This window comes from Ictidomys tridecemlineatus, chromosome 15, assembly GCF_052094955.1.
Source record: "Ictidomys tridecemlineatus isolate mIctTri1 chromosome 15, mIctTri1.hap1, whole genome shotgun sequence".
In the NCBI taxonomy this organism is placed as follows: Eukaryota; Metazoa; Chordata; class Mammalia; order Rodentia; family Sciuridae; genus Ictidomys; species Ictidomys tridecemlineatus.
Window position 1 is genome coordinate 47,845,303 of NC_135491.1, and position 274,360 is coordinate 48,119,662.

The window sequence follows — 274,360 nt, forward strand, 5'->3', positions numbered from 1 at the left end:
ACAACCAGCATCAAGCTGTTTCATACTTGGGTAGGGAGGAGGAGCATAGAAGGAATAGATGAATTCTAGATAGGGCAAAGGCGTGGGAGGGGAAAGGAGCATGGGATTAGAAATGATGGTGGAATGTGATGGACATCATTATCCAAAATACATGTATGAAGACATGTATGGTGTGAATATACTTTGTATACAACCAGATATGAAAAATTGTGCTCTATATGTGTAGTATGAATTGTAATACATTCCATTATTGTATATAACAAATCAGAATAAAATAAATAAATAAAAAGGGATGTAGTTCAGTGGTTAAGGGTCCCGGGATCACCCCCCAGTACCCCCCACACACACACACACACGCACACAAAGAATGTCAGCCACCAAAAATCACTTTAACTTCTAGAGACAGAGAACTCAGAATTTTATGGAGTATCCAATTCTATCTTTCAGCATTTCTCATTCCTAGAAATTTATTTCCTCCATTAGACACTACAGACTATCTTCTTTAACCTCCATGCACAGAGCCTAATTATATGCTGATGATCCTCAGCATGAATCTTATTCCTCTTTTAGATGACAGCTCTTCAGACATTTGACTATGACTTTCATATCAGCCCTCAAGTAATTTTTCTAAAGATCAAATGTCCTTCATTTCTTAAACAAAATTTTATTTTGCATAGCTCATATTCCTCCAGAATTTTAGTATTCTTTGACTTTTTGTTTGTTTATGGATGCCCGGCACTGAGCCCTATATTCTAGTAGAATATGATTAGAACACAGGAGAACAGGACTATCCCCATCCTTCAACCCCATTTACATTATAGCTTGACAGCATGTTGTCAGTGTGACACACCAGTGTGATACACCAAGTACATTTCCTGTGGTTTACAAAGAAAGTATAAGCCCAGGGTAGGGGAATGATGCTATAGAAGACCAGGCTAGACAACTAATGATACACCTGTGGTTTTTAACCCTGGCTGTACACCAGAACTACTATAGAGCTTTTGAAAGCCCAGAAGCCTGTACACCATACCTGATCTCCTGAATGTGTCGGTCTGGGTGTGGGATCTTTGAAACAGGTGTTTTAAGCAATATAAAGAAGTAGTTAATAAGAGTACATGCTCTGGGACCAGACTGTCTGGATTCAAATTGAGAGTCAGGTAATTTTGCAAATTGCTTAAACCCTCTAGATGAGAATCTCTAGAAAAGTATAATGACCTTGAAGAGCTGTTGTGAAGATTTAATGAGAGTTTCTATCAGGTAAGAACCGTTTAGTATATGCTAAGTGAATATTATCTATTATTATTCTCTGTATGTATTCAAATCTCTGCTGCTTATGTTCATGCACAGTCTGAGAAAGCACTGATGTAGGACTTGGTGTGACAGTATAGTCCCTTCTGTCAAAAGGGACAAAAAGCCAAGGATCCCCTTGCCTTTCTCAAGTAAGAATCTCCAGTTCCTAATTCCCTTCTTCCCCATTTGCTTATCACCACAGTGAACCCACACAGGCTTGGATTCTCAAGTGGCCATCTTGACTACTGCTAAGACAGCACCTTTCCTTCCCTTCACTCTTACCAGCACATGAGCAGGGGTCCCCAGGGGTCCCAGGTCCAGGTGCTTGATGTCCTGCACAAAGAACTGAGATGCAAGAGGTTGGCAAGCAAAACAAAGATTTATCAAAAGCAGAAAGTTCATTCTAAGTGAGGAGAGAAGGCCGAGCTGGGAAGTAGCTGAAGGCCCTCACTTAAATAAAACTCTCTTTTATTAAATAAATAAATATTATTAAATATTATTATATTATAATATAGTATATTATTATTAAATATTATTAAGTAAATAAAATTATTAAATAAAGCTCTCTTTTATTGGGCTGTACTAATTCTCCCCCTTCTTTCCTAGATGGGTCTGGGTTTGGTTGGCACCTTGATTGACAGCTGAATTTGACACAATTTCTTCTCTACTGCCCATCCATAAGTTTCTTTTCCCCCTGGAAAATGCATAGAGGGGTAGCAAACCCCAATGCTTATGATATGTTAACTAGCACTAAGTTAACTTTAGGTCAGTCCCTAGGCTGTTGTGGCTCAAGATCTGGTACTGTCCCTTTAGAGGCTTGAATTTGCCTCCTAGTCTTCTAGTTTCCTCCCTTTAACTGCAGTGTGACACAGTTTCCCCTCATAGGAAGATGTTAAGTGGAGCTGAGGGGCACCATCCTTTCCCCTTAGTCTTGTCTCCAACCTAACATCTCTACACTCACTGAACACTCTGGATCAGTACTTCTCACACCTTTGGGTACATCAACATAGATTTTCCAACCTTTTATATCACCAAGCAAGAGCATTTAAAAATTATAATTGTCTATTATAATTGAAAAAGACATGGTAATATTAAAGAAGTACGGAAACTATAATCTCAGGATAAATAATAAGCCTAATAGTAATCACCTTAATCCTATCAACTCTTCATCTTGTCACTGTTATTTGTTTAATTGTATGTTTGTTAATTATGGATAGGGAAAATTTATCACTGTAAACATCACCACTTTCTTACCTGAACCCTTACTTGCAATCACAATTATGTATATTGGCAGAGAGCTTCTACATTTGGTAAATGCTTCATGAATGGGGGGGGGGTGGGACATGCCACTCTTAATTTACAACTGTTTTGGCTCATTTGTGTTTTTATTACTTTGCTTTTATTTACTAAATTGGGTTTGCTTTGTTAGTCTATTTTAGTAGAAAATTCATAGAATAAAATAGTTATAATTTAGAATAAAAATATACTATGAATTCCATGTACAAGTATTTCTTGTTTTAGCTGATGAAAATCCTGCAGATTAGACATGGGAGAAATATCTGCCGGTAGTTAATGCTAATAGAGACACCAGAGCATTCTCTCCACTATTAATCTATGGATAATGGAAGCCCCATTTCTTAAGTACACACAGAAGAAAGAATAGAAAAAATACTGGCTATGACACCAAATGGATTGCCTTCCTCCCACACTACCATGCCCTTGTAACCTAGGGCATGTAGAGCAGGCTGGCAGCCATCGCATTACAGATTTAAAAGTGCTGGAATCTCTTGGTCCTGTAGCAGGTTGCCTGATAGATTGGTGAGTAATGTACTTGAAGAGTGCATTACTGAGCTCTAGACTAATGGCCACCTCTTGCCCATGGCCTTTATGGTAGATCATTCATTGTGCTGCCTCATCAGCTTCCTGCCAGTCTGTATCTGGCATGAGCACTGCCTGTTCCAAAGCTGATTAATACCCTGGGAAAGAGTCCCACATGTCTCAGTGTGGATTACACAAAAGTGGGAATGTTCTGGTGCTATGGGAACAACACAAATTTGATAAATGAAACAGAAAAAAATCCTTAATTTATGTATTGTCAAAATAGAGGACTGCACAAAAAATAGATGTGCTACATTGATATTAATTATAATTAGCATTTTAAAAGAATAATAGCACACTTAACTCTCTTGTGTCTCATTGGTGCTTTAAGCAGCACAAAAGACCATATTTCTTCAAATCCAATTTCCTGAAATTGTGTAAAATAAGACACAAGAAACAAAAGCAAATTATAGAAGACCATATATAACTCAGGACTAAGTGCAGACTATAATTCTGGAGAATTTAGGGGAGAGATGAGTCAGTGATAACAGGAGGAATAAGAAAGAAAAGGAGGAAATGCAAGTTAAGTTGACTTACAGGTAGAACTAGGTAGGTGATTGGGAAGGGGAGGATGCCAAGTTAGAAAATAACAAGAGCAAAAGCATAGAAGTGCTAACAAGTATGACTAGAACAAAGGATGTGGTTTTAGGGATGTGGTATTGCAGAAAACAAGTACAGGCTGAGTGTCTAATTCAGGCAGTGTGATGGACTAGATCATCTTGGAGAAGTAATTGGGTTTAGATGAGGTCATGAAGGCAGAGAGACTAGAGCTGACTCTGTGCCATGTGAGGATATAAGAAACAACTACTTGCAAAGCAAGAAGAGACTCACCAGATCTGAAACTGCAGGTACCCCGATCTTGGACTTCCCAGACTCCAGAACCCTGAGAAACAAATTTCTGCTATTTAAGTCACCAATCTGTGATATTTTATTACAGTAGCCTGAGCTAAGACAATAATGTTTGTGATTATTTTATCTTCTTAGTTATTTGACACTTTATTACTATAAATTGACTTTTTAAAATCCTTGATAATATTTTTTACTCTGAAACGTACTTTGCCTAAGTAGATAGATATTTATTACATATATATTCCACATATAGTTCATATATATATATATATTCTATACATATTTATTCCATATATATTGCATATATCTGTTCAATATATATATTCATATATATTCCAACTTTCTTTTGATTAGTATTAGCATGACATATCTTTCTAATATTTTTAACTGATTTATGCCTTCATATTTAAAGTAGTTGGATCTTATTTCTTTGTGCAATATAATATCTGCCATTTAATTAGGATGTTTTAAGTATGTACTTTTAATATAATCATTAATGATCAAATTAATCATTTAATCAATTTAGTTGATGATTAAATCATTTTTTAAAAAAATATTTTTTAGTTGTAGTTGGACATAATACTTTTATTTTATTTATTTATTTTTACGTGGTGCTAAGGATCAAACCCAGGGCGTGACGTGCTAGGCAAGCACTCTACCACTGAGCTACAACCCCAGCCCTAATCATTTAATTTAATAGTTGTCTATTATTTTTCTACTTGTTTTCTCTTTGTTTAAACTTTTCTATGTTCTCCTTTTTATTTTTCTAATTTATTTTGGATTGAGTACCTTTTGTTATTCTATTTATCCCTTTCCCTAGATAACTAGTTGCTTCTCTTTGTTTTGTTGTATTAGTGGCATTTTTCAGAGGTTAAATCATACATCTTTAATTTATCATGGCTACCTTCAAGTGATATTGTACTGTCTCACATATAGTATAAGATTCTTAGAATAATATACTTCCATTTCTCCCCTTCCAGCTTTTGTGGTATTGATTGCTATTTCCACATTTTCCTTTTGTGTGTGTGGGGCGGGGGCAGTGCTGGGGATGCAATTCTAGGCCAGCTTCTACCACTGAACTATGTCCCCAGCCCTATTTCCCTTGTGTTTTAAACTCCATACCACATTGTGATTATTTTCATTCAAACTGTTCACCACAGTTGATCATCTGGGAAGGAAATTTGAAGAGGTTGATAATGACACAGCTCTCATTGTCTTCAGCTACCTATGTGTTTACTATAATGTTTTAACAAGATACAGAGTGGAGTCTTTTTCTGAAAATCCAAATTCTCTGTTTGCCACAGACGAAAATTACCTGCCAAGCATGGTGGCTCATGCCTGTAATCCCAGCAGTTTGGGAGGCTGGAGCAGGAGAATCATGAGTTCAAGGCCAGCCTCAGCAACTTAGGCCCTCAGCAACTTAGCAAGACTCTATCTCAAAAAAAGTGGGAGAGGGATGTGACTCAATGGTGAAGCACCCCTGGGTTCAATCCCTGGTACTCCCTCCCCCCCAAAAAAGAAATTACTTAAAAGTTACGGAGTTCAAGATGATTTGTGAGTTTTCTTTTCCTTTTACAATGAGACAGGTGAACCAGATTTGTTGACCATTCTGAAATAAAAGGTGACTATCAATAGGATGTGAAGCCATCAAGAAGATAATTTGGAAAATTGAAATACTTAATCTGTTTCTCTAAGGAAGTTTTTACATATGTGAGAAAGTAACTGTTCTTTGAAGGATACTCATGTTGTGTAGAGAAAGGATTTAGAAAATAAATGTTTTAAAATATTTCTTTCATGACATGATTTTGTACCTAAACAACCAATAAATAGGGAATAATGGAAGTATAGCAGATTATGTTAGTTGATAAGTGATTGTCATAGGTTAAATATTTTGTACAACCAAGTTAAGAGTAACTAAATGCAAATACAGTTGAAAACAGTACACTCTAGAAGAATGTAGTATTGAATATGATATCCACTCACCCCATTTTTTTCTTCTTAGTTTAGTTAAAACATCAGCCTTTGTAAACATAACTCATGACCTGAATTGTGGATAAAAACTAGAAAAACATGTATTATGAGACATATGTATACAATCACTTGCAGTTCAATGTGCTAAGTCCCCTAATGAAAATAAAGTTTCAAGGGATCATAAATAGAAGAACAGCTGTCTGAAGAATCCAGGAAAAGTTCATACCTGAGGCATTGGTCTTTAATGCTGAAAAGGAGCATTAGAAAGAAGTATAGAAATGCATAGGAACCATGTAAGGCTCAGGGAATAGCAAAAAGTTTGGGAAAGAATAGATCAGGCAGGAACTGGAAAGAGTTGATGTGAATAGTGTGTATTGTGACTTTGGATAGTGGCCATAAAAAAAAGGTCAAATATATGCACTAAATTAAAAGTGAAAAGAAATTTTATCCATGCAAATAAATTTTGATTTAATTTTTAGGCTAGGTATTCTTTTTTCCCCTTTTAAAATTATTATTATTATTATTTGTTCTTTTTAGATATACATGACAGTAGAGTTATTTTTGGTATATTGTACATACATGAAGTATAATTTATTCTAATTCGAATCCTATTCTTATGATTGTACATGATATGGACTTACCCTGGTCACATACGCCACTACCTGAATCAAGGATTTTGTAGATGGGCTTCATGAAAGTCAATAAATGCAGATGTTGCAAGAAAAAAAAAAGTCTGTTTATTTTTTCCAAAGTATTTATAGTTTTTGAATTTATTGGTATAAAGTTGTTGTTCATAATTTCCCCTTATCTCTTTTTTTCTTAGAATCTGCAGTAATGTTCCTTCTTTCATTACTGATATTTTTGTTTTCTCTATTTTTCTTCGTTATTCTTATTAGGATTTATCAGTTTTATTAATTTTTTCAAATAAATGGTTTGGCTTTGTTAATTTTCTCAACCATTTGTCTATTTTCTATTTCATTAATTTCTCCTCTTCATTATACTTACTTTGCTCTTCTTCTTATGATTAAAATTTAGATTATTTATTTCTTTTCTAAAATAAGCATTAAATCTATGACCTTTCCTTCTGAGTATTGCTGTAGCTGCCTCACTTTCCTTAATATGTTATATTTTTATTTTCATTCACTTCAAAAATCTCTCCTAACTTCCTTTGCGATTTCTTTCTTGGTCTATTTGTCAATTAGAAGTCAGTTGTTTGGCTTGTAAATGTTAGGGAGAATTTTCTTTTTTGTTATTGTAATTTTAATTCTATTGTGATCATATAGAATATTTCATATAATTTTTATCTTTTTATTTTTATTAAGACTTATTTTAAGGCCCAGTATATGATATATCTAGACAAATGTTCCATATGCACTTGAAAAGTATGTGTATATTTAAAATATCTGTTATTCTTATCAATTGCAGCTTCATGTGCTTTTATGCTACATCATCAAGTATGCACAAATTTAACATTATTATGTCTTTTTCATCATTTTAAAATTCCTTTCTCTATGGCCATGCTACTTGTTTCAAAGGCAACTTTGACTGAAAATAATAGCCACACTAGCTTTTTTACAATTTGTTTTTCCAGGCATGTAATTTTCCATCTTTTTATTTTCAAAATATCAGTATCCTTACATTTATGTACATCTCTCATAAATAATATATGGTTAGGTTCTTATTTAAAAATCAATTTTTTTCTCTGCTTTCTAATGATAATGTTTGTCCAATTTATATTTAATGTGAATATTGATATGGTTGAGTTTATATCTACTGTGTTGCTATTTGCTTTCTATTTGTTCTATCTGTTCTTGTTCCTTTAATCTTCCAAGAATGTTTCGTTAGTCTTTATTCTTCATTGTGACCAAAACAAAACCTGACAAGAACAATTAGAAGAGGACAAGTTTATCTGGCTCACAATTTCAGAGGTCTCAATTCACAGGCAGCCAATTCCATAGCTCTGGGCCCAACATAAGGCAGAACATCATGGTGGAGGGGTGTGACAAAGGAAAGTACTCAGGATGGCAACAAGGATGGAGAGAGAGAGAGAATGAGAGAGAGAGCGCGAGCGAGCTGTGTTTGCCAGGGACAAAATGTATAATCTAAATGCACATTCCTAGTGACCTGCCTTCTCTAGCCACATCCTACCTCCCTAGGGTTACCTCCTAGTCAATCCTTATCAATGGATTAATCCTCTGATTCAGTTATACCTATCATAATCTAATCATTTCACTTCTGAAAATTCTTGCATTGTCTCACACATGAGCTTGGGGACACCTTTTGCCCATACCATAACAGAAAGCTTAGGTATTTTATTTTTATGTTTTCTACTTGCTTTATAACTCTATCACCTCTTTCCCCCAGAGAGGTTGCTCTATAGACTACATTCTTATAGTCTATACTAATTCACATATAAACTATGAAACTTCAATGTTATAATGTCATTTATTCCCTTCCATAGTTTATTCTATTTTCTCCCTGTATTTTACAACTTCATACTTTTAAGCTATACATGAAGTATTGTTATTTTGCTTTAAGCAATCAACTGTCTATTAAAGAAATTAGAAAAAAATTGCTTTATATTTACCCACCTTTTCTTTCCTTTTTCCAATTCCAGCGCTGCTCTTTTCTTTCTACAGTCTCTATTCTGTATAATTTTCTTTCAACCTCAATAATTTCCTTTAGCATTTGTTATATTGTGGATTTGTTGTTAACAGATTATCTCATCTATTGCTAACTGAAAATAGCTTTATTTTGCCTACATTTTTAAGGATCTTATCACTGACTGTAGGATTCTATATTAATGACTTTCTTTTTTTAGCACTTGAACATATAATCCCATTTTCTCTTCCATTCTTTCTTATGAGAATTCAGCTTTAGTTCTTATTGTTGACTCCTTCCTGGAACTTCAATTACATTTGTGTTAGACTCTTGTTATTGCATGAATCACTGGTGTTCTGTTCCATTTAGGGTTTTTTGTTTTGTTTTGTTTGGGGTTTCGGACTCTATTTGAAAATTACTTTTGACTTAACTTCAAATTCCCTTATCCTTTCTTCTGTGGTGTCCAGTTTGCTGTTAAACCCATCTGATGTGTTTTTCATATCAGATACTTTGAGTTTTTGAATTTTCACTTAGTCCTTTTCAAAGTTTCAGTTTCTCTGTTGAAATTACCTTTTTGTTCACCAATTCTGCCCATCTTGTTCTCTAAATATTTATATTAGTTTTAAAGTTTTATCCTGCTAATTTTACTGAGTTATGTGTTAATCTGTTGGTTAATGTTTTGTCTCTTAATTGTGCATCAGATTTTCTTTCTTAAATCTTTGCATGTTTTATTATATCTTTATATGCCAGATATAGTGTATACAAGAAAAAAACACTTTGTGTGTTTTATTTTTTTTGTTTGTTTGTTTGTTCCCAAGGAGATGCATGCTTTCTTTTATCTAGTATCTATAGTAAAGAAGTGGTAGTTAGTTCAACCTTCATGAAGGGGTGACTGATATGCCTCTTTAGCAAAATCAATCTCACTTCTGATAGCCTAATCTTTAATCTTCCAAACTGCCTCCATTGAGAAACAAATTCCTTTTTTTAAAGCAGTAGTTGAGCTTGGAAGGGATTAGTCTATAATTTTTAGTAATTTTTCCATTCCTTATATTTAGCTGCAGTAGGGTCTTACATTCCAGGTATCATAAAAATATGTAAAAATATAAAAGATTGTTCAAATTCTACATTTTTCTAAGCTTGGCTCCTCTACTGTTTTCTTTCAGTAAAATTTGGGTTAGAACAAGAATTATTATGCCAAGTGAATTATTGATATGTTGAAGCTCTTCCAGATTCCAGTGTGCCCCATCAGTTCTCACTGTTGTTAGTAGACTGATTGCTTCGCCTTTAACCAAAATAAAATAAAGGCATTATTCTGGAAATGAGTTCATCAACTTTGCTTCTACTGCTCTTAAGTAGTCCCCTCCATTAGTATGCTTTTTATTTTGTCTCTCTTTTTCACTTGTTATGGGGCAAAGGACACCCATGATCTTTCACATCATAGCTAAAACATTTTTTTAAAAAAAGGAAAGATTAAGAAACAAAATTATAGGTCCATGAATTACTATTAAAGAACTTCAGGTAGAGGAATTACATAACTATAGGTAGCAATGATATAACTGGTAATTTATGAAAATCTTCTAGTAGATGTATGATTCCTGAATCAAAGTGGTGAGGAGGCAGAGAAAGTGAAATGTTTTGTAAGATGATTGTTATATTCTGGACTAAAGACAACCTGAACAGAATCTACTGTGGATGGATATAGAAGAAAGAACCAACTTGAAAAATTGAGATCTATACTGGATGATTGATAGGAAATAAGATTACAGGATTGTCCAGTGTACGATTATGAACTTGTCAGGACTTTTTAATTCAATAGGTTTTGAGGATTTTTAAGCAGAGAAGTTCAGAGATTAGTGTTTCAAAAGTTAGTTTAGAAATGGCATGGAGAATCAATTAGAAAAGAAAATAAATTCAAGGAGGGCAAAGCCAGCTGGGAAGGATCTTCATGTAATACAAAAGAGATGGAAGAATAATAATTATTAAAATAATAATCTTAATAAGTTTATTCCTTTCCTTATTATGAAGGAGCACATTATTCCCAGCCAAAAGTTTAATTTGAATCTGCATCAAGTTTCTTCGTTGGAAGTTGCTATGTACTTCTAACATTTGGTACTGTGTTGCTAAGTGTACTCAATGCACAATAGCAGAATAAAAGGAAAATAAACCAATTTAAATGATTAAAAGCTTGATAGCATCTGGCTATAATTAGAATCTAACCTAATAAATGAAACTTCAGAAAGTCTAAAAAGAATCCCCCGTTAAAATACTTTTTAAAAGAACAGAATGCTGGTTCCAGTAATGCAAAACAATAGTGCAATTAAGTATACAATTATGAAAGGTAAAGAATTGTACTACAATCAGTTGAAAGAATTTCCAACTACTACCATGAGACTATTTCTAGATATATTCAAACTTTTCTGCAGACAAAAGCTTTGAGCAGGCTGAATAGGGACCTAGAGCCATCCTAAATTAGAAAGAGTACAGCCTCTCCATCTTTCCTCTATAGCCGGGTTCTGTAAACTTTTTCTGTAAGGATCCAGATAATAACATTAGGCTTTGTGGCCCACACAGTCACAGTCAAAACTACTCGGTTATGTCACTGGAGTATGAAAGTAATCACACACAATGTGAAAGAATGAACATGGCTGCATTGCAATAAAATCATATTTGTAGAAACAGGTGGCGAGCCAGATTAGGCTTGTGGCTGGTAGTTTACCAATCCTGCCCAACATAGTCTGTCTGTATGGCAGAGTCCTAGAGACTTAACTCTTCCAGGGTGATCTAGAGTAGTGCTCTCCAATAAAACTGTAATGTGAGCCACATGGAAATTTTAAATTTTCTAGTAGGTGCATTTTTAAAAAGGTAAAATTAATTTAAACAATAAATTTTATTCAACTCAATATGCCCATAATACTGTCATCCTGAAGTGTCATCAACATGTAATAAAATACCTAATAGATTTCTAACTTACTAATGAGATATTTTATATATTTTTTTCTAAATCTTCAGAACCTGATGTGTATCTTATACAGTACATCTCGATTTGGACCAGCCACATTTCAAGTGTTAAATAACCACTTATGACAGATGGCTACCATATTAAAAGGTGCAGGTTTATATACTTAAGTTACCACAGATCTAAACACTGTCCTCCAGACTGGAAGTTACTCACTGGTAAGACCCTTTCTTACACAGAAAGGTGCTCCTTATACTTGCTTCCTACTCAACTTCAACTTTATCAGCATCACCACTGGAAACAACAAGCCCAAGCAATGTTTCTCTAATTTAATATACATGACTCATCTGGGAATCTTGTTAAAAATGCAGATTTTGATTCAGTGGTTATTGGAAAGAACCTGAGATTTCGTATATCCAGCAAGCACCTAGTTAATGCCAAGGCTACTGGTCCAAGGACTCTAAGAACTAAGGGTTGAAAAGAACACTCCAGCGAATATGGCCATCACTAGAACTGATGGCCCATCTTCCCATAAAAATATCAGGTCTAATTCCAGCATCCCTGTTCAGATCACCACCAGAAATGGAAGCTCTTAAGGCAGCAAGCACTGTCTGATAGAATAAAATGTGAGCTACACAAGTAATTTAAAATTTTCTAATTGCCACATTTAAAATAAGTAAAGTAGCCACATTTTAAAAGTAAAGTCAGGTCTGAGAATGTAGCTCAGTGGTGGAGCATGGCTTAACCTATGCAAGGCCCTGGGTTTGATACCCAGAACAGAAAAAGAAAAAAAAAGATGAAGTCAATTTTAATAACAATTTCCTTAACCCCGTATATCAAAAATACTATTCCAACATAAAAATTATTGAGATATTTTAGTGTCTTAAAAATCCATTGTATTTTTACTTATATCATATCTTAATTTGGACCAGCCACATTTCTAAGTGCTCAGTAGGCACATATGCTTAATGGCTACCATATTGGACAGTGCATCTTTAAGGTCATCATTATTATAACCTATGTGTTTATCCATGTGTGGCTTTGTTATCCTTGAATCTGACCCAGTTTCTCATCCCTTTTTGTTCTTATCAAATCCTTTCACTATCTACTCTGGAACTTACAGTCTTTCATCAGAAAACAAATAAACAAATAACTCCCCTCTATAATTAACTCATCTCAAAAATGTTCCTTTCGATTTATTACTCTAACAAAAACCTGGCTCCATCTTAGGACCCTGCTTTTCCTCCTGCCTTGTCAAGTATGGGCTGCTGTTTCTCATATACCCTTGCGGATTTGAGGTGGGAAAGATGTCCTTCTTTGTCCTCATCACTCTGTTTAAGCTCTTTCTTTTCATTCTACTCTCAAAAACCGATTCCTTTGGTCAGATTAAGTTACTTGCTAGCTCTCCTTTATGTGGTCATTTTTGGTCTTCTGGGTGAACAGGTGGTGTAGTCAGCTGTCACCAGCTGGCCGGGCTGGCGAGATGAGCCGAGTTCAACAGAACTGCCGCAGCAATAAACTGAGGGAAACGGTGAAGAAACCACACAAAACACAAACATGAATTTAGAGGGTGGGACTGCTCAGTGACCCCAAAGGTCAGCTCCACACTGGGCAGCCCTTGAAGGAGCAAGAGAGAGAAAACACCTGGAAACCCTCCTATATATTGGAGAAAAGACATTCAATAGAATATTCCATCCAAATAAAGCAAGGGGTTGGGTTTTGAAGGGTGGAGTCTTACTTGCTGATGTCTTGTGGTCAGCAGATTGATTGACATCTTGGGAAATCACACCCATCTCAGGTGCTATGTGGGATCACAGGTAGAGAGGATAGGCACACAGCCCAATCAGAGCCTAACACCAGACCAGCCCCTCATATTGCTCAAATGCGCATAGCTCACACACACAGCCCACAGATGGCTCAAGACAGCACGTGGCTCTCTACTATCTTACCGCAGCATCTGCATGATGCTTTGACCTCCCTCCCACTCATTCATCTTTTCCTCTCCCTTGTCAGGTATCTCCACAAACCACTTCAAAATTCAAAATTCTCACTTTAAAAAATGTTTCCAGCTCAGTTAAACTTCTATATTCATAGGCCAACAGTTCTTCCACCTTTTGTGCCCAACCCATCAACTAATTCACCCTCCTGTTCTTCTTCCTCATATCATCATTTCTTATGCCATCAATATTAAATTCCATGGCTTATCAGTATAATTAATCTGGTGATTCCCTTGTCTCTCTTTCCCTTATCATACTTGATGGTAACCCCAGTGTTGGTAATTCCTACTCATTGCCAACACTCATCCTTACTTGAACAGATAAATGTGGTTAAAAGAAAACATACAATCATGCTTTCTGGTCTCATGTAAAACTTTTTACTACAAACTCTAATCAAATCTTAAATCATCCTCCACATTGTATACTCTTAGTTGATAACTTTGTGTCTGATTTCATTGAAAAATCAGAAGAGAAGCGGAACCTCAAACAAACAAATGTGTCACCTGTAACTACCTTCTATCTTATTACAATGAATAGCACGTCCCTGCTCCTGTCTAAGGCCAAGGTTGTGACTAGGGAATTGGATCCCATCTTGCCTTTACTCAAAGCCTGACCCCTGCAACTACACGCTTTCTCTTATACATCATTCTTTTTCCTTTACAATAGAGTCATTCTTAATAGTACATAACCATTGCTGTGGTTGCTCCCAACTTAAACAAAAACCTTCCTTTATTCCAGTAATCCTCCAACTAACACCTATTTCTCTGCTCTCCTTTCTGAGAAAATTCATTAATAGAGTAGCTGTACTTGCTGACTCTTTTTTTCCACCATTATCCCTCACTTTATCTGTAACTTGCTCCAATCAAATTTTTGTCCTTATTTCTCCACTGGAACTGTCTTATTAAGGAAGCCAATGACTCTCATCTTGCCGAAATAACCAATTCTTAGTTCTCATTTTACTCTTGGTGGTATTTTATACAGTTGATTACCCCTTTCTTTTTTAAATGTCTTTGTTGGCGGTGATAGGAATACTTCCTGGTTATGCTACTGTAGTTCTAGTCACCTCCTTTTCAGTGTCCTTTGATTCTTTCTTTTCCCTGCCCTGACCTGTACTTTTTGGAGTGCTTTAAAACCAACCTTGGCCCTTTCTCCATCAAAACTCACTCTTACCACAATCTCATCTAATTACATGGTTTTAAAAGGTTATTTCATACTTCTACTATGAGCCTCTTTTCAACTTGGATTTCTAATGATCATCTCAAATTTAACCTAGCTAAAAATGGAGCATTTCCTTTTCTCTTCAATCTGCTCCCCCTTCAGTCTTCTGCCGCTCAGTTAAAGACATCCACAATTACTCCTTCATCCAATTCCTAAACAAGTTTCATAGCTTTATCTTCAAAATGTCCTGAATCCCTCCACCTCTCACCACCTCCACTGCTGCCACTGATCTCCCAGACACCACAACAATGTCTAGCCTGGTGTTCTGTGATAACCTCCTATAACCTGCTATCTGGTTTCCTTGCTTTCATTCTGCTCCCCTGGCCCCCACCCTTGAGTTTCTTCTTTAAAAGCATCAGGAGAGATCTTAAAACACCCTTTGTTTTCTTCTTGACTGGGATAAAATTTCAACACCTTATCCCAGGCTTTACATTTCTTCCCCAATACTGCCTATTTTTTCTATTCCTCCCTCTCCTCTCACTACACTCCAGCCACATTGACTCTGTCTAAATGTTTTAAAAAATATCAATCTTGTTCTGCTTTCAGGGGCTTTACCTCTTGTCTGGAACACTCATCCCTGAGATCTTCACAGATCTGACTCTTTTATATCATTAACATCTCAGTTTGAATGTCAACTTCTAGGTAAACAGTTCGCCCTATTTCAAATAATTCCTCTTATCAATCTCTATTATTTGACATGGCTCTATTTTCCTCCATCACACTTAGAGCTACCTGAATTTATATTCTTAATTATTAGCTTACATATGTGTGTGTGTTTGTGTTAAACTCTTTACTACAAACTCTAATCAAATCTTAAATGCACATATATACACACTTGTGTATTTTTTTTCTAACTCCTTTTCTAGAAATTAAGTTCCATGACTAAAGGGACATTATGTTGTCCTACACACTGCTGTGTCTCCTACATCTAAAACATCTCCTGCATCTAAGACCCGCACACAGTGAGTACCAAGTAAATGAGTCTAAAAGATCTCAGGAGATAGATCAGGTAGCTGACAAAAATCAGCATTAGTGACTTGAGTTTTCTCCTAGTGCTGACCTGGACCGTATTGAACCAGAGCTTTCTGAGAACGAAGGCTCTAGTACAAAGTAATTCCTGAGGTCTCGTCCATAACAGGTTCTTAGAGGTTGGATGCAGAAATTCTCAACAATCCCTGCTAATCAGCTAATTTGCCCATAGCCATCAATAGTCGCTGGTTATTAGTTTCTGCTGTCCAGTCTCCATCTAACTTGGATTACAAAAGCTTGCTTTTAAACAGAATTTTCTTTGCTTGCTTTGCCATCTCCTTGCTTGGCTTTTCTTTCTTTAACAAGCACAACAGCATGCTGCTGCATCTTCAAAGAGTAAATTAATTCCGTCCGCAAAAGGGTCAAGTGCTAGAAAGTGCATAGCCATGCAGTTTGCATGGCAGGATATAGAAGATATGATGCTAATAAGATTCTAAGATGAGAACAGCAGACTGTCTCTCGGGATTCAGATGAAGGGGTCTGTAAATTTTAAAAGAAATGGTCTCCGAAAACTAATGATGTCTGCTTTCCAATTCATTAATAATGTGGAGTGGGGAGATGGGAGTGAGATCCAGGCCATGCTTTGAAATATCAAAATGTAACGAGGAAGAAAACAGTAAGAGCGATCTCAATGGGGTCATAAAGCTGGGAGAAGGAGGCAAACCGTAAGAAGATGTGGTGGTGCTATATGGAGGGGAGGGAATCAATCCACCCCATGTGTGTATATTTATGTGCATATAGTACCTTTATCTATACATGAGTAGAAAAAAATACTGCAACATTGATAAGGCTTTTGCAATTTTCATATTTAAGGTGACTCAGAGAGAATATTTCAAGTATTGTAAAAACACGTCTAAGCCATCTGCTTTTCCATATTTACAAACCCTGCCCTTCACCTCTTTGCATTGCATACAAGGAACTGAGTAACAAGAACCTCAACCTTGTTTGTAGTTAATAGTGGAAGAAAAAAACCCTCAGGCAAAGCCTAATGAACCAAGAGCAATTCTGAGCTCTCCTCTGTAATATCTGCAGAGGCAGTGTCTTTCCGAGGGCTGCCTGGATGTATCGTGTGACCTTGCTGCTTTACATCATTAAAATTTCCCATTACTGGAATGGTGTTTGCATGGAGGGGCCGTTGTGCAGATATTATGGCTGGGTTTCTCCCTGCTGCATTCAGAGTTTGCACTAATAGAAAATGCCTCTCTGCTTGAACAGTTCCCTCGAGCTAGGAGGTGTGCAGCAGCAGGAGAGTTTAGCTTTGGCTTTTATTTTGACAAAGCTATTACATTTTGCAGATTGAGGTTATGGTCTTTTCTCCTATCTCTGTATTTTATCTGCATGATATTTTCTGATCTCCTTTTTAAACCCCCATTAGTTACGATTGAGGCTCTGGGGTGGCAGTCTGCCTTGGAGCCTTGATATCGTCAGCTTTTCTTACGAACCACTAAACAGACTCACTGATTCAGTGGGGTTCAGTCATGTGGAACCCTTCTAAGGGGCCCAGCCTCAGGAAGGAGACCCTTATGTGCCAGACAGGGACCTCATGGCGGGGCTGGGGGTGGGGATGTCGGTACTGCAACCCCCAAGGGATGTACAATCTTAAAAGCAAAAGCACAGTCTCATTCTCCACATCCTCCTTCTGAGCTTCCTTTTTCCCCAGTTGGCCTACTGGACCTCAGATCTGGGGAGGTTGACAGAATTGGTGGTGTTTCCAAACCCCAGGCCCACCCTCTGCCTATTCTATTACCCCTCCTAGGAGGCTGCTGTCCCAGCCATTCTGCTCCAAACTTGGTTTCACCCACAAGTCACATCGGTACACTTTCATGCAACTCTGATCTTTTGATTTTAGCAGAACGTTTCACAATAATGAATGCTTCTGCCTAGAGGTGGCGGAAATATTTCAAAGAACTGGTTATTCAACTGTAAACTGTTCAGAACCAATCTAACTGAAAGGGAGAGTTTCCTTGGCCAGCTCTCACAAGTCTCTCAGCAAACCATAGTTCATTGAGAGGGTTTGAACCCAAAGCTAATGCTCTAATTTCTAAAAAGCAGGATCACGTGATGGTTTCTTTCTCTATGGCTTTTCCTAGTTTAAGAACCACAGTGAATTCTTCCCAATAAGCACTTCTGAAGCTGGATCGGGGTAGGGGTGGGGGGTAGCACAGCCACGTGCCTCAAACACTTCACTTTGCTCACCATCTCTTGAATGTGTGGGACATGGCAGTCTAGAGGGGGCTGTCACAGAGAGGGGGTTGTAGAGGTGAGGAATTTATTTCCCCAGGAAATCTCATTAGTGATTCAGTGCCTGTTTTTCATTGAGGTTTCTGCTCCTTGGCTTTGTTTTCGGCTGAGTAACCGAGCCTGAAAGCCGTCTGGTGACTCACAAAAGGTCACGCTGAGAGTCGGGGGCACAGACCAGAGCACGCTGCCTACCTGTGATTGATGTGTATTAAAGCTGTCTTGAGCCACTCATAAACACAGCAAGAATCCTGTTCTCTTTTCATCAGTGCTCTTGACCAAGACTTGATTTACTGTTTTGAAATCAGCTGCTCCTCCAGTCCTCTACAATAGCTTCTTTAATAGCTTGTCATAACAGTTGATGACAATTTGGAAAAGCTCACATATTCAATATATTTTTTAAATTGACTTTGCACTATTCCAGGTACCAAGGCTTTATAAACAGTCTAATTGTTCCCTGAGTGTTTGCTGACCTAAAGGAAAGTGTTGATGAATCAGACTCTTCTTTTCTGTCTATGAGGGTATTGAGATGTGTATTCAATATTGTAGCAAATCACTGCTGAAAATTGGTTCCGTGTCCCTGAGGCTACTTACCTCCAAAGGTGAAATGGCAGAAGTACCTGCTAGAGAAGACCGACCAGCTCTGCTTGATGAGATTGCTTTAAAGTTTGTATTGAGAAAGGATTGAAATTGGATCTGAGAGTTAGAAGTGACAGTACAGTTCTCATTCTGGTAAACAATCATTATCGTCATCTATGCCCATTGAGTGGGTTTTATCAGTTTGACTCATATGCCTATATGACAATGAAGTTTAAGACTAATGTCCAACTGAGGGGCATAGCTCAGTGGTAGAGCCCTTGCCTGACATGTGTGAAGCTGCGTTTAATACCCAGCATGGATGGATATATATATCAACATGACTGAGACAGTTTCTGCATGATAATAGAAGATGTATTTGCACAGATATGTAAAACTCACTTGAGACATAGCAACAATTAAAAATACATCTAGGGCTGGAGCTGGGACTCAAAGGTAGCACACTTGCCTGGCATATGTGAGGCACTGGGTTCGATTCTCAGCACTACATATAAATAAATAAAATAAAGGTCTGTCGACAACTAAAATATATATATATTAAAATATATAATAAATCTATTTCCTGTCAATTTGTTTGTTACTTTTTGATGGTCAGGGGCAAGTCAAACTGCTCCCTGACCTCCAACAGTCACTTCTACATCTGTGTTGAAGAATGCCCCCAGGGGTAATTTTCAGAATACCTAACAACCCATTTGACAGGTCCAGCAACCATTCAGAATGGCTTCACTAGTTCACAGAATGGATGCCAGCCATAGCAGCCAGTGCTGTTGTACCAAAATATCCAACTAAACATTAGCCCTGCTCCTTATTCCTCTCCACATGTACAGATCTTGCCAATCCTCTAGGATTTGGCTGAAGTTTTGCTTCTTTATGAAGACTTTCTTGTTCTAGTCTATTTCATTTTGTTTTGTTATTGTTTTTGATGCCAGAGATTGGTCCCAGGGGTGCTAACTACTGAGCCACATCTCTAGCCCTTTTTTAGGTTTTGAGATAGGGTCTCACTAAGTTGCTTAGGGTCTTGCTAAATTGCTGAGTCTGGCCTCAAACTTGCGATCCTCCCACCTGTATGAAAATATTTTTGAAATGTTTACATATGACAACATTGTACTGTGGGCAGAATGACAATAGCAATTGCTGGGATTATAGGCATGTGCCATGGGCACCCAGGTCTATAACCTATTTCTTGATTGTGAGTTCCACAGTGCTTATAGCTGTGTTCTCCACTTGTCCCTATGTTGGATGCTATTGTTATGCTACTCACAGTACAATGTTGTCATATGTAGACATTTCAAAAATATTTTCAAACATGGAATATTTTGGTAAAATTACCCCCAAGATGATGTTCTAAGATGCTACATTGGGGGTAATGCTGATTTGAATTCCCTTTATGGGCTTGAGCTCAAGGTTGGAATGCAGGGCCTTATGCATGCAAGGTAAGCACTCTACCAATTGAGCTACTTTCCAGCTCACCATTTTCTTTTGAGAGTCATCTGAAGGAAAAAAAAAATGCATTTCAGAAAATAACTATAGTACCAGATTCTGTCACCGACTTCTTCCACTTTTCTTTCTATATCCATTCTACACATTTATCAGATGATGAGAAACTGCTCTGTTCTCTTTAATTTGGGGTGGAATTTTGAGTGAGATCTGCAATAGTAAAGGACAATTTCAGTTTTTACCAGAATCTATGGAGATTTGTTTATGTTATATTTGATTCTGAATACATTAGGTCATAGTTTCAGATTTAAGCAGCATATATAATTTCTCTTGAGAACAGAAAAAAAGGCACTGAGAAATTTTATAGGGATTTCTCCAGTGTTTGGCTTTTTATTAAAAGGTAAGTGTGATTATTTAAAATTGGGAATATGGAGGCTTTTCCTCTATAGAGATGATATCAAGAGACTTAGTGTTTCAGGCCAGCTCTACGGTGAATTAATAATCAAAGCCTCCAGCAAAGAAGGAAGCCTAGACTTTGCCAAGGGATTTTAGAGAAGAAAGGTGGAGATGGATTCTCTGAGGAAGATTGTGAGGGCAGAACATCCAAAGCATTGGGTATTGTCCCCAGGTGATGGCTAATGCATTTTTTTAAACAAAGCTAGAGTTGGGTTCCAGGAGTCTTATAAAGCAAATGTGAATAAGTGGGGAATTTCCTTTGCTTCCTGGAAGCATTTAGGATAAGCCAGGTAGACAATAAAATGTCAGAACAGAGTTAGGAGAGCTAGTTCTAGACCTGGCTCTGCCACAAACTCTCTGGTGGACACTGAGCATGTCATTGCAGCTCCCTGGACTTAATCTAAAAAAAAAAAAATGACAATTTCACCATGTAAGGATGCTTTCAGAAAAAAACATACTATGATACTATGATAATACCTTTCTCATAAGGCCACTCTACTCTTGCTGCCTGTCCCCTTCATGCTGCTTTGTTTCATTCTTCTGAATCCAGCCATTTCTTCCCGCAGCCTACTCACAGCTAACAGTAGTTAAACAAAGACTGGACAAATACCTAAGCACCTACTAGATATTGTAGTCCATATTTTATTTGCTGTAAATATATCCATGCTTGTTCTTTCTTAACCTGTTAAGTCCCAAGTTCCCAATTCTGTAAGTATTTAAATATAATTGCCACAGATGCATTGAAATATGTTGGGGAAATTATAATCTAGATCTTATTGTATAATTTATTCTCATTAATGATATTATTTACATCATTAATAAGATTAATGAATATTATTACTAATCACTCACCAATTACTTTTCTCAAAATAATAGAACTCTTAAAATATATTTATTTTGAAGTTAACATAAATGGTATATTTGTTGCTCAGTTTAAGTTTTTTAGGCATTCCATAAATGGGACAATTTAGGACATAATAAGAATCTGAAAGCTGCATGAGACCAAAGACAATACCTTCTGTTTATTCCTATAATACATCTTATAGCACCTGATAGATAAAAAATGGTTTAATGAAGACAATGGTGTTGACATCTTGAATTAAAGAGTGATATTCTTTTCATTTTAATATTTCTGAATATATAGCAGAATATTGCCACTTATATACACACTTGTCATTAACTCTGCTAATTTGAGTAGCTAGAGTTGGTACAAATCAATGCTAATTGTTTTTATGACACTACCAACTAATGCCACCTGTGAGTATATTAACTTGGTCTGCATTCCATATGATTTTATAGTGAATTGAGAAGCCTCTCCATTACATACCAGTGTGTGTCTAGGTAGCATCCCTTATAGAAAGAAATATAGATAGCATTATTGCTTTAGGTTGTTGGCTCAGGCTTTCTGTTACTGCTTACCTAAATTGATTTTGTTAGCTCAAATTTTGGTATTTTTTTCAGAGAGGAGTGCTAGTGGTATCACCTGATTTAGATGAATATTTTCAAAAATCACTTTTTTTCCTATTATAGAGCTCCAAGGATGATAGAACAACTTCCAATCTTGTGCTTCCATAAGTAACTTGGTTCCTTAATAGTTTTGTTATTGTTATTGAATGTGGGAAGAGATACAAATAATGTGCTTTTAAAAAAAAAAACTGTCGTAAAGATCTGTTCTTTCTTTCCACATTAATAGAGTTACAGCATTGACATGACTAGTCCCCGTTCCCAGATTCACTTCCAGTAAGTTATGACCAAATGAGTAAGTTCTCCACGGTGGTATGTGGGCACGATGTAAACCACTTCTAGGCTGTCTTTTCATAAAGTAACAGAAGGCCTGAGCCAACAACCTAGAGCAATAATGCTATCTGTATTTCTTTCTATAAGGGACGCTACATAGACACAAGGGCCTTCTCCTTACACTTGTTTCTTCTACTGGTTGGAAAGAAACAGTGTTCTTTGTATTTCTCTGCTTTAGTGAGCAGCAAAAATATCTTTCCTGGTATGTCCTAGCTGCAAGAATATCTAGCAAATTTATTACTTAGCTATTTTAGCCACTATAGTTACAAGTAGGCAAAGAAAAAGCAAGTTAGGAATAAATAGCTGATGAACAGTGCCTGCAACAATGACCTAACCACAGGATACAAGAAGTTAGAAGAGAATTAGTAAAATAAGCCCAATTTGGAGGAGATAATTAAGACTTTAAAAGCAGGAAACAATGAAGTAAGCAAAAGGCTTCAAAGGGCTACTCAGTAGCCATTAACTAATTATTTAAAAATTCAACACAATTTTCAGAGCTCTGACAATTATGATAAAAAATATAAAAGAGACATAAGTAAACAATATAAAGCAGGAGACAAAAATACCAACACAAAGATTTTCTTCAAGTGTGAAAGAAAGCTCAGTACAAATTACTGCCAAAAGTTTGGAAATCTAAACTAAAAGGTTGATTTTTCTGTGTGTGTGTGTGTGTGTGTGTGTGTGTGTACATATTTTTTTTTTTTTTGCAAAAAAGCAACTCAAGAAAAGAATAGTCAGTAGTCAAAGCTTTATCCCTTAAAAAGACCCCAACCCAGATGGTATCACAGATGAATTATATTAAAACTTAGAGATAATTTCTAGGTGACATAAATTTTCCATAATACAAAAAGAATAGGAAACTTCCTCATTAACTTTTAATAGCTAGATAATAAATAGATAACAAATTGCTTATAAAGCCATACAAATAATAATAAATAAGAATAGAACAAGTCAATTTAATTTATGAACATGTTTTAAGTCTAAAATAAAATATTAGCAAATAAAAATCTGCACTGGGGTAAAAGAAAAGGGTATGTTTATAATTAATATAAGACTCAAATTATTGCTTGATTAAAATTTATTTCTGGAATGCAAGGATAGTTTAACATTAGAAAATCTATTTAATCTATTATGTTACTGGATTAAAATAGAAACCCATATAGTCATCTTAAAAGATGCCAAAAATCAGTTCAATAGCCTTTATTTCTAGTTAAATCCAATTTTTAAAATTCTTTAGTAAACTGGGAAAAGGAAAAAAACAAACTCCTTAATCCAATAAAGGTATATGTTAGAAATCTACAATAAACATTGTATTTCAAGGTTTTTGGCAGAGATGGCTAGCTGTAACTCTAGTACTTGTTTCTTTGTTTCTTTCTTCTTTCTTAGAAAGATAAACCTTGTTTTTTGAGCCTGGCTTATGTCTGCCGACATGGAATAAAAACTACATTTCTTAGTTTTTTCTGGCCACCAGATGTAACCATGTAAATAATCTGACCAAAGGGATGTAAAACAAAGATATCAAGAGCAACTTCAAGGAACTGACCTCATCAGCAAGGACAAATTTCAGAAGTCCACAATTTCAAGTTACATTTTGATGCCAGCTGTGTAAATGTTAAAAGCATATAAGTCAATAAATATTTTAGAGGTACACATAAAAATCATCAAGATAGGAAAACAGGCATGGGAATGAAACACACCAATTTCAGCAGGAATGAGAAGAGAAGGGATGGTGCTTTTGCTATATTTAGAACATTTTGTTTCCTTAAAACTAACTGAAACAATACAGAAAGAGTTCTGAATCAAATATGGCAAACAATCAACAGCTGTTAAACTTGAGTCACAATAACTGACCCATCTATTAAAGGAGGTCAAGTTATTTTTGTGTGCTTTTTCTATGTGTATAAGATTTTGCATAATTTAAAAATCTTCTGTTACATAAAATAAGAGCTTGAAACAAAAGGAAGTCAAAATAAAGCATCAGAGATGATTGTACTAAGAGCAAAGAGGCCTCCCAGTTGCTTTGTTCTCAGAATTCCAGGATGGCTGAACATATATGAGCCTCAGGGCTTGGCCTAATTGCCTCCTTCCCAAGTAAATAAATGTCCTAAAGCAAAGGCTAAAGGTAGTCACTTTGATTTGTCATATCACAGAGAGTGTTCTGATAAAGGAACCAATTCAGATGCTCTATTACTAGTAATAGATTATTAAGCAACTATCATCAGAGTAAAACTACCCTTATACCTTTATTTACTGGAAGAATTTTTGCTGACTTTGTCTAATAGAGGTGAATTAAGATAGGAGAAAATATAATATAATAGCACATTCATAAATAGCAACAAAAAGCATACAATGCCTAAGAACAAACCTAACAAGAGATGCAAGAAAGTGACTTGCATGGAACAAAACTGTAAAATTTTACTGAAAATCATAAAAGGAAACCTAAATAAATGGAAAGATATTCTCTCTACTCCCTAGATAGGAACACTTAATATTAATTCTCCCACCTTAGCTTATACATTTTAATGAAATGCCAATAAAATAAAACCTGAGAAGCTCATTCTTGATTCATCTGAAATAGAATCTCCAGTAATATTTTTTAAAAAGAAAATTTAATTTAGAGGGCATCCATATCAGACATCTAAATATATGTTGAAGCCTTAATAACTGAAACAGTGTGGTATTGAGAAGAAAATATAAAAAATAGATCAATAAGAAAAGAGGGTCCAGAAGCAGATTAATACTTATGAAACTTAATAAAATAAGCATTACATTTCAAATCAGTAAATAGAGAAAATACATTTACACATTATACATATTGCTATTCTCTATTTAACATTTACAAAAGTAAATCCCAAATTAATTAAAAATCTAAACATAATTAACAATAAAATTATAATACTATCAGAAAAAAACATAGAAAGATATCTCCCTGTTTATGGTGAGGAGGGCTGTCTCAAGCTGAAAACAGTATTCAAAATTCATTAATGAAGAGACGGGGTTGAATATCATAAATGCTGGGAGAAAATATTTGCAACCTGTGTAATTAAGAAAAGACTAACAAGGGCTGGGATTGTAGCTCAGTGGCAGAGTACTTGCCTAGCATGTGTGAGGCACGGTTCAACTGTCAGCATTGCATATAAACAAATAAAAAGTCCATCAACAACTAATAATATATATATATATATATAAAGAAAACACTAACAATCAGAATTTATAGACAGACCCTAAAAACCAATAAGAAAAACTCCAGTCAAAAATTTAATATATAAAGACAAATACAGAAGAATAATAGAATATGAACCTAAAATGATCAATACATGTATAAAAAGATCCTCCATCTCATTAGTAATCAGGCAGAATACAAGTTGAAAAAAAGGGATGAGATAGCCAGTAAACAGGACAATACTTTAAAGATTAATAATACTTGGTATTAGCAAGAGCCCACAGAAACAGATACTTTCATACACCCACTAACTGACTCTGTTCGCTTCAGTCCTGCCACACTGGGACATCCCTGACGACCCGGGGTATTTTGCTGTTCCCTTTCCCTCTGCCTTGGACCCTCTCCCCTCAGATAGCTGGATGGCTTGTTCCAATACTCCTTTCAAGCTTTTCTCAGAGATTGATGCAACCCACCTGTTACTCCTGATACTCCTTAACATGCTTTACTTTTCCTCCACCACATTGCATAGATAGGTATGTAGGTAAGGAGCCACTGAATTAACCATTTTTTTTTTGAATGAATGAAAAAAAATATGCCACTGATAAGAATGTAAATTGGTATAAATTTCAGGACATTTTGCTTGTAGTTAAATACTAAAATAGATAAAATGTGGGTACTCTTTGACCCAGCCATTCCACTTCTGGGTATCTGTTCTTAATAAAGATATTGATCCATAAGGAAATAAATACCAAGATAACCAAATATGTTCTTTGCAACATTGAGTTTTAAAAATAAATGTAACAATAACATAAATAGCTACCAAATGAGAGGTTAAACAAAATATGGTATATTTTTGAAACATAAGAATATGCTAATGTTATAAAAAATATTGGTTCTATGTCCTCATGAAAAAATATTCTGGTGTTATAATCTTGAATGCAAAAAAGCAAGTCACCAAAAATATCTAAAATATAATCTTATTTATAGAAAAACAATACATGTCTATATACATACACACACACATACACACACACACACATATATATATATACACAAATATAAGCAAATGAGAACATAAGATATTGAAGACATATACCAGATTGTTAATATTTTAACTTTGTTCTTTGGAAAGCAGGAGTTTGAGCAAGGAAGAGCTGATATAGGAGCATATTCAATGTATTTCCATTTTGTCTGTTACAATAAGAATATATTCATGCATTACATTTTTAATTAAAAAAATAAAATGTCTCCAAGGTTATCCTATGCAATGTCAGCCTCACTCATTTGTATCCTGAAATGCTCTCTTGGGTGGCAGTGAATGAGACGAAGTAATGGCCAGTGAGCTGGGAATGGCGTTTAGAAGAGCATTGTGCTAGGGAACATTAGTCAAACCACGTGTGCCCTGCAGGAAAAAAAAAGGTTGAGAGCCATGTTCATGCCCCATTGTTTCATTTCCTCCTGCAGCATCTAAAAACAAAAGAAGCCTGGTGTTGCCTCTTGTGTGGTCACAATATGTCAAAAGTGCAGGAGGGGGATTTTTTGCAGTGTAGACACAATTCCTACCTATAGAATAGCTCTTTGTGCTACATTCTGAGCAATTTTAAATAAATAAATGCTTCCCTGCTAACATCAAATACAGTGAAATAAATTGCAGGATTCAGGGTGCATAAATGAGTATGCTGGCAGTCCCTTCTTTTAGCTTTATGTGTGGATCAGGAAATAAAAGATAATATGTGGTATACTGACCTCACCTTTCCAGGCATTTATAAACCTTTCCTAGGTGCATTTATTCTTAGTTATTGTACTGTTGTTTTTTTTTCCAATTTATACACAAGCATGTTTATGCTAACAGTTGGGAAAATACACACACACACACACACACACACACACACACACACACACTGAGCCAGAACTGCCTGTCTCAATCCCAGATTTTTTCTGGATAAGCATTGTTTGACCTTGCATCTATTTGCCATCGACATCCTTTTAATGACTACCCAGGGTTACAACTCACTGACCCATGGGCTAGCAACAACCTTTTGGGGCAGCTCTGTTTAAATCAGATTCCCTTCTCTTCCTTCTTTCTTCTTGATGTGACAGGACAGAATCGAGTTGATAGGGTATGAGAATGAGGAGAGTGATTTCCATCTAGACTTGTTAACAATAACAGCAATACCAAAATAACGATAATGATGACTAATGTTATTGAGTACTTGCTATTTGCTGAGCACTATTCTAGGCATTTCATGGGTCTCATTTAATCTTCACAACAACTCTACAAGCCAGGTATTATCATTATCATTCCTATGTCCATTTTACAAATGAGGAAAATGAGATGTAGAGAGATTAAATAACTTGCTCAAATGCCACACAGCTAGTAAATGCTAGAAATGGGATGTAAGCACAGAAACAAGCTTGATAATGACCCAAATCAGGAAGAATTGAAGATCTGTGTGAATTTATTTTGGTTTTTACTGTTTCTAATTCATTCAATATTTTGAAATTACTATAATAATATCTGTTTGTGATAAGGGAAAATAATAAGATAAAACATTGTATCCAGGTAAGACTAATCATCCATCTTCCCTTTCATAACCCTGTTCACATCTCTTAACATGCCTTTCTCTGTATTTATTCTATCATAAAGGTATACATACCCTTAGAAGTCTTGTTTATTTGTATGCATATGTATATGGGGGTAACATTCTCCAGAATTTCCTTTCTTCTGTGGTTATGGACTAGGATTGGCCATGGGAAAAAATTTACCTGGGATTTGAAGGGAAAAATAAAAATAGTTTGATTGGAAAGTCAGTGTAGGATCAGGTGTTATCACAGCTTATACACATTTTTTTTTTGTAGACTTACTAGCTTACCCTGTTGGTATCAGATAATATCTATGCCCAAAGTTTCTCCAGCTCCTACAAGATTTCCTCCTTCAGCTTCTTCTGCTTTTACATATGTTCTGCTTTATGACCAAGACTTCTCCTGCAGGTCACCCACATCACAAAAGTGGGAGACTTGGAGGAAGTAAAAGAACCATTTGTGTTCCAGTTTGTCCTACTAGGTTCCATTTTGTTTGTTTTGGGTTTTTGGTTTTGTTTTGTTTTTGTTTTTGTTTTTGTTTTGGTAGAGACAGGGTCTCACTGTGCTGCTTAGCAGCCTTGCTTTACTGTGGCTGGCTTTGAACTCTCCATCCTCCTGCCTCAGCTTCCTGAGCCACTGGGATTACAGGCAAACGCCACCATGCCTGGCCCATTTTGTTTTTGAGGCATGGCATTTTATCACTATCTTTCCTTCCCAACTGCCTTCCCTGAAGATTTTAGGCCCTACATTGGATACAGAAGCCTTAGCCATGCACAAACTGTTTTACCAGCTCCCACAACTGCACAAGGTCAAACTGTTATAATATATTCCTATTCTATATGGCTCCTAGAAGTTCTGCTTCAGAACTTTAAACCCTGACTGATACAGTGCATTGGGTTCTTTGAATCTAGATAGAATCATATTATGCCACTTTCTTTCTTCACTGATAGGTCACGGAGATCCTTACGAGTCACTAGATCTCACCCCTCCCCCATCCATTTCTTTGTGTATGTTTATACACAATCACACTAAAATGTAAATTTCTATAAGTGGTATATATCATGCATTCTAAGTTCACATAATGATTTATCTTTTTTCTTATTCTTCCTTTTTTCTCCTAACTCCTACCTTATGTCCTACATCTACCCTCTAGACAATTAACATTAACCGATTTATGTATGCTTCTGAATTTCTCTTCATGCTCATATATAAACTAAAAGCTTTATTGTTTAATAAACTCTAATCTCCCTACCAAGGTATACTATCAATTTTTTTCACATGTTAAACTCTCATATAATCTATTTCTGAATTTCCTATCTTATCAATTGATATATCTGTTCTTATGGTGATGCATAGTGATTTGATTACAAAAACCATATTAGGTTCTTATATATTAAGGACCCCCACACATATACACTGTTCTTTTTTATATATGTCTAGATTATTATAAGACACTTATTCATATATGTAAATTTGAAGACAACCTATTTTTAAAAATTCTGTTAAGATACTAGTTGTAAATGTATTTTCTTTTATATTGGTGTGGAAGGACTACCATTCTATCTTTCATCTCCATGTTCAAGAACATGAAATGACTTTTCAATTGCTTACATCTTGTTTTAAGTGCTTCAGTTGTATTTTTTTTCATATAATCCTATGCCTTTTTTTGTACTGCTTAGCAGCCTTGCTTTTATTCCTAATTTTTTATAGTTTTTTTCACTATCATGAACAAAATATTACTATTTTTCCATTTTTATTTCTAGGTTCATATTGCTAAAATACAGGAAAACTTTATTTTTAACATTTATCTCATATCCAGCCCCTTAATAGATTATTTTTCTAATTCTGGTCCTCAGAGTTTATTCAGAGAAACAGAGCAACTAGTATCATGAAATAGGTTTAATTATAGGAAAAGACCTTACACAAGTGTTTGGAAATGTTTGGAAGAAAGTCTCCAAATGGGAATTAGAAGCTGAGAAAAAAGTCACTAATGAGACCTCTGAAACGTATGTGCATGGAAGTCTGGAAAGCTGGATACATCTAGAAGCCAGAGAGAAGACACAAAGAACTGGCTGAAAAGTTTATGAATAGCTGGTCTTTCTGCATAGCTCCCACTTATGGAGTTGCTGGAGGACCTGAGCTACTTTTGGTTAGGTCTAGAGGGAAGTAGAGTTAGAAAAGGAGTAGGAAAAGAATGGTGATGAACTCGAATTCACTGGCACTTCTACAATTATCCATCAATTATCCCTGCTCCAGAGGATCTTCAGAGATAGTGACTTCCTCTGCCTCCCAAGTCTCATGTGACTTCTGATTTTGGCCAACTCTTGCACAAAATCACAAATGTGAGGAATTCTAAGAAATACATTTCCCTTTATAACCTCCTTAACCATATAACAATCCAGCACAACTCTCTTAGTGGTTTCTTTTCTGATGCCTATGCATCTTAATTAATTTTCTTGCCTCCCTATAGTTACTAGAATCTCCAAGGCAATATTAAAATAATAATTACTATCAATGACCCTCCCTAAATAGTTCCTGATTTGAATTAAAATGGTTTGAGAGTTTTCTTATTTAGAATGACATTTTCTGTTGGTTTCTGGAAAATAGCCTTCATTGTAGCTAAGTAGTTTCCTTCTACTTATTATTTATTGAGAATGACTTCTGAATTATGCTAAATGCTTTTTCAGCATCTACTGATATAATCATTTTGTTTTTCCTTTTGGATTTCATGATGTAATGAATTATGTTGATAGATTTCCAGACATTAAATACTCTCTTTGTCTTGGAATAAACCCTTCTTAGTCATATTATATTAATATTGTGATATGTTACTGAATTCCATTTGTTATTACATTATAACTTTTGCTTATATATTCATAAATGAGATTACCATTTTAACATTAAATCTATGTGAATTGTGGAGTATTTTTATTTTCCTGGGACACTTTATGCTGAAGACCCAATAATTTAAATGTATCATTTATGGCATTAATAGGTGACCAGCAGAATGGGAAAAGGAGAGGGGATTCAGTGCTCACTCTCACAGCAGCTTTCCTATTGGTTGACCTCTGGGTCCTGAGATAAATGACTCACTGCACATCTGATCTGCAATCTCTCATGTCTTTCTCTTCAGCATGTTTATTATTTCATTACGTACTCATTAATGGGAAGGACCATCTGCTATGATGTTTTTATATAACAGATTTAATTAGTCATTCATTTGATGCTCAGAAGATAGAGGAAGGTATTTATATAAAATATTATTAAAAATATTTTTTTCTGAATTCAGTAGAAATAAACACTATTGTTGGCTATCCTCTTCACAAAATTAATATTTACACAATGTTAAAAGCATAACTTCCAATTCCATAAAATTGGATGCTCTAGGAATCCAAGTGTTTTTCATATACATCAACCACAATGGTTTTGAGATTTCACTAAGTTCATATTAAGTTCATTCCCTGAGCCTGATATTGTCATCCAAAAAAAAAATTTTCCACTTCCTCTGTTTTCTAAATATGCAGATTTCCTATTTGAATTACTAAAAGCAAGCAGAGACTTGTGTACAAATGTAATTTATATAGTCTGTTCTCTATGAGGAAGAAGTAAAGATTGATTTAATTCTTTCACTTGCCTTTGTAGGGAACATGTAGATACAAGCTAGTGGTACTAACATCGGGCTCCTGTCGGAAGGGCTCAGAAACAGAGCAAGGATTCTTAGGGGTCAAAGAATCCATAAAGGCAAATTGGTCTGCGCCTGCCTCAAGCTGTGGTGTTAATATTGGTAGAGAAGATGCTGTAGAAATGGGGGGAGGGCTATAAAAGTGATATTTAAATTGCTATGAAGCTTGAATTGAGCTCTTTTCCATTATTCTAGAATCATTACTAATATAAGGGAAGGATAGAGAAACCCAAACCCAATGAAAAGCCATAGGAAGCTAGAGAACACATGAAAATCTCAGCTGGTGAATAAAATCTATCACATTGGCAAAACAGTGTGAGTGAAAATCTTTTAAACATTTATCAACCGCAGGGGCTGAATGTTGAGAAGTACAAGATTAAGATGATGCTGGGGAGAAGGGGGGGCATTCATGCTCACCCCTCTAAGCCCGTGCTCCACTGAGTCACACACCATCCTGGTGATAAGGCAAGCTCGGCTGCTAAACACATGTCTTGCTTATGATGTATATATCACAAAGCATGACAGAGATGTTGTGGCTCAGCTCCCTGAATCAAGTAACCTCTAAAGTGAAGATTCGATATTAAATAGTTTTCTTGCTCTATTATCAGAGTTACAACAAATCTAAGTGCTAAATTCCTTTGAATATATTGTCCTTCACACCAAACTGGCAATACCTTAAAGATAATAACTGAAATAGAATATTTAACAAATATTTATCGATCACCTACTATGTGCAAAACTACAAAGATAAATCAGATATGGTCTCAGAGTTCCAGGAGTAAAAGTTCATGTTCTGGGAGGGAAACAGACACAGGTAAATAACACCAAGCCGAGTGTAACAAGAATAATAATAGAGGAGCAGAATTCTGTCAGAGTGTGGGGGAAGGAGGAGGAAGGATGAATAAAGATGACAGCCGGGAAAAGGTGGTTCATACAACATTCTGGCGTGGTCTCGGAGTTCTCATCCTGACTGGATTACTAACGAGCTGCGTGACCTTCAGCCGGTCTCTGGGCTTTCGTTTTCTCTTCTGTAAAATGAAAGAGTTTTTCTATAATGATCTCTCAAGATCTGCCTTCAGAACAGAGTCTCTCTAATTGTGTTATCCTATTCACACAGAAAAATGGCAAGAGTAAAACGGTTCTCAGAAATCAACTTTAAAAATTTTACCATAAAATAGTTTAAGTAGCAGAGCATCTTATATACACTTTTCACCATGTATTTCATATTTCTGTACAGGTCTACATCAACACGTTGGGAAGTCAGAAGGGAACATCTCAAAAGTTTTGCAGGAAAAAAATATTAAAATACGAAAAAATTACAAAGAATAATACAAAGAACAATATAATTACAAGGAATACTATTATAGTATGTTTAATATAATTCATACTATTACAAAGAATAATATGATTGTTATAATATATTTACTATAATTAATATAATATATTACAAAGAATATTATAATGATAATTTATAGTCTACATTTAAAAAACAAAATATTGCAGATAAAGCTAAAATCCCCATAACCACATCCCTCTTGTATAGTTCTCTTCTTCTTACTCTCCAGAAGCAATTACTAAAATTTGTTTTAAACAAGTGCTTCAAATTCATTTTTTATCTCAACATATATCATCCACAGACTGTCTGGTATACTTTTCACTAATACATGTATCTTCTATTTTTTTTTTTTTTGCTTTTATTGCTCAGTATCAGGTTTTTTGAATCTACCTATCTGACAAGCTTGTTCTTTTTCATTGCTGTGTAAAATTCCATTATATGATTCTTTTTCCCATATGGATTATTAGAGGGTCAAAGATCGTTAGGGTTCAAAGAATTAATCCATAAAGGCAAATTGGCCCAAAGGATTTTTGGATTATTTTCAAATGTCTAATGTTATAGTCGATGCTGCAATGAACACACATTTATACATCTCTTTCTGAACACATATGAGAGTTCAGAGTAGGACATATATACTGAAATGGAACGGCCTGTTATAGGGACAAGTGTTTACAAACCTTATTAGGTATTGCCACATGCATTCTAAAGTTGTACCAATTTGTACTACCATCAGAGGTGCATGAAGTTCCCACTTTCTTACCAACATTTGATATTGTCTGACATTTAAACTACTTCTGATGGTCTTGATGAAAAAAAATGGTATCTCATTATTGTTTTCCCCAGTAAAACATTTTTTTTGACTGTGCCTTTTAGCTAAGTAGATTTTTTTTTGAGTTGTTGCTCCTTTCTCTTTGCCAACATTCATGTTTTGTGTAGGAGTTTTGATTTTCAGATTTTAGCATTTAATCCTATTTAAGAAAGACTTCTTAATCTTGAAGCAACTCTAATAGTTCAAGTTTGTTTTTCCCTTTAGGATTTTAATCCAACTGGAAAATATTCTTGTGGACATTGAGGTAAGGAATATATATTTTTTTCACATGTGAAGGGAGTTGTCCAAAACCATTTGTTGAATAATTTGTTCTTTCACTCAAAGATTTGTGAAGTAACTTAATTACCAACTTGTCATAAATACTCATGTCTGTCTCTGGATGCTTTACACTGATCCATTGATCTATTTTATTCCAGTCTATTTTTTTTCCTAGTCATTGGCTATTTTAATAAAACAAACTCATTCAATGAGTTTAACCATTTCTATTATTTTAGCCCAAGGATTTTTCTCCACTGCCCTTACAGATATCCAAAGTCAGCTAGTAGCTACTGTGGGGAGAGGCCTGCATGGAGTAAGCATCTTGTGTCCTTGGAATGAAACCATTGGATCATGGTGTACAATCTTTTTCATGTGTTTTTGAAAGCAGATTGCTAATATTTTGTTAAGAATTAAAAATTTTATTAATAGTTTTTTATTAAGATCCATATGGATATTGGTCTGTAGTTTTCTTGATGTGTCTTTGTCTGGTTTGGTATTAGGGTGATACTGACTTCATAAAATGAATTTAGGAGTGCTCCCCCTACCTTTCTTTCTCAGAATAATTTGAGGAGGATTGGCACTAGTTCTTCTTTAAAAGTCTTGTAGAATTCAGATGAGACTCCATCTGGTCCCAGGTTTTCTTTGTTGAGAAGTTCTTTATTGCTGCTTCAATCTTGTTGCTTGATATTTGTCTGCTTAGATTTTCTATATCCTCTTGGTTCAATTTGGGTTAAGTCATATGTGTCTAAAAATTTTTTAATATCTTCCATATATTTTATTAGAATATTAGTTTTCAAAATGTTTCCTAATGATCCTTTGGATTTCAGCAATGTCTGTGGAGGTGTTTCCTTTTTCATCTCTAATTTTGTTGATTTTGGTCTTCTGTCTCTTTCTTTTGGTTAGTTTGGCTAAGGGAATGAGGAATGGATCAGAAAAGAAATGGGGAGAAGTGGAAAAATTTTTGGAAACAAATAAGAACAGGGATACAACATATCAAAATCAAAATCTCTGGGACACAATAAAGGCAGTTCTAAGAGAAAAGTTTATAGTATTAAGTGTCTACATTTTTTTTAAAAGTCCCAAATAAATAATCTAATGTTACATCTCAAGGCCCTACAAAAGCAAGAACAAACTAATTCCAGAACCAGTAGAAAACAGAAAATAATTAAGATTAGAGCCAAAATTAATGAAATCAAGAATTAAAAAATACAAAAGATCAATAGAACAGAGTTGATTTTCTGGAATATAAACATGATTGCTAAACCCTTAACCAAACCAAAAGAGAGAATAGACCATTTTTTAACCTACTCTATCTTCTATCTTGTTTTTCTCCTTATTATCTTAATGTGCTCATAAACAGTCATTTCAAAGGATTCACAAGGCATTTTGAGACCTCTAGATAGCCTTTCCAAATCTACTTTTTGTTTTGTTTTGTCCCAAAATCATGTCCGATTTCTAGCCCAAACCCAGATTTCTTCATTAATTCAGTACATATTTATTGAATTCTTGTTCAAAACACTTTACTAAGCACTTTAAGAGATATTAATTTACCACTCTAGAATCCCTACCTATGTAAAACCTACCAGTCACTGGGGAAGTAAAACATTAAATTCTGACTATTTGTGTATTAGTGACCTCTCAGGTGCACAAACTAAGGAAGTTCCCAGAAAAGTAATACAAAATTTCTACCTGGGAAAACAGGGAAAGCAAAATTCAAATCAGGCATTGGGGGACTTCTAAAAGCAGAAATAATGGAAGAAGAATAAAATTATTGCAGAAGACAAATGGAAATATTTAGGAAACAGGAAATATGACCATTTGGAGAAGGGGTGCTAAATAGTAATAAGGGTTTAGGCATTGGGTGAAGGACATTAATCCTTAAATTTAATTTGGAGCCATATGTGTATCCACAGAAGACTTAGGTAGAAATAACAGATTAGAACTGTATTATGGAAGATTGTCACTTGTACATGAAGTGGTATGGAAGTGATTTAGAACTTGCAGAAGTTATGAGACTTCTTAGGAAGCTTTACAATATTGCATTTGAAGTAATAAGGGTTGGATAAGAGCTCACTTAAGAAAAAGGAAGAAAGAGGAGGCAAGGCTAGAGATTAATGAATGCCAAAGAAGCAGAAGAATCAAGGATCATCTAGTTGGCTGGTAGTCAAAAGTCCTGGCTCTTAGTCCTAATTTATTTATAATCTTTGGGTTACAAATTTTGGTGGGCACAGCTACTTTGAACAGAGTGTAGTAGAACCAAGTGGGGCCATGCAATGGCCATCCTATTTTTTGATCAAAATTTTCTTCATGGTAAGAGTCAAGGACATGATAGTGTCTTCAGGAAACTGAAGCATCTTAGGCTATCTGATTCAAAGAGAGACTTGGAGTAAGAACTGTTTCACATGTAACACAGGGCAAAAGTATAACTTCTTGACTCTGTTTCCTTGTCAATAAAATAGGGACAACAATACCTACTTCAAAGTATGCCCCCCACAAGGATTTAAGACCTAATGACTTCATATATATAAAATATCAACACAATGTGAAGAACATAGCAATACTTAATAAGTAGTAACCCATGTTTTCTTCCCTAATTGTGATTTCCAAACCTTGCCAAGATTGGTTTTGTATGAGAATAACTTAAAGACTCATACATATGTACTATGAAGTTATTATTGATTGATCTCTTCAACTTTCCTTATTTTCACTTCGTATTTCAGCAATTGTTTTTATAAAGCACTGCTTGGATAAATCAGAAAAGGTAGTTTAATTGAAAAATTGAATAACTTAAAGACTCATACATATGTACTATGAAGTTATTATTGATTGATCTCTTCAACTTTCCTTATTTTCACTTCGTATTTCAGCAATTGTTTTTATAAAGCACTGCTTGGATAAATCAGAAAAGGTAGTTTAATTGAAAAATTTTCAATCCATATAAAAATCTTAAAGCTGATGTGGGCAAAATAACAGTAAGAATGGCCAAATTTTGAACAGAAAGTGTATACCTCACTACACAATGAATTTGATTCTTAAAATTCTCAGTTAACTCGAATTTTATAAATTTAATTCTCAGAATTTCATTGTCAAATCTGGATTATAAGTTCACCATATTTATTCAATAAATCTTCTATTGACAACAGCCCATAACATGTTAGTTTCAGTTTAATAGTCCTATTTGCATAATTTTAATCTATATAAACAAATAAAAATGCATTGGCCATTTAAAAAAAGTCTGCTGAGCTTTTAAAAAATATAATACATATTATTCCTTTGTAATTTTTATGATACAATTTGTATTTCTTATTGTTTGCTCATAAGTTTTTTGAACACTTTGATTTATTCCTTTATTTATTTTTAAATAAGATCTATGAAGGTGAAGAACACATTTGCTTGGTTCTCTACTGTTTTATCAGCATTTAGCAGAGGACCTGGAACAAAGCAAGTATCCAACGAATATTTTGTTCAAGGAATGAATAAGTACCACAGGTAAATCATTCTCCTACACACAGACTTTATCTCTGATTTCAGTATATAATGTGTTCAAAAATAGCATATACTTGCCCTCATTAAGCTTGTAACTGAGTAAAAGTGAAGAGAGACAAGTAATGAGGCAATTCTATCATTGTTTAATAAGTTCTATTATGAGTACTGGACACCATGTACTGTGGGGCTTTTTAACAATGTAGAAAAAGAGCATTAACTAGAAATAAACATACTGTTCAGAAAGATAAGTGTCACATGTTTTCTCTCATGTGAAATCTGCAAAGAGAAAAGATGACATGAATGTAGAAGAGAGACATAGTGAAAAGGAAGGGGATTGGGGGAGGCGGGAGGGGAGGGGATGGGTGGTTAATGGTGGGATGGAAATGATCAAAATGTTGTACACATGTACAAATATGATACAATGGCATCCGTTATTCTGTAAAATTAATATGTGTTAATTACAAGGTCTTTAAAAAAGAAAAAGATAAATATACTATTTGTTGCTCTTGCATCTGAAAATCAATTTGTAATCCACTATTTATAAGCCACAAAGCACTGATTTTAAAATACTACAAATAAGGGGCTGGGATTATGGCTCAGAGGTAGAGTGCTCGCCTAGCATGGGTGAGGCACTGGGTTCGATCCTCAGCACCACATAAATATAAAATAAAGACATTGTGTCCCCTATAACTAAAAAATAAATATTAAAAAAATATAAATAAATTGCAGAAACATCAGTAGAGTAGGTAAAGGGGAATGGAGTGGGGGAGGAGGGAGGACAAGGAAAGTGCTGGGGACTAATTTAGTGCAAATTATATTCCATGCTTTTGTGATTATGTCAAAATGTATTCTGCTGTTATATATAACTAATAAGAATCAATAAAAAATAATAAAGTGGAGACCTGCTTCATTTATTTACTTACTTATTTTTCTGGTAATTATAACCCACTTTCATTAATTCATTTTCTCTCTCTTGGTCTCCCTAGTGATTACCCAAGACCATTACATTTATTCTACTTCATGACTATAGGTTGCAGCTCTCACTTCCAATAATTTCCTCACAAACTCATGTTGGTTCTTCATCACAATGAGAAGCTCAACAGGAGGATCAAGATGCAACAGCCCAAATCTATCACCTACTTAGAAGTTCTTTCTAAGTTCATAGTCAGTAACTAGTTCAGATAAAATATATGATGCTATATTTTACAGATATCCTTTTACTGCTATTTATTTTAGATTTCTTTGAAAACACAAGTCAGATGTAAACTCATGCTTAAGGAGAGACTGGTTAAGCAAACAATCATTCCTGGTCAGATGCTTTCATTTGTAAAGTTTGAATATTCTGATAAAAAAATGCCATTCAACTCAAACTAAGGAAATCAGGGAGTATTTGGTGCACGCAACAGTTCTTTCTGCTTCCAAGTTACAAGGAAGTAGCTAAGTCACTGCTTCAATCGATTATTAGTGTAAATGGAGATTGTGACCATAAAGATCCCTGCAGAGTCAGATGAATAAAGGAATTGGTCATTTGGGATATGGTGACAAAGAGTAAATCAAGGAAAAGTTTGTTTTTTCCTTTTGTTTTGCCAAATGCTTCATGAAATTTGAATAAGATAACAGAAAAGTTTGTCACTTTAACTCTTGATATTAGTATATAACATAAAATTGCCTTCATTATATTAATCTAGTCTAAAAGTGTCTCCTCTTTAAATTGGATATCAAAGTTGTCATAATGGAATTACATTTCAAAATGTGGTTTCATCTCAGTCAATAAGCATACATAAAAATATTCAGGAACCTCACAGGCTTCAGTTTTGATTGCTGTATGGTAGCCTAAAATTCTACCATCACAGGTTTGTTGAGAAGGTAATTTAGTGGAAGATTCTAATGCAGTGGCTGGCATTTCCTTAGAATATAAATGTTCACTTTATTTCTCTTCTGCTTGGCAAGGAGGAAGCCTTATGTATTATCTAATTCAAACTCCCACTTAGCTGGAAGTATCTTGCTTCTGCTCCAATAAAGATATTCATTGCCTGAGAAACCAGTGCCTTTGGGCTCTCGTCCCTCAAGAAGAAGACCAGGAGATCTTCTCTGCCAATTGGGATTCCCCTTTACAGTTACTTGCTGCACTTTCACTTCCTCTAACCTGAGATTATCCTTCTGGTCAGATGATGGAAATGCCAAGGAGATTCTCTTTAAATGTCAGTTTTCTAATTTGTTAAAGAATCATCCATTCTTTTGTTGTACTTTCTTTCCATTGGCTCATTCATCAAAAATATATTATGTACCCAGCACTGTTCTAGGGGGAAAGAAGACAGAAGAGCCAAAAAGGCTGATGTTTCCAAATATCTTTCAGACCATGGTCAGCCAACTGCATTGCTCTGGGCCCACGGTGAGGAAGAACATCATAGCAAAAGGGGGTGGTAGAGGAAAGCTGCTCAACTCATGGCTGTCAGGAAGCAAAAAGAGCCCTGTCACTTATAAAAAAAAAATGAAATGCACAAAATAACGTGAAAGAAAATAATTTTGAGTCAAGAGTCATGATCAAGAAAATAAAAATTAACATAAGTGATCAAAATAAGGTCAGACATTGAGAGATACAGAAATTTTATTACCCAAGACCTCTCTGTGAAATATTATTTAAGGATATACAGTAGCCAAACCAAAATGAATATAAGAATAAGGAAGATATGGAATACCAGATACTTGGGAGTAAACAATTATTCAGATTCAACCAAAAGTGTCATTTGTTTTTTGGCTGGTAAGATATTCTATGAGTGAAAGATTTTTATTCCTTCTATCAGAAATCGACAGATATCATAGATAAAGATAAATAAACATACAGAAGTTTGAAGAAGATTGGCGCGATCGAAGTTTGAAGATGAGAACTTTGGGAAAACTAGTCCAGATAGGAGCAAAATGCCAGAGGGCTCCAGAACAGATAATTCCTGCAAAAAGGAACAGGTTGGTTAATTGACGTTGGCCCCACTCTGTCAGTTTGAGAGAATAAGTTATTGAAAATTATGCAGATGAAAAAAATCATGTAAGCACTGACTCCATGGAAAACAAAAAGTTGTAGAACAAGAAAATACAACCGTAGTACACTCTATGACTCGGTTGTCAATAGTATCCCTGTGATGATAATACTGTAAGCACTGAATAATGTCTTAATAAGAAATTGTTCTAGGACCATATTGAGAAGACGGCTGAGGGGCTGTATAAGTGTGTAAGGGCATGCAAAGATGTGGGGCAGCATCAGAGTTAAAGCCTCATCTTGCACTCTCTGAAAATCAGGACAGCATGCCTGAAGTAGAAGAAAAAAATCAAGACATTGCAATACCAGCATGTTCTTTGGAAGTATTTAGACCAAATACAGAAGAAATGTCTAAAATATGTTATATCATTGACTCTAGAGAGTGGAAGTTAGAGGTAAAAAATACCTGGAGCAGGGGGTTGCTTTTTCCATTGTAATTTATATGATATTTTGACTTTCCAAATGCATCTATTTAAAAATCCAAAGAACAAAAATTAAATAAATAGGTCATCAAAATCACATTGAATCTGAAAAAGCAATTGACTATTGATACCTAATCATCATAGGAAATGATGTGCAATCAAGTTAACTGAAGATCAAGTACAAAGGACTCAGCACACCAATCAGTAATGTGGAGATACATGAAGCAGCAGGCTCTGACCAACTTGACATGCCCAGAATATTTTTCCGTTATGACAAATAATTTTTGAACATCTCTTGTTATGAATTTAAAATCATGTAATTTGTTAGTGAAATACTATTAGTATGCTTTATGGTTGTTTTAAAGTCATGGTTTATCATAAAATGGGAATAATGATTTTTATCCTTCACATGAGATTATTGTAAAGATTAAATAAAATGATACAGGTGTTATCTGTTAATCTTACTAATGTTCAGAAGGGGCTTGATGATTATTAGGCATTATTATTGCTTAATAATAATATAACATTAACATTGGTCTGTTTTTCAATATAAAATATAGTTTAATATTTTCAACAAGCAAAAATATTTTTGAATTTATATCCAGTTGCATTGGACAATGTCTGTAATTGTTATTTGAGTTCATTTGCAGTTATTAAAATTGATTACTAGAATTCAATCATTATGAACGATGTTGACACCAAAGTAGTAATTCCATGTTTTGAGTTTTAGGTATTGATCTAAGCATGTGATCGACACTGATAATAACCTATCATTATGAGTAGTGAATGGATGATTTTAACCTGTACTTAATTATGGACAAATCATTCGTTTCCCTTTTGTTTGTAAGTGCCTCTTCTCTGTGCTTTCTAAGTTCTATGGAGAAGACTAAAATTTTTGAAGTCAAAGACTATCATGTACGTTAACAATGGCATCTCCCTAAAGAATGACATCAGCCAAAGGAAAAGCACGTGTGAGAGTCAGGATGCAATTCCAGATGGTGCCACTCCTTCAAAATGTGTCAAAGCAATTCGTGTCTGATGTATTTGGATCATGCCAGCAGCCATAAAGATAGAGACTGGAAGGAAAAAACACAACAGTATAGTAAGTTCTAAATGTTATCATTTAGATCACAACAATTAATCCTTATAATAACTGTGAGGAAGATTGTTTGGCCCAATAAGCTGCAGAAATGAGTCAAATCTAGGTTCAAAGTGAACAGATATTCTTTCTACCATACATACTGCCCCTTTGGGCAGGTACCCCAGTAAGTGCCTTCTTGGAGAATATCATTGTTATAGTTCACATCGAAAGAATTGAGCCTAGGCAACATGTATTTAAAAGAAAAAAAAAGAGCCTAGGTGATTTTGCTCTGTTATATCAGGACTTGGCAAACTTTTTTGAAAAGGAATAGTTGACAAGTCTCTGTTGGCATCCGCTCACCTCTGATAGATACAGACAATATGTAAATGCATAGATGAGCATGGTTATCGTGTACTAAAACTTTATTGACAAATATAGACAAGTAGCCACACTTAATATGATCCATAGGCTCTAGTTTGGCCAATCCTCGCACCATACCAAAGATAGTAATTTTGGACATATTTTAATCTATTTGGTTTCAGAGCTTTCTCTCTCAGTAATTCTTAAAATTTTCCTAGTTCTACATCCAATAGTGGTTTCCCAGTGTCCCTTACCATGGAAGCACCCACATTTTATTAAAATACAGACTTAAGAGAGAGTGGGAGGCAAGGACACAAGCCTGGGCCCATGATGGTAAAATTTGTGTCATTAGAAGAATATTTATAAAGGGCCTTGTAAAAGTTAGAGTTGGTGCCCCACTGTGTGTATCAGAGATGACCCTGTGACAAGAGATCTCATACAGAGGTAGGCTCTAATTGCACAGGAGAAGAATCTGGCCTCCTGTGAAGGTCTCAGTTGGAAATATTGATTACATGGTAGAACAAGATGAGATTGACAGCACTTGAGCCGCTAGTATCTAAATTCTGTGCAGAGAATTTGGTGCCAGTCAACTTGCTGATAGACCCTGCCATGCTAGCCTGTGTCTTGGTTTTAAAACCCCTACAATGCTACCAAATTATTCATGTTGGCCTTGTTTTCCTACTCTTTCTTCTTCTCTGGCATTTTGTGTTTTATATGTATGTGTGGGTGCTTTAGAGACATTCTACCACCCTTCTGACTTGTCTGGATCAGGGGGAATAGGAGGGTCATGAGTGCAATCTTAATAACCTGTCAAACAGAGCATTTAAATCCTGTTCATGTTATTTTCTTTCCTTACCATTAAACACAGATAGCCAGGAAGACAAATAGGGGAGGCCTCTTGGTATTTTTTTTCCTTGTTTGTGTAATCCTGAGGGTTTTGATGAACTGGCCTTTGCAAGTTACATTGAGATTGTTCAAGCCAGCTTCAGCTGGGTCTGACTTGTTTAATGATTTGGCAAGGATCCAAGGCATCGGAAATCAAAACAAAAACAAAAAAAAAAAAAAGAAAAAAGTACTCAGATCAGATCAGCATACATCATAACAATATAATCATTCAGCATCTTATCTGGTTACTTATTATAGGTTGTGCAGTGATTGAAATGGAAATAATTTACTCTGGCTACTCTGTGTTACTGTTAAATCATTTATGTGCTGTGAAAGGAATTGCAAACTGTTGAGACTCAAATATCCCCTAACTGCATTCTCCCAAGGAATTCTCCACCACCCTCCCTGGTTCTATTTTATATTTTAAACATTTTCTTAGAACCTGAGCTTTATTATCCACGTTCAAATTCAGCAAGCCTTACTTGTCTAACTAGATCACCATCAAGAAATATAGTAATATGAAATAAAGCTACTTCTGACATTTTTATAGTGTGTGATATATGATATAACATGATGTATTAAGCTCTTTGTAATAATTTTTATTTTTGAAATAGCTGATTCTTTGGGGACCATTTAATACATGATTCTATAGATTTTAGTGATATCAGGTATCTTTCAAGTATCATTTTAATTGAGCTCTGGAGCTTTTAGTCCCCATCAACTGTGAATCAAACAGGAGTCTGTCAAATCCTATTGAGTAGTAAATCATAAGCCAAGGAAAAATTGGCTCCTAAGTCATGCCTGAAGACAAATAAGATCTAATCCCTGCCTTCAAGGAGCATGTGGTTTAATAAGAAGAGGGAAAAGTGCATAGTAAGCTATAAAATAAAAATGTTATAAACTTAGTAAGAGGCAATAATTCATCATGGGAGTTAGAATAGGTGATAATAACTGTTATTTATAGTAGCTACATTTAGTGAGCTGCATTTACTTATTATGTGCTAAGCAGTATTTTTATACTTACATATATCTTTAAAACATAACTTTGAGATACAATACATTGTTCAGTTGAAGAAAGAAGGCCCAGAGAACTTAAATTGCTTGGGTAAAGTTGAGAGTTATTAGTGGTAGACCTGGGATTGATAAACCAATGGATTGAAGAAAGTGCATCACAATACTGGAAAGACTGGATCAGAGATTCAAACAGGGAGTCCAGTAAACAGAATCGTGAAACAATCCATAGATTATTTTGAGAGATTGGACTAGAACCATGGCCATGGAGATAGCAAGGAGTGCAGGAGAGCAGAAGGCAAGATTTCCACAAGAGTTTTGGAAGAAGGAGTCAAAAATGGTACCTGGTAATGAATTTGATAGTATGGGGTATAGAGAGAGTGCGTCAGAGATGTCTGGAGTGTTGTAGGTTCAAGTGAATAAGTAGAATGATGACATAGGGAGGGGCAGCCTTAGCAGATTAGGCATGGGCTGAGCACTTGGAGTACACTGTGCACTTTCTCTGTTCTCAGCTCTCATCACACTATGTCTGTAACTAACTGTTTACAAATCTCTCTCCCCAATTAATTCTAAGCTCCTGTGCCTCATGGTTTAGATATGCCCAGCAGCCAGAAAAGGGTTTGAGACATAGTTACATCTTCCATAAATATTCCTTTGGAATAAACTTTAAACATATTAATACAGAAGTGTATTCCTAAGTGATGCTTAGGAAGTTGACACTATGCAACAGATGTTTTAGAATGCCATCAGGTTGGGAAAGTAGATTTTTTAATGCTTTTGTTTGTTTGTTTGTTTTTAGTTGTAGATGGACACAATACCTTTAGTTTATTTATTTATTTTTATGTGGTGCTGAAGATTGAACCCAGTGCCTCACACGTGCGAGGCAAGCGCTCCACCACTGAGCTACAACCCCAGCCCATGGAGAAGTAAATTTCTATTATCAGAAAGAAATGATATTTGAAATCCTGAGAAATATTAACCTGATAATATTTTGAATGAGAATATGTGAGAGATGGAAAAGTGAGTAGATCTGAGGGTTAAAGAAAACAATAAGGGAAAAGAGGAAGGAAGATTTAGAAACAGAATTGAAAGAGATCTTTATGAAAAGGAATGGCTGACCAGTCATGTCAAATGCTGAATGCTGAGGGAGTTTCTGACTCTCTGCAAGAATCCAGAAGAAATTTGGGGGATTTATTACTTATTTTATAACTATATGTTATATTTGAAGAGGTACAGATGCTATATACATTAGAATGCTTATTAGGCATTAGCCTTGTGTTTCTTTTAACAAATGTGTGTATCCTCCTCAAGGGAAAAGGAAATATTTCTTTAACTAATCAGTTTAGATGAAAAAATTAATACATTAAAATGAGCTAATTACATACTATTCCCTTTAAGCCACCCTCATATAATCACCCAATGTGGAATAAAAAGTAACTTAAACTTACTTGAAATTTACCATTTTAAAAACTTTCATGCTACCTACTGCATATTACAATGTCAGATTTTTTTCACTAAAGGTTTCTGTTTCTAATCTTTCAGCATTTCCTGTTCACCTTCCCCTTAGACAAAAGCATTACATACTTTGGATAGGTCCTGCGGACATTTGGGAGAAATTTGGGAGAGTGCCTAGTTAGCTCTCTTCTATTCATATTTGAAATATTTAAAATGTACTCATTATCCAGTCATCTTTAATGTATTGACTTATGAAAACTGACTCCAAACATCCTTGCATATATTATTTTAAAAATACAATTGCTTTGTTGCATTCTTTTTAAACAATCACAAAAGACCTCATCTCCTTAGAGAGCTATGAACTCAGACCATTAAAGAAAAAGAATCACCAAAGTTATTAGCATGGTAAATATATTATTCTTATAATGTATCATAATAATAAACAATTAAGGACTTTATTAGGTAAGATATGCCATTTCCCTCCAGTTGTCCCATATCATAATTAATACATTATGAGGAAGAGTCCCTTTTCATGCATAATGGAGTGCACATTTCTTAAATTCAGAATAGTAACCCTAGAATGATGTTTTAAAAATCTATTCTGTATTGGAGTGAGAATGCCATCTTAATATCTATAGGTAGAAAACTTAAAAAATAGATGGAATAAAATCTAGGTTACACACAGGCAAAGAAATAATTAATGACATGAAGGGCAATAGTGAGAAATTCACAGAAAAACAAAGAAATAACACAAAAGTAAAAGCATTTAGGATAGATTGTGAGGCTCCAAGCCACATATAAAAGTAAATCCACAGGAAGTAAATAGAGGGAATGGAGGGGAAAGCTACATTTTAAAAGGTAGTTAGCTGGGCTGGGGTTGTGGCTCAGTGGTAGAGCACTTGTCTAGCATGTGCAAGACCCTGGGTTCGATCCTCAGCACCACATAAAAATAAATAAATAAAATAAAGGTATTGTGTCCAACTATAACTAAAAAATAAAATTTTTTTTAAAAAGGTAATTAGATGAAATTTTTCAGAATTCAAAAGCCAGAAAGTTTCTCTCTTAAATTTCACTTTGAATAGTGAGCAAGACAAATAAATGTACAGTCATATCAAGTCACATTATGATAAATCTTCAGAACATAAAGGATAGAGAAGAATCTTACAAGCTATCATGGAGAAAAATACAGATGACCTAGAAAGGGAAGACTATACTTCCATCAATCTTCTCAACAAAAATAGTAAATATCAGGGCCTGGGGCTGGGGCTCAGTGGGAGCACACTTGCCTGGCATGTGTAAGGAACTTTATTTATATGCTGATGTCTCAGCATCGCATATGAATAAATAAAATAAAGGTCTATCAACAACTAGAAAAAAATTTTTTTAAAAAAATAGTAAATATCAGAATATGATGGGTTTTTGGAGAAGTAGTTGGCAATTTCAAATTTTATACTCAGCTGTACTGTCATTTAAGAAGGAGAGCAAAACTATACAACCAGAAAAATATTAAAGAAAATGAGAAACGAAGTTAACCCAGAGGGAGACATGGGTTATTAAAAAGAATCACAAGCTTAAAAGCTGATGAGTACATTGTTAGTTGCCAACTGCAAAGAAGTTTGGGGACTTTTTCGTTGCAAGAAAAGATTAATCCAGGGGTTCGGGCTGTGGGTCAGCGGTAGAGCACTCACCTCACACGTGGGAGACCCTGGGCTGGAGCTCAGCACCACATAAAAATAAATAAGTGAAATAAAAGTAATGTGTCCAACTACAACTAAAAAACAAATATTAAAAAAAGATTAATCCAGAAATAAGAAAAAAAAAAAAAAAGACAGTAGATGGTGTTATTTCATGGGCAATAAAAGTACACAAATATCCATGTCATATGTAAAAGGAAATATATGTAAAATATGTCACATGTAAAAGAAATATATCTGATAAAATATTTAAAAGTTAACAAGTAATTTATGGTTTTCCATCCTGAAATGTAAAGCAGGAATATCAAATATTTATTCAGTACAGTATGCAGATAAAAGGAGTAAAAAATAAAGTAGGCCTGGGGCTGTGGCTCAGTGGTAGAACACTTGACTTGTGTGTGCTAGGCCCTGGGTTCAATCCCAGTTGCACAAGAAGAAAGTAAATAGAAAATACAAAATTATTGTTTATAATGATTCCAGATATATTAGTAATCATAATAGATATATAATGGATTCATTGAATATTGGGTTCAGTGGAGAAATAATCAAGAAATAGCCCAGTTTTCCTCCCACTAATCCTCTTCACACTCCTGTCTGACATACTTTCTCCCAGATAGACTCCATTGCTTTTTGTCACTTTCAGGAATTAATAAGCAAGATCTTTCCAGGCAGTAAAAAGTCTAATCCATTCTAACTCCAAGTTTCAATCTCTCATCCACTTGAAGGCTTCTACCCTTCACTATTCCAACCAAGACACAGGAACTTGCAATAGAGAAAGAGCCTCATAGTTTGTGATTATGTGGCTCCTCCCTGTCTTTCCTGTTTTCTGCATTGCCTTAACTCCTCCAGGGTTGTGTGGAGAAGGTAAGAGGGAATTCTGTCATTGCTGTCATATGCCTGTTGTCATGGGAGAGATGAACATAGGCTGGCTCCTTATCATGGAATACTTTGGCAGGTTCCTTTGACCATGACCCTATCATCATCCTGCTGACCCTGGGCCCTGAACAAATTTGTGGTAGGATTTTCTGTACCATACAAGCCTCTGAAGCAGAAGATGTACTCTCAGGGGACTTCTGATGGCCACTCTTCCCAACAGTTACTGCTCTGGGTAGATAGTTATTTTTCTCTGAGGTCACCTGTCTCAGCCAGGAAGGCAATTCTCTTAGGAACCATCCTTCATGGATTTAACCTGATTAACCTCCAGCATCCACTTGGCTTCTGCAAAATTCCCTTGCTCCTCCTCAGTGGAAGGGACCATGGCCTGAAACACTTTTTCTCATATTGCCATCAGGGTGAACACTAGCTGGACAACTTTCAGGCATGTGCTGTCCAGCCCTAGCAATTGCAGGACTTTAGGTCAGGTTTTCTAAATACTTCCTCTCCTCTTTTGGCTCTATCCCAAGGCAGCATCAAGTCTGTGGTATCTTCATTCAGCCTTAGCAAAAAAAAAAAAAAAAAAAAGTGAGATTTCCATCTCCCCTCTGGCAAGCACTCCACCCCTATTTTCACTTGGCTTGCAGGAATGGGTTAGGGAGGTTATAGCACTCCTGCCAGACTAATTACTCTTTTAATGCATTCTATTCTCTTCTCTTCTCTTCTCTTCTCTCTCTCTCCCCCTCCCTCCCCTCCCCCTCTTTTCATCCCTCCCTCTACCCACTGCCCTCCCCTGTCGTCCCATCATCCACCCCTCCCTCACATTTTCTTCTTTACTTTTCTTCTCTCAAGCTTTTTTGGTAATCTGGATATAAATAATGGGGTAAAGGTTGCAGGACCAGTTTTTCTGGGAGGCCGTATGTACATGTGCATGAGCAGAACCCGTGTTGTCCTCTCTAAGCAAGGCACAGAAAGTCTAGATCCTTCCTTTGTCATATGATGTTCTTCACCTACTGCCTCTGGCTGTGACTGAGACCAAAAGTCTTTCAGTTAATATCTTACTACGATGTAATTAATTCATTCATATTTCAAAGAAGAAAGAAAATAACGAAGTTCTGCCATTTTCAGATCACAAAATACGTATCTAAAGCAAAAATGCAAGAAATGTTGAAAATAAAATGTTTGAGGGATAAAGAAAGATTTACCAGACAAATACTAAAAGATGTTTTTGTAGTATTTAAGCTTTGTTAAAGGCCTTAAGAAGGACAAAGCACAGGTCTCAGTGGTAGAGCTCTTGCCTAGCATATGTGAGGCACTGGGTTCAATTCTCAGCACCACATATAAATAAATGAATAAAATAAAGGTCCATACATCTAAAAATATTAAAAGAAAATAAGGACCAAGCACAATAATACAAAATACCATTCTCAGAAATAATAACAATCATGAACTTGAAATAGAGAAAAATTATAGGTAATCAGGAGGATTTGAAGCAAAACTGTAGTTGTAGTGGGAGATTTTAATACATCTCTGTCACAAATGAGTACTACACAGAAAAAAATATGTATCTCCACACAGAGATGGGGTCCACATAGAAAAACTATAAAATATGAGCTTGTACTAAATGACAAAGTAAACCTCAAGAAAGTCCATGCAAATTTTTCTTAGTCTACACTGAAATTAAATTAGAACTCAACCATTACAAAAAATAAAAGGCAGTATGTTTGGAAACCTAAAAGTTTATTCCTTAATAATTTTATGGTTAAAATCAAAACCACCAAGAAAATTTTTAAATATTTAAATATGAAAGAAAATCAAAGCACTATTAAAATTCATGAACTGTAACTACATGCTACTCAAACATAAAATGTATATTTTTAAATATATTTGTAATGTCAACTGAGCATAAAAATTAATCTCATCACAAAGAAAATTACACTTATTTGGGACTAATTAGGATTTCAAGTTTGGGTAAACACTGATTCAAGCAGTCTTCAAAATGTATACAGAGGCTTTATAAAACAGCAGCTATATTTATTCTTGAAACCACCAAGGTGTTAGAAATTACATCACTTTTTAGTCTGAAATTATAATTGGTCTTTAAAAAGTTAAAGTGTTTTGTAAGAAAAGAATTGGATGTTGTCTCAATCTTGGTAATTTGGTGGAAGGGTCCAGTTGTACAGGTCAGCAGATGGTAACTATGTTTCAGGGCTAACAATGGGGAGTGAGTGAACTTGTCTTCCAGCCAAGTTCAAGGGTTTTGTGACTGAGTAACAACAGCTTCCAGACACCATTTTAAGTACCCAACCAATTCTTCTCCATTTTGATTCCTTTTTTCCTCTTGACAAGAAAGATTGAAAATAATATGTATTCAATTTAAGAATCTAGAAAAGACTAAAAAATGTAGGACAGAAACTAACATAAAGTAGAAGGGAAGAAGTCATGCCTGGTACAGGAGGTACTGGCCAACACAATAAGGCAAGAATGAGAAATACCAGGAATAGTGTGGAAAGAATGAACTAAAAATTCATCTTTACCCACAAATTGCTAATAATCTTTATTGGAAATTCCAAAGAACCTATTTTTTAAGCTCTCAGAGCTTCTTCCCCGAGTTTAGCAAAGTCCCATGATACAAAATCAATAATATAAAAATCAATTGCATTCCCATAAAATAGCTATAAAAAATTGGAAAATGTCCTCATTCAGAGATGGAGAAAGTTTATCCGATTGAATGTTTTGGAGAGGAATTGAGCATTCCCATCTTAGCCCCACCATTCTCCTTTCTGTGATCTTGTAATTTGTAGACATCTTGTTACTTCTCACCCAAAAGCTGAAATGTCAGAAACCTTGGGAAAACCTGATTCAGGTGGCTTTCTTTGCTTATCTCTGGGGTAAAGTATTAGGAAACTCATTGTTGCTGCACACCCAAGCCATGTTTTTCTAGCTTAGAGGAAGAAGCTAATGTGGTCTTGAAAAGAGAAGGTATATTGTATGCTGCTGCACACACTTAAGCCATGTTGTCCACTATAGACCTCCCTGGTTACACAGCAGATTTTATTCCCATCTTCCTAACTTCTCTCTCTCTCCATTGAGACAGAATTTGGTTAGAGAAAAGGATATAATCCAGCTTCCAAACTTCAACTGTAAGTATAAAGATGTTGGTTATATTCTTTTTATATATAAATATTTTTTAATATTCATTCCTTAGTTGTAGTTAGATACAATACCTTTTATTTGTTTGTATGTGGTGCTGAGGATAGAACCCAGGGCTCCGCATCCGCTAGGCGAGCACGCCGCCACTGAGCCACAACACTAGCCCTTTTTTATGTTTTTAATCAAGAAAAATACTTTAAAGAGACACATATAAGTATGTGTATGTAGGGAAGCTCCCACTTTCCCTCAATTCAGTAATAAAATCTGCTAAAACAAACTGACAACAAATTAACAGTAGAAAGGCATACAAGTTTGTCAATGTGCATGTGTGTGCATGTGTCATATAAAACATGAAATTCAGAGAAGGGCAAGGTGGTTGAGGCTTAAATACTGTCTTCTTAGGAGAGAGGGAGGTAGAGGACTAAAAGCAGTGTTAGAGGAATTGGACATGATTTTTAGGGAGAATAAGTCTGGAGAACAGCCTGGGACAAAGTTCCTCTGGACTCTAGGTGTGGTGTTTGATTTTTAGATTCTTCCTCTGTGGTATGAGTTTAATCTTCCTTTATTAATGAAATTTTAGTAATAAGATTGGAAGGCCACCGAGTTCCTCTTTGATGGATCCAGCCTTTAGGTGGATAAGGGAACTTCAGAGAATGAACATGCTGCGCCCCAGGTACTGCGATTTTCAAGTCCAAGGCAGCATGTTTGGGGAATCATGTGTTCACAGATATGTATGTATTACATGCACATACATAATATGTATGGACTATGTGTACATATTGTGTACACATAATTGTGTGTATATGTGTGTGCTCATATACATACATCTTTATGTAGTTGACTTTTTGTGAGAATTGTTGATTTCCCACAATGATTGAAGAATAGTTATTGAAGTAGGAGGATCTGGCTAAACAAGAACTATATTTAAAGTCAAAAATTGCAAACCAGGGAAATAAGTTGACTTTGTTTTTCTCCCACATCAATAAAATAAAAATACTCTGGAAGCAAAAATATCCACATTTTGAACAAACTCAGAATGTCTTTGTATCAACTCTATTAAAAACATACATGAAATGGAAAATGGATTTTATAGGAAAAGATTTGGGGTTTTCTTTCATATCAGAATCATCCAGTATAAGAAATTAGTAAAACAAGTATCAAAAGGGATAACTGGTTCATCAAATTTATAATTCCTTCAGGTTTGACTCCTCCCCACCCCCTTCACTTCCACTTGGCTGTTTTCCTTTGGACCACGTTTCTATGCTTCCAGGACTAGAGCTTGCCCAAAAGAAGAGAAAAAGCTGAGGTAAAATTAGAAGGTTTCATCAAAGCTTTTCTAGAAAGCACGAGCAATCAGCACTGAACTGGACAAAATGAAATGCCATTCACATAGAAAGAGTCAGAGCTTGCAGTTTTCCCCAACCAAGAACGTGATTCCAAAGCCTACTCCCCCTCATCACTTCACATGCTTGTCCCAACACTGGATGTGAATGAAATGTGGGTTGTTGGCAGAAGGGGGTTTGGGGAAGGGGGCTGAACAGGGAAGTCACAGGACATTGTTTCCTGTTTGCTGCACAGAGCACAAGTCATTATTTTTCAGTGATGGTATCCAGAGACTATTTGAATTTGCTCTGAATTTTTTGTTTTGTTTTGTTTTTTTGCATTGGTTTTCATTTCTTAGAAATTGGCTCATACTTCAGCCTGTAGATACATCTGAATGTGCCATTTTTAACCACTATGGGAGAAACAAAATGTGCTTTTGACTTTGGAAAGGAGGTCAGAGAAGAAAGAGCATGTGTCAGAAGGACTCCACACCTAGATAAAAAGTAAGCACAAGCTGGTTTTTTCCAGCAGGCCGTCATGCTGTGTCATAGTCTCAGCACTGTGAGCTTTAATTATGACTCATGGGTCAGCATTTTGTCAATTAAAAATACCCAAATGTGATCAATTAAGCTAGACCAATTATATTGTTTCTAGAATTGACTGTTTTCAAATAGCTCCCCAAATTTTGCAGAAATACAATGAGAATGTAAGAGAGATGTCAGAGGATTTCAGTAATAAAACCACTAGTTCTTTTTTTCAGAACTGATTTTAAAGGAATAAATCTGTATCTGTTCTCTTAGACTGTAAGACCCAATGTTCATTAAAATAGAAAATAATTTTACTCTTAAAGAGGTAGGATATTATGTTTTTGAGGGTTTTTTAAAGAATTTTGCCTGAGTGAAATAAAATTCACATTTGCTAATTTAAATATATTTCATTCTATCTTTATCAGAGGAGAGACTCAGCCGTGGGCCACCTGGCTCCTGCCACAGTAGCAGAAAAGTATAAAGGGGGAGGAATAAACACCCAAACTTCCTCCTGCCCTTCCATCTCCTACTGATGTAATTAGTGCATAAAGAATCCACACAATGGAACAACAGAGATCAGCCCCTGGACACAGAGGTAAAGTAGAACAAAGAATGGATCTGGGGCTCAGTAGAATAGCCAGTACGCTGTGCTCTGCCAGTGATGGCCATCCATCCATATAGTTCATATTAGAGATCATTGCTAATAGTACATAAGAAGATAATAAACATACATTTCATTTGTCATTCACTGCAAACACCACCCTCAGCCACACACTACATCCTAACATCATATATTATGACCTCAACCTACCTTTTTACCTTCATCCCTACTAACAATTTTGAATTTTATTCTCTAGGTAATAGACAGTTGAAGTCTTTAAAAGAGATTTAAAGTTGTAAAAAGAGAGAGAGATTTTTTTTTTTTAGTCATACATGAGAGAGAGAGAGATTTAAGATTGTATTGTGTTGTTTGTTTAGGAAAGTAAATCTGGAAACAGTGAAAGACAAGTCAAGTGGGAAGACACTGGTGGCTGGATGAGTGTCCTTGACACAGTGCTTACACTATAGTGGGGTTGGAGAGACAGAGCACCACAGCCAGGTTCAGGAGTTGCTGCTGGAATATATTCTACAGAATTTGCTGATAGATTTAGAATGATGAGTGACGGGAAGGGAAGAACTGGGATTGGAGTTGACACTTCTAATATTGGAGACCAGCTCAACTGTTATACTATTCATGGAGGTAAAGAAGCTATAGAGGAGCAGGTTGTAGTGAAGAAAGATAATGAACCTAGTTACATGCAGGTTCGACTTGAGACGTCTTAAGGAAATCACTGAAATTCAAAGAAGGGGATCTGGTCAAAATGGTTCTGCAGGTTCATATTCTGGGCACTCTAACCCTGCCTACCGAACACATACACAAACAACTCATTTTTTTTAATAAGAACTGTGTTTGCACTCATAAACAAGATAGATCTCTCTGAGGACAAAAACTGAAACAAAACTGAAGGTAGTATGTGTGAGAAGAGCTGAGTCTGCAGATCTGGAGGCCCTTGGGCATGGAATGACAAGGCCTGGGAAGCTAACCCCGAAGGATGAAAGGGACTAAAAGCACCCTTTTTGTGAGGATGGAGATGCGAATGGGAGCCAGACTCTGTTTCCCACTAAAGGGGGACTGCCTCCAGCCCTGAGGGTGGCTGAAGGAAGAGCCTTCCCTCCTGGGGCTTCAGGAGGGAGTGACAATCTCAGTTTCAGAAAACAAACTCATCTTCCTACTGGTTCAGTGACTGACGTGGTGGGGTCCCCAGTATCACTTGGTGGAGGGATCCTCAACCCAAATTTAAGTCTTGGTTTTGAACTTGGAGCTCTGAGTGATGATTACTTAAAGTCAACTACAAGAGAGAAGAGAAGGTGGGGTAAGAAAGAAGAAAGGAAGAAGTTTTTAAAAACCTTCCCCCTTAAAAGAGTCTCCAACCAAAAATTCAAAAGAAATCTGTGCTAAAACAAATCAAAACTTAATCAAAACATTAATTAATTCTAAATGATATGAATTTTAAAACCTACTTGGACAAAAACTTTAAAATATCACTATATAACCACTAAAATAGAAAACAACCCCCCCACCACACACACACACAAAGTATAGGCAAAGGTCAGTAACTGCTAACAGGAAGGTAAACTCATTCAACCCCTTTGAAAAAACCATTTGGCAGTACTTACAAAAGCTGAACATATGCATACCCATTATTAACCATGAAAAAAATAACGTTCTACATATTCCAAAAGTCTATTCCATAGATAGTTTGAGGAAGTGTCAGTCTATATCTCTCTTCTACAGCTTATTTCAGGTTTTACTTTTCTAAAACACACAAAAGTTTTAAATGGCCAATGGCTAATTCTGTTTACATTTTGTCCACTTCTGTGTTCACCATTTTTCTTGTGTTCCATGCTGTCCTGGGTCACCATTGTCACAAACCATTGCTTAGAACTTCCCTTGAAGCAGAGTGCAGACTTACACCAGCCTGAGTTGCGATCTCCTCCACTCATGGCCTGTGTGACTTTGGACGGTTAATACTTAAGTAATTTCTCTCAAGAGCCTGTTTCCTTAACTCCAAATGGGAATAGTACTGCTTACTATGGCTACTTCCCACCAGAACATAGTAGGTGTTTTATTAGAGCCTGCATCATATTTTAAAATCTCACAATGGTAATTTTATTTTTATTTTTTTGAGGGAAGATTTGATTTTTTTTAAATTGATAAAATCCATTCATAGACAAGTCTTGTAACTTGGTACGTGATTAAACTGAGCAACACTGTCTAGGATTTTTTAAAATGAGGTGTTAGAAGGCTTGTTTTCTCTCATGTCTTGTGTTCAGATACTGAGAGCAATTCTGAAAGAGAAATAGCAAGAATGCCTTAGTGGCGATTAGTGCTGTTGGAGTTAGCATATAATCTCCTGAGGTAGCAGCTTCACCTTACAGTGTGTAAATTCCAATTTCTTATCCTACATTGTATATTCCCCAGAATTTGCATAGACCTAATAAGCATATGCATACCCACTTCTCTATTCCTCTTTCCAAATATTTTTCCTAATGGATTTTTGTTGGAAGCTGTACTTTCTTTTTCCTAGTCCTGAAAAGCCACTATGTCACTAAACCCAAGAGACAAGAGAGAGAGAGAGAGAGAGAGAGAGAGCAGCTTTGTGCTCCTAGACTCAGATTGGAAAAGAGTGGGTGGAGGAAAGGGAGGTCAGAAAATAGGTTGTTATTTCCATTGCTGGCAATTTAGATTCAGAGGCATTTCATCTGCAGTTCCCTCAAGTGTTGAATTGAATAAAAGTAGTTGCAGAAGCAGTGGGAAGGGTGGCTGGGGGAGGGGCTGTGAACACTTCCAGCTAAACGCAGAGACAGGCAGCTTGTAAACGTGCATCCTCAGCTTGGAATAAAAAGCACAAGAAGCCTTAGAGCCAGCATTTATTGAAACAAGACACAGCCATAGTGAAACAAAACAAACCGAAATCCATCTGCACTCGCAGGGTGGTGAGATTTACCGTGGGCTCCTCTGAGCGGGGTGGGCTGTGAGTGACAGGAAGAACGCCCAAGCGGCGCTGCGTGCATCCTGCCTATCAGGTGGATGATTTAGGAAGAGACATATTTCACAGGCACCTTTGCTAAGAAATATGTCCATAAAGATTTCCTCCTTATTTTACATGCGATTCAACCTGCATTCACATTTGCAATGAGCCAGGCGCTATGAAATTACGTTTTTACAGGAAGCTTATTGTTTACAAAGACGTGCTATCCCCAATTCCCTTTTTAAGACATGTTAAGTCGGTTTGCCTTTGAAATATTGTCACGCATGGTGGTAAACATCATAAGCTAGCCCTCGAAGTTCTTTTTAACACATAATATGCCTAAAGGGTAATACAAATATAGAGAAAATGAATTGAAAATAATGCTGAGGGATATATTCCATTCATGTACGAATATGTCAAAATGAACTGCACTACTATAGATAGCAGTAATGCACTAGTAAAAACATTTTTTTTAAAAAAAGAAAATAATGCTGAAGGAAGATTAAGACATTTAAACAGGAAAAAATAATTAGGTAACAAATTTATTTATCTTTTTTTGCTTGTAATCCTGAGAAAATGACCTGATTGGGAAAATGATGGAAAAGACAAAGATATAAATTTCTGAAGCACATTTTTGACGTGCTTTGAGGATGTAGAGATTCATAATACTGATTCTTTTTTAAATTTTTTTAGTTGTAAATGGATCGTCTATTATTTATTTATTTATAGGTGGTGCTGAGGATCGAACCCAGGGTCTCACACTTGCCAGAAGTGCTTTACCACTGAGCCACAACTGCAGCCCTTTACACTAATTCCTTATTATAACTAACTTACCTAAAAAATATAACTTTCCTTTTCATTGATGTCATTCCAGAATTGTATTAAGCTCATTCTATACAAAATGTAGTACATTATGAGCTGTAAGAGACAGAAATACTATTAAAAACAGAGAGCCCCTCATCAAAGTGCTGATGATTTAGTTCAGATAAAACATACATGGTACAAAAATATATGTAATCAACACCATGAACATAAATACAGAGGTGTAACATGGAGAAGTGGGAGAAGGATGGACTGCAATGTCAGTTTTTAATAGCCTTGGTTTTTAATAGACCAGAATGTCTATCAGCTAAATAACTATGAGCAAATTTCTTAATCCCTTGGAGCTTTAGTTTCCTTCCATATAAAATGGGAATACCAATATCTGTCTTGTGAAGTGATTATGAAAATTAAATGAAATAATGCAAATAATATGCCTAGTAAAGGCATAAAGTAGGTGCTTAATTGGGGGAGTTCCCATGTCTTCCTAGAACTGAAAAAATCCACCATATCTGGCAAGTTAGTGAGGAGTAGATATTTGAACAGGGCCTTGAATGCATGATTTAGAATAGTGTTGGCTGGAATTGGTGGCGCATGCCTGTAATCCCAGCCACTCAGGAGGCTGAGGCAGGAGGATTTCCAGTTCAAAGCCAGCTTCAGCAAAACAGAGGCACAAAGCAACTCAGTGAGACACTATATCTAAATAAAAATACAAAATAGGGCTGGGGATGTGGCTCAGTGGTCGAGTGCCCCTGAGTTTAATCTCTGATACAAATAAAAAAAGAGTAGTCTTAATTTCATTTTACATTTATTTTAGGTTTTAACCATCTAAATTCCCTTCTGGTAACTGAGGCATTTCTTTCTTGTGTCTTAATGGAAACCCCAGACACTAATTCTCCAAGTCTATTCCAGGTAGATTTGACCAATTAGGCATTGTCATGATTAGCAATATTCTTACATTTCTATCTTGATGCTTCAGTCTTAGGTGGTACCTAATAGAATCCAGGTTGCTAAAAGCTGTGGTTCTTAGTATAATTACATTACTTCCCATCCTCTTTGCCCTTTTCCTTTCTTACCCATAATTTCCATCAGTTATGAAATTTTTAAAGTCTTCTAGTGGTTGTCTTCATGATTTGAAATATTCTTAAAAGCCTATTTCTTGAATGATTATCATTAGAAAGTATAAAAAAAAGATGGTGAAAATAGTGTATCTTTCCCTCCTTCCATTACATCTTTCCATTTGCCACCAAATTTTTGGTAGTTGCATGTTTTTATTCTATTACAATTGTAAACATTTGTAATATTTCTATAACTATTATTGTCTTATACACATTGTCCGTGCTATGATTCTAAGGATTCAAGATATGCAGTGTTTACATTATGACAGTCCTGTCGCAATAGAACTCTATAGAATGATAGAGAAGGAGGTGTAATGCTAGACCATTGGAAGGTTGCTCTTTGAAGAAGACTGCCTCAGACACTCAGGTCTCTCCAATTCTCTTTAAATATCTTTCTTTCTTTATATCTTTCTTTCCTTGGCCACCTGTTTGTTTGGTTTTGTTTTTTTATTTTATGTAATTCTCTTCTTTGGGACCCTTTGTCATTTATTCAAAACAATCTACCTAAGTAATTTTTTAATATAGGATCTCTGGGTGATAAACATGTTTTTTATACAAGTAGTGAGTACTTATTACATTCCAAAAAAAATGTTACATCTGCACTTATATTTAATTAGTAGTTAGGCTAAATGCAGATTTTTTTCTTCTTAAGGTCTTTGAGGGCATTGCTTTAGGGTCTGCTAATACCCAATATTGCTAACAAGAAATGTGATATTAGTCTGCTTTCTACTTTGTTGTGGATAACCCCACACACACACCAGTGCTTCGCTAAAAGTGAATTTTCTCTTAACTCTTAAAGTTCTGAATTTTCACAAGGGTTTAGGTGTAAGCCCTGATACACTGGCTCTCTTTGGTATTCAGTAGTCCCTTTCAATACAAAAGTATATGCATTTTTCAATCACTCAGGGAAATTGTATATTATAGTCTATTACTTTTATGATTGTTTGCTTCTATTTTATTTTCTTCTTCTAAAACTTATGTCAAATATTTCTGTGCCCCATCCCTTATTTTTTAACAGTTGTACTATATTTATATTTTTAGATCATATAGCTACTATATACCATGATCTCTTTTTAATCTCTACTTAGTTCTTCAAGTCATTTTATTCATCTAAACTTTTCTCTTTAGTAGATTCTTTAGGTATAATTTGTGGAAACAATTTCTCTGAGATCTTACACGTTGACAACTATTTGCCCCTTTATACTTGAAGGTCAGTTTTGCTGGATATAAAATCCCTGGTTCACACATTCTTTTCTTGACTATCTTTTTTCCTCTGGTGTAGAAGACAGCTGTTGAAAGTCTGATGATTGATTCCGTATACTTGAATCCATTTCTTTTTTATTTTTAAAAAATGTTCTCCTTTGATGCTTCTTTTTCTAAGGCCTTACTTATTGTGTCTATTTGTGTGAATACCATCATAGCAAATATTTTATTGAATTCCCCCATATGTCAGGCACTTGGAGTATATGCTAGGCACTGCCATGCTTTCCAGGATCCTTACGATAATAGAACCCATTTAACATTGAATATCAGAGCAGATTTCTCAATACTGGTCCTATTAGCATTTGGGGCTGGATAACTCTTTACTGTAGTGGGCTACCTTGTTCACTGAGGAATATTTTGCTGCATCCCTGACCTCCATCTACTAGATGTCAGTAAAGTACTCCCCCATCCCCATTGTGACAACCAGAAATGTCTCAGACATTGCCAGATGTTCCCCAGGAGTCAAAATCAGCCCCAGTTGAGAACCACTGAACCAGAGAATCATACCGACTATTGTCACAAGTATAATAAGAACTCTCTGTTTTAGCAAATGGCATTCATCAATTCTTGGGTCAAAAATCTTAAGAGTCATTTTTGGCAACTCTTTCTTTCATCTCCACACCTGTCCTAACAGTAGGTTCTGATTCACCAACAAAATTCACCAGAAACTATATCCTGATTCTGATTTTCCCTACCACCTTCATTGCTGCCACCCTAGTTTAAGCCAGTGTCATTTCTCACCTGATGTACCCTGGTAGCTGGCATCTCCGTTCCCACTTTTGCCTCCCTGTACTCTTTTCCCCATACAGTAGCCAGAATTCATCTTTTATCACGTAGATCAGATAATGTCATTCTCTGCTCAAAATCCTCCAATGATTCCTCATCACTCTTAGAATAAAAAAAATCAGGCCTTACCTGGCCTGCCTGGCCCGACATGATATAGCTCCCGGCAACCTCTCTGAACTCTCCTTCTGCTGCCTCCCCCCTTGCTCACTGCACTCCAGCCACACCACCTCCTCGCTGTTCCTTAAATATGCCAGGCATGCTCCATCTTTGAGCTTTGTATTTGCTTTCATTTTAGCAGAGAATGTTCCTCCCCCAGACATTCCCTCTGCTCAACTCAACTTCAAACAGGTCTCGGCTCTAATGCCCCTTCCTCAGAGAAGCTTTCCCTGCCTTCCCTGCTTTAAATGACTCCGTCACTCTCCCCTCTGACCCGGATTTATTTCCCTTTCTTCCGAGCCCTTATCGTGACCTGACATGACAGCATCTGTTTGCTTGTTTATTTGCTTGTTTATCCTTCTCCTCTGCTGGAATGTAAACTCTCTGAAGGCCAGGACTGTGTCATTGTGAATACCACTGAAAGAACAAGGCCTGGGGCACGCTAGGTCCTCAAATCTTTCTGAATGAATAAATGAATGAATGAATGAGAAGAAGGAGGAGGAAGAGGAGAAGAAAGGGAAGATGCCACTGAAATGGTGCTTTGAAGAACTGACCTGATCAGAAGCATCAGGGAAAGCCATTTTGAGGAAGAGGGGAAGTTAACCAGGTGGAGGGATGGTGTGGGGAGATATTGTGAAATTGAGAAGGGGAGGAAGAGAGATGTGGGCAATGCTTCCAAACAGAGGGTCCTATAGGACCCCTAATAGTTGTGAAATAAAGAGAATTAAAGAAAGCAAAGTCTTAAGGGCGCTGAAGAAAAGTCACTGTTTTAAGAAGAAAGTGGCATGCTAAGGTTTGAATGTGAAAAAAAAAATACCATTCTGGCTCAAGAATGGAGAACAAATAAGAGTCAAAGTTTGAGAGCTGTTTCAGGAGGATGGTACTTAGGACTAGGATGGTAACAGTGGAAGAGAGAAGTAGAAAACTTCTAGATCTGTTTGTTTAGGAAGTAAAATAATCGTGGCTTGTGATACATTGGACAGTTGGGGAGATGGAAAGTGAGGGAGGGAGAAGCTGAGTGCCTCGGAGTTCTGCCTTAACTGAGGCAAGGAATGTGTGGGGAGGATCAGGTGGCAGGGACAGGGGGTGGTGAAGGCTGTGAGTTCTGTTTTATAGCTGGTGAGCTCAAGGTACCTTTGTGGCATCTCAGTAGAGCTGCCCATTGAAAGGAAAGCGAGGAACCGGGAGATGGATCAGCAAAAAAATGAAAGACAGAGACCAGCAGAAATACACAGGAGAGTTTAATTGTCAGAGCTGACAAATAAAGGCACATCTCTCCATAGACAGACAGAGGCAAAACAGGCTTGGGGTTCAGGACTTTTATGGGCAGGCTCAGGGATTAGAGCTGGGCAGGTCCTAATGAGGGCAGGGAAGGGTTGGGTTGGTATGAGGGAGTGGTGAGCCTTTCTCAGAAACACCCTTGGTGGGAAAGCGAAATTTTTCTTAAAAATGGCAGCTGTCACTCAAGATGGCCATTCAGATGCTAAGCAAGGACCTGACGCCCATTAGTTACCTGAATGCACACAAGGGAGCTGGGAGGAGAGGTTTGGGAGAGAGAAAAGAGCTTGAAATTGATAAAGGTGGCCACTGAAGCCACGAACATGGAGGAGCATGTTAGAGAAAGCCTGGCCTGAGAAGACAAGACCAGCGGCTGACCCTTGGAGGGTGTTTAATGACCATATGGGAAGAGGAGGTAGCAAGGAACCTGAAAGTGTCAGAAGAAGTAAAACTAAAACTGAGAAATAGAGTGTTGGTTTATCTAAAAACAGGGAGGTACGGCTGGTCATATAGATACTGACCTGTTTGCAGTCGTGAAGGCCAGAATGGAACACTCTGGTCAGTCTCTGAGATGAAGATAGGGAAGAAAACTGAGAGAGGGAATGTCATTGCCTCGGTCGGCTGTGTCTGTCCTGTCGAACCAAACACTGCACACCTGCTTCTCACTGGGGCATTGGCTTCTTTTCCTGGGCCACCCTTGCTTCTAGTCTGCTAGTAACAATGGTGCCCCACCAGGATACCAGAGTGGAGAGGCTTCCTCGGGGACGTCAAGTGGCAGTTCTTCATCTTGCGCCAGTTGAGATCTCATGCTTCGAGCTTCAGGTTGTATATTTGTTTTTAATGAGTGGTTTTTAAATACATTAACTAATCTGAATTTTAATTATTAAGAGGGAGTCAGTACATGTACAAGGCACAAAAAAATAAAATAATTAAAAGACATATGTTGCTGTACTGGGGATGTAGCTCAGCAGTGGAGCATTTGCCTAGCATGAGAAAGGTCCTGGGTTTGATTTCTAACACTGAAAAGAAAAAGGCATAATATTGAGACATCTCATTTCTATCCTGGGGAAAATGGACCTGTCATTTAATAGATATTTTCAAATTCCTCACCATGAGAGTTATACCATTTTTGCATTTCTACCAAACATCTAGGAGAATGCCTATGTTAAATATTAGTTATGGTTCTCCAGAAAAACAGAAGCAATAGGTTATGTGTGTGTGTGTGTGTGTGTGTGTGTTTAAGTACACACACACACACACACACACACACACACACACACACAGTAGAAGAGAGGGATTTATTTTAAGGAATTGGCTCACATGATTGTGAGAGCTGACAAGTCCAAAAATCCACAGGGCAGGCTGGGAACTTCAGCAACAGTGACACTGCACTCTTGAGTGTGGAGGCAGAATTCCTTCTTTGAAGGACCTCAGTCTTTCTCTTTAGGTTTTCCCTGATTAGGTGAGGCCCACCCACATCATGGAAGGAAATCACAGTAACCTAAGTCTGATTAAATTTTAGTCACAACCAAAAAAAAATACCTTTACAGCAACATCTAGACTCATGATTTATCAAATGACCAGACACCACAGCCTCTTTGGTTGGCAGATAAAATTAACCGTCACAGTGCTTATTTCCCCCCACAACCTTGCTAACAGTATTCATTGTCAAATTTTTTGACTTTTTGCCAATCTGGTAGGCATAAAGGTGGTCCCAACATAGCTTTAATCAGCACTCCTTTTATTGTTAGTGAGGCCGAGCATCTTTTCAAATATTTAAGAAAACACATATTTCTTTTTCTTTGTACTTTATTATTTTATACTGTACTTTATTATTTTATTCAGCTTTTGTTATTTTAAGTATTCTATTTTGATTGAAACCTGTTGTTTTTTTTTAATATGAAGTGTCTCCTCGTTATCCATACTCTGCTGTGCTTCCTCTCCTCACCCTGGTAGAAAAAGGAGACGGAGGGAGAGGCACTCAAAGTAGATGAGGCTTTAAAGGAGCACGAGGGGAGATCTCTGTCCTGATGCTTCTTTGCAGTATCTTCTGGGATGTTTTTAAAATATCACCTTGGATTTTTTTTAAATCCTGGTTGTTCTTTCAAACTGTTTTCCCTCCTGATTCTACAATATTTAGAATTTTTGATGCCCAGTAAGTTCATCGTCGACTCTCTGTATGGATTTCCCCTTCCAGTCCTTCGACCTCCGGTTTGTAGAACAGAACCTTCCCCTTGCCTGGGACGCTCCTCCCCTGACTGTCTACGCAGCTGCCTCCTATTTCATCATTTTCTCAATGACATCTCCCCTGGCCATCCTAACTAAAATAAGGAGCTGTGTCCATCCCAAGACGACCGTCTCACAATCAGAAAAATACCTTGAGTCCAAATAGTAAATTAGATTAAAAACCTATTAAGCAGACCTAGTTATTGGGCAAGAAAATATAACAGCGTTGTTCCTGTGTATTCACCCATAAAGTGAAAATAATCTTATTTACCTCATTGACTTTTTGTAAGGATTAAAGGACAGAATAAATAGAAAGCTCTTTGCAAAGGTCACAAAAAAAAAAGAGAGAACAATAAATGTTACCTTTGAAAATACCCCCAGCGAAGTCCCAGCGGCAGGCCTGGGCCGGGGCGATGGGAACAGCACAAGCTGGAGATGAGGGTTGGTGACATAGTGTGAGGAGAGAGAAGGCCGTAGGAACAGTGGAGGCAGAGTGCTCACTCAGCAAGCATCGACTGAACGCCTTGCACTTGGTAGAAAAGAAAAGAAAAAACAGGGAATAAAGGGCATTAGGAACTAAAACTGAACCTGTGGTAACACGAGCTCTGTTTCATGCCTTGTCCCCAGTGCCCATAAAACAGAGCCACAGGGCTGGGGATGCAGCCCAGTGGCTGAGTACTTGCCTAGCATGCACAAGGCCCTGGGTTCAACTCCTAGCACTATAAAAATGTAATTAAAAGGACTGGGGATGCAGCTCGGTGGTAAAGCACACTTGGGTTCAATCCCCAGTACCGCCCCCAAAAAAATTTTTTAAAACCCGTACATTTGGTGCTTAATATAATAACTCTTGGGCTGGAGTTGTGGCTCAGCAGTAGAGCACTCGCCTAGCAAGTGCGAAACCCTGGGTTCGATCCTCAGCACCACATAAAAATAAATAAACAAAATAAAGGTGTTGTGTACAACTAAAAAATAAATATTTTAAAAAATATATAATAACTCTTTGTATAAAGGAACTACCTTGTTGGGGAGATGAGGAGGAGGGATTCCATAACTCATTCACTACAGAGATAAGTAGAAAATACAAAATCCACCGGGCGTGGTGGTGCACACCTATAATCCCAGCAGCTTAGGAGGCTGAGGCATGAGGATCTTGAGTTCAAAGCCAGCCTCAGCAAAAGCAAGGTGCTAAGCAACTCAGTGAGACCCTGTCTCTAAATAAAATACCAAATAGGGCTGGGGATGTGGCTCAATGGTGGAGTGCCTCTGAGTTCAATCCTCAGTATCAAAAAAAAAGAAAATACAAAGACCAAGGCCTCCACAGTGTGTAAGCACTCATGCACAGAAGTGTCTCTCAAAGACAGCAGGCAGTGTGGCCAGGGGTCAGCAGTAGAGGAGGCAGGAACTCCAGTGGCCCCATGCTCAGCACAGCCGAGTGGCTAGGGGGAGGACCTGAGGGGAGTGGTTATAGAAAAGAGAGGGAGAGAGAGAGCAAAAGAGGGAGAAGAACATAGTATGGTCAAGTCCCTGTGCCCCCAACATTTAGGGTGTTCACACAAGTACCCTGTGTGACTGGTTCCCTCCAGCACCTTTTGTAGTACTGAGGACCTCCCGTGGATTGGTACAGACCAGGGGAAGGGTTAAATCCAGAGGCATAAAATGCGCAGTAAGAGCAGGATATCCAGCCACTTCCACCCAGGAATTTGCAAAAATCTGAGGAAGAGGTTGAACTTCCCTTTGAATGAGGGTCAAAGAGAACAAATCACTTGAAAAAGAAATCTCAAAGGCAAAGTAACTTTCACTTTGCAGGGGTTGTACCTGATACCCTGCTGGCTACTTCTGACCCAGAAACCACCTCCTTCAGAGTGATCCCAGGTTACACCTGTACCCTGTATTGTAATTATCTGTTTATTTTTCTGCCTCTCCCATTCGATTGAAGGCTCAGAGCTGGGCAGAGTCACAGTGCACTGGTACCATCACAGGGAGAGGCTGCAGCTGGCGTTAGACATCCTGTAAAGTGGCACTGAAGGCTTTAGAGGAAGGGTCGGAAGTAACAGAGCACAAGGGGCTGCAGCTGTAGCTCAGTGGTAGAGCTTGCACATGCGAGGTACTGGGTTCGATCCTCAGCACCACATAAAAGTAAATAAATAAAGATACTATACCAACTGCTACTAAAAATATGTTTTTTAAAAAAAAGGAAGAAATAACAGAACTCAAGCAGAGTTGGTCAAGAACCAGAACAAGGGGCTGGGGTTGTAGCTCAGTGGTGGAGCACTTGCCTAGCTCTTGTGAGGCACTGGGTTCAATTCCCAGCACCACATAAAACTAAATCAACAAAATGAGGGTATTATGTCTGTCTTCAACTAAAAATATTTATAGAAAAATAAAGAAAGCAAGCAAAGCAAACATCACACACATGATCTGGGGTTCAGGAGAAACACTGGCACATTTGGGGGGCCCTTCTACCTTGATAGCCACATGCATCTCTAAACCTCTAAAATAAGGTGCTTTGGAATCTTTTCTGGTTGGCTTTACCTCCACCATTTTCTGAGATATTGAGAGACAATTTTTTCAAAATTCTAAAAATCACAACAGTGGAAAAATCTCTCTAAATTCCTTTTTTTTTTCTGAAATGTTGTACTCACTCTTCAGTGTCCTAGGAAAGAAGGACATGTGCTTCACTCCCATAGCCCTCCCTCCATGATCCACAGAAGGAAGAGAAAAACCTAGAGCTGTCCTCGCACAAAGCCAAGTGTCTGCAGAGCATCTTCATATTGATGTTGGGGTTCCTGAGAGGTTTCCCCCATCTTGACTCTCCTGCCATCAAAGGAGGACCGAATTAAGCCAAATAATAATGTTTCAAATCTGACCATCCTCAACAGGCTGAAATGAAAATGTAAGTCTGCCACGTGGGTGCTCTGGGCACCACCAAGGTCTCATCTCACCCTCAGCCAGGTGCAGTGCCGGTGCTTGGACACAGCAGGACTAATTATGGAGAGAGCTGAAATTTTCTGCATCTTCTTGTCACTCCTTATATTTGTTGATGCAAGTTAGAATCCGTCTTTTGTGGCCCATGTCACATGAGACCAGAAACATAATAGCCTGGACCACACTGAGGAGCAGGGACTATTCCACTTGTTGTTGTAACCTCCTACACAAAGCAAAAAGAGCCTGAGAGAGCTTCTAACAAGTGAAGTGTTCGTGCAGAGACCTAGGACTTCTGGGACTGTGTGTACAGAAGAATTAAACAAACAACAAATGCAATTTAAGGAATTTATATATTTTGTGGCTGTGACTTCTCCCTGTTATCCTATTTCTGGTTTTTGGTTTTTCAAAAGCAATTACTTCCCTGTCATTTCTAGACATTCAGGCGGAAGAGTCTGTGTTGATTAGAGTCTTTCCTTTCCTTTTTTCCCCTAACTTCAGCTATCTCTCTTAATACGAGAATAAATTTTTTAAATTCTTTTATAAAGGAAGACAAAAGATGGTTTTTAATATGTGGGTCAGAGGGGCTGGGGTTGTAGCTCAGGGGTTGAGCGTTTGCCTGGCATGCGCGAGGCACTGGGTTCAATCTTCAGCATCATATAAAAAAATAAAATAAAGATATTGTGTTCATCAACAAATAAAAAAAAATATTTAAAAAAATATGTGGGTCAGATACTGTGCACTGCTTTTACTAAATTAACCAGAGAATGCAGCTTTTTTCCTTGTGTCGCCGACAGCTCCATATACGTGCATAAGGACTAGGGGACACGTGAGTATTTTTCTACGTGGTGGCCATCATGTGTGCTTGTGCCCTAGCACCGCCATTTGTGAAAGTTCATGTGTGCCTTGTGCAAAGGAAAGAGACTCCTGCTCCATTATTCCAAGCAATTAAATTCCAACAGCACAAGGATGAGGAAGCAGCCCTGGTTTTCTTTCCTTTTGCAGTAATTGCCTCAGCAATCATCTTTGATCAGGGAAAAGCAGAGGAGGAGAGTCCTGCAAGTTGACATCCCCGGTATAAATATATACATTTACATACACGGGGCAGCCGCAGCTCTGCAGCTTTTTACTGACGTCTCTGACCTGAAACCATTGTAGCTCCATTGACACCTCATTTAATTGAATCCTTCCCCAGCAGTGCAGAAGCTGGAGGACTTGAAAGGAGGAGGGAAGTGGAAGGATGGGTAATCAAGGCAGACTCTTCTGCCTGAATGTCTAGAAATGACAGGGAAGTAATTGCTTTTGAAAAGCAAAAAAACAGAAATAGGACAATTTGTTCTATTTAGCAAGATGCTAAAGGGGGATAAAGATATGGGGATTTTCCCCAAAACATACCCAAATCCCTATCCCAAGAATAAAACCAATTTGGATTTCTGAGCAAATAAGAATGAAATAGATTCTATTAAAGAGGAAGAAAGAAAAAAATACAATCCTAAGAAAGAAAAATCCAGAGGCTCTCCTGTTCAAAATGGCCAGAGACAATAGTAAGATATTCTGAGCCCAGAGCCACAGCACAGCCCCTTTTGTCAGCTTCAAATCAGCGAGCCAGAGGGTCGAGTCAGTTTAACCTGCCTCGGTGACACATCACCCACCCGCCTGACCCTGGAGCAGCCTCATTTTTATGGATGCAGAGGCTCACGGTGTAATTCATTCCCCGGCACACCCCGCTCGTTCAGCTGCCTGCCTCTGCCACAAAGGTGCACTGCAGATTCTCTGCTGGCTGAACCGATGAGATCTCCCTGTTTAATGCAGGAATCGCCCTGCCTTGCAGTTGAAGACTAATGTGCCCTACACAGCATCAATGTGGGGGCCTAGATCATTCATACCGATTAGCATATGTCCACAGACTCAGAGTCTTGAAGGAAGCAGCCTGGACCTGAAGGAATCATCAGGTTTAAGAATAAAATCTGAAAGGTGTGCAATAACTTGCTCCTTTTCTCATCAACTTTCTATCTTTGCTTTTTTGATTATATGTTATTGAGAACATAAGAGGGTGTGTGCAGCAGGAAGCTGCTTTGCCCTTCGATTTAGTACATGGAGAAATGGAAAACAAAACAAAAATATGGCTTAATAATAATACATGACTAGTATAAAGCACCTGTACAGAACCCTTTATGTTCATTATTAAATTTTTTAGACTTTTCCACAACTAGATATATTAGCAGTAGAAGCAGATTTATTATCCTGATATATATATATGATACATATAAATATATATAAGACATATGTATAAATATATATAAGATATACATAAGACATATATACACACATATGTATGTATGTATGTATGTATGTGTGTGTGTGTGTGTGTGTGTGTGTGTATATGGAACTTGCCTCTGATAAGCAGCAGAGCAGGGAGTCCTGAAGTACAGCAACAGGGGCCCCAGTTCTGGGCCCCATATTAGAGAATTCTGCTCTAACCTCACTTTGGCTACATCCCATCCTTTCCCATTTCATGAGGAGTCCGTGCAATCAAAGGACAGAATACCCACTAACCACTTACCAGTGTTCCCCATCTCTAGACCACATTCCACTCTCCAGGATTCCAGAGTTTCAAGCAGGCTTCCAAGGCCTGTACAGGCTTCTTCTTGCGTCCATTCTTTTGGTCTGCCACTAGGCCTAAATGGTAGCCAACGGATGACTATTTATAAAGGGGGAGAATAAGGTTTGGATATGCACATGGTATTCCCCACATGTACATGAAATCATCCATAGCATGAGACAAAGCCAGGGGTGGAAAAGGAAGAGGAATGGACTGGGGTCTGGGACCTGTGAACAAATTCCCCACACAGGCTGGGTCTAAAGTCCAAAGGTTGCTAACTGGAATGTGGCCTCCCAGGGATATATGTTATGAAGGTATGTATTTTTCACAGTAGGAAGCTAGAACATGTTTTATGCTACAATTTAATTTTTTAAAATTTTAAATATTTAGACAGAATGTATATAGATCTCCATTTGAGTTCTTACTCCATGTTCTGCAAATGATAAGGGCAAGCCAGTTGAAGGGGTATTGGTGTATACAGTAGAAATGAATTGAAATTTGGAAGAGATTATACAAACCAGGCTGACATAAATTTCTTTTACTTCTCTTTAAAGAATCCAAGAATATGTTGGCCTTCATAATCACAGCATTTCCTCCAGTAATCTGTTGAAGGCTAAGAACCAATATCCCTGATATTTAAGTGTACTAATGATGAATCCTTTATGTTTTATACGTGCATTAATACAAGCTTCTCATTAATTTTCTTGCCAAAGTTCCTAAATAATATTACATTGGCCCAAAAAAGTTAGCACCCTGGATAAAAGTGAAACATTTCTCCCAAGCAATGTTGAATTCCTCTTCATCCGCAAGATCAGACATAAAACTTTACCCCAGATTCATGACTAACTGCATCAGCTATCCACTTCAGCAGGAGAATCAGTTCTGAAAGCAGGAAGCCCAAAACACATGAAATAATGTATGAATATGGCTCCCTTCAACAGTCCGTGTCTGGTTTCTTACAGAGATCAGCCTGCGGACAGAAGGGACATGCCAAATCTCATCTCTTTCATGAAGTTCTCGCTCCTAAGGCTGAACTTCCTTAGCACTATCTCCATAAGGTCAATGTTAAGTTCTTTATTCATCTGCCCTTTTCCTAATAGATTGCAGAGGTCTAAAAGCCTGCATCTTTCACTTTGGGATCCCCAGAATGTGCAGAGTACACAGTAGATCTTCATGGAGAATTAGTGAATGAATAGACAGATAATGCCTACTGTTGTCATTATTATTATAATTGGCTTTTAGGGGAATTTTTGCCAATTTTTGTGTGTTCTAAAGTCTCAGTGGTATTTCTGTGATTTTCACTAACCCTTGAAGAATACAATTAAAAACAAACAAAGTATCTCTTCTACTTTGGAGATACTCAGAGTATATTCCTGTCTGTAAGTAGAACAATTTTGTATCAGATGGCATGTTGGGCTGAATATTTGTGTCCTTCCAAAACTCTTATATGGAAGTGATAACCTTCAGTGTGATGGCACTTAGCAAGTGAGAAGGGCTAGATGAGGTCATGGTCTTCATGATGGGATTAGCACCCTTGTAAGAAGAGCCGCCAAAGAGCTTGCTTTCTCCTGCTGCAGATGCACACACTGAGGAAATCCCGTGTGAGGACACAGTGGAAAAGGCAATTGCCACAAGGTGAGAAAATGAATCACTATTGCTTAAGCCACTCAGTCTATGCCTGTTGTTATGGCAATGTGGGCTAAGACTGTTGGGAATGCTTTCGGTGAAAGTAACAGGAAATTGAACCTCTGTTTATTGAGTATGTAATTAAAGACATTTAGTCTCACATAGTAAAAAGATGTTGGAAGGTTGATAGTTCCAGGGAGTCAACAATATTATTGCAAACTCAAAACCTTTCATCCTTCCGTGTTCCATCTTCTGTATGTTGGAAGATGGTCCTAGTGCTTTTTATTTCTGGTAATGGCTGACAAAGTATCTACTCAAGAAGGGAAGTCAGATAAACACAAGCCAACACTCCTTTTAGAAAGCATTCTTTCCCAGTAGTCCTTTCCTTAAACATCATTGGCAGGGACTCTGTCACATGACCACCTTCACTTTAAGTTGAGTATCAAATAAAAGGAAACGGGATTGCCAAATAGGCTTATGCCAATTATGATCCATCCCTGGAGGCTGGGAACATTGCCATTTGGGCAGCATTGGGGCTTTTTAGCAAGGTGAAAGAGCTATAATGGCTGCTGGGTGGCCAATGGATAGTGTCTGCCACCATTCCTCTCTAGTTTCAATATTATCAACAGATATTATTCTGTATCTTAGTCAATCTTGGCTGTCATAACAGAGTATCATATACTGGGTAGCTTATAAGCAACAGAAATTATTATATTATAGTTATTTATTATATAGTTCCAGATGCTAGTTCCAAGACCAAGGCACCTGCGGATTCAGTGTCTGGTGAGGGCTTGTTTCCTGATCCATCGATCAAACATTCTCAGTGTGTTCTCCCATGATGGAAGGGGCAGGGCAGCAATTTGGGACTTGTTTTATTAGGTCACTAATCCCAATGAACTCATGACCTAATTCCTTCCCAAAGGCACCATCACATTGGTGATTAAGTTCAACAAATGAATTTTAGAATGATACAAATATTCAGACCCCAAATATTCTGTTTTGAGATTATTCTAAACTGAAATTTTCCATTTTAGGGGATCCCTGCCAGACTGTGACAGCCACTGAGTGACTGATTTGTCATATATAACACCCACGAACTCAAGAGAAAAATAAAAATGTCCATGGAAACACATAATTGGAAATTTACAAACCATGATAGATTCTGAAAGTCTTGCCCAGTGGTTCTATATATCAGAATAACATAGGGGAGTTTTCAAAAGCACTGGTATTCCAAACTACACCTGCTAAAATCAGAATTTCTAGAACAAGGGCTCCAGCACTGGTAGTCTTCCATACAATTCTCAGGAGTAAGAACTACTGCAAGAAAGATTTATAGGAAGCAGAGGTGCAAGTCATCTCAACTTTTACCCTCACTGGAAATATTTTAATGACCCATGAGAAATTTTCTCTTTGCTTCTCAACATCCGTATTTATTCATTAAGATATTTCTTATGTGTAGGCTATGCACATGTTGCTCTGTGTGCGAGGCGTTGGATGTTGTCAAAGAGAATTTAAACAGCAAGTACCTGAAGAATTTTCTATTTTTTTTTTTTTTGGAGTAAATCAGTGAAATATTTTTATTTAAACAAGATAATATTTATTAAATATCAAATGAGAGGCCCAGATATTATGGTCTTTAGAAGATCCGAGGAGGGCCAGATAAATACAGATTTGAATGGACAGTAAAGATTTCATATGGGTGTCAGAAAAAATTGGGTAATAGTGTTGATGGAAAGACCATAGTTGTTGGTAATCACAACATGCTAACAATTCTGGCATGTTTGGGATGTGACTAAATCAACAAGTTCTCTTGGGAAATAGAAGATAAGAAGGAAGAAGCTCAGTTGGGGTTGGGAAATATAAGTTGGAAATGTCTACTAAGTAGCCAGATATCCAGGAGTATGCATGAGACAGAAGTCTGTCTGAGGCACAAAGTTGATTGTAGAAGCTGTGAACATGGGCACAGAGGTAGAAAACTGGAAGCCAGACCCTCAAATATGTCCTTAGTATTATTAGATCATTCCCTTCTTGGAGCCAATACTCAGCCTTGTATAAACTATAATTTAAGCATCTGACACAACTGAAGTCCAATTACTTATGGGTGAACAAATGTCTATCAGTCACCTAGTGTGTACCAAATACAGGATATAGCAACCGCATGATGGAAGTAGGAGCTAAATATGTAAACAAGACCATTTCAGAAATGGGTAAAGTCAATCAAGAAAATAAGGTGGGAGAAGGTGAAAATGTGTGGAGTTGAGTGGGTCTCTCTGTAAGCAAGTGTAGTCAGGTGATTAGAAGGAACCATGTGAAGATCCAAGTAGAAGGACCACCAAGGGCAAAGTCCCTGAGAAGGGAATGAGTTGGCACATTCAGTGCACAAAGGCTGGAGCACAGAGGCTAAGACAAGAAGGAGAACAGCGGAACACTCACACAAGTCTTTATTCTTCTATCTCCCCACTCTTTGTTAAGAGCTTGCTCTTTAGGTGCTGGGGGAAGTGAAGAAGCAGGGTTCATCCCACATGAGAATTCTGGGAGGTCCCATGTCTAGGCAGAGTCTTCAGGACTCCAGTAAGGAATCTGAGTTTTCTTTTCATTTCAGTGGTGAGCTTCCAGAGGGTATTTTTTTATTGGAAAGATGTGATCCAGTTTGTTCTGCTTATTTCCCCATCTACCTCTTTTTGTCAGACTGAGAGGACCTTCACAGGAGAGACGGTTTCACTCACCTTTGGATCCCCCATGTCTGAGCAGAGGGCCTGTCCCTTCATAAGCATTCAATAAATGTTGGTTGAAAGAATGAGGCTGTCATGAATATCTGCACCTTAGCTTAAGCAAACTGCTTCAAAAAGAAACACAGAAAGTAAAACACACAAGTAACAACCCAGCAGTTCCACCCCTGGGTACCTACTGAAAACAGGTGTTCAAAACAAATATGTGTACATGAATGTTTATAACAGCACTATTCACAGTGGCCAAAAGGTGGAGAGAGTCTAAATGTCCACTAAGTCATGAATGAACAGAATGTGGTTCAGCCCCACAATTCAGCTATGAAAAATAATGAAGTTCTGATACATACTCCAACAGGGATGGACCTTTAATGGTTAAAGGATCCAGACACTGGAGGTCACGTGTATGATTCCATTTATATGAAATATACATAAAGGGCGAATCTATAGAAATGGAAAGCAGATTAGTAGTTACCAGGGACCAAGGGGAGGAGGGAATGAGGAGTGATTCCTTTCTGGTTAAAATGTCTCCTTTAGGAACTGATGGAAATGTTTTGAAACTAGACAGAGGTGATGGTTGAACAACATTGGTGGCACTGAATACCACTAAATTGTCTGCTTTAAAAATGGTTGATTTTATGAAATTTATGTCACTTCACTAAGAGAGGGAGAGACAGAGGTGTCAGTTATTTCAAATCATGAAAGAAGCAGGTATAAATTGTATTTTTGAGAAATTTGGCAGAGAAAGGGAAGAGACGTATAGAAGGATAGCTACCTGGACACTTGAGAAAAGTTTTTTTTAAAAAAAAATAATATAAGACATGTATGTATTTAAAGGAAAAGAGAAGAAGGGTCAGGGAGATATGCCAGGGAACGCTCTGGGTCCCAGACCTGAGAAGCTGGAAACCTAGACATAACCCTATAGTAGGGAAGAGAATAGTCATTCATTCTGGCAAAGAATGTTGTAATTTGAAAATTTCCAAGGATAAATATAACTGGAAAGAGCCTACATTTCTAGCCTACCTTTCTCTTTGTTAATGAAATAGTAGTTCACATCCTGGTAGTGGAAGTCAATTATTGGGTATAAAAGCTATAATAATTTGTACTTTATTAATAGTTTAGGATTCTCTACAAAGGCCCTTTGCTGTTGATCCTGGATCGTACCCTTCATTTTTAATTTTTGCATTCAACAAGTGTACCTGGTACATGCCAGGAATTCAGAAGACAAGTATGTTTGGTGAGTTTCTGTTCCCTAATTATAGCATGTGTGTCATTAACTGCTGGAGCCCAGTAGCCTGATAATGTTGCCAAGATTCCTGCATGCCAGAGATTTATTTATATTTCCACATCTGATATCTGATAGCAAAAGTCTATGTGTTTGTGGTTATGGGTGTGTCTATGTGTGAGAGCTATTTTTTTAATTAATTAATTTGAGACTATATTCTTTGAATTCAAAAAGCAAAATACAAAGAATCATGGTGAAAATCTTCTCTGTGTTTCCTACCTACCTGGCTGTCTTTCCAAAGGCAATCCCCATTATCAGTTTTCATGTATCCTTTTAGAGATATTTTATGCATTTAAATACATACATAGGTATACACTCCCTTCCCCATTCTTTATACAAATAGCATACCATACATGTGAGCCTTTTTGTTATTTTTTTCATTGTATAATATATCATATTCTCAGATATGATGTTTTTCTGGAGCTTTCCTGTTATCTATTCCATTTTCCTGCAAAAAGAAAAAGATTTTCCATGTAATAGAGTCCTCAGTATTTCTACAGCTTTATAGTCTCCTGTTGTGTAGGCAAACCATTGTTTATTTAACCAGTCTCCTACTGGTGGACATTTAGATAGATTAAAAGCTGCAATGCAAACATTTGCATGTGCCTTTTCACATGTGTGCAAGTGTATATCTGTATGATAAGTTCAGACTGGACTTGTTAAGCCAAAGGGCATCTGCCTGCAATTTTATTGGGTCTTGAAAAATTGCATTCATAGAGTGTGGGCCAGTTTTTTTTTTTTTTACTTCCACCAGCAATGTATGAAAGAATACATTTTTCCACAACTTCATAAGTACATTGTTTTATCAATAATTTGTGAGTTGTATCCATATTTTAAATATAAAATGTTATCTCAGTGTGGATTTAATCTGCATTTCTCTTACTATGATATTTTTAATATGTTTAAAAGTCATTTTATTTCTTTTCCTATGAACTGTTTACTTGTTTTCTATTAAGTTAGTAAACCTTTACACATTGATTTATAGGAGCTTCTTATATACTATACAACTTAGCCCTTTGTCTGTTAAATGAATTATAAATTTTCCCAATTTGTCATCTCATTTTACTTTGCTTATAATGATTTTTGCCATATAGAAATTGGTTTTATTTTTATTGTAATGAATTTACGAGTCCTTATGTTATGACTTCCAGGTTTTGTGTCATATTTGGGAAAGACATCTCTCACTTAAATATTATTCTTAAAAATTCTTTCATTATTTCTTCTAATAATTTTATGACTTCATTGGTACATTTTTTAATTCACCCAATTTATTTTAGTGCATGTGGTGCATTGTTGGGTGTTGTCCTAATACTACCTTCCTTTCCCTGAATAAATAACTATTTCTGTTTATTCCTCTAGTACAACTTGAATCAAAATACTGCTTTGAATTTCCAAAAGAAATCAATATTGATTGAATTCCTACTATGTACCAGCTTATCGTAATGGAATCTTTATAATTTTCTCCTGGAGAAGAAATCGAGACAGGATATTGAGTCCTGAGATGAAGAAATTTCCTCTAGTAGATTAAAATTTTTTTTCAGCAATAGAGACTCTTCATAATAGTAGGAACCGTTTATAACTATAGTCAGGGAGACAGAGAGCAAATTAAAATTACAAACAAAGAAAACACAAATGATTCTTCATCCATGTGAGTTCTCCTCTCTTCTATAACCTAATCATAAAAATTAAATAAATGACAGAAAAGATCTTCAAAGACCACGGCATCTATGAACATGAGATGCTGTTATATAAAGACCATGGCTGTGGATACTTCAGGAATATGCATATGAAATGGAACCTTTGGAATGGAGCTCAAAATGGATTCGTACCAAGACATTCTAAGGCATAGTCTTTTGAGTATACTTTCCTTTGGTATAGGAAAGAACATCATGAAAATTGTAAACCTCAAGTCCTACACTGAAACAATCCTACTTATGTAACTATTAATAGGAACCCTGTGATTTGTTACAGGTACTGATGAATGTCCCTGCAGTCTACCTCTACCACAGCCTGGAATCACTGGCTATTTATTCCATGGCCTCATTGCCTTTATACTTCCAGTCAGAATCTAATTCTCCAAATTTGGTACTTCCTCAGCTCCATATCCTAGAAAACTTTCTAATGAAAACCCATTACATTGCATCTACATTGCAGATGGGTAATATGTGTGGGTGTGTGTGATTCCTCCAAACAGACAGTTAACAGAAGTATTCCTATTGGAGGGAAGGACAGGCATAACAACCAGTGGACATGAGTCACAGACAGGGAAGAGAACAAAATGTGAGGAGAAAATAAATAGGATGCTGCTCTCTCAAAGAGCATAAGGAAACTTAGAAAGAACAGGAAGGAGAGGCATTTGCAGTTGATACTGCCCATGTGTAGTGGGTTGAATAGTGTTCCAAAAAAGTTCATACCCACCCAGAATCTCAGAATGTGGCCTTATTTGGTGTCTGCAGATATAATTAGTTAAGAGTTGGTTGTTGGATTTGGTTGGGTCTCAAGCCTCAAAAACTGGCATCCTAATAGGAAAGAAGAGGGTACACTGACTAGGAGGGAGGTCCTGTGACACAGAGGCAGAAATCATAATGCTGCCACTACAAGCCAAGGATTGCCAGGGGTTGCCAGGAGCCACCTTATGTGTTTATCTTAAGAAAACAGACTTAAAGACTTCCTTTCTAGGACTTACTTATTAAAAATAAGTTTCCCTAATCGTTAGGCATCTCATTTTTCCTCTGTCTTGGAAGATAACAGGTATCAAAGATGTTATGAACCCCATGTATTCATTTTGTAAATACTGTTGAGTGTCCACATGCCAGGCACCATGATTGGTGATGGAGATGTGGTGTTTAAAAGCAAGATAACAAAGGGGTAGAAGATAGAGATTGGCCTGAGGCAGGAGGCTCTAAAAAGGTGATGTTTGAGCCAATGCCTAAAGGACAACAGGAGCAGTCAAGTGAAGACTTGGGGACAGAGCACTCCAGGCAAGAGAGAGCTGTGAGCACCTAACACACCTGGGCCCTGGAGTGTTTCCAGATCAGAAAGGTGGCCCAGAGACTCCAGTCAAGGGGTACTGGCCAGAACCTGTAGGGCCAGGCAGACCTTGACCAAGAAGTGGAATTTTAGTCAAAGTGTAATGGGAAACCCTTGGAGAGTTTTAAGCAAGGAAGTGACATTGTCTGGTTTCATTTGTAAAAGATCACCTGGCTACTGTGAGAAGGATTGATGTTGAGGTGCCAGAGTAGAGGAAGGAAGGGCCCATTAGGAAGTTTCTGGGGCATGATATGATGGACCAGGATGAATTTGGGGTAGTGGTGGGAACAGACTTAATACATCAGAAAGGATCAACAGCTGTTCTTGTGGATGGATGGGATGTCAGTGTTAAGTGAGAAAAAAACTGACGTCACAAACAGCTCTCCATGGTACAGTAGACTCTATACACCATTGCTATTTAAAATCTCTCTCCCACTTGGATAGATCTGCGTTCTCCATCGGGAGAGAAATGAATATAGTTGAGCTCAGTTGTGTCTTGTTGGCTGCTCAGAACTCAGCTTGCTTTGAAGCTACACACTTAAGTTCTCTGTCAGCTCCTCTTCTGCTTAGGGCTCTGAATACTTTGCCTCTGTTTAAAATCTGCTAAAGAAAGCTGGGGTGTTTATCCTACCCCTGGCTCTTTTATAAATTGGGAACATTGGAGTCATTTTTCATCCAATAAATTAGGATATCAATGCCCATTCTGTAGAAGTTTTCTGTTAATGAAATAGCTAGCACACAATCTGGCAGAGAGTTGAACTTCAGTAAAAGATAGTGACGATGGCAATGATAATCAATGTCTCACAAGGCAGATGTGAGTGAAGTCACCTTGATTTCTTCTAACCTTGGAATCCTGTAGTTTCATCTAAGACTCTCCAATATTTAAAAAAAAAAAAAAACTCACTTCAACCTGAACCAGGGCTGGGATTTGGTTCATCCGGAACACCAGCTCAGGCTGATCAGGTAACCTCTTGATGTCAGTACCTCACTTCTTCCTACTTCTTTTATGAAGCATAGGAATAATGTTTTAAACAGTAGAAAGGGAAAAAAAGTTTCTGATAAAATAATGAGCCTTCCTTATTTTGAGCTTTCCTTTGATGTTTGCCACCTCGCTCCCATTATGTCTCTTTGTCCACCATTGAAAAGGCCAGTGTCCTCAATTTGTGCCCAGCTGGAAAGAGAACATGGAGCTGAAGAGTGCAAAGAAGCAAAGAAATCACACTGAGATGATATTTTCCTTTATGAGACATTTCAACAATCATAACAGAGAGAATGTCTTATGAGCTGACCATCAGTTTTAAATATGGAAAATGTTTCCTGTCTCTAGAGCAGTCATTATGTCCTTATATATTTGATGTCACTAACAGAGCAGCTGAGAAGTTTGTCCTATAAAAAATCACATATTTAACATAAGGAATGAAAAGGGGAAAAGAATATGATTGCTTCCTAAATCTTGATATATACCAAGAGTCCTGTATGTTTGGTAAGATACATTCTTGATTTGGCTGCATTATTCGCATCCATTTCAGTTTATTATCTTTTTTCATAATCCATTATTATTTTTGCATGGTTTTGGTACCTTCTTTTATGTCTTTAATAGTGTTAGACATACTTTTGGCAGTTTCTATCAGACTATTCTATCACCTGAAATTCTCAGAAGCCTCATTCTGCTGTTTGCTTTGCGTAGCACTCACTGGTTTTGATTTTGGAGCACGTGGGTCTAGCCTCAGCCATCCTTTGTCATCAAGAATCATAGGTGACCCACATAAAGGTGTGGCTCTCCAGAGTATTTTGAGGTTTTCTCCTGCCAAATGCCATAGTGATATTACTGGACTGAGACTAAGTTTGATTTTAATATTTCAGCTTAGAGGTTTCTGAACTTGGTGGATTATAAATATAAATCCCCAAACTCTATAAGTCTTAGTCACAAATTCTCGGGGGGAGACTTATGGGCCAAGAAAAGACAAACCCTGTTGTGACCACAGATGGGTTATTTTTCCCTAGGCCAAGAGTCCCAGTGTTGTGTGGAGATCTCAGTTCCAACTTATTAACTCCCACGGGCCCCTGTCCCCAGATGGGTGCTAAAAGCCAATTCCTGCAGTCACTGAGATTGGGCCAAGCTCCTCAAGGCAGATAAGTTCCCAGGGCTTCCTGCCCTCATTTCAGTTCTCTCTTTGGATCTGGTGCTCGGGGAGTGCCCTACTTGCAAATTTAGCCCTTTATTTAAAAGAATGCGTGTTCTATTTTATTCAGAATATCTTAACATTTGGGGTATAAAGGTTTTGAGGTTATCTGGTCTACCATATGGGTGGAAATGAAACTGTCAACTCATTCTTCATGCTACAGCCAGCGAGACCTTTTCAAAATACAAGTGTGATTTGTTTATTAACCTCGCATAAAATCTTGAATAGCTGCCCAATGGTCTTAAGACAGATTCTGAAATCTATAACCTCTAAGGCCCGGGATGGACTTGGCCTTGCTTCTTTCTCCACTCTTATGTTGCAGTTATATCCCTTCACGTTCTCTGTAGTCTACTCTCTGTAGTCTAGGGTTCTTTTAGATTCTAGATTGTACCTAACTCTTCCTTATCATAGCAACCTGCCACACTCTGCCCTCTCTTCCTGGAACACCCCCAGTTTACTCACCATTCCAGATCTCAGTATAAGTACACAATGGCAGTCATCTAGGCCTGTTTCCTCTGACATGTGTGTATATTGCCCCAGACACCTCTCCTTTATTGTGCTTATCACAACCGTGACTTATATTTATTTTTGTAATTATTTTTTTTTAGCATGTCTCTCACCCAGTAGATTGTAAACTCTACGTGAAAGCAAGGGTCATGTATGTTTTTGTGCACTGTTTTTATTAGTCAGTAAAATTAACACTAGCTGCTAAGCTCACATTGACATCAACAATCCTAAAATCACCATCATTCAACACTCTGCAAATTAATTACTCTTGCCATATTCTAAAGTGAGTCATGCCACTTTTCTCCAATTGGATTCCCAGAAACCCAGGTTGCGATGCATCCCTGTCACCAATATGTTACCAACAAGGTCACATTGGAAGGGAAAGAAATGAAGGATTATGCGGGAAGTTTTTAATCACCCAGGCCAGGCACACTACTCTTTCACCCACATTCTATTGGTCAGATCGAATCAGATCTAATTGCCCCCATGCAAAACAGCTGGGAAATGAAGATTACTCTGTGTACCTGGGAAGAAAAGGAGAAAAATGATTATTAGGCAAGCACTCATGTCTCTGCCTTACCTTTTTACCTAAGGGTAATTCCTGACAATAGACAAGTTCTTGATAAACATCAATTGAACAAATCAACAAATAGATGAGTGGATGGGCATATGGATGGAGGGATGATCATAATGAGGGGCTTATTCATTCCACTATTCTATAAGCTCTTTGTGTGAACAAGCCACATCTGTATGGTTCATCATTATGTCCCTATTGTAAGGGGAGATTTGGGCTCAAGTAGAAGCTCACAGAGCACACGGTTACCACTACTTGGGAGATTTTGTGGAAATGGAATGCTATTAGGTCTTTTTAAAAAGGTGTGGAAAGACCTTGGAAAAACAATTTAAGAATTGGTGAAGGCATGGGAGAGATGGGGTGGGGAGTAGCAGAAATGATGAAGAAAAGTTTGGCATGCATGTGGTGGAGGGGGCCAAAGAAAGGAATCGGTGGTGAGAATGAAGAACATTACAGGGGCAACATCACCTGGCTAGTGTCCATCTAAACACCATATCTGCCGAGCTGCAAACTCCATCATTGTCTCTTTTGTTGTCTTGTAGACTTACACCTAGGAATAAGGGTGTCTCTTCAGTGAAACAGCATATTCCCTCCTCCCATCTTGGCCCACAAGTTTAAAATGAGTAAAATATGCCCATGAAGGATGTGTTTGGATTGAGCAGGAGTTTGGTTCTGTAGAAGGCACTTTGCTTCTGGCCGTGCAAAATGGAAAGCCACACAAGTTCCAGCCCCAGCTGTCAGGCCGGGATTTCGCCCTAGCCTCTCTCCAATCAATACATAGAAATGCCTGGTGCCATCAGGAGGGAGCTGCATTTTTAAAAAAATGAATGAAACAGGACAGCCAAAATCTTTACCTTCTTTATTTTCTTCTTGGCAGCTTCGTACCAGGGATGGAGATGATCCTGACGGGCAGCATGAGGGTGCTACCTTCCCCATCCCCAAGAAGGGAATCAGGGCTACAAAAAAAAGTAGCCCTATAGCACAGGCTTCCGAAATGCACTGTTAGTGACAGGGGAGCCGCTCTAGCTCTGGGGCTACAGCAGAGCCGTGAGCTTTAGTGGATCAATACTTTAGTCTTGTCATGCTAATTGCTCATTGGTTGACATTCATGATCCTTCCTTGCTCCCTCCCTATGTAAACTCTTTACAGCTGGAACGGCGGGATGCAAAAATCCCACGCCTTCAAAGCCAGCTCCTGCAGAAGACAGAGGGCCTGGCAGCTGAGGTATGGTGCTCCCCCATTTCCTTGTCCCCCCCCCTTAAAAATGCTTCGTGTGTGTGCATGTGGTGGTGTGATCGGGAGACGCACGAAGAAATACCTGGGCTCACTCTCCTGTAACACGTAAAACAGTATTACCTTTTCAGAACAAAACAGTATCGCCTTCCCTTCCACTCCCTCCAAAAAGAGGAAGAGAGAAAAAAATCAAAACTGAAAAACATCCATTTGCTCTATGAGTTGGATCACAGCCCTTCTGTTTTGGTGATTGTGTCACTCTCCACCAGTTCACAATGAATATGTACCTGCAACTGTCCTCTCTGCTCCCAGACTAAAGCTGCTGTGAAAGAGAGAGAGAGAGAGAGAGAGAGAGAGAGAGAGAATGCGTGTGTGTTCACGCCTACCATATTGGCTTCCTGTCCCTGGAACATCAGCTTTTCTAGCTGGCTGAGCCTGTCCCCATAACCACTGTTGCCACTGAGACCACCCCAACTCCTACCCTGTAAGCTTCAGGCCTATGCTATGCAGGGTTTTGTTAAGCTGTTTAGTATTAATTGATTTTTTTCCCATTTTTTTCTTTCTTTCCCTGGGCGGGTCAATAGCTGGATGCTTCAGGAGCAGAGGATCTATCAACTGCAGACCAAGCATAGGGAGCTGCAGACAAACCTGGAACAGTAATCCAGCCAGCTCCAGTCGCTCCCAGTCGGCAGCAGGAAGCAAGCCCTGGCCATGAGGCAAGAAATCGACTCTGACCCAATCCTTGAGGTCTGGTAAGTTTCTTCACTTTTGGAAAGTGAGGCAAATAATAACCAAGTCTTTTTTTTTTTTTCTTACGCAAAAAGAGTCGGCAGCATTTTGGCTGATTTCAGTTAATGAACTAAAGATCAAAATCGGGAAACCCACAGTTCTGGGAGGATGCGTTGGGGAGGGTGGGTTGCCGGATCGACAAGGGCTAACCAAACTGCGATCCTAAGGTGAGCCACTGCAGCCAAGCAGATGTCCTGGACATCGATCCTTGCATCCTGATATTGATTTCCTCTTGGGGCCAAGAATGGGGTGGACCTATGGAGGACAAGAGGGGAACTGACACCCTCCCGGAGGGCCAAGCAGCCCTAATCGGTGATAACAGTGTTAAGTGGTCAGCCTAGAGATGAGGTTTGCTCAGATCTATTGATCTGCACTCCCCTGGGATATAAATCCTTCTGAATTTGCTTCCGTGGATATAAATATTTATAATTAAAATAGCTGAGAAGCTTCTTATAGGCACAGGGAGAATGGCCCATCCCAGGATTAGGCTTGGTATCAATCACTACTGTCTCTCTACTTTGTGTACTCTTCTCATTCTCTTACATCTTTTATTATACATCTCCGTTCTCTGTTCTGCACCCTATTTTGCTCACCCTGAGTGACAGGCACAATGTCTCAGACTATCAGAAGCTGGAAAAAAATCTATTCTTTCTGAATGCTGCCTCCAGCTGAGGAGGGGGTGCTCCTCTGGTCAAGGCTACACAGTTTCTTATGCATTCAGGAGCCTGGACTTAGAAAGGGATGGGCTATTTGGGGGGATCGGGGGAAGACATTTTTAGTTATTGCTTTGTTTTTGCTTTTATTTGGGCATCTGTTTGGATCCTGTAACAAAAAGGCTTCCCAGAGCAAATGTGTTAACCAATGCCGGGACCCTGCTTTGGCTTGCTTTGCTGTGTTAAATCTAGGAGAACAACTTGAAGGGCCTCACACTCCTATTTCTCAGCACCTCATAAATTTGGGCTCCCATGAAGTAAACAAAACCTTTCTCACCCAAGAGAATGGAAAAAGAAAGGATGATATTGGGGAACTACTGAGGGGCAGAGTCCCTGAAGCCACCTGGCAAGACTGAGACTGTTGATCAAAGCTTTGTCCACCGAAAGGACAACCTTAGAAAAGATTGAAACCATTCAGCTTTAATTTTTAGGACTTTAGGATGAAATTTAGGTGGTAGGGCTTGAAACTCATTCACTTAGCTCCTTAAACCCGTCATTTATGCATCTGTGTTCTCTGTTCTGAACCCTATTTTGCTCACCTGCATCAGTCATAAGACATAAATCTGTTCACTCCTAAATCCATCATACACTTTGGTGTTCAGGATGCAATTTTTTCAGTTTGGGAACTTCTGAGTATTTTTATCAGGTGTCTGTCTTGCTTTGTTGCTTGTATCTTGAGTGGTGTGTCTTTGTGGGTCTATTTGAAGCAGGTTCCATTAATTTATAATTTATACTACAAAAATTTTAAGTACTTTTAATCTTATGTTGGTCATCATGGGTGTGCATACACTGCATAGGAGGTAAAGAGAGTTCTTTGGATTTTGTGTCTCCCAATTTTGTTTGTTTGCTGGTGATCCTGAAGGTAAAATCTATGGCTTCAACCATGCCAGGCACTAAGCACTCACTATACCACACAGCCACGCTTCTCTGATTTTAAAATGTTCGGTCATTTCAGTCCACGTGGGTCAGCCCATAAATGTCTGTGTATCTTCCTGCAGGTGTTCATTGGGAAGAAATGAACATAAGCAAGTTAGAATAGTGTTCTACATTTCTCTCTCATTCATATTAACTGTGTCTTTCCCAGATGCAAATTAAGCTTTGCTTCCCCACCCTTTTTATCCAGAGGTATTAGTTTCAGAACTCAAATATAGCTCATTTGTCTCTTTTAGCACATGATTGAGGGTTAGGGACTATTTGAATTGGCAGTTAAGGGTTAGTATTTTGGACCATTTGGCTTATATAATTTATATAAAATAAAAGTCTCACAGGTAGAATTTCAATAGCCTTGGCTTAAGAATGTTTCTCAGCATGCATGAGAATGAAAAAGACTTCAAACAAAAAATGGAAGAATGTTCTGGTTAGTAACTTGTATGCTTTTGTGGTAATGGAGAGGATTGGAATGCAGTTCTCTTTGTTTGGTTTACATGATAACACCCAGAATGTAAAAGGTGTATTTTACCATAGAAATAAACTTTAATATTGACCTAGAGAATGGAAGGCCCAGGCTGGTACTTAAATCCTCCTCTGCTAGATTATAATGAAAAACATAATAAGAATAGGGTTTTTTTAAGGGGGGAAAAACAAGATCTGCATTTTCGCCTATTGTTTATAATATTTGTCAATATTTGCTTGCATGATTCCTCTGAAGAAGAAGCTTATTTGGAGAAACTTATCTAAATTTTAATATTGAATATGCTTCATTAATGAAATGTGTATGTATTTGTGATCTTAGTGCCACTAAATATAAATAACAGATAAGTTCATTGCTATCTTGTGCTACAGGTCATATTTGAAAGCTTGGATGCCAGATATAGGGAATTGATTGTATTATGGAATCATCTAGTCACTTATGTTTTATTGTCTACAGTCTTATAGGAATTTAGCTCCTGTGTTATAGATAGATTTGCCTGATACATTTGCATCTTGTATTTTACACATACAGATCTATTTTTCAATTCTATTTCTCTATAAAGTTATACCTTCAATATATTTTATAATGCAAGGATATAATAAAATTTCACTGTTGTTTCTATATGACATAAAATGTAATTATGGTGGTATTTCACTATTTTCATAATAATAATATACATATTATGTTTCAAACCTTTCTAATCATCTCAACATACTCATTTGATCCTCAGAGCAAACTTATAAGTTAAAACAAGAGTCATTATCTCCAACAATGAAACATGCACAAGGTGCCACAAATATTAATGTCAGACTTGAGGCTGTGACCTGAAGCTATGCACCCCTGGTCAAGTGTTCTTTCCACAACTACCAGCTGCCTCCGTTAATGTTTGATAGCAGCTTAGCATATTCTATATTTCCAGCGTCTGTTACAACCATTGAAATGCTTGTAAGGCAAATGTTGGTTGATTTTAATTGTCTGTAGCATCCTACCAATGCAAATAAAAGTAGCAAATAAGTATTTCAGGCATCTTTCCTTGGCCTTTATCCTACCACAATCTGCTGCAGAAGCTGATATCAGGAGGGACCATTTTTGTTAGTCTCAGAAATTCTGTATGCACTGTTAATATGCTTAATAGGTTTGTTTCCTAGGAACATGTCCTTATGAAAATATGGTGAGCACATATTGCCCACTATATTTTGCAAAATTGTTACCTACATGTTTTTTCTTGATACATATCAACATTTGTTTTAAAGAAACATTGTGTGATTTGAAGCATCAAAATGAAATGCTTAAAGTCATAGAGAAGTGTTTCCTTTTCCTGCTTTTCCCCAAACTCCTCCCCATTCAGGGTTCTTAAACTTTGCTGTGTCTTGTATCCCATTGCCAGTTTGCCATAGAGATAAATCTTACGGATGCTTCTGAAATAATGCACTTAAGTGTGCATAAAATAAAACATGTCAAATGACAAAGGAAACCAATTTATATGGAAATTAAATTACCAAGATATTAAAATCAATTAAATATTAAAAAGTTTCTGGTATGATAATGTGTGCTTCTTATTAATTCATTGATAAAGTGCAATAGTGAAGCTACTCCTATGGCAATGTTGAGCCTAAAGGATATTTTGAAAAACCTACAACAATGTCTTATATGGATATGATATGATGGCTGTGATTTCTATTGGTGATACAGTCACGGGTACTGTGAATGTTGCTGTGATTTATAATCTATGTTTATAATTGAAGGGAGTGATAAATAATGGTTCAAAGTTAGAGAAAAGAAAAGGTTTTGTTCTCTACCCATGTCATAGGCCTGCTGAATTCTATCCATCTACTCCTTAGAAATCAGTGGGTGCAGGTTAAAAACACCTCTTCTACGTCATTTCTACTCATTTTTCAAAACCCAACTAAAGCACCATTTCTTCTATAAAACTTTACCAATGTTCCCCCAAGGGGACTCAGCTGCCACTCTTCTGTGCCCCAAGAGCACTCTACAGCCTCTCCAACCTAGCACTTGGCGCTCCACGAGGTCTGTATTAACTTACTTACCTGTCATTCCTACAGGAGCACACATTCTTGAGGGCATGGGTCATGCTTTATAGACTTTTTACCACCACTTGGCACAATATCTGGCATGTAGCCGGGGCTCACTAGACACTGAAAAGGAAGAGAGAGGAAAACTCAAAGACAAGGGAACCATACATCATAGACTATGATCTTAAAATAGAAAATTAAAAGTCAGTAGCTTGAATGTTTGCTTAAGTCAAATTTTCTATCAGTGATCCCTTTGGATCCCAGAGTGTCAGATGACCACATGGACTCATTCTGTTCCCCTTTCAGTGCGACTCTCAAGTTACAACCTCTTAGAAACCATGAGCACGTGTTAATGACCTGATAATAACAATATCCCAGGTTCAGACTTGTTTCTTTTCTTGTAGGTTCTCATTTGTACAGGCAAGAGAAAGGGGCAGGAAGGGCATGGAGATAAAAGGATTTCTTCCTCTTTCAAGGGCTTTATCAGTCAAATTTCAAAAGACAGGGAAGATGACTTTAATGTTAGGGCACATGTATAATGAGTGAGTCCTCCCTAAGACTATGTACTTGAATCATCGTTAATATGTCCTCGAAAAATAGAACACTAATAATAAGCTTCCTAAGTCCTCAGCACAAATACTTTATGTAGGATAAAGACAGAGGAAGGTATGCTATCAGATGTGTACTCAGCTTCTCAATATTAATGTCATATAAAAATCAGGACTTATTCATGCATATTGACTTAATTTTGTATGCACGTCTCCCTTGCCTGTAATAAATACTTGCCATTCCTATCCAAATGAATGGGTGTTCACATATCAATGTGAAGCTATATATTTCCTGGGTACAAGTTGATTTTGATCTGCATTGTGTTTGTTTATTACAGGAAGAAGACAGATATCAGAATAGAGATAAAATTGGGGGGAAAATTATAGCCATTTTTATTGTCTAGTAGCTGTCTTCCATTCAGTTTTCCAATGCACAGCATATGAGGAACCTGAGTCTTTGATTAACAGTTCAGTGACATTCAGTACGCCTTATGGAATATCTGAAATATGCTAGTCAGCCTCACTACGTTACTAAATTGAATCTGATTTATATAAACTTCTAACATCTTAACTTAGATAAAGTTAATTTCACCTCATCATTTAATAAGGCACTGACCCACATCCCCTGCATGTTTCCTACAAGTGGTGTCTTCTCAGGGTCCTTTGGTAAAGATCTAGGGAGCAGATGCTAAACAGCCTCCAGGGCCTTGCCCTTGTTTCAGCACTCACCACCCACTGTGGGGAAAAAAAGTTGAAAAGCAGGATTCTCAGCCCTTCTTTCCACTAGCATTCCTAAACGGTGTGTGGGTAAGAAATAGAGGAAAAACCAGACAGTGACTATGACAGTAAGTAAGAAGTAGCTTGTGGGAAGGATGAGAGCCAAGGGATTGATCTCCAAGGATCAGCTCCATTTAAGCCTCGTCACCTTTGGAAAGAAAGCTGCCCATGGGCTTAACTGATGGGACTGTGTTTCTAGTTCTAAAGTTTCGCTTATGTATGGTCTTTCGCCTGTCTCTCTGACTTCATCATTCTTTTCTTTGGTTGTCATGCCTCTCATTCCTGCTCTCCCACTCTTTTGGAAACATCTTCCATTTTCTGTTAACTACTACTCTCCATTTACCGATTTGCTGTATAACCTTTGAGCTCTTCAGGGGGAAAACTCTACCTAAACCTAAAAGGTGAGAAATATTTTGAGAGAGGAGGCAAGTTGATCTAAATACACACAGAGAAACATTGCTAAGTTTGTTTGTTTGTGGGTTTTTTTTTTTTGCAAATAAATATAGACATTCTTAGTGAAGATGATCATTTTAGCATTCCAGTAAGAATTTGATATTTATGATCAGATCACCCTTAACTTTACACAAGGCTGTGCACATATTTCCTGGGTACAAGGGAAAATGACTCTGGGAACACAATCCCAACAAGCAGAATAGGAAAAATAGCTTAAATACTATCCTGAACTTTACAACAGACACTTATCTTAAAGGAAACCAAGAAAGATTATTAAAGCAATTTTCTTATGATTATTTTCTTGGATTATTAAAGCAATTTTCTTATGATTATTTTCTTATGTATTAAGGCAATTTTCTTATGAATTTAACAATGGAAATTATTTTTGACAATGAACATTTTAAAAATTCTTGAAAATTTTTAAATACTTTCTGCACAGAAAAAGGTGTCCTCAGTAATTATCATCTGGAGAAATGTAAACCCTGTGCCTAACGATATAACGAATCAGATGTTAAGAGAGAAAAACTGAAAGGCTGTAGAGGATAATGGAGCCCAAGCGCACGAGACAGCTTTGGGAATGGATAAAGGACAAATCATTCCAGACAAATGTGATCACTCTTTTAAATCGCATTACAAGATTAATGGGTGAAGGGAATGCACTAGAGGTAATATATATGGATTTTACTAAAGCATTTGATACACTGCTCCATGAATTTTCACTTGCAAAATTAATTCAAATTGGGTTGAATATGTGCATGGTCACATAGATCGAAAATTGGCTGAAGGACCGTAAACAAAAAGCAGTGACAAATGTCAGTCCCTCACATTTAGGTGGGAGATAGTGTCCACCTCATCTATGAGGACCCATGTCCACATGGGTCCATGTCATATAACCTCCTCTCTAATTACCTGGGGAAGGAGAAAGGGAAGGAGATGACAGAATTCACAGATTTTGACATAGGAGGTGTCACGAAACCAAGGCACGGTTAGAGCAGGGAAAGCGCTAGAGATAAAAGTAGACAATGGAGTTTTGTTCAGTCCTAAAGAAGAATGAAATCGTGTTTTTTGCAGGAAAATGAGTGGAACTTGAGGCCATGATTTTAAGCAAAATAGGCCAAATTCAGAAGGTCCATGGTCATATGTTTTCCCTCATGTGGGAGCTGGAGAGGAAAAAGGAAAAGAAAGGTGGGCCAGGGATCTCTTGAAAATCAAAGGAGACCAGTAGAGGAGAGGAAAGGAACCAGAGGAGGGAGGAGAGAAGGGAAAGAGGAAATACTGGGGAACCAAATGGACTAAATGATATTGTTATGTTGTGTGCGTGAACAAATATGTAATAGTGAAACCCACTATTAGTACACCTGTAATGCCCCAATAAAAACATGGGCGAAAAGCAGAGAGTAAAATTTCATAGAGGTGATGCTTTGCTTTTGTAAAGATGACAGGAACAGAAGATCACTAGGAAATAAATACACATAATTTTTTCATTTTAATTTGCTTAAGGCAATGGATACTGGAATATCAGTCATTTCTCCAAATATGTAATGAAGACAAGGCAAATAATCATCTTGAGAGAACTTTGGCTTATAGGACTCCTGACAAAAAAAAGTCCCCAAACACCATTTTGAAAACATTATTTGGTTGTTCAAATTTTCAAAATCATAAAATTTCATTGTTTAAAAACATAATGAACTCTTAACGAGTAGTCTGTATAAAATTTGATTTTTCTTTTACTGAGAAAGAGCAGAATCCTACTTACTATCAAAGCCCTTTCATATTCTCCATTCTATCCAATCCTCTTGACCATACTGTAAGGGAAGTATTCCCACCCTTGACTCAGAGATGTGGAAACAGAGGCTCAGAGGAGACAAAAGACTTACACTATACCATTGATAAATGTCAGGCTTGTTACTTATGCCCAAGTTTTATGGACATCTACTCTTGGGGTCTTTCTCCTAAGCATCGAGGCTTCTCGTGTGCATTCCATTTAAGAGACTTTTTTGGAAGCCTTATACCAGGGTCTGACATTGACTTTAAGTTTATCCTCTGCTGAATTATATAACATAATGGAAGGACGTCCGGTGGAATCTGGGACATAGAAGGCACCTAATGGTGTTTAGCTCATTCTCTTGCTTTTACCCTATTTACAATTTCATCATTCAGCAGTTCCCAAGCACCAAATGAGTACTGGGCACTCTCCAGCTGTGCACATCAGTCATCTTAGCTCTTTTTAAATTTTAGGTCTCCAAAATTGGACCAGAAGCTCCTTGAGAGAAGACCATTGTGTCTGTCTGGTCACTGTAGTGTCCCCAACACCTCACATACAATCAAATAATGACTTCCTGCCCTCTCATCCCTCCCAAGTTCCCATGAGCTTTGAACAGACTAAAGCCTCGTGTGCCCACCTCATTCCTACATGCAACCTAGAAGAGTAGAAGTCCTAGACAGGGACTGGATAAGGAAGCTGGATTGTGACTGCTTTTGACAAGTTGTTTGTTGTTGCTTTATTATTGTTTTCTTTTTTGTCTTCTACCAACTCCACCCTGTGGCTTGTTTCACCATGACTGATAACAAGTTAACCAGGATGGGAAATCCCTTGGCTGCTGGGAGGACCTACTGCCTAAGGATGGGTACTGACCTTCTTCCATGCCTACCCGCAGCCTTTCTGCAGGAAGCTATAGGCAAACAGCAAGAGCCCATGACTTTGCAGTTTTCCTATAATATGCTATCCTGCAAATTTGAAATCAGGGTAGAATAGGGGAAACGCAGATTATAGAAAAGCTTGGAGACCCTTTAGTGAATAGACCAGTCCAAGGACAGGATAGCTCCGGTTATCATTCATAGTTCAGAGGCCCCCATGCATATGGCCACAGCTGGGCAAAGACCTGATCACTGCCACCTCTCCTGCTGTGGCCTCTCCTTAACTGTGTCCCTGGCTAGTTCATATTCCCACAGAACAAAGGCATATCCTGCCTGGGATTGTTTATCTCACAGATATTTCTTCCCACAATCAAACTAGTTGTATTATTTCCAAAAAGAATACTTGGGTAGTTTTCAACCCTCCTCTGCATTAGGCTTATTGCAGTTGGGCGAGTGCACATGAAGCTTTCAGTGAAGTGTCAGGTGTAATTTAGCACTGGGAGATGAATTATGGGATTGCCCTTTAGGAAAAGGCTGGGAGCTCAGCCCTGCCTGTCAAATAGGTCCCTGCCTTATAGTGAACTCTGCAGGTGAATGAATCAGTATTTGGCATATCAGCATTTCATAGCGCCTCCATGCTAATGTCTTTTTGAAATGAAACCGAGAAAGCTGTTAACCTCAGTTAGCCGGGTGTCCCCTCTGTGACCAGGATAAATCATCAGTGTAGAGGCTGAGAACTCTGTTCTTACTGCTTTGGGGAATGAGAGCTGGAGATGTAGGAAAGAGGATGGGAAAAGTCTCCAAATCTCAGAAACCTAAATAAGGGGTTTTATTTCCCTTAAAAGGAGAAAAAATAATATTTCTCCTTGCCCTAAAAGGATTTTGAATAATTTCCTTCAAGTAGATATCAAAACCTTACTTTTTTCCCCAAGCCTTTGTGTGTGTGTGTGTGTGTGTGTGTGTGTGTGTGTGTGTGTGTGTGTGTGTAAGCTCCCAGAGTATCTCACAATTGAAAATCTGGTCTTAACAACCAGAGCAGCTATGGTCAGCCAATTGGGAATTCTCTTCCATTTCCTGAACATTTTTCCCAAGATTCACGTTCAAATAACCTCCATATGAAATCCTCACGTGAACTTTATAAAGCAGGAGTCATTACTTCTCAGTTTATGCTTGAACACACTCAAGTAGGGAGAAGTTTAAGGAAGAGGCAAAGCCTAGGTCAAACCCAGAACTTCTTCAGTACCTGGTTCCCTAGTCAGCAGCTGCCTTGCAGCCCATGGCAACCAGGTGTGAGGCCAGGCACTGGAGTCTTCTAACAAATCACTGCAAAGAGGTTTGTAACCTAAGCACACAGGCTTGTGTGCCTGCATGTGTGTGTGTGTGTGTGTGTGTGTGTGTGTGTGTGTGTGTGTGTGTTGAACTTAGGGCCTCACAGCATGACACGGGCTCCTTTTTGCTCTAAAGGCTCTTGACTGCTTCCTCCTCCAGCTGTCCCCAAGGGAAGGCTGGTTATTACTACTTACATCCCCAGCCCTTGGTATTTACAATCAGCTGTGCAACTGCTTCTATTAGCTCCAAGGTGCATGTTATTCCCTTTTCCATTTTGCTTCTTGAGCTTTCTGAACTGAGAAAGGAGTAGATGACTCAAGGTAAAACCCACAACTCTGAGTATTCAAGACAGGCATGGAGGGAGATGCTGGAAGAATTCTCAACCAGCAGGGAAACAAACGAGGGTAAGTGGGCCGCAAGGTTTTTAGAACAATTATGGATTCATAAGATTCTTCAAATATTCTTACATCCTAGAAAAAAAAATTAAAAATATAAAAAGCATAAATTATAAAAAAGGGCAGTAGGAGGCAGGCACCTGTGGAAGTGCGGCTGTGCTTTAAAAGGAGCTTTCTTGCTTGCTTGCTCCTCTCCTTCTGGGTTTTGTGGGAGGAGGATCAGAACAGCAAGGAAACCAGCTTGCAGCTTGCAGTGACAGCACTTAATTGTGGATAGGATATAAGGTACAAAGGTCGGAGAACCACCAGTAGAATCCACCTGCATCATTTTACAAAAGTAAAAACCAAAGCTCTGAAGTGTTAAGCAATTTTCCCAAGGTCACAAAAGTTGTTAAATTGAAAAATTGTAACTTAAATGCAAATATTCTGATGGGAAGCCAGTGTAATTTTGTTTGTTTCTGCAGTGCCTGGGCTCAACCCCAGGGCCTTCCACATGCTAGACAAGTGCTCCATCACTGAGCTACCTACCAGCCCAGGAAGTCAGTGTTCTTTGTGACATCTGAGGTGGTCTAGAGGAGTTCCCTTCCTTTCTCAAAAGTCCCAAGTGACAATCTAAAGAAAGGAAGAAAATAACCACCCAGTGTTACTCAGCTGAGAAAGAAAGCCTGTATTTCAGGCCTTTATTTCACTCTTTTTTGCCTAGGTTCCACTCACCTGCTGCCATGAAATCACTTCTTCCACTCGCTTCCCCTGACCTTCGCAGACAAATGAAACCAGATAATTTTGTCGTGGTTAAATGTAGTATGTATTTTACCTTTGAATGCGCCTCTGTACTTGCACTTATCTCTCATGTGGTAATTTATTTGCTCACTGGTCTCTTGTTCTTACAGGCTGTGAATCCGTGAGAACTCATTAACCTCAGTGTTCTCCTGCACCTAGTACCCTATTGGAGCCAGGAAATAGCACGATACCCCATAGAAGTTAATTGAACTGAGTGTCATTTTCTCTCCAGCAAAGCAAAGTAGCCAGGCAACTCTGAATTTCCCATTACTCAGCAATTATAAAGATCTATGCTCTTGGGCCTCACGTGGAGTTTGAATGTTAGTAACAGCTTCTTCCATTCAATTGGCCTCTTTTGGGGGGGGTGGAGGGTATTGGGGATTGAACTCAGGGGTAATCAACCACTGAGCCATATCCTCAGCCCTATTTTGTATTTTTTTTTCTGATACAAAATAAATTTTTTGGGCTGGGGTTGTGGCTCAGTGGTAGAGGACTCGCCTCACATGTGCGGGGCCCTGGGTTTGATCCTCTGCACCACATAAAAATAGATAAATGAAATGGAGTGTCATGTCCAACTACAACTAAAAAATAAATATTAAAAAAAGAGAAATATTTCTTATATTAATTAATTAATTAATTAATTTCCGTTCCATTACAAAAGACCTAATTTTCTTAGAGCAGTTTTAGGACCAGACAAAATCGAATGTAGGACACAGAAATCGCCCATATATCCACTGCCCCCATACCTGCATAGCCTTCCTCATCATCAACATGTGAGGTGCTTTTTCTTATTCCTATTTTATATTTTATTTAAAGACAAGATCTCACTGAGTTGCTAAATGCCTCACCATTGCTGAGGCTGGGTTTGAACTCACAATCCTCCTGTCTCAGCCTCCTGAGCTGCTGGGATTACAGGCATGTGCCATCACACCCAGCCCAGTTGGCCTCTCTTTAAAGATTGAGAAAAACAGAAAATAATTTTCAAGCTTTTCTGGTACTTGTAATTAAATAGTATTTGCAGTGATTTGCAGATACCCAAAGTGTGTCTTCTCTCTGTGAATCCACTGGAATTGGGATAACATTAGTTTTATTTCTTATTCTATAATGACAGTCAATCAAGCTTCATGGAAAATTCACACTTTTTTAAGAGAGAGAGAGAGAGAGAGAGAGAGAGAGAGAGAGGAGAGAGAATTTTTAAAATATTTTTTAGTTTTCGGCGGACACAACATCTTTCTTTATATGCGGTGCTGAGGATCGAACCCAGGCCACACGCATGCCAGGCGAGCGTGCTACCTCTTGAACCACATCCCCAGCCCACACTTTTTTAAATATATATATTTCCAGAAGTAGAAACATACACAGAAATCAGTTTCCAAATGGCAAAAATAAAGGTGTAAGGAAGCAAAGAGACTTGACTTCACCCTTAAAGGAGTAACATTGATGGTGGGAGACGGTTCAAATGGACACAAAGGAAAATTCTAATTTTTCCAACTTGAACATCAAAACTAAATTCAGGAAAATGTAATGTTTTGCATTCCCAAGTGTTCATTTGACCCTCAGCATGTTAGTGGGAGGGAGACTCCCAGATCATAAGTGTCTCTCAATTAACATGTAAAAATACATTCACAGATTTTTGAAACTGGCTTTGTCTTCCTTTGTTCCGTGTGGAAAAACCAACTTGGACCACAGCTGAGTCACATTTTCATCCCAATGGGGAATTTATAGAGCTTTCCATGGAAAGAGAAGACAGGGAGAGCATGATAAACCCACAAACACTCCTCAAATCCAGCTCCAGCAAGGAATTCGGCCCCCACTCACCCTTCCCCTTATAAAAGCCACCTTAACAAACAGCAGGGTTGACAAATTGAACTGCATCTCCTAGGATTCGCTTAGCATCCCTTGAACATGAACGTGCCAGAGGAAAGCAAGGAAAATAAGAGAAAACCCATAGTTGTCATGGAACCCAGATAGCTGAAATTTCATTATATTTACCAAATATTACTAACTATGATAGGTCCCTCACCATCACCCATAAAAGAGTAGAAGGTCTCCCACCCTGCATCCTTTATCCTACAAGAAAAAAAGAATCTAAGTTGAAACAGAAGTCTCGCATCATTCTCTCCACCTCCCTGCACTGTGTGCGGGGGAACTATTTCTCCCAATGGAACTCTAAATTCCTTCTGCTCTGGTTTAAGCAGAGGGACTGCAATCAGTCTTTCCTAATCATCCCTCAGGTGAAAGGGCCAGGAAGAAGGAAAAGAAGATTGACCGACACTGGTCCATCTTAGACAAAGGAATTTGGGACTGTTTTCACTTTCTCATTTGGGGTTTACCAAGATCAGAGGTTGGCATACTCCAGCACATGGGCCAACTGCCTTTTTTTGTAGACCAATTTTATTGAAACCCAATCATACCCATTCATTTACATATTGCCTCCAGCTACATATTGTAGTGTTTCACACTACAATAGCAGAGCTGAGTAGTTGTGACAGAAACCATCTGGCTCTTAAAGTCTAAAATATTTACTATTTGACCCTTTACAGAAAAGAAATGAGAAATCTAAATGAAAGCACATATCTCAATAAAGGTCTATTACAAATTGTATTTAGATCCTGCAATTATAATAGAATGTGACACATTTCTAATAAATAGCAAATGTCTTTCAACCAGTTGGGACCCCATCCAGCTGCAAGTAATAGCAACAGTAGTGGACTAATGAAATACTTTATTTTCCTCATGTAAGGAGTCTAGATGGCACTGATTCAGCAATCGAAAGTGTTATCAAAGAACCAGTCTTTCCTACCTCTGACACCAGAGCCAAAAGATGGTAAGATTCTTGTTTTTTTTTTGTTGTTGTTGTTGTTGTTTTTCCTTTGTGTTGGTTACAAGATGTTTGCAATGGCATCAACTCTCACGTCCTAGTCAAGGAAGGAAGAAGAGGGAATAAGAGAGAAGTATGATGCCCTCTGTGTCCAATCCTTTCTACCTAGAAATGAGCAGTTTTCCCAGAAGCCCCCTCCAACCCTTCTGCAGACATTGGCTTACATCTTACAGCCATCCCTTACTTCCCGTAACTCTGGGAAAGCAAGTATTTACCACTCTCTGCTCATCATGAGAAGCTGCGAAAGACAAGGGGTTTGCAGTGGCTTTGGGTAGCCAATCAACAGTGTCTTCCACGGACTCTTTTTCTCACTTCAGTGTGTAGGCACAGAGGGAGAGATCAATATTTATTAGGTGGATCAATATTTATTCGTTGACTTAGTTGATTATTTTTTTTTCTTTCATATCAAAAAGTAAAGTCCAGATAGGAACCACAAAGCTTTATATATAAAATTTAAAAAAAAAACAAAACTCCCAAAGATCTTTTGAGGATGTAGTTGGGAAGAACAGGGGCAGGACAGGTAGATGCTCTGGGTGAATGGGCGGGCTAGGATACCCGCAAACACAGAGCACACTGTCTTTTTTTTGTGGCCCAGATAGTTCTAACTGGATTGGTACAGGGTGGATTTAGGACCCATTTTAGGAGAAGGCTTTACCTTGGAATTTGTGTTGAAGCTAAAAGCAGCTGAACCCCCCACCACTTGATGATAAACATTGAACTAGTCCCCTTAAACATATCAATAATATAATTAATTGGGTCAAAACCTATGGGTTGAGTTAGTCTCATCTACATATGAAATTATAAAAGAATCTCTTATTTTTTTTAAACTTACACTACTTACAAGACTGTTATGTTTGTGATGCATATTCAAATTTTACTTACAATAGAGAACCTCAAGAGTTGAAGATTCGTAAGTTTGGAACATGTTTCATTAGCACTGTCTTAGAGGCCTAATGCCATTGCTACCGTCATGTCACCTTTATTATCCTCTATCTGTAAACTTGCTGCATGTGGCCAGATCTCACCTCCTAGTCAAAGAACGGGAAAGGACAGAAAGTAAACATAGCATGACAGGAATTTAGTTTTAATAGAAGAGTTTTCCCATAATTCTATTGGAATAATAATAAAGACCAAAACGGATTGCTTGTTTTTCAGAGTCTAGCCATTTACCATAGAGAGAACTTAGCACAGAGAAGTCAGTGGGCGTGATGAGGAAACTATGGCCCTTGCTAGGCTGCTGAGACAATGGAAGGAGGAGGGGCTAACAGCCCAGAGGCCAAGGTCATCTCATGGAAACCGGATTCCTAGAAGAAATGTGTGTCAGATCTGGAGCTCCTGAAGATGCACAGCTGGGACAGGAGTCCCATCAGAAAATAGAGTGAAAGGCAGAGATGTGCCCAGATTCTCCCTCCCAATTCCTTGCTTCCTTCAGCTCCTCCCCTTACCTAGCTGGAAGCCAGGTGAATTGTCAGCCTAGAAATGCAGCCTTCAGGGAATCCTCTCCAGCATTACAGAGCAGAGCAGGGCAGAGGAAGGAATGGATTGGAGAGCAAGCATCTGGAAACAGCACAGGAACTCCAGCTTCCCCTCCACAGAGGAGGACCTGGACTTTGGTCCCTAGCAATTATTATGTTGTGCCTCTCAGCTGACCAGCTTGAGTTCTTTGTGGCATGGAGTAGGATACATATGTCAGTACCTTAGTAATCTTTATTGCACATCCAATAGGTGGTGAACATTACTAGATTTTATAGGAAGTACAAAAAAAAATAGAAGACAGCATCCCCTGACTGTAATATGTAATTTACTTTTACATTTAGACAGAGAACACTTGCTAAAAAGGTGAATCCTAAAAGAAAAGACAATAGATTTCCCATAGAAGAGGTTAGGAGAGTATTTCCCATGGAGGGATTACCCTAAAGAACTGGGGAAAACATTTTACATGGTACATAGATATGCCTAGCTGAAAGAGTTTGGATGGGTTTGACGACAGAGAAGTCAGCAGGAAACTGAAAGTCCAACAAAGGACTCTAAATTTGATCAATAGAAAATACAGTAAATGGGGCTGGGGATGTGGCTCAAGCGGTAGCTCGCTTGCCTGGCATGCGTGCAGCCCGGGTTCGATCCTCAGCACCACATACCAACAAAGATGTTGTGTCTGCCGAGAACTGAAAAATAAATATTAAAAAAAAATTCTCTCTCTCTCTCTCTAAAAAAAAAAAAGAAAAGAAAATACAGTAAATGCCATGCTCAATGGCACATGCCTGTTATCTCAGAGGCTTCGGAGGCTGAGGCAAGAGCATCACAAGTTCAAAGCCAGCCTTGGCAACTTAGCAAGGCCCTAAGAAACTCAGGGAGATTCTGTCTCTAAATAAAATATAAAAAGGGCTGGAGATGTAGCACAGTAGGTAAGTGCCCCTGGGTTTAATTACCAGTATCCAAATAAAAGGAAGGAAGGAAGGAAGGAAGGAAGGAAGGAAGGAAGGAAGGAAGGAAGGAAGGAAGGGAGGGAGGGAGGGAGGGAGGGAGGGAGGGAGGGAGGGAACAACACAAATTTTCCATGTACAAGGTGGTGTGGTATTGAGATCAGCTGGTTCTAAAGAATACCAGGGAGCTGTGGGTATCTAGTCAGGAGATAGAGTCAATTGATTGAGTGTGAGGAGACACCACAGTGTGGTGGTTGGAAACATAGGCTCTGAAGTAAAACTGCCCGAGTTCAAATCTTACTTCTACCGCCTATCGGATCCTTCTCTGAAGGACAAAGATGATAATAATATCCGCCTGCCCCCCTTGCCGAGGTCCAAGCATCAATTCTGTGCCTGACACATGATAAATGTTAGCTATTATTGAAATCATATTAGAGGATGAGCTTACCAAGGAAGGAAAGAGAAAGAGTAAAATGCCCTTCAGGCAGCTCAAATGTGTATCTGGAACCCCTGGTAATCGAAATTGTAGTTGAAATCACTACGAACGCATGAACTGAACGCAAGGTTAAGTTCAGAGGAAAGAAAAACAGAGGACCTGGGATAGATGGAGGAAACCATAGAAAGATCAGCTAGGAACTAATAAGAGAATTCTACGGACCAGCATATTAAAACCTCAGAGAATAATGAAGCCTTACAGAACAGTGGTCACTTAGCAGGGTGTCGAAGACCTTGGATGGATGGCATCTGTTCTGTTTTCCAAGTGGGCCCTCTGCTTGCCTGGTCCTAGCTGTTGCCCTCCTTTTTGCTCATTGCAGCATTTTAAATAGCATTGCCAGCGTGAGAGCCAGAGTGCAATGTTGTCTAAGTGCCTGGCATCCGTGAGCATTAGAAAACTGGCTGATACATTTGAAATCACCCTTCGGGAGTTGAGTATACACCTCTAAACCCTCCATAGGAATGCATTTGGCAATGACACGGGCACAGCATTTTCTCACAGGGTATCAGATCCATGTCACTGGTACCAATTTCCTTGCTAAAGGCTGAAAGACAGAAAGAAGACGAAATAGCCACATAACAGCCAAAATTGCTACCAGAAGTCTGGTGTCAGCCTGATACCAACTCTGGCTGAGGTGGTACACCTGGGTGCTGTGTGGTTATTATGCCTGAGGTTTAGAGTGAACTGTGGAGTGTGGACCTGGAAGAAGAGATCAGAAAGGAGGAAGGGAAATGGGCAGACAGATGTGTTGTAGAGGTCTGTGGTTCATTTTCCATTGTTGTTTAAGGAACAGGTATCCGGAACTCCATTTGGTAGCAACAGGCCTCTCTGCGTTCCTCCTTTAATGGAAACCAGTAGGATTAAGGTGCTTAGGAGGCTACTAGGGGTGGGGAAGGCGCTGGGATCTTATGACAGGAATCAAAGGAGCAGGACCAGGTGGGTGTTGAGGCTTATCCTAGTAAGGAAAACCATTTCCTTTGCTTTCCTTAAATGCCCTGGAGTTCTTAGTCTCTAGTCACCACATGGGACAACAATGAACGGCTTGGAGAGCAGCCCAGCCATTGTTTGGTTTTTCTCATAATTAGGGTGACCCTATAATTTATCCTCTGAACCTTTTATTGGAAGGAGGTACAGTGAATACTTTCTCTAGGAGTAAAGGCATACTCTGGGATGTTGCGAGAAGGATTAGAATACGTACTCATCCTACTGATAAGCCATTTCCAAACCTTTTTAGTTCACACAGGGTTAAAAACATAGACTCTGGGCTATGTGACCTTAACTTCACATCTCTGAAGTTTAGCACCCTCGCTGGTGAACTAGGGCTTAACCATGGCTCCTACCTTTCAGGGTTAAGGAGCTGAGTTACTCTGTGGACAGAGCAGCACCTGGTGCTCAGTACAAGCTGAGTACATGCTGTTCTCGTCGTGTCAGGCTCTCCCGGGTAGAGACTCAGCACCTATGGACTTGACACTCAGCCTTCTTGCCCCGTGCCTTGGCATGGAGGGGGATTCAGCAAGTGTGTGTTGAATGAATAAATTAGAACATAGAAGGAATGAATCGAGGAGGAAAGGAGTACAATTCTTACTTGATATTTCTTCATTTTTTGGATTCTTTATCATTTAACCATTTTGAGGATATATTCACATGTGAGGATGCTGATGCCGACTCAGAAAATCTTCCAAATGCGTGTTCTAACCTATCTTTGCTATACCTCGGGACCCCTTGGTTTGGGGGCTTCCCCTGTATAATTGGCCTATAACCAACACTGGCCTGTCCTCACCATCTGCTCTTCCACGGCCTGCCACTCGCGGCTGGTAGACTTACCTGGAGAAGTTATCTCTTGTCAATTAAAATTAATTCTGTCAATTAGCTCTGTTGGTACCACCTCATTACTATTAGTGATAGTAATTTCATTGGCTCCCTATTGTGTTCCCCCAAAGATCTCAACTTTCCCATCCCTCAGGGTCACAACCTCTCACCCACACACCTCTCCTAGGAAATGACCTGCTTTCTGCTTTACTGAGATAAGACTAACTTGAACTTCAACTTCCTCCTTCCACATCCAAAGTGATCTGTAAGCCTTCCTATTATTTCTTGGCCCGCCTCACAGGGAGGAAAGTGCCCCATCTCCTTTCCAAAGCTGATTCTTCTGTCTTGATCCAAATCCATTCTTCTTCCCTCCATAGCTCTGTTCCACCAGTTATCCCACTCTGTTTGCTTTTGACAGGTCTCCCAAATCTCTGTCCTTTTCATTTACATATTAATATGCTCTTGTATTTTTCCATCTTAAAACAGCAAGAACAACAATCTTCTCGTCTTTCTCTTTCTATTTATTACTGAACCTGTTGAAAGAATAATCTATACGTATTAGCCTCTTTTGCCCTTAATCATTCCTAAACCCCTTTAAAGTAACTGCTCATGCCACTAATTTGAAATTGTCTTCTCATAAATTACTATTGACATTCTAATCCCTATATCCAATGACTTCTTCTGAGTCATTCTCCTCAATCTCTCTGTAGCATTTTATGTCATTGATCACTCTCTCCTTCATAAAAAGCATTCCTTGGCTTTCTTGGCTTGGGTTGATCTTGGTTACTCTCTTGCCTCTCTAATTTGCCTATGCCTCTTCTGTCTCCCACCCCCAAATAGAGGTGCTCCCCCCAATATTTGATGCTTCCCCTGTTAATCACTCAGATCCCTTGGTGATCTCAATTATAACCAGGCCCTTGACTGTCCTCATTGAAGGTGGGCTCCCAGGTCTATATTTCCAACCCAACATTGCAGGGCCTCATTTCTAGCATTCTGCTGGACATCAGTGTTTACTAAAAGCTAGTCTCTTCTCCTGAACAAATTTTCCCCAGCCAACTCTAACTCCTAGGTTTCTAATAACAGCACCTCTCTCCTCTTACCTCATTCCCCTGGGTCAAAAATGCAAATTACTAACTCATAATAAGGGGTGATGGGAAGGGAAGAACAGAAGTACTTTGGATTAGATAAAGGAGAATGAAGGGAAGGGTGGGGGATGGGGATGAATGAATCAGTGAATCAGACATTACTTTCCTATGTTCGTATAAGAATGCATCACCAATGTATTTCCACATCACGAACAACCAGAAGAATGGGAAGTTGTACTCCACGTATGTACAATGCGTCAAAATACATTCCACTGTCATGTATAACTAAAAAGAACAAATTTTTAAAAAGAAGAAAATGCAAATTATTTGGGGACCGCCTTCGACTTCTTAGTCTACAAGTCCCACCTCTCTCAAACCCATCTCTTTCTTTCCACGACACCTGCGACTGTCCGAGATGCTGCCTCTTGTCTTAACACAATGGCCTGCTAACTGCTTTTTGTTCTTCCAATTTACTTTTCCTCGGTTCTCTCTTGATTTTCCGTCACTCTGTCTCCTAATAATACTTCATATACTAGAGATAGAGTCCCCAAATTCCACTAGTAGGCCCTCTTATTTGCCACAAGTAATTCCTACTATTGGCCTTCATACGCTCTACTCTCCAGCCAATCCCAAATTCACCTTTTCAAGAAAAGTCCTACACTTCTACCTCTGAGCCACTTCTTTCCTTCCATATATTGATTTCCTGGGGCTGCCATAACAAAGCACCACAAACTGAGTGGTTTAAAGCATCAGAAATCTATTTTTACTTAGTTCTGGAGGCTCAAAGTCCAAATGCAAGGTGTCAGCAGGGCCGTGTTCTCTCAGAAGTTCTAGAGAAAGAATCCTTCTTTGCTTCTTCTAACGTCAGGTGGTTGCTGACAACCATTTGTGTTCCTTGGTTGGTTTGTGCATACACCAAACTCTGCCTCCATCTTCACATGGTCTGGGTTCTGTGTTCGAATTTCTGTTCTTGAAAGGACACCTGCCCACCCTAATCCATTATGATTATATCTTAACTTGTCCTGTAAAACCTATTTCCAAATGAAGTCACATTGTGTGTAAACTGAATGTTTATGTCACCCTATGTGTCGAAACCCTTCCCCACAGTATGGATGGTATCAGGAAGTAGGGCCTCTGGGAGGTAATTAGGTCATGATGGGATCAGTGTCCTTATAGAAGAGACCCCAAAGAGCTCTCTCACTCTCTATCCAATAGTCTGTAACTCAGAAGAGGAAACTCACTAGAACCCAACCATGCCGATGCCCGGCTCTTGGACTTTCAGCCTCCGGAGCTGTAAGAAGTAAATTTCCATTGTTTGTAAACCACACACTCTATGATATTCTGTTATAGCAAACTAAACTGTACTGAGACATATTCACAGATTCCAGTGGTTAGAACCTTAGATCTTTTGGAGGGACACCATTCAACCTATAGCATTTCTCTGCAGAGATGGACTTCTCACTCCCTCCAACTCAGTCAATCAAAATCCTTCTACTGCTTCAAAATCCAGTCGATTCTCACCTCTGCTAGGAAGTTGCTCATAATTCCCAGACAAACCCCTCTGAGGTAATGTATTTTGCCCCTTTTATAACATAGCTATATCCACCCATCTTCTTTCTACTGCTAATTTCTAAACTCCTCAAGACATAAGACATATATATCCTTTATCTTTGTATCCCCCTCAATGTCTAGCAAAGTGCCTTTAACTCATGAACTCACCTGGTTCAATCAAATTAAAATAAATTTCCTTATAGATATGAAATTTTGACCATGACTATATTTTTTGTCACCTAAAGTAATTTTTCACTTTTACCATTAAATCCAAAAGTTGGCCAGGCCCAAAGAATTTCAATCTATTCTTACTTTTCATTGAAATGTTTCAACATTAAAAACATATCTCTCTTTCTCTCTCTTTTTTTTAACTCTATAAATTGGTTGCTATAGGTCATTTTTCTATGCATCGATTTCTTCCTTGGATTATTTTGAAGTTAATATTGCAGGTGCCCTGAATTCTGTTGGAATCTAATCATCTGGCATTCAGAAGATACATCAGGGGATGGTCCAGGAAGCCTGGCTTGAACCTGCAATTTCCTCTTTCCAGGCAGTTATGAGGAGAATCTAATCAGCATAGTCAAACACAGCTTCCTTTTGGGCCTAATTTTTGTGTTTTAAATATGTAAATAATTCTGTATCGTAGGGTTGTTATAACTGATATGGTATTCCCAATCCCATATTAATTTATTTTTGATTCCTAAAGGTTTTACTTGGAAAACAGGTGGAATAACTTATGAATGCCCTTATATCTTAATTAGAGGAGGTGGCAATCCTAGTCTTTCATCTCGATTTGCTGCTGCTGCTGTGTATGTGTGTGTGTGTGTGTGTTGTGTGTGTACACACGCACACATACACCTGCACACTCTCACCGACAGGCTAGAATCTGATTAATCTCTTAAATAGACTAAACACACACACAGCAAGAGCATTCAGACTATAGGCTTTAGTCAAGGACATGGTTCTCTTTTTCATGCATATTTGGGACTGACAGACAGAATTACTAAGGATCAGTAGTCATGGGGAGAAAAGGAAAAACAAGTGAAACGGTAGATTGCCATGGGTTTAAGGGCCAGTTTCTCTGCATGTGCTCGCTCCACGGAAGGGGTCCTAGGGGCTGTGGGGAAATAAGGTGGCCTCCAGGCTGTGAGCTAATGCGGCACTGCTGCTGTTTGCATAGCTGCACAGCCCTAGGAGAGACCCGGGAAAGCTAGCTTGAATTCCAATGAATATTTACAATTACACTGCTCCGGAGCAGAATGCAATCACAGCGCTCCAGTCTACAGGTTTTATGCATCAAAAGAAAATGAGAGGAGAGCAGCAAAAATGGAGTTGCCTTCGGAGAGACTTATAAACACAGATCTCACCGCTTGTGGCAGAACTAAAATGCTTTATTTCTGATAGGAGCAATTTATTCTTCGGGCACCTTCCTTGATAGTAGAAAGCACCCGACTGGGTTTTGAAGTGAAAAAGAAAGTCTTCAGTCGATGGTTTTTAATTCTGAGCAAGAGAAAGGCATGGGCAGAATTGGATTGTGTAATTTTGATTTTGTTTTTTAACAGCAGGCCCTAGAGGAGGGTGGGAAAATCCCTGAGCCAGTGCACAAATTCCCTCTTCTTTTGGTTTGTGTTTTTATCCTGTTCTTACAGATTGTCCTTTCTTCATAGGGTAGCCCAGGGAACAGTTGCCACCATTTTGTGGCCCCATTTAAAGCCTTTGGGTAACTGATGGCCAGGAACATGTGCACTCCCCTTGCTCATTTTTCCTCGTGAGCTGTTGATCCACAGCAAAGATCTGGTGAGAACTACATGGGAAACATTAGTCAGAGCCACTTGGACCCAGTGAGGCAATTTTTAACTTTCAGAGGTGCCAGGGTAGATGAAATTGAAAGTTTTAAAAGGACTCCATCAGAACCTGGTTTTGTGGCTTGGCTGACTAATCTCTTGCACTATTAAGATTTATATTAGATTACTATTTACTAGCAGCCTGGGCTGCTGCACTGAGCAGAGGCCCTCTCAGCTACCTATCTATACTTTCACCCTCTTATTAGTCCATTTTCTCCTATCAGGGTGCAAGTACCTCCCACCCACATACCTGCTTGCTTACCCACTGACTCGCCGTCTTCTCATATTTCTCTACTTCAACTTGTTTGTATATATATCCAGGCTTGGAGCAAAGGAAGGTAGGAGCCATGTTCCTGTATTTGTGTGATTGGTCAATGGCAGATCTGAAAATAAATGTTTCCTTCTCTTATTATATCTTCTCAGATTCTCAGTTGGTCATAGATACCATAAAAGTGTCAAACCAGGGGCTGGGAAAAGGGGCAGCTTTGGGTTTCCAAGACCTCCATTAGCTCTCCTGTTCTTTGCTGTAGATGTACTTTCTCAAACTTATGTAAGTATTATGCAAACACAGCTTCACAGCATTCCTCCTTCCAATCGTACCACTGCCTCTGAGCCCCTCCTCTGAGGAAGTTCGGTAGCCGCTATGGTTTTTTTAGTAAGTGCCTACTCTGTACAAAGCTACATATGACCTATGAATGTGCAGCACGTGCATACATATTTGTTGTGAAACCCCAGAGAAGTAGTTTTGCTAAATATAGGACAAGCAATCACCTTAATTAATATGAGTGCTTAATTGATTCTTTATTCATATGGTCAAAGAAGTTTTAATATGAGTGCTTAATTGATTCTTTATTCATATGGTCAAAGAAGTTTTACATTTCGGCCTTGTGATTCTAGGAGGCCCTATGCATTTGTTGCAATTGTGTTGCTCAAAACATTTGAGTCTCCTTTTCTAGAAGTGCCCATTAAACATTTAAAAGTAGGAAAAGGACTTAACTAGGCTTTTTTTTTCCAAAGAAGATATACAAATGGTCTAGAAGCACATGAAAACAAGGTCAACATCATTTGTCATTAAGGAAATGCAAATCAAAACTGTGAAGTACCCCCTAGAATGACCATAATTTTTTAAAGGAAAATAAGCATTAGCAAAGATTTGGGGAAATTGGAACCTTCATTATATTGCTGACATAAAATGATGTAGGTGCTGTGGAAAATGGTTTGGTAGTTCTTCTAAAGGTTACATAGAATTACCATAGGCCCCAGCAATTTCATTCTTAGGTATATGCACAAAAGGAACCAGGTGTTCAAACAAAACCTTCTCATGAATATTTATAGCAACACTATTCACAAAAGCTGACTGATGGAAACAACCCAATATCCTTCAACAGATGAATAAACAAAATGTGGTATATCCATACAACAGAATATCAATAAAAAGGAATCATACATGCTACAAAATTAATGCATCTTGAAAACATGATACTAAGAAGTCAGTCACGAAAGACCATATGTTATATGATTCTATTTATATGAAATATCTAACAGACAAATCTATAGAGACAGAAAGTAGATTAATGGCTGCTTAGGGCTTGGGGTGGGGAGGGAGGATAATGAAAAGCAGAGAGATAATAGTTAAAGGGTACAGGGTTTCTCTTTGTGGTGAGAAAAATATTTTTTAAATTGCCCATGATGATGACTTCACTGCAAATCATTGCATTATATATATTAAATGGGTGAATTATATGATATGCTAATTATTTCTCAATGAAGTTCTTTTGTAAAGCAATTTATAAGCCATACTAAAAAATACTAACACATTGCTTTAAGAACCTCCATAATATTTTTAGGTAAAGAATAGCATTATCCAGTTTATTGACCTGTTTATTTCAGTTCGTCCCAAATGATTTTTAGCTACTTTTAGACAAAGTAGTAAAGATTTACCACCAATGATACTATCTAAAATAAAGGTCAAAGGAGATGGAAAACTTCCCAGAGAAGAGATTCCCAAGGTTTTCACTTGCATCTGTGAAATAGATGGACTGTGACTTCATATGATATCAGAAAGGTCAACTTTCATTTGGAGCTATAAATTTGGGTATATATGTTTTTAAAAAATAGTCATACTTCATGTATTTATGTAAGTCTTGGTATTTAAATATATACATATACACTGTTATATACATATGCATATAATTTGATATGTACATATATTAGATAAATAAACAATATGTGTATATATGTTCAATCTTTGATTTGTAATAGGATAAATAGAAGAAAATGGGAGTGAGAATTTTTTCCTACTCATTCATTCAACATTTATTGGGCATGTAACATAGGGCACAAAAAAAATCATAAGAAAACTCCTTATCAGATTAAATAGATAATAGCACAGATTTTTTGATAAACTCTAGAATCCAGACCAGAGGGTAGAGGCCAAATAATACATTAGTGCTTAAAAGCAGCGAAAACTTTGTAGGATAGTCAACAGAGATAAGTGTTTCCCTGGAGAAATTCATTGGCAAATATGTTTAAAAGCTTCTAAAAGAGTCTTTAGCCAGCAGAATATCATACCCAGAGGGGGTATAACTAATTGTCTTGGCAAGAATTTCTATGCAGTTGCTATTTACCTACAGAAAGGAATGCATCTTTAATTCTTCCCATAGATTCAGGCCCTGCGATGCTATGTACTCTATAATTTTTATTTAAATGGTTCCTGTTAGACCTTTCAACACGGCAACTGTGTAATCATGTAACAGGACAGGTGTCATAAGTATTGGTGGCTTCTCTGAAATTCTGTCCACTGTGCTAATGATCTATGAGGAAAAGGAGCCACTTGTATATATCTATAGAATTATTTTAAGTTTTTGTCATTTTTTTTCCTTTTGTTAAAAAAATGTACTAAGTCAAGTCATAATAACTAGCTAACTAATTGCATCCCCCACTGATATTGAACTTCTATAGCAACTGAGTTCAAGTGGAAACTTGGAAAATGATTTTTGTGAACTCCAGTGAAACTCTAATGATAGCATCACATAAGAGAGAAACTGCTACCATCATATTAAAAAAGTTAACGCAGATCAGATTGGTATCTAACAGAGGCCCTTTCAACTCTGCAGGTAGTGGTGTTTTCAAAAGTTTGCAAGCTGATCATTTTATCTGGTATTGTTTGAATGTTCAGATGTCCCCCAGAAGGATAGAAAGCATTTTTATTCTAACCTTGAAATAGACACTCAATGGAAATAGGAAATAATGAGATTTGCCTGTATATTTCTCCTAATATGTCAGTCCTCACTAATGGGTAACATATCCAAGATTTAATTCCTTGGCCAGCTTGAATCCTCAGTTCACCTCCCAAAGCAATGAGTTTGTTCTGGTGAGGGTCCAGGTTTTATGGTTTGGGGGAAAATTATTATTGTGTTTTTTTTTAAATTAAGATCTTCCTGGATTTTGGATTCCTACTTCTGGGTAACTATTGGTCAGTCCCCTCATCCTTCTTTGTTTATGTAGACATTTGTAAAATAGACATATAAAATGCAAGAAACCATACCCAGTGGAATATAGGAACCAATATTGCAAACGTATCACCTGCCAGAGCTTGTGTTTTGTATTTTGTAGATCTCATTTTAGTCCTCAAAATAATAATTTAAAATGAGATCCCCCATTTTACAGGCAAGGAAATGAGAGTTCAGAGAGATGTTCAACCTTTGTGACCTTTGGCAAGTGGTAGTATAAGAGTTTGGCCCCAAGTGGAAAGCCAAAGTCCTAATATTTAGGGTCCTCCATACGTACCTCCTCTTACTCCCTTACATCTCAGATCTTATCCCTGCTCCCACCTCAGAGCCTTTGTACTGGCTTTGCCTTCCACCTGAAACCCTCTTTACTCCCTACCTAAGTGACTCATTCCTTCACCCTCTCTGTCCTGACTCCAATGTCACCTTCTCAGTCATGCCCCTCCTAGTCATTCTACTTAAAACCATACCTACAACCCACTGCCCACTCCCAATCCTTCTCTTCCTGCTCTATTTTCCTTTCCTGTCGCATTTATCATCCTCTGTGTTATCTTTACTGTCAGAGCCTCCTACTAGAATGCATGTTCCCTGAGACACAGACTTTTGTCTGTTTTGTTCTTTGATGCGTCCTCAGCCACTAACACTGTGTCTATCACCTAATAGGGGCTCATTAAATATTTGTTGGCTGAGTAAATGAAAGACCCCAAAGGCTTAAAGCCTGGCTCCTCCCTCAATGGCCCCAATAATGAACTTCTAGAGATTGTCTTTTTAAAATATCTTTCATCTGAATCTCTCCTTCTGTACCCTGACTTCCTCATTCCACCAAAGAGTGGAGTGCCAACTCTCTTGTCAGCTAACTTGTTTGTGTTTAAGTGATTGAGTGTCAGAGAGAATGGACATTATTTCCTCCATACTCCTGGGCATTTCTGTTGGGGGAGGCTGGCATTGTGGGGTTGCATGTATGTGTACAAGCAGCCAGATAAGCCATCCCTCTAGTTACCTGGGAAGGGAAATGACAATTCTCTGCAAGCCATTGCCCCCAGGGTGAATGAACCTGTACTGGGCAAGCCTACAAACCTCAGCCCTTAGGGAAGTCAAGGAGTTCTCTGCCTCTGGCTTCCTATCTTGAAAACAAGGTCCTTGCTCTACTTGGCATTTACAGTCTTGAGGGATTCAAAATAACTCTGAGCTTGGATTACATTTCTAGATGGTTAAAATTCAGAATTTCATAATGAACAGTCACAAGGCTTAATGGATTTTGTGCTTTGCTCTCACTGTTGGATATTTGTTGAAATTCAGCGTGGAACTAATTCATCTTTGAAAGCCATCTTAAATTTTTCTAATAACCCATAAGCTTGTTGGAAGAAAAGCAATGACAGAAAACAGGTTCTTATCATTTCATTGGTGCAGTTCTTTGGAGGCCTGAAATAAACCCACTTTTTCCACTTTATTAAACAATATTTTTTGCTGACTCACTATATCAAAAGGGAGAACACCTAAATACAAACCCTGCAAATAGTTCAATACATACAGACAGAAATACATATGCACTTACATAAATACACAAGCTATCTATCTTTTTTTTTTCTTTCTAGGCTTTCTTCAATGTATGTGCATGCATATAGACTAGGAGGAAATATTAAGTTGTTGTTTCTGAATTTTAGGTTTGGGATGATTTTACTTCTCCTTATATGGCTGCACATTTTCTACAGTAAATGTGTGTTATTTTATAACCACAAAGCAATTGATTTTGTCAGTAATGCTTTAAAATTTTACATCATTTTCCTTGAGGATCTATAGGTTTTCTGTCTTTACCATGTTGTTTTGAGACCATTTGCTTTTTCTTAAGCCCTGACATGAAACTAAAAGTAACAAAGCATTTTAATAATTCAAATGAGACTTTCTGATTTTTTAATTAAATACACTTTTTTAATTTTTCCATTCTAAAAAAAATACATTTTAATAATACATCTGATTAATTAAGTTAATTGTTCACGGACCTGTTGTAAAAAGGTCAATCTTGTACATGATAGGTTAGGATGTTGTTCACAAACTAATAACCTAGATTCAGAATTATTTTCACATTTAGTTAATACTTGCTTGCCATTCCTTATTATTAGCCATGAATACATTTGGCATCCTAAAATATGGAATATTAGAAAGAGGTGAGTTGGTATATACAAACTGACATGGAAAGATGTTCATGAAATACCCATAAGTAGAAGGAAAAGTTACTAATCAGGATATAGAATCTATTAACACATTTATATGAAACTGCTTTGTTTATATATGTATGGATAGAAAATGTCCAAAAGAACATGTAGGAAATTGATCCTAGTGATTATTGGCAAAGGAGTTTTTTCTTAAGTTATTACTCTGCATTTTTAAATACCAAGAGTTTAATAAAATTATATTCGTATTTTAAGTAAGTCCAGCTATTCCATAGTTGAAAGCATTCTTCCTAATTCCAAAAATTATTGACATATTATTTCTTTCCCCTGAACTCAGATGTCAGATTAAGATACTGTTGTCTTTCCAAAAACATTCACAATGTCTGACCTACAGTAGGTGCCCAATAAAAAATTACTAGATGAAATAATGAGCATATCAGTATGTTGTCTATCTTTAAAGATTAAAAAATATATATGAGGGGCTGGAGTTGTGGCCCGGTGGTAGAGTGCTTGCCTGGCATGTGTAAGGCCCTGGGTTTGATCCCTAGCACAATATATAAATAAATAAAATAAAAGATCTATTGACAACTAAAAAAAATATTTTTTAAAAAAAGTCTGTGAATTTGTACTTCATAGTTAAATAAATTTTTTTGTTCTCCAAGAGTTAATAAAAATAAATCCAGGGCTGGGGTTGTGGCTCAGTGGTGGAGCTTGCCTTGCACATACATGTGAGGCACTAAGTTCGATCCTCAGCACCACACAAAAATAAATAAACAGAATAAAGATATTGTGTCCATCGATAACTGAAAAAGAAATTTAAAATAAAACATAAATCCAAGCACAATACATTTTTTAAGAAAACTTTGAGGAATGGGCCCGTGGCAAACATTCTTTGCCTCCATGCCCCACCAGCACATAAATTCATGATTTTGTGCTTTCATGTATCTAGCCAAGGTCCTAAGGTGACATCTAAACTGCTTGTCTCCTCAATTTACAGATGGAGAAGACAAAGACTCAGCTGGAAGAAACTGAATTGGAGCCACCTACTTTCAAGCCTAGACTTTAAGAGAGGTAAACTACATACCTAATCCTTCCTAATAGATTCCAGAAAGAACACGGATGAAACTTCTCTTGATCTTTTTTTTTTTTCCTTACACAAATTTAATACTTTGATCGCTTACAACTAAAAGGCAGTATTTAAAGAAATAGCACAGGTCACTTTTATTATATACGGCTCCGTTAGCAAGATACTACCTTGAGTAGCTGTTTAAAGGGATCACACTTCAAAAGGTAATTGACCTAAATTCTCCTTCCTGCTCTGCACTCTGGAGAGTCTTCTCCATGTGCAGCCGTCCCATGGGTCTCACACATGGAAGAGATACAGTGGGGTCCTGGGGAAACTAGGCCACTGTGATTAAAACTAATTCAAACATTATTTTAATGCCTGTGTTTAGTTGGCTAAAAATTCTCAACTTCAGTGGATGCCTAAGGGCTGACAGCTCCATTCTGGAATAAATCAGAAGTTAATTTATAGAGAAGAACACTTTAAAGTGATTACACCTGCTCTGGTCCCATCTGGTTGGGATATGATGAAGTGGAGTTCTATGTCTCTGCCTTCAAAGTGTTTGTTTTGGTCCAAATCATGAGGAAAGTTACAAAATAAATAGATCCACCAGAAGAAACTGCTCTAACCATGTGTCCCATGAGCAGCTAGCCTGATGCTGCCTAATTTCTTTTGTTCTCATAAAAAAATATTTTTATTTGGCAAATGTTCACTGATTCAGTCACATGATCTGATGATGTTCATGTTCCAGGTCCATATCACTGCTTTGCCCCCAGTGAAAGGTTATGACTTATTAATTTAAATATCTTAGGATGATTATGCAGTTGACTGATGCTCTCTAGAACTTATAGGAACACTGAGGTTTGACATTGCCAACACATTTCCTTGTTGTAGAAATCCTGTTGACATCAGCTGATCATTGTTCCAAACATCTTTGAAACGAAAAGGAGTCAACAAACATCTTGGGTACATGATCTTCCTGGAGTGTTCTTATGCCTTTCTCCCATTATCTTGGAAAATAATATTGTTGCTGTCGTTTTAGAACACTTCCAGAAAGAGGCTTGGCCTTCAAGTTCTGACTCATTTATAAAGCCATATGTTACAAATCACAGCTTTTGGTTCTGTGCACATTAGACCAAAGCAGATGTTTGGTTGAAATGTGTTGTATTACCTGAGATCATGTGCTAGTAAAGAAGGACATGAAAACCAGATTTATAATTGATATTTTTATTTCTGGTAGGTATCATTGTATGAACAAGCATTCCCATTGTGTGTTCCTCAAACAAAACTGTAGCCATGCCCTTTAAATTGTAAAACAAGATTTAAAAAATAAAGACATATTTTATATATCTTTATTTTTAAAAATAAAGGAGAAAAAAGTCAAGCTTCTTATATCCTGAGATTATATAAATGTGAAGAGAAAAAACCATATGAAGTCACTTAATAATGAGGTCAAGAATACTGAATAATTTAACATACCCTTGGATCTTGATTTGTGATTGTCCAAAACTAATATTTCACAAGCCACATTGCATCTTGTCACCAAGTCCTATTTCTCCCTCCAGATAATGTCCAAGTATTAATGGACTCAATTTGGTGGAAATTACCTAATTGGCTATAGTCACTTCAACTCAAATGTGACATTTTGGACCGTTCCGTAGACACAAGGATAAGTTAGAAGCTTGAGCAGCAGTCTTGCTCTTTGTGATAATTGTAGCTGAAGCTTGTGTTATCACCGAAGCTTATTATTTTGCAAGTTGTACACTCAGCTTTTTGTAAAAATTGTCCTGTAAGGAAAAAATCCCTGAAGAGGCTTCTTTTCTCTCCTGTTTTTTCTAAAACCCTCAGATGAGGATGACCAGACAAAATGCTCTGTGATTGTATTTCAGTACACTCAACCACATGCTGCCTGGTAAAACAAATCTCTTAGTACCATGAATTAAACAGTTTCCTTAAGCCTTGGTGTTCTTTAGGTCTTATGATTCTTTAGCTGACCAAATTACTGCTAGTGAATGGCATTGGTTAAGGGCACTCTTTGTGCCTTGGGACATTGTGTGCCTCTCCATCAGGCATGTATATGAGGAGTGAGAAGTCTGTCTGCCTTTCAGGTGTTGTCCTTGGCCTCTGTTTTGTGCCTGAGCTTTGTGCTTGTGAAAACAGTAGGAGGGCATCCAACAGTGAGTCTTTTTATCTTGTTAATAATAATTTGTATTTCTACAATGCTTTATAATTTCAAGAGGATCTACCTTCCCTCTCTCCCTCTTTTCCTTCCTTCTATATTCATTAAGTAAATAAAATGATCCCAGGTCCTGTGCCAGGCACTGAAGATACAGAGATAAGTAAAATATTTTCTCTGCCTTCAAGGAATCCCTAGTTGAGAAGGGGAGAAAGAGAGATAATCAATCAATTCTGATGCAATATGGTCAGGGTTTAGTGAACTATGGAAAATGCTAGAAGTCAGGAAGCTTTGCAGAGAAAGTAATTTTGAGGACAGAGCTTGAAAGATGGTAGGTATTTACAACTGGGGGAGGGGTAAGGAGAAGGAAAGGGGGAAATGTTCACCTCAACAGACATGAAATATGGAGCTAAATGGTAGGTGAGACCAGATCATAAAGGACCTTATGTGCCATGTCCAGGTGTCTGGAATTTGTCATAGTGTGCTTTATTATTTCATCTCAATTTTCCCTCACAATCCTTGGGAGTCATTCCATGGCAAATCAGTGTCCTAAGAAATAGAAGGCCTGGGTTATACAAGGGTTCTACCACCTACCTCCTTTCAACTTGAAGCAAATCACCAAGTTCTGAGCTTGGAACACACATCGCTTATTTAACACTTCTCAAGGCAACAGCAACTTGATATTAATGATATTGTCCTTTCTGCAACCGTCCATTACCTTATACGACGAAGGAATTTGTCCCAGACTCTGGGTGCTGATAGCCAATGAGAGCTAATGTTGCAAACTGTAGTCTCCTCTCTCGGCCAATGAGTATAAGTATACTACCCTGCAACCCACCCTGCCCAATCAGCTCTCTGCCTAACTATCCAGAGGGGACTGTCTTTTGCAGCAGAGGTGCTTATTCTGATATGATCTCTCTGCCATTTATTTTTGCTCTGAGAAGCAGTTTTGATCCATAAGGGCTAACAAAAGATGTGCAAGTGGTGGTGCTGGAACAGAGAAATAGTGTCATGCTGGCTGTCCCAGTACAGGTGTAATAGGGTTCAAGTGAATTTCAAGGAAATGGTTAGAGAAAGAATGAGACAGAGGGAGAAGGGAAGAGAGACCCTCAGCAGACAGAGGGCAGTAGCAATCTGACTTTGGGAAGGACATCATATAGAGCAGGGCATTCTGGGAGGACTGCACTGTCCCTCTGAAAGTGGATTAGGAGAAAACTTGGCTGGAGGGAACATGTCACACTGAGGAACCTGGAGGGAACAGAGTACCTACTGTTGGCCATTACCATAATACTAGGAATACATTTCTGTAGGGTTGTGTTTTGGGGACCACGTGCAGCACCCTCTTTCCTGAGCTGGGTGCACTCCTGTGCAAAAGAGGTTGAATGGAGAATTCTCAGCTTACTAGAGTTTAGTATTTAAGAGAAAGAGTTCTGGAGCCAGGCCACAGGGTTTAAACCCAGCTCCACCATTTATTAGCTGTACCATCTTGATGACTGAACCTCACTCTACCTCAGTTTACCCACCTACAAAATGAGAGTAACAATACTATCTTCCAAGTGGGGATTATTGTGCTAACAGAATACTTGTAAAATGCTTACAATAGGGACTACCACAAATTAAGTACTCAAAAAGAAGAAGTATAATTATTCATATTGCTGTGTTCCATTTTACTATTCAGTTTTCTGCCTATCACATAAGGAAAATTAACTAAATAATCCTGCAGTTCCCTGCTAGATGAAATATTACCTGAATCTTCTAATCCCTTTTATCCTGGGAAGAACCTTTAACTCTCTGGGTTTGACTGCTCTACCAGGGTCACATGGGGAATAAGGAGTAAAATGCAAAATTGAAATTAAAGCGCAGGTCAATCATCCCCTAAGCTCACCATTCAATGTGCCAAAACCTGACCAGAGTGTCTCCTGGCAGGGACCCCCCACTCCTTAACTTCTTGCACCCTTGCATGGCACAGATTACGTCAACTCTGTTAGCATTTTTGTTTGTTGTTGTCTGTTTGTTCTGTTTTTTAATCCCTTCCATTCCTCTGCAAATCAAGAAGGAAAGTGGGGGAGGAGGTGAAAAGGGATTTGTTGCACTGGAAGAAATAAGATTTAGAATAACATTAAATAAGCTAAAAGAAAAATATTCTCCCAGTGTTTGTAGCTCCAGCATCTGTTGTTGGTCTCTATGCCACAGGGAGACAGATAATCCTTTCAGGGAAGTGGAAGAATTTCCCCCCCAGTTTGGAGAAAAGACAAATCTCTGGACGTAGCTCTTTGTCTTCACTGCTCTTTGCCCTTGTTTTATGTGGCTGGAATCTAGTGGTACCTTTTCCCTTTGGGAGCATTGATGCAATTCTTCAAGGGTGCAGTAGAGAGGGAAGGAAGCTGAGAGAAGAGAAGGGACATATTACCTGCAAAATGACCTATCCCCTAGTGGCAATTTTGGCAGTTTTTGCTTCTGTATTCTTTCCTACACATCTACCACCCATATGTGTGTAGCAGGAAGTTAGATTTCTAGCTACTGGGAGTGAAGCTTTCTTCTTTTGTTTATCATATCTTCTTCCTTGTCTCTATCCATTTCAATATTAGAACAATCAGTGCCCTACCCAGCTAAAATATCTGTGTAGAGTATTTTAATAAGTATTTTTCATTCAACTGAACTGATTTCATCAGAGAAAGTTAATGCAATAGGTTTAATTTGAAAAATTTCTTCCTCTTTTTTATTTCTTCCATATTTGATTTTGAGCACATGTCTGAGACTTTCTGATGGTTTTGTGCTTCAGCGTCAGTCAGACACACAGAATGGGCTCTAGACAGTCTCAGAACTTGATTATGACCAAGGAGCCACTGTTCTATAAACACCGAAAATTAGAAATTATCTCTGGTGCTGTTGGTTAACGAAGTCGAAGGCTAACCTTTAGGGCTCATTAAAATTCCTCTGATGAAAACCCAAGCACGCAGGTCTCTCTCACGAATCCATCCCTGTTAGGAGCTGGCGTGTGGAAATTGGTCAAGGCCCTCCCCTTTGCCCTCCCCTTTAATCTCTTGGTCAGGTTTAGGCAGAGATTTTTTAAAGCATATAGATTTCTCTTTCTCCCTACTCAGGGTATGTGCTGTGAATCCAAACACACCGGGCTCTAGTGTGTAACTCACTGAGCCACCTTGACCAGGCAGTTCTGCTGGATCTGCCTCCCTCCAGCAACAAAGCAATGAAGTCATTGTTACTGGGGGTAAGTAAGAGGGGCCACAGGAGGATGTCTTCCGAACCTGACAGCAGAAATAAACATGGAGGGAGGGGCAGGAAATGATAACCCCCCAAGTAGACTGCACATTTGGTGGAATGTAATGCGTTGTTCTAATGAATCTATCTGCTAAGTGACAGTTATCAAGATGTCCCCGCGTGGTGACGGTGGCTGCTGTCCTGTGCTGCTGGCAAATGAGACCTCCCAAATCCTCCCAATGTGCTACAGTATGCATGTGCAGTAGAGTATTTGAATTCACTTGGTACATCCTTGTAAGAGAAGGACACCATTGGGGACACATAGCATCACTATTATTATTGCTAAACAGATGGACAATAATTGTAGATGGAATTTGTGTTTTAATCACATTAATGTATTTGACAGGGAGATCCAGATCCACTTACATACACAATTCAAAGCCTGCCTTAATCTGGGTTCTTTTTTTTTTTTTATGACTGATAAACAGTTCCTCTGAGTTTGTAGACAAATGATAAAAAATAATGGGCGTTTTCTCTTTGGGAAACCAGGTGAGCTGGCCAGGCCTGCAGCCATGTTGACACTTTGATTGACATCTCACCCAGTGATCGCCCACCCAGTGCTCCGCAAGAATGCCCTCATCTTTCTCCTCCCCACTTCTCCAGTTCCCTCCTTCCCTCTACCCACAATACACACATGCTTGATGCAAGAATTCGTGGGTGCTATCTTTTCAAAGCTTTCTACTGCCTTTTTTACATAAACCAGTTTAGATGACTGTAAAGTACTTGCCAACAATGGCCCTCACACCTATTAAACCCTCTAACCCGTCACACGTCTCGGTTAGCATTATTATGTGACATGATAGAAATCAGGAACCCTGCTTTTAATGAAAATTTTCTAATTGTGGAAGAATGTGTCTTCCAAATATTCAACTGTACATCGGACTGAGCGCAGACATAGACAAGACCAAACCCTATTAACTTGCCAATTTCCCTCTTACCGAGACTCAAAGAACAGAAGCTAGTGTAGAAAATTTGATATCCACAGAAGGAAAGAGTTCTACAGATTTCTGCTTCAGAAGCACAAACCCCATCTTTCCTTCTCTTGAGACAGTTGATCAGACACTTCCCTCCTCTCTCAGAAAAAAAGAGATCTAAGGAGATTTTAAATTCATGGATAGATTTATTTGTTTGTTTGTTTGCTGGATCCCCCCCCCTCATTCTTTCTCCTCTGTAGAACACAACTAGTAAATGATTTGGATCTTTGACAGAACAAAGGTATTTTTGATGGGCTCTGTAATCTAGTGCGCTAATGCGCCCGGTCCCCTCATTGTCTTGCTGTCTGATCCCATCCCTTCTGCCAGACAGTCACTGCGGGATGAGTCACTTTTAATGTCTGATAATCAAGGTGAATTTTCAAAAAGCTGCCATTTTGGAATTATGCACTATATCACAGTGTCAGGGACGAGAAGAGGAGGAAGGATGAAGAAAAGGCTAAGATAGACACCTACTGCACGTTTGGAGAACTGCAGGACAAAGCCAGCATCGTACCAGACAGGACGTGTCCGGAGGGTCCAAGTCGATCAAGGCGTACGTAATGAGAAAGAGACTATGTTAATTATAAATTAAAAATAACTTCTATGATAATGAAGATTATATACACAGGAGAAAACGTCTTAGTTAAAACAGACTGGAGGCATAGAATTAAGCACCGGCCATTTGGGGGTGTGAATTCCTTACATACTAAATATACTGTAGTCCATTAAATAACCTAATACAAACTTGCATTTGAAAAAGAATAGGAGTGAATCGTAGCTGTCTCCGTGGATGCTATATTGTCTGTCATTCTTATTTAAAACAACATCAGCTAAGGAACATTACCGACCAGAGGGAATCAGCCTCCCTTTAACTAAGGAGACTGGACATTTCTGGAATCATTTAAAAAGATGAAAACCTTCTCCCCATCCCCCCTGAAATAGTAGCCAGGGAGATATTGGAAACCCCGGTTAAACAAAGGGCAATCAAATATTCCTTCAGGGATTTGACTATTCAAATACATGGTGGTCAGTGTCTTCTCTAAGCTAGTTAACTAAAGCCACAGATACGTATTGTGGCTCTAGAAATTTATTTAATTATTGGCATTGTATTAAATAGTAGGGTAGTTGAAGGAAAATGATATGAGAATAGCCTGCTACTTCTGTTTATTATTCAGAGAAGTGAATACCTATAAATAGACCAGGATGTTTTGACTAGGGAAATGCTGTCCTCGTTACAGCTGGGAGATGCTAGGGTGATTTCAAGCTGAAGCTTCAAAGCTTTGTCCTGCTTTTTATAAAAGCACAAGCATTTTCAGGGCTGTTTCAGTGGCTGGGGAGAATCTGCAGGTGCTTTATCTGTCCTGGGGGAGGGAGGGAATGATATTTCAGAGAATGCTATTTTGTAGCCATGACGAATGCTTACATGTAAACTCGAACCGAGGTGTTTAAATACCTGCATATCCTCCTTAACATGAGTATGTTTGCAGGTTATTACACCCTGGTATTGTTTACGGAGGTTATCTATTCCTCTCTCTCTCTCTCTCTCTCTCTCTCTCTCCCTCCCTCCCTCCATCCTCCCACCTTTGCCACTATGTCTGTCTCTCCCTCTCTCTCTCTTTTACACACAAACACACAAAAGATTGTTGCAAAATAAGCAGACAAAGAAAATATAGTTATTGTGTTACTGGGTTCATGTATATAAAAGATTCGAGATATAGAGAATATGTGAGTATATAAAAGATTCGAGATATAGAGAATATGTGAGTATATAAAAGATTCGAGATATAGAGAATATGTGAGAAGAAAGTAACCTCTTACACATCTATTATTCCTATCCTAATTGTATCAAGACAATAGAAAGGTGACTTGTCCTATAACACTCAGCCAGGGAATGGCAGATGCCGACATAGTGTCCAGGTGTCTAACTCCCAGGCAGGGCTGCTTTGGGCTGCAGTGTCCTATCCTCCCATTTAAGAATCAGGTCTCTCTACAGGTTGGCGAAACCATGATTTAAGCTCAGACGTCATGATGGAAAAAGGAAAAGATAAGAATCATATACATTTTCAACCATGATACAAATGAATAAAACATAATCTGGCAGGAAGTGAAGAAAATCAAAATGTTGACAGAGAAGTTATATTCTGTATATGTATAATATGTCAAAATATCCTCTACTGTCATATATATCTAAAAAGAACAAATAAATAAATAAAATCAGTGGGGGAAAAAAAAGATGTTAACAGAATGTCAAACCAAATGATCTACCTAGCCAGGAATTTGAATAGAAGGCAACATTGTCCTTCCTTTAAAAACTGAGTAGAGATGTTCAGAAGTAGCATAGGAAGCAGATGATGCTTGCAAAAAATGATGACACTCTATTTTTCTCTGTTTATTTTCATCTGAAATGTTTAAATTATTCAGTTACATTCAAGCATGCAGTCCTTGAGATCCTAGGCTCTGTAAACTAGTGAACACAGCTGAAACTAGGAAGGGGCCAGCATTTTCTTCTCTTTTCTAGAATCTAGATCTTTAGAGGGTATGGCCTGCCTTACTTCCTGAGAAAAGGTCTACCAGATATTACCTGGGAGGTGTTTTTAAATCTCTTCCTTAAATTTTCCTTTTGCTGTGTTCTGTCTCATGTTGGACTAAACTCTCGCTGAAATTTGCATGTTTTTATTAAAATAACTCCCATTGTGCTTGAGAATCCTGATGCCCTGGGCAAGAAATTACTGAACCCTTGGGGTTCATTTCTTGTTTTAGTAGTAAGTCTTATGAATTTTGTTCACAAACACCTAAAGACAATAGGAACATTCTCGGAGGCACTAGACGGTAATCATGATAATACACTTTATTATAAACTAGAACAGGACTTCGCATTAGCTCAGCTTATCCTTCAAAGTATCTTTTAAAAGACCCACACTAAGAATTAAAAGGTTATAGTAAAATCCATGTAAATCAAGAATTGTTTTAGCATGATGAGGAATCTTCTGTAGGTAAAGGACAGATTCAAAAGATGATGTATCCATGTAAGAAATTGTAACAAATAAGATGGAGGATGGGGCTGGGGATGTGGTTCAAGCGGTAGCGCGCTCGCCTGGCATGCGTGCGGCCCGGGTTCGATCCTCAGCACCACATACAAAGATGTTGTCTAAAAAAATAAGTAAATAAATATTTAAAAAAAAAAATAAGATGGAGGATGGAGATGTAGTGGTCAATAGACAATGAAAGGGTTGCCAAAAAACAAACTGTGATTCCTTCAAGCGTCAAAAAAAAAAAAAAAAACTTTCAGTCTCTCTGATCCTACATTTTGCTTCTGAGCAAGAAAAAGTACAAGAATTTATGTGTGGTTGATGGGGTAAACACAGAAACATGCTCTTTGTTTTTGCCCTGAAGAACCATCAGGAAGGGTTCATGGGACTTCGATTTTGATAGTACTCTTAAGAACAGGTGCTCTTCAGCCTCAGCACTAATATTATGTAATGCCAACAAAATGCTTGAAAGGAAGTTAAATACCTAAATAAACAAGACAACCCATGGCCATGGACTGAAAGACTTCATATTGGTAACACACCCTTTCTATAGAGCCATCCTTCTAGAATTTTTAAATGACTGAGGCAAGAATGACTTTGGAAATCTTATCTTCTAATACCATTTGGGACTGGATGATTTTTTTGTTGGGAGAAAGAAGAGGAGGGAAAGACGACTGTCTTGTGCGTGTTAGGATATTCAGCACCATCCCTCCCTGGCCTCCATGCACCAGATGCCAGCAATACTCCCTCACCAGTTGTGGCAATTAAAGTCTCTCCAGACACTGCCAAATACCCTCTGGGGAGCAAAATAACCTCTGATTGAAAACCACTGGACTATAGAGAATGGTTCTCATTTTAGAAAATAGGCTCTGTTGTCCTTTATTTTGGAGACAGTCTTTATACAATAAAGCCCATGTTTCTGAGCATGCTTTGTGATTCCCAAGGTTGCCCATATAACAGTGCTCAGCATCCAAGATACGTATGATTAAGTCTAAAGGGAGGCATATTACAAAAAAAAAATTTTTTGAGCAATTGATTATTGATACATAAAGAGTTTGGACAGGATCAAGAAGACACAAAGCCAGCCACATTTTTGAAAGAGATGTAATGCCAACAAAACATTTTGAGGAAGTTAAATACCTAAAGAAATGGGAAGACAACCTGTGATCATGAAATGAAAGATTTCATGTAGGTAAGATTACAACCCTTCTTATATATAGCCACCATCCTAGGTTTTTGTTTTGTTTTGTTTTGTTTTTATGGCTATTTGAGAAAAGAGTGACTTTGGAAATCTCTGCTTCTATAGAAAAGATGTCAAGCCACAATGGAGAACACCTTTTTAATGCCTTTTTTTGGATGTGGCCAAGGAGGACGATGAGGAAAAGGATCTTTCATAGTTATAAAAAACAATGAAATGGAAAGCTTCCCCACAGAGTAGAACCAGAGCCCAATTTGAAAGCAGTTTCTCCCCCTAAGGGCCCTGGCCATCTCACAGAGGGTTCAGAATTGCTGTGACTATGACTGTTCCAAGGACTTCTGTTGTTTCCTTTTCCAAATGGGAATGCTTATTGTAGTACTCTTAGGAATAGGGGCCATTTCCTTCTGTCACCATATGTTGGCTTCTTCATTCATAAGTGTCTGGATCCAGAAGAATCACATGAGACCCAGGGCCTTGAGTTTGTAATGTGTATCTTCTTTAGAGAAGAAGTGAAAGTATTTTACATACAAAGGAGGGAAACAAATACCAACAAAAGAGCAGACTGTGGTAGATTTTATTACTGTTCTCAAGTATGTGCTACCCATCCCTATGAAAGGAAAAAGAAAGTGTACATATAAATATATGTGCACATATGATATGTAATTTTTTGACATAGAACTTGGCCAGTGAAATGTGGGTAAAAGAGATGGTACAATTTCTCAGCAGCAGCTGCTCATGGACCCTTGTTATGGCTTGATTATTGCTGGCTCTCCCACCTCTGTCACTTTGTGCAACTGTAATCTTAGCGAGTACTACCAGATCAATTCAGAGACTTCAGCAGAAGGAATGATGACCTTGATCTTGATTGGGTCTTAGGTGTGAAGGTTTTCTTAAAAAAAATATCAAACTTATTATTCAAAACACTTTTTTATTTTATCTTTTTCTGGTTGAAAATTTAAAATAGTTGTATTTTTCAATCCCCTTTACAAATTGACAAGTTCTTTCTTGAGCTCTTTTTTATTGTAACTTATTAAATAAAGCTAACAGAAACTATGTAATGTTAGTAACCCCCTTTTTCTTATTTCCTCACATAAATGCATAGATTTATTAGGAATGGACTCTACCTTTCTGGAAAAAGCCAGACTAAATAATTCAATTTTTAAATCTAAAAACAGAGAAAAAAGAAAAGGCACTTGATTAAAAAAATTTAAAAAAAAAAACTTTCACAATGAAATAGTCAACAAAACTAGGAATAGAAGAAAAATTCTTCAACCTGAAAAAGAATTTATTTTAAAAAAATCCCAAATCTCATATCATACTTAGTAGTAAAAAACTAAATATTTTCCCCTTAATGTCAGGAGCAAGACAAGAGTCCATTTTTACCATTTCTATTCAACACTGCATTAGAGGCTTAGCCAGGGCAATAAGACAAGAAAAAAATTAAAAGCATTCAGATTAATGGGAACATGATCTTATATGTAGACAATTCTAAGCTATCAATTTAAAAAGGAACTATAGCAACAAGTGAACAAATTTGGCAACATTGCAGAATATGAGATCAATATGCAAAAAATCTACTGCATCTCAATATGCTAGCAAAGAACAATCCAAAAACAAAATTAAAAAACAATTCAATTAATAATAGTATTAAAAATAAAATACTCAGAAATAAATTTAACAAGAGGAATGTAAGACTTATACCTGAAAACTCAGAAAACATTCTGAAAAAATGTTAGAGACCTAAGTAAATTGAAATACATCCCAAGGACATGAATTAGAAGACTTACTGTCAAGAGGCCAATTACATCCTAAACTATTCTACATATTTAACACAAACCCTAACAAAATCTGCTGTTTGTTTTCAGAAATTGATTAGCTAATTCCTAATATGCATAAGAAAATTCAAGGAACCCAGAATAGTCAAATGTTGAAAAACTAAAATTATAGGCCTCTTTCAAAACTATTACAAAGCCACAGTAATCAAGACTTTATGGTAATGCCATAAGGACAGAGAAGAATAGTGATAGAAATGAGAGTCTAAGAGTATACCTTTACAGTATGGTCAAAAGATTTTCAAAGGCTGTCAGGACAGTTGAATTAGTTAAAACTAGTCCAATAAACAAATGCATTTGGGACAACTAGATATTCATATGCAAAAGGTGTATCATATCCATTAACTCAGATTAGCTCAAAGTGGATAATAGACCTAAATATAAGAATTAAATTATACAACTCTTAGAAAATGTTAAGAGTCCGAGTCCTGGTTAGGCAATAGTTTCTTAAATAGGACACCAAAATATAAGTAACAAAACAAAAATTGATGGATTGGACTTCACCAAAATTAAAACTCTTGTGCTTCAAAGAACACTTTCTAGGAAGTGAAAATACAACTCACAGAATGGGAGAAAACATTTATAAAGCATCCATCTGATTAGGTACTTGCATTCAGAATATATGTAGAACCATTACAGCTTAACAATAAGAAGACAACCCAATTTTAAAATGGGCAAAGCATTCAAAAAATTCCCCCATTGAGGTATTTGTCCAAATCCCTAGATCTGTTCCCAGTTTTGTTGACTATTTTCATTATGAAAGTGTTTTTTTTTATTTTATTAAACAAGCAAATAAAAACATTCTCATGATCATTGGTTTTTAGGGAAATGCAAATAATCAAAACCACATTGAGATAGTACTTCACACCCATTAGAATGGCTAAAATAAAAAAAAATTTAAAGTGTTGGTGGTGGGATTTTAAAATGGTTCATCACTTTGGCGAACAGTGTGGCATCTCCTCAACATGTTAAACATGAAGATAATGATGTCCCAGCAATTACATTCCTAGATATAGAGCCAATTGAACTGAAAATATATATCCACAAAAGAACTTACATGAAACCCCATATCAGATTTACTCATAATATTCAAAGGTTAAAATTACTCAAGTGTCAATCAACTAATGAATAAACAAAACATGATATGCCCATACAATAGAATATTATTTGGCCATAGAAACACAACATGAACAAACCTTGAAAAGATCATGTTAAGTCAAAGAAGCTAGACACAAAAGCTACACATTGTATGACTAGAGTTACATGAAATGTTTAAAATACACAAATTCATAGAGATAGAAGTGAAGCAGTGGTTGCTCGGGCAGGGAAAAGGAGGGATTGGAAAATGGCTATTAATGGGTATAATATTTCTTTGAGGGAATGATAAAAATTTATAAAATTAGATCATGGTTATAGGTACACAACTGTCAAATGCTAAAAATCATTGACTTACATACTTTAAAAGTTTGAACTGTATGGTATGTAAATGAAATGTCAATAAAGTCGAATAAAAAGTAATAAGGGACAGTAGTATTGGTGATCATTCTTTTTTAGAAACCAACTGATCTGATCTTAAAGATAATATATCCCATCCATATGCTCAAAGCATTTACCTGTTACATAATCATTAAGAAAATCTAAAAGTATTAGAGCCCAACAAGGATGTAGGATACTCGTCTCCTCTGAAGGTTTAACCAAGCCACAAAGACCTCGTTCTTTTCATCAATTATCACTTGCCTATTTATGGATATCTCCAGTGCTCACTCACAATGATTCCTTCCTAGAGACGTGACTCTGCTTGTATAAGGATTTTGAAAGATAGTTACGGGTAGGGCATAGGGAAATTGGTATGTGTGCATAAAATTTTTAGTGGAAAATAATTTTACTGATAAGGGTTTTTAACTTCTAGCTTCACCAGTGGGAGGTTTGTGTATATCCTTGATTTAAGGTGAATTAAACCCTAGTTTTCCCTTCAACAATTTCTAGAAATGATTTATCTTAACATTTGGGAGTCACTTTATCTATATACATCACTTTATAGATGTTTATATTTTCTTAACAATCTGCTAGTAGAGTTAATCACTCTCTCATCTGTACTACATCTGTATGTTATATAAATTCCTATTTCTGCATGTCTGCCATCATTTTGCAATCGTTTTGCAATCTGCCCCTGCCATAAGACCACAAAAACAGAGACAGCATTGTATTAATTCTGCATCCCCAAAGCTTCGAACACATTCAGTGCGTGTTCACGGACCTGAACGCCCTCTTCCACATGATTTCCGTTCTTCACGATGTGAAGGCCATCCCTGAAGTTTTCTCTCCTCCAACCTCTGCATGTCCCATCCCCTCAAATTATGGTTTGATCTATAAATCAATGCTTACCTTCCCCCATGCATTACATCCACTTCCTTATTTCTAAATTACAACTATCATTTTACTATTGACCCTAATGAGAAACAGCTCGCAGGAGTCATGTGAAGTGTGTTCTCTAATGGGGTTTTAGCCACAGTATGAGAACAGCTTAATCTGTGAACAAGACTTTAAAGGTAAGAAATAAAGATCTTTATCCATTCCTTCTTTTGACTATTCCTGCTTCATCGATATTTCTTAGCCTTTTTAACCTTAAATAATAGTGGATCTGAGAAGCTGTGGTCTTCCCTCCAATGTTTAAGCATAGACTACTCATGTCTTTCCAGAGAGAAAAGTCTTCCCCTCACCTTTAGAAAGAGGACAGCAAGAAGCCTGCATGTAGCTCCCGCTTGATGGATATTTATGGTTCAATAGAGGCTAAAGGAATCTGCCCTACCTCTGGTGCTCCTCTCACTCTATCAGCCTCTCAAATCAGACATCATGATAATTGATTGAGATCTAGTGGGCATGCAGGAACATTTTTAATGGCTGATTTATTGGCTGAAAAATCCATCACTAAACAATACAGTGAACATTATAGTCACCGATTATATACTCTCTTGATGAGGATTTAAAATCTACACAACCATTGTTGTTTCTAGAAGTTGACTTGGGGCCCACCAGTTTGATGAGTATTTTCACCCGGAGATGGTCTCAACTATGCCTGACTAAATATGCAAGTTTTCCAAGCCACAAATAGCTAAAATGTTTCATCTTTAAAAGAAAGATACATGATCGTTAATTAACAAGTTGGTATCTTCCCAAGAGCATGTTTTAGTGAGAAAAATCTTTCTCATCTATCTTGAGCAAAACCTTTTAAACAGTGCTACCCAAAGTGTAGTCCCTGGATCAGTTCCAGTGAATGAACTTTTTGTTACTGGTTTGTGATGAGATAAATACAAAAATTGAGGATAATCATTTAGACAATTTTGCAACAGTTTGACGCAGTGCTTTCTGTCTATGTAATCTAGTCATTAAAAACACGTCTTATATTTTGTGTTTCTGTTACATTTGATTTTTCTGATATTAATTTTATTGTATTTTAAAGAAATACTAGTTTATGATGGCTTAGATATATTTTTTTTTAAAACTGGACGTCATCACAGATAGTTTGAGAAACACTAATCTCAAACGCCATACCTCATCTCGACTTCTTTGTTAGTCTCATTTGTCTTATCTCAGTCTCCAGACCAAAAATTCCATTTTATACTCACTGCCATCTTCTAAACCTAGACTTTTTTCTCCTCTCTCACCTGCAGACAGTAGATGTGTACAAGGCTTGAGGCACTTGTCAGATTCTCATTTAAAACCCCTCACATTGGGGGGTTCATTGAGGTCATGAAGTTAAAGAAGCCCACTTGGCAACTTTCACCATGAATTTATCGTAGGGGGGTGAGAAAAGTTCATTCCTATTGGTTATGATCTTGGCTCCTGGAATTTTCAAGCTATCACTGACTTTGGTAAATGGTCTTCTCTCGAGCATCAACACAAAGTCCATGTAGGTCCTCCAGACTCTGGCAAAGCTGTTCTTAACCCCCCGTGGCCTTCCAGCATTCCCACCACGTTATCTCTGCACAATCCAGTGAATGTCAGTTCTCCATGAGGATTATTTCAAGCAAACTGATATATCCTTCATTGTTATATTTCATTTGATCATTGTGCCAAGCAGTACCTATCTACAGCAGAACTATTTAACTTATATGTCTCAACCTATGTCATCATAGTTCTTAAAGAACATGATTTGAAGACACTTATATCTATTGCTGTTTGTAGCTCTTTCTTATCCAGATTTATTATATTATGCTTATGACAAGAATATGAGTGATGTAATGGAGGGAACTAGACCAAGATCAAGGATACCAGCTGGGAGATGACTACAGCAAGAAACAACAAAGGGCTAATCAAGGCAGCAACAGTTGTGGAGAAGGGCTGGGTGTAAGAGGTACTTGGGCATTAGAACCAGAGGATTTGGTGCATATTTAGATGTTAATATACAATTAATGGTTGATGGTAGTCTCCACGTTTCTGGCTGGAGATAATAAAGTAGGTGGTATTAAGATAAGAAGACAGCAGGAAGAGCAAGTTTGGACAAATATGGGGAGAAAAAGGTGATGGATTCAACTTGAAAGCTGCATTTACCCTGCCTGGATCATATAGGTGATTGAATCAGAGTCAAATTAAGAGAGAGTTTTGAGCTAGAGACTTGGGTTTTTGAAGTCATGAGCACGTGAGTAATTAAAACCATAAGCTTGAGCACAATATTTTCAAGTGGCTTAGAGCCATTTCCATTTATTCAATTTCCACTTGAAATGTAAGATTTTTATACTTAATGATCTCTATTTTCCATGTGATAAAGTAGGACACTCTGGTTTTAACCTAACAGTTTGTGTGTGGACATTATGGGATTTTTATGAAAAGCCAAACCAATCAGAGAGATCTGTTTAATTGTTTCCTAAACTTGAAACTCTATTCTTCTGGTTCAGTCCAACTTTCCTGCATCTAGCTCTCCTCATTAACAGATTGTAAAAGCACATAAATGTATGTATTCGGATTTTATGTGCGTCATCCCATTTGATTCAATTCAATCATCACATGACCCCCTAAGAGGTATCATTAAGCCCATTTACAGATGAAAAATAGGCTCAGAGAAATTACACGGATGGGAAGAGGCTAAAGTCACCATCGTTTAGTAGTGTGTATCTCCAGCTATCTGGTCACGTGTGCCATTGGATAGCAATATTTTTAGGGCTCCACTCTATGTTGGTCACCCCCAAATGATGATACCTCTATCTACCCTCAATTTTTGCATTTCAAAAATTGGCTTCTTTGGCTATTTCCCCATCACAAACAGCAAACACTAATGGACACAGAGGAGGCAGTTACTTTTCAAATGAATGTCTGACAACTTTTTGCAATAAATCTTACCAAGAATGCATCAAGAGGCCTAAAAATATTCATCCCCTTGGACTCAGTAATCCTACTTCTACAAAACTATCCTAAGGAAATAAGAGATACTCCAAATTTTTTTTCATGAGCGTCCACCAGTACCAGACACTCTACTGGGGACTAGGAACCCAGTGGTCAATAAAATAGTCTCTATCCTCTAAGAGCTCATGGCCTAGAGCATCAAGAGGATGTGGTACTCACAATCGTAAAGAGGTTGGCTGGGTATCCTAGGAACAGGGAAGAGGAACCTCTTACCAGTTTGGGGCAGGGAAAGTTTCCTGGAGGAAATAATGTACAGGCTGAGACAGTGGAAGATGTTATCCTTCGAAAGACAGGAGTTAAGGACATTCCAGACAGGAGCAGAAACCTAGGCAAAGTCATAAGAAAAGTAATTACATCAGAGTCTTTCAGGAATGAACAGTTTGAAGATGTCATGCACCATGTTCTGGAGAGTGCCTTTTACCCTGTAGGTAATTTTCCCCCAGGAGTTCAGAAAAGCTGTAGAAATGTTTAGGGTCCATGTTAACAGGAAGGTGGGAGAGTTGGGGTGGGCAGAGCTGGGAACTGGTGCAGGCTCCAAACCCACCCATGCCACAACCCAAGTTCCCTGACAAGTCCTACTTATGATATTTAACAGAGGGTTCTACTGCAGAAAGAAAAGTTTGAAAACCCTTCACTGGGAAACTACAGAAGATTTTAAGCACAGCAGTAACTTCTAATATACATTTCAGGCAGATTATACTGGTGGCTGTTGGGAAGATATTTCACCTGCTATTTATTTATGACTGGAAACAACCTAAATGTCCAATAAGAATGTGATAAAATAATAATAAAGAGCTACCATTTATTGAGTGCTTATAGTATGCAGTCACAATGATAAGTACCTTCATACCCTACAGCATTTAACCTTGATAGAAAACACATGTGGTGACTATTGTCAATATTGTGCAGATGTGAGGCTTAATGAAGGTAAGTAGCTGGTTTTGCCTCACCCAGATGTAAAGGGGTGGGGCTGGAACTCCAGCCCAAGTCTGTCTGATTCTTAAGGGCATGCCATTCCATTGCCACATGGAAAAATCTGACGCAGCCCTTTGAAATCAAATTTTCAAAGACTATTTAAAGATAAGTGGGAAATGTTTATAGAATAATGTCTAATAAAAAAATTCCTCAAGTACAAAAAAATATGTGGAATCATTCCCATATTAAACATACTGAAATGTTAGAAATCTTTGTCACTGAGTCATAGGATCATAGGTAATTCTCATTTTCTTTCTTACCCTTTTCTTCCAGATTTTCTGGAGTGTGAGCATGTATCCCTTTAATCATTGGAAGCATAACAAAAAGTTTTTTTAAAATTCAAGGTGAGGCTGGGGCTGTGGCTCAGTGGCAGAGCGCTTGCCTCATACATTTGAGGCACTGGATTTGATCCTTAGCACCACATAAAAATAAACAAACAAAATAAAGATTAAAAAAATTCAAGGTGAATTGCTGTCATTCTCAGCCTAGATTCAAAAGGAAGGATCAGTTCTTTGGTGCACCTTGCAAAATAACAGTGTAGACTATTTTGTGTGTGACATACTGGAAGTCAGCCTGTGCTAATTGTTACCATATAATCTTCTTTAAAAAAATTTTTTTAGTTGTAGATGAACACACAGTATTTTTATTTTTATGTGGTGCTGAGGATTGAATCCAGTGCCTCACACATGCGAGGCAAGCGCTTTTACCACTGAGCTACAGCCCCAGCCCTAGCCTTACAATCTTAAAGTAAACTTCTCTGGATGTCAGTTTCTTTGCCTACTAAGTAAAGAAGTTAAAGCTAAATATTCTTGATAATTCCTAAAAACACTAAACTATAGGTTTTTTTGTTTTGTTTTGTTTTTGAAAGTACAAATGAAATCAGGCAGAGGAGCGTAAAAGAGATATATTAAATTTTTCTTGCTTTAGTTACATTTTCTTGGGCATTGAAGGAGGATGGGTTCTTTGATATGAGGTCTCTACTCTCTAGTAATATGATAATGTGCTCCAGTGCAGTCAGCAGCCAAGCGCTGCTGGGTACTTTCACAAAAAAAATTTTCTCATCTCATCTTCACTAAAACCTTTTGAGGTGAGCATTATTATCCCCATTTTTGCTATGTAGATGGGGGCATTAAGGAATTCACAAAAGGCTTCTCATGACATGTGCCCAGGTTCAAATTTAAATGTTCCTTTGTGAATTCCTAGAATGTTGTTAGTTCAGACGTGGAAACATTTATTTGCTTATTTGTTTATTTTATCACTTCAACTACCCACAGTTTGGGTTTCCAAAAAAGAAAAAAGCAATTTCTCTCCTCAAATATTTTGTATTCTAAGAGAGAAAGAAGGTGCTCACAAAGAAACAATTCTGAAATTGAAATTAAAAACAATATGTAATGGGGACAAACAGAAGCTTTTGGCTGTGTCGCTGTATCCTTTAGTGAGAAGCAAGAAAAAAAGACATTAATATAAAATTGCAGATGGGGGCAGGAATAGTCACTTGTCATTAGTATCAGGGTCTTTTTAATGAAAATTAACCCCAGAAATGCTTGACTAAGCAGCAGAAGCCAGGCATCATTTGGACCCTGACAGAACCAGGGCAGTTAAATCTTTCCTACCTGTGTATGAGCTTAAGAGAATAAATCAGTCCAAAGCCATTCACTATGCTAATTGCTCTAATTATTACCACTGGAGACCCTAGATAATAACTGTGTGGTAGCAAAAGGTAACCGTAGCCTGGAAGCATCCAGTCACCACACAGTTCCCAAAGGAATGCTCACAAAACCTGGACCAGTCCAGTCAGATAATAAAGCATAAAAATATATATATTTGACAGGGAGGATCGGTTCTACAGTCCAGGGTATGATCTCCACCTGGGGAGGACCATGTTCCACGGAAATACAACACTGGGAGGAAAAAACTGAGCAAGGGCATCTCAGAGAATCATTATTGGTAGCATACAGACACTTTTGCTCCCAAAGATCACTGCTCCGTGTGTGTGGACAGGCTCGGTAGGAAGGCACGCACATGTGGCCTTCAGGTGAAAGAACATAGTGTGATGATTTGTCCATCTGCAACCCAGCCTGATTTCTTGAAATTCGACCACTCATCTAGCATCTATGGACTACATATAGAGAGTTAAGTCTAAATAAGACCAAGGAGTTCATGAGGGCTTATTGGCTTCTTAGATTCCCTTCAGCCCATCAGTATGAAAGATGTCAAGTTTAAGCTCAGAGACTAAGTGAAAACAAGGGTCTTGAGTACTATGGGCACCAATATGTCATCTGTGTCATTTGGGGTATAGGGAAGGACCATCTTTGATTCTGCCCCAACCTTGCTATCTTGTTTTAGGGAGTTAAATAAGTAAATATTTTGAAGTGTTCTCATTATTTATGGAAAAGTACAGTGGATTCAAAACACTAGACCAGAAGTCAGGGAGCTGCCTCAACTCCACTACTGTGTCTTACCAGTCAATTAATCTATGGGTGCCATTAATTCTCCATTACCTTGATTGTGTAAGTAACCTAAAACAGATGAAATAATGTGTCAGCACACTTAAATTTCATTTTAAGTAAAGTGTAACTAAAGTTTAGGGAGCTCTAATATGTGCAAAGTACAGATTCTGTGGAGGACATAAAGGTCCAGTTCATATCTTTAAGGAGCGTGGAATCTAGTGAAGTGACAGGCCCATGCATATCCTCCAGCCAACTGAGATGTAGGAGACAATGTGCTAATTGCTGTAAGCGAGTTTATTCAGTCATTCAACAAGTATTGGCAGGCACTGTGCAAACTAAAAGTAAATTACTTCTCTCTGAGATGGGTATGGGGAGCAAGGTCATAGATTTATAGAAATGTGTGCATTGGAACTGGGCTTTGAAGAAGAGGCTAAAATTACCCAGCAGAGATGAATCAAGGCAGGTGTGGCAAAGTAGTGGAAGAGTAAAAGGTTTGGGGAAGGTGCAGGGTGCGCTTGGGAAATGACGTAGTCTGTTTAGAAATAGTACAATTCAAAAATGCATATCCCTACAGTGAGAGATATGCCTGGGAAGATAGCCTGGGAATGGATCCAATGTCTCAATACTACAAAGGACAATTTATCCACCAGTGGAGTTCATGAGGAGAGATGGGAGGAGAGAAAATTCAGTAGGAGGCTTTTTGCAAGAGCCCAGACAAGAGAAAACCAAACTAGTACAGAAGGACAGAAGACAGATGGATGCAGTAGATAAGAGAGGACATAGAATCCAGAGAACATGGCACTTATTTGAACATGGAGCCAAGGAGAGGGTTACAAAAAATACTTGTTACATGTTGCCATCATCAGCCCAACAAATTTTTGAAATGGATTAATTTGGTTTGCAGTTTCGGAGAGCTCAGTATGGTACCATTGTTCTACTGTCCAGGGCTATGAGTGTTTACTTCCTTTCCACTGTCAAAGTCTATCATCTGGAAAGGGTGCACAAGGTCTTTCAATGTTATCCTTCCCAGGCATTCACCCTCCTAGAGACCTCTAAGCTTTAAAGTAGAGATAGGAACCTTCAAGAAGGGAATTTCTGGGGCTGGGGATGTGGCTCAGTGGTAGAGCGCTTGCCTGGCATGTGTGAGGCACTGGGTTCGATCCTCAGCACCACATGAAAATAAATAAACAAAATAAAGGCATCGTGTCCACCTACAACAAAAAAAAAATTTAAAAAGGGAATTTCTAGCACTAGCTAATAATTTTCTCTTGTATGTTGTTATTCCTTGCAGAATAAGATTTGAACTTCCAGAAACTAATTCCTATACCCCAGTTTTTCTAGTTCTTGTGACCATTTGGCAGCCCTCCCCTGGCTTTTCTTTAGTAGGTCTAATATTTTTAGTCTTGTCTTTTCTGTTCAGAATACTCACCAGACCCAATTTGTTAGCCCTTAGTTATGATTGGAGAGGTGACCTACCCAATTAGGAAGTATTTTACTCTTGTATTTCATATATTTCAAAATTTGCCTTAGTCTTGCCTTGATTCTTGCTAAAGCTCATCTTCAGTATTCTGAATAATTCTTTGCAACATAGTCACTGACTGGTCACAAAGAACATCAACTGTAAATACCTGTGAGGACCATCACAGAACATCCCGATGAGTTTCCACTTAGACATTGGCATCTTCTGAGTAGTTACAGAGTTAATTGCAAGTACAAGGATGGGCCCACATACCGGGTTATGAAGACTTTTACCCTGTCTTTTAAAAGCTACATTAAAACAACAACAACAACAAAAAGTTGATCCACTGCCCCATCTCTGAGCTTGCAAAGGTTACTGACACCAATAGACCAACTACTGACCCTCAGCGGTTCCCCAGACAAGGCAGGAAGGAGTCATGGAATAAAACACGTGGTATGGCACACCTCCTTGGCCTTTACCTTCCTCCCCCAGTGCCTTTGAGATGTTCTGGAGGAAAGGAATCAAAACTGCCACCACTCCTCACCCTACTGCCCTCCACTCCCGCTCAGCCCAGAGCAGCATGCCCTAGGCACCGTGAGGCTGTGTATCCTGACTCTTATTAATGCCCAAGATTATCCACTCTCCCTTCTATTTGAAAGATCCAAACAATTTTAAATACCACCCAAAAGGGTGCAGCTATCTCTAAAAATGGGATCCTCGTTGAAATTTCTACTGTTCCTTGAAGGGTTAACTTAAAATGTCACCTCTAAATAATAATCACTGACATTTACTCAGTGCTTACTTTGAGCCAGGCACTTTGCTAAAGGGTTCCAAGAGATTTTTCATCTCATTTCATCCTAAAAAAAAAAAAAAAAAAAAAAAAGCCTCTCAGGTAAGTACCAGTATTATCCCCATTTTACAGATGTGGAAACTGAGAGGTTTAAATAACTCTTCCAAACTGAGACCTGCTAGGTAGGAGAGCCAGCAACCCAACTCTGGGTCCTTGGTGCTGTTATATAATAGTCATTCAATGAAGGAACTGAATGATGGACATTCTCTGTTTCCCATTGCACTGAGCTCTGAGCATGACCTTTAATCAGGTCATGCCTAGGACTTTTCCAGCACCTGTCATCCTAAACTCAACAAGGCCACCATTTATCCCCCCCCCCCCAGTGTAATGTTGTGCAATAAATACTTGTGGAAGGAAGCACAAGTTTGCAAACACAACTCCACCATTGGCTGGCCAAGTGACCCGCCCTGTGTTCAAAGGGCAATCCTTTGAGACTCAGTTTTCGCCAGCTTACAAAGTGGGTTTCTTTTTGGGAGTTATAAAAATTAAGTGAGATAACATACACAGATGAGCCTAGGAAAGTGCCTACTGCTCAGTAACTGCTGGCTGGTTGCTGTTGAATAAGGAATACAGCGAAGGGGTTGGCCCGCTTCACATCATAGAGAGGAAAATGTAGCCCTTGCTGCTATGTAACATATTACAGGAGCCCAATAACTGTTTTGAGTGATTAGGCCAAATGTCTGTACATCTAAACATTAAAGTATGACATATGCAAGTATCACCGGAACATCTATTTTATGTCTCCATGCCAGCTCCACCGAGATGAGGATCTGTTTATATTTATAATGCAAATGCACAAGGCTGTTCCTGGTCAGAGTAGTTCAAGCGCCTGTTCTTTCCCAGCACACCCCCACCGCCTCCCTCCCAAGAGTAAGGATCCTTCCCCACGCTCCCTCCAACACCCCTCACCGCCTGTCACTTTTCAAAGACAAGCCCCTCAGAATGAAATCTCTGCTTTCTTTGTTTTCCTGGTTTCCATTTTGTATCCTAAAATATTCACTCCAAGTTCCGCTTGACAGACGTCCCTAATCTAATCTCCACGTCTGCTTTCTAATTTTCACAGTCAGGATAAAACAAATAGGTTGGAGTTAATTGCCGGAGCAGCGGGCCGGAGCTCTGAGCTGTGATTTATGAGCTGAGTGCGGGCGCTCTGCAACACATTTTTCTTAATTTATTTTTAATGAGTCTCTCAATTAATTTTCTTGGAAACATCTTAATGATGTTGGAGGCGGGTGTTAATGAGGTCTGCACCAGCTCCAAATTTTGCATATTTTAAAGTGCCTAATGTCATCTTGCACCCTTTCTTTCCATTTTAAGAAGAGATGGGGGGGGGAGAGATTATTGTTGAATGGAGAATTTGCACTCTTCATGCCTCAGTCTTTGCTTAACCTTTCAGACTTTATGGGCTTCTGGTGTGTCTCAGAACAATCACACGCACTCTGCTCCCCTCCCCCACCCTGGCTATCTCTAGACTCCCTGACCCTGAGGAGCTGCAGCAAGAAATGCAGGGGAAGCCACAATCCCAGGAAATTAAGAGTTCTGGGGAACAGCCACCCTGAGTGACAATGTCTAGAGGGTACTTGCTCAGTGACCTAGCCTTTCGTAAAGTAGACAGCTAATAGGGGAAAATACACATTGGAAGAAGCAACTCACAGGGTGTCTTATTAGCACATGGCCATTTGTTCAAAGCCCCCGATGCCTGAATGTCTCTGTAGAGTTCAGGGCATCAGATCCACAGGGCTGCAGCCCTGTCCACCTTGCATCATGGGAAGGCCCAGAAAGAAGTGCCCCCGTACAGTGACAATCTCAAACCTCCCTGAGACTTTTTTACCAGCAAGTTTTCTTTGGTCTTCATTCTGCATTTGCTAGTTAGACCTTATTTTTCTAATTAAACAATCATTAAATGCTTATGTAGTAAGTTTGGGAAATGCAAAAGAATAGATCAAGTAAGAGAAAACCAAGTTTACTGGCTAAAGACAGGATTAAAATTGTATGCTGTTTTCTTCTGGGCATTTTTCTTTTCCTATTCATGGTTTTTGGCTTCATTTTCTGTATTTGTGATGATAACTGAATATCAATTTTTCTCCCATTTTACATTATAACGTGAGTAACAAACTCCTTTTGAACATTGTTTTTAATGGCTATTTAATATTCTATCTAGTAGATCCGTCATCATTTACTAAATCACTCTGCTGTGGCTGGGCATCTACTCTAATTCTCAAACTGTTATCACAGATGCTTTGTGATGAATATCTTTGTACAGAAAGTTTTTTTAATTAGGAATTATTTTCTGCGGAATAGTCTGAGGAATTACTGATTTAAAGAATAGAATTCTTTTTAAGCCTCTTGAGATTTATTTCCAAGTTACTTTTGAAAGGGTGATACCAGTTTCCTTCCAACAGTACAACAAGAGAGCGTCGGTTTCTTCGATCTTGTGAAGCAAGGAATATTATAATTATAAAGCACTAAAGTCTAAGCTGGCAGATTAAATGCATTTCTTTAATTTGTCCACAAATCCCCTCTTTGGGTAGGTAATGTCTCCAGGAACCCTTCATTCACCTTGGAAGGAAGGGGCCACATCATCAGAAGTCTGAACCCAAATGACCCATCCATTATGTACTCTTTTCTGTCTTTCCTGCTCTTCTCCATGGATGCTCTCTGCCCCTCATTTTGGAGTCATTGTAGATGACTCCAAAACCCTACTTCATCCTTGTTCTTTCTCTGGAACACCAGTCTCAACTCTCTCCCACTGAGTGCCTCTCCTGTCTCTGGCTCTACCCAATGACCTCCCTGGCTGAGCACGTTTCCTCCTTATCTTTTCCATCAAGCCGTGGGAGTCTCCTGCAAGGCAGTCCCCAACATAACCCACATTCGGTCAATGAACAAGTCCTGAGCCCACACCTCCATGGCTCCTCTTTCTTCCATTCCTACAGCCCAGCTTTAGACCCCTGTCTCTCACCTAAGCTAATGCAGAAGCCCCCAACAGTCTTCTGCCTACAGTCTTGCCCTCTGCATTTAGCCCTCTGCAGGGCCAGTTCTCTCCAACACAAGCAAAGAGCCACACAGTGTCTCCTCCTTGTATATAGAATGTAGTCCACAGTCCTCAGTATGCCCTTGGAAATTTATCCTCTCCCCCCCCCCCGCCCCCGTGCATTACCCAATTCTCAAATACACCGTGCACTTTGTTCAGACTGTTTCCTAAGCCTGGATGCCCTTTTCCAAACCCCATCTAGCAATTCCACGCCTCCCCCTGTGTGCAGGCCTGTTGACCACAGCCGCTTGCCCATGCCTGGTGCCTACCTTGCATCTGGTAGATGCCTCAGGAACACTGGGCAATGAATGTAGGAAGAAGGCATCTGTAGAAATGTGCTGTTATCTATGTGTTTTCTGCAATGGTTTGCACACTAAGTTAGATGGTTATACTTGAAATTTATTTTATTCTAATTAATTATACATGACAGTAGAGTGCATTTAGATATATCATACATAGAGGGAGTATAATTTCTCATTCTTCTGGTTGCACATGATGTAGAATCCCACCGGTCATATAGTTATATATGTACATAGGGTAACAATGTCTGATTCATTCTACTTTCCTTCCTACCCCATACCCCCTCCCCTCCCTTTACTCCCCTCTACCTAAAGTAAAACTCTATTCTTCCCTAGCACCCACCCCCCGATTATGAATTAGCATCCAATATCAGAGAAAACATTTGGCCTTTGTTTTTTGGGGATTAGCTTATTTTGCTTAACTTCATATTCTCTGGCTCCATCTATTTGCTGGCAAATGCCATAATTTCATTCTTCTTTAAGGATGAGTAATATTCCATCATCTATATATAACAAATTTTCTTTAGTCATTCATCTGTTCGAGGGCACCTAGGTTTAGAAATGTGCTGTTATATGTAAATATATAACTATACGACTGGTGAGATTATACATCACATGCAATCAGAAGAATGAGAAATTATACTCCATCTATGTATGATGTATCTAAGTGCACTCTACTGTCATGTATAACTAATCAGAACAAACAAAATAAATTTCAAGTATTATCATCTAACTTAGTGTGCAAACCATTGCAGAAAACCCAGGGGCAACAGCACATTTCACATAGTTTAGCTATTGTGAGTTCAGCAGTTATAAACAATGATGTGGCTGCATCACTCTAACATGCTGATTTTAAGTCCTTTGGCTCTAAACCGAGGAATGAGATAACTATGTCAAATGATGGTTACATTCCAAGTTTTCTGAGGAAGCTCCATACTGCTTTCCATAATGGTTGTACCAATTTGCATTCTCACCAGCAATGTCTGAGTATATTTGAAATTTTAAAGAACCCTTCAACCCAGGATTAGGTGGTTAGTTTTAGAATTTTGGAGAAGTCTTCCACCTGGGGAAAATATAGCTTCTCAAGGTATATCTGTTTTCCTAAGGAAAATTTGATTTATTCCTGGACATTTCTTAATTTTCATTAGAGGATCTTTTGAGTATCTTTCCCATCAATTCCTTGTACTTAGTGTAAGTATTGTCAGAATAGTCTCTGAGAAAAGACCACTATAGATTCTAGATTTAGGCCCTAATTGAGTCAGATAAGATTTTATACTCACATATAGGCCTAAATATCTAGTTGCTTTACAGTTAAAACAAGCTCTTTCAAGAATTATCTTAAAGACGAAGGATTTTTTCAGAAGCCTTGTGACCAAAAGCAACAATTCAACTATATCCGTGATTCTGGCCTTTGGCTCCAAACATTTATCAAATAAATTAATAAACTACAAGTGAAGTTTCTGATATCAGAGGCATTGTTTTTTAGATATTTTTAAGCCCTGGATTTACACAGGAAAATTATAGGGATCCCTCGTGGAAGAAAGTCAAGATGAACAGCATCCATGATACCCATAGTTTTAGATATGATGTTGAAAATGGTTGGCTTTTAATATGATATATTACATCACTATTATTTCTAGTATTGGCCACTGTGATTTAGTTATTTTTAATACTTCCATTAAGTGAATCCTTCATTGTTTTTAATTTTTAAAATTTTCTCACAAAGCATGTCAGTCATGATAGGTTTTTTAATATCACGAATTTCACATTTCTGAGATTTAACATGACAAAAATTTATTTATCAATAACACAAAGTTATTGGACAGCATTTCTGGGCAATTCCCCAGTAACTCCAGGATCCATGCCCAGCTGTCTCCTAGGGCACTCTTGGTGTCCTCCCTGGGTCCTCTGCATGAGGCTGGCCAAAAGAGAGACTCTAGAGGGTCATACTACATATCTTACAGGCCAGCCAAGGAAGTGGCATTCTTCAGCCTCGTGATGTACTGCAACTGACTCATCGCAGCTCACAGGATAACCTGGTAAATGTTTTGACATTTTTCAAGCTGATTATTAAGCACAGGTATCATTTAAAATTGAAATATTAAATAATTAAGTAAAAGTGAGAACCAAAGGTTATCACTCAGATCTCGTCAATCCCTAGTTCATTGTATTTTATCATTATCATAGAGATTATTTATAAGAGATGCAAATGCTCTATCATAATGGCTACTGTGCTTCTATTCCTGACATCATGTTTGCTGACACCATTTTAGTAATTTGGAATAAATCATCGTGGAGGTATTTACACCATGAAAATTGGCAAACACTATAAATCAGAGATTGATTTTTTTGTTTTATTGATTATCCCAGAGACTTTTAAAAGTTGTAAAATATTATAACCTAGATTAATTACAACACAGTTGCATCTGTAGCCATTATATTGAGAACAGCACAAAATAGTGAGGAATATTCTTCCAGTATTTGAAAGCTGACCATTGATTCAGCCAAGAATTTGCCCATATTCGTGATAAACAAGTAAATTTTGACATATAGCTTTATTATTTTACTTACTCATTAGCATAAAAGAAAACAGAACCTAGTATTCATGTAGATATACTCATTTATCGATCCTCATTAATCACTTGTAACTAGGGGTAGCTACAGAGCAAGGGTTTGATAAAAAAAAAAACAGTGACAGCATTCTGAGCAAATCAATCAGCTACTACATGATATGAAATATTTTTAAATGTAATTGTGATATTATTAATTATAAATAATGCACTACCCATCCCTCATATAAACAAATTTATCATTATTCGAGTACATAGGCATATGTTATCTTCTGTTAAACATTTCCCAGCACACCTGTGCTCCACTGGCCAGATTTCAAGTTTGTGGTCTCAACCTAGATGCTAGGACTGCAAGGTAATTAGTTTATCTGTGTGTCTAGAAAGGAGAGAACCTAGTATTTGCGAGTACTGTCTTTCCATCTCTCCCAAATCCACCCTTCTGGTCAATAAGGAAAAAGTTCATTCCTTCTTCCTGTGGGTAACACATACCCATCTCCTGTACAGACAACCCAAAGTCGCATCCAGTCACTGCATCCAGCTCCAAATCAAAGACCTCTGAACAACACAAAGGCTTCTCTATCATATTGGGTGTGACGCTTCTTGGCATGGTAACCAATGAACTAAAAGAAGTTTATCGTCTCTCCCCACAACGTATATAATGCAGTGGAGCAAAATGACTCCAATAATTGCAAATTCTCTATTTAAAAGGAGCTACACTGCAATCATTTATTCTTCACAAATGCTAGAACCCTATGGGCAGGTTGTCTGAAGGTCTCCTCCCTGATAAAGACCCAATTCTGCCCTCTAGGAAGAAATCCCTTCATATCTGAAATGGGTGCTGTGAAGTTCACCCTTATTGGGGAACTAGGTAGACTTAACAGCCTATGGCCTGCTTTCTGCTTACGCAGAAGGGACTAAAGATGTTTTATGTCCCAAGTAGGCAAAAGCTTCTTTAATCCAGACTGACGTTATATCAGCAATACAGTTCTTCCAAAAATTAGCATAGGCCTCTGGTCTGTCTCTAGCCCACTCAGTAGTATATGTGCCAATAACTACATCCAAGGTTATATCCTACAGGGTGGCCTTCAAACCTGCTTCCTTTCTCTCCTTGTTTGTCATTCATCCTATACTGTCAGGGACCTAGAAGCACTGAGCTTTTTCAACCCTTTGACTCTGCAAATATCTGGACTCTTTTTACTCCCATTTATTTCTGCTTACAAACCTGCTTATTCTCTCCTGAGTTCATCTCCTTAATAACTGAACAAAGGTTGCCAATAAAAACCAACACACACATTACTAACAGTCTGATTTCAAGACTTCTCCTCTACAGCTACCAGCTTAAGAGATCTCGTAACTGCTGTGTTACCACCGGTGAGTTTCACTACTAAGGACCATGAGCCTCATCTTCCTAGTCAACTATAGCACTGTCCTGTCTACTTGCTGCACGACCACTAAGCCAATGTCACATATTTTCGGTTATTAGGGTATCACTTCTCTTCAAGGCATAAATTTCTTTATTAGTCAAATAAAATAGGCTAAGTTATGGTAATAAAATAAAATCTAGCAGGTTGACACAACAAAATAAACATCTTAACACAACAAAATCATTTCTGCTAGTGGAAAGTTCGTGTGGCTTTTTGCAGTAGGGAAACTGTCCTCCAGGTAGTGATTCTGTAATAGAAGATTTTTTTTTCCACCTGGAGGCTCTCTGTCCCCTGAGCCTTCCTTGGGATCCTCAGCACTGAATCTTCAGCACCCAGCTAACCAACAAGCAAAAAGAGGGGGGAAGATCAAACGGGACGTTTTAGGGCTAAGTCCTAGAAGGGGAATGGGGACCCTCCAAGGGTCCCTCCCCGTGCCATCAGTCATGACTCAGTCACATGGTCCCATGTACACCCAGGGGGGCTTCAGTGCTTTCATGTTGAGTTCATCTACTGAATTCATCTCAGCACTTCTTACCAGGGAAGAGAAAATACAGATACTGGTGAGCAGTAGCATCTGTCTACACACAAAAGAAGACAGAGTTCATTATATCTTTATCCTTTTCCTGACTAAAATCAAGACCCCAAAAGGCCTGAGCTTGTCTCCTAACTTCCTCCACCCATCTTCTCTGTTGAGATTTTCCAGTATTTCAGTTTCACCATTCCTGGTTTTTAAGCCAAATGTGTTATTTGTTGGTTGGTGGAGTGCTTGCTTTTGTTCATTTTTGCAGTTGAACTAAATTCAGTTTTACTGGTGTGTTTCACCTATTTTTTTGTTTGTTTGGTGTTTGTTCACTGTTGCTTCCTGTATCTTCTTTTCTTCTAGTTTAACTTTCCTCCTCAAAAACTATTTCCTCTATTGATTCACTCAGTGAAGGACTCAGACAGGTAGACTCATCTTTGTATACATGGAAATGTCTTTTTATCACCTCAGTTTTTGAATGACAATTTAGTAGAGTGGAAAAGTCAAGATTGTCAGTTATTTTCCTTGAGCATATTGAAAGTTATTCCATTATCTTTTTGAGGGTTATTCTGACAGAATTTAGTCATCAGATTTAATGGCTGCTTTTTTTGTAGATGAGCTGGCTTATTTCTTTCTGGAACCTTTTATTTCCTGCTTCACTATACTGTGTCTAGGCTTGGATTTGGTTTTGTTTTTTTGTTTTGTTTTGTTTGTCACACTTGAAAGCCTGTATGCTTCTTCAATCAAAGAACTCACATCCTCCTTCAGTTTGGAATTTCTCATCTGTTTTCTGAAACATTTCCTCTCCCTACCCCGCCCTCTCTCCTTCCTCCTTCTCTCTCTTCTCCCTCTCTCTCTTTCTCTCTTGTCCCACCCCTATCATTTCTACTAGACCTGCATTGGAGATTTTCATTCTGAGATTTCCATTACTTCTTTGTTGTATTTTACATCTATCTCTTTATATAATACTTTTATTTCCTCTGGTTTCTCTTCCAATTTGCTCATTCTCATTTCAGCCATGTCTAATCTCTGATCCACCAAAATAGATAGATAGATAGATAGATAGATAGATAGATAGATAGATAGATAGGTAGGTAGATAGATATAAATAGATATAGATATAGATATAGGTCAATATATATATTGATATATATATCAATGACTGATTTTCATTTCTGAAATTATCTTTCATAAAAACTTTTTTCTTTTTTCCAGTGTCCTAATCTCATCATCTAATCTCATGTCCTAATGTTCATCATCTCTTTGAATATTTTAAACAAATAATTAAACTCTCTTTTATATTCCTCTAATTGATATTGGATCTATGGTGCGATTTCTTCCTATTCACATATCTTCAAACTATCTCTCATAACATTGGATTTACTTATGTGTTTTGTCACTTTATCAGTTAGCCTGTTTTCAATGTGGGGGTCCTATACATGCCCTATATCTTTATGATTCACTTCCATCATTGTGCTAGGAATGCTATAGGAATTAATAATTTCAGATCAATTTTTGTAATTGTCTCTAGACTCTGAATTTCCATAAAGCATGGTTAGTAAGGGAATTTGCCACCCCAAACACACACATATTAAATATATTGAGATCTCATAGTCCCTTCTACCCACTGACCATTAGCACTACATCCGAAGGCTGACACAGTTTTTCTAAGTACATATCTCTTCATTGTTTCAAGGTGACTCATTATAGATCTTCTTAGCACCTATGCCCAGGTGAGTTAAACCCCAGGTCTAAAGGCATATATTTTTTTGTAGTTACTTCCATGAGCTATATGGTTTTATATGCTATGAGTCCTCTTTACTTCAGACACTTAGAAATGTTTGTTTTCTTGATTTAAATTTTTCCCATGTATTCAACCTTTAAACTTTATTTATTTTAGCATTTCTTTGTGTTTCCGAACCATTTTGCTGGCCAAGGTGACATCAAAGTAATATATGCAAAGTTAAATACTCAATAGTAGCAAACACTTATAATGAAAAACAAGAGTCTCCTTCCAACACCTCTCCAAATGCTACCATGTTCTGCTCTTCAAGGGCAACGGGTCTCAGGTCCTCTAGCTTATTCTGATATTATTCTGATATTACCTCCAGACTTGGACACAATGTATTTAAATTGCTATTTTTATTTTCAGTGTTAGAAATTAGCCAGCGACTTTGTGTTATGATAAATTAGAACCTAACTATCATGTTGCATGTTACATTATTCCTCTTTTTAGTTATACAGTCAATTTTTATACCAGTATGATTAGGTTAACATTGTTCCCTACTGAGCCAAGTAGGGAACCATGATTGCATTTTCTTTCTAGAGCAACTTTGGGAAATTCTGTAAGCTTCTCTTTGCTCTTTATTTGCATGCAAAGTTTGCTACCTGCTTATCTTTGCCCTTTCCCTGAAAATATGCCATCACGTCAGGTTTTCGCTCAACTCCTTTGTGTTAGTTATCTATGGCTGCATAACAAATTACCCTCAAGCTTTGCACCACAATAAGCATTTGTTCTCTAAAAAATTTCTGTGGGAAAGCAATAAGACTTGGATTAGCTGGGTCCTCTGACTTAGATTCTTTCATAACATTGCCATGAAGGTGTCAGCCGGGGCTTTAGTCAACTCAGGGTTCAACTAGGACAGGATGTGCTTATAAGGTCCCTTGAATATTGTTTGCAAAATTCAGTTCCTCCTAGAGTTTGACCACAGATCTCCCTTACTTGCTTGCTACAGGGACCTCTTCATAGGGCAGCTCATAACATGGCAGCTGGCTCTCATTATGGCAAGCAACATGGAAGCCAGAGTTTTTCTAAACTTTCACCACGGAATTAATATATCCTATTACTTTAACCATATTCTATTTATTAGAAGCAAATCACTTGGTCCAGCTCCAGACGAGAGGATTATACAAGGGCATGATTACCAGGAGTCTGAGATCATTAAAAATCATTTAAGAAGATGCTTACCACACCCTTGTAATTTTCCCTAGAGCTCTTTCCCTCTCATTTGCTCTAATATGGACCAGTTAATCCCTAGTCTTGCTCTCAGCTGACATCCTGAGAGTTCCCTTCACCATTTTTCCTGAGTTGTAGTCAGTGTCCTGGGTCCTATGTCTCCTTTTGTCATTCACTCTCTTATTTCAGGGGAGTCTCTTTGCAACCAGTTCTCCCAGACAAATATCCTGGGGAGGTCAATTTTCTAAGTCTTTTCATATCTGAAATGTCTTTATAGCCAATATCCCCAAACATCTGTCCAGGTACAGAATTCAACCTTAAAAATTACTCTCCATCAGCACTTGTCAAGCCTGGGTCTGTTTTCTTTTAGCATGAAGTGGAGCTATTGAGATGCCCTGTCTCTCATTCCTCCTCAGTGACCTGTTTTTCCATCCCCTTGAGAAACTTTTGGAATCTTATCCATATCCCAGATGTTCTGAAATTTCACAATGATGCTTTTTGGTTAAGGCCCAGTCTTCATTCATTGTGCCTTTTCAGCCCGAGGTTCATATCATTATGTTTTGAGAATTATTTGTATATATTTTCCTTGGTTATTTCCTCTTTTCATCATATCTCTCTCTCTAGAATTCCTAGTACTTGGATATTAGACCTTTCAGATCGGGGGTAAGCAAAGGTTTTTGTAAAGGGCCAGACATTAAACATTTTAGACTTTGTGGGCCACATATGATCTCTGATTATCATCATCATCATCATCATCATCATTATCATTAACATCATTATTAATATTCCTTTTCCTTTTCTTCCTCCTCCTCCTTCTTCAATACAACCATTTGCAAATTTTAAAAGCATTCTTATCTTAAGGGACATACACAAAACAGGACACAGACGGGATTTAGCCCAAGGACCATTAATTGCCAACCTCAATAGATAGAATTATCTTCTTTGTCTCTCATCTCTCAAGAAGTGTTTTCTATTACTTCTTGCTACAGTTTCTAAGAGTTTTTCTTGATTTATCCTCTAACTCTTCCAGCCCATTTTTAAGGTTCGGTACGCCTATTTTTTAAATTCTAAATTTTCTTTCTAATTTGCTAAACATTCCCTCTGTGTAATATCTTCTCCAATCTCTCTAAAGATAGAAAAGAGTGGTTTTTTTCTTTTTTCCTGTTTCCTACCTGATCTCTGTTTCCTTCATATGTTTCTTTTCTATTTTTGTTCCTTCTTCCACTTCAGGGGTTTTCTTTAAAATCCTTGCCTCTCCCTTTATTTAGATGTGAGATTCTAAACAAGGAGCATTTGGGGAGAGTGGGAGCAGGACTTGCCAGCTAATGGGCTTCACTTTAGGGTGACTATTGCAGAATGCAAGTGTGGGGAAGCCTGCTTCCTAGGGCTGCCCAGCTTCTCCAGCGAGGGATCTCTGACCTTCTGCCCAGGGAAAGATAGATGCCTGCTGTTGGTGCTTTGACCACTGAGCCAGGGAGGTGGGAAGAAGGCCAGGTGTTCTGGTCACTGATTTTGTCTAAATCTCAAGTCCTCCATTCACACCACTTCCTCGGTGAACTTTTAGGCTGTGACTTGCTTTATCCTGATAACCAAGGCATCTCACTTAGTCATCTGCTTTCTAACCTCCAAAAATCCATTGAACTCTTTTATCCAGTGGGTCATCCCTTTCATTCTCTTTCAAAGGTGGGCTTTTTAAAGCCCCCGTACAATCATTTCAGTAAGGTCTCAGGTGCCAGCAGAGATAAGCACATGAAGTCAACCCACATGTTTAATCAAGGGTCCTAGATGTCATCTTTTAGGATTTTAAGATCATCTCAGATGAGTGGAATGCCGTTGGCTGAGATCTAGAGTCCCTTGAATTCTTCAGTGACCTGATTGAGGATGTTCACAAGGAAGAAATGGTTCATCACCGCCAGACAAACCATCACCACGCTGAGTGCCACACACCTCACTTACCACCAGGAGCATCCTAAGCAGAGCAAGCCAACCATGACCTGACTCTTCTCCTTCGTCCTTGAATCTTCTCCTTTAGTCCACTTCTGACACATGAGTTGGTGTTTTGGGATGTCACCCTTAATATTACAGCAAGTGAGTACAAAATCAAAAGTGAGATTTACTTTTGATATTGCTTCTGTTTCTACAAAGTACAGTTTTTTAGAAGATTGGAGTCTATAGATACCTTGTAGTACTCTCTATACAAAACCTTTGGAGAGAATCAAAACACTTAACACTGAATTTCAGACCATATCATTGTTGAATTCATTCAGTAAATACGGATTAAGTGCCTACTGGGTACCAGGCACTGTTTTAGGAAATGAGGAATCAGCAGTGAACAAGACAGACAGAGCCGCTTCTCTTGGGAGCTTAGACTCTCATCGGGGAGGGTAAAGAATAAACTGGACAGTGTATACTTCAGGTGATATTAATGTCCATGAAGAAAGATAAAGCAGAGTAAGTTGAGGTGACAGAGAGGGTGCTATTTTTTTAGCATGATCAGAGAAATCCTCTCTGATTACGTGTTACATGAAAAGACACATGAATGATTGTTTACTTCTCATGTCATTGCCAAAGAGAATTTATAATTGTGAGTTAACCCTATACACGTGCACAAGCATGCACACACACATGCGCACACAGAACTGTATTGGGCAAGAGCTTCGGATTTTCAGATACTCTTCTTGTGGTTGATATTGTCACTATTTGAGCATTCATCCATGCGGTTCTCTTCTGTTTGAACCACGTGATTTTATCACTTCTATTCATATTGATAATTATTATCCAATGAAATCAATGTGCTTAAACTGATTATCTCTCACTTAAGTGAGGATTAGGCAATACTTTCATTTGCTAAACGAGGAAACTAAGGCACAGAAACCAAAAAGCACAGAAGCCTCTGGTGAGACCCACATACAAACTTAAGCCCGCTAGCTCCCACTGGAAGGTGGTCTCCTAAGACTTGAGTCACCGTGTCACTGTAGGGGCTGAGTAACTCCACTTGTCCAAAAGCTCCCTGAACATCCCTAAAGTGCCTTGTCAAATTTCTTTTTCCTTTACTAGTCCTTTAACTAGTGCCTGCCCCCGGGGCTGATAAAACCACACCTGACCCCCATTAACCACCTGGAAAAGAACTTACCCAGCCAAGAACCCGTTGGTAGGCATTTTTCTTCCTTTGATCATTTCTAGACCCTTGTAGTATATGGAAGTTGATCATCTTGGATTGTTGAAGAGTCTGGCTACTGGGTCCTTTTTGCAAAGATGGCCAAGGGACTAACTGAACATGTCACTTGTCCTGTGGACCCCTGGCTAGCATGGCCCCTACTGTGGTAGGAAAGACCTCATCTCCTCCACACTCTTTGTTTCGCTTTGAGTCAAACCACGGGCGACCCAGTAGCCACAGGAGTGAAGTTGCCCCTGGTTTCCTCTCGGCCTGTCAATCTCTGTTAAATCAGAGAAGGCTGAAAAATGAATTCTTTGTTGTCCCTGTCCAAACGTGGCAGCTGTTTAATTTCAATTAGCAAAGCTTGGAGAAGAATATTGCGCCAGGAGTAATTAAAGCAGGAGGAGGCCCCTCGCTCACCTCCACGCTGCCTCCTAATTGAGGATCTGTGGTATCCCCAGCAGAGCTGTGAAGTTTGGGTTCTGGGGAATTCTGGCGCCTGGGGCTTTGATGTAGCTCTCTTTTCAAACAAGTGACAGGACAGGAAGCACAAGCCTCCAGGAAGGATTCATTTAACTTTTTTAAAGTCTAAAAAATTAGCTCTACAGATCAGACTTGTCTATACCAAAGCGCCAACTTGTTCACTTCAAGCCCTTGCTCTTTCCTCTCGGTAAGTAGTCTGTCTGCTTTCAAAGCTCCTCCTCCTCTCCTGCGAGGGAAGGCTGGCCCCTTCTCTTCTCTATCAAACAAATATTTGTTCTGGTTGATACATTGGAATCTCTACCAACAAGCAAAGCAACCCCCTGCCTGCAACTTCTGTAAGTTTCACTGTGTCGGTCAGGGTCCCCACGGGAAGCAGAATTCACCCATCAAGGTGTGGATGAAGAGAGGTAAGGAAGGGGCTGCGGACAGAGGAGAGGGCAGGGATGAGAGAACAGGCCCCGAGAGACTAGCAACAGTAGCAAGCGGTGACCGTGGCAGGCCCTGGCCAGTTGGGAAACTGAGACAAAGCAGCCATCCTTTCTCACCGATTCTTGTGATCATGCCTGACATGTCTCTGAAAAGGAGAGAGAGGGGTCTTGCAGAGAGAAGGGCAGTGGGCCTTCCTGCCCTCTAGTTTTGTTGGGGGTCTCAGGGATGTTTCCCAGGTCCACCTCTTGACTTTTGATGGAGAGCAGAGGAATTGCACAGCCCACCTCAAAGAGAAGCTGGTGTGGCGCTCCCAGACAGAGATTCTAAGGAACTCGAGTCCCCCCTGGTTTTGCCCCAATTCCCTGCCCATGTCATCAGTTCATGAGCCTTTGAGTAGCCCTCAACAAACTTCTTTGTGAGGGTCTAGGTGTTTGGGTTGCCAGGGTGATTTGGGAGCTGTGACAGTGTGGATGAGAATGGAGGGTACAGGCCACCTGGTAGGATGGGACATAGCTTGAGACAGTGGTCCTTCTCTAGGGATGTAACTATGACTGAGAGAGGTTTGGGCATACCAAGCCCATCCTCCAGGTGCCTCCTGTCAGGTAAGGCTCTCTGTGGTTTCCAGTCACCTTTTATTCTCTCTCTCTCTCTCTCTCTCTCTCTCTCTCTCTCTCTCTCTCTCTCTCTCTCTCTCTCACACACACACACACACACACACACACTGTTTTAGTTTTTTTAATTACCAAAAGACCTGAAGAGAACAATTTTGAGAAGGAAAAGCTTATTTTGGCTCATGGTTTTGGAGGTTCAGCCCGGGGCCAGCCAACTCCATAGCTCTGAGCTAGAGGTGAGACAGAACGCCATGGAGGAAGACCGTGGGTAAGGGAAGCACTCAGGACATGGCCACCAGGAAGCAGAGAGAGCTCTGCTCACCAGGGGCAAAATATAAACCCCAAATGCATGCCTAGTGCTACATCCCACCTGCCTATACTTATCCACTGATTAGGTTACACCTTTCATAATGTCATCATTTCACCTCTGAAAATTCTTGCATTGTCTCACACATGAGCTTCCGGGGGACACCTCATATCTAAACCAAAACACTTGCTCACCCATTCAGGGACACCTAACAATACTACCGTTGGGACAGAAGGAACAGTAGAGGACCCTAGTGTTACCAGAGCCAGTAGAACTGGGGATGTAGCACAGAAAAAACTGTGGTCACATAAGGATGTGACCTAGCTTGAGACACTAAAGCTGGGTAAGAACAGAGAAAAATGTTCTCTTGCCTCACAGTCTTCTGCAGGTGCCTCCTATGGCTAACCTGGCTAGGACAATTAATTACTACTCCACATCTGTGGGTCTTGAATCTTCAACATGTGTGGGATCAACTGAAGGTCAGTAGTGTCTTTTGTATTGTATTTCCCATGGGGCTTACCGTAATACTGAGCACATGGGTGTTCAACATATGCTCTTGTAAGAGTCTTTTTTTTAAGAATTCTTTTTTTAATTTTATTTTTATTTTATATTTATTTTTTTAGGTGTAGATGGACACAACACAATGCCTTTATTTTTATGTGGTGCTGAGGATCGAACCTGGGTCCCACCCATGCTAGGTGAGTGCTCTACCGCTGAGCCACAATCCCAGCCCCTTGTAAGAATTCAAGGTGAACCTCAGCAATTTAGAGATACCCTAAGCAACTAAGTGAGACCCTATTTCAAAGTAAAAACATTTAAAAAAAAAATGGCTGGGGATGTAGCTCAGTGGTAGAGTGCCCCTGGATTCAATCCCCAGGACAAAAAAAAATAATTGAGAAAATAGGTGTCACTGTATATTATATCATGCATATTATATGATATGATGATACTAATATATAGTGATAGCTGAAAATGTGAGGGTATCTTTATAATCAATGTGTGGGTCTCAACTAGAAATACAGAAAGGACCCTCTGTTAAATGAAAATAAGGAAACAGTGAAGCCAGAGAGAAGAGAATGGGCTTGCTTGGCAGCCAGCCTACAGGAGATGCTTGGAAGAAACAGATGCACGTCGCACCTGACCTTCTGGATGCAAGTGCTGTATGAGGGGGTTTTCATGGTCTTCTTCAAGAGATTAAGTGACAAAAGAGATGCGGTTTCTGGAAAGAAAGTTCATAAGGGCTGAGTACCCAATCCCAGCTAGCCGTGTGGTATCTGTTTAAGGGCAGAAGTGGGGGGTGGGGGAACACTGGTGAGACCCAAAACCAAAATCCTAGCAAATAGTCTGCAATGTCATCATTATCTGCCCTTCTGGCTTCTCAGAGTCTCAATTTATCCATTGTCATGGCTCACTATGTATGTGCTTGCTCTCTCTCTCTCTCTTCTCTCTCCTCTCTCTCTCTCTCTCTCTCTCTCTCTCTCTCTCTCTCTCTCTCTCTCTCTCTCTCTCCCCACCCCCCTGCGCCCCACCCCCAACTCCTCAGAGCAAATAGGGAGAAGTGCAGGGCCTTGCCATAGCCAACTTACCACCTGGTCCAACTGACAGAACTACAGTTCCTTTGCCCCTCCTGAGCCATCTGGCACCAATGCCTGAAAAGCATACTTCCCTGGATTTGTTTAAGGAAACTCTAAGGTAGTGACAAGCTGGCTAGGGGGAGATCCATTCTGCATCAGTGATGAAGAGCCATGAGTAACACAAAGCAGTTAACGTGATCTTGGTTAGCAGCACACACCTGGATCCACGGCACATTTTAGATGGGGAGCTGGATTTTTCCTTTGCCCCTGATCATTTCTGAACCACCACCTGCTTCTTCCAGGAGTTGGCATGCCTGCCAAATGCAAACTCACCTTTGGGAAAATATACTAAAGTGGAAAATCGTGTGTTCAATTTCTCCTTTGGATAGCAAAATAAAAGTCTGTGTGTGTTAGCAAAGAAGAGTCAAGATAGGTCTCCTTTATTGTTTAAAGAACTGTTTGCTGACCCTGCTGACCCTTCCAATTAGTATGGAATTTTTCTCCCTCCTACATCCTTTCCCCCAAAACACATTTATTCTTTAGCTCCCAACAAGGCTGACTTCATGGTACTAATGGTAGTTAATTTTATGTGTCAACTTGACTAGACAGAAAAATGCCAGGCATTTGGCCAAACAGTATTCTGGGTGTACCTCTGAGGGTTTTTCTGGATTAGATTAACATTTGAATGGATAAACTGAGGAAAGCTGATTGTGCTTCCCAATGTGGGTAGGCCTTGCCCAATCAGTTGAAGGCCTACATACATCAAAAGGGCTGAGTAAGAGGGAAATCCACCTGCCTTCCTAGTTCAGCTGAAATATAGGTCTTTTTTAGTCTTTGAACTTGGACTGAAACTGACACTTCTTGGGTTAGAATCTGCCAGCTGTGGGACTGAAACAGCCCTATAACTTTTTTTTTTCTTCTGCCTCTCTCCTGACTCTGCCAGACCTTCCTAAAGTCACTTACCAACTTCCTTAGACACCCCCTCACCCCCGCCCTCGGCCCATTTCCTAGTAACAAGAAACTAATCAGGAAATTCATTTTCAGTGGATTTGGACTGAGGCAAAGCAAAACAGTGAGATTTCTTTTCTGACTTTCCTGTCATTATCTTTGGAGCTTCCACCTTTATAAACAGTCACCCTGGAGCAATAGAAAAGGAAAATACTGAGACCCTGGGGCACCCGATACTTCTGAAGCTGACCCGTTTATGGTATGCCACAGGGCATCAAGGGTGATGGACAGGACTGAATTCTATAGGTAAGAATACAAGCACTTAGCAGAGGAAACCTGCTAAGTGTGACTGGTGATCATGCCCTCCTCCAGCAAGTTCATTGCAGAAATCCAAGGTCTGTCTCCTCTTAGGATCTGAAATGCTGATCTCTAAGAATTTTAAAAAGGCCCCTGAAATGCACTCTCAGAACTTCAAGAAAGGAGGCCACTGTACAGCCAGGTGGCCACATGGGTACAGAGTGTGTGTTCTGTATTCTGCATTGGCACCATTGATCCCAGTTCAATCCCTGAATGACCCTTTGTGTATGTAGCAAGAGGCAGCAAAGTTGCCAGGACTTGCATGTGTCCGAGTCAACCCACCCACAGCAATCCAGATGCCCCAGGGGTGGCTTGCATCCTTGACATTCAGCTGGACACACCTGGATGTGGTTGCTGTAAAGACCTCACAGATGGGGGAGAGGTCTTTATGAGAAATTGACTCTTTCTAAAAGGAGTTGACATTCAGTACAGAGCCATGGCAGCAATCCTCCCAGAGACATTTGCCTTTGTGCTACCACAGCCTGCACCAGCCTTTTGGGAGGGCAAGAAGTAGGGAATGTTATTCATCTCTAAAGAGTAGATCATTTCCAGGGGCTGGAGCTGGGGCTCAGCGGTAGCACAGTTACCTAGCATGTATGAGGCACTGGGTTTGGTTCTCAGCACCGCATATAAGTAAATAAAGGTCTATCAACAACTAAAAAAAAAAAAATTTAAAAAAAAGAGTAGATCATTTTCAGAAATTAGAGGTAAGAGTGTTTTAAAGTAAGTCCTCTGTTTTCAAAGTTCCCCCATGAAACCATTTCTCTATCTTTCACCTGAGTTGCAAGGCCCTGATCCTGGGCCAAAAAAAGGCAAAAATCCCAGCCCCGAAACACTAAGAATGGTGTCTAGAGGATTCCAGCTGCCACGATGGAGTGAGTAGTGCCTGCAGAGGGCCTGTGGGTCTGTCCAGCTAGTGTGTGTTTTGATGTTGTGCTTTCCAATATGGCGCCTGCTGGCTCCTGTGGCTATCCAGATTCAAATTAATTAAAGTTGAACAAAATTTAAAATGCTATTCTTCAGCCTCATAAGTCATCTTTCAAGTGCTCAACAATCACCCGTGACTTGAGGCTACCTCAGTGGAAGACAGAACATCTTCACTGTCACAGAAAGTTCTGTTGGCCAAACTTGCTGCTCCAATGCCATTGTTTCAATTGGTATAAGGATCTTCAAAAGGACCCCCAAATCTATATGAAGGCTAATGATGAAAAATGACACATCAAGGCCGAGCCAAAGAGCAGACCTACATTTCCCCCCATTCCTATGATCATCTGTTCATATCATGAATGCCATGATGGTCTGTGTACCCAAGGCACACTCAGGGTGGGGACTCTTGGGACCTTCTCTCCCACAGGGCTGACAGTTTGGTCCTAGAGATAAGAAGTGTACATAAGAACAATAACAAGTAGAAAATGATCCTTTCATTAGAAAAATATGCTCAGTGCTCAGAGAGTTCAGAGAAGAAAAGCTGCTCCCAGCTGAGTGACAGGAGGAGCAGCCCTCAAGGAGAAGGTTGGGGTGGAGCAGAGACCACCGAAGGAGCCCCAGGGCATGAGCAAGACACAGAGGCAGACAGGGTCCCATTTCCTCTGAACAGTCAGCCAAAGGCTCTATGTGTGGGACCCCTGCCAATTGACTGATTGCCCCAGTGCACCCTGCTGAGCACCGGGGGATTGAGATCCTAGCCCAGTTGCCCTCTGTTTTGATGAAGAGTCAGTCCTAGGGAAGAGAATTCACTCCAGCAAGTTAGAGCAGGGAATTAAATGACTTGCAAAATTACCCGAGAAAGCTCGAGAAACAGACACGAGGTTGAACTTTCAGGAGTGACTCTGAGCACCAGGGTACCAAGGAAAGTGCTGCCTCATTTGTGATCGGGAGTCCACCACGATCAGAAAGCAGTCCAGCCAGGCAGTGGCCACCACCCGCAGTTGCCACAGAAAATGCCAACACAGCCTTGATGGTACTTCTGGAGAAACCATGGCCCCAGAAAACAAGGACTCCAACTGGCTCTCACCTTCCCCATTTCTGTTGGGTACATCTCACTGGCAAAACCAAAAAGTACAAGGAAAATAAGGGGGTGGAAAAGACTGGTGCTCCTAAGTATAGGAAGGAATGGTAGAAGAAGGGAGACTCTATCCTAGCTCCTAAATGCCATACCTGGAAACTCCCTGGGATTGGGGGCGGGGTGGAGGTAAGGTGGCCAGTCATACTACACGGTGATAAGAGCACCTGTCAAAGTCTACCACCTGAGAGCTTTTCTGCTAAAAACAGAAAGCAGGAGACATTCATATAACCACATTAACAAGAATGAAAAGTCTAGAAAATATTTTAAGGAGTCTTGAAATATTTGTTCTTTATAAACCAAGCATTCCTCTTTGCTTCAATGCACCATTGCAATTCCAGTTTGTAAAGAACCGTAGCAATGGGTGGGCTTGGACAATATCTGCCCAACCATACACCCAGAAAGACCAAGGGAGGCTGTTTTTAGGGTGAGTTTCCAAGTCCAAAAAAATGCCAGGAAAGCAAAAGAAACAGACACTAAATTGAGCTTTCAGGAGTGACTCTGAAAGTTGGCACCCAGCTCCAGGTTTTGTTTGTCATATCAGTCCCTGCTGAGGAAAGCAAACAGCAGGTAACTGTAGAACACACCTGTCTATAGCAGCTGTTTGATGTCAGCAGGCTTTGATTGTCAACCGAGCAATTTGCTTAGGATTTGGAAACAAAGGAAGGAGATTGTCAAAAGCCGGAGGAGCAGGTGACATGCAGCATGCCTATGTGCTCCCAGCAGTCAGGAGGAGAATGCGTGAGCGAGAGATTGGCACCAGAGGTGCTGCACTTTGGGAAAGTGACAGCCTCCTACGGGGCAATAATGGGATCGCTGCAACAAAGTGCCAACTCCGTATCCCAATAAAACGTCTTGATGTTGCTAACGACCACACTACCAGCCCCAATGACTCTAACCAGCACCAGGGTGGGACCTTGGGGGTAGGCAGGACAGGAAGGATTACTTGGTCCTTAGCATGGTTAGAGAAAGACATCAGCAAGGGGTCCATGAAGGATGCCAGCCAGAATAGTTTATGGTTTATAGTGTCTAATTTATTATTGAAGAAGGTGTGAACCCACCCGTCCTTCAAGAACTAGCCCTAGTCCCAAGTCAACTCATTCACTCAAGGTATCCATCTGCTCAGCACCTTCTGCATGTAAGATGTACAGTGGCCCATGCCAGTCATGGTGACCACCCAGAGAGATGAAAGAAAGACACAACCTTCTCTAAAGTGCTTCCTTTCTAATCTGGAGATAAGAAGCGAATAAATAATCAAGTTAAAGGTAGCAGGTGAAATAAAGTAATGTGAAAATTTCATGATGAGAAAGCTTCTTCAGTTTGGCAGAGAGAAATGAAGGGAAGAATCTGAGAGACCTCCCAGGAGGAGGAAGTGATCCCGGTGGGTCTCCATCAGCACCCATTCTCGGGTACTTAGTCCCTCTGAATGACCAGGGTAGTTTTCCATGTGGGCAGCATCTACATATATGCCACCTTGCAGAGTCAGGTTTTTCTTCCAGTGTATCTTATCTTCTCACTTATCTCTGACTTAACATTGTAAGTATTGAAATTAGAAATATTGAATTGAGATAATGTATATAAAGAAGGGTGTTATGCCATTTAATGGGTACTTAAGAATATGAATCCTTTTCTGAGTCAGAAATTGATCTACAGGGAAAGGTAAGTGTTGTGAATAGAAGCTAGAAATGCAATGCGATCCCTTGACCAACATCAATCTTAAAGAATCAGGATGGGCAGCTTCGTGTGGATTTCTCATTATTTGTTTTAGAGCCAGGCCCTTCTGTATCCTGAGAAAGGGCTCATTATCATGTTTGAAGAAATTGGTCTGAAAATCTCTGTTTCTAACTATGATATTCAGGGGAAGTGTGATTTTAATGGAATTTAAAAGCAGATGCAATGTGGGAAGTGTTGAAGATCTTTCTAACTATGGGCAATGAAGAGAATCTATCATGAAAATGTGAACACAGTTCCTATAATTCTTGCACCTCACAAACTCCAATTTAAACTTGAATCCAAAAATGCACTGTTCTAAGGATAATTGTTCAGCATAAAATTACGAACTCAAATTAGCATCCTATCCTCCTCCTCCAAGGAAATGCCTAAAAACTGGGGACTAACTTTCCCATCAGACATCTCCAGGTCAATCTGAAAGTATTGCTGGAAAAACAATGATAAAGTCACAAATTATGTTTCTAGGAGTCTCAAGAGCTCTGCAAATCTGTCCCAGAGGTGGGGTAAGGACAAGAAGTTATTCAGGCTACAAAACAATAAGTGAAAGAAAAATAAATGGACAGAGGGTCATAATATGACTAAAGCTCTCACTGAGGACAGCCTCTCTGTGTATCACCAGCAGCTTGCAGAATCAGGGCCCACAGTAACTCCCTTTCCCCCCGGGGTACCCTGCTATCCCCATGGTAGAGGATGCCCAGAGAGAGGTGACTTTTCACCTGAGTGTTGCCTTGTGTCCCGGTACAGAGCAGGTGGGGAGGAGGACACCAATACCACAGCAAGCTCTGGGTGTGCACCCAATCTTTATAGGTATTCCACGGAAGCCAAGCCTTATGCTGTGGAAATACAAGACAGTCAAGCTCAGAGGAGGGTCTGGAGACACGTCAACTGCTTCCTTTAAAATGTCTTCCTATTTTTGTCGATTCAACAAGTCTTCTTACTTGAGCAATGCTTGTCAAATACAGGAATATTTGTATCATAGGAAACTATAAATCTCCTTAAGCCCTAAAATATAAGCTTTGGGGAGTTTTCTCCCTGAGTTGGTAGGTAAGGCAGACAGATTGGCTTAAGTAAGGAGAATGGTGCAATGGTGAAGCCTCATAGCAGAGAAAAGCACGGGCTCTGGGCACAGATGGCCTGAGCTCCGGTGGCAGCTCCGCCACTTGCCAGTGTGTGACTCACATGAGCTTCTTAGTCTCTCTGTGCCTCAACTGAGGCCCATCTGAAAAGTGAGTTCATGCCTACTTTACAGGATAACAGAGGATCAAATGAATCAAAAATGCATAAAAATTTATAATGTGACTAGCACGGTGTTCGGCACCTAGAAAGCATCATAGAAAAATTAACTATTATGACTGCTGCAATTTCTACTATTGCTGCTATCATCCTCATCTGTTTCCTGTAGGTAGTTGAGTTTGTAACAGATGCTCTCAACTGGACAGTTTGCACCCCCAGGAGACATTTGGTGCTGCAGTGTTGAAGACAGTCTCCGTGGCTGTGGGAATGTGTGGTAGGTGCAGGGTGCCATTGGCATCTAGCAGGCAGACGTCCGCAATGCTGCTAAATGTTTTATAATGCACAGGACAGCCTCCAGGGCAAAGAACTGTGCCAACTATGCCAAGGTTGTGACATAAGGTTTCCCAGCTGCTCCAGGTATGCCTTTCACCTGGGGTCTTGTCATTCACCTTGACACCTCGCCAGGTCTCAGCGAGCAGGTCCCCTCTGCAGTCCAGACCGCCATACTTTTTCTGCTCTTCTTTGCCCTCTCCTTCCTTCTCACTCTTCCCAACTTTGGGGACTCTCCTTTAGACCTGGGGAATTCCTCTGTTTTCATCTTTCTTTTAGACAATAAGTCCATACCCATGAATTCCCTCTCCCAAATTGAGGGTACCATAGCTGTTGGGGGCAGGACAGCTCATGGTGTGGGACTGTCCATTCTTTGCTACATGCTTAGCATCACCAGCCTCTAGAGAATAAAATGCCAATAGTACCTCCTATTCATTTGAACTACCAATAAAACCCATGGCACACATTTCCAAATCTCCTTTTAGTACCCCTTTGGAACCACTGTCCCAAGAACTTGAGCTTTAATAATGTGAAAGCCAGAGAGAGACTTGCCGTGCCCTGCCACATACCTCCCCAGAGGCCATGACCAATCAAACCAATTGCTTGTCGGAAGAGAAAGAAAAGACAAAAAAAGAGAAAGAAAAAAAATAGTTTGATCTATCTCAGTAGTATCCAGGATCCATGGGAACCTGGAGCAGCATTGGGATTTTTCTTTTCTATTAGCCAAATAATTATCAAGCCAGATGTTTTCATGGGGCCATTCCCCCAAAGTCCTTTTGATGTATCCTCATTCCACCAGCCAGTGTTAAAACTCTTTTTTATTGCTAGATAATGTGTCTACCAGACACCCCTCGTTCTCAGCCCACCCTGACCCCATCCCCTGGATCACCAAGAATAGAGTAGGGAGAGGTTCTGGAATGGAGGAAGGGACAGCAAGAGGTAAAAATGTCTGTTTCTTCCATTACTTGGCAGCTGAAAACACAGTGGCTTGTATTTTGGGCTACATCAAAACCTGAGATGCCACCTTCACTCTGGCCTCATGGCTTCTAAGGCAGGCTTGCACAACAGCCCTCTGGTAGAGGACAATGAGACCTGCCATCTCATTGGCCACTGGGATTCATACTTCCCAAAAGAGAAGATGAAATTGAGTTGGGTTAACTCCATTCAATCTGGAAAACTCTGTTAAGCAGAATCCACGCCAAACTTGTTCATAGGCCACGTGCCCCTTCATGCTCATTCCACAGATGACTAGCCTCTGATTAGCACCCAAATTCTTCCATTCACCTGTGGGCTGATTCTTTCCAAAACAGGACCATAGCAAATAGTGCAGGAGAGAGCCTCTTTGGGCCTTTTCCCTCAGAGGGAGCCAGGTAGAGGGCAGGCACCCTCACCCTCAGCCAGACTAACATGTCATGGGTGGTAGAGAAAGCACTGCACCAGGTGTCTTGAAATCTAGATCTTATCCTTACTCTGTAAGAGTTTATTATAGCCCCAACCTTTTTAGATCTTGATTTTCTCATCCATACCACCTACATCATAGGGCAGCTGTACCGTTCAAATATGGTAATAGTTACAAAAGTACTTTGAAAAGCTGTAAGAATTGTAATAATGTTATTCCTTGACTCTAGATTAACGAACATAATAAAATTGCTATTGCCAGTATTAGCATAATAGCCCAGATTGTCCTTCCCCTTAATGAGATTCATCAGGGATAAAATGCTCTGATTCTTCCCTGACATTCTCTCACCATCTCTCTTGAATAGGACGCCATGAGTCTCAGTGTCTCCTGGCAGATACTTCCGAATGAGTAAATTTCTAGAAGGCTACACTGCCTAAGAAGACATTGCTTAGGTGCGGATGAGCCACCTTCAGGAGCCCTCCAAGGCACTAGCTGACTGAACAGTTCTGGTAAGAGGGCCAGCAAGTATTGCAGACTAGTAAGCCTAGGAATGATGCTCTAGGATAAATCAAGCCAATTTTGGTTAGAAAATTGAATAGCAGGACACTTTGCCAGTTAGAGGACAGCACTTCCTTACCCTAGCCAGAGGGAGCTTGCACTGGTTTAAAGTCCCTAATAGGAGCTAGCAGGATGGCTCTCCCTGGGGCCACCCTGTAACCCCACTTGGTAGATGGGCAACTGTGGGGCAAGGCTGCTTGACAAACCCTTCCAGAACTCGGTCACAGCAGGGCGGGCATGACGCAATGTACACTACCAACAGCTTGGTGTGTGGTTTTCTTTCTCTAGATCCAAATGTCACATGGCTGATACAAAATTCATTGCAAGGATTCTCTTCATTTCCTCTCTGGCTGCTTTTCTCTCTCAGGCTCCGGGAAGATTTCCATAGTTTCCACACTCTCTGTGTAGAGTCAGCTCCAACCACCCAGCAGCAGCCTGTCCTAATTCCATGCAGCCCCTCTCCTTGGGCCTCTCTCCACATTTCCAGGACAGTGTTAGAACAATGGCTTGGTGACCCTCAACCCCATCCCCTCCCTACTATTGGAGGAACCTACCTATTTAACGGGCCAGACCTTTCCAACAAACTCCCTATGTTTTGAAGGTACTTTTTGCTTGACCTTCCACATGGACTTTCTGAGAGCTAGACTCTGCCTTGTCTCCATTTAGCTATTCAAGCAGGTTTTACATCTTTTTAAAAGTGACATTCATAAAGTGGGGAGGTCATTGGAGGGCTAGGGCCATGCAAAGACTGTGAGCCAGGAAGGACACTGCCTCCTGCCTGGGAACACAGGCAGACTGCTGACAACACCTGAACTGATGGGCGAGAGGTGACCTTGGGCTGGAAACAAAGAGCTAAGCCCTGGAAGCATGCTTCCCAGTTCCCTGCAACAACATCACAACTCACCCTGGGCAGCACAAGAGAGCAGAAAACAAAGGCTCATTTGGCATCTCTGATATCATCTTTGGAAGTGAATAAGACAAATAACTTAAAAGGGGCAGGGGAGATCGATGACGCTGCTAACTTGAGACGGTCCGTATGAGAGACTCTGATTTATCAGCCTTCATAGGAGCTGATAAGCTCTCGAAATGAGTGTTCTGTGATGGGCGGCTGTACCTCCTGGTCGTCTGTGTTGCTCTCCTGGTTGGGGGATGGGGAGAGGTGACCGTGATGAGGACTGAAAATACATACTTTGATTTCATTATTCACTGGTGCATGGGGTTTGCCTTATTATGGTTGGGCTGTTCGTTGTGGCATTCCAAGGGGTAGCCGGAAGCTGGCAGGAATTATATTGCAGAACGGGTTTGGGAAAAGGGAGGAGAAAAAAAAAAAAAAAACAACTATTGCTGAAAGTGGAGACCTGTCGTGTTTTTATTGGTATTATCATGAAGTCTGTGTCCCTTGCATTAGTGGACGGACGGAGCCAGAGAATCCGTGCAGCCATTCGGAAAGGAGGAGGGGAGCTCTCCCCAGGGCAGGGGGGTGTGCGGGACCCAGCAGAGAGAGGGAAGCTATTATTAAAAATAAGAATAAGAAAATAGAGCTGTGAAGTGGGTGAGTAGCCGGACCGAATATTGGTGTGAACGGTGTCTGAGCCCCGGCTGGGGCTGCCTGAGTAAGATTAAAATCTGCAGGGAAATTTTGTTCCTTAGCACTGGCAGAAATTAGGAATAAATTCAATTGCATTCTGCACAATAGCTGGAAGCGATTGAGGTTAAGTGGCCTCGCTCTCTGATGTGTTAGTATTACTGAGCACTCTCTGCTCACGTGACTCGGTGCGATCTGCTCTTGGAACATGTCGCCATGGCAACTGATGATTTCTATTACAGTACATTCAAGTTCACATTCTAGGCCTGTCATACGCTTGGAAATTTCCAGTTAAAATATTTATTTATGAAAAAGGCAAAAAAAAAAAAAAAAAGAAGAAGGAAAGGAAAAGCCACCTCCAGACTCTTTCAGGGATAGAAAACAAAAAAGATGCCGCTGATGCAGAATGATTTATCTGCAGACAAGAAGAGAATGTTGCATTTTCTCTTAGCTATTGCAACCCAACAACAACAAAAAAAAAAAAAAATTCCCATGGGGTGGTCAACTTTGCTGGGGAGGGGGCCAGTTGAAATCTTACCGACTGTGGTTTGGTGTGCAGGTGTGATGGCCGACTGAATGCCAAGTGACAGAAGTGGCCTAGAAAAGCTGCAGATCAGAGTTTCCATTTGACTCGCCGAGGCACATGGTTCCCATTTGAGCTTCGCCGTGAGGTTCTGCGCCACTCTGTCTCAGTCAGCCCTCCACTGAAAAAGAGCCGCCCTCCCCTCTCATCTACGAGGAAAGGGTCAGGGGATCTTTCATGGGGTGGGTCGATATTCTGGGGTCCCTAAAGAGTCTCCAGGCTGACTCCAGGAAAGGAGGAGAGCAGACTGGGTCGGCATGCAGACTGCTGTCACGGAAGGCAAAACCTTGCTGCATGACAGAGTTCCACATGGCTTTTTATATACTTCTTCCAGGTGCTGCCAGGGGGCCCCTGAGACATCCAGCTCTTTGAGGAAGGTTTATACATGCCCACCGGCTTCTCCCTGGAGAAAGACAGCCAAGGGTTAAAATAAACCATTCCTGAGAAAGAAATCATTATTTCTTGGCCATGCACTACACAGGGATAGGTTGCTAACAAGGCCTTCATAGACTTTTTCCCCTTAGTCAAGCATATTAAATATGTTAATAAAAGATTCCCCAATGCTTCCTCTATCAGACGCTTCCAGGTGGCTGTAGTTACCCTAGGTTCCCAATTACCTGGTGAGGGCATCCCACGACTCACAGATGGTTCTCTAACTATTAAAATCTCTGGGATCTCTTTTTGCACTGTGGCTTCTGCTGAGTCTGATTGGAGTCATATGCAAGCTCATAGGTAGAACCCACTTCGTACATGGGACCGTGTTTTCTGAACTTTCCTAACCATAACAGCCACTGGGCTGATGGTTTAAAATATCTATTCCAAAGTGGACCTCAGTCCTACTGAGTCAGAACCTCCAGATGGGAAGCACAGTAATTTGTATTCTTACGCTCAAGCAAATTTGACTAGCACTGCCCTTGGGTTGTGAAGCTGACCAGCAATATTAGAGCTATTTTTCCAAAAATTATTCTGCTGATTTACTCATGTCTCTCTACAAGGAACTGAGCCAGAAGACTTCTGGAAAATTTCTAACTATTGTTGGTATAAAATGAGACAAAAATGATGGGACACTATTTTTTTTAAATGTAAATAATAGATTGATGGGAGAAAAAAAGAATGTGTTGCTGACTCTGGTTCTAGAGATTCCTATATTGAAGGCATGAATGAATTCAGTCCTGTTAATACCAATGTAGTATCTGTCCTGCCAAATAATTATCTCCTGCCTAAGAAAATAACTTCTTAAAACTCAGAACCACCAATGTGCCGATCCAGCCTTCTCCAAGACGTGAGGATTGTGCATCTAGAAAGGATATGATTGATTAGATGTGGGATTGGATTTCAGGGTTAAATTTTTAGTCCCACTCGGCATCTTTGTCCATGAGGATTTACAAGACAGGTGTTATGTTTACAGATTGCTGACTGCGCGTGCAAGAAGCGTCAGAGAGGCAGCATCAAAGATGGCAGCATGAAAGCCAGGCGCCTGGCCGGAGACATATCAGTTCTGTGCTCAGCCAGGAAAAATACCAGTCAGAGAAGAAGCCCGGTACCCTGTGCTCTATCTCCCCATGCTGCTAACACAAGTGCACGGTGCTTGGACATGCAGCTCTTTTGAGGAATTCTAGATAAAGCCTTTCATGTCAGAATCCTTCAAGCTGGTCTTTCTCCCATGCCTGGGGGCATGAGGTGGGGATTACTGGACTTTCACCTGTTCTAATGATGCAAAGGTATGAGCAGCCATGTTAGGTGAAGTAGGGGCACTTAGAGAAATTAGAGAAACCACTGAATATCATTTCTTCACACACACACACACACACACACACACACACACACACACAGGACACCGTAAGCTCAGAGACAGAATAAGAGATTGATTTAACATACTCTTCTAGAGTCCAAAGAAATCCAGAATCCTCGATCTGGAAATTACTTCTTCAGATTCTGGAGTAGATTATAGACCTCCAGGCCCTATTCTGCCAGGGAAAAGGCAGGACCCCAAGCCCGGATGGCTCTGGCCAAGCCCAGCTGAGGCTGCTGCCTTTGTGTGGGGCAGCAGCATCACCTAGTGATGCAGTGCTTTAAGTACAAGCTCTTTTCCTAGGAACCATCCAATTTGATCAAACTGTAATCAGATCAATTATCCATATTAATGAATGAGAGGAGGAGGAGTAGATATATAACCCCCAACCGGAGGTGACCCCCAATTCCATTTCATTTAGCCTGGAATGCACTCTGTGACCATATCACATTTGGGGTTTCCATAAAGCCACATGAAAGCATGTGTGGCTGAGCTTACACCAGGCAGGATGGATGGGGAGGCAGGAGAGGTTAGCAAGGTTAAAAGGAGGCTGGGTTCTATGTCAGTTCAGGTCCTCCAAGAAGCAGATGCTGAGGCAGCATTAGAAGTGCCAGAGATTCAGTGAGAGATAAAGCAGAGAGGGATCAGGGTAGGCAGGGAGAGTTCTGCCATGCAGGTCTGACATCTGTCAAAAAGAGAGGGGGAAGGAAGGAAGATGAGGTGGGAAGAGCCTCAGACTGCAGCATGGCTCAGAGAGCAGCCCGGCCAGCCCAACAGGGCAATCCTGTGCAAAGATCACCTATTGATGAGTCCTGCACTGGCGGAAGAGGTAGATGGCGGTACCACTGCTGTCCCTGATGGTAGGCGAGAATCTGTCCTGAGACACTCGCAGCTGGAGGCTAACAGCACCCCTTGTGGCAAGTCTCTCTCCAGGGAAACCTGAAGAGCACATTCCCAGGGCTGCTGAGGGCTTGAAGGGCAGCTGTCACATGTTTACCTGCAGATCCCCCACGAGTGCTAGGAAAAGGAGCACTGGATTGGTGCATCTACGTTGACAGGTGTAAATCCAGCCTTCATTCTCTGATTTCATTAACTAATGGGAGCTGGAAAGAGGAATCACCAAGCAGCATTTACTCATCTCAGCTTTCTAAACAGCAAGCTCTCTGCCTTCCATGGTGTGTTCTCTTCCCAGGAAACCAAGCTCAATGTCAGCAACCAGGAACACCAACGGCACTTAAGCCTCTTTGTGAAGGATACATTTGGGCCTGAAAATGTCTATATCCTGCCCAAGGCATGAGCAGTGACCTCACATCTCTACCGATTCTCTCCCGCCCATAAATGGTCTTTGATGCTATTGACCATAAGACGCCGCTGCCCAGGTGAGATGACCTGATCTCTGTATTTGAAAACATTAAGGAACTTGCTCGAGTTCAAGGATTTTCAGAAATCCAATTTAGGTGAATTAAGAAACCCAGATAGCACTACAGGCAAGGGCACAAAGTTTTCAAATCACAGGTAAGCCACAAAGGCCCAGGATGCCTTGAATGGAAAACACAAGGAGCCGCTTGACAAAGAACCTTGCAAAGATCTAAGGGTGGAAGAAAGCCCACTGCGGAAATAGAGAAAGAATGAGGAAGAGAGGGAAAAAAAAACAGCGAATGTACCAAGTCTTTCTGAGGTTAGTCAAGGAAAGAAAGAGAAGAGAGGAAGAGAAAGAATAAGTGAGCACCATCCGGAAGGGTGAGAGGCAAGGCAGAGGGAAGGAGGTGGGAGCAATAAGGATCGGAGGGACATTAACGATGCTAATGGCAGAGATACCGACTGCTCTTTTAAATTGGTCTTTAACAAGAAAAATAAAGAAAGGGAGCATAGATAATTAGGAAGTAACAAAAATCTTTAAATGTAGAAGTTGAAATAAGCCAGGTAAGGGAATCCTTGAAAACATGGTACACTATGTTAAGCGGCAGGTCCAAGTAATGCATATTCCCCAACCTTAAGGAAATTGGTTAATGAACTTGGTGAACTACTGGCCATTATTTTCAAAGGCTCCACAACACCAGGGACTATAAAATGAAAATATTGGACTAGCATTCTACCTAATAAAAAAAGTAGCCAGGCACAGTGGCACACACCTGTAATCCCAGGGGCTCAGAAGGCTGAGGCAGGAGGATCTCGAGTTCAAAACCAGCCTCTGCAAAAAGCAAGGCGCTAAACAACTCAGTGAGATCCTGACTCTAAATAAAATACAAAATAGGGCTGGGGATGTGGCTCAGTGGTTGAGTGCCCCAGAGTTCAAACCCTGGAGCCAAAAAACAAAAAAGTAGATTTGGTAATTATTATACCTGCCACTATACACTCTCCTTCCCATCCATGCCCTCACTGGGATGTTGTAATAACAAATGAAATTAGAAATATTAAAATACCTGGAGAGGGGGCTGGGGTTGTGGCTCAGTGGTAGAGCGCTTGCCTAGCATGTGTGAGGCACTGGGTTCAATTCTCAGCACCACGTTAAATAAATAAAATAAAGGTCCATTGACAACTAAAAAATATTTTAAAAAAAGAAAAACTGGAGGAAAGCACACAAGTGGGCAGTTAGTTGGCCACGGTACACAGGCTGCCTGCAGAGGGACTGGGGCTGAGGCAGATGATATGGATGTTTGATTTGGTGTTCAGTAGAAGGTGATTGGTGTTGCATAATTATATTTCTGGATTTTAGGCTGATATAAAATCAATGTATGTCCCCAGAGAACACAGCAAGAGAGGAAAAGTCTTCGGAGTAGGTATCAATCCAAAACATTGTGTTTTCCGAGGATAGTGGGGTGTCCGCAGTCTCAGAAATCTTCAGGTTTCCTCTTTAATAAATAGACAAGTTATTCTTTTTTTGAGAGAGAGAGAAAGAGAGAGAGAATTTTTAATTTTTTTTTTTTTTTAGTGTTTGGTGGACACAACATCTTTATTTTTATGTGGTGCTAAGGATCGAACCCAGTACCCCAAGCATGCCAGGTGAGTGCATAACCACTTGAGCCACATCTCCAGCCCAACAAGTTATTCTTTATTAGAATAAGTTACACACTATTCTTGTAGAAAAACAAAAATATGCACACAGGCAATGATAATCACAGTCATCTAAAATCCATCCGCTGCTTATAAAATTTGGTGTATTTGCATCCATAACTTTTCCCATGAATATAAATGTCGAGGTTATTTTTATACAAATCAGATGGTCCTAAAATAGTGTGATTCATCTGCATATTATATAACCGGTTCTTTCCTACTGACTATGACATGCACATCCTTTCACTTTAAATCGCTGCATAGTTATTTCACCAACAACTTTTAGACATTTCAATTATTTCTCTTTTTTCCTTCCTGCTATTTTCAATAACTCTGCAGGTAACACCCTTAAACAAACATCTTTGTTTACTTTCCTAGTCTTCCCTTAGAATAAAATCCTGTACAGGGAATTGCTGAGCCAATTGTACTTTTGGGGGGAATTTTATTCCATATTGCTAAATTACTTTCAAGAAAGAAAGCCATTAACCCTCCACAAACAAATAGGTGAAACTCTAGCTTCCTCATATGCACATCAACTGGATTTAACACATTTTTTAATCTTTCAATACAGGAACATTTTAAATATCCTAGAGATAGAACAAAACACCTGAGAAAAGGTGTGTATTTTCTCTACTGGCCTTAAACTTGTCAATGAAAGTGTGTGTGTATGTGTGTGTGTGTGTGTGTGTGTGTGTGTGTGTGTGTGTGTGTGTATCCCTCCTCCCCTGGAGGGTAGACATGTATATGCAATAAAAGGATTTGTTCATTGGATAAATAATAAATATGAAATTCAAAATGGTGGTTAACATCTGAGGGGAGAGCACGGGTCAGAGAAATAGGGTGGGTGGACACTTGGGTGCCACAGTACCGGCAATGTTTTAGTCCTTAGAAGATCACAACTTCATGTTATTGCTCTGCTCCACAACTTGCACATGTCATAAGCATCAGCATGTATCAGCTTCTTAGAGGGGATTATGAATTGTACACTGAGTACTTAGCAAATTTCACTTCCTAGCACATCAAAGAGTGCTCCCATGTCCCCAAAGAGCGTAAGCGTTTTTTTGCTGCTAAAACCAGGCCTGATACCTTACTGGCTGGGTGCCTACTACTGAGAAAACAGTACAGAGCCTCTCTCTGAGGGTTCCATGGGCCCCCAGAGAGAGAGGTGGCTGTGTCCTCACACCTCAAGTGGAGAATCCCTCCCCTCTGAAGAATCAGGAGGGAGAGAAAGGAATCAGAATATACCACAGACACAACTCCTAGAGAATCTCCCAAAGGCTCATGGGTGTGACCTTGCCATTCTCGGGTCCTCTTCTAAAAATAGATCCCCAATTCTGGTAAACTATTAGAGGAAAATAGCCTATTTTTAAAGGAGAGATCCTAAATAGCGAAATCATTTTGCTTAAGCAATGAGCCAAGTCGCTTCTAATGAGGTTGTAGCATTACTGGAAATAAGAGATATATTTAAATAAATAGTCCATACATTACCCCCAATAAATCACTTGAAAAAATATTCTCCAATGGATTCAATGTATTTTTAGTGGCATGTGCCTGACCTTTCAGGAAGAAGAAAGATAATACTGGAACATTTGGAGGATAAACATTTATCCAAATTAGCAGTCAAGACACTAGTAAAATTGTTTTACATTTTCTTAACACCTTTCACAATCTCCTATGCCTCAGAAACCATTTGTGTGGGGTTTTTTTTTTTCCTACCTTTAATAAAATACAGAATCTGTAAAGTAGCAGACTGTGAGGGCAGAAACTTTTCTGATGACCCAGTGAGAAATCCTGTAATGGTCCTATTACTCATGGCCTCGGGCGGGATGGATATGTGTATTTGCAACATTTCCTAAAATGACTTGTGAGGCTATAAAATTTAATTTTTTTTTGACTGTGTTTCCAAGTGCTTTAAAATCCGTGCCATATTCTTGTTTTATAATATTCACAATAAAAATGTAAATAAGACCCATTTATTCAACCAACAGGCTCAGAGCCCTCGCTTGCCTGGTAACCTGTTGGGGGTGCACTAAAGAGCCCTCAAAGACCTCAAAGCCAAGGGTGTCTCAGCAAGGCCCTGTGTTGAATCTGCGTGGAAACCTTTGAAGGGGAGGCTCTGCTGCCCGAAAGAAAGAATAACTACATGGTTATTATTGTGCTCCAGAGATGCTAAGGGCAGGGGTCTGCAGGGAGAAGTTCCATGACCCACCCTCGGAGGGCTTCCCCCCACCCCACCCCTCAGCACCTCACTCCCCAGTTCCACCTGCCGGACCCTGGCTAGGCTCCCCGCCTCCTTTGATTCTGTTTCCCCTTCCTTCCCCTCTCTCTTTACTGGGCGGCTTCTAGGAACACAACCTCCAGCAGTTCTTCAGTCCCGGGGCCCACCACCCTGTGTCCACGAGGGTCAGGAGTGCCCTCTGACCCTCGTGCTCCTCTTCAGCAGCAGCTGACACTGCTCCTGCCTCCTTTCTCTGCCTTCTCCCCCTTGCAGAGGCTCCTCCTCTGATGTCCCAAGGGTGTCCACCCTCTTGGCCAGCTCCCCTTCCTCTGCCCATCCCTCCAGGATTGGGACTCACACTCCAAAGCCACCCGCTTTGGTCCCCCTGCGCTGTTCTCCTCATCGGCTACACTTAGCCACTTGTCAGTGCCCTCGGATGAGCTCAGCCCTGTGCCCCGATGCTGTCCCTGTTGTCTTCATCTCCCTCATTGTCCTTCTCTCCACCTTCCTGAAATTCCACTCATCTTTCAGGGCCTGGCTAAAAGGGAACAGTGCCTGAGGGCATAGACTCCAGAGACAGAGGGTGTGAGTTCAAACCCTGACTCTGCATTGATGAACTGTGTGGCCTCGGGCAAGTTACTGAACCTTTCTGAGCCTTAGTTTCTTCAACCACAGAATGACAGATGATAATAGTATCGGTCTCTGGAGATTTTCAGAATTAATGAGTCAATATTTGTTAAGCCCATGAAGTGCTACCTAGCTTATTATAAATACTTCATATGTCTAAGAAAAAAAAAAAGTCAACTCTTAAAGTGTTTTCCAAGTGCCCAAGTTTCTAATCACCTCTTACTAGCCCATTTATCACCATGCATCATACTTTTTTCGTGAGTGTCTCCCTGGCACACTTCCAACTCCATGGCTCAGGGACCCCATTCCAGTCCCCACTGTATTCCAGCCTGGCAGAAGGCAGCTCTCAGCAAATGTTTGTGGAGTGAGTGGGAGATCACAAGGGCTGGGTTTTCCATGGCAAATTAGAGATCATGAGTCTAGAATTTCCTCAGGAGGTATTTTGGCAGGGGATGAGGTGGGGGTACTGCCAGTCACCAGCACTTTCCATTCCCAGTAAACTGATCGGGTGACAGGAGCCCTAACAGTGCCAAGCCCAATTAATCCAAACCAGAATGGCATACCTCTGTATCACATCTATGGAGTTTTATTTTCCATCCTTCCTACCTGTTTCCCTTTCCCTGTGTGTTAATAAGCTTCATATTTAAAACATGAAAAGCCAATAAAACATGAAAACCACGAATCAACAGTGCTTTGTTCAAGAATATCCTATTGCATCAAAAAAAACTTTTCCCAAGCAACGCACTCAATTCATCCACCAGGTACCAGGTGGCTGTGGGTGCTTTAAAGGAGGGGATGGCTGGGGAGCATGGCACAGAGGAAAGTATGTTCTCGGTCCTTGGGGGACTCATGATGATTAGAATACATGGTCCCCCTCCTCGGCAAGCATCTTCAGAAACCAAAGACGTTCCCATAACCCATTAATGCATCTGTACCTTTAATTAGCCCAATTGAGCAGGGAACTCGCTAAAATCTCTCACCTCTTTTGCTCCTTTCAACTAATCTCTGAACACTTCATTTTCTCTAGTAAGCTCTCACTGCGTAACGAGCAGTAATGAAACGACCAGTATTAACCCGTTGTTAGATTAAACAGAGGACATCATTGGCTGATGGTGGATTCTCTGTTATTGGGGTTTGAAATGGGTCCCATCCTATGATGAAAACATTGGTATTTGCCTAATGAGACCAATCTTGTACCTAAGAAGGAAAAAAAAAAAGACACTGTATTAAAACATTGCGAGTTAATGACAGCATGCTCAGCACTTTCTGCGCCCAGCCGCATCTGTGGGTTAGGCAGGTTTCTCGGTGGTAGATGCTGCAGTCGGACCCATGTTCTCAGCAAGGTGTCTGATTGGCTACTCCCCAAATATAACTTAAATTGGCTTAAAATAGAACAATCACATGCTAACCCGGTAGCATTAGCAACTCTATTAACAGCCAATTTCACATCCACACCAGAGGGAGTAAAAAGGTAATTTGCTCATTATCAACACCCTCCGGCAGTGGAAGGAAATGACTGTTCATCAAAAAGTATTTTCCAACATAACAATAGCGGCCCCCATAGGTAACCACCTCACTCTCCTTCCCTTCCACAACCTGATTGCTGAGGAACGGCCACAAGGAGAAAGACTTCCAGACATCAAGAGGTCCGTAAGAGTTCTCTACTCCAGAATCAGCCCTACCTTCATCTCATCTTGACCTTCAAGGTTACAGGGGACTTTTGGCAAAAGAAATCCTATAGGGCACAGGGTGGATCCTAATACAATAGCAATTGCTCAGACCAAAAAGGTTTGCAAGTCCCGACTGCTGGACTAGTACTTCCGACTACTTCAACCCAACCAAGTGAAAACAGACGGTTCTTGGAGCCCAATGTAGCAGACCTCATATGTAAACCCACTCAGTGATTAAAGAAAAGGAGCCATTTAGAAGGACAGCATTGTCCCAAAGATGATTTTAAATCTCACTCCCCTTCAGTCTTCATTTAGGAAATATTCAAAAATTAAGTTTCTTTGTTTGTTTCCTTGTTTGTTTCCTTGTTTGCTTGCTTTTTTTCAGTGCCTAATGACCTTCCACTGGATGTGTTTATCTATTTGGATATAACAGTAAACTATTATAGTGACAAATTAAGGAAATTGATTTATTACCTATTACGCTCATCAACTGGCTATTTACTTATTTACTTGTTTCTTTTTTGTTTATTTATTTATTTATTGGAGCTGGGGATTGAACCCAGGTGCACTTTACCACTAAGTCACATCCCCAGTTCTTCTAATTTTTTTTAAATTTTGAGACAGGGTTTCATTAAGTTGCTAAATTGTCCAGGGTGGCCTCGGATTTGCAATCCTCCTACCTCAGCCTGCAGAGTCACTGGGATTACAAGCAAGTGCCACCTCACCCAACTGACTGAAGCAACATTTTTTTTCTTTTTTTTTCTTTTTTTTTTTTGGTACTGGGGGTTGAAACCAGGGTCACTTTACCACTGAGCTACATCCCCAGAACTTTTTTTTATTTTTAATTTTGAACCAGGGTCTCACTAAATTGCTGAAGCTGGCCTCAAATTTGTGTTCCTCCCAAGTTCAGAAACCTTCCAGGGCTCCCTATTACCTCTAGAAAAATTCCACACTCCCAATCCCAGTATCTGAGGCTCTTCCTAACCCTGCCTCTCCTGCTCTTATAGCTCCAGTTGATTTCTCATGTTGATCTAGCTTTGAGGAGAAAGCATGCTGGCCATGTAGACTAAGAGATTTCCAGTTTCTATGTCGATTGCTTACTATGAATTGGTTCGTTGGTTCTTCATTCTTTCGATAAATAGGAGTGGGTGTCTATCTACTACATGCCAGACACTTGTCTATTCGTTTGAGATAAAATGGTAACAAGAAAAATAGAAGCCCTTGGTCTGTGGAGTCTGTAGTCTAGAGAGAATCTCAGACAAGGATACCCACAGTTCTAATTTAGTGCGATGGCTGCCATGGGATGGCGGGATGGGACCGTGTGCTTGGAAGAAGAACCCAGGCCTGGGGAGCCAGAGGTGACTTTGTAGAGGAGATGATACTTCCCCTGAGTCCTTGAGGGAGCAGCTGGAGTTAGCCTAGAGACTGGGGAGATGGGGCAGGGGTGACTCTTGGCAGCTGAAGCAGCACCACCAAAGACTGGGGTGTGTCTTAAACACCAAACTCTATTCAGTAGAGAAGGGTGGGGAGGGTGAAGAAGGTCAAGGAGAAGGGCCAGAAAAGAGCACGTAGATAAAAGAAGGCCTCCTGCCACCATTTTACCCCAACCTTCATCAGAACTTTATTACTGAAAAGTTGTAATCAAGGGAATGACTTGATCAGAGTTTCTCTGGTTGCTAGAAGAATAAATACGGCACTGAGGATGAGGCAAGTTAATAAAAGATTTATTTAGGAGATACAATTGATAGGACGTGGTGAGTGATGGAATAAAGGTACTCGGGGTTGAAGAGAGAGAAGTCAAGATGGCGCTCAGATTTAGGGGCTTGAACAAATGGTATGGGTGTGGATGCCTTTCAGTAGTGGTTATGGGTACCACTCCTGACTTGGGCTGCCTGGTTTCAATTCGTCTTTTATCACATACTACTATAAAGTCCTGGACAAGTTACTTAACCTCCCTGTGTGTGAGTTTCTTATCAATGATGAATATAAGCAGAGTAGCTGTGTCACAGATGTGTCACATGTATGATAGTTAATACTGATGTGTTCAGAATATATCTGATACAAAATAAATGTTATGTATTTATTAAATAAGATTTGACACAGGAGGAAAAAACAAACTTAGAGAAGAGAATTATGGATTTACTTTTAGAGGTTGAATTACAGAAATCTGTGGAACGATCTAATATAGCCTCCTAGAAGGCAGAGGTATCTACAGATCAGGAACTCCTGATAGGAGGAAAACAGGGAGAGGGTCTCAGGACAGTGTTTCTAGGAGGAGGAAGTGTTTTTAGAAAATAATTCTAGAAGTAGCCACTGGTGCCAAATTTGTTAAATACAAAAAAAAAAAAAAAAAAAAAAAGCCCATCGGCTCTGACAACAAAAGTTTGATCTTGACCTATCAGAGTTGATGTCGCTGGGGTAAAGGTTTCCAGGTAAAGTGGGAAGAAGTTGAGAGAGAAACTATCAAAAAACAGCCAATGTAAACAAGCCATTCGTGAACACAAGTGGCGAGAGGAGTGGAGGTGTTATGGTTTGGATGTAAGGTGTCCCCCAAGAGCTCACATGTGAGACGCTGCAAGGTTTGAAAGAGAAATGATTGGGTGATAGCCTAACCCTATTCAGTGAATTGATCCCTGATAGGATTAATTCAGTGATAACTAGAGGCAGGTAAGGTGTGGCTGGAGGAAGTGGGTCATGGGGATCTTGGCTATGAGTATATATTTTGTATCTAGAGAGTGGAGTCTCTCTCTTTCTCTGCTTCCTGACCATGTGAGCTGCTTCCCTCTGCCACGCTCCTCTGAGTTCTGCCTCCCCTGGAGCCCTGAGGAATGAATTTGCTGTCTATGGACGGAGACCACTGAAACCGTGAGCCCCAAATAAATTGTTTCTTCTCTACAATTGTTCTGGTCGGGTCTTTTAGTCACAGCCGTAAAAGGCTGAATAAAACAGGAGGGTAGAGGAGGGGAGATACGAGCAAATAGCAAGGAGAGATCAAGAAAGATTCTTAATGCATAAGAGAAGATATTCCTCTTATGAGCCTATTTCACTGCTGTTATGAATTGAATTGTGTCTCCTGCAAATTCACCTATCAAAGTCTTAACCTCAGTACCTGAGAATGACCTTATCTGGAAATGAGCCACTGCAACCACAATTAATTAAGATGAGATCATACTGGAGTCGGATGGGCCCCCATTCTCTGACTGATGTCCTTATACCAGGAATAATTTGGAGACAGGCGTGCACACAGGGAGAACGCCATGTAAATATGAAGGCAAAGACAGGAGTGATGGGCGGAGGTGCCAAGTAAGGCCAACAGTTTTAGCAAACCACCACAAGGAGGGTGGGAGGGGGACGACATACTACACCACTGGATCCGACTCTGTCACAGCCCAAAGGAACCACACCTGCTGAACCTTGATCACAACCTCTGAGACAATACATTTCTGTTGTTTTCAGCCACCTGTTTTGTTGCAGCATCCCTAGGAAATGAATGCAATTGCTAATGAGACTCTCCACCATTTACCTTATTAATCAGGATCTGGACCAGAAGTAGATGGCATGCTCAAGCTGAGTGATTTGTGGAATATCTCACAAAGGTGTGGGCATGCTAGAGGGAAGCTACAGGGTGTCACGTAGTGCCCAGGGGGCAGCCTTGATGACCTGCAGGCCTCAGGGGCCAGAGGAGAACAGACTTAAAACGCCTAATGGAGAAACTGCACAGAGAGGACCCTGAGAGAGGCAGTCTCAGTCACTGCTGGGGACTGCCAGGGCAGGAGTTGAGGGCATACAGGCAAACAGCCTACAGTCTCCCCCCTCTACCACCACCTGCTGGTGCTCTGATTGGCCAAAACAACAGAGGCCAGAGGACAAGACAGCAGGGTGCTACAGCACAACTTCCACCTCAGGGGTCCCGAGCCAAGGGCAGAGGAGGAAACCGTGGATGTGAGGAGCAATTGCAAACCCAGCCAATGCCTTTTCACATTTGGGACTCATGAATGCATTAAATATTCAACTGCTTCAGCTTTAAAAATGATAATAAGAACCATCAGTGAGGGAGGGGCTACCAGTTATCAAGCAGCCCTTGGCCCAAGGCTGCCTACAGGAGGAAAGTGGGCTATTTTATACATGGTGCCAATATTCTCCTAGTTATATCTGTCATTGTACACTTCTGCCTGGCTAGTGAACTCTGGGTTCTCAGTATTTATGAATTTCTGAATGAATTAATAGTTTTAGTCTCAGTTTCTCTTTTTCCATGGTTGGAAATAGCCATTGAGAGGGACATTTCCTGCTATCACTTAGTCTCTTGACTTGGGAATTGCCTGAAGGGCATCTCCCTTTCTCCTATGCTGGAGATATGCCAGTGACCATAAGGAGAGGACAGGTCTCGTTTGAACTAAGGGCTCCTATATGGCAGGAAGCTGCTCCAAGACAAGCTTCCGTCCACAGTGCAATCGGTGAGAATCACTTCTGTTGTCTATAATTACAAACCTGTATTTAAGTAAATCTATATTAGAGAGCATATATTTTTTCTCTTTTTGTAAATTAATTGATTCATTTGTTCTAATTAGTTATACATGACAGCAGGATACACTTCAATTCAGAGTACACAAATGGAGCACAACTTATTACTTCTCTGGTTGTACCCAAAGTAGAGTCACACCATTTGTGCAGTCATACATGTACCCAGGGTAACAATGACCATCTCATTCCACCATCTTTCCTACCCCCAGGCCCACTTCCCTTCCCTTCCCTCCCCTTTATCCTTTCCAAAGTTCCTCCATTCATCCCATGCCCCACGATTATGGATCAGCATCCACTTATTAGAGAAAAAAAACATTTGACCTTTGATTTTTAGGGATTGGCTTACTTCACTTAGCACGATGCTCTCCCACTCCATCCATTCACTTGCAAATGCCATAATTTTATTCTCTTTGAATGCTGAGTAATATTCCACTGTATGTATACGTATGTATGTATATATGTATGTGTGTGTGTATATATAACAATTTCTTTATCCATTCATCTATTGAAGGGCACCTAGGTTGGTTCCACAGTTTAGCTATTGTGAATTCAGCTGCTATAAACATTGATGTGGCTGTGTCCCTGTAGTATGCTGAATACCATATATTAATAAAGCTAACACATGTTAATATGCTAGCTTTTTAATATACTTCTACACCAGATTTAGCCAGGGCTTTGTTTCAAATATAATCGCAATTCATTTTAGAAGTTAGCAAGACAATCATTGGTAAGAATAACAGGTCTTTTATGGTGAAGGTTGGCATTAATATGTTCTTACCACTTCACCTTTGGGTTTTGCAACTTGGAGAATTTTTTAACCCCATAAAGGAGGACCAGCTACACAACAGTCTTTTGAATCCCCAGATTAGTTTTTTCCAAATAACATTGAGGATCTGCTTTATAGCAGCCCACTTTCAAGGTCTTGAGTTTCTCATTCCATAGCCGGGGCTATCATCTAATCGTTCTCCAGTTCTCATAACAAAAAGCCCAAATTTGGAAATCAGTCTAATCCATGTGACTATCTGCACACTGTATTTTTTAATATATCTCCAGTGGGGAAAAAAAGGCACAATAAAATATAAGAATTTTCTCATAATGGAAGAAGAAGGCTGTTCATGGGCAAATCATTTGAGGAAAATCAGAATTGAGTTTTGACCTAATTCCTCTCTCACATGAATAATGGGATTAAGGAGAGGAGCAAAAACAGGCTTCACAGAACATCCAGGGTCGCAAAAGAGGAAAACATGTAAGTCAGAGAAATAACAGATAATCTAGAGATGCAGGATTCCAAACTTTCCTAAGAGGAGATATTTGGAAGGTGGACAGTATTCTGGGAGGAAAACTTGTGAAACAATTAGAAAATGAGATGGTTAAGAATTTTACACATGTGCACACATAAAAAAGCAATCCACAGAGTGGGAAGAAAGAGAAGAGATCCCACAGTCTGAGCTGTCTTCCAATAAAACACTTCCGTGATGGTCAGCAGTCCTTGTCGAGTATTTTATAATTCTTTTAAAAAGTCACGCCCGGATGCTGCAACGCACAGGAATCTTTTTGTTTCTTCCATTCATTTTAGGGACAGAAATTCCCTTTGAAGTCTCCTTGTTCCCGGAACCATGGGAGCTCCAGGACGTCCTCCCTGGTCACCACCTGGGCAGTTGATGCGCTTAGTTACAAAGCTCCGGACGGCTGCCGTCTTCAGTCAATCCGTTTAGCCGAAGGCCTCTGATTTGTTCACATTTACTACAACACATACAGAGGGAAGGAGGATTTTTTTTTTTTTTTTTTTTTTTTACTATTGATCTGGTGCTTTAAGAGGGGAAAAAATCTCCTTGGCTGTCTAAACACTATCGATCCCTGCTTGGGAGTCGCAGCAGAAGTGTAGAAAGGGCGTGGATGAATTGAAATTTCATTTCCGACAACTTGTTCCTGTTATTTTTACCCTTTTGGATGGGGAGAAACACGTTGCCGCGGCTGCAGTCAATGTGGTCGATAGCTCCACTGAGAAACTCAACACGGCTTCTGCCCGAGGTTGGGCAATGAGACATGATGTTGGATTTAGAGTGTAGGAAACTGAAGGACACCGGTGAGATGCAGGAGGTCTTCACACCAACCAGGGCCCAAACAAGTGGCTTTGGGTTCCAGATGACCTACAGGAGCAGTGGCTTTGGAGGAAAAAAAGGTTCATGGAGAATAACAACACTCCCACTTGGGAAGGGCCCTGAATGTGGCCAGGGCCTGGCTTTCTGTAACAACCGAGGAAGAGAGGGTCTCTAACCAGAGCTAAGTTTTAGGCCCCGAAGAAGAGCATCAATGTTGAGCTTTTACAGGAAGTTGCTCAGAAGCCCTCTGGGAAAGGACCCATGAAGAAGCTGGAGCTGCAGGTTGATAGGGAACTACAGGAAGACCCCAGGCCCAGGAGGGTCTGCATCTGCAGCCCGCAGCCTGGGGAAGCACTCCAAGCCCTTAAGCACGCGAGAGGTGGTTTGGTGCCAGCAACACCAGCTTTGTTCTTTTATTAGATGTTCAAAGAATACAGGAGAGAACCAGGCTCCTTCTTAATGGCAACATCTGGCATTTATGTAGCTGTGCACCTTTGATCCTGAAAGATCCCAAAGCACTTTACAACCCACTGCAGGGTTAATGGCCACAGCAGCAATCTTACAGCAAACGTGGCCGCATAGCCCCCAAACCAGTCCCTCTTCTCAATTTCTTGCAGTGTACACAGTTCTTCCTTCTGCAAGGGAAATTTTCAGTTCGGATCCCAAATACTCCCTTTTGTTTGTCTCTCTCTCTCTCTCTTTTTTCAAAGTTTGTTCAGGATCATTCTTTTCTTTTTTTATTTTAACTAAAAGTACTCGATAACTGTTCTTAATAAACAGTACTTCATTTACATTTCCAATTCTTTTATAGGCCCATTTCTGCCCCATCCATCCCATTGCAGAGAGAGATGGAAATGTTCTCTCCTGGGAGCCAAGAATCTGCATTGCCGATGAGGTTGCAAATTCAGACACAATAAACAGAATTAAGAAAAACTGAGCTGGCATTTGACAGAAATTGTAAAATGACACTCAGAAATGTTGCTCTTGTGGAAATTACTGATATTAAAATATAAATCAGTGTCTTGTGTTTCCCGTAGCACCAGGGGCTCTATTAGGTTATGCAGTTTGATTGCTGAGCTGAACGCAGGAGACTTGGCAGTTCAGTGCTGAAGTTATCACAAAGTATTTAACCCTTGTGCTGCTGGAGAGCAGGCACCAAGGAGAATGCCAGTTTGTAATATCACCTCCAAAAGCTCTTGGCTTTTTACTGAACTCTTTGAAGCCAAGGAGAAGGAGTCAAAGAGGAGGAGGAGAGAAGATTTTTGAAAACTGGAAAATTCTTTCTCAAGACCAGAGTTTTGTTGCACAGTAGACAGAAGGCAGCTGAGAGCAGCTCAAGAAGCAAAATCCACCCGCAAGAAGGCAAAGAATAAAAAAGCCCACTAAAAATGTTAAAAGATGACCCATGTTATGCATGTGTTATTTATTTAATTCTCATTATAACCCTGTCAAGTAAGTATTTTTATTGCAGTTGTTTCCAAGCGAGGAAACTGAGACTCCAAAAAGTTAACCTGTCCACTGTCACAGGATTTGAATCAAAACGGGATCCCTGGCTCCATGAAGAAATGGCTGGGACAGGACAATGTAAGAGAGTCTGGAGGACATTGTGCAGAAATGCCCCCAAAAGGGTGGGGGCTTGTAGAAAGGACCCAGGAACCAACATGACAGAGCTTCCAACAGCCAAAGTTGGGACAACTGGGAAACCACAGAAAGAGCCGTGTTACAATGTAGCCCAAACACTAAAATGGATATCCATGAGGTCTTGCTGATATGAACCAATGATTAAATGAGGAAAGGGAGCAACTCTTCCTTCCAGAAGAATTCCATGAACAAATGTAAAAGGCATAAGAGAACTAGGAAATCATCATTGGAATGTCATAGTCATAATTTTTGCAGGCAAAATCCACCTTGCTAAAATTCAAGGAATAACAGGATATTTATATACTCTTAAAGTATCTTCCCCCAAAGTATTTATTAATTATAATGAGGAAAATAGTAACTTTTATTATTAACCCAGTGGACACCAAATAACCCAGTGACCCAAGGTTAATGTCACCAGTGACAATAATATATTGACATCAGGTATCCCCTAGTATGATTCACTGAGGGGGCAGATGATACACCTGCCCCAAATGAATAGCATAAGAACACAGAAGGCTCGTCCAAATTCAAAGTCACACTTTTAAGATAACTGGCTAGTATTCTTCAAAACTGTCCAGGTCATGGAAGACAAGGAAAACATGAAGAACCATCACAGATTAGAGGAGTCTAAAGAGATGAAGACCGACCCCGACTGAGTGCATTGTGGGATTCTGAATTGGATCCTAGATCAGGAAAAAAAAAGAAAAAGACATCAATAGTAAAACTGGTGGCATTCTAACAAAGTCTGTAGCTTTTTTTTTTTTTAAATAGTTTTGGATCCAAGTTAACTTCTTCTGTTCCTTGTCCTTTTATGAAAGATGCTAACATTCGGGGAAACAAAGAAAGAGATATATAATAACTCTCTGTACTATCTTGGCAACTTTTCTGGAAATCTAAAATTATTTCCAAAATTCTGATACTCCTGTTATTTCACCTGAATAGACCGCTTCTGGAGAGAAAAGCAAATCACCTACATCCATAGTAAAAACAAAGCATTGGTCCATGCCAAAATCAGATTTCCAAAATGTACAGTCTATTGTGCATTTTGCAGCTAGTGGAGGTGCTAGGAATGGGGAGTGAATGGTAAAGAGGTCTCTTTGAGGGTACTTTGCTTATTTGCATGTAATTCATCTGCATGAAACTGAAATAACAGTGGCTTAACGAGACAGAAACTGCTCCAGGTGAACACAGTAGTTCTACATTCTTAGGGGCCTGGACTCCTCTTTGAGCATCAACTTGCGTTCCAAATGGCTTCTGAAGCACCAGGCATTAAGTGAGCACTGCAGGCTTAGGAAGGGGGAAAGGAACAGAAATCTGTGCCTCATCCCCCTTTAAGATTTCCTCACAAAATTCCTCATATCTCCCTGACCAAAACTTAAACATATCACCATACCTAGCTGCAAAAGGGGCTGGTGGTGTAGTCTAGATGAGTACACGGACCCTCCAATATATTTAGGGGTCTGTTACTAAGGAAGGTAACCTTAGTAACCGGATCCTCTTTTGTGCTCCTCCAGGCCCCTCATTTCTTCTTTCATCCCAAAGTCTTTTTCTGGGGAGACTCAACCAGCCCTTCTTTCTTTCCAGAAGCACCTCAGTCCTGGGTTTGGACTATGACCCAGTTAGTGACCTCAGTATCAAGTTTCTCTGTTACTATGCAGGACCCCAGACCCTCCTACCACCTCCCCCAACAGGCATGTCCCACAAGAACAGGAATTTCTCTTTCAGAGATTGGTTTTGATCCAAATAGGTGCATTTTCTTCCTGCCAGGCTCCACATGCCATAGCTCCATCCATCACATCCCTAGTAGAAAAGAAAAGGTATCATCCCAGGAGCATCTCGAGCCATCCATGGTGCTCACATATCTTTAAAAATAAAGGAAATGTTGGCAGTCTTTCATCATGTCAATAATGAAGAGCTCTGGAGAAGATATACAGGTGATCCACGAGTGTGAGAAAAAGCGTTCAACATCTTTAGTAAGTCAGAGAAATGCAAATCAAAACTACTCTAAGATTTCATCTCACCCCAGTCAGAACGGCAGTTATCAAAAATACAAGCAATAATAAGTGTTGGTGAGGACGTGGGGGGAAAGGCACACTCATACACTGCTGGTGGGACTGCAAATTGGTGCAACCACTTTGGAAAGCAGGATGGAGATTCCTCAGAAAACTTGGAATGGAACCACCACTTGACCCCGTTATCCCACTCCTCAGTTTATACCCAAAGGAGTTAAAAACAGCCTACTACAGTGACACAGCCTCATCAGTGTTTATACAGCTCAATTCACAATAGCTAAACTGTGGAACCAACCTAGATGCCCATGAATAGATGAATGGATAAAGAAACTGTGGTATATAATATACACAATGGAAGATTACTCAGTTGTAAAAGAGAATAAAGTTATGGCATTTGCAAGTAAATGGATGGATTTGGAGAATATTACGCTAAATGAAGTAAGCGAGTCCCAAAAAACTAAAAGCTGAATATTTTCTCTGATTAGTGGATGCTGATATATGGGAGGGCAGTGATGGGAAGAATGGAGGAACTTTGGAAAGGGCAAAGGGGAGGGTGGGAAGGGCTATAAGGGTAGGAAAAGTGGTGGAATGAGATGGATGTCATTACACTAGGTACATGTATGATTGCATGAATGGTGCATCTCCACACCCTGTACAGAGAATTGAAACGTTGTACTCCATTTGTGCACAATGAATCGAAATGCATTCTTCTCTCATGTACAAGTAGAATAAATAAATAAATAATCTCTGGGATTATCACACTTTTTTATTGGGAGGAAGTAGAACATTGAAGAAAACTCTGAAACCTGCCATAGGTCAATCTAAGTTAGTTTTGATGAACCTCTGAGGGTAGTTTCAACTTTAAATAAACAGTATCTCTTTCCCTGAAAACCCTGAAACATGTTTTAAATGACGAAAAACAGAGGCCTGATATTCTTCTATCCAGATCAAAAAGGAAAAGGAATAGACCATGTTGTTGGAAGGCCAGCAGTTCCTTGGGGAGAGAGCCAATGTCGCCATCCAGGACTGCGGCCTTTGTGAAACCCTCTGTGCTTGCCCATCCTGACCTGCTCAGCTTGTGTTTCACTGACCTGGCTCAGTTGTGCCTTTATCCTTCCTCTCCCCAAAACTATACAATGATCCTCCCAGCTGGGAAAAAGAAAGGATAGGGGAATTGAAATATGAGCAAGAGATTTAGACCCTGGTAAGATCTATAAGACGCAGTAAAAGTGGAGGAAAATGATAAATCCCACATAGCTTTAGCAATCCAGGGGCAGAGGCACTTTGATCAACACCAAAAGAGTGACCAAGATTCTCAAAACCTGTCTCCTTTCCAAGGGAAAGCCTAGAATTTTTGTAAGACGCGTGTAAGAGGAGAGGTCCTGAGACAGAGGTCCTGAGACAGTGCATGTGATACTCAAGCACACCAAGGTCCTGGAGGAATGTCTTCCTAGATTGAGAGAGGGCCTCGGACCAAGGCTCATGTAGGGTGGGTGGGTAGAGAAGGGAATATTCCCTCCTGGAACAAAATTCAGCTGTTTTTCCTCTGACTTTATTTTACTGTAGTAAAATCTAGTCTATTTTCATTCAAACATCAGAACCTGTGTCTTCCACTTTTCCTTTGAAATGCTCTTGACCCTTGCATTGGTAGCTGTGTTGAGTGGATGAAGCCATTACAATCTAGAAAATCCTGTGTGTGTGTGTGTGTGTGTGTGTGTGTGTGTGTGTGTGTGTGTGTTTGGACGGATTTGACTTAGGAATCATCCGCTGACTATCCAGTGGGTCTGCCTGTAGAGAAACATCTCCTCAAGGATACATTTGTTTCATGACAACTTTCCTATAATACTCAGGCTGAGTTTAGAGCTGCTACAGAAGAAAGATGTCCATCATGTTAAAACACTGAATTGATACGCTTTGGAGCTAGGAAAGACCAGTTTCCAGAGGCAGGAAAAAAAAAGGCTCAGAGAGCTAAGGGCCTTCCTAAAGGACACTCTTCCTATTGGGTACCAGAGGTGTCCACGCTTTGCTGGAGCTCTGTTGATTATCCCCTTATGCCACACTATTTTCAGTCTTTTCACTTGCCTAGTGTGAAATTAGTTTGACATTCATCAATATTTTCTTGAAGGACAAAGGAAGTTAGGCATGGCCTTGTGATTTCTTTTGGCCAGTGAAATGTGTGAGCAGAAGGAAAGTGTTTCACTTCCACTTTAAGAACCAGTATGTAATTCACTAAGTTCCCTTTCTGCTGCCATGGCAACGGGCAACATATTAGATAATAGAAGTTCCACCAGCTGAGGACAATGAGGAGCAGAGAGGGAGAATGTGGAGCAGAGCCCTAGATGACTCATAAAGGACGTGTCATGAGGGAAAAATCAACCTTCAAAGCTTTAAGCCACTGGGATTTGGGGGTTGTTTGTTACTGCGACATCACCTAGCCTATCCCTATCAGGTAAGCCTGATGTACATCATTATTCCCATAATGCATCTCTGTGCTGAAGGCTTAGGAGGGCCCCACAATGCAGAAAATCAGAATACAACTCCATAATACATTCTAAATTCCATGGATCGCCAGCATTCTTTCTTTCTCTTGGCTTATATTAGGAGGGGGGGATGTGGTTCATTATAAAGAATGAGTATTTTGATAGCTTCTCATTCTTGGAACTATTCTGCAGGTAAGTGCCGGGTGGAAATTTCCTGTAGTTCTAGAGTTTAAAATAGTGAATCGATTATTTTAATAAGTTTAGTGTATTATGACCTCAAATGCATCACCTTGTACTTACACATATATGTGCAAAAATCTTTGGTTTCATTGGAGGCTTTTTATCTAGATAATTCTCAACACTTTACAAAGTTTCCTGACTTTATAAGCACCAGCATTATAGCAAGTCGGTGCTTCAAAAGCCTCCCATCATCCAACATTTCAGATTAACAATTTTAAAATAAATGGGAGATCTTTGCGGAGTAGTAGGAGAGACTGTGTGACCTTGAGTAAATCCCTTAGCCTTTCTGGGCCTTAGCTTCCACCTCTGTAAATTAAGGAGAGTAAAAGTACTTGTTTCCAGAATTCTTTCGAGAATGAAGCTGGGTCACGCACATCCTGTGTGTTTGATGTCAACTCTATCCGAGCCTTAGAATACTTAGAGATCTAGAAAACAAGTTACATACTGTGTTTCTGCTTCTCAAGAAGGGTGAATTCGGAAACTATTTAGTCCACCAAGTGGTGATAATTCTGAGAAAGATATTTTTAAAAAAAAAATGGTCCTGTCTCCCTGGTGAAGGTTTTAACACACTTTTAAAAACACAAACAGATGGATAGGAAAGTAAGTACTGCTAACTGGTTAGGAAAATTTTTCCAAACCCCCTGCTGAGGGCATAGATCCAGCAGAGAAAACTGTTAAAGGGTTAGACTCATTTATATTTTTTCCATCTTAAACACTTGGACTTTTCCAGGTTTAAAACAAAGCTCAGAAAATGCTAAAGCTTAATGGAGAATTGAGCACTGCCAAGGAGCTGAAAGATCAGGTAAGGCTCCTAACTCGGCCGCACACATGGAGTTGAAACTGGCTTAGGAGGGACTTCCTTTCTTTCCAAGTCTCATGGCTCAAATTCCAGGGATAAGCATCCCAAAATATCACAGATAGAAGTAGACAGCGGAACGTAGAGTTCAAGAGCTCAGAAACTTGAGCTAGGTGGATCTGGGTCCGCATCTCATAGCAGCATGACATTGAATGGGACTTTCTCTGAGCTTTCTTGGCTTCACCCAGAAAATATCAGTGACACAGGCTTGCTAGCAGGGTCATGAGATACAACGGGAAAACAACACTTAATAAATGTTTCTTACGGTTGCCAACGTGTTTTTTTTATCTGGAATGAGATGGAAACGGAGTCCTCTGATTTGTCTAACATTTTGATCAAACTGTACATGTATTTCCTGACTTTTTCCAGAAAGGATGGAAGGGGGCTGTTTTAGTTAGTAGAGCGGTATCTCCCAGATGACCTATGCTTTTTAACAATCCTCCTACTAAGAGGTGAGCAACTTCTAAAACAGGCATTTCTGCCCCTTGCCTGCTGGATTAGGAGCCATAAGGGATTTGCTGCCCGTTTTGCAGAAAACTGCGATCTGGTATGGATTCTCTAGAAGTCCATTCCTTCATTTCATTTAATTTGTTGCAAAATTCTTGTTCGCAGGCAAAACCTTGCGTGAGTATCCATTAATCTCCATCATATGTAACGTGAAATCTGCAATGTTTCTATCAATGTGAATGTAACTTGGAAATCGAGTGATATCAAAATTAGTGTTGGAAACTGCTGTAGATAACTATAAACTCACGACAGGTACAAGATTCCTGAAGCACAATTAGTTTTCAAGCTTTCCTGTTCAGTAAAGCATGGCCATCACTATGAATTGGAATCTGTTGAATAGTTGTGGTATTAGTGATAGTTTTTTTTTAAAAAAATGGCTTTCCATTGTTTATTGAAGTTTTGCCCTTATCTCAAATAATTTCTCAAAGACGATAGCATTGATGGTGTTGTTGGTTGACTCTAAAATTACCCTAAAAACTGCCACCCATGTTGCACCAAGCTTTCTTGTTCAAGTGCCAAACCCCTGGGAATGCTGTCATTTTGAATCTACAGAGTGCTTTTTGAGCTCTAAAATTGATACTGAGTTCCAAGCTTTAATTTAACCCCAACTCCCCCACAAGAAGAAATATGAAACTATCCTTTGAAGACTAAATACATATTTACTTTTTTGAAATATGTTTGAGAAGGCATGCTATTTGGCAAAAAAAAAAAAAAGCTAATTAATCAATACAGAAATTTACCTCCGTGAATAGCCTGTTTTAATTATCATGCATATGGTAGCAACTGCGGTATCAGTACTCGTCATTTTGCCTGTGGGCTGTCAGCTCTGCTGGTGTCCCATGCTTCTAAACAGAGTGACCAGGTTCCACCGTTATATAAGCAAAACTGGGCATCGAAATATATGGCTTGTCTGATGAAAACCCACCTGGCAGCAAGGACTTGTGATTTCAGCCATCGCTAATGACTTCAGATCCAGGATAGGATCAGATGGTGCCTGAGGGGTCAGTGTTATGACTCTCAGTTCGTCTCCAGCCCCAGTCCTGGTTGCAGAGCTATGATGGATGAAATGTCAGATTAAATCCATTCCTACTGCATATTGAAACTCAAAAGGCATCCTCCTGGAATTTAGCCTTCATAAAGTAGATAGGATTATAAATAGTTCACAGCTAAAATCTGTGCAAGATATTAGCAGGAAATTAAATTTCCCGGGACTCCAGAAAAACCTTCCTTCTGGAGTTCGGAGGTCAGCACAGCTTCTTCTAACAACTACCTGTAGTTACAAAGGGAACATGGTTCATGGACATAGTCTACTGCTCCTCAAGTATTTCTACTCCTGTTCTGGGGCTTCAGAACTCCTTGATGGTTTGGTTTTTAGGAAGGAATGGTTAGATTTCGATTTCAAATGCAGATTTCATGTGACATTCAGCAAGAGTCATTTGTTATTCAACTGTCTCAGGGAATCTTCAGAGAAAGATGATTTATTCCAAACCTCTTGTTTTATGAATGAAGAAATTTCCTCAGAGACTCTGAGCCGGTGCTAAATATCCAAATTAGATGAGATCATCTCCATTAAAGATCCAATTCTGAAGTCCTCGTGGCATAAAAGAATACGGCTAGCAGGCCTTTTACTCAGAGGACATCCAAAACTAGAGAGACAGGACATTTGTATTAGCCCGAGAGAGAATATTCAATTGTTGACTCAGAGGTTCAAGTTGTACATCATTTGGTATTTTGCTAGTGAGACCTCAGTGTACTACTAGGCTCCATGTGGAGCAACCTGGTGACGTGGTACTCTCCTTAAAACACATATATTCAGCTCTGAGGTGAGAGCACATGAGATTAAGTTCTCAGTGGGGCAAGCATCAAGTCATCACCTAATTTACTCATTGATGTCAAAGAAAAATGGCTCAGTGGCAAGGAAATCTGTAGGTCCCCACTCCCTCCCAAGTGAGGCTCCATAACCTATTCCCAAACACTTGAATCAAACTGCTACTTGTTATTGGGTCAAGGATTTTGTTTTCAAGTTAGAAAACAGCGTCCGCACACTATTTCTTTTAACCACTCGACACATATTCTCTTAAGAGAGTCCCTGGTAATTGTCTTAATGGTAATTACATGCTTGGGGCAGTTGTCATCCACTGTTATTTTTCTGAAAGTGAGGAACAAGGGACAGGAGCAAGAGAGGAGGAGGGAGAGTTTTGAGATAATGAAATCCTTTTAATGACAGAGCCATGCCGTTAACCTAATTAAACTGTAAAGTGGTTAAAAAAAAAAAAATCCAGGTACTAAATGGAAATGAAGAAATAAATCAGCTGAGACAGCAGCGCTTCTGGGAAACCTTCTGAATTCCGAACACTGTGACATTGCAGTGTCCGAGTCTCACGTTGTACTCTGGCCCCCTTTGGCCTTGTACAGAGGTCTCTTAAACTGACCTGTCCAGTAGGACTTGATTTACGATGTCCGTATCAGGGCTCCAGTTCCCCTGGGAATGTGGGTTATGCAGCTCATATATTTCAAAAGCCAGACCGGTGTGTAAGATATGGCCACAGAGCACTGGGTAGGATGGGAAGTCTGCGCTTTCCTGGCTCTACTGCTAACCAGGTATGGGGTACCTGGGACGTTGTGGCTTGGCTCAGATGCCCGCAAACCAGGTATGGGGTACCTGAAGCGTTGTGGCTCAGATGCCCGCACCCATTTATGTACACCTTCCCTGCCTTGTCTCTTAGAAGAATGGCCCTGAGACGATTAAAGTCACTTTGCCTTATAGGATCAAGAGCTGGAAGGCCTTGGGAACTTACCTCCCCTGGGGCAACCCTCAGCCATCAACTGGCTGATGCTGAGCTCGACATTCATTGCCACAACTCAGGGCAGACTCTGAGACACAACTTACACTCCCGAGTCCCCTGAGCTCAGGCTAAAATGATTCACAAGGTCATTGTCTGAAACTGTCTCCTTGGGTGGCTTCTTCCCCTTCCCCATCGTGCATCCTCCTCTTTTCTGTTTCTCTTGGAGCTTTTCTTTAATAGACGCTACAAATCTGCATGTAAGAAGCTGCTTCTGGGGAGTCCAACCTAAGAAATGAGCACTTCCCATACTTTGCGCCAGTCTCAGTTCCAAAATCTAAAAGTCGGAGATGGCAACACCTGCCCGTATTAAAGACGATAATCCAGCAGTGATACTACAGGCAAAGTGATGGGATCCTCCAGGCAAAGCGACTTCAATAGTCTCATGGGAGTTTTTTTTAAGAGAGAAGGAAGGGATGGGTGTACATAGGTTCATGAAGGGCTTCTTCCAAATTCCTTTTCATACTGCTGCCACCTGTGACAGAGTGGAAAGGGACATCATGATATGACAGAGGGCCCACCCATCTGTCACTGCTCTGCATCCCCACCCCACACCACCCAAGTGGCTGCACTCCACAGTCTTTATTTTGACCTCCATCACTATTTTCCATTCTGACCCAGCAACAATTAGCTAATCCTTTACACAAAGATAGAGATCTTACCCAATCAGCCCAAGGATTTCACTCTTGTTCCCACTGGGGAACCCCCGTAAAGAAAAGCACGAGGTCTATAGGTGAGAGAGATTTGGAATAACGGGTAAGGAGAAAGTTTATCCATTATCCTTCTGTGGGACTTCAGAATCTCACATCAACTCCATCACTAAGTCACTCAAGTCTTGACTAGCTCACTTGACATCTCAATATGTTCACTTCATCGGTGGCAGAGCCATTAATATTTATAGACAGTTCACTGGATGCCTGGAATTATTCTAGGCGCTGACTTCCTCTTGAAAAAACAGGGGGAATTGTCTGATGCAGCCACAGCAGTGTGGTGAAGATTAATTAATATAAATAAGTAATTGCCTGAATAATGCAGGGCACTCAGACACCTCGCAAATGGATGCTGTGTAAATGTTACACGGGATGAGTAATAATAGTAAAGGCTTGATGGACAAATTTCCAGTAAATTTAAAGTCTCTGTCAACCTGATAAGTGACTGAAAGTAAGCATTTTCTTGATGGTTCATAATGGATGCTTTTGTTTTTCCTGTTGCCTAGGCGGGGGAGAGAGACAGAGAAGTGAGCAACCTTAGCAGCAAGCTCCTGAGCCTGCAACTCGACATCAAGAACCTTCACGATGTCTGCAAGAGACACGGGAAGACCTTGCAAGAGAACCAGCTGTGCGTGGAGGAGGCCATGATGAACAGCAGCCACGTAAGGAACTGGGCAGCGGCTACCTGCCGCTGCTCCCTTGAGCGAGAACAGTAGAAAGTTCTCTCCTGGGTCATTTAAGGCTACTTACTGAGCAAGCCATGAGGGACCATGACTCACACACAGAAAAGGCTGCTCCTGCCCTCGGGATTTTTCACTCTAGCTGTTTCCAAGATATCTGCCTCTCAGATGTGCTGTCTTTCCCTTTTCTGGCCTTTCACACCTGACTTGGTAGCCCATTTCCCTGAAAATGCCGGATCACAGTGATCGAAGGAGAGTAGTACCTCCTGACGGATCTTAGACACACTTCTAATCAACCTGGGAAGTAAAAGCCATTGCGTCACTCTTCATCAGTGCCACGGGTGCTTGTTACAGACGTGCTTGCCTCTTCACTGCCTTTGAGATGTCCTCCTGGAGGCCAGAACCCAGTCCCAGGACAAGCTGAAGCGTTGAAGAGGAATGCCCCTAGGAGCAGAACCCAAGTAATGGCACATCGGGAGACGGCTGATTAAATAACCTAGCCCCCTTCACCTGTGTCACAGTTAACTCAAGACACGCTCCTAGCTCTCTCCCAGAATTCCTCATTGGGACCCACCCACAGTGGTAACTGGCTTGATGACACACCCTCCCTGGCTCCAGAGTTTCCTACCGTCTCCTCCTACATACACTACTAGTTGACAGTCACTCCGTTCCTTGTTTCAGGGCCTGCTTTCTTTCAGAGGTACCCAAGCTGAAACACTCAGTTCCACTTCTGCCTGCGTGTGAATAGCTAGGCCCCCCCGGCATACCATCTTTCTGGAGTGATTTTGAACTAATACTGATCTGGGGAATCCACCAGCTGAAGTGGTTTTTATTTCAGCCTGAGGTTCTTTCTCTTTGGAAACTCTGCACCCAAGGTCTTTAAACCACACTCTAAGCTGATCCACACAAACTGGGGAGCCCGCTGGGATGTGTTTTCTAAAAACGGATTTCCAAGAATTTCTTCCTTGCGGTCTTTATTTCCATTTAGTGACTTGAATTCTTACACAAACATAAAGCAAGTACTGGTTGCACAGGTCTTTGCTGAATCCCCCCCAGGTGCTGTGTAAGCAACCACGGTGATCCTTGTCATCAAGGATCTGGTCTCTGTCATGATGTCTGTTAGAGTTCCCCCAGGACTTATCACCTCGCTATGGAAACCAAAAACTGTTCTCTGCAATGCCCCAAAAATGCTACCAGCAAAGCAATCCTACCAAGCACTGTATCCTTTTCTCAGGAAGTCATGAATCTAGAAAAATCTTTGGTTTCCCTAAATATGGATCTCAGGAAGAAGATGATCATAATTTACTTCTTTCTAAATATTAACATTCTAGGATGTTTTCACTGTCCTGGGCTTTCATGGATTTACTTATTCCCCCAGTCAGGAAAAGCCATGTGGCTTATAAATACACCTGGCAACTTGAAAGGAGAAAAGTATTAAATTGCATTTTATTATTCTAATTGCCCAGAAGAAGGTCTAACAGCTTGAAACAAGCTTTAAAACAAGCTCTTTTTTTTTCCCTAGCACTTAGTGCAAAATTTAAATTGCAGACTATGCATACAAATACACAATTACATGTAGACCTATACTCATCTACTCAGAAAATCCCTTTAAAAAATCTGCTTTCCACAAGGAGAAATGTAATATGAAAGAGAACCGTCTCTGTGTGGAGGAGGGCATGATGAACAGCAGCCACGGAAGGAATTTGGCAGCTGCTACCTACCCCTGTTCCCTTGACTACCCCAGGGCTAGAACAATAGAAAGTTCTTCTTCCACTAGTCATTCAAGAGTACTTGTCAAGCAAGCAATGAGAGAAACAAACACACACACCCTAACAATGAAAATACCACTCCTACCTCAGGACTTTTCACTCTGGCTATTTTCAAGGTCATCTGCATCTGAGAGTGAAACCTAAGACTTTTCTAGAATTTTGCTAATATCTGAAAGGGAGGGTGGGGAGAAGCAGGAGGTCATGGTTCAGGACCACAGTTATGGGAGAAAAGCAAATTACATCCGATGTTACACATAACAAAAGAAATGGAAGAGAGAAGGTGGATGATAGGAAACAAAATGATCTGACCAGATATATAAAGAATAATTCATTATGCTCTAACAGAGCAAGCGAGGTGCCCCTGATGCAGGATTTATGGGCACTGACTCTTCGGTGCAACCTGCTCTTGCTTGACCCTGAGACTGAGCGCCTCCTTAAAATCTGCACCTTGCTTCCCTCACTCCAGTCCTGGCCCTGTCCAGAAGCCAAAAGAAAGCCTCAAAACAAAAGGAGAAAAGAACAAGAGAGGAATCATAATAAAATAAAGATCAAATCAGGAATAGAAGGGTCCTGTTGAATAATTTTCCCAGGCCCCATTCCCTGGCAAAAGCATGGGTAGTGTATCCCGACATTCAGTTGAATTTAGATTGTCAGGCTAAGCTGTGAGGTATGTGGAAGGCATTATTTTTAGAATAAAAAATGCATAATGCAAATTTTATTCCTGTAGGTGAGAGTAATTAGTTGGACAAGTAAAGATTAGTAGAGTCCTGATGGATATTGTCACACAGTATCATTTTGGATAATTTTTCCATAATTTTTCTTGGTGCATGACAGTTGTACATAATGATGGGATTTGTTGTCACATATTTGTATGTGACAAAATATAATTTGGCACAAAATTTAATATAATTTAACCAATCACAATCTCCAGTATTTCTCTCTTTCCTCCTCCATTCCCTGGTCCTTTCCTCTCCTCTACTGATCTCTCCCTTCAATTTTCATGGGATCTCCACCCCCGACACTTTTTCTTTTCCTTTTTCCTCTCCAGTTTCCACATATAAGAGGAAACTTGACTTCCTGAGTTTGGCTTATTTCACTTAACATAATGCTCTCAAGTTTCATCCATTTTTCTGCAAATGACATAATCCCATTCTTCTTTATGACTAAATAAAACTCCACTGTGTATATATACCACATTTTCCCTTTTCCATTTATTCATGGAAGGACACCTAGACGGGTTCCATAGTTTGTCTACACAATATCATTTTTGAATCATTGATAATGAAAAAAGAAAGAATTTTTAAGTGAATCTGCTAAATGTAATATGGGATCCTAGATTGAATGATCCTAGAACAGAAAACAAAAATTACACTAGTGAAAAAATCTGACAAAATTTCTCTAGTTTCATTCATAATCATGTAACAACATTAATTTCTTAGTTTGGACAAATGTACCACATTATGTGAGAATAACTTAACATTAGGAGAAGCTGGATGTAGACTCTATAGGAACTCTCTTTGCTACTTTTGAAATTTTTCCATAACTTGAAAATCATTCTGAAAATAGTGTATGTTTTTAAAGTGAATCTCGGAGATCACTGGGGAGAAGAATGTCAAAGCCACAGATGCATGCAAAAGAAATGCAGGTCAGTTAAGCATGCAGCTCTATATGCTACCAACACAAGAAAAAAATACAAGGAATATAATTTAGGGAAAACCTAAGAAGAGATGGACCTTCTTCAGTGATTTAAGACTAACCTACATTTCCAGAAAATATCTCACCTAACGCCTCAAAGATAGGAAAATAAGTTTATAACAATGACTGAAAAAGGATAGGGAGACATTCTGCTCTTAAATTCAGTTCTGAGACCCAGTCATCAGAACAATGCCAACTTGTGACAGAAAAGAACGCAAACTAGAGTAGGGAATAAAAGGGTTAAAAAGTATTTTGAAAAGCCGGCTTTAGGCAAATCAGCAGGGCCTGATGACATTCTTCCAAGAGTACTTAAGGAATTGGCAGGTGTTATTACATAGCTGCTAGTGATTATTTTTGAGAACTCAAGAGGATAAAGAAAGTCCCTGTAGACTGAAAAAGGGTAAATGAAGTGCTCATCTTTTTAAAAAAGGGAAAAAGGACAATCCTGGTAATTATAGACCTGTCAGCTTAACTTCAATATCAGGGAAAATATAGAACTTAACATCAATCAATTAGCATCAACTTGAAAAGCACAAAGTATTGGGTGGAAACCAACGTGACTTTTCAAAAGGCAAATCATGCCAGGCCAATTAATTTCCTTCTGTGATCAAGTGGCCACATAGGCAAGGAAGGAGCAATAGCTATAATCTCTTTGACCACAAGTAGGGCTGAAAGGTTGATTAAATATGGGAACAAGTTCCTTGGGTGGCCCGCGTGCTCCATCTTTTCAAACAGCTGATGCCAGGTAGAAATCTAGCTGAGAGACCTGATAGACCAGATGGCCCCCAGAATCATCTACCTCTGGACGGTCACCTTAAGAATTAGTCTTACTTCCATAAAATCATTTCTAACTTGTTCCTTTTCTCCAGATCTCAGTTTAGAAGCCAAAGAAGAATGTAAAAAAACAAACAAACAAAAAAAAACTTTTCAAAAGAAAGGAAAGGTTTTGGGACCTTTATGCAACTGTTCTGTTATTTAGCACAGATATGAGTGAAATGTCAATTTCATAGCATGTGGCATGGATTCATAGCATATCATTTTCTATTCACTTAGAATTAATAAAAATAAACTTTTGAATATGTAAGGATAAATAAGTGGAAATGTTGCAAGTCTTAAGTCAGTTTAGGCATTTTTTTTCCAAGTCTTGCAAATTTCATTCCTCCAAACCCATAGTTTTGTGGAGTACATGAATATTTACGTTTTCCATCCAGCAAAACTCCAATTTCTCTGTAGATATAAGCAATTTGGGGAACTTTATAATTAGCTCTGCTACTGGAAATGTTGAGAGATCTCCCATCATCTGGCTGGTCCATCATGTTACCCCAGACCAAAATTAAATCCAGAAGGCTCCACATAACCTTTAGGAAGAGATATTATTAGTGGCTCGTCAGCATCACTGCCAGATTGGGGAGCTCTCTACACCCCATTCAGGAAAGACACTCTTTACCCACAGGAACCTTTAAAGCAATTCTGAGCACATCTAAGTATGGTTGACATACCAGATACTAGAAACAGAAACCCTGAAGAAAGTTTGACTTCTTTTAAACAAATAGTGTTTCTCTCATTCTGTTGGGTAATGAGGAGAAAGTGGGCACATGGAAAGAAGGAGAGGCAAAGAAAGAATGTATTCTCATGTGTACAAGAGGAGACCGCAGTTGAGTTTCATCTAGGTCATATACATCCCGTGGGGGAAGGGAATTCCAGATCAGACTAGAAGCACCAGGAATCCAGTTTCTTAACCCTCAAGAGACCAGTTCACATTAAGTTCACATTAAGTGAAGCCAAGAGAAGAAAATTTGGGCAAAAAATAAGGATTTTTGCCAGGTGTGGTAGCACATGCCTGTAAATCCCAGCAGTTCAGGAGGCTAAGGAAGGGGGATCTCAAGTTCAGAGCCAGCCTCAGCAACTTAACAAGGCCCTAAGCCAATGAGACTCTGCCTCAAAATAAAACACAAAAAGGGTTCAGGATATAACTCAGTGGTAAAATGTCCCTGGGTTTAATCCCCAAAACCCCCACAAAAAATTAATCCGTAGTAGTAGTAGTAGTAGTAGTAGTAGTAGCAGTAGTAGTAAGCACTTCATCACTGAGCTACATTACCAACCCTTTTTCATTTTTATTTTGAAACAGGGTCTCACTAAATTGCCCAGGCTGGGCTCCAGCTTGTGATCCTCCTGCCTCAGCCTCCTGAGCTGCTGGGATTATAGGCTCCCAACAATGATAAGGATTTTATTGAATATTTGCTTCAATAAGACAAGCTGTTCTGAATGAATCCCATCCCAGGGTGTTTACGCCTTTGCTTAGTTATGTCCACAATGAGTGCTTACTTGTGATCATGTGTTTTTCCAAGTAGCTCCTCATGCCCCTGGCAGTTGTTCTATAGCTACTTGTGTGCACCAATTTGCAGTCCCACCAGCAATGTATGAGTGTACCTTTTTCCCCATATCCTCGCCAACACTTATTGTTGTTTGTCTTCATAATAGCTGCCATTCTGACTGGAATGAGATTATATCTTAGAGTAGTTTTGATTTGCATTTCTCTAATTGCTAGAGATGATGAACATTTTTTCATTTATTTGTTGATTGTATATCATCTTCTGAGAAATGTCTGTTCAGGTCCTTGGCCTATTTATTGATTGGTTTACTTGGTTTTGGGGTTTTTTTTTTTTTTGGTACTTAGCTTTTTGAGTTCTTTATATACCTTAGAGATTAGTGCTCTATCTGATGTGTGAGGGGTAAAAATTTGCTCTCAGGATGTAGGCTCTCTATTCACCCCACAGATTGTTTCTTTTTCTAAGAAGAAACTTTTTAGTTTGAATCCATACCATTTATTGATTCTTGGTTTTAATTCTTGCACTATAGGAGTCTTATTAAGGAAGTTGGGGCCTAATCCCACATGATGATGATTAGGGCCTACCTTTTCTTCTATTAGACACAGAGTTTCTGGTTTAATTCCTAGGTCCTTGATCCACTTTGAGTTGAGTTTTGTGCATGGTGAGAGACAGGGATTTAATTGCATTTTGTTGCATATGGATTTCCAGTTTTCCCAGAACCATTTGTTGAAGAGGCTATCTTTTCTCCAATGCATGTTTTTGGCACCTTTGTCTAATATAAGATAATTGTACTTTTGTGGGTTAGTCTCTATGTCCTCTATTCTGTACCATTGGTCTACCAGTCTGTTTTGATGCCAATACCATATGAATAGCAGCATTCTTATCTTGGTAAGAAGGAAAGCACTTAATAATATCTAACATACATGTTAACAATTATAGCTACACAGAGTAAATACAAAATCCAACTTTGTTCAGCTTAGGAAAAAGTTCTCATGAACTTCCTTCTAGCCATATGCACTAGGTTTTCAGGCCAGGAGTTCAGCTTGTCTTTGCCTAGAATTTCTTTTGCCTGATGACTACAGTGGTCCATTTTTGTCTATCAATTCTGAGTCATTTAGGATGAGATAAACTTCCAGGTGAAGAGGAAAAGAGTAATTCAGATTGAACTGACACAACCAACCATTGTCTTTCTAGTTCTGAGCTGGGCTGAGCCTTCTCTACCTTATCTGTGCTGCCACCAAACACTCTCACTAAAGAAGATTTTTCTCTCTCAATTCTCAGCTTACTCCCACTAAAACTCCATCTCTCCAGTTAGCTCAGTCCAAAACCTTGAAGTCATCCTGTTGTGGATGCCCAGCATTACCTACCCTCTGACATCTACCTCAGCAATGAATTCTGCAAACTCTACTTTCAAAATATCTAGAATCTAGTCATTTCTCCCAACCCCTACTACAACCACATTGGTCTGCACCGCCATCTTGTCTTGCCTTTAGTAGCCTCATATCCAGTATCCCTGCTTCTGTCTTTGCCAGAGAAAATGGAGTTCATCTTCAGTGGATTTTCAATAGAACAACCAGTGTGTCCTTTGTAAAATCTGAGGGAGATCAGGTCACTCCCTGCTCACTATCCTGCAGTGGCCTTTCATCTACATGAGTCTTTGGAGTCTTTATAATGGTCCATAAGACCCTGAAGGACCTCACCTTCTTTGTCTTTCTCCCTTCATCTGGTCCCCCTTGTCCCCTTTACTTTCTCTACTCCAAGAAGAACAGAGTGGCTAGCACCCCCCCCCCGGGGATCCTCAAATGCCACCAGGCACATTCCCACTTTCTTGTCTTTGTACTTGCTATTCTCTCTCTCTCTCTCTCTCTCTCTCTCTCTCTCTCTCTCTCTCTCTCTCTCTCTCTCTCTGGAGTATCACTGTGACAGATTTCTACCAGGCTCCATCTCCTGCCTCTTTCAAGTTTAGGCTCAAATATCACCTTCTCAATGTAGTCCTCCATAAAAATGATACAAACCCCTCCCTCCTGACAGTCCTCATCTTTCTCCCTGCTTTACTCTTCTCTATGGCACTTTTTCCTCCTAATACACTCCATGATTTACTGGTTTATCTTGTTTCTCTTCCTATTACATGCAAACTCCATGAAGGCAGGTATCTTGTCTGTTTCAAAGACTACTTAATCTCCATTACTTAGTACAGTACTTGATATAGTAAATGTACCATAAAATACTTAATTAAATTTAAAAAATTAATTAAATAAAAACATTATATCCACACAGAGGCTAATATGTTTATGTTCATAGTGGCATTATTCGTGATAGCTAAAACTGAAACAATTCAGATACCCACCAATGGGTGGATATTTTTATCCACCATGAAAAGGAACTCAATACTGATTCTTGCTGCAAACTGGATGAGCCTCAAAAAACTTATACCAAGTGAAAGAAACCGGATACAAAACATGAGGTATTATACAATCCCATGTATGAAACACCTAGAAAAGACAAATCCATAGATGCAGAAAGCAGATCAGTGGCTGCCTGAGGTGGGGGTAGAGACAGTAGTGACCATAAATGGGCAGGAGAGAATTTGGGGGATGATGGAAATGTTCTAAAACTAGAATTGTAATGATAGATGAATAACTCTATAAATTGATTACAAATCATTGAACTGTATTTCTTAACAATGATGGACTATTATGATTAACTTGTCATAAAATGATGTTATGTGGTGGTTACAGGGTGAGTCTAGTAGCATTTCAAGTAGGTTGTGGATTGGCAGATGGAAATCACCCCACCCACATGCACACTCAGATTTTCCAAGGTCACACCTGCCTTCAGGAGGTAGAGACAGAGGCAGTGCCTACATGTGGACAATATCTCCCTCTCTCTGCACCCCATTCTCCAGTATTCCAGAACCCCTAAGAACTTACCCTGGACTCCTTTCAGTATTCCTTTACCCAGGTATTCCAAATTTGGTCCAAGAACCATGACCCAAAAATCGATTTTCTTCCAAGTCCATTATCTTGTCTTGATATGTGAGGTCAAAACATTAGCATGTTATTACATAAAATCTAGATCCTTTACATATTTGTGTTTTTTCTTGACCTCACAAGAAGCTTTCTGACAGGTAAGAATCATCTCTTGATTCTTTCTTTTGAATCCTTCTTACAGAGTGGGAATACGAAATGCCATATCTCCCTGTGAACAGAATGAAATGTTTAGTAAGTTCTCTGCGGATGAAAAGATGAAAGGGTAGATAGGTGTAGGTGAACAATTAAACAGATGAAAAACCTGCATCCTTAGTGACAAGCTAAAGCCTTTTCTCTCTGTACGGCAGAAGAAGCAGCAAGCCCAGGTGTTAGCATTCGAGGACTCCCTGATGGAGTTCGGGTCAGCGAAAGAGTGTCATCTGAGGCAACTCCAGCAACTGAAGAAAAAACTGCTGGCCCTTCAGCGAGAACTAGAGTTTCGCACCGATGAATTACAGACTTCCTACTGCTCCCTCCTGCAGTACCAGTCCATCTTGGAGAAGCAGACATCTGACCTGGTTATACTGCACCATCACTGCAAGCTGAAAGAAGATGAGGTACAGTGAGCTTAACTATGGAGATGCAGAAATCAGGCCACCCCTGCTAGAAAGCAAACACGGGGATTACAGCAGGGAGCTTTGCAACATCTCAGGCAGGTTTTACAAACTTTCCCTCTTTAATTCTTGATCTTTCTGAAGCTGAGCAGAAGGAAACTAAACAGGATGGCATAAGTACATGAGAGCTCCAGGGCTAACACATGTGGGTCTGTGGGATGCAAGCATGCATGGCGCATCTGTTGGTGGGTGAGCCCATCTTCTTCTTTCCGTGACCATCACAATTTAAATGCAAAAAGAGTCTAGGTCACCAAGGGCTATTAAAGAAAAATAAAGACATGAGACCCATAATATCAACTATTTTTAGAAAAAATCAGGTTCTGATGATTATTAGTTCCTGGTGCCTACACAGTTGATAAGAGAACCAGACATTGGGTCTGATTCCATCATTGAAAGTGCCAGATCATTTTGGGGGGAATGGAGTTTTAGATCCTATAAATTCAGCTTAAGTATATTCTGGACATTCATTTATATTCATGTTCCAGGGCAATACCTTTCCAACCAAAGAATAGCATCCCTGTAGAATCCCAAGACTCAATTCAAAAGCAGCAAAACTAAAGCCAGTAGCACTCACAGCAATAGAATCATGGTTTTGTGTAATGGACGGGCAAACTCTTATATCCGGGGGTTTCCCCCTTGGCATTTTCTTCCTCCAGATCCAAGGAAAATCCCAATGAGTGTTTTAGATGGTGTTGTTGCTTAAGGACCATCTCCAGGGGTTTGTGAGGGACCTTGGAGATACAGAATTTTTTTAAAGGGATTACTGTGAGAATTTGCTGAAAAGAATTGAGAAGGGAAGGACAAAGAAGAGTTATTCTACAACATACAATTTGGGACAAAGACTCTGAGCATAAACCATGGTTTCATAAAGCTAAAGCGGAACTGTGTTAAAATTGGCTGGTTCCACATAGCTTCCATTGTCTAGGTCACCTGCAGGGGTTGGTGGAGTTCCAACCATCACATCCCTGTTCCACATAATCGAGAGGAACGGGAGGATGGAAAGAAAGGCACACTCCTTTTTAAGGACACTTTCCAGAAACCCTGCACAACACTTTCATTCATGTATCATTGGCCAGAATTAGTCACAGAATTAGCTATAGCTAGTTCTTGGGAAGCCTGGGAAAAGTGGAGCTTTTAGAGGGATATTGCTACACCAATGAAGTCAAGGTTCTGCTACTAAAGAGGAGGAGGAAAGGGTAGATATGGGATTTGGCAGGTAATGGACACGGCCGCAGACCCCACATTGAGAAAGTATTGGAAAAAAAATTTTTTTTTGGTACCCAGGATTGAACTGAGGGTCACTCGACCACTGAGCCACATCCCCAGCCCTATTTTGTATGTCATTTAGAAACAAGGTCTCACTGAGTTGCTAAGTGCCTCGCCATTGCTGAGGCTGGCTTTGAACTCGCAATTCTCCTGTCTCAGCCTCCCGAGCCATGGGGATTATACAGGCATGCACCACCGCGCCTGGCTTAGTATTGGAAAATTTATTTGAGGTGTTCTGCCAAGTTCCCCCAGTGCTTTGTCACACAGAAGCATCAGACTGCTGCCTAGGGTTGGGTTCGGCCAACAGTTGAACCCTAAGACAGGATAGGAATACATGTACGTAGTTAGTTCAGGAGGTAGTTCCAGGAGGCACATAGAGAGGCAAGTTAAATAAGTCCAGGAAGGCCATGAGTGTAATGAGCTTACATTTATGGAATGTGTTCTATCAGCATTGGACTACTGGAACCAACATGAAGTCTTCCATGATGATTCCTCTTCTCTTCACTCCTTGAAGACCTGTAGTTCCAACCATACAATTTAGCACATCAACTGTATACAGTTGTTTGCCAACTTTAAATTCTATCCCCCCCAAGGTTACGAGAGTTTTTAACTCTTTGAGAAATGAGTCTCTCTCGTATGCATATATCCCCTCTGCACCTAATAGTGCTTATGAGCATTCAATAAATATCTGTCAGATGGATGATTAATTGATTGATTTGGAAGAAAAGGAATCTAAATCAGGATCATGAAAATCTCAGGGGATCTTTGGTTTGTGCTTCCCCACCATCTCTTGGGAACTTTACTGTTGTGGTCCAGCGTACATGAGGGACTCTACATTTTCCAAATTAGATCTCTAGAGAATTCCTAGGGGGAAAAAAAAACACTGGCATTTCAAGCTCTTTTAAAAAAAAAATGGAGCAGTACAAATCCATTCCTGCTCATCAACAAGTATTTATTGTGTTCTTACCACATGCCAGCCAGAGGGGGCAATAGGCATGGTCCCTGGTTCTGTTTCTAATCATCCCCATCCTGATGTCACACATGGCTTTTAGATCTGCAGTGCACCTATCCCCTTCATCCGGGTTTCCAGTTCAGACTTGGGAATGCTTTGCCTAGGGTCTGACAACCGTGCCCTTTACTGGTTAGATGCTTCACGGGTTCTGTGTGGTTTTGTTCCTCCACCAACAGGTGATTCTCTATGAGGAGGAAATGGGAAATCATGAGAACGCAGGGGAGAAGCTCCATTTGGCACAGGAGCAGCTTGCCTTGGCCGGGGACAAGATCATCTCCCTCGAAAGGAGCCTGAACCTCTACAGGGATAAATACCAGACTTCCCTGAGCAACATCGAGTTGCTGGAGTGCCAAGTGAAGATGCTGGAAGGCGAGCTCAGCGGACTCATCAGTCAGGTAGGACGCACACCAGGCTCCTCAGCCCAGCAGGCAGATCGGCCCCCGCATGGTTCCCTTCAATGGTCCTTCACCAGAAATCCAAACCCTTGACCAGGGGGTCAGCTCCTGCCCTTGAATTTTGCAGCCTTCAGCTTTTTAATTTCCAGGTTTCATATTTTCTTTAAGGTTACTCCTTAGCTCTTTGGGGGTTCCCTGATGACTATCAAGAGCCACCACTTCCAATAAAGCAGAAAGAGAATGGCCAGTGAGCTCCCCAGTCTTCCATGTCCTCGTGGAGGTCTGGTAGTGAGCTCTTCCAGGTCCCAGGACTCCTGCCACCATGACTTCAGGACCAAACAGGAGAAGGCCAGGAAATGTAAGGAGGAAGAACCAAAGGGCCTGGCTTGTTTCTTTTCTCATTATTTTTTTAAATTTCACAAGTAACGGTGTAGACTCTCTAGACCAAAGTATGGAGGTTAAATGTGAAAGTCTGCCGTCAGCCTGCCTTGCCCTTCGGTCACTGTGCTGGGAACCCCAGGGCTTCCGTGATGTAGTTACATATATAAGTGGCCAGGGCTCTCTTTCTACATAAATGGGCATTATACATGTGATTTCATAACTAGCTTTTAAAATGCATATCTTAATAATTTTCATTACTACTTGTATCCTCTAGATGTACCATCTATTGACTTTTTTTATTTTCTGTTACAAACAAGTTGTAATAAACATTTCTGCAGGGTAATTTCCGAAGCATGGTTGCTGGGTCACGGGATATGCTTATTTTTAATGTTTAAAAAATACTTATAAATTATATACCAAAAAGATGTTACCAGTTTATGCTTTTGTCAACAATAACTAAAAGAGTTTTTTTCCCCTCCGCACCTTCTCACACTGTTTTCAGTCTTTTGAAGTTGTGCTAAACTAAGGAATGGGGCAGTGAAGGAGGGAGTTTTCTTATTATTTATTAGATAATTTTCATTTCATTAGTTCTAATAGTCACAGAGGAGACTCCAAGACAGATGAGCATGCAGGACATTTAGGGACAGCTGGTGTTATTAACCCCCATGAGAGGAAGGGGAAGGAAGAGAGATGGCCAGAGAAGTCGGCTGTGTTGTCTCAACAAATGCTCAGCCGACCCCATGGTGGGATGGGACTGGATGCAACTCCAGAGCAGTCTTAAGCTCAGCAAAAGGGACCTGGCCTTTGTACCTCCGTGTTGACGGATTATTGGATGTGGGCTGCCCCTGGGAGAGGTGTGACCTTGAACAAGCGGTTTTCCTCTGCCCAGGCAATCCCCAGAAAGGGCTGATTCCTGGCAGCAGCCCTTGGCAGCTGCTGGGCCAGCAAGTTCTTCACTGCCAAAGGGAGTCTGGGAGACACATCGGTCACCTCCACATGTGAGGGTGTATTGACCACGGCTCATATGGGTCATAGGGAGTTTTGTTTTACAAATAATTTATTTTCATCCCTAACCCATGTTTTACTGGATTGTTAGTCTTTTGGGGGTTGATTTATAGGGACTTCTTAATATAGTACAGGTAATAATGCTTTATCACGGATGCTGCAAATATATTTTTCCGTGATCTGTAACTTTTCATTTAACTTTGTGAGTAGAACGTTTCACCATACAGAAGTTTTATAATTTTTGTAGAGTTGAATCTGTCAGCCCTTCTTTATAGATCCTAGGTTTTCTTCTCTACTCCCAAGATTATGAAAGTCTATCTCATATTTTCTTTTAGCACTTTTTATAAGTTTTGCATTTTTTATGTTTTTTATCCTTAGTCCACCTGGAATATATATATCATATATATGTATCATTATATATAATTAGATGTCTCTGATTTTTATTTATCTAAGTGGATCTCTAATGGCCCCCACACCATTAGCTGGACATCCCAACTTTTCCCACTGATTTGGGTACCAATTCATAATAATGATTCTTCCATACACAGAGCTCTTTCTGGGTACCTTTCTTTTGCTCTTACTTTCCAATTCTTACAGGTGTCAAGAGTTTTTTTTAGTGACTTTAACCAATAACATGTTTTATAGCTCCTTTTAGAGCCAGTCCTCATTCATTATTCTATGTTTCAAATTTTTCTTAACCTTTTGTACATCTCTTCAGGATGAAATTTGGACTTTCATTGACTGAGTTTCACGTTATATATTAATTTAGGGGAAATTAGCATGCCCTCGGAATGTGACATATTTGTTCTTTTATTCTGATTTTCGGATGTACCCTTTCACTAAGATTTTATACTTTTCTTTATAGCTGTCACATACTTCTTGCTAAGTTTATTCCTAGATATGTTATAGTTGCCATTAGTTTTATGAGTAAGAACTTTTATATATTTAATCTTAAGAATTACTACTGAGGTGTAGGAAACCTCTCTCAGCCTGCCACCCTACTGAGTTCTCTTATGAGGTTTTTAGTTGAATATCTTGGATTTTTCCAAATTGATTTTACTTTCTAAGTTTATACAACTTATTTTCTATCTCACTGCACCAACTAGAACTTCCAGAACAATGTAGAACACAGTATCTTTTTTTTGCTCCTTACTTTATTAATTTTTTTATTTTTTCCTATTAATTTTTTTTAGTTGTAGTTGGACACAATGCCTAACTTTTTATTTATTTACTTTATTTATTTATTTTATTTATTTAGGTGGTGCTGAGGATCGAAACCAGCGCCTCACACATGCTAGGCAAGCACTTTGCCACTGAGCCACAGCCTCAGCCCTTGCCTCCTTACTTTAAAGGAAATGTTCCTAGTATTTCACTATTAAGCATAATATTAATATTAATGCCTGTTGTGGCTTCTTGTTTAATGTCCTTTTTCAGATTAAAAGTATGACTATATCTAGCTTATAAGAATGTTTATCAGAAATGAATGTTGAATTTTACCAGATGTTTTATGAGCATCTATCCTTTAATGAAGGAAATCAGATTGATAGATTTTCAAAACATACAAAATAATCTATGTCCCTGAAATAAATTCTACTCATGATGTGTTATTTTAATAAACTGCTTTACTTACAATTAAATATGTTAAATTTGGGCTTAGTGGTGCACACCTGTAATCCCAGTGGCTCGGGAAGCTGATGCAGGAGGCTCATGAGTTCAAAGCCAGCCTCAGCAACTTAGCTAGGCCCTAAGCAACTCAGCAAGACTGGATGTGTCTTGCTGTGGTGTCTGGATCTGGCTCAGTGGTTAAGTACCCCTGAGTTCAATAGCCAGTTAAAAAAAAAAGTGTCAAATTTTTATTTTCTGCATTTATTTTTAGAAATAGGATTATTTTTTGGCTTACATTTTTGTGCTCTCATCTCATATGATGTCTGAATTTTGCTATCCTAATATGAATTCAAAAGCTTTTCACCTATATTTAAAATCTCTGGAGCTGTTCCTATAACATACAAAATGTCTACTTCTTTAAGGTCACAAATAAACCCAAATTTTACACATTATTGTGCTCAGCAGTGTACTATCCTTCAGTGTACTTTTCCTTTTGCTGTAATAATTTCTTCTTAATTCTTTCAGAAACAATCGTGAGTAGAAATTTTTCTCCATACTTTCATGTCTGGATGAGGTTTGTTTTGACATCGTTCTTGAAGGCTAGTTTGGCTGGATAGATTAACTTTCAAAAGCACCTTCCCCTAAGTCTTTGAAGACAGTGCTGCATGGTCTCCCATCACCCAGTACTGAAGATCAGTTTGGGGATGTCATCCTGTTGTCTGTAGGTCATCTGTTTTATCTCTTTGAACTCGAGAGGTTTTTAGGCAAAGGATGTTGTATCTTTCATTAAGCCCCTCAAAATACTTAACTGACTTTTAATCTGAAGATCTACACTTTTCTTTGATTCAGAGAATTTTTCTTCTATTACTTTTAAAATCAATTTCCATTTTCCTTCCCAAAGTATTAAAAAGATATTAAAACCTATGGATATCTTCTTCCTGTTCTTTAACTATCCTGTTATGTTTTTGATGCCTTTGCCCTCTTAGACACTAAATTATTTACACAAATGTCATTTGTGGTTAATTTTAGATTTCTGAATGGCTTTTCTGCAGCTTGCTCATGTGCAGCTTTCACGCTCAATGAACATGAACTATTTCTAACTTGGCCTGAAAGGCTCAGGTAGAGGCAGGTTTAATGGGAAACGAACCTACCATGCAAACTAGAACTCTTTGCTCTTTTTTTTTTTTTCCTGTGTGCATTAGTTCACCCCATTATCAGTGCAGAAAACTAGGAAGGTAGTGACCTTCATGCATGATTTCAGATGATCTAGGATAGATATTTTTAAAACAAAAAAATACAGCTCTGGGAAAGAAAACAAATTAATGGGTATCTACTATTACAGTTTCTTTTAAAGGACATTGTTCAACATCTAAGTTTTAAATATGAACTAGCAGGTCCTACATCTACAGATTTAATCTACACATTTACCAAAATAAGTACTCAAAGATTTATGGACAAAAGTAACCACTTCGGTTTCATATTAGAAATAACCTATATTGCCATCAGTAAGACACTGGATAAATACATAGAAAAGCAATTTAAGGGGCTGGAGTTGTGGCTCAGCAGTAGAGTGCTCACCTAGCATGTACAAGGAAGGCCCTGGGTTCGACCCTCAGCACCACATAAAAATAAATAAATAAAATAAAGATGTTGTGTCCAACTACAACTAAAAAAATAAATAAATTTTTTTTAAAAAAAAAACAATTTTTAGGGCCTGGAGTTTGGGCTCAGTGGTTAAGTGTTTGCCTTGCATGGGTGAGGCACTGGGTTCAATCCTCAGCACCTTATAAATGATATTGTGTCCATCTACAACTAAAAAAAATATATTTTTAAAAAAAGCAATTTTTTTAAAAGACATTAGACAAGCACTAGGTCCAACTTGGATAAATCCCTAAGATATCTTGTAAAGTTAAGAAATCCACTTTGTGCTTTACAAAGCCAACATAATCCATATTCTATAGATTATTTTATAGTAGGTAAATAGATAAATAAATTCTGGATGGATACACACAGTTTGTCATCTCTGGAAAGTCGAGAGAGATAGGAGAAAAGATGTAATGGTCAAAGAAATTCAGTCTTTATGGTGGAGTGTTTTAGAAAGATAACATAGACGTGGTTACTTGCTTGATTTAGAATTAATTTTAAAAGTATTATTAGATGGATCTACAAATACTGATGTGAAAAACACAAAGTTTGGAACAGTATGTAGAAAACTCATTTGTGTAAGGAAACGAGTGGGGTTACATAAATACACACCTGTGTGTGCACAAATATCATAGAGTATCCTTGGAAGGGTACCCAGAAGTCTGGTGACACAGACAGTCACCAAGGACAGGACCTGAGTCCCAGAGGGCTAACATTTTCCTATAACTAGATGGACGTTGGGCCCTGTGTCTGCACTAGTGACTGTCTTTTTTCTTTTGTTGGGGAAACCATGCTTCCCGTATATGAACATATGCTTTTCCACGCTCGTGGAATTCGGAAGTTAACTCACAAATTACAAACAAAACTAACTCATCGTTTTCAAATATCCCAGGAGCCTGAGAACAAGGGTGACCACTCAAAGGTGCGTCTATACCCTTCTCCCTGCATGATTCAAGAGCACCAGGAGACCATGAAGCGACTGTCTGAAGTCTGGCAGAAGGTCTCTGAGCAGGATGATCTAATCCAGGAGCTTCGAAATAAACTGGCCTGCAGTAATGCTTTGGTAAGCTCCTCGTTCTAGAACATTTCTCTGAGAGACCCATATTGAAACTATGAGGAAAGAGAGGAGGGAAAGAGTCACCTAAATTAATCTCTTTCATTCGGAATTCTCAAATGTCACAGATAAGAGCTGGGGTTGTGGCTCAGTGGTAGAGCACTTACCTAGCACAAGTGAGGCCCTGGGTTTGATCCTCAGCACCACATAAAAATAAATTAAATAAAGGTATTGGTTCAAATACAACTAAAAAGAAAATATTTTTAAGCAATGTCACATATACTCGCCCTCACCCTTTGTTCATATTCTCTGTGGCATGCTATTAGGGAGCTATTTTTGTATTAAGTTGGAGATTCTAAAGAGACTCAAAATTTCTCACACAACAACCTAAGTACCCATCCGTAGGTAAATGGTTGAAGAGATTAAGAGAAATGTTCAAAGAGGCCAGGCACATGGCACGTGCCTATAATCCCAGCGGCTTGGGAGGCTGAGGCAGGAAGATATCGAGTTCAAAGCCAGCCTCAGCAAACATGAAGCACTAAGGAACTCAGCAAGACCCTGTCTCTAAATAAAATACAAAATAGGGCTGGGAATGTGGCTCAGTGGTCAAGCACCCCTAAATTCAATCCCGAATACCAAAAAAAAAAAAAAGAAAGAAAGAAAGAAATGCTGAAAGAGTTATGCTTATTATGCAGGTGGTAAAAACGATGAAGCAGATCTTTGTGATACATGGTTGAGAATAAGTTACAGAATCCTGTTTCTTTAAATCTCTTTATCAAAATGCAAAGTATACTCCCTTTGTAGAAATGAGAGAGGGTAGAGAAAATAATGCGGAGATTTTCACATTTTTTCAAGGTTTGGGTTTTGTTTGAATTCTTTTCAACAACTTCAAAAAATCATGGCAATGAGACAAAAATTTCATGTTTTTTTTTTATTTTCAAAAAGAAAAAACAGGGGTGGGGGGATTGGGGTCGTGGCTCAGTGGCAGAGTGCTTGCCTACAAAGTGTGAGGCACTGGGTTCGATTCTCAGCACCGCATATAAATAAATAAAATAAAGGTCCATTGACAACAAAAAAATATTTAAAAAAAAAAAAACAGGGCTGGGGTTGTAGCTCAGTGGTAGAACACTTGCCGGGTGCACGTGTGGCACTGGGTTCGATCCTCAGCACCACATAAAGATAAATAAACATAAAAAATATTGTGTCCATCTATAACCAAAAAAAAATTTTTTAAAGAAAGTACATACACCTTCATCCACCCCATAAGGAACCTCCTTCCTTAATTCTAAACTCTGAACCTACCTTGTCCTCTGATCAGATAGACACAAGTCTCCACTGTGGCCTCCAAGATTTGTCTTCTGACTCATAAAGTGGACCCCACAAGAAGTTCTGCCAAGGCCAATGTCTCAGCTTGGCACCAGAATCACGAGGCACTCACAGCTTTGTAGGTTCAAACAGCAATTCTTTATTCCAGCTCTCACACCACCTCCACACAGGTCCAGGGGCAAACGCGTTCTGCCGTCTCCCGCACAAACCACCTACTCCACGAGGCTCTCTCCAAATCCCATTTTAATCTCACGAGAACTCAAGGGGAACAAGCAGCAGGAACACCCTAATCCCAACAATAATCTTCAACTTCCAACTTCCCTAAAACCCATTATCTTAAACTGGCAACGCCTTAAACTCAAGGAGCTGGTTACTTCCTCAAACCTGATCAGCTCTAAACCCGGATCCGCCTTGGTCCTTGAGCAAGGTCACCTTATTAAAGCATGCATGCAATGTCCCATCGAATGTCCTCTAAGCAGCATGGGGTACGCTTGGCAAGGAAATTTCGATGCGTCATTCCTACTTGGTAATGGCCCTCAGCAAAGTTCAGGATGGAGTTCCAAAATGTGGCTGCCCAAGCACTTGATGCAACTTGCTCTCTGTGCCTAGATAACCTTGATAAAAGATTGAGAGCATAATTTCTTCTCCCTGCCCACCCCACAGGACGTGCACAATAAATCACAGAGCAATGCAACACACTTAGGCTGCAGAAAGGAACACCCTGCAAAAACAGCAACAATAAAAAACGTGGTGAGGGCTGGGGCTGGGGCTCAGTGGGAGAGCACTCGTCTCGCACATTCAAGACCCTGGGTTCAATCCTCAGCACCACATAAAAATAAATAAGTGAAATAAAGGTATTGTGTCCAGATAAAAATAAATATTTTTTTAAAAAGATGTGGTGAAGATTTGGGCCTACTTTTTCTTCTATTAGGCATAGGGTCTCTATTCTATTGCCTAAGTCTTTCATCTGCTTTGAGTTGATTTTTATACGGGCTTAGAGACAGAGGTTTAATTTCATTTTGCAACCTATGGATTTCCAGTTTTTCCAGCACCATTATAGCATCTCAATTCACATTAGCTATCTTTTCTCCAGTGAATGTTTTTGGTACTCTTGTCTAGTATGAGATAACCATATTGATGTGAGTTTGTCTCTGTGTCCTCTATTCTATAGCATTCTAAAAGTGTTCTAAAAAGTGTTCAACCTCTAGCAATTAGAGAAATGCAAATAAAAACTATTCTAAGATTTCATCTCACTCCTGTCAGAATGGCAATCATCAAGAATATAGGCAACAATAAATTGTTGGTGAGGGTGTGGTGAAAAAGGCACACTCATACATTGCTGGTGGGCCTGCAAATTGGTGCAACCACTATGGAAAGCAGGATGGAGATTCCTCTGAAAACTGGGAATGGAACCACTCTTTGACCCAGCTATCCCACTCCTTGTTTTATACCCAAAGGACTTAAAAATCAGCATACTATAGTAATGCAGCCACGTCAATGTTTATAGCAGCTCAATTCACAATAGCTAAACTATGGAACCAACCTAGGTGTCTCTCAATAAATGAATGAATAAACAAAATGTGGTATATCTACTCAATGGAATATTATTCAATTTTAAAGAAGAGTGAAATTATGGCATTTGTCAGTAAATAGTTGGAGTTGGAGAATATCATGCTAAGTGAAATAAGCCGATCCCATAAAACCAGAAGCCAAATGTTTTCTCTAATATGTGGAAGCTAATTCACAATAAGGTGGGGGGCACTAGGGAAGACTAGCATTACCTTAGATGAGTTAGAGGAAAGTGATGGGAGGAGAGGGGAGGAGACATGGGGATAGAAAAGATAGTAGAATAAAGCAGACATTATTACTATATGTGTGTGTGTGTATATATATATAGATAGATAGATAGATATAGATATATAGTTATATAGATATCTGCATGACCAAAATAATTCTGCAACATGTGCACTCAGAAAAATGAGAAATTACATCCCATCTATATATGATATATCAAAGTGCATAAACGAATTCTACTGTCATATATAACTAATTAAAACAAATTTTAAAAAATTTTTTAAAAGACGTGGCATCGATCATTCACCATGACTTGTTCTTGTTTACAGGTTCTGGAGCGTGAAGAGGCTTTGATAAAGTTACAAGCAGACTTTGCTTCTTACACAGCTACCCACAGACATCCTCCCTGCACTGCAGAAGACTGTGAGGACATCAAAAAGGTGGGGCACTTTGGTTAATTTGTGCCTGGTGGGAGAAGGCCAAACAGGTTTTTCTGCTTATTTTTTATGTTTATATTATAATTTATATTTTATTTTATATCTGTGGGACCATTGGCCCTGCCACAAGGATACTGGGACGATGCCAAGTCCCCCAAGATTGTGGCATCATTAGATTTTGGAATTGCACCTATCTCTCTACCTATTTCTAAACAGAGCTTCTAAAATAGACAGCGTTCCTGTTGGTTTGGCAGATGAAGAAGGACCATCCAGGCTTTTAGTGTCTGGCCAGAGTTCAAAAGTTACAAATTTAGAAAAGATTATTAATGCAAATTCATTACCTTTTCTCAAAGATTCTGTAAACTTCAAAGCAGTGCCAACAGTGGGTTCTAATCATGGATAACCATTTATACCATGCAAACAAATTGCAAGATCCAATGAACTTGCAATAGTCAAAACTTGGTCAGGTCCCTAGGTGAGGTCATGCCTGAACTTAATGCTGTGTGGCAGGCAATGATATGCCTGCTTAGGCCAAGGCAGGATGCTGCCATGGGGCAGGGGGGGGCAGAGAGAGTAAAGTGCTCCAAGGGATCCCCTGGTGGGAGAAGCAGAGGCTCTTCCCTTCCCAGGACTTCCTAATCCCAGAAAGTTAGATGAATGAAGGGATGGGAGGGCATTCAACTTTGTAGTTCTCCCTTGGAACTACAAATATCTGACAATATTCATTTTAAAGATCAGTTCCATGCTGTTCACATCCTGACCTACGGCAAGACCTCATGGCATCCCATCTTTTGGAATGATTCAAACTTCCCTGTAAAATACCTTCCCCCACCTTTTTACGTTTCCTGTCCACGCCTTCACCCTACCTGGATGTTCTATTAGGAATGAAACCATCCACGTGGGATCCTTCCAGTGGCCCTCTTTCTTCCCTCAGTTGGCACAGACTAGTGTGAGCCTTCGAGTCCCTGCAGTGCCTGCGCTGGGTCACTTGGCAATGGCCTTGTAGTTCTCCTGCTGCCTCTTCTGTCTCCATGCTGTAGCTCTCCTTTCTGTCAACTCTGAAACCACACAAACCACCCTCCCCAGCACCCTCTGATGCCCAGATGAGCAGCTGCTGATCCTCAGCCACATATTCCTGCCCCTTCTGGGTTAGAAAGAAGGCTCTCCCTGACCTCCAGCAGAGAAGCCAAAGTTCTTGCAGAGGAACAACAAGCCCTGCACCCTGTGACCACCCAGAACTCCCTCCCCTTCTCCTCTATCCTCCCCATCCCTTGCCCCATTCTCCCCACTAAGCTTCCCTGTGTCCTCCCTCCCAGAACTTGTCACTGGCCTGCAAGGCCTTCCCCCAGATACAGCATGGCTGGCTCCCCCTCCTCCGGCAAGTCCCTGCGCAGAGGCCACCTTCTCCATGAAGCCAATCCATCTCCTAAAATTGCAACACACGTGCCCTGCCCCACCCCCACACCTCCACGCCCACTTTGCCCTCCTCTGTCTCCCGTGGTGCTTATCAATATCTCATTTTTCTTTGCCTCACCCACCAGAAGGCAAGAACTTGCATCTGTGTTCTTCACGCCACTGTCGTCAGCACCAAGGACAGTGCCCGGCACGTAGTAGATGCTCCATCAATGACTGCCTGTTGCAGGGAGGAAGAAGTAGGAATGACCCGGTGCAGGCACTGCAGGGGACTCGAAGGCCCACACTAGTCTTTTGTGCACATTCTGTGTGGGCATGAGAAGTCTGCCATATGCTTTTTTAAAATTATTCTTTTTCAAAAACTTTTTTAAATTGAGATATAATTGACAAACCATAAAATTCATCCCTTTTTTTTGGCGGGGGGGGGGCGTATATCTACAAGGTTGGGTGACCATCAACCACTATCTAATTTCAGAATATTTTCTTTTTTTTATTGGTTGTTCAAAACATTACAAAGCTCTTGACATATCATATTTCATACATTAGATTCAAGTGGGTTATGAACTCCCATTTTTACCCCAAATACAGATTGCAGAATCACGTGGGTTATACATCCACATTTTTACATAATGCCCTATTAGTAACTGTTGTATTCTGCTACCTTTCCTATCCCCTACTATTTCCTCTCCCCTTCCCTCACATCTTCTCTCTCTACCCCATCTACTGTAATTCATTTCCCTCCTTGTTTATTTTCCCATTCCCCTCACAACCTCTTATATGTAAATTTGTATAACAATGAGGGTCTCCCTCCATTTCCATGCAATTTCCCTTTTCTCTCCCTTTCCCTCCCACCTCATGTCTCTGTTCAAAGTTAATCTTTTCTTCCTGCTCTTCCTCCCTGCTCTGTTCTTAGTGCTCTCATTATATCAAAGAAGACGTTTGGTATTTGTTTTTTAGGGATTGGCTAGCTTCACTAAGCATAATCTGTTCTAGTGCCATCCATTTCCCTGCAAATTCCATGATTTTGTCATTTTTTAATGCTTTGTAATGCTCCATGGTGTATAAATGCCACATTTCTTTTATCCATTCATCTATTGAAGGGCATCTGGGTTGGTTCCACAGTCTAGCAATTGTGAATTGTGCTGCTATGAACATCGATGTGGCAGTATCCCTGTAGCATGCTCTTTTAAGGTCTTCAGGGAATAGTCCGAGAAGGGCAATAGCTGGATCAAATGGTGGTTCCATTCCCAGCTTTCCCAGGAATCTCCATACTGCTTTCCAAATTGGCCGCACCAATTTGCAGTCCCACCAGCAATGTACAAGAGTACCCTTTTCCCCACATCCTCGCCAGCACTTGTTGTTGTTTGACTTCATAGTGGCTGCCAATCTTACTGGAGTGAGATGGTATCTTAGGGTGGTTTTGATTTGCATTTCTCTGACTGCTAGAGATGGTGAGCATTTTTTCATGTACTTGTTGATTGATTGTATGTCCTCCTCTGAGAAGTGTCTGTTCAGGTCCTTGGCCCATTTGTTGATTGGGTTATTTGTTATCTTATTGTCTAATTTTTTGAGTTCTTTGTATACTTTGGATATTAGGGCTCTATCTGAAGTGTGAGGAGTAAAAATTTGTTCCCATGATGTAGGCTCCCTATTTACCTCTCTTATTGTTTCTCTTGCTGAGAAAAAAACTTTTCAGTTTAAGTAAGTCCCATTTGTTGATTCTTGTTATTAATTCTTGTGCTATTGATGTCCTATTAAGGAATTTGGAGCCCGACCCCACAATATGTAGATCGGAGCCAACTTTTTCTTCTATCAGAGGCAGAGTCTCTGATTTGATATCTAGCTCTTTGATCCACTTTGAGTTAACTTTTGTGCGTGGTGAGAGGAGGGGATTCAGTTTCATTTTGTTGCATATGGATTTCCAGTTTTCCCAACACCATTTGTTGAAGATGCTATCCTTCCTCCATTGCATGCTTTTAGCTCCTTTATCAAATATAAGATAGTTGTAGCTTTGTGGATTAGTCTCTGTGTCCTCTATTCTGTACCATTGGTCCACCCGCCTGTTTTGGTACCAGTACCATGCTGTTTTTGTTACAATTGCTCTGTAATATAGTTTGAAATCTGGTATCGCTATACTGCCTGATTCACACTTCCTGCTTAGAGTTGCTTTTGCTATTCTGGGTCTTTTATTTTTCCATATGAATTTCATGATTGCTTTATCTATTTCTACAAGAAATGTCGTTGGGATTTTGATTGGCATTGCATTAAACCTATAGAGAACTTTTGGTAATATCGCCATTTTGATGATGTTAGTTCTGCCTATCCATGAACAGGGTATATTTTTCCATCATCTAAGATCTTCTACTTCTCTTTTTAGTGTTCTGTAGTTTTCATTGTATAAATCTTTCACCTCTTTTGTTAGGTTGATTCCCAAGTATTTTTTTTTTGAGGATATTGTGAATGGAGTGTTTTTCCTCATTTCCATTTCAGAAGTTTTGTCGCTGATATACAAAAAAGCCTTTGATTTATGCGTGTTGATTTTTTTTTTTAAGAGAGAGTGAGAGAGGAGAGAGAGAGAGAGAGAGAGAGAGAGAGAGAGAGAGAGAATTTTTTTAATATTTATTTTTTAGTTCTTGGCGGACACAACATCTTTGTTGGTATGTGGTGCTGAGGATCGAACCCGGGCCGCACGCATGCCAGGCGAGCGCGCTACCGCTTGAGCCACATCCCCAGCCCCAATGCGTGTTGATTTTATATCCTGCCACTTTGCTGAATTCATTTATTAGTTCTAGTAGTTTCTTTGTAGACCCTTTTGGGTCTTCTAGGTATAGAATCATGTCATCTGCAAATAGTGATAATTTAAGTTCTTCTTTTCCTATTTTTATGCCTTTAATTTCTTTCGTCTAATTGCTCTGGCCAGTGTTTTGAGAACTATATTGAATAGAAGTGGTGATAGAGGGCATCCCTGTCTTGTTCCAGATTTTAGAGGGAATGCCTTCAATTTTTCTCCATTCAGAATGATGCTAGCCTGAGGCTTAGCATAGATAGCTTTTACAATGTCAAGGTAAGTTCCTGTTATCCCTAGTTTTTCTAATGTTTTGAACATAAAGGGATGCTGTACTTTGTCGAATGTTTTTCTGCATCTATCAAGATGATCATATGGTTCTTATCTTTAAGCCTATTGATGTGGTGAATAACATTTATTGATTTCCATATATTGAACCATCCTTGAATCCCAGGGATGAATCCTACTTGATCATGGTGCACAATTTTTTTGATGTGCCTTTGTATCTGGTTCGCCAGAATTTTATTGAGGATTTTTGCATCTAGGTTCATCAGAAATATTGGTCTGTAGTTTTCTTTCTTTGAGGTGTTTTTGTCTGGTTTCGGAATCAGGATGATGTTGGCCTCATAGAATGAATTTGGAAGAGCTCCCTCTTTTTCTATTTCCTGAAATAACTTGAAAAGTATTGGTATTAATCCTTCTTTAAAGGTTTTGTAAAACTCCGCTGTATACCCATCCAATCCTGGACTTTTCTTGGTTGGTAGTCTTTTGATTGCTTCTTCTATTTCATCCATTGATATTGGTCTGTTTAAATTGTGTGTATCCTCCTGACTCAGTCTGGGCAAATCATATGACTTAAGAAATTTATCGATGTCTTCACTATCTTCTATTTTATTGGAATATAGGTTTTCAAAATAATTTCTAATTGTCTTCTGTATTTCTGTAGCATCTGTTGTGATATTGCCTTTTTCATCCCGTATGTTAGTAATTTGAGTTCTCTCTCTTCTTCTCTTCGTTAGCATGGCTAAGGGTCTGTTGATCTTATTTATTTTTTCGAAGAACCAACTTTTAGTTTTGTTAATTTTTTTCAATAGTTTCTTTTGTTTCAATTTCGTTGATTTCTGCTCTGATTTTAATTATTTCTTGCCTTCTGCTACATTTGTTGTTGTTTTGCTCTTCCTTTTTTAGGGCTTTGAGATGAAGTGTGAGCTCATTTATTTGTTGGTTTTTCCTTTTTTTGAGGAATGACCTCCAGGCGATGAATTTCCCTCTTAAAACTGCTTTCATTGTGTCCCATAGATTCCAATATGTTGTGTCTGTATTTTCATTTATCTCTAAGAATTTTTTGATTTCCTCCTTTATGTCTTCTGTAGCCCATTGATCATTCAGTAACATATTGTTCATTTTCCATGTGATGTAGAATTTTTCCTTCCTTCTTTTAACATTGATTTCCAATTTCATTCCATTATGATCAGATAAAATGCATGGTATTATCTCCACCCCTTTATATTTACTGAGGGTTTCCCTATGGCATAATATATGGTCTATTTTTGAGAAGGATCCATGTGCTGCTGAGAAAAAAGTATATCCACTTGATGATGGTTGATATATTCTATATATGTCAGTTAAGTCTAGGTTATTGATTGTGATATTGAGTTCTATAGTTTCTTTATTCAACTTTTGTTTGGAGGATCTGTCCAATGGTGAGAGAGGTGTGTTGAAGTCACCCATAATTATTGTGTTGTGGTCTATGTGATTCTTGAACTTGAGGAGAATTTGTTTTATGAACGTCGAAGCACCATTATTTGGTGCATAAATATTGATAATTGTTATGTCTTGTTGATGGATGGTTCCTTTTAACAGTATATAATGTCCTTCCTTATCCCTTTTGATTAACTTAGTTTTGAAGTCTATTTTATTTGATATGAGGATGGCCACTCCTGCTTGCTTACGAGGACTGTGTGCGTGGTATATTTTTTCCCAACCTTTCACCTTCTGCCTGTGTATGTCTTTTCCAATCAGATGTGTCTCCTGGAGGCACATCTGATTGGAAAATATTTGGATTTGTTTTTTTAATCCATGTTACCAGCCTATGTCGCTTTATTGGAGAGTTTAAGCCATTAACGTTTAGAGTTACTATTGATATATGGTTTGTACTGCCAGCCATGTTTGATTATTTCTTTCTTTTTTTTTTAATTTAGTTTGTTTCTCCATGATTAGCTTTCCCCCCACCCTCTGTCATTACCAAGGCACTTCCCACTGATGGTTTTGGTTGTTGTTTTTCATTTTTCTTCATGTAGTGTTTTGCTCAAGACGCTTTGCAATGCTGGTTTTCTGGCTGCAAATTCTTTTAGCTTTTGTTTATCATGAAAGAGTTTTATTTCGTTGTCGTACCTGAAGCTTAATTTTGCTGGATACAGAATTCTTGGTTGGCATCCATTGTCTTTCAGTGTTTGAAATACGTTGTTCCAGGATCTTCTCGCTTTCAGCATCTGTGATGAAAAATCCATTGTTAACCTTATTGGTTTACCCCTGAATGTAATCTGCCTCCTTTCTCTTGTAGCTTTTAATATTTTCTCTTTGTTCTGTATATTGGATATCTTCATAACAATGTGTCTTGGCATTGGTCTACTGTGATTTTGTGTGCTCGGTGTCCTGTATGCATCTACAATTTGTATATCTGTTTCCTTTTTTATTTCTGGAAAGTTTTCTGTAATTACTTCATTCAGCAGGTTTCTCATTCCCTTGGTTTGAATCTCTGTACCTTCCTCTATCCTGATGACTCGTAAGTTTGGTTTTTTATGTTATCCCATATCTCTTGGATGTTTTTCTCGAGATTTTTTAGCAGCCTTTCTGAGTTGGCTAGACTCTTTTCAAGATGATATATTTTGTCTTCATTATCTGACATTCTGGCTTCTACTTGCTCCACTCTGTTAGTGATACTCCCAATTGAGTTTTTAATTTGGTTTATTGTTTCCTTCATTTCTAGAATTATTGTTTGATTTTTTTTATAATCTCTATCTCCTGATAAAGATGCTTAACTTCCTCTTTTATCTGTTTATGTAATTCATTTTCAATGTGTTCTTTCACTGTTTGGATTTGCTGTCTCGTATCCACTTTAAGGTTCCATTCCATCTGTCTAAGGTATTCCTTGAGTTCTTTATATGACCATTTTTCTGATGACTCTAGATCCTCCTGACTATTTAGGCTGTCCTTCATTGTTTGTACTCCTTTTCTTCCTTGCTTTTTATGCTGCTTATGTTACTTCTTGTTCTGTTTGACTGCTGAGTTACTGTTTACTCTCATAAATTTATTTGAGGGCTGGGAATGTGGCTCAGGTGGTAGCGCGCTCATCTGGCATGCGTGCGGCCCGGGTTTGATCCTCAGCACCACATACCAACAAAGATGTTGTGTCCACCGAGAACTAAAAGATAAATATTAAAAAAAAAATTCCCCCTCTCCCTCTCTCTCTCTCTCTCTCTCTCTCTCTCTCTCTCTCTCTCTCTCTCCTCCCTCACTCTCTCTTTAAAATAAATAAATAAATAAATAAATTTATTTGATGCTTGAGAGGAAAGATATTAGAAGGGAAGGGAAGAAGTCACTAAAGAGAATGAGAGTAGGCAGGCAGAATTCAAGAAGGGGGAATAAGAAAATTGAAAATAAATTAGAAGACAAAAGAAAAAAATAGAAAATAAAGAAAGAAAGGAAAAAAATTTTAAAAATAATGATAATTAAAAAAATGAAAATGAAAATTTAAAAAATAATAATAAAATAAAAAAAATTTTAAAAAATTAAAAACATTTAAAAAAGAGTTAAAGAACAACAACAAAAAAATGAAAATGAAAGAAAAAAAAACCAAATTAAGAAAAAAAATTATAATAATAATAAATGCAGTCATAGAGTTAGATTAACTTCTCTTCCAGTAGGTGGAGCTGTGCCCACTGGGCCAAGCTTCTCCTCTCAATAGGTGGGAACCAATCACTGTGCAGCAGCTCTTCCTCCCAGACTGGGCAGGTCTCCAATCCTGGGTGCCTAGGGCCTTCTCTTGTGTTTCCTCAAGCCAGGCCCCACTCACCTGTGACAATCACCACAATACTGGCTACACGCCAGGTCTGCTGCTCCCGGGAGCCCTGTTTTCATGAACGCCTGGGCACACTCTCCCTGTTTGCCTCCCTCAGACCCTAAGTTTGTAGAGCTTGGGGCTGAGAACTCCCAGCGAATTTGCTTGCCCTCCAGTAGCCACGCCCCCGGTAGCTGGTGCAAGGGACCTCAGTTGTCCACACTGCGAGTCCCACGCCACTCCTGATTCCCTCGGTCTGGCTATCACGCTCACAGGAGAGCTGGGAGGGGCCCTTAAGGTTTCCCCGCTGTGTGGAGAGGGATGGCTAGGGGATTACACACCTGTCGCCGCTGGTTTCAGTGAAGTTATCTCCTCCGCCCATGATGTCAGTTCTCTGCCATGGTGGTATCCCATGCAAATGGTGTCCGTTCGTTCCCTTTGCCGGGTGACCAATGCAACGGGTGGGTCCTGACTGTGTCTCCCAAGCCCCATTTCAATCCTGTGGCCACTGCCTATGAAGGCTCGGTTGGCTTTTACCTCTGTAAGTTCAGAAGGGCCGACCAGTTATTTCAGCAGGATCACTGGTGCTGAGTCACGAGAAGCAGGCGAACAGGAGCTTGAATGCAGCCGATCCGGGCTTGGTGTGTATTCCGAGAGGCCCAGACTGTTCACCCCAGATCCACATCAGCTCAGCATTGCCTAGTGATCCTGAGCAAACAGCATTTAGACAGTTTACGACTCCCTATGCCCACGCAGCTGAAGGGGTCAGAGACATGATCTCTCCACGCCCGCCGCCATGTTGGATCCATGGACCTAATATCTTGCTAGAAAAGGAGAAACACAGAGACTTCTGTCCCAGAGGCTGTGATTCTGCCCAACAGCAGGAAAAGGGGGCTTTTAAAGAGGTGATTCAAAGGCCAAAATCCATGTGTTCTTTGATTAGAACATTTTCAACATCCCAAAAGAAACACATACCACCCGCAGTCATTCCCATCCTGCTCCCCAGCCTCCTGTTTCTCTCCTGGTTGCTCTGGGCATCTTGCATTTTAGAAAGCGCTCTTCCCCCATGTCCTCATCCTGCCCTGCTCTTTTTACTGCCAGATACTGAAGCACCTGCAGGAACAGAAAGACAGCCAGTGCCTGCACGTGGAGGAGTACCAGAGCCTCGTGAAGGACCTGAGCACGGAACTGGAGGCCGTGTCAGAACAGAAGAAAAACATCATGAAGGGTAAAGCCAGGGCTGGTGGGCAGCAGGAGCCGGAAGGAGGTGGAGCTCCCCCTGAGCAAGCCACCCCATTCTGTCCCGTGTAGACATGATGAAGCTGGAGCTGGACCTGCATGGGCTGCGGGAGGAGACGTCCACCCACATGGAGAGGAAGGACAAAGAGTCTGCCCTCCTGCAGCACCGGCTGCAGGAGTTGCAGCTGCAGTTCACTGAGACCCAGAAGCTGGCAATCGTGAAAGAAAAGGTGAGGCCCATTTCCCTGAGGCCTCAGGGGCAGGTGTGAGGCCAGGCCTTGGGTCTGCCCATTCTGGGTCTCCACCTACTGCGATTGCTTCAGGAGACCGACTGGGGGCTCCTAGGTGCAGGCACGGTTCCAGTGCTTCCTTGGTATTCCTTATGCACATAATAAAAGGACATGGCCATGCAGGGGGTCATAATAGAGACACCAACTCTATAAGAGCTATAAGAAAAATGTTCTTCCCCAGCACTGCACGGCCGCAAGAGAGGGTGAGACTCCCTTCTTGCATTGCTCCCTTGCCTTAGCACTTGATAGCAGAAGAAAATGCTATAAAAATAATGTGTAGCCTTATTGTGAATTTCACCTTTGAAAATTAAAAATATCCTAAGAATACACAGATGGGGTAGTTTGAAAATGTTAATGGAGCTCTGCCCTCAAAGATCAGTAACTGCCAACATAAATCAAGTTCCTGGAAGAGCCTGGAAATGGAACTAGAAACAGAAAGGTTGGGAAGCCAGTGCAAGCTTTTATAGCCAGTACTATTCCAACTCTGAACTTTTATCCAAGCTCTTAAAAATGATCCAGCTGATTGACTGGCCAGTCATTAAAACTCTATGTTTCCAGGCATGGAGGAGATCCACTAGTCAAAATGGAGGTGTCTGGAGAGATGGCCACACTAAACCAGGAGCCTGGATAAAGAGCTCTGAGTCATTCATTTATCCATTCAAAAATATTCTTGAGCACTACAATATGCCAAGCCACTGTTGTAGGCATTGAGAATAAAACAAAGCATGCAGTGTCCCTGCCACCGTGGACCTCCCATTCTAGTGTGGGGAGACAGACGATAAATAACGAAATTAATGTGTCATGCTGATATATGGAAGTTAGGGACTGATAATTCCTGAAACAGCTTGGTGACTGTTTTACCCAGGGTGGTAATGGAAACACCTCTCTGATAGTGACATTTGGGCAGAGATTTGCATGAAAAGAGGGAACTACCCAGGCTAGGTCTTGAGGAAGAATATTCCAGGCAGAAAGCATAGCAAACTCCAAAGGCCCCACGGTGGATCTGCTGGGAGCACTCCAAGATGTCCCTGAAGCAGGAGGGGTAAGATGGCAGGAGGTGAGGCCAGACACGAGGCCAAGGCAGGACCAGATCATGCGCATCCCATCTCACCATTCTCTAAGTAAGATGGAAGGCAGTGGAGGGTTCTGAGCAGAAGCAGAACAACTATCTGCGTTGAGAGTAGCCTGAAGGGGACCAGTGGTGGTGGCTGGGAGCACAGTGGGGAGGACCTTGCAGCATCTAGGCTAGCAAGAACATGACTCAGATAAGGGCTCAGGACCATCTCTGGCTGACTTCACCTGCGGCGGCTCCTGGCCTTTCTCAGCTCCCCCACTTTGCTCTCCTCAGTTACTCCAAGAAAAGGATGAAATGCTGAACGAGCTGGAGAAGAAGCTGGCGCAGGTGCAGAACAGCCTCCTGAAGAAGGAGGTGGAGATGGAGGAGCAGCATTGCCTGATGAGGGAACTCGAAATCACCTTCAAGGAGAAAGCCAGGATGGAGTACGCGGCCCTGCAAGGCGAGATCCAGAAGCTGAGCGACGCTCTTGAGGACACCAAACAGCAGCACAGGCTGGCAGGTGAGGTCCCAACAGGCACCGTCCCAGCACGCCTCCACCCTGAGGGGGCTACATCAGCCCCTGCATCTCAGGGTCCCCTTGAATTCCTCACTCAACCCCAAGCTTACCTCCTCTTGGAAGCCACCACAGCTTGGAAAAGCAGCTGCTGAACTCACACTTCCACCATTCTCTCAGCCCTCTCAGACGAAGACCCTGGCCCCTCACCCCACATTTCACCCAACCACCCTGGTCTTCAACACCCTCTCTCCTTTTTGCCTCCAAACGCGTTCCCTTCTGCACATCTTGCACTGGGGTCAGTGGCCCTCTGAGGTCAGTCACCAATAACTTCTTGCCTTAGGTACAGGGTTTCTTGGGAGATGATGAAATGTTCTGGAATTAGATATTGGTGATGGTTACGCAGCGTTGTGAGTATGCTAGAAAACCCACTGAATCGTACACTTTAAAACGATAGATCTTATGTCATGTGAATTCATTTTAATTTCAACAGAAGATCAAAAGCCTGCTTGCTTCCCCACCTTCCTTCAACTCTGTATTTCCAGAGGCTGTTAGCTGCCTGCACCCAAACCCGCATTTCTCAGGGGTTTTTTTCTTGTTCTTCCACAAATCTCACCACTTTTTCTCTTTTTTTCCCCTGCTCTAACTACAGTCATCCAACCCTTAAGACTCTACCTGTGTCTGTGCTCCACCTTCCTCCTCTCCTCCTTCATGCTTTGTGAGCTCCCCTCTTCCTCCAGAGCTATGTTTCCCTGCTGATGCCTCCAAAACTTAGAAACCCCTATCCTGGCTTTGCAGCAGTGGTGAGTCTTGTCTCTGGAGAACAACTTCCCCTGAGCCAACCCACCTCCTCCTCTCACTAGGCATTTCTGAAACAACCTATCTCTCCAACACTTTTTTTGGTCCAGTGCTGGGATGGAACCCAGGGCCTCGCACATACTAGGCAATCACTCTACCACTGAGCTACATCCCCAGCTCCTTCCAATGCTTTTTAAATCCTCCTCCCTCCTTCTTCCAAGGCATGCCTTTATTTTGGTAGTAAGGCCATCCTTCTTCCAGGATCCCAGGGTAGGAAACTTGGAAGAGGGAATGAGAGAGCAACGTTCAGACGAGAGAATATATTTAGCATAAAGGATCTGCAGTGAGAACCTACTTGGGTGCTTCTCCCAAGTAAGCCCTGGGTGCCTGCCCCATGGAGTGAGGGTGTGTGGCAAAGGAATGTTGCATTCCCATCTTTCCCTTGTATTAAGTCCCTTCTCACTGAATCAAGTTTAAACATTTCTCTCAGGCTTTCATGGTCCTCCAAAGCCCCCTCTAATCCACCCCATTACTCAACTCCATTGCCCCATTCCTCCATCTTTCCTTTCCAATCAAACTGTCCTTGCTATTCTCCCCCAATCCAGTGCATTCACTCTAATAGTCCCACACCTGGAGCTCCACTCTCCTTTCTCTAAGGCCCAATCAACTCTGTCCCTCCACAATTCCATCTGTAAATATCCTAACCCACATGGATCCCTCTTCCTGAGTTCCCAGGAACTTACCTTCCTGTGATCTCTAGCTGGAGGTGTAACTTGAGGGCAGAACCAATGCTTAGCGTGCACAAGGATGGGTTCAATGCCCAGCACCAAAAATAAATAATATTTCACTGTTCTCTATGACAGGTGGGCTGGCTATGTCTCCCTGGCCAGACTAAACTCCATGCAGGTTGGGATTTGTCCCTTAGGATAAGATGAGTCACACAGGACATACTGAGCCATTTCTAACCAATTTATTTCATTTTAGTCCCGAAGAGCCCCTGGCTAGAGAGTGGTTGAAGTCAGATAATTGAACAGAGCTCTTTAGGACCAATAATGAAATGGAAAGAAGTGAGGACAGATTGGGAATTGAAGTAGATCACAAAATGAAAGAACGGACTTCCTAGCCAGTCTTATTTGAGAGTCTGCTCTTGACACACACGCCTCCTCTCGAGGACATGCCCTCAGCTTGTCTCCTGGTTTCTGCAGCTCAGCAAGCAGCCCAGTACAAGGAAGAGGCCTTGCAGGCGGGGAACACTCTGGAGGATACCCAGAGGAAGCTGCAGGACTGCATTTATCTAGACCAGCAGAAAGCAGACACCATCCAGGATCTACAGAGAGAGGTGCAGAGGCTGCAGGCAGAATCCGTAGCAGCTGGAGAGGAGCTGGCAAGCAACAGGTACCTTCTGCTCACCTCCAGAGAACCCTGTCCCCGTGAGCCAATCACTGTGGGCGTCCACCAGGGGTGGGACATCAGAGACTCCCCATGGGGCCAGCTCCATAGTCCAACAACACAGGCCCTGAAGTCCATCCACCTGTTGTCCCTTTGCTTTAGGAAACAGATAGATGAGCTGACCTCAAACCTCTCTGATACCCTGGGGAAGCTGGAAAACTCAGACAAGGAAAAGAAGCAGTTGCAGAAGGCAGCAGAAGAGCAGGACCAGAAATTAAATGACATGCAGGACCAGGTCAAACTTGTTCAGTACCAGGTAGGCAGCAAGCAGGCAGCCGACACCAAGGTCTGCCCTGCTGAAGATTAAACATATTGGTCCTTATTTAAGAAGATGTTGCCATCAACCCATGCAAACGAATTATCCAGAATTTATGTTAGAATGCTCTCAGTCACCAGTTCCCATCATGAGTTATAAGTGTTTTCAAGGGTTAGGCTCAAAAATAATCAAGGAACAGTGTTGTTCTTACTAGGATCCGAAGGCTACCCTTGTCAGCCAATTTAAAGTCTTCGATCTCTGAATTATTCTTTTTATGCTTTTCTATGATTGTTTAAAACTTTATTCAAAGAGGTTTTTATGTGAAAAGATTTAGAGAATAAGTGGGAGAGAAGGCTGGCACAGTGGGAATTGGATCTATAAATAAAATTAATTGGTCTATCTAATTAAACAAAGAAGAAATGTTGCAGAGCCCCGAAGCAGACTTTGTTGTTATATATGCTATCAAACTAAGGGACCGTCCTGGGTGCAACTGTCTGCGTATCTTTTCCCAAATACGATATAGTGCAAGGCTGTCTTCCAGCCCAGTCTTTATGTTCTCAGAACAGGGACCTATTAGGTGCCAAAAACAAGCTAGAAGAGGAGATACCAGAGCTAACACAGACACTGAAGGACAAACGGGAGCAGTTGAAAAAGAGCAAAGAAAACGAGAAGCTTTTGGAGGATGAAATTGAGGCTCTGCGACAGGAGGATAAAAAGAAGGAAAAGATGGTGAGAAGGAGAATGTAGATAGGGTTGGGTCCCGAATCCCAGGATGGATGTGGATGGAGCTGGGTCAGGATGGATGCAGAGGTCATGGGTGCTCAGAGCTTAGGAGACAGAGTAGGAAAGCCACAGGGCAGAGAAGGGAACCTTGGGAAGAGAAGGAGGAGAGGGAGCTTTGAGAGTGGTTCACACATCTTTCTGGGGCTTTGCTCTTTAATGGGTGACCAGTTGAGAGAAAATTTGAGGAAACAGGAGGAGGAGAAAGGAAATCTCCAAGAGGAGCTGAAGCAATGTGCTACGCAGCTGGAAGTTTCTCTCAGCAAGTACAACGCCTCCCAGCAACTCATTGAGGAGCTCAACTTAGAGGTAAGTAGATGGGAACCCCACCCCTCTCTCCATTGCCACAGCAAGGCCACAAACAGGCTCAGCCAACTGTGCACCTCTGGCACCTGAGGCTTGAAGTGGGTTAACGCTTCAGGACCTGGTTTCTGAAGCCAAGACATGTTTCTTCCTCAGTGGAAGGTTTTATTTCCTACTTAGTGGAGCCCCCAAACTTGCTAGGTTGCAGCATCAAGTCTTCTAATACCACAATTTAGACCAGAGTTGGGTGAGTTAGTCGTTTAGGGCAATTTGCTAGGGAACACTTCCAAAATTGTGGCAAAGCACAAAAACAGGGTGCAAGCGGAGACATTCCACTGCGGATTTTTCATTGCATGAGTAAAAATAAGTGGCATCTGACATGCTAGGCCCTGTGCTTTGAGTTTAGTCATCATTAATTTAATGTCTGCGTAAGCCCTTCACATACCTTCCATCTCAGCAAGGTATACCTTACTGTGATCCCCCATTTCCAAATGAAAATAAAAGCCTGAGGCCCAAAGGCACCAAGCAGGGAGTGGTGGGATGAGCCTGAGTTTGAACCTGGGCCACCCACTCTCTTCATCAATGAGCAGCACTACTTTCCCAACTGAGTTCATTCCATCGTTCTGGGCAAGAAAAAAAAATATGTAGTACCTTGGGAGATAGTCACTTGGGTTGCAAATGAAGGACCAAGCAGATCTTACTCCTTCATAATCTGTTTAAAAACTTAAAATAGTATGACCATCCTAAGGATTGCACTGTCCAATAGAAGTTTCTGCCTTTCTGTAATTATGGAAAAGTTGTACATCTGAGCTACACTATAACCACAAGCCACCTACATCTCTGAACATAAAGGGACCCTGACTATATGGGCCCGTTGTCACATTTGCCAAAAAATGTCCATGTACATTTGGAAGCCAAAGCACTCATTTCAGAATTACTTGAACAGGAAGATTTTTCTTTTGTGATTTGTAAGCATGTTCAACTTTTCTAAAGGCACACACCCCACATACGGTAGGGCAATTTGCTATTAGAAATAGGATTCGTTTTGCTTTCTAAAATGCACTTCCTTTAATCAATATTCCATATATTGATATGAAAATTCCCCATCTGAAAACAAGACAATATATCATAGAATCCTTGTAATGTATTTGACGTAGTGTATTTTTCCACTACATTATATAATTTATTACTGTTAATAGGAAAGTTCATTCACCTTTTCTTGGTAGGACAGTTTGCACAGTCAACATTTATTTCTCTGAAATACAAAACATGTCTTTGGATTTGTATCCTATATATCATCTAAATAAAACTGAACAACTTTGATGTGACCAGAAGTGAAGTCACTTTAATATAGGAAAACTATCCTCTGGAAATCTATAGATGATTCATCCTGTCACGTGGCTATACATATAGTAGTTTCCCAGCCTCAACATTTCCCCTAAATTTGGCACAACAAAAACCTGTTAACTAATAGAGACTGTATAGTTTCCTATTTTTAGTTCTTAGTTTCTTTTTTTTTTTTCTTTCCTTTATCGCCTACCCATTTCTCTACTGGTGGTATTGCCTCTCAAATAAATTGTCTGCTTTCAAATTCTTGTCTCAGGATCTACTTCAATTATAGTACTGTCACTAATTTTCTATGTGACACAATAAAATTTTTGGATTTCATTTTATCAAAAACTGGAATGACCTATTTATACTTAATGCCATAAGCAGTTCTAAAATGATAATTTCTTTTTTGGAGACCCAGCTTTGCCAGAAATTAGAGATGCACAGGCATTTCTGATTAGATAACTTAGGAAGAGAAATTAAATCCCTTTTTTTAAGGTATAGTTACAGCATAGCTTTTTCCAGAAGTACATAATATGGAGTCCAAGCCCAGCCTAGAGTACAACAGAAGGAAGCATGCAAGTTTCTGAATGAAAATTGCAGGCCAAATTATTAATCCAAAAATTAGAGTTAGAGACAGTAGTAATCTCTTCAAATAAGAAATAAATTTGACATGGACCAAGTGTAGACAGAAGTGGCAATTATTCATTTTTATCTCAGAAGAAAGCCAAAAACAACCATCACCAGCTTTTTCTACAAATGGATCCATTTTGCAAAATACAATTGAGTTCTTGCCCAAATATGCTTTTTTTTTCCTTTCACTTTTATATATTGATTCTGAATTTGGACATCTTATTAAGCTCACTTATAATTTGTAATAGTTTTTCACTTGATTCTCATGAATTTTTCTAAGTAGATAATGATGTCATTTGCAAACAACAGTCTTATAAATATTTCTTTGTAATATGTATATTGATTTTTCTTGCACTGGACAGTCAGTACCTTCCGTATGATGGTCAACAGCAACCCTGTTAGCAGGCATCTTTTTCTTTCTTAACTTTAAAGGAATGCACTTGTTTTAGTATGATACCCTTGTAGGTTTCTTATTGCTATCCTTTATCAAGTTTCTTTGATTCTTCAGTTACTAAAAGTTTTTAGCAGTAGATGTAGAATTTTCTTAAGTCCTTTTTTTAAAGCCAACAAGATGATCATATCTTTCTTTTCAAATCTGGTGAATTAATTAACTGATCCTAATTTGGTCCCCTCCTTGCATTTCTAGTATAAATCCTGAATGTGTGTCATGTATCACTTTAATACACACTTGGCACTTGGGACACTCTTGGTGAAATAAGGCCAATATTACTGAAGTGTATTGATTAAGGGAAATACTGGTATATGATCAGATTAGAAAATTAGACAGGGGCAGACATTATAGCTTTTGTTAAGAAATTTGGGGTTTTATGTTCATACAGGTCTTTTTTTCTTTTTTAAGAGAGAGAGAAAGAATTTTTTAATATTTATTTTTTAGTTTTCGGTGGACACAGCATCTTTATTTGTATGTGGTGCTGAGGACCGAACCCAGCGCCCCGCGCATGCCAGGCAAGCACGCTACCACTTGAGCCACATCCCCAGCCCCTCATATAGGTCTTAATCTGATAATATTTCCTCAAAGGGATAAGATAGATAATTCAATCTGATTTCAGTTTTCAAAATATAACTCAAGGGCTGGGGTTGTGGCTCACTGGTAGAGTGCTTGCTTAGAAAGTGTGAGGCACTGGGTTTAACTCTCAGTACCATATAAAAATAAATAAATGAAGGTCTTATGTATGTCCCAAAAAATACATTCGTGTGTGTGTGTGTGTGTGTGTACAAACTTCAAACATTGAACAGTTACTGGAGATGAAGCAAGAAAGAGTATGTTTCTGTGTATTTGTGACCAGCTTAGGATACAGGTGTACTAGAATACCAAAGACCAGAAGTCAGGCACACAATCATGGATTGGAAAGGAGTTGTTATGGAACAAAGGAGGCCAGAGTTAGGGAGCTATTCCTGTCCAGGCTGGAGTGGTATCAGTGAGGAACTTAGTGGCAAGACCGACCAGACTTGCTGAGAAAAAAAAAAAAAGATTTGGGGACGACTTAATGTAATGCACCTCTAAAGCCATTTATACCTATATATAGCCTGCCTTTGGCAGGAGAGAATGTAGGTCTTGTATTAGAACTTTCATTAGAACTCCTTGATTCTATAATTTACATGTCAGTTTTTAGCATCTTTTTCTAAGCTAAATTACTCATGTTAGCAAAGCTTCCATTTTGGCTTCTAGCATCACCGTGATTTTTTTGACCCCCCTTCTTTCTGCTGACTCACCTTCATTGTGACATTTCTCAGTTCAGCCACCACTTATCAAACACTCTGAACTGTATTTCCCTAATGACTTCTCTAGGTTACTGGGGAGACCCAGCTGACTCCACATTTTTTTGGAAAACCCCAGAAAAAAAAAATGTGCTTCAGTTTCTAGAAAACCAAATTATTTTATCTTGAGGAACAGTTTCACCACCAGGACATGTAAAACATGGAATTAGAAGTCCAATATAATGCTCTTCATCTCGCTGATTTCTAGAGTTGATGATACTCAAAATTCCATCTGGAAAACTTCACTCCAGCAGCTCAAGAGGCTGAGGCAGGATGATTGCAAATTCAAAGCCAGCCTCAGCAACTTAGTGAGGCCCTGAGCACTAATTCAGCAAGACCCTATCTCTAAAATATAAAAAAGTATTGGTTAAAAGTACCCCTGGGTTCAATCCCCGATATCATTTAAAAAAAAAAAAAAAAAGACTAACCTAGAATTGGGTTCTAGGTGTTTATCAAAGGCTGCAGAATCTGGGGAAGGGACTTTTTGCATATTTGGCATATCACACCCCAGTACTTCCGGCACTTCTTGTATTTGGAGGAAATGTGGGGGGAGGGGTGCAGAAGAGCCTTTGGACCTTAACACAGACTGTTCTGCAGGTTACTGCAGACAGCAGAGCCCAGCCCCTGTCCCTTTCCTATGGTCAGAGAGGGCACCTCTAGGAGCTGGAACCTGACCGTGATGCTCTCCCTCCCTACAGATGGCCCAACACAAGGATGCCATAGCGAATCTGCAAGCCCAGCTGGACAAGGCGTTGCAGAAGGAGAAGCACTGCATGCAGACCATGGTGGCTAAAGAAATCTATGATAACTTATGCCGGAAGTCAACCACCTGCCAGGATGACCTGACGCAAGCCCTGGAGAAGGTGAGGCCACACCTTCTCATCCCCAGTTTCCTGCACAACTGGCTCTCCTCAGGGCATCGCAAACCCTGGCCTGGGTCAGGCTCTCTGTCCAGAGAAGGATTGCTTCCTCTCTGGGCGTCTTTTATTTTGAGGGGAGAGGAAAAGATGGAGGCCAAGTCTAACGAGTCTTTCTCCTCAGGGATGACTTGGGGCAAGGTTTTCCCAAAGCCAGGATTGTCAGGGAAATGGGTGCTCATCCCTGTGCTGATCATGCCTCCAGATCCAGCCAAAAGACTGGGAAGAGGAGAAATGAGGCAGAGCCAGCCTCAGCAATTTAGCGAGGCGCTAAAGAAAATACAAAATAGGGCTGGGGATGTGGCTCAGTGGTCAAGGGGCCCCTGAGTTCAATCCCTGGTACCCCCCCCCAAAAAAAAAGAAATGGGGGGGTGGGATGGAGGGCTGAGGAGAGAGCTTCAGAACACCAACCAGTGTCACTTCCCACCCCTCTCTGGAACACTAGGTAAGGGACCCATCTGCACCACCCTGGGCAGAGGACAGGGAGGGACTGGAACCCTTTTCCATTCAGGACTCAGCAGAGAGGGCCAGAGGGTCCTGATGGCCACTCTCATCCCTTTGTCTTTACCGGAAGCTCAATCAAGTGACCTCCGAGACAAAGAACCTGCAGCGAAGCTTGTTACAGGCCCAAGACAAGAAAGCTCACCTGGAGGATGAAATCGTTGCTTATGAGGACAGGATGAAAAAGCTCAATGTGGAATTAAAAAAACTGCAGGGCTTCCACCAGCAGAGCGAGCTAGAGGTGAGGAGAAGCCTGGCGCTCAAGCCGCCTCCCGTTAGGAGTCCACAAGGTCACAGTTCGCGTCCAGAATTGTTTAGCGCTAAGCATGCCCTTTGGCTAATGGGTTCCCTCGATTTTCTTGGCTCCTGGAACTTTAGGCAGAGGCGGCAAAGATCAGAGCAGGGGTGCCCTCTGCTGGCCGCTGGAAATAAAATACCCCAACAAGTCTTTCAAGGCTGGAAAGGCACCCTCTGGCCGTCTTTGGGGTCCTCTGGGGTCCCCCTCCTCACTTTGCATTCCTGAGTAGGTGCACGCCTTCGACAAGAAGCTAGAGGAGATGAGCAACCAGGTGCTGCAGTGGCAGAAACAGCACCAGAACGACCTCAAGATGCTGGCAGCCAAAGAGATGCAGCTCAGGGAGTTCCAGGAGGAGATGACCACGCTGAAGGAGAACCTCCTGGCAGACGATAAGGAGGTGGGGTGGGCACTGCTTGGCTTCCGCCACTTCCTCTCAGTCCACCCCAACAAGGCAGCCCTCGGTGAGGTGTAGGGGTGCTGGGAGAAAAGAAAGGAACCCCACTTACCTCCATTAGCACGAAGCAAGGGCTGGGTCCTCCAGGGCCACCACTTATGTTGGTGGCTTCATTGCTAGGGAGGTATGGACCAGAACAAAAACCCCATTCCCGACTCAAGTACTTCAGACACCCCTGACTCAGACGACCTCCTGGGAAGTCCCCTTCCAGAGTACATCCAAGCAGCCTCATGGCCCAACCCTGTAGAATTGGCTAACTGAACACGCCCCCTGTCCAACTCCCGGAGCAGTGAAGGTCACAGCAGGAGACCTCAAGACATTCTGAGGTGGCTACAAAGCCTTTGTTAAAATTAGAAAGAAGCCATCTCTTTCTCCAGATATTTTTTCCCTATCTGTTAAAATATACTGCTTTTTTAGGACAGGTCACTTCAGTGCCTTTGGCCTGAAAACCATTACTTTGAGTGTACAGATGTATGGTCTCTGCTGTAAATGAGCACCCTAAAATGGTGCCCCCTCCGAGGTGTCACCTCTGTGCAGAATGCAGCAGGAGGTGAATGTCCTGGTGTGGCAACTGTGGTCTCTGGTTAGACAGCAGAGTTGATTTTTCTTCTCCCAGGAAGAGAGAAGGGACCTGGCTTGGGGAAGAGGAAGTGTTTGGGCCCTGATCCCATCTCTTACTGTCTCATTTTCTTCTTGTATGGAAGCCCTGCTGCCTGTCCCAGCGGTCTGTGCCCAAAGACCCATGTAGGCTCCACCGAGAGAACGACCAGATCATGTGCAACATGGAACAGTGGGCAAAAGAGCAGAAGTAAGTAAGAAAGAGAAAAGTGAGGCAGGTCCCAGGGCCTAGGCTGAGCTGAGGAAGCACCTAAGTGCCAATAATTAGTCACACACACACACACACACACACACACACACACACACACACACCCCGCTGTCACTGGAAACTGATGGAGTCTCAGCCCTCACCCAAGGGTTGGGAATAAGATGGAGGGGGCCCAACTCTTAGAGAAAGTTAGGAAAGTCCTGATGACTTAGGAATAGGGCAGAGTCAAGATTGAAGGGCTGCTGAGGTTTTCTCTTCCCACTTGGTATCTGGCTTCACCTGGATCCCTTAAACTCATTCCTTTGACCACCCCTGGGGATCACAGGGACTCTGCACAGCACTTAAGTACAGAGTCCTCTTAGTTGCCAGGTGCTAGGAAGACTCTAGCTCTGGGGACAGGATGATGCATGGGGCTCTGGGATCCAGTAGAAGCCCTGCTGAGAGAACCCAGTGCCCCACCCAGCCAGCCTGTGCCCTTGCTCACCGGAGGCTGGGGAACCAACCACTCTTTCCCACTGTGGATTTTATTACAGGATCGCCAACGAGAAACTAGGAAACAAGCTCCGTGAGCAGGTCAAGTACATCGCCAAGCTGACTGGTGAAAAGGAGTAAGCCACCCACACCACCCTGGCTGCTCCCTGGGACCCTATGAGAAGGGCTGGCCTTACCATTTTATGTAGATAAGGAAAGGCTTGGTAATGTGGAAGGCCCCTTGAGTCCGGAACCTGCATCTCTGTGACACTGGGCACATCACTGGGCCGCACGGACCTTCATCCTCTCACCAGAGGTTTCATAATCTTGGTGCTCCTTCCTCCCTTGCCTCTGTGATTCTCCAAGGCGAGAACGCTGAGAAGGGAACTGGAATTGAAAGGCGGCTGCACTAGTGAGGGTGGGGCCGAGCTGATGTAAAGAGGTCCCCCATGGAGAAGTGCAGACAGACAGGCCTTCGAGGGATGGTCTGAGGTGCACGGCCCCAGTTGGGGGATCCGCTCTTCCTCCTGGCCATCGGGGACATAGGTCCCTTGTACCTGGGGCTCCACTCTCCCCTGTGGTCTTGCTTCACCTTCAGGTCAAAGCTAGGTCTGCCGAGAGTGAGTATAAGAACTTCAAGCTGAGAGGTGAAGGGGTCAATGTCTGAAACTGAGATGTGGGCAGTGGTAAAGTGACAGGCGAGGACAAGCCCCAGACACTGCTCCCTGAGATTTTGCCAGGCATGCTGGGAAGGCCCGGGATGAGCCTGCTTTGCCCAAAGTTGACTGAGCAGCAGCTGCCCCAAACCCTCCCCCAGGATTGGAGGGCATTGGGCTGCAGCATTCCTGGAACCCATTCATCGCTCCAAGTCACAAAGCTCGGTCTTTGGCTTTGATTTTAGGCGGGGAGGCGGGCGGAGTTGGGCTGAAGGACAAGACCACATAGTTCAAGGACCCAAAAGGCCAGGACTTGGACTGGCTGTATGGAATGTTGAAGGCATCAGGGATGCTGGCCTGGCTATAGGGCACCAGGGAGAGTGGGGGTGAGCCAGGGGACAAAGGCCTTTGTCATCCAGCCTGGGGGAGTGGGAGCAACAGAAAGAGGTGGCTTAAGACTTGTGGACAGCAAGAGGGTGGAGCACAGGCTCAGAGAAGAGGCTGAGGATTCACTGTTCAGTTTCCTCTAGAAAGAACCAGGACATTCTTTACTGGACAAAAACATTCCTGAGGGGATTTTACAAAAGAAAAGTTGTCAGAATCTGAAAACTAGCCAATAACTTCAGGCTTTTCTTAGATAGTGTCAAGTTGCCAAAGTCTTATTTCACAAAGGAGTCAAGAATTTGCCTGATCCTATTTGAAAAAAACAAAAAACGAATCTTACTAGCTCAACTAATATTTCTTGTTCTACACGTTCAATGCACTGTTCTAAGTGCTGCACGTGTTCATTTTCCTACAACCCCATGAATTGAGCATGCAGCTGCTCCTAGCTTGAGGTGGAGTTATGTCTGAATAAACCCATTAGAAGTTAAAATATTAATAAGTCAAAAATGCATCCAGTGCCCCCAACCTACCAGACACAACAGCGCAGTACCTGGCAGAGCTTCATTTGCCTCCCCTCATGATCATGTGGCTGCCTGGGAGCTGTAATGTGCAGCTTTGGCCAGCATCTGAAGAAGGAGCATTGTATTGCATATTGCCAGCCCAGAAAAAGATCCAAACGCCTAGTTCTAAGTAGGATTTCTACTTGAACATGTATGGTTTTGACACCATTGTGAAGAAAAGAAAATTGTTAAGTCAAACCATTACAAGTCAGGGACTATCTGTAGGTATTGCACCATTTACAGATGAGCAAAGAGAGGAACTGAAAGGTTCAGTCACTTGCCTTTGCCGGCAAGTGACAGAACCAGAATTCCAACTCCAGAAGTCCTGTTTCAGAACCCATTGTGATCCACTGTTCTCAACATTAATTCAGAGAAATGCAACTATTGATAATAGCTGCCATTTTTTTGATCCATGAGAAATAGGCTAAATTATTTTCCCTTCACCTACCTCACAGCCTCCTCTTCCTCATCTGTGAAATGGGAGTAAGGAATTTGTCTGAATTCTCAACAGGACCGCAAGTCCCTGTGCTCCCTGTTCTTAAGCAAAGGGAGGCTGAGAAAACTGGGGCTTTGGCATTGTACTGTGTGAGTGTTGCCCTGGCACAGTCATGAGAACGCAAGGACACGTGATCATAATTGTTCAAAAGAGCCTTCTGGCTCTTCAGATTTCTACCATTTGTCCAACTGGATCTTTCCATGAACCCCAACATGCAGGTCAGAGTTGATTTTCCCAATTGAACAGAAAAGGACCCATAGCTAAGAGAGGGAGTCAGGAGTCCTAGTTCTGGGTTCTCCCCAACCCCAGACCTGGATTTCTTCCAAAGGGACACACACAGGCCTCCATTTCCAGAGTGTGTACTAAGAACCCAGCTCTGAGAGGCCCTGTGCCTTTGCACCTTCCTTCCTGTGACACCCTTATCGGTTCTTTCCAGCAAGGAACCAAGCAAGTCACGCAGTCCAAATACCCACGTGCCCCTCCCTCTCCTTTTCACAGCCACCTGCACAATGTGATGGTCCATCTGCAGCAGGAAAACAAGAAGCTGAAGAGTGAGATAGAGGAGAAGATATTGGCCGGGAACTCAAAGATGTGCACCAAAGCCCTAGGCCCCAGCAAACTGGAGCCCACCCAGCGAGGGAAAATGTGTGGCCTCATGGGCCCAAAAGTGGACATCACCAAGATCATTGGGATGCCTCACTGCCCAGGTACGTGTGCCATTTGTCTCTTGCTACTGTGTTAGGTTCTTCTTTCTTAGTCCCATGTGCCAAAACAACAACAGTGTGATGTTATTTTTTCAAAGATCATCAGATGGGAATTCACATAGGGAGAAGAAGACAGGTTCCTCAAGACCTCGGTTCATTTGCTTAGTTAACCTGAACCGGTGATAACGGTCTCCACTTCTGATGATGGAAGAGGCAAATTAAGACTCATTCTGACCTAAGAATTTTGATGATATCCAAGTACATCACATACTAGACCCCTTCCCTCCCCTGACTCGGTTCCTTTGGGGGAGTGTGGGGGAAGGGAGAACAGGTACCTTCCTCCAGTCATGCAAATGGAAATCCCCCCAGAGCACCCCAGTTCCCTACTCAGCCCTACCGTCTCAAAAACTCCATGTGGCCCCAGAGGGAAGAAGGCACCGCCAACAGAGCTGCCGGACCCTGAGGCCAGTCAGTCCTTGAGGAATCACCTCATTTGTTTCTTCTCAAATCAAACTGTCCTTTTCCTCCCTGTTCCTCAGGTTCCTCATATTGCTAAAATCAGCACCTTGCCCTGAGCATCATTTCCACGCACGTTTGCAGAAGACAGTGAGTTCCTAACCCTCTCTTTTGGCCTGGATTAGCTCTTACAGAAATATGTTAATGCCCTGGCTTATTTTGCAAGATGCTAACATTTTGTTGAGTTTTGTCCACTTTCCTGCAGTGGAGTAAGCCTAGGAACCATACTTCCACCTCCAGGTCCAAATTCTGAAATAAAGACATGTGCACAGCAGCCTGGGTGAGTGCTTGGTGTCTTGGCAACATGCTCATCCCTGTTTTCTCTGGATCCTAAAGGAGACTGGTCTCTTTCACTTCTGTAAGGGAGCTACCATTCCCAAAGCAAGCTTTCAGATTGCCTGGACTAATCTTTAAGTCAACAAGAGCTGAATTAGCTCTTGTTTTTTCTTTCTCTCTCTGTTTGGAATTTTTTTTTTGAATATTTATTTTTTAGTTTTAGGTGGACACAATGTCTTTATTTTTATATTTATGTGGTGCTGAGGATCAAACCCAGTGCCTCACGCATGTAGGCAAGCACTCTACCTCTGAGCCACAATCCCAGCCCCTCTGTCTGGAATTTTAAATAGAAAAAAAAAAAAGAGTTTTTTTCCAAAAAGGAAAATAATCCTGAGACCCAAAAGAAAGTAAAGAGAAAAAAGTGATGAATTTTCCAAGTCAGGGAGCAAGAGCAAGCCATCTGCTTCCTCCCTGGAAGCCACCATATTACATTCCTCCTCTTAACAATTTTATTTTTCTCCCTAGCCACCTCAATACAAGTAAAATTCCATTATCACAAACTCCAAGGACAGCTAAAGTATTTTATTGTGGATTTTGTTAAACTGAGTACGTGTCTAGAATGTATATTTCTAGTTTAGAGGTAACACAGACAAATAGCTACTAGGGTAAAGTAAGAGAAAGAATAAAAGAGCTTGCATTTCTGAGGGTCAGGGAAAGTGAAGAAAGAAACCCACTGGTTGGTGATGATTTTCAATATTCTTGACTTCTTCCCTGTCGGGGTTTTTAGTCCTCATTCCCTCCCGACCTGCAGGAGAGATAGGGAGAGCATGCCCCGGCCAGGACGAGCCAAGAAAGGAGAGGGCTGACTGACTACCCGCACCCAGCCCTCCCTCGCTCTCTAGAGGACAATCAGACACATCAGGGAGACCAGTCAAGGCAGGAGCTCGTTTATTGAGGAAGCACACACAGCTAATACAGAGTACAGAAGCCAATCAGAGCAAAGGCCGGTGGGGCGGGAAGGGCTCACGTTCTCCCATTCCATGGGCTGTAAGGGAAAGCATGAACTGTCCACGAGGGCGGAAGAGTCCTGGGCCTATCCTAGAGGTGGTCCCATTTTTCATCACAACCCACAGCACCACCTTCTGGCTGATCACCAGGCGCCATCTTAGCCACATGTGGCCCCCAGGACCAGGAAGTGGGTAGCAGCCTGCAAGTTAGGTTCCTTAGTGCCCCACATTTCCCTGGCCAAATAAAGGCCAAGAAAATCCACAGCTAATAGTGATTTGTTTCATGGATTCTCCTGCCAGTGGGAAGGGCAAGTTCTTGGAAGTGCCATGTGAGGTAAGGAATGACCCTCTCTGGTTGTTCTCTGTTTAAGCTCTTTTGATTATTTCCCTCCAATTGGATTAGAATAAGGGTTTATTTTCTAGAGAAAACTAAGACTGAAAAATATGGTATTGATGAAACTGCTTCCTAGTCCTAGGCATGGCCCAGTTATTCAAACAAAAGCTCAATGTCACTAAAATCCCCAATTTAGTCTACTAAAAAGGCATTTTATCTATAATTTTCCACGAGGCTTCATATACATTGACCAAAATTCCAATCTTTACATTCTATAAATATTGCATTTATTCCCAAAGTTGACACACTTCTTGAGGGGTAAATATACCAAACAAAGCACGCTGTGTGTTTTGGGGAGCACAGAGGTAGAAGAATATTGATATGTCACCCAGCCATCAGGCTGTGAAAGCCCAGCTGGGCAGAAGACCTGAGTGGGTAGAGGGGATGGGTTCAGAGAAATGCAGTTTCTCTATAGATAGAAGGAAGGCCGGGAAGCTGAGTGTTGCCTACCTATAACACTTTAAGAAATAAAGCAAAGAAATGGGTTCCCAAAAAGGAATTTGAATTTCTGATATTAAAAAGAAACTAATTCAGGCTGGGGAGGGCTCAGTGGTAAAGCACTTGCCTAGCATGTATGTGGCCTTGGGTTCAACCCCATCACCACATAATAAACAACAACAACAAAAGATTAAAATAAAATAAAATTAAAAAAAAAAAAGATGGGACTGGGATGTGGCTCAGTAGTAGTACATGCATAAGGCCCTTGTTTAATTCCCAACACCCCACACACACACACACACACACACACACACACACACACACACACACATCAAAAAAACTGAGAATAGATTACCATATGACCTAATAACATGTTCACAGCAGCATTATCCACAATCACTAAAACATGGAAGCAACCCAGGCATCTGTGGACAGATGAATGGAGAAGCAAAATGTGGTAGATACATATAGTAGATGTTATTCAACCTTAAGAAGGAAGGAAATTCTGGCATATGCTGTAACATGGACAAACCTTGAGGACATTTTGTAAGTGAAAGTCACAAAAGGAAAAATACTGTATGAGTCCACTTCTGTGAGGTACTTAGAGTAGTCACAGTCAGAGACACAAAGAATTGTGGTTTCCAGGGGCCGGGGAGAGGAAAACGGGGAGTTAACATTTAATGAGTACAGAGTTTCAGTTTTACAAGATGAGAAGACCTGGGCAACCCCTATTGAGTCCCCTCTCGCCCTGCAAGAACTCAGTTTCTTTTCTTCTCACTTGAATAAATCCTATTCTTTTACACTTGGAGAGAGAGAGGGAAAAGGAAAAAAAAAAAAAAAAACTTCTGAAGATGGATGAGTGGCTATGGCTATAAAACATTGTGAATATATTTAAGGTCACCGAATTGTACACTTAAAAATGGTTAAGAATGGCTGGGGTATAGTTCAGTTGGTAGAATGCTCGCCTCACATGCACAAGGCCCTGGGTTCAATCCCCAGCACCACAAAAAAAAAAAAAAAAGTTAAGATGGCAAATTTTGGGGCTGGAGATGTGGCTCAAGCAGTAGCGCGCTCGCCTGGCATGCATGCGGCCCGGGTTCGATCCTCAGCACCACATACAAAGATGTTGTGTCAGCCGAAAACTGAAAAATAAATATTGAAATTCTCTCTCTCTCAAAAAAAAAAAAAAAAACTTATAAAAAAAGTTGGCAAATTTTGATTTGTATACTTTACAATAAAAATTAGAAAGGAAAAAATAAAGACATGTCGAGGGCCACCATGAATAGGAGCTGAGCACACACCCTTAGCCTTGAGCAATGAAGGTTGGAACTGGCTCTGCTGCAGCGTGAAAGCAGGTGGACACCACCTTCTATCAGCCAGGAATTACAGCTCTGGGAGTGGGCGTCACTCAATGGGACTAGGCTACGCACCGCTGAAACCCAATCCCTTGCCTCATTTGGGTGGAACTTTCTCGAGTGTCTTCCCCCCCCCAAAAAAAATAGGGTTTGAGGGCATGCTCTCTTTCTCTCTCTCTCTCTCTCTCTCTCTCTCTCTCTTGCTGGCCTCTTGCCTCCCTTGTGGGAGCTGAGGCAGAGGAGCTGTCAGGGAACCCCAAGAAAAAGGTACTTTCTGTGTCTGAATGATTTGTTGGCCAGCCCAATTCACCGGGAGTGACCCTGACCCTGACCCTGATCACGTGATCGGTCACGTGATCTGGCAAAGACATGCTGACAAAGCTAGGACTTAGCCAAGAGATTATAAATAAAATAAGCACCGCAGGCCCCCAGGGTGAGGACAGCACTCCATTTTTGAAAACCAGTGACAACAGAATCCTGCTGGAAGCAGATCTCCTCTCCCCACGGAGTATGGGTCTCCTTAGCTAAAGGAACCCAGAGCAAACATCAGCCCCCAGCCCACCTCCTTCCTGACTAAAGTTCCACCTTCCTCCCTGAGAAGGGGAAGCTGCCTGAACCACCATCTGCCGCAAATAAACGTGCCTTTTGAACCTTTTCCATGCAGCCCAACTGAGGACCGTGTTGGGAATCTGCTGCAGAAAAGACCTGTCAAGCCAGCTCTGGGGTCCCAGGAGCCCTCATCTCAGCCTGAGACTTTTAATGACTGACACCTCTAGTGTCCACAGTACCCATCTACTTTGTTAGTAGATGACTTTGTCTGGCACATGACTGAGCCCGGGGCCGGGGTCTCTTATAAAAAAACTGTCCAGACCACGGTTCTTGGTTCCCTCACTCCAGCAAGTCTGAGGCCTGAAGCTAGATTCAGGAGCCCACTTCAGAGAACAGACATTGTCATAGAAATGCTCTGTCCTCTAGAGAAAGCATCGTTATCATCTGAGGAAGCCAGTGAGAACCAGGGGTATAGCTGAAAGGAACCTCAAGGACGGGTGAAATGAAAAGGGCCTAAAATTATAAGAAAACCTTGGAGATGTAGGTCCAGACAGAGTCTTGGGCAGTTCCAACACTAAAACAGAGCTGCTGGGGGAGCAGGTACCTCCCCCACTCATCCGGGGACACCAAATGTCCTTTGCCAGGGATTCCTTACTTTTAAACTAGGTTGGATAGGACATATAGTTTTCATAACCTCTCTTGCCTGATTTTTCTTAAGGGACTTAAGAAGCTGAGTGGCTGGGCACAGTGGCACATGCTTGTAATCCCAGTGACTCAGGGGCCTGAGGCAGGAGGATCACAAATTCACAGCAGCCTCAGCAACTTAGTAAGGCTCTAAGCAACTTGGTGAGACCCTGTCTCAAAATTTAAAAAAAAAAAAAAAATTAAAGGAGGGGAGGGGCTGGGATATGGCCCAGAGGTTAAGCATCCTGGGTTCAATCCCTGGTACCAAAAAAAAAGGTCACAGCTTGTTAGTGACAAGAACCAACTGGAACCAAATGGAACCCCAATCATTTTCTATTTCATTGTATCCTGAGCCTTAATCATATTTAAAGATTTCATCCCCAGCCAACTTTCTCCCTGCAGAATAAACAGACACACTTCTCCCAGGGCCGAGATCACAAGCCTTCCCAGACAAGCAGCTATAAGCCTCTCTTCACCAGAGCCCTGAAAAGTCATTCCCAATAAAGACAACTGGAATATGGAGAACAAAGTAGGAGTGGTACCCATGCTGGCTGGCAAAGCTGGGCTTCCAAACTCATACACAATATTGACTTATATTTTAACTTAAGGAAATTCAAATTTTGAAAGGAGTGGGAGATTGGAACCTACAGCCCAGTAGCCAGGAACCAAGGGGCTTGCCCTGAGCACTGGCCTGCAGAGGTGCTTCTGAGCCTCAAACACATCAGCAACTCAGCCCCAGCACACCTGCCAACCAAAGATCTAGCAGAAGCCCAAGGCTAAGGAATCACAAAATAAAGACCGAGGTTGGTGTAAAGGGCCAAATACTGAAAAACCCACCTCCACAGATTTAAGAATCTGTTCAACAAAAGATTAGCAATTCTGTCATAAGGATCAACTTTTACATGAAAATCAATAAGTGACATTTTATACTACTTTGCAGCCATTATACCTGCAAAGAGTAGAAACCTCTACCATTCTGAGCAATAGCACAGGCCTCTTTAAAGCAGCCAGCCTATCCCTGGCTGGGCAGCAGCAGGTTCCTGCTTACCTCCCTCCAGTCCTGGCCACCAAGGCCAGCCTCACCATTGCCCACCAGCCTTAGGAACATTCAGGCATCCTCTGAGTTTGGGTTTGAGGACCCAGGCCATTCCTAGGTCTCTAAGCTGTGTCCAGCCTGCCAACCCCTCCTCTAAGATGCCCTGCCTGCAGAGTGAACGTAATGGTGGAGGTAGGTTCTAGGAAGAGCCAGGCAAACAGAGTCAGCAAGGCTTTCCCTTTCCTATTGTAGGATTTAAGGCAGTGAGGGAAAAAGGGAAAAAAAATGCAATCACATTTTACAAATAATAAATGTATTTTGAAATTGTGAATGATAACCAAATTACAATTGCCTCTGAGTCTATCTTACTGCTTTACACAGGATTAAAAAAAGACATAGTCACAGCCAAGTCACTTATGTACCAGGCACCCAGGGACAGGTTTTGTGGATAGATGGGTCCAGCCACCTCCCTCTGCTCTGGCAGCACTTCAGCTGCTCTGCAGCCCCAGCTCCTGCCAGGCTCCTGCACCCAGGAGCTCCTCCTTCCTCTGTGACAGAGCCTGGCCCAGCAGGAACTGCCCCAGGGCCTTGATGTACACAGATGAAGTCCACAGATGAGAAGGCTTTGTCCACAGCCTGGGGGCACTCCCATCAGAGGGCTCGGGACCCAACACCTGCTGCCACCATCTTCTCAGACAGCCTTAGCTCACAACCCAAAGCGGGCTGGCGTGCGGCGAGGTGTCATAGGCTCCCCCTGCTCTTTCCGACCTGGAGTGTAGATCTTTGTGGACCTGGAGACACAGAAAGAGCATTACTCCTTACCCCAGCAGGGTCCCCAGCAGGACACACAGCCTAAGGCCTTGCTCTTCTAACTTATGTGTGAAGCAGCTCTGGAGCTAAAGCATCTTTTCCCCAGCACACACTCACTCCCTTGCCTCTCCATTTTTGATCAGGAGTATAATAAAATAAAGCAAGCACTTCATTATGATATCCATTTTAAATAACTCCTACTACACCCCCAGGCTGAGCTGCGGCGATAGCTCCCATCCACTCCAGCAGATCGCCACTAGAGCTGTGTAATGAAGAGTGGACTCGCCTCCATGGCCACTTTCTAGGAGGAATTACCAAGGGACTAGAATGCTTCTGCTGTTCATAGCGGGCCCTGCAGACCACATCTGATGGCGGAGTAAGATGGGCTGGCCTGGCCAGAAAGACCAACTATGTGATTATAATTGGGACTTTGAGCCTCAGAATCAGGACTCTGAGTCATGTGATATCAGCCTAATCGCTGAGGAGGGGAAGGAGGCCAGAGACTTGAGACATGGGCAAGGATTCAATCATTCATGCCAAAGTCATGAAACTCCAATGAAACTCTGAACCCAAGCTCAGCAGAGCCTCCCTGGTTGGCAATACCCTGTGTGTACTGTCACTGATGTGCCAGGAGGGTAACTGAGCCCTGAGGGCAAAAATTGTCACTTTTGGGACCCTCTCACACCTTCTTTATGCATATCTCACTCTGGCTTGTTCTGATTTATACCCTTTTGCTATAATAAAACTGTATACCACTTTCCTGCATTTTGAGTCATTCCAGCAAAGTTCAAGGAGATCCCCAAATTTGTAGCAAGTTTATCAAAAGTAAGGGTGACCTCAAAGCTTGCAGCTGGTGTTTGAAGTAAGGGCAGCCCTGTGGAGGACTGTGCCCCTAACTTGTGAAAATCTGACCGAACACCAGATGCTGCACAGAGACACAAACCCAAGACTCTCTTCTCCCCTCGCCGCTATTTCTTCTAATGTCCTGGCTTGTCAGTAGAGTCATTACACCTCCCCTGCTACTCCACACCACCCCAAGCCCTGCATACAACGTAGCAATGACCAAGGACTGCAAATGAATGACCATGCCTTTAAAGGAGTTAGGAATTCTTCCTGTATCTCCACATGTGATCAACCAGGACAGAAGCAGCTTCTGTTACCAATTCGCCTTTATATAGTCAACTTCTCTTAAATCATGACCAGGGCCTAGCCCCTGGCAGCCTCCCAGCCAGGTCCCAAAGCAGAAGCTCACCTGACACTGCCCAGGGGGCTACGCTTCTCCTGCTCCTGCCGCCGGGCTCGCAGCTGCTCCTCGGCCAGCGCCATTTCCTCTTCCATAGCAGAGGCTTCCTCTTTGGCCCGACGGCGATTCTCCTGGAGAAGGGGTAGAGGCACTAACTGAGCCCACTGAGGACATCAGGTGAGGAGGCCCTGTCTGAACCCAGGTGCTTGTTGAACAAGACCAGCTGTCAGGGTCAGAGGCTGTGGGGCTGCCTGCCCCACACCAGGCCACTTCTTCTGTAGCTAAGGCCTGCTTTTTTCATTGATTCACAATAGACATTAGACAGGTCAGTCCTAAGCCAGTCATGCCTCAGCACTCCAGTCACATCAGTTAAGTACTTAAATTTTTAAAATCAAGTTCACATCTCTGCCAGAGAGAATGGGAAAATAAGGAGAATGGGAAAATGGAGAGAACTACGCTGATTGGAAAAATAAAAGCCTAACAACATTTTGCGACCCTAAATAAGGAACATAAATGAGGGTCATCAATGGACATCAAATCCTTGAGGAGATGGATAGCAGCTGAGAATTTAGAACAGAGACCAGGCTACTCCTCAACGTTAGCATCACCAAAAGTGGGGCCATCAGATCTCATGTGCCTCCTAAGAGTATTTTAAAAGTAAGTCCCTTCCACACTCATACATTGCTAGTGGGACTGAAAATTGGTGCAGCCAATATGAAAAGAAGTATGGAGATTCCTTGGAAAACTGAGAATAGAATCACCATTTGACCCAGCTATCCCACTCCTCGATCTCTACCCAAAGAACTTAAAAAACAGCATATACTACAGGGACACAGCCACAACAATGTTTACTGCAGCACAATTCACAATAGCTAAACTGTAGAACCAATATAGATGCCCTTCAATAGATGAATGGATAAAGAAACTGTGGTATATATACACAATGGAATATTACTCAGCATTAAAAGAGAATAAAATCATGGCATTTGCAGGCAAATGGATGGAGTTGGAGAATATAATGCTAAGGGAAGTAAGCCAATTCCAAAAAAACAAATTCCGAATGTTTTCTCTGATATAAAAATGCTGATTCATGGGAAGGCGGGTCGCAGAGCATGGGAGGAATAAACAAACTCTAGATAGGGCAAAGGGGAAGGAGGGGGAAGGAGGGGGACATGGGGGTAGGAAAGATGATGGAATGAGATGGTACATGTATGAAGACATGAATGGTGTGACTATATTGTATACAACCAGAGATATGAAAAATTGAACTCTATATGTGTAATATGAATTGAAATGCATTCTGCTGTCATATATAACAAATTAGAATAAAAAAAATAAGTCCTTTCAAGGGCTGGGGTTATGGCTCAGTGGTAGAGTGCTCACCTAGTACGCATGAGGCACTGGGTTCGATCCTAAGCACCACATACAAAATAAATAAGTAAAATAAAGGTATTGTGTCCATTAAAGAAAAAAAAAAAGTGACTCCTTTCAAGCTAGATATAGTGGTAGTGTTTTCTCCACTTTGCTGAATATTTGGAAATTTCAAAAAATTTTAAAAAAATAAAGCTCAGTGACCCAGCCACCTGAATGATGGGGAAATAAGACACATCAGGAAGGCTTGATCCCAGATTTAATATTTGGAGGAAGAAGGGATCAGATGACAGAGTCTTCAATCATGGGCAAACAGCATCTCCATGGGAAATGTAGGATGCTCACCTGCCGCGACTTGCCTGCCTGCTTCACGCTGTAGAACATGGGGCCCAGCTCCGCCAGCCACTCTCCATCTACAGCAGTCACACACTGCATGTACTCCTGTGGGCAGAGGGGCAGTGAGGCAGAGGTCATGGGTGGGCCAGTCCCTCCCACAGGTTCCACAATTAGGAGTCACTTGAGAAGGGCCCTGTTCCCAGCCCATCTAGGCTGGAAAAGGCAGGGGAGAGCCCCAGATACTAATTGTCATCCCTTCTCCTATCCAAGTTCTCCCATGCTTGAAAAACACTCCCAAATATACCAGAGAAAAGGTTCAGCACTGCAGAAAGCCCTTCTAATGACATCAACAGGGGTCACTAATCCCAAACAGCAAATAGGAAACCATCTTGCTGGCAGGGTTGAGGTCACTGTATTCTAGAGATTAATTCTATAAAGCTTCCCCAGGCCCTCCAGTTGAAAACCAGCCTCAAAAGCCCTGCAAAGCAATGTGTGTGGTCCCAAGTCTGCCGGAGCAAAAGCTCATTGTAAAAGGCAGGGGAGGGTCATGAAAGTGTGGCCAGGAAGGTGGGCCCACATTACGCGAACACCTCAGGAAAGACTCACCTTGGTGGTCATGACCAACTCGTGGTACACTATGTAGTCCGGGGTGTAGCCCATTCCAAAGAGGGAGCTGGTGGGGTGCAAGTGACACGGCATCCCTGTGCGGATATTCACATACTCCCCGATTCCCTAGGGAAGACACAAAAGGCAAGCACATCAGAGACACACTGCCTACTTGGGAAGCTACTCCATCCCTTAAAATCATCTTGACCCAGGTTTGGCACCTGCCCTCAGGTACCACAGGAGGAGGAGGCCAGAGCTCCACAGGGCTCCCAAGGCTCACCTTGAGCTTGGCTGCCTGGTGGAAATAGGCAGCACAGATACACTTCCTGACAATATCCCAGTCAGTGCCACATGAGGCCAGGCTCATCCGCTGCTGCACCATGATGTCCTTGAGTTGGGCCCGCACCTCCCTGACCTAGAGCAGAACACAAGCAAACCAGAACGGAGCCCTCCTTCCCCTCTTCTCCCACCCTGCAATCCAGAAGTCCTGCTCCGTCTGTGGCCCCACCTTCCGCATGGCCTTGGCATGGATGAAATGGTCATTACACCAGATGGTGGAGTAATTATTGTTTTTCCACTGCAGGTAAACATTCAGGTAGGTCAAATGATCACTCTCAGGGACTGCAAACTTCTCCCGGATTTGATCACTCTCCTCCTCTCGGCCCTAGGGAGGGAAAAAGAAGCTTAACCCTAGGCAAGGAGGATCAGGCCCACCAAGCATATCCGGGGATTCTCACACTATCACCTACCCACATATAACTTCAAACACAGCAATATATTGCCTAATGATATGGAATAAAAATAATTTATAATAAAATGTTAAAATGTAAAAGCTCAGAAACAACCATACTAGAAGACAAAGGATGCTCTTGCAAATTTCCAAGACACCCTGAGCGGACCACTGATCCAACCCAACCTTGCTCCCCCCACACCACCTAACAGAAGACAGCAAAATCATGCTTCAAAAACTCTGATTCCCAGCCTTAAGTTCCACTTCCAAAATACAGAGAGCTCTTCCTCTCTCAAATACTCCCCAAGCCTTCTTAGAAGGGAGAAGAGCCAGCCACCAACTCCTCACCTTGGGCCTGTAGAAGATGGCCGGGACGGAGAGCATGGACACAATGAGCAGGATCTCAGAGCTACAGCCCATGTCACAGGACACGATGAGCATCTTGGACAGGGCTGGGTCCAAAGGGAACTCCACCATCAGCCGCCCTGTGGATGTAAGACCACCTAGGAGAGAGAAGCAAATCCAGACATTCAACGGGACAGTGGAGTACAGAGAGAGAAGCCACACACCAGCACCCCTGAGGCCCTGCCGGCTCCCAGGGCCACGACACCTGTGTTGTCCAGGGCCCCAAGGATCCAGAGCTGATACATGGAGTTGAGCATGTTGTCTTCTGGGGGTGGGTCCATGAAGTGGAACTGCAGCAGGTCCTGCACCCCAAGGGACTTGAGCAGCAGTACCACATTGGCCAAGTTGGTCCTCTGGATCTCAGGCACCGTGGTGGTCAGGAGTTCATTCTTATAGGCACTCTGTGTGTACAACCTGGCAGGGAGAAGACTCTGGTTTTGCTGCACCTGCACCACATTGGCCCACAAGGCCTCTTGCTACACTGGCTTCCCACAGGACCCCATGGTGGAAGATCAACACTATTCTAGATTCTTCTAAGTGTACTCCATAGCAGCCAGGAAATCCTACAGATGGGGAAACACCTATTTCTTTTCCCCACCTCCACTCCTTTAACTCATTCATTTCTACCTACTCAGGTATGCCTTCTATATACCTGTTTCATTTCTGAGACTAGAACTATGGCAAGGTTTTATTTTCTCAGTATCTTTGTATACACTGAATCTCTATAATGAATACATTATTTTAAAAAACCACAACAAAGAATAATTGAAAAAGTACAAAACAACAAATGACATCCTTTGCTCAGCTCCATCCTTGATGGGGGAGCCTGCTGTATGGGTCTTCCACTGCGTGGACATTCCTTCTAAGTCTGCCTCATACCTCACAATTCCCTGGAAAGGTTTCTTCTTCCACTCAGCAGTACCACCACATGGCAGCCCACAGGAGCCTTAGTCTTGGGGATCAGCTCTGGGATCAGCATCCCCCCACCCTGGTGCAGACTCTCAGCAATCCCAGCGCTGCCCCAAATAGCAGGCTAGCACAGGGCTCCTACCTGAAACACTGACCTGGGCCCGTCCTGCCAGCTCGCCCTGACCTCTGGTTGGCGTTGGCCTGGCTGATGGGGTAGATCTGCAAAGCATCCATGCCAATCCTGGGGTTAAAGACCTAGGAGGGGGTAGAAAGAAGCTAATTAAGGATAAAGTTGGCGGGGGGAGTGGCTCTAAAATACAGAAAAGCCAAAACCCAGCTGCTGCACATCACAGAGGAAGTGTCTCAGCAACACCAATAGCCATCCTTTTAGAGCCATAGGCCTTCAGAAATGTTCTCATAAACACCTGAAGGAGTTTTCCCCAGAAACACCAACTGTTATAAACCTCTACAAAATTATTTAAATGATCTACCTCTTCAAATAATCACAAAGATTAAATGAATCAAATTCACAGCAAAACCAGCACTCACTAAATGTTGGCCTTGCACCACCAGTTACCTGGGTGTCACCTTCCAGGAGGACTAGGGCCTGACCTCCCACCCACTAAGCTCAGTCAGCTTCAGGTGAAGACCCAGGGCCCCACTTCCCACATCTCTCCTTACCTTTAATTTGCAATAACCAGAGTCAATAACAAACATGATTCCATCAACAGTCAGAGATGTCTCAGCAATGTTGGTGGCAACAATACACTTCCGGACGCCATCTGGAGCCTAGGGCCGAGCAGGTCATGCAGAGGTAGAAAGACTACACAAGGCAGGACCCAGCCCACCTCCCTCCCACCCCTTCTAGTGAAGGAACATCTCCTCCCCTTTGCTCTCTGTTGGAAGGGGAGATACCCAAAGATGGGGATCCCCAAAAATTTTTGTTGTCATACCTTCTGGAAGATTTTGGCCTGAAGGTCAGAGGGCAGCTGGGAGTAGATGGGCAGCACAGCCAAAGCAGGCGCATTTTCCAGTTCTTCCAGGTGTTCCACAATCTGGTCTGAGGTCACCTAAACGCGCCAGGAGGAGTCATAAGACTCTGAAGCCCCAAACTCTCATATGGAGAACACCCTCATTCACCACAGTGGTAACCAAGGCACACACCTCAATATCCTCTTGGCCAGGCATGAAGATAAGGATGTCCCCAGGGGCCCCTGAGAGGTGCACCTGCAAAGACTGCTTCACTGCGGCCTCCACATAATCCTCCTGCGGGGTCTGTAACAGCAGCCAGGAACAGTCAGAGGGTAGCAAGGACCAGGCCTCCCTCTGGGAGCCCCACAGCCACTAACTGATCTGGGCTGATAAGTGGACTTTCAAGGCTGCTACACCTGGGGGTCTGATTGCAAGGCCCCTACAAGAAGTCCTGTTGCCTCCCTGGGCCCATGTTTCAGCTTCAAAGAAGCAAGGAAATAAATCCTCCCCCAGAGCACAGTCCTCTAAACCTAGAGCTATAGGCTGCCCCATTTTGCTCCGTGGCACCCCACAAATCTCCCCCAACTCAGTATTCTATCCACTCCAGCTGGCTTCTCACCAAAGAGGCACATGGCATGGAGGGTCAATTCAAAAAACAGACCTCAGTACCTTGCTGAAGAGGATATCCACAGGGAAGGTTCGACCAGGAATGTGGAAGATGGGAACATTCCCAAAAAAGGAAGCAAATTTCTCTGCATCCATAGTGGCTGATGTAACAATGAGCTTGAGGTCTGAGCGACGAGCCACAACCTGAGAGAAAAAGTCACGCAGCAGCTCCCTTGAGTTTGGGACCCTTGGCTCTGCCCTCCAATCCCATCAGCACTACCCCTGAATAAAGCAGAAGCCAAAGCTTGCAAACTGGCTTATTAGATTTAACAATCCTAGAGATTTGAGCAACAGGGCCATAGCCAAGAAAACCGCAAGTCACTCAGCTGAGTGAGAAGAGAGTAAATTACAAGATCAGACTTGAACTTGACAACACGGAGCCTCAGGGAAAACCCGAGTCTGCCAGAGACCCTCTCAGTGTCCCCAGAATAGTCCCAACCCACCTATAGCACCTCAATCACTGGCTACTGGCAGTGCACAGGTCAAAGCCCCGAGTACAAAGGGACTGGACCTACGGTCCTTACCTCCCGGAGCAGCCCAAAGAGCACATCCGTGTTGAGGGAGCGTTCGTGGGCCTCGTCCATGATGATGGCACTATAGTGATCCAGGTCAGCTTCCCGGAGGGACTCTCGGAGCAGGATCCCATCAGTCATGTACTTGATCAGGGTGTTTTCTGAAGTGCAGTCTTCAAAGCGGATGGCGTAACCCACCTGGAGGTCAGACAGATGGCTCACTCAGAGCTGGAGCCACCCGCTCACTGTGAGCACACCCCATCCTTGAGTCCAGGTCTTAGCAGATCACACCCTCTGGCTCAAATGGGCAGAGTATTGGGAAAAGAATATTTGGCTCAGGACTCATGTCCACTCACCTCCTCACCAAGGTTTCCCCCCATCTCTTCACTGACTCTTTTGGCCACTGACATGGCAGCCACTCGCCGGGGCTGGGTACACCCAATCATCCCATAGTCTGTGTAACCATCTTCATGCAAATACTGGGTCAGCTGAGTGGTCTTGCCGCTCCCTGTCTCCCCAACCACAATCACGATGCTGTTGTCCCTGCAAGGAAAAGCAGTTCAAAAAGTTCAACAGCTTCCTCAGTTGAAGGCTAACTCCAAGAAGCCTCTGCCACCTGTCTTCACCATGGCTAGCTAGGCAGAGAGCATGCCGGCTCAGAAAAGATGATTTCCTTGGGAAAAGAGCCTCCTACAGAACTACCAACTGAGATATCTGGAACACAGGTGCACTAAAAAAGAACAATGCCATCGTGTTACTTTATGCAGTGTAGTCCTGGGAAAACAAATGAGTTCCCTTCCCACCAGCCAATGCACAAAAACAAAAAAGAGCTCCTGAGCAAACACAGGAGACAGAGGGGCCACTGATTTGACACTGAGATCCTTGGATCTGGTGGCATTACCTGATAATAGTGAGTAGCTCTTGCTGCACAGCAAAGATTGGCAGATACTGCCTCTGCTCCAGGATTGACTTCTTCTTTGCAAACTCGCTGCTGGCTTCACTTTTTTTCTTCATGTGGTCTGCAAACTTCTGCTCTGTCCTGGGAACACAGAGCAGCCTAAGCACTATGCATAATGTCCCCCATGGTACCTCCTGCCCTTCTTCTTGCTCAAGGAATATGAAAGACTTTAACAAGAAGCAATAAATCTGGGGCTGGGGATGTGGCTCAAGCGGTAGCGCGCTCGCCTAGCATGCGTGCAGCCCGGGTTCGATCCCCAGCAGCACCACATACCAACAATGATGTTGTGTCCGCCGAGAATTAAGAAAAAATAAATAAATGTTAAAATTCTCTCTCTCTCTCTCTGTGCCCCCCTCTCTCTCACTCTCTCTTTAAAAAAAAAAAAAAAAAAAAAAAAAAAAAGAAGCAATAAATCTGACACACGAAAGCAGCCAGGTCGTCTGAGATTATTTCTCTTCAGAACTAAGGACTGGAACTGCAGTGAGAATCTATGATACACTCTCAACACCATAGGGTCAAACAGAGCTAACCAAGGATCTAAGGAGGTACAGATTATCAAGTGGGCAAATGCTGTGCCCCAAATAGAAAGTGACCAGGAGAGGAGCTAAAGTCAACCACACTCACTAACTTGTAGAGAACACTTTGGGCAATTTCTGCACAATACTTAAAGGGCCAAAACAGCCACCTATTTTAGCCATCTAGGGTCTTCTAGGAGTTATGGCCACAGTACACAGTGTAGGTCAATCTTCCCCCTTCATAACAGGGCAGCATGGCCCATAAGGACTCATTTTCAAAAATCTGAGAAAAACTCACTTACTACTGACCAGTAGCTTCTACCAAAAGCACTCAATGTCTGATATGTGGATACATCCCGAGACTAGAAGCACTGTGGCATATTCCCAAATCAGTACTCCACTCCCTGAGCCCACACCATCTTCCAAGAGATACTTCCTCCCTCAGACCAATTAACTGCTTCCTGTTTCTAATTTCACCCAACAAATGATATCTAAGAGATTAAACTACCCAGAAACTAACAAGAGCTAACCAATAATGCCAACTTCTCATTGAAGATATTTCACACAGGGGTACAGAGAATTATTAATTCAGATGACAGTTCAGAAGGATGTAACAGCTGGGTGTAGTGGCACACAACTGTAATCCCAGTGGGTAGGGAAGCTGAGGCAGGAGGATTATGAGTCCAAAGTCAGCCTCAGCTATGGCGAGGCTCTAAGCAACTCAGTAAGACCTGGTCTCTAAATAAAATACAAAATAGAGCTAGGGATGTGGCTCAGTGGTTGAGTCCCCTTGAGTTCAATCTCCAGTACACCCCACACACACACACCAAAAAAAAAAAAAAGATGTAAGAGAATTCAAAGAATGAATCATGAAGGACATTTGTGTCTTTCAGCTACTCAAGGCAGTAATCCCAACAAAGAGTATGCAATATATACTTAATACATCTATAAACAGATAAGTCACTACCTGATAACACTTTCTATTTTGGAATCTCTATTAAAATAATTGTTCCTCATATGGAATTAAAATTTGACTAAAAGAACAAAACCCATCTTCTCCCCACGAACACCTGAAATACACCAAAGCTCAGGGAGTGCTGACTTGGAAGATGCCACAGTCCTTCTGGGTCTTGGATGTATCCACGTCAGACATTGAGTGCTTTACGCAGAAGCTACTGGTCAGTAGCAAGGCCAAATGCATGGGCTCCAAAGACATACTGTCTGGGACCAACCCTGATGCCACTATTTACTAGCTGAGTGACCTCAACAAATTCCCTAATCTTTCAGGGCCTCATAGTACTCAGACCACTGCCAGGCCAAGAGGAAGCCCCTGTGGTAGTGGTAGTAAGCCTAACACCTACGAAAAGCTAAAGATAATAGAAGAAAGATCAGGATGAAGAGATCAAGGAAAACAAGATTTAGAGTAACAGCTGTCATTTTTCAGTTCATAAGTCATGAAGTCTATCAGTTCTGCCATGACTGTCCTTGGTTTTCAGAGCAAGTCTGCTGCTGGTGAAGACTCCCCACCTGTAGTCCACCTTTCCATCCTCTGTCAGAGCTTTATCTGGCTCTTCTTCTTTTTTGACACCCATTATATCTCCCAGTTTGGTCCCAGCCAGTTCCCAGTGTTTGTGCTGAGCCTGAAGAAGACAAGAAAAATAAAGTCCCACTCCATCCTGTGATGCAACTGTGGCAATGGAAACTCAGTCCCAGCTGACATCAGTTTCATCTACAAGGTGGCAAATCCCACAAGGCACTGGGGGTACCAGGCAACACATTCCAAGACTCAAGCCTCCAGATCCCCAAACCCCAGGCTTGTGGCTGCCTTGACTAAGGACAGTGGAGGAAAGCAGTGCCCTTCTCCAAGAGCTGAGTCTTGCTCCATGTGCCCCCTTTCTACAAGGAAGCACACTTGAATAGTCTAATGAGTGTTTTAAATAGGAAAAGAAAAACATGCACAGACTTCCCAGCCAGGGTGGCGAGAAGCCAACCTTTTTGCGCTCCTTTTGCTCCCTGTGTTTCCGCACTGTTTGGCTGCCTTTCCGAGCAATGATGGCCAGGTCAGAAGTAGCATCCTTAACTGGAATCACGGGCTCTGGCTGCAGGAGGTGGAAGAAAAAGAGAAATCATCCATTAGTCTCTAAGGCTAACCAGAGGACCTATGTCCTAACAGTTTTCGGGAGTAATAGGGCAGAGGGGTTATCCTATCATGACACAGGGCTGCTTCCCCACTTTTATTTCTTTCTTCCTTCTATTCCTCTAATCTTTCTGAATGTTCCTGCTTCTGGCCACAGGAGCCTCACCTGCTTGGTGAAGACAATGCGTCCATCCAGAAAGGGAGGCACCAGGTTGTGAACCATCAGGTGTACTTTGGCTGCGTTGTCCTCTTCAAAGTCCTCGTCCACCTCCAGCCGATGGACCACCCCACTGGTTAGCATGCGGTTAGTCTCCCAGCGCTCATTATCCTGTGAGGACACAGTGGGAGTCCCACTCAGACTGCAATCAGAAGCCATCCTAAAAAGTCTCCAAGCAAGTTCCCATATCCTGTCTCAACAGATGGGTGGGCCATGGTGGCCACAGAGGCATCACAGATCTCTCTACCCTGCAGTTCACTAAAAGAGTCATTGACCTTAGATCACCAGCAATACTTTGTTCCAAGAAGCAACACTTTTGATCTAAGTCAGAACCTCTAGCCAGACATACGAACAGTGACCATCCACAGCCCCACTCAGAGACACAAAGAACACAGACCACAGAGGCAGGTGCCACAGTACCAGTTCTCACCCATAGCACTGCAGATGACAGAAGTATGAACTAGGTATTCCTAAGTGACCCACGGGTTTCCCTATCCACCCTCTCTCTCTGGCCAGAGGCATATATGATCCTGTCCTCTCAGCAACAGAAGACTAGCTAGGCTTTCTTCACCTAGTGAGACCTGCTACTTCTCCCACATCCAGACTCCAGCTCTGAACCTGCACCAACCACTGCCAGTGGCCTCACCTCATTGATCTGCCTGCGCTGGGCCGAAATTCGCTTCTGCTTCTGTTTATGTAGATGCTGCTCCCGCCGCCTCACATAGTCCTCGGAGGAGTAGGCCAGGGGGTTGTGGAACTCATCATACCCCTCATCCATCATGTACCAGTCCCGGTCAGCTTGCTACAGGGAGACAAAGCAATAAGAACAAGGGGAAGATCAAGTTTATGCATGAGACACAGGTAGAGGGGAACAGATATTTAGTAGGAAGTTAAGTGGGCACTGGAACAACCCTCCTGAGAGGTGCAGGAAAGTCCACCTAGTGGAGGACCACACAGGGCTGACTTGACTTGGCCACCCATCACGACGGCACTTCTTAGATTCACCACATGGTGGCACCACCACATAATGAGTTATGTATGACCTGCTGCATTAGGAGAGGCCTCGCTGCAGCCTGGGTTTTTCCAAGGAGAGTCCACTGCACAGCACCAACTATCCTCCTCAAAGCCCAGTACTGCTGGAGACTCCCTTAGGGCCCTTGGGCTCTGATACCCCCTTTCACCCGTGCCCCTACAGTCAGTCATAGCCCACTCTGAATCCCTCAAAGACGTCTGTTGCCTTTACCCTCTGGTCATCCTCCCACTGCTGCCGCTCCTCTTCTGTGTCAAATGAAATCCCTTCTTCACCATCCTCACGTCTTCCTGAAAATCAGCAGATGGTAGGTCAGTTCACACCAACCTGGCTTATCCCAGAGGCCCCCAAAAGACCTGCAAAGCCACAAACCTCCAAGAACAAAAGCCTCTTCTCAGCCTCCCCAAGATAAGCCAAAGTGCTCTTCTGCCTCCTGTCCCCCAGGCCTTACCTCGGCCCCTGGACAGACGAGGCGTGGAACCCAGGTGTCGTCTGTCATCAGCCCATTCATTGTATTTGTAGGAGGGAGTCGGCAGAGGCGTGTCGTCTGAGTACTTGCTCCTCACAGACCTGGGACAGCAAGACCAGCAGGCACAGAGTTGAGCTGTGTCCTCAGCCACCAGCTCTCCCTGCCCAGATCCCTTTACAGCCTCGCCAAGACCCAGGGCAGCTCTACCCAGGCATCACCTGTCTCGATCTCGAGTGGATGGTCGATGGCTCCGCTCAGAATCCCGATACGAAGGTGTCGGGGAGGGTGACTCCCACTGAGAGCGCCTTGAGGAGCCATAGCTACTGTCCTCCTCCTCCCAGGTAGATCTTGAAGGAGTGGCTGCATCTGGGGCCATAAGAGACACATCACCAGAAGCATCCAATTTCACCAGAGATGCAGCTCCAAAACAACTAACCAAAAGTTAACTCCCCCAATTTACTTATTTTACTGTTTATAAACCTTTGCATCTACTTGCAATGGATAAGATGGTTCTGAGAGTTTTTTAAAGATATCTGAATTTTCTTTTTTTTTTTTTTTTGGTACCAGGGATTGAACCCAGGAGCACTTAACCACTGAGCAGCAGCATCCTCAGCCCTTTCTATTTCTTTTAAATTAGAGACAGGGTCTTAACAAGTTGATTAAGGCCTTGCTAAGTTCCTGAGGCTAGCTTTAATCTTGCAATCCTCCTGCCTCAGTCTCCTGAGCCACTGGATTACAAGGACATGACACCATGCCTGACAAGATATCTGAATTTAGTGGTCCAGTTTTCATTCTGTTTATAACAATTTTTTAAGGAATATTTAATTTCTCTCAGCAACATATCCATCTTAAATGCAAATAATTCTTTTTTATAAATCCTTCATAAGCCCCTATCTCTCTATCCTTTCCTGACATTTGGAAAACTGGCCATCCAGCCTATCACCTACAGGAAACATATGCAACCTAACAGAGAAGGGTACAGCTGCATCCACTTGGCTCAGGGCCCAGTATTCCCAGAGGCTCAAGATAGAGTCAGGGCTTCTGTCTCACTGCTTCAGCAACCCACTAGAAAGAAAGTCAGTCAGCCTTGTAGTCACCTGAACCATCACAAACCATCACAACTACCACAGAAAAGAGCTAAGTCTACCTTTAGGTCGATGCCGTGGGCTCTCCGGTTCATTTCTTCTGCTGCTGCGCTCTGAGCCTCCATCTCGCTCCGATCTGCTGCTGTGCCTACTTCTATCCCGCTCATCTATGAAGAGTCACACACAGAGCTCAGCACCACACAGAGTGCAGCTGTGTCCTGTCCTCACACATACCCAGCTGCACCCTAGAGAAAGGACAGGCCGCCTCACTCACTCCCAGGTGCAACCTGTACTGCTCTAACGTGGTCCATGGGTTCCTGAACTCACACATTCCCATTCTTTCAAAGGGAAAAATATAGTTACTGGCTAGAAAATTTCAAACTCACAATAAGAGTTGTTTTCCTGTAAGATTTCAAAAAAAAAAATAGTTTCAAGTCTATAGTGAATAGTTTTATAAAGTTAAAAGCATAAGTCATAAAATACTGAGCAAGACCAGCATTGGCTTTTACGTCTAGCTTTACTCCATATCACTGTCCTTTCTCTATCTCCAACAATCTTGTAAACTCTGGTTTCTTATATGAATTATCCATTGTTTCCTTTATCATGAGTTTTCATAATAAAACAAGGACAATATGCTCAAGCAAACCAGTTGTTACACAACTGACACCTGTTCTTAAACTGCCTGCTATCCCCAATCCCAGCAGGGTAAAACCCATGGGCTGACATCATGCACACAGGGGTATCCAGTTAATGGGCACAATTCAAGTTTGTGCAACATGAAAAAGCCTGGCATGTGTCTATTCACATGCTAACAGGCACAGGAACAATGCTGTGTAGTTTACCTCTGTCCCTTTTGCGGTCATGGTCTCCTCGATCCCGTGATTTCTCTTTCTTCCGATCCTTTTCTTCTTTGGATGAGGCATAGACACCATGTTCCCGCCTCTCCCGCTCTCTCTGCCGACTACGTTCCCAAAACTCTTCACTCACACCCCCAGGATGGGATGGAGTCTCTACATGAGCAGATCGATAGTGTCTGAAACAGGGAGTGCAGCTGGTAAAGAGCCCTCCATAGGAGAAGATCCCCACCCCAAACCTCTGGCTGTGCCAAACAAGTGACCTGTCCTTTTCTACTCCTTGATGCTGCAGGCTTACATACGGCATCAACCCAAGGCACTTCTAACCTCTATCATCTCCCCCTTAGCTGCCTTTGAATTCATACCACAAATGTGAAGAAAATACTAATTCTACATAGCATCAGTATTACAAAATCATAAAAAAAATTACAAGCTCTGAATGTCCAATAGGAAAACTAGAAACTAATCATGGGCTTTTGTTTTCTGGCCTCCACTTTTATCCCCTTTGGGCTAACCTACCCAAAGGCCTTTACCTGTCTTTCCGGCTACTTCGGCCAGCCTGCTCATCACCGTCCTCTTCAGCATCCTTCTGGTCATCCTTGCTCTCCTCCCAGTCCTTGTAGGAAGAGATTCTGGACTTCTTCTTGTCCTCCCCGTCATCTTTCTCTTCTCGCTCCCTCCGTTTCAGGGAAGCCAACAAGTCCAGTCCCAGCAATGAAGGGCGGGGAGCAGGGGCTTTGAAGACATGCTGCTCACTGGCTGCACTTTTGGTCTTGCAAATAAGACCACCAACCTGAGAGTCCAGATCAGTGCCTTCTAACCGATGGATTGAGGCATCCTCATTGGTGTCCTCCATCGCAGGCTCTGGGATTTCTCTGGGAGGGAGGAGAATCATTTGGTATAGAACATAAGAAATAAAGCTCAGCTACGCTATAGCCCAGAATAACTATAGTTACAAGTATACTTAGGTGGTTAAGCCTACCTACCCACTACCAAGACCAGAACTTCTTTTGCTACCTCTTGCCAAGACCTTTCCATCAAATCAATGACATTCTCAAAAGACCCTCCTATTCTCACCCCCACACCAAAGACAGATATACATACACACACACCAAATATTACAATATTACAAAATAATAATTACAATTAATCCAAAAATGTCTGCCAGATTCTAATCAACATGCACAGCTCTGCAGAGGAGTATTACAAACATAATGTGGACCCAAGAACATCAATATCCAAAAGGATATCATACAGGCAAGAAAAGACCTCATTAAGGGTTGCTTACTGGAACAAGATACCATCTATAAACAGAGTGCAGGGGAAACTAGATTTGAAGTCAGAAACTCAATTAGAAACCAAACTTTTGGCATTTTCTACTTCTGTGATGGTAAGCAACTTCATCTTTGGATTAGCCATAATTTCTATATCTGTAAAATGGAAACAATTTTGGCTTTATCTAATCTATAGAATTATTACAAGAATCAAAAAAAGTATTCTGTAGCCAGATTTATAGACATAATGGTTACACTATTTCATATATTATTTGCTATACTCCTATATATTAATTGGGTTCCTTACCAGTTTTTTACATGAGTTCTTCTACCTCTCCCTCCTTTTCAATTAAAGGTATAGCAGAGTAAAGATGTGAAGACAGAAGGTTACCATTCATGTTCTGCCCACTTTAGTGACTTTTTCTGGACCAGTAGTATTTTGTAAAAAAACAATTACCTTACAGAAGTCAAAATCAGTTTAATAACAATCCATGTTTACCAAAAATATTTATGGGAAACACTGAATTAGGCAGATTCCCTGGAGCTTAACTTGTAACATTTTCCTCTTTGTCTCTCACTACACACTATCCACTTATAAATGTACATCTATGCTGGGCACTTGGATAAATGCCCTCATTCAAACAAGTAAGTGAAGCAAAGAACTGTCAAGGGGTAAGATACCTCCAGAATCCAAAATTTTCTGCCAGATTCTAATCAACATGCACAGCTCTACAGAGGAGTATTACAAACATAATGTGGACGCAAGAACAAGAGTTGCATTTTGAAAACGTCATCAGGCACAACAGAAAAGAGAAACCTGCATGCTGGTTTCCTCACAAGCATTTGTATGCATGTAAGGAAATCCAGGCAGGAAGACTGGGGTACACATGCTGTCATCAACAGTTATCTGAATTAGGAATTATGCCCCTAAAGGCCATTCTATGCAAACAAGGGAACCTGGTCTGTTTTGTTGACTGCTATGGCTCAGTGTAGCAAGATAAACATGAATAAATGAATAAGTAAATTTAAACTTACAGGAGAACAGGAAGTCAAACGTTTCTAGAAACAGCATGAAAAGATAGCAGCAACAGAGCACAAGGGAGTCTCAGAGAGAGGACTTAACTGGCTGCTGAGAAGAACAAAGAGTTAAGAGGCCAGACTCTGCAAAAAGATTAATAGCAAAGAGGCGAGAGGGTACCAGAAAGTCAGTGAAGAAATCTGGACTTACTCGATCAATAATTATTCACTGAATGCCTCCTTGAGCCATCCCTGTTCTCAGCAAAAGAGATAGACAAAAATAAAAATCCCTGGCACCCTCGGAGCTTACATTCTAATATAGGAGGTCTTCCACTAAATCTCCGGGTTGAGATACCACTGTGAGGTAGAACAGGAAGACGGAGGAGCCCTGCTCAGGCGCAGAGACTGCCTAGGAGTGGGCTAGGGCCAAGTCCTAAGTAAGGGCGCAGGGCGACCCTGGACAGCACCTCTGGATCTCAGCATCTAACCAGAGCAAGGAGAAAGGCCGCAGGAAACAGGATGGGCACAATATCATCGAGGTTAGTAAAGCAAGTTAGGTGACAAGGAGGAAGGAACTTTCCAAAGTGGGGAAACCTGAACCGGAGACCGGTATCTGTCTCCTGGAGCCGCTGTGACTGGCGAAGGCCAGGTCAGGAAGGAAGAAGGGACACTCACCTCACCAAGAGTGATTCGTGGGGCCCTTCTGTTCCGGATTTGGGGGTTCTGGCGCTGCCACCCCTCGGTCTGAAGGCCTCAAAAAGACAAATTCCACTCCTTGAAAGCCGCCATTATCCTCCCATAATACCTTGCGCGGCCCTCTCTATCATCCAAAGATACCATCGAGAACAGTCCAGGAAACGTCGGCTCCTAGGCCAAGTGTGGGACAGAACGAGAACCAGCTCTCAAAGCTAGAGTGTCTTCTGGGGATCAGCTCTGATCAGAGACATTTCCGAGACATTGCGACCAATCACGCTTAGTTCGAGAGGTGAAAACCCGCCTCTAGTCTGTGTGCGGGAGAGCGGGGTTGGCTGGGGGAGTGGGACGGCCATATTTGCTAAGGGCGGAAATGACAACAAGCTTCCGGTCAGGAGGAGTAGGCGGTATCTGCAATAATCTCTTCTGTTTTTATTGGTCTGTTGAGTGGGATCCTCTACGACGTGTTCTTTCCCCTGTGCGTTTTCCATTTCCGTTGATTTCTCACGCAGTGGGCTGACGAGCGTTGCTAGGCAACAACTCGGGGTTACTTTAGCTTGAGGTTGCGGGCCTGCTTGGGACTGAAGAAGTGCGTCGCCCGCGGCCCGCGTCGCCCGGTCTCTTTACTCAGAGAAAGGATCCAGGTTGCTGAGGGCCCTGGAGCGGAGGTGACTGGGACGTGTCAAGTATCGTCGTCCCTCTCAGCTGTGGGTTAAGAGCAACCCAAACACAAGCTGTGGGTCAAGAGCAGCCCAAACACAAGCATCTTCAAAAAAACTTACATGGGGTATTTTCGAAAGTAGAGACGTAGGCCCCATGTAAATAAAAATCACCCGTCTGTTCAGATGCAGGTATGTCCATTGATGATGTTTTAAAATATTCCACTTTTCTTTGTAAATATGAATTATATACAAGCTAAGTTTCGTAGAAAATGTGGGATCAATCTTTATATACTGTTTTGTAACTTTTCTTCGATGGCTGCAGGACTGTGCTGTCATTTATTTCACCAATGTCTGTTTACATTGTTTTCAGCTTTTTGCCCTAAGTGCATTGAATAGCCTATGTACATAAACCTTTGTGCATTTGTCTAATGATTTACTAAGAAATAGTTCTCAAAAATGGAATTGTCAAAGAGTATGTCAGTTTTCTTTCCAGAAAGGTTTTTCCCTCTGCTTTTTCTATATCTGTAAAATGGAAATAATTTTGGCTTTATCTAATTCCTGCCCCTGCATTCACACTGTCGCCCTTATTGTGAATTACTATATTGTTTAATCTTTGTCAATTTAATCGGTTTTTTTTTTTTGGGTTTTGCTTTTATCTGCTTACTTGTAAAGCTTAACCTTCCAAACATGTTCACTACCCATCTGTACCTCTTCTTTTGTGAATTCTTTATTCTGATTTTCCTTTTCTATGAACATCTTCTCAGGTGGGTCTCAATACTGTCTCCAGCATTTGTCCAAGCCCATCCCTAGCCTCTCTGTTGACATTGCTCTCCCCTTATATCCTCCTCTTTATTAGTAACCTTGAGGATTTACTCTTTGTCTGAATTCCAGTGATAGAACAGATCTATATTCTCTTTGAATTTCTCTTTCATCAGGAATTTTTTCTGCCAAATATGACAAAGTCCCCCCTGGAAATCAGCTTCCTTATTTAAAGTGTACCTATTGCTGGAACACTTTCATTTCCTGCATGAATTTTTATTAAGTTCATATCTAAAAATTGATATGTGACCAAAAATATACATAGAAAAAGAAATACTACCTTTTTGTAGCATTAGCCAACTCTGAAACTGAATTCAAAGTGTCAGGTGTCTCAAGTGAAGTCTTCTGTAGATGCAATAATATGCTCCTTGATCAATGAGCTTCTCAAATATGAAATTTCTCATTGAGTTGCTTAGGCTGGCTTTGAACTTGCAATTCTTCAGCCTCAGCCTCCTGAGCTTCTGGGATTACAGACATGCACCACCACTCCCAGATTTTAAAAGTAACACTAGACTAGAAATTTGGTATAAATAAAATAATGTAATATAAATAAATAAAATAAATGTAATAAATGTAAATTAAAAATATAAAGGTCCGGGCTAGGGTTGTGGCTCAGCGGTTGAGCGTTCACCTCACACTTGTGGGAGAGACCCTGGGTTCAATCCTCAGCACCACATAAAAATACATAAGTAAAATAAAGGTATTGTGTCCAACTACAACTAAAAAATAAATATTTTAAAAATAAATAAATAAAATAAAGGTCCTTTAACAACTAAAAAAAATATTTAAAAAAAAAGAAACACATGGGTTGGGGTTGTAGTTCAGTGATAGAGCACTTGCCTAGAATGTGTGAGGCCGTGGGTTCAATCCTCAGCACCACACATAAATAAATAAAATAAAGGCATTGTGTCCATCTACAACTAAAAAAAAATATTAAAGAAAGAAACACATATTGGTATTTTTTTGTGAATATATGACAAAACTCTGGAAGATACATTAGAAATTAATGACAACATTTTCCTGGTATGTGGGGCATGTGTGGCAGTGGGAACCAAGCCCAAGAAGGACCATGGGGCGAGGGACATGTGAACCTTTCTATAGTGTTTCTTTTTTAACCATGTAATTATATTACCTACTCTAAAATTTTATTTTTTTTAAATTAGAACTCATGCACTTAATTTAAACTGCTTTAAACATTGCAACTTCATTTCAGGATTGATGGTGGGGATTAATATTTGAATTATTTCAAGATGAGCTTCCTGTTGCCCAAACTGACTAGCAAAAAAGAAGTAGACCAAGCCATAAAAAGTACTGCAGAGAAAGTGTTGGTTCTCAGGTTTGGGAGAGATGAGGATCCTGTCTGTCTGCAACTAGATGACATTGTAAGTGAATTTTTTAAACATATGGGGTTTTTTATTTTTTTGTAGTTGTATATGGACAGAATGCCTTTATTTTGTTTGTTTATTTTTATACTGTGGTAAGGATTGAACCTAGTGCCTCACACATGCTAGGCAAATGCTCTTTCACTGAGTTACAGCCCCAGCCCAAATAAAGGTGCCTCTGTGTCTGAAAAATGAATGGAAGCAGGCAAGGCTCAGATGTAACTCTTGGTTCATTAACAGTTACTCTAAGAGCTGATCCTGTGTTTACCCTGAGCTGAACCTCCAAATTTGTTATTGTGCTGAATCTGCTCCAGTGTCCTTCCCCACTAGCAGATTTCAAAACTCATTTTCACAGATAAGGCAGTGAAAGAGCAGAAAACATTACCAGGAGTCTATGAACATTACCTTTTTTTTAAACTCCATCAGCAGGGCTGGGGATGTGGCTCAAGCGGTAGCGCGCTCGCCTGGCATGCGTGCGGCCCGGGTTCGATCCTCAGCACCACATACCAACAAAGATGTTGTGTCCGCCGAGAACTAAAAAATAAATATTAAAAATTCTCTCTCTCTCTCTCTCCCTCCTCTCTCACTCTCTCTTTAAAAAAAAAATAATAATAAACTCCATCAGCTATTATTTTTATGTGATACTTAGTATTGAACCTGTGCCTCACATGTGCTAGGTGGGCACTCTACCACTGAGCCACAACCCCAACCCCTGTTATCTTTTTTTTTTTTTTAAAGAGAGAGTGAGAGAGAGAGAGGGGGACAGAGAGAGAGAGAGAGAATTTTAACATTTTATTTAGTTCTCGGCGGACACAACATCTTCCTTTGTATGTGGTGCTGAGGATCGAACCCTGGCCGCACGCACACTAGGCAAGCGCGCTACAGATTGAGCCACATCCCCAGACCCTGTTATCTTTTTTTGATGCTAGAGCAGTGGCCCCATTTCCCAGTGGCAGAAACAAACACCAGATAAGTCAAGGAGCTACCCACTGGCACAGATGCACTTAATTGAAGAGCTGGGATTTAAATTCAGTTTTCTCTAGCTGCCAATCCCTTTTCTTATGTGCTGCCTCTAGAATGTCCCTGATGATGGTTTCTGATCTCACAGCACATCTTCACATTCTGATTAGTAAGGGGGAAAATTATGGGACAGAGTGAGTGTATTCTTGTCTCTGTCTATTATAGAGAGTTTTAACCAAGTACTAAGACCTCTTCCCCCTTCAGTTGCTGCCCTCCACCATGGAAATTAAGTGTAAGCATCCTCATTTGGTTAAAAACAGATGTGTGATGTGTTAACCTGGAAGACAAATGACCAGAAAATTATACCCTTACCTGTGTGTGGAGGAAAAAATAGTACAGAAGTCAAGAGGGTAGATTCTGAGCTGCGGTATATCCTCAGAGCACTTTGTTTAGCATGTGTGAGGCCCTGGGTTCAATCCTGCGCTGGGGGGTGGGGAGGGGGATATAGTTTCTGAAGCCAAGCTGCCAAAATTCAAATCCCAGCCCTACTGCTTAGGAACTGTATGAACTGGGACAAGTTATTTTACTTCTTGTGCTTCTTTCTTCTATAAAATAGGGACTCAAACAATCCATACCTCATAGGAATGTGTAAGGATTAAATTAGTCAGCAAATGAAAGAAAGCATTTAGGACAATTAGCATGCAGGAAGTGTTATATAAACATTTGCTATTATAATAATTGTTTCTAGAATATTGGGAAGAAAGAGACTTGGGGGAATTTCAGTATCTATATTACATGTTTCTGAGTTGTTCTGTTTTAAGTGAGTATAATATGTGGTTTTTGTTTGTTTTGTGGTACTGGAGATAGAACCCAGGTCCCTGTGCAGGCTAGACAAGTGCTTTGCCACTGAGCTCTATACAACAACCCACTTAAAATGAGTATGGATTACTTTTAGAGGAGCAATCCAACATGGACAAAAAAGTTTAAAAAATAAATTTATTTTTCCCAGGGAGCTCTCATAACCTGTCAACAGAGATGCAACCTGTGAACAATAGTTATACTCTATCTAATATAAAACCCAAATAGACGAGAGTCTTGGCCCAGTAATTTTTTCAAACAATATGTTGTAGTAAAAAGTTTCTCAGAAGAAACATTGGCTACTTCTCATATTGTAACCTCCCTCTCTCTTGTCATTTAGCTCTCTAAAACTTCTTCTGACTTAAGTAAAATGGCTGCTATATACCTGGTAGATGTGGACCACACTCCAGTTTATACACAGTATTTTGACATCAGTTATATTCCATCTACTGTATTTTTCTTCAACGGGCAGCATATGAAGGTGGACTATGGGTAAGTTGACTTTGAAGTCATTGCAATCTTGAAAGTGTCCTTTATCTAAGCCATTTCCAACTTACCTATTTGCATGTGATGTTTGCTCTCTGAGTCTTGTATTAGTACTATTTCCTCAGTTGATGTATCCTTTAATTTTTATATGAAAATTAGGTACAAAATAAAGAGTATTTCATAAATGATTAGCAAATTTTTTAATTTCCAACTTAAATATGAAAGAATAGTTTATGAAGCACTAATCATCCTCAAGTTGATAAATACAAAATAGTTAAATTAACTAAGTATAGAATATAAAAAGTTTCCCAAGAATTTTATTTGAAACACAATATATAGTTGTTCTTAAACTTTGGGGATTGGTAGATGATATTTGTAAAAGAAGCCTTTCTGCCAGCAAACTTTTCTCTTGCCAAATATCTTCTGTAACTCAGAGAATTTGAAGTCATTCTTCAACCAGGCCTGTCAAAACATGTAACATGAGCCAGGCACGGAGGCATACACCTATAATCCCAGCGGCTCAGGAGGCTGAGGCAGGAAGATTGTGAGCTCAAAGCCAGCCTCAGCAAAAGTGAGGCACTAAGCAACTCAGTGAGACCCTTTCTCTAAATAAAATACAAAATAGGGTTGGGAATGTAGCTCAGTGGCCAAGTGCCCCTGAGTTCAATCCCTAGTACCCTCCACCTCAAAAAAATGTAACATTAGTTTTTTAATATCTTCCATTCCATCTAGTTAGCATTCCAATACTGAATGTTACTGACTGTATTCATCATTCTAAACATTTCTTACTCTGGTTGAAATGTATACTTGGTTTGTATTATGTTAGAAAGTGAGTTATATAGTGTTTGAAAGTGTTTTAAAGCTATTTATTTTCCTGGAACACAGGAAAGTAATACTTACTTGATGTAAGTATTAGTTTTAAACAAACTTTTTAAAGGACAATTTATGACATCATGTATCAAAACATCTTAAAAGTGTTTAAACATGTAATATGATGTTGTAGGTGTATAGTTAATGACTTTGAAAGATATATATATATATATATATATATATATATATATATATTAGTTGAAAAATGTGTTACTAAATAGTTTGAATATGATTCTCATTATCATGAACAGTTGAATACACTTATACATAGACATATACACACATACACAGAAGTTTGGAAGGATATAACACCAAAAGGTGTTTTCTGTCCTCACTGGTGATTTTATTTCTCTCTAAAAAGTTATACAATAAATATACCTAATGTTTAAAATGTTTAAAAAATAAATATACCTAATGTTTAAAATATACCTAATGTTTAAGAAACTTTTTTAATAATCTGTTAATATCTACAACTCAAAAGTATAAGTAGTGGAACTTAGGAGACCATGACTAATTAATGGGCTTTGCACAGAAATACTAACCATGCCCACTCTAATGCTAGTGAATTCTACTTGATGATGACTTATAAAATGATTAAAATATATTAAGCAGAATCTTTCACATACCACAGTGTGGTCCACAGCACTGGTGTTAGTCATGTATCATATACCAAGTGGGAAAATTCATGTGTCGGGCTATGTGTCTAAAGTCTCCCTGATAAGAAGGAAGTAATTAATCTGCTGTTCATTTTGTTTATCCTGCAAGTCTTCAGCAAGTGATCTGAAAGCAGTTATTTCTCTCCTGTGCCATGTAGGTCTCCAGATCACACTAAGTTTGTGGGAAGTTTCAAAACCAAACAAGACTTCATAGATTTGATTGAAGTAATCTATCGGGGAGCCATGAGAGGAAAGCTTATTGTCCAAAGTCCCATTGATCCCAAGAATATTCCCAAATATGACCTTCTCTATCAAGACATTTAGCATATTAACCACTGTTGGAAATGAAGAGAATGGCATGCATTGAAACAGTGCCTGAATCCAGCTGTGCTATTTTCTGAACTCCCTCAGAAATGTGTTCAGTATCCCAGAAGAGAAGAGGTGTGACTTGTGTGTATGATGTCTGGCCCCTGAGCAGAAGACCACCCGGCGGCGCTCCCCGGTCTGAAGGGCTGAGCATCTTCTCTCTGCAGGCCTCTAAGCAATCAAGAGATGGTGTTCATTTTCCACAGGGTAGTTTTTCTAACTGTCCTGTAGACTGCTTTTTTTTGTCCCTCAAGATGTTACAAAATCCTTCTAGACATTGCAAGTACAGTTGATTTATCCATGTTATCTGATGCACAAGTAAATGGAAAGTCAGTCCTGTAAGAGGAAAAAGTACTTCTTCTCTACCCTGGATACACATGCAAACCCCTGCCCATTCTTCTACTCATATCCCTCCTACTCCCCCAGCTCCAGGCCTTTCTACTCCAGTCTCTCTTGGAATAGTAATTGTCTACTAATAGTAGGCTTTTTTTTTTTTTTTTGGAATCTTTTGAACTGAGACTTTCAAAAATGCCATCCTGAGACAGGCACAGTGGTGCACACCTGTAATCCCAGCTGCTTAGGCAGCTGAGGCAGTACTGCTTGAGCCCAGGAATTCAAGGCCAGCCTGGGCAACAATGAGACCTCATTTCAGAAAGCTAGAAGACAGGTAATGGTGAAAAACTGTCTCGGTTGTTGTTGATAATATAAACTAGATTTTGTGTTATTAAATTGCTCAAGAAGCAAGAACTTTAACATCCAGTACCCAGTTTGAGCTAAACAAAAATGTAACTACCCTTAGAGCAAAGCTTTCCCAGAAGTATGAGTTGCTACCTCTTCCTGAGACAGAAAATTGCATTCAAGGGTTCAAGATTGAAAAAATGTTACAAGTTCTAGAAAAACATATCACCTTTATAGGAATTGCCAACCCTAATGACTTTACAAAGAAGCCTTGCTCTTCAGAGTCCTCCTGGCACAGCCTTGAGCGAGTACTGCTTAAGCCTCATGGCAGCTCTGAGTACTGACTTTCTAGAATGAGATAATGGACACTGAGCTACAGAAAGTGGATCAGGCAACATGTTATCTGCCTGGCAGCCACTGCCTTCTTTACCAGCAGAAGCCCATTTCTGATCAGGGCAGTACTCACTACCTGCTGACCACTTTGCTAGGTGCTTCTGTCCAAGATCGTCTCACAGGAGGGATGGCCATGAGACTTAATTCAAGCTAATGTGGCACAGAAGAAAGACTGCTGGGAGTTTATGTGTCCTTTGCTGATAAAAGGAGAGAGTTACTCCAGGAGTAAAGCAAAAGAAAATCCTTTCACCACCACCTGTCTTCTGTCCTACCACTTCCCACTTAGTTTAAATCATGATGCATGGAACTATAGCAGCCATTCTTAGGCTCAGAAGGCAACCAGCATCAATATGAGAAAATAATATGCTGAAAAGAACAATGAAAGGGTCTGATCCACGGTGACATTATTGAGTACCCGAGTGAATTCTATATGTGCCTCTCTCCAGACTTCTATGAAAGAAAAAAAAAAATTCTTTACCTAAGTCACTGTTGGTCGAGTTTTCTGTTCTTCACAGCCTCAATCATACGATATTTGGTACATGATAAGTATTTAAATAACCACCCCAAACTCAGAACTTGCATGCTAAAATTATATCATCTTATTGAGCACTTCAGGGAATCTTCTCTGAAGTCCTGATTTTTATTTTTTGATCCTATCTTAATTCTTTCTATTCCACAAGTACTTTTTGAGTACATTCTGAGTGCCCTGTCTGACACTAGCTGCTGCATAAATATAAGTTCTGAGAGGAGGCAATGTCTGAGTCTTAAGGGAGAGTAAGAGACCTTATGCAGAAAGGGGAGGGACCCAAGGGAAAAGGCCCAAGGGTGGAGGCAGCAGAGAGAGCTCACACTCTGTTCTGGAACCAAGAACGAGGCCTGGACAGCAGGAGGTGCTGCTAGAAAGGCAGAGAACATAAGTGATTTTCTTGTCTTTCTCATCATTATTTTCCTCTGAGGAGTGATCAGAAGCCATTTAATACAACCAGATAATTCTTTAGGGAACTGGGATGGTTTCTTCTTTCAGAAAACTTTGTACTGAAGATACTATCAAAAGAAAAAGGTAT

General features: G+C 40.5%; 3 protein-coding genes and 2 long non-coding RNA genes across 11 annotated transcripts; 2 read left to right on the forward strand and 3 right to left on the reverse strand.

The window, feature by feature from the left end:
- The first annotated feature begins 83,659 nt into the window (after positions 1-83,659).
- Pmfbp1 (polyamine modulated factor 1 binding protein 1) lies at positions 83,660-241,203 on the forward strand. Of its 5 annotated transcripts, XM_078032610.1 has the most exons (26): positions 83,660-83,859; positions 83,960-84,127; positions 114,007-114,080; positions 116,181-116,249; positions 168,826-169,012; positions 170,566-170,636; positions 188,929-189,000; positions 193,621-193,776; positions 202,926-203,174; positions 205,686-205,904; positions 211,432-211,602; positions 215,043-215,153; positions 224,510-224,636; positions 224,720-224,877; positions 226,286-226,514; positions 228,512-228,701; positions 228,858-229,011; positions 229,573-229,740; positions 229,963-230,100; positions 234,534-234,698; positions 235,327-235,494; positions 235,781-235,948; positions 236,710-236,813; positions 237,365-237,439; positions 239,897-240,105; positions 240,642-241,203. In XM_078032610.1, exons 7-26 carry the CDS (start codon positions 188,950-188,952, stop codon positions 240,656-240,658), a joined length of 3,027 nt encoding a protein of 1,008 aa, XP_077888736.1. In that variant the 5' UTR covers positions 83,660-83,859; positions 83,960-84,127; positions 114,007-114,080; positions 116,181-116,249; positions 168,826-169,012; positions 170,566-170,636; positions 188,929-188,949; the 3' UTR covers positions 240,659-241,203. The 5 variants fall into 5 exon arrangements, with proteins under 5 accessions (XP_077888736.1, XP_077888738.1, XP_077888739.1 ...); XM_078032609.1 differs by lacking the exons at positions 83,660-83,859; positions 83,960-84,127; positions 114,007-114,080; positions 116,181-116,249; positions 240,642-241,203 and adding exons at positions 152,429-152,541; positions 240,201-240,633; XM_078032612.1 differs by lacking the exons at positions 116,181-116,249; positions 168,826-169,012; positions 170,566-170,636; positions 188,929-189,000; positions 240,642-241,203 and adding an exon at positions 240,201-240,633 and having other exon boundaries at positions 83,662-83,859.
- On the reverse strand, positions 85,278-132,280 carry LOC144370898 (uncharacterized). The gene is made up of 3 exons (XR_013430976.1): positions 132,174-132,280; positions 88,337-88,444; positions 85,278-85,869 (listed from the first exon to the last, which is right to left on the reverse strand). It is a non-coding gene; the product is annotated as an uncharacterized LOC144370898 (long non-coding RNA).
- On the reverse strand, positions 190,244-205,021 carry LOC120887920 (uncharacterized). The gene is made up of 4 exons (XR_005731309.2): positions 204,924-205,021; positions 202,880-203,159; positions 202,519-202,786; positions 190,244-191,207 (listed from the first exon to the last, which is right to left on the reverse strand). It is a non-coding gene; the product is annotated as an uncharacterized LOC120887920 (long non-coding RNA).
- Positions 241,204-246,653: 5,450 nt separating the features above from the next.
- Dhx38 (DEAH-box helicase 38) lies at positions 246,654-265,515 on the reverse strand. The gene is made up of 27 exons (XM_005318384.5): positions 265,149-265,515; positions 262,716-263,057; positions 262,171-262,361; positions 261,391-261,495; positions 260,462-260,609; positions 260,226-260,344; positions 259,988-260,064; positions 259,391-259,546; positions 258,694-258,855; positions 258,382-258,489; positions 257,918-258,030; positions 255,819-255,956; positions 255,274-255,460; positions 254,930-255,115; positions 254,409-254,549; positions 253,932-254,042; positions 253,721-253,837; positions 253,449-253,556; positions 252,910-253,022; positions 252,064-252,272; positions 251,802-251,956; positions 251,232-251,387; positions 251,004-251,138; positions 250,724-250,849; positions 250,127-250,222; positions 248,420-248,541; positions 246,654-247,148 (listed from the first exon to the last, which is right to left on the reverse strand). The coding sequence occupies exons 2-27, from the start codon at positions 263,036-263,038 to the stop codon at positions 247,064-247,066; spliced, it is 3,687 nt and encodes a 1,228-aa protein (XP_005318441.1). The 5' UTR covers positions 263,039-263,057; positions 265,149-265,515; the 3' UTR covers positions 246,654-247,063.
- A 57-nt stretch (positions 265,516-265,572) lies between these two features.
- Txnl4b (thioredoxin like 4B) lies at positions 265,573-273,778 on the forward strand. Of its 3 annotated transcripts, none has more exons than XM_040279183.2 (4): positions 265,576-265,953; positions 267,861-268,029; positions 270,188-270,339; positions 272,018-273,778. In XM_040279183.2, the coding sequence occupies exons 2-4, from the start codon at positions 267,898-267,900 to the stop codon at positions 272,181-272,183; spliced, it is 450 nt and encodes a 149-aa protein (XP_040135117.1). In that variant the 5' UTR covers positions 265,576-265,953; positions 267,861-267,897; the 3' UTR covers positions 272,184-273,778. The 3 variants fall into 3 exon arrangements, with proteins under 3 accessions (XP_077888741.1, XP_040135117.1, XP_005318442.1); XM_005318385.5 differs by having other exon boundaries at positions 265,581-266,017; XM_078032615.1 differs by lacking the exon at positions 267,861-268,029 and having other exon boundaries at positions 265,573-266,017.
- Positions 273,779-274,360: the final 582 nt, after the last annotated feature.

Excerpts from the sequence above, each read along its gene's own strand:
- Dhx38 (XM_005318384.5), bottom strand. The coding sequence starts at position 263,038 with ATGGAGGACACCAATGAGGATGCCTCAATCCATCGGTTAGAAGGCACT. Across the intron at positions 258,490-258,693 it reads GCATTGTCTTCACCAAGCAG|CCAGAGCCCGTGATTCCAGT; the intron begins GTGAGGCTCCTG and ends CACCTCCTGCAG. Across the intron at positions 247,149-248,419 it reads AGCCCCCTGGGCAGTGTCAG|GTCCACAAAGATCTACACTC; the intron begins GTGAGCTTCTGC and ends CTGTGTCTCCAG.
- Pmfbp1 (XM_078032609.1), top strand. The coding sequence starts at position 188,950 with ATGCTAAAGCTTAATGGAGAATTGAGCACTGCCAAGGAGCTGAAAGAT. Across the intron at positions 193,777-202,925 it reads CCATGATGAACAGCAGCCAC|AAGAAGCAGCAAGCCCAGGT; the intron begins GTAAGGAACTGG and ends TCTGTACGGCAG. Across the intron at positions 236,814-237,364 it reads CAGTGGGCAAAAGAGCAGAA|GATCGCCAACGAGAAACTAG; the intron begins GTAAGTAAGAAA and ends ATTTTATTACAG.
- Txnl4b (XM_040279183.2), top strand. The coding sequence starts at position 267,898 with ATGAGCTTCCTGTTGCCCAAACTGACTAGCAAAAAAGAAGTAGACCAA. Across the intron at positions 268,030-270,187 it reads GTCTGCAACTAGATGACATT|CTCTCTAAAACTTCTTCTGA; the intron begins GTAAGTGAATTT and ends CTTGTCATTTAG. Across the intron at positions 270,340-272,017 it reads CATATGAAGGTGGACTATGG|GTCTCCAGATCACACTAAGT; the intron begins GTAAGTTGACTT and ends TGTGCCATGTAG.